Source organism: Leptodactylus fuscus, chromosome 2 (assembly GCF_031893055.1).
Source record: "Leptodactylus fuscus isolate aLepFus1 chromosome 2, aLepFus1.hap2, whole genome shotgun sequence".
Lineage (NCBI taxonomy): Eukaryota > Metazoa > Chordata > Amphibia > Anura > Leptodactylidae > Leptodactylus > Leptodactylus fuscus.
In genome coordinates this window covers 45,230,920-45,481,562 of record NC_134266.1, presented here as the reverse complement: position 1 = coordinate 45,481,562, position 250,643 = coordinate 45,230,920, and the positions used below count along the sequence as shown (strand labels likewise).

The 250,643-nt window shown below is 42.1% G+C and overlaps 2 protein-coding genes across 4 annotated transcripts; one reads left to right on the top strand and one right to left on the bottom strand.

Moving 5' to 3' along the window:
- The first annotated feature begins 3,221 nt into the window (after window positions 1-3,221).
- On the top strand, window positions 3,222-25,824 carry FANCB (FA complementation group B). The gene is made up of 8 exons (XM_075263662.1): window positions 3,222-4,152; window positions 5,378-5,533; window positions 12,196-12,276; window positions 13,087-13,215; window positions 13,879-14,042; window positions 17,591-18,039; window positions 19,623-19,866; window positions 25,377-25,824. The coding sequence occupies exons 1-8, from the start codon at window positions 3,226-3,228 to the stop codon at window positions 25,792-25,794; spliced, it is 2,568 nt and encodes an 855-aa protein (XP_075119763.1). The 5' UTR covers window positions 3,222-3,225; the 3' UTR covers window positions 25,795-25,824.
- A 40,493-nt stretch (window positions 25,825-66,317) lies between these two features.
- GLRA2 (glycine receptor alpha 2) lies at window positions 66,318-221,854 on the bottom strand. 3 transcript variants are annotated; one of them, XM_075263677.1, is made up of 9 exons: window positions 221,101-221,854; window positions 218,242-218,375; window positions 189,196-189,263; window positions 175,764-175,987; window positions 168,034-168,116; window positions 159,005-159,142; window positions 149,489-149,703; window positions 113,050-113,199; window positions 66,318-66,962 (listed from the first exon to the last, which is right to left on the bottom strand). In XM_075263677.1, exons 1-9 carry the CDS (start codon window positions 221,166-221,168, stop codon window positions 66,684-66,686), a joined length of 1,359 nt encoding a protein of 452 aa, XP_075119778.1. In that variant the 5' UTR covers window positions 221,169-221,854; the 3' UTR covers window positions 66,318-66,683. The 3 variants fall into 3 exon arrangements, with proteins under 3 accessions (XP_075119778.1, XP_075119777.1, XP_075119779.1); XM_075263676.1 differs by lacking the exon at window positions 189,196-189,263 and adding an exon at window positions 189,026-189,093; XM_075263678.1 differs by lacking the exon at window positions 221,101-221,854 and adding an exon at window positions 189,026-189,093 and having other exon boundaries at window positions 218,242-218,308.
- Between the last annotated feature and the right edge of the window lie 28,789 nt (window positions 221,855-250,643).

Genomic DNA, 250,643 nt, shown 5'->3' with positions numbered 1-250,643 from the left:
GTTTTTTGATTTTTGCAAGTGAAGTAAATGGATATCACGTGTAAAAGTACGAAACTGCAGCAAAAACTGCATAGAGACTGCAACATGTGAACTGAGCCCATCTGCAACATGTGAGTGCACGCTAAGGCGAGATGTCACATGGCCATTGTTCACTGCCATGTCATGGTGCAGGGGGCCCCTTCACACCGAGTAAACGCAAGTGTATTTTGGCAAAATACACGTGTAAAAATCAGACTCCCATTGACTTCAATGACATTTTACACGTGTATTTTAACGTGTTTTTTTTACATGTGTAAAAAAATGCAATTGAAGTCAATGGGAGTCTGATTTTTACACGTGTATTTTTCACACGTGTATTTTGCCAAAATACATGCGTGCTTACTTCGTGTGAAGGGGCCCTAAGGCTGTGTTCACATCTGTCTGGTGCAGATCCATCCTAAATTGCTGCAAGTTTCAAATTTTCGTTCATCAATTTCAGCAACAAAACTGGACACATAACGGACACAATTATAGTCATTGGGATCCCTCAGAATCTGTCTGTGTCTGTCATTCTTTCCATCAAACATTTAGTTTTTCCATTCTTCCGCTCACCCAAAAGACTAGAAAAATGGACTTCCTAGTGCAGATGTGAACGTAGCTCTAGACGGCAGGGGCGGTATGACGATTTTGGCCTTGACTCTCATCCAATCAGATATGTAAGTGAATGAAATTTGCCACCCCAAGGATGCTGCGACCATGTCTTCTAGTAGCAAAATAATCTAGCATGGTTTGGGCAAGTTCACACAGCCAAATTTTTGTGGCGGAATCCACAGGAGGAAGACACTTCTTTTACCACTAGCGGAGAGAAAGAAGCGTCCTGCCCCATTGTTGGCGCCTGCGCTTCTAGTTGCACGGAATGGAAGTAGAAATCTTTGTGCTGACAGCAGGACGATGTCCGTGGCGGATTTTGCAAAGACAGTAATTCTGTAGTATTCGCCATGTGAACTTAGATGGAAACCATAGTGAGGTCCATGCTGGAGAATAAATCCCACCCCATGTATGAGACCTTGATGGCACTTGGCAGCACTGTAAGTGACCGACTGCTTCACCCCAAGTGTGAGAAGGAGCGTTATCGGAGATTCTTCCTCCCAACCGCGGTCAGACTACATAATATACATCAGGCTAAGCGGAGATCACCCCGCACAGAGAACTAAATGATCCTGAAGTCTTCTTTTTTTTTTTTATTAACTGCTATGACTCCTAGTATTTTTCTCCTATCTGCTATTCTGAGCTTATTTGTGTCTTTTTCTGTAATATATTACTTGTTATTATCCTGTATCCGTATTATCATGCTGCTGTAACACACTGAAATTTAAAGGGATTCTACCATTAATACTCTTTTTTTTTCTCGTTCACACGTCAGAATAGCCTTAAGAAAGACTATTCTTCTCCTACCTTTAGATGTCGTCTTTGCCCCACCATTCGGTTAAAATCCTGTTTTTTGTTGGTATGCAAATGAGTTCTCTTGCAGCACTGGGGGCGTCCCCAATGCTGCGAGAGAACTCTCTCCAGCGACGCCTCCATCCTCTTCAGCAACCGCCTCTTTACTCATCTTCTTCCGGCTGGGGTCACGCTTCAACGCCTGCGCAGTCGGCTCTGCTATCTGGCCGCTGGCAGAGCCGAGTGCACATGCCGGTGGCCATTTTTTTGTGGCCGCTTACGCGAGCATGCGCAATACGCTCTGTACTCCATAGAACTACAAGAGCGTACTGCGCATGCTCGCGTAAGTGGCCACAAAAAAATGGCCGCTGGCATGTGCACTCAGCTTTGCCAGCGGCCTGATGCAGACCCGACTGCGCAGGCGTCGAAGTGTGACCCTAGCCAGAAGAAGACTCGTGAAGAGGCCGTTCCTGAAGACGATGGTGGCAGTGCTGGAGAGTTGTCTCGCAGCATTGGGGATACCCCCAGTGCTGTTTGAGCGCTGGGGCCCGCCCCCAGTGCTGTGAGAGAACTCATTTGCATACCAACAAAAAACGGAATTTTAACCGAATGGCGGGGTGAAGACGACTTCTAAAAATAGAAGAAGAATAGCCTTTCTTAAGGCTATCCCGACGTGTGAATGAGAAAAAAAAAAGAGTTTTAATGGTGGAATCCCTTTAAAGGATTATCTTATCTTATTAAAGGATTATTTTATCGTATCTTATTTTAGAAGTGAGAGGTGGGAGTTGTACATAGCAGGTCAGAGAGGGAGTAAAGCATCCAGGTCTTCAAGGAGAGCAGATTACATAGGCTGTAGAAAGGGAGAAAAGCGGGGGATAAGGGAAAGTGAGTGATATCCTGCACTGTGTACAGACAGAGGAAAGAACTCAGAGCTCGTTCACATCTGTGCCGGCACTCCATACTTCAGGTTTCCGTTTCCTGCATAAAACAGAGGCAGGAGACGGAAACCTGCAGGACTCTTTCATACCCATTCATTTGAATGGGTGAGAAAGCTGTCCGGCCGTGAGCGGCAGTGAGCGTTTTAGGCTCTCCGCCGCGAAACCGGGTTTTAGAATCCGGACACAGAGTCGGACATGCAGTACTCTGTGTCTGGATTAAAAAAAATCCGGTTTCGCGGCGGAGAGCCTAAAATGCTTACCGCCGCTCACGGCCGCACCCGGTCTATGGTTTCCGTCTTCTGCATGCCACCCTGAACGCAGGTGTGAAGCTAGCGTCAGCCTGGAGGTGGGAAAGAATCGCACATTCCTCAGCACCAGTGTCTGTCAACAAAGGAGAATAAAGTATCCAGGTCTTCAAGGATGGCTGATTACACAGACTGTAGATTGGGATGAAAGTACAGGTGGAAGGAAGGTGAATCACATACTGTAGACTGTGTACAGAGAGAGGAGAGAACTCTCTTTCTCTGATAGTGGACAATCGTCAGCATCAGTATCTGTCAGCACAAGGGAAAAGATTCCTCATGGATCAGTCCTAATACATGAGAGCTAGTGCAAGTAGCAACATCGTGGTCACAAAGACCTTGTATTCATGTGTTACTGGAGAGTGTAGGATTGTTGGGGCATCCATCCGTATGGGACAAGTCTGACACCAGGGGCATATTGCAAACTGCATATAAAGGAATTCAGCCAGGGCAATACTCTTTACACTAATATATGTAACAATCAATGATTTCTATGTGACAGGTATCCATAGGTGCTAAGTGTAATACTTTCTGATATTTTCATATTTCCTAGATACAGTTAAAGAATGGAGACCCTGTGTAACAACGGACCGGCTGTCGCTTACAATGGCCAAATCATTACATTTCAAGTACGTCAACAACGAAATAGCTCTGACCGTGCAGAAAAAAATGTCCTTACGTTCTCAAGGAAGGCATTTAATCCCGACACTGGACAGTTCATGGAAACCTCTGGTGGTGAGTACGTCACATCTAGTAAGTCCACCCTGGAACTGGCTTGTGTCCGCTGTGTGGCAGATGCCAGAACCGGCATTAAGCTTCCATGCATCTTGTTAAAGACTTGTACTAGGAAGTCTAGTGGTTCTTCCAGACTCATTTTATTGCTTCTTCATCAATCTAATGAACTGGAGCCCTATCTGAAGTTTAAAGTGGACATGGAAATCCTAGAAGATGTGTACATCGCTGATGGTCCTACCATACTATGGAGGCAACATGAAAGACTCCATTATGTTTCATCATTGACTTCAGAAGTTGTAACGGCCCCAATCAATATTTCCGCTATTCTTTGGGCTGGTACTATTGAAGAGGGGACTTGTATTTTAGGTATAACAACCGTGAGATTGGATAGCAGGCATCTCACAAGTTCTTCGCTTCCTAATAGAGCTCTTCAAGGAAAGGAGTTTATTCTGTACTGCCTCGAAAATCAGAAAGTGATGCCAGGATCTTGTCTCGTTCCTCATGCGTACGCCAGTGTGCTGCGATGCCTTGAAGTTTGTATGATGCAAAGTGTTAATGGCAGATATGAGACATCAGCAATAGCAGTGAGCGGTAAGCAATTGATCTGGTTCCAGAATGGAGTCCCTAAGCAGGTGTGCCAGCTTCCATCTGAAAACCCTTCAAAGATACAAGTTGCATATACCAGCCAAGCAGACGTACTATGTGTTGTTTCCTTCTCTTCTGGGGATGCCTGCGGAATATGGAAAGATGGATGGAAGGTAATTGATATAGTTTTTTTTAAATTTTTATAATATATATATATATATATATATATATATAGTGTGTGTGTGTGGACAGATGTTATTTTTTGTGATAAGATTTTACATTGCAGAAATTCATATTAAAGGGATCCTATCATTAAAACTCATTAAATTTTTTTTGTTCCTAACACGTAGGAATAGTCTTAAGAAAGTCTATTCTTCTCCTACCTTTAGATGTCTTCTCCACCGCTGTCCCGTACAAATCCCAGTTTTCGTCGGTATGCAAATGCATTCTCTTTCAGCACCAGGGGCGGTCCCCAGCGCTCAAACAGCATTGGGGGCGTCCCCAATGCTGTGAGAGAACTCTCCAACGCCGCCTCTATCTTCTTCAGGAATGGGCTCTCTTTGTGTCTTCTTCCGGGGGTGGCTTCAAACTTCTAGGCCTCGGGCAGCCGACTGTGCATTCCCGCTGGCCACAAGAAAATGGCCGCTTACAATACTGTGTAAGCAGCCATTTTCTTGTGGCCGGCGAGCATGCGCAGTCGGCTTTGCCCTAGGCTCGAGGCCTAGAAGTTTCAAGCCACTGCCGGAAGAAGATGTGAAGAGAGGAGGTGCCATCACTTTATGGTAAGAAGGGTTCTCATCTTTGGGACCCCCACCAATCCTGAGAATGAAGGAGCTGCAGAATTGATTGAGCTTTTTTGGCTACAGGCCCAGTAATTGGACCATGTCATTGAGCCTTAAAGGGGCATTCCAGGTCTTTCACTTTGATGACCTGTTCTTAATCAGATTGTTGGAGTCCAACACCCAGAACCTCCACCGTTCAGCTTATTGAAGACACTGCAGCCTTCAGGTGAGCAATGCAGGCTCTTCTCTGAATACGAAGCAAAGTGCCATCCATTACTTAGAAGCTGTACTCGGAATTGCAGATCAGCTACAGTCTCTAGAATAGGATTGAGCTGCAAACAAGTCACGTGATGTCACTTACCTGTGAAACTGTAGTGGTGTTCACACAAGTCCTGGGTATCAGTTCTCCCACAGATGAGATTGTGATGAGCGAAGGATAGGTCTTCAATATTTATCTCCTGGAATACCCCTTTAACACTGCCCTTCTTATAAGCCCCGGGGTGTTCCTTTTATTAAGGGTATAGATACTCATGGCTACTTGTCATAGGTGGCATGACAATTCTGACTTTCTCCACCCACTGTGATTGACTGATGATGTATACATTTACCTTTACAGACAGCGGCATCCTGGCATCATGTTGGGGATATACTGGTGGACGATTTTGTTGGCAGGGGTTCTGATCAAGTCCTTTTGCTGTTCAGTGATGGTCCAAGCAACTCCTCTGAACAGCGGGCATTCAGGCTCACCGACTGCAGAGACATCAATTACCCGGTAAGTGTATGACACAGTAATAAAGACTCGCTCACTAAATTTAGTAACTAGTAAAGGGTTAAACAGAGAATTTTGCAAGTTATCTCCAGTATTACTTTTCATTGGCATGTAACAGAGCTCTCAGAATTATTCATCCTTTCCTAAGAGACCTAAATCTGCATTGGTGGGATATTTTCATCTAAGACGTTTTGCATATTGCTTAAGAGAACCTTTCACCACCTCCACCAATCTAGCCCTTTGCATCATTTAATAGGCAATGCTCTACTGATTCTGGCACAGTTGGGATTTTTTTTCTCTAGCTCCCACCATTCCTGAGCAATCAATACAGTTAGTTTTGGTGCTTATACTATTTAGGCTCTGTACTGTCGGGAGGGCAGTGTCAGGCATGAGCAGACAAGGGGTGTGATTCTGAGCTCTGCCACTGGCTGCCTCTGATTGGAGCTTTCAATTACGCCCCCTTGCCTGCTCTTGTTTGACACCACCCATCTGACAGTACCAAGCCGAAGTAGCATAGCAGACACTAAAACTAACAGCACTTACTGCTCAGGAATGGTGGAAGGTAGAGAAAAAAAATCTGACTGTGTTGGAATCAGTGGGGCTGAACCTATTAACATATAGTAAGAACTGGAGTTGGAGGCCGTGGAAGTTGCTATTAAGGCTGAAGGCTGAGGCCGCACGTTGCGGAAACACAGCTTGTTTTGTTGCAGATTTTGCTGCGTTATTTTGAGCCAAAGCCAGGAATGAGTTGAGCAGAAAGGAGAAGTATAAGAGCTTCCTTTATATTTCTCATTGCTTTTGCAGCCACTCCTGGCTAGTGTGGTTTTAGGAATACAGACATTTTCTATTGTATTCCAGACAGCGACCACATACAAGTATGTGGGGAGAACACATGTTATTACACACCCTCATAGGACAGGAAATCATCAGGGCGGACGGTGTGTCTTTGGATAAGTTCACACAGTGGTTTTTTTTGTAGACTGAAAAAAATCTACTTCAGGAATAAAGAAGGGGTTTTTTAATGTGTCCCCCCCCCCCAAGCACACTGTTTTGGGGATGGGCCTGGAAAATCTACTTAAAAAAAAAAAAAAAAAAAGCTTCGTGTTTTTTTCCACCTCTCATTCATTTCTATGGGGTTTACAAGGCAGAATCAGCCCGAAGATAGGTCATGACGCCGCTTTTTTCCTTAGATTCTGTTTCAAAATCCAGCTGCAAAAAACTCTGTGTGAACTTACCCTTTACCCTCTGCGTGTTTCTTTCTCTATAAGATTGGAAAAACTAAGTTTTGTCATCAAAAGTGAAACCAGCGTTATTGACCGTGGCAGACTGAAGTACTTAGAGGAAATGGTTCTGAGGTCTTGCCATACTTCTCTACATAAAGTTCACGTCCCCTTTTTAAAGTACCGTATATACTCGAGTATAAGCCGACCCGAATATAAGCCGAGGCCCCTAATTTTACCACAAAAAACTGGGAAAACTTATTGACTCGAGTATAAGCCGAGGGGGGAAATGCAGCAGCTACTCGAAAATTTCAAATATTAAAATGGTCGGAGTTTTGGGGTGCAGTAGATGCTGGGGAAGAGGAGGGGGTGTTTTGGTTGTCTGTCTGCCCCTTCCCTGAGCTTGAGGACTGAGTTGTTTTTTTTCCCCCACTTGGAATTCAGCCTGGCTGACTATAGGGTATCTGCAGTGCTCCTACCGTATTAACCCCTTCCTGACGGAACAGGAGCACTGCAGATACCCTATATTCAGTAGACCGGGCACTTTCAGACACAGGGATACCTAATGTGTATGGGTTTCATAGTAATTTTCTACTTTTATATGTATTCTAGGGAAAGGAGCGATTTACAACTTTTATTTACTTTACTCTTTTATTATATTTTTTTTAAAGCTACTTTTTTTTTCACTATTTTATGGGAGATTCTATACATTACTATTGCAGCTGGACATAGACCCCCCCCCCAAAAAAAAAAAAAAAAAAAAATTAAAAAAAAATATATATTTTTTTTTTTTTGCTTGACTCGAGTATAAGCCGAGGGGGGCTTTTTCAGCACAAAAACTGTGCTGAAAAATTCAGCTTATACTCGAGTATATACGGTATGTGTCACTTATTTTTGGGCAGTGATCAGCGATTTTTATTTTTTTTCCAAGGTATATTTTACTGGTTTAGCATCTGTGCCAATTTTTGGAGTGAATGAGTCTAAGTGGTCTCTTTGTGTCTGAATAAGTCTAAGGGATGGAGCTGCAGTAATGGCTCTGAACAATCAGATTCAGTGCTGCCCAATGATGTATGGAGGGGGGGGTCACATGATCAGCTAAGCTAAATCCTGAGGTCTGGGGCTGACCAATGGTGGAGCCCCAAGTACAAATCCATGTGCAGAGAAGGAAGACGCTTCAAAGATGAAAAATGAAGCTAATTCAGATAAGATAACCGGTGCTGAAAAAGTGAAGATGTTCAGATGGGTATTACTCTAGCATGTATCCACCTTGGCAAAAGTGGAGCCCCATTACTCTAGCATGTCTCCACCGTCACAAAAATGTATCCACGTTAATGTATCAATAAAGTTCGGCCATTTATGATGTTTACAAAACGTCACTTACCGAGGTTGCTATGTTTTTACTATTTATGGTGTTTACATACCACAATAATTAGCAGATGAACAACAGATAACCTCAGATTGTAAGTACAATATTTATACTGTTTTGTGAATCAGCTGAAATGGCGTTGCAGGATCCTAGTATGTTCGAGCTTTGTGCTGTAATATCCACTAAGGAACTAGCTTCTGAGTACGCTCACCAAAATGGCTTACTTCTTTCCGAGCAACAGCTCCAGCAACAACAACAACAACCACAAGAACAGTGTTTTCTTGCCACCCCTCGATGCACCGGAGCAGTTAGTAGCGTATGCGTCAGAAAGATTACGAAGGTTTCCGTTGCAACAAGTGCAAGAAATGTAGGGCAGCCAAAAATGCTATCATTGAGGGAGAAATTCACAGCACCTCGCAGGATGATCAGTTACGTTCGTTTTTTGCCACAGTTGCAGCAGATGTCAAATCTAACACCAAATTTTCGCTCAAAGCTGCGCTTGCCATCATTTATCTTTGGGCTAAAAATCTCTCCTTGCTGCAAACACGGTCAGTGCTCCATGATATGATTTCCACACATGATATACATTAACATGGATACATTTTTGTGAAGGTGGAGACATGCTAGAGTAACGGGACTTCACTTTTGCCAAGGTGGATATGTGCTAGAGCAATACCGTTTAGATGTTTGGTAACTGTGCCATAATGGGATGAATTGAGCTGGAGGGCACCTTGGGGCCCACTGTGTGTCTCTGAAATTTAAGGGCCGTATCCACACAAAGAAGTATCCAGCACTGACGTGTTTCGTCTAATTTGGCTGTCCCACCCCCTCCGCCACAAAAATCTCATTGCCTTGTAAGGCTGTTAGCAAACATAAATTTGATCGCCTTAAACTCTGGCTCATTGTGGACAAAATTTGTCATTTGCTAGTATGCAACTGAGCCTGAGAACAGTGGGTACATCCCTGGCACCCCAGCGCTCATCCCGCCCCACATTACTCTGCACCACCTATCTAGCCCAGGTTTAGGCCTTCCCTCAGATGCATTTGGGGGAAGGGGGAAGGTCTGAACTCAGGCTAGATGGAGGGAACTAGGCAGGATTAGTGCTCATAGAGTCGAAGACTTTTGGTGCTCCATAGACTCTCTTCTTGGACTTCCAGTCTCATTTGCATATTATTAAATACGGAATTTTGTCCAAAATGAATTTGCCTTTGGGGAAATCAAAGGTATCTTTACTAGCAGCCTTAAAGGGGTTGTCCAGGCAAAACTCTTTAAGTTCAAATCTGCTGGGGGCAGTGAAAAAAAAAAAAAAAAAGCATACTTTCCTGTCCCGTTTGCTCCAGTGTTCTCCCGCACTTCGCGGATCATCTGCTCTGCCAGTCTGTTCTGGCATTGTGCTGCAGCTGATGATTGACCTCAGCGGTCACGTGACACCTGCCTCCCAGCTAGCAGAAAAAAATAAGTGTCTCGTTCCTTCTTCAGGCCGATTCCGCATAAGAACTACCATTGAATGATTGGGAGGCGGAAAAACTACTTCATGAACTACTTTTCTCTCCACATGACTCGTGCGGACATCGCGCAGAAAACACACGGACCCCATTATAGTCTATGGGGTCCGTGTGCTTTCAGTGCTCACCGCTTGTCAATGCATTCGGTATTCCATTTGGGGGTCTCCATGCGGACCCCCCGAACGGAATACTGAACGCAAATGTGAACCAGGTCTTACAGTGTAGATTCTGCTTGAAACCTGTGGCACATTATCACGTGCAGATTAGTCACATTGTATGGGGCTAATCCATGTACAGATTCCTAGCAAACTGCAGATCTGCGACAGAAACATTTCGAAAAAAAATAAAGTTTAGCTATTAATTGTCTACAAATTTAAAATGGTTATGTTAATGGTAAAACCCATGTTCTGGTGAACTTGATCCGACGACGTATCGCATGGCGACATCCATTTAAATGACTGCCATGTAATACCATGCTTCCCCTGTAGTGGTATATGCTGGATAAATGCTTGGGTGATTGCGGCTTTCCCTGACCACAGCAATTTGGGATCAAACAGGTGCAAACCAGTAACCACCTTCGGACTGCATCCTGAAAGAGATCATCTCTTTAAGTCATAAGCAGTATTTTATCCCCTGTATATATGAAGTCCTCAGCTTCTCTCATTACTTATTCTCGGCTCATCTATCTCCTTAATTAAAATGTCCCGTATTCTGAGCAATCACGTCCCCAAATCACTAAAAATCATGGATGATGAAGACTTGGCATGTCAGGACGTTGCGGTAAGTTGCTAAGATTCCTTCTCTTGAACATCCTTCAGCCCACATCCCAGCTGCTTGCGCTGTACATAGGTGACAGGTACACATCAATTGTTAGGCTTCTTATCTGTAGACATATCACTTTTTCTCTCATACATTATTGTCTCCTGAGCTTCCTCTCCTCCACTCAATTTAACAGATGTGCCCGTGGGCTGGTCGGGATAGAATAACCTTGTATACATACTGTGTAACCATTAAAACTGTTACCTGTGTCATTACTGTCATGTGGTAAGTGTAGTGTGAAAGACAAACATGAGATCCGTGCGGGCGATACACGGCTGTCATGAGCACAGGTCGGCTACACGTGTGGGAAGGCAAATGTGCACTTCAGTTTTCTTGATAAATATTGCAGGTGGGATCGTGCTATGTGCTGGTAAAGTGTCCATATTCCTGTTAATGTATCTGTGACTTGGTCATACACGTTAGAGACTGTAAATGTTATCTGAACCCTCCAGTTTCCGTGGTACTCTCTGATTTTCCTTTAAAGGGGTATTCCCATGATGCTTGTTCACCAACATGCAGGCTGTTGTGCTCTCTTCACTTCCTGCTATTCTTAACACATTGGTGGACGGGGTTTCACTTGCACGGGATTGGTTGTAAATGAATTACCACAGTGCTAAGCCGATGTAGCAGAGCTGTATTTGAATCAGTTTGCATTTCATACAGAGGTAATGGACTCCCTATCTCAGCGCTTATCAGCCAAACCGACTGATAAGAGCTCAGAAATCCCGGAGCTCTCACCTCCCCTATCTGAGAAGCTCCGCTACTTATCAGACACAAACAGCTCAGAGCTGCTCCCAGGCCCTCCCTCCCCCCCTGAGAGCAGGCAGCTACATCATTTGACAAATGAGCAGATAATCCCAAGGGCCATAGAAACGGAGTGTAAACAATAAAGTGAATAAATTAAGATAGCGGCCAAACAAAGCAGTTTTGATAAAGCAATGCATTTAGGAAAAGTCTTAAATAAACATAAACTAGCAGTATAGATAGGATCCTTGTGATGGGACAACCCCTTTAAAAGTAGCAAAAATAAAGTTCAGACGGTCAAATTTCAGCATATCGGGTCATTATGTTCTCGGGGAGACGAGCCAATGCCAGAGATACATGTAGGGGTTATTCTCCTCTCTCCAACCAGAGAACATGCATGCTTGTGTGATGTGCTACTCCTAGCGGACAGGTCTGTGAAGTCGGAGTAGAAGACCGCACCAGTTTAGGTAGAGACAGAAAAAGTTCCCGACTTCGGGTTCAAAATAAAATAATTACATTTTGCGATTATTAATATTATATCATTAATTAGATGTACTGTATAATTTGTTACATATTCACTTTCATAGGAATTCACTCATTGGCCTTTTAATGAATAAGAGGATCATTACTGGTTGACTGACCATTGCTGGTTTGACCTACCGACTCTACAGCAGGTTGTGGAGCGGCCATGTCACCCAACTGGACTGGTTTGGGGTCAATATTAGGAACATTGTCTAAGTGCCCCTTTCCCCAGTTTTCTCTTTTAATCCCCTATACATGGATCTGGATTTCACGTCATGGAGAACACTAGGTCACTACCCCTTGGAGTGGTCCTGGTGTTGGTAAGAGATGCAGCCACGCATGGCTGATTCATGTGGGGACCACCTGTCTGCGCCTATCAGTCACATATGTATGGCCGATCCTAAGGGTCAAATTCTAATTCCTAGACATCCCTTTTACCATAATATTGACATCCATGGTTTTACATTTACTGTTCTTCTTTCTTTCAGGCTGACCACTTGGATGATGATGTCATCGGGTTTCAGGAAAATCATTTTCTGATGTTACAGACGCTGGAGGCCAGATTACAGGTTTGCCTTTTATAAGCTCTCTTTATTGTGTTGTAGGACAGTTTCAGTAAGCTGGCCGGAAGTTTAGAAGTTTAAGAAATAAATGAGCTTAAGACAGTTGATATTTAGCTGTATATTGGTCATGGCCAGTCCACCAAAATCTCCAAAAATTGTGTACTTGCTTATTAAAGGGGTTTAAAGGGAGCCTGTCAATGGTATTGAGGTGACAATATGGCACCAAAAACTGTGCATGTGATTCCAGGTGTAATAATTGATGATCTAGCTTTAGGATTGGTCATTGATTAAATATTAATGGGGTCTGACAACCACATTCCCCCCTTGATCAGTTGTTTGAAGAGGCTGCAGCATTTGGTTGAGTGCTGCAGCCTCTTCACTACTCTATGTATCCGTCACACTATACCGATCCAAAATTATCCTCAGTTTGCTTATAGGTCCAATATGATCCACAATTCTTGGACCAACAGAGCACAAAGCAAGACAGACCTACTATAGCTACTCCACTCCTTGGCTCTGAATGACGGCTCTGCCAGCACACAGTGCATGGAGGTTTCCATTACTACACTCTGGTGGTCACAAATGCTGATATCAGCTGATCCATACATTGGGGTCCGCCACCTGGCACACCCTATCTGATATTGATGACCTATGCTAAGAATCAGGGACAGATTTTTATTTTTTTTTTGTTTTATTTTTCACCTTCCGCAGCCTCAAGGAAAAAAACTATATAACCTGGACAACCCCTTTTAATTGTAAACATCAGTTTCTGGATAGTTAATATTGAGCTCGCCTTTTATTTTCTGTCCCTTACAGGCAAATTTACTTTCCCTTGAAGAACTACAGCGCCACATGCAAGTCCAAGACCAAGTCCTCGAGTCATCCTGCAGTGCACTGATGGACATGTCCCTGGGCGTGGAGCCCTCTATTCGCTCTGCTGAGAAGGTACTAGGTCACATGATGATTTTTGGAAGTCGATGTAAATGTCAATTGTCAGGATGAAAATTATTTGTAAGGAACATGCACTGTACATCTCACCTGTTAGGGGGCGTTCACACTACCGTCGGTTTCCGACAGGTAGTGTCCGCTCCTTGTGTCCGTTCAAAATCTGGCACGGACATTAGGAGCGAACACTAGCTGTGTCCATGACACTTGTCATTCATTTAAATGGCGATCGGGTGCGTTCTTTTGCACTCCGTGCCCTTCCTTCACTGTCCGCTTGTAAAGATGTCCGACTTTTCAAGCAGACAGAAAAAACCTACATGTCGGGTTTTTCTGTCCGCTTGAAAAGTCGTACATCTTTACAAGCGGACAGTGAAGGAAGGGCACGGAGTGCAAAAGAACGCACCCGATCGCCATTTAAATGAATGACAAGTGTCACGGACACAGCTAGTGTCCACTCCTAATGTCCGTGTGAGATTTTGAATGGACACTAGGAGCGGACACTACCTGTCGGACACTGACAGTAGTGTGAATGCCCCCTTATTGAAAAAAGCTGGAGTTCATAACTATTTTTGCATTATCCTTATGTGTTTCCGACCCTCCCAGATTGTAACTTACTCAATGAGATAGGAAACTGTTCATATTATGACTTTTTTCTTATTAAAGGAAGGCCTGGTGTGTTTATGGGATGATGTAGAAACCTGTCCCGATCCTCCTGCTACTAATACCTCTCCCTCTGTCTGCTCTGAACAACTCGTGGAGACAATATGGCATCGTATAGTGGATGACTTACTAGTGGTCGGTGTGAAGCTGAAATCTTCAATGCCAGAGTACGTAAGCATATTAGCTAGTCTTATGTACAAGATGTATTTAAAGAAAAATATGTATGGCAAGAAAATATGGAATAATATTTAATTGTATGGATGTCTGTTTTTACATGTATTTGGACCCCCAAGCTATCAATAAGTAATGGCGTGTCAAATTTACTGGAGAAATCCTTATTCAACATAAGCAAAAATAATTATCCCATACTTCCTCCCTTCATCTTCTCCTTTCCCTAGCTCCTATGTTGTGCCATATTACAGTTAAAGGGGTATTCCCACGTTATTACTCACCAGTCTTCGTTGCTGTAAAATCTTCTGTCTTCCTGCTTTGTTGCGTCATTGGTGGGTGGAGTTACATATGCAAAGCCAGCGGGGAGATGCCGCTGGCCCTGTGTGCACACTCATAGATGGTGAGACCAGTCTAGCCTTCACAATGCCAATACAGACCCGGCATCCGCTGTACACAATGCCAATACAGACCCGGCATCCGCTGTAATAGAGAGGCGGATTCTGGCCGGCACATGTGCCTGCAATATCGCTATGCTCCTGCCCTGCATGAAGCCAGCAGCGGCAGGAGCGCTCCTCCCCCCCGTAATAGCAGCATCGCTCCCACCGCTGCTGGCTTCATGCAGGGCAGGAGCATAGCGATATTGCAGGCACCTGTGCCGGCGTCTACACTCCCCGGCATCCGCCTCTCTATTACAGCGGATGCCGGGTCTGTATTGGTGGCCCCTTCCCCCCAAAGGGTAAACTACCCCCCCCCCCCTCCAGGCTCGCTCCCGTGCACTTAGCCCCTCCTCCCTCCCCCCTGAGAGCAGCAGATACATCACTTGACTCATGAGCAGCTAAGTCAGGGCTGTAGCCACAAAAAATGAACAAAGTAAGATAGTGGACAAACAAAGCAGTTTTGCTGAAGCAGTGTATTTAGGAAAAGTCTTACATTCACATTAGTAAGCAGTATAGATAGGATCCTTGTGATGGGACAAACCCTTTAAAGAGGTTTTCCTAGATTTTTTTTTAATGCACTATATTTAGGATGGGGTGTAGAGGACTGACAGCCCACCCCCACGTGGGTTAGATCCATCCTAATTGACAGGCCATAAAACAAAACAAAAAAATAGAAAACCCCTTTAAAGCTATGAATTACTTAAAGAAATCTTCTGTCTGTGTCTCAGGGGATTAGTTATACCCCCATCCCACTACCCTGTGTGGCTTGTGCAGGAGCATCCTTGCTGCACCCCGTCTGCTGCTAAAACTGTATCCTTACCAGATTATAATAAAAGGCGAAAATCTATTGGATACTGTAGCTCACCTGCATTCCTCCATTCTTAAAGGGATTGTCCTTTATAAACAGTTTCATTTACCACATTAGGGAATTCTGAGTTAGTAGAGGGACCTCCCTGTTTCGAATCCTCATCTACTGGGCAAAAAGGAGAGCGGTTACAAAAAGTGACTTTCTCTGGAGCACCTACCTTGTCCTGCATCATGCACATAGGCCACTGATTTAAAGGGACACCATGTAATGCTTCATTTTACCTGTGGTGGCACTGCAGAGAATCTGAATACTTCCTGTCGAGTTTTCCCAAAAATGACACCTGATTCCACAAGGTCAGGCTAAGTTCACATCTGCATACGGGTTTCTATTAGGGGTCCGCATAAAAAAGCAGTTACATAGACCAGTGGTTTCCGCCCAAAAGGGGCGAAAATGCAGAGAGGGGACCCAGCATCACAGAGTGTGGACGCATTGGGATCAGCTTATTGTTAAAAGACCTTTCTAAAGTTGCCTGCTGAAAAAAATCTGCTTCAGAAACTAAGAAACGTTTTTTGTTTTTCTTTAATCTATACAACACGGTTTTTAACGTTTTTTCTTTTTATTTAACAAAAACCATATCCAAGCAGTCCATGCAGTCTTTATTTACTCTAGCACATGGGTATGGGCCTGGAAAATCTGCTTAAAAAAAAAACGCTAGCGGTCTTGGATACGGTTTTTGAAAAAAAAATAAGCATCAAAAAATTACATCAGGGTTTTTCCGCTTCTCATTGATTTTAAAGTGTTTTTTTTAAGGTGAAATCCATCTGAAGATAGGTCATGTAAAATCAGCTACAGGAAAAAACTCCTATGGAAATGAATGGTAGGAGTACATTGAGGATTCCACCACAAAATCACTCTAAGGGTGTGTTCACACGATGAAAAATGGAGCGCGAGCTGGCACGTATACGCGTGTCAGCATTTTGCACGCTCAAAAAAAAAAAAATCCCATTGATTTCAATGGGAGTTACGAGTGTATACGCCGCATTGTTTTGTGCCCGTAATTTTGCCCGTAATAACGCGGCGTATACGCACGTAACTCCCATTGAAATCAATGGGATCTTTTTAAGCACGCAAAATGCTGACACGCGTATACGTGCCAGCTTGCGCTCCATTTTACATCGTGTGAACGCACCCTTACAGGCAAAGATTGGCTACAGTGGAGGACCCCTTCCGTATATACTCGAGTATAAGCTGAATTTTTCAGCACAGTTTTTGTGCTGAAAAACTCCCCTCGGCTTATACTCGAGTCAAGCAAAAAAAAAATTTTTTTTTTTTTTTTTTTTTTTTTTTGGGGGGGGGGGGGTCTATGGCCAGCCGCAATAGTAATGTATAGAATCTCCCATAAAATAGTGAGAAAAAAAAGAAGCTTTAAAAAAATAATAATAGTAAAAAAATAAAGTAAATAGAAGTTCTAAACCCCTCCTTTCCCTAGAATACATATAAAAGTAGAAAATGACTGTGAAACACAAACACATCAGGTATCCCTGTGTCTGACAGTGCCCGGTCTACTGAATATAGGGGATCTGCAGTGCTCCTGTTCTGTCGGGAAGAGGTTAATAGGAGCACTGCAGATACCCTATATTCAGCCAGGCTGCATTCCAAGTGGGGGGAAAAAAAACCCAGTCCTCAAGCTCAGGGAAGGGGCAGACAGACAACCAAAACACCCCCTCCCCTTCCCCATCACCCAGCAACTACTGCACCCAAAAACTCCAACCATTTTAATTTTTGAAATCTTCCAGTATCTGCTGCATTTCCCCCTCCTCGGCTTATACTTGAGTCAATAAGTTTTCCCAGTTTTTTGTGGTAAAATTAGGGGCCTAGGCTGGGGGCCACACGGTGGCTCAGTGGTTAGTACTGCAGTCTTGCAGCACTGGAGTCCTGGTGTTCAAATCCCACCCAGGGCACAAAACCATCTGCATGGAGTTTGTATGTTCTCCCCGTGTTTGCATGGATTTCCATCCCATATTCCAAAGACATACTGATAGGGAAAAATGTACATTGTGAGCTCTGTGTGGGGCTCACAATCTACATTTAAAAAAAAACAAAAAAAACTAGAGGCCTCGGCTTATATTCGGGTCGGCTTATACTCGAGTATATAAGGTATGCATTTATTTATTTATGTATTTATTTCGTGTCAGTATATTCTTCTTGTCGATGTCCTGGTTTTATCCTCTCACCTTTCCCTGTCTCATAGTCGCGTTGAGAGATGCCGGTTTGTTCACAGCGCCGTTTTTCTTTACAGAACTCTGAGTGACTTTGGCTTATCCTTTATAATGGATCACGAAGTCGCTTCACCCTCCCCAGTTACCAAGTGTCAAACTAATGCGCTAAGATTGGCCATCAGTTCTTCCCAAGATTCAAGCCCTCTCTGCCTCGCAGAACCTGCAGCGAAGAAACAAAGGTTCGACCACGGCGGCAAGGACAATCTTACAGGGAATAGCTGGCAGAGACCCTGCCCTCCGTCCTATCAGAATGATTTGGAGCGCACAGTCACTGCTGTCACCGAGCTGTCTGCACTGCTGGCACTTAATAACACGGCTTGTACGCTACTGCTGCACGCCAGGAGGAAAACTCAACCTGACTGTTTACTTAGAAGCGAGAAGCTGATTGTACCATGTGGGAGCATTTCCTTGAGCCTTGAAGATGTTTTAAAAGGAAAATCTACAATAAATGTATTTGAACACTGTCAAGGTAAATTTATAAGATTCTAGAGAAAACATCTCTAAATTATTCAGCAGCGCTAAGGAACAAAGGCTCCCTGCCTTATTATTCACGAGTCTCACCTCCAACTCTTGAAAAGTTTTAGCTTGAACTTTAAAGTATTGGATGTTGGATAGAATATAAGTAGCCTAGTGGCTAGCAGAGGACTCGGAGCTCTGGGTCTGAATCTGACCAGGGCAACATCTTCATGAAGTGTGTACTGTAAGTTTTCTTTTGCATTCTTGTGCTCGGGCGCTCCTGTTTGTTATTACGCTCAAAACCATAAAACTGTGATGGTCGCCAATCCATTCTTGCTCTAGTGCCAGCAATTCTCAGGACACAAGAAATAGTGAGGGATCAGGTACTTGCCGGAATTGGGGTGATGGTGGAAAGGTAGCTATAGCTATAAAATTACTATATAGGTAACTATATCATTACCATAGGGCAGGGGGACTTATATCCGTGTGCAAGTATGTCAAGTAGTATTTACCATATTTTTTGGGCGATAACACGCATAATAAGACGCATCCCAGATTTAGACAAGAAAAAGGAGAAAAGAATATTTCATATTAACTTTCCCTGGTGGTCAAAAGGAGTAGCGGGGTTAATGTCATTAACTAGAAAAGGGGGCGCTAATGAGGCATTATGCTGTATGGGGGGCACTAAGGAGCATTATTACTATGTGTGGCCTAACATGGCATTATGCTGTGTGTCTGGGCACTAGTCTGGCATTACATAGTGTGTGGGAGGCATTAATGGGACATTAGTTCCCCCCACACAGTATAACTTCCCCCTGACAGTACACTTCTATAGCCTTCTACTGTGAATGGGACACTTGATGACATTGAAATTCGAGGCTGGGCCCTCTGACGTCGGTGGCTGACGCTAATGGCACTAATATTCTCCCAAATGTGGAAGATGCCAGCAAAGCTGGTAGTGTGCTGAACTCCCCATAGTAGAGGACATGAACGGTACTCTTCATAGATAAATACGTAAAATGATTGGTTCCGTTGTGGTCCCGTCATGTAAATACATCATCACTGGAGCAAGACTAACAGAGATAAGGGACTAGGGAAGCACTTGCAGCAGGGGAGTAAATCATTTTTAAAACGATGCATGGGGTGTTGTACACTCCCTTTAAATAGGACCTTTCACCACCAATTCTAACTCTTGGCATCCTTCAATAGATGCCATCCGTCTGACTTTGGCACAGCTGTCATTTTTTCTCTAACCACCACCGTTCCCAATCTATCAGTGGAGTTAGTTTCAGTAACCAGTCAGATGGGCAGTCTTAGATTGGAGCAGACTGTCTAAGACCACCCACCTGACAGTAAAGAGCCTAATTAGCATATTGAGTGATGAAACTAACGCCACTGATTGCTCAATAACAGTTGGAACTAGAGATATAATTCCATTTACACCAGGCAGTGAACCAGAAACTAGTGAAGGATACGAACAACTGGAGGTTTAATGTCTAGTTCTAAGTAATTGAACATCAATGTAAAAGTTTATAATTGTATAGAATGTTCTAAATGCTTTTTTTTGTTTGTTTTTTTCTTGTTTTTGGATGATAGGATTTTGGAGTCTGGAAGATATTTTTGCGGTACTCTCAGCATTTCGGAAATGTTCTCTCCAGATCTTCTCACCTGATTGTACATTAACATCAGTAGGCGAGTGGATGAGGACTCATATGTTGGGGGAGCCCCTGAAGATCATGCCGCAAATACTGGTGTGTAAGAGGGATGGATCCCTTCGTGGCACTCTCTTAACTTGGAATCCTAAGACACCGTGTGAAGGGAACCTCACTGTGTTTTACAGGTAATCTATTTTTAGAAAAAACAAGAAAAAGTTATCCATTTTTTAGCTTTCTGCAGTATAAAGATGTTTACTAGCTAGCGGAAAAAAGAAGCGAGCGGCTCCCGTTGAAGTCAATGGGAGCAGCGTCAAAATCTGCTGCAAACTTGCCCGTGTGAACTAGCCCTTAGTCTTTTACTTTTCCTTTCACAGAGCCATCTATGGGCTAAATATTTGTACTTGGTATTGGTACCTTTTAATACTGTACTGGGAAGCAGGAAAAAAAATCCAAAATGGGGTGGAATTGGAGAAAAACAGCTAGTTTCTTACGGGCTTTGTTTTATGGCGTTCGCTGTGCAGCCAAAATGACATCACCTGTATTGTATGGGTCAGTATGATTGTGAGTAGGGTTGAGCAATCGTGTTTGGAAAAGATCGGATTCCGATTGGCGATCGAGAAAATTTCGCGATCGGAATTCCGAACACGATCTGTTTAGGTGGGATCGAGATCGGTACTATTTCCCACAATGCTTTGCTTAGCCTTCACACTGAGTATACGCTCCGCTCATTCTGAGCAGAGTGTATACTCAGTGTGAAGGCTCCGCTGCGGTTCCATAGGAATGAATGGAAGCAGCCGGCACACAGCCTTAACCCCCTGCGCGCCGGCTGCTTCCATTCATTCTAATGGGAGACTAAACTAACATCTCTAGTAGCTAACTATCTGCAGAGATGGCTGATCCGGTGCCCGGTGTTCTTCTTCACCTCGCTGCTGCTCCAAGTTGCTCTTCTCGCCTCGCTGCCACCGCCTCCCAGGTTAGTGTTTAAAGAGCTAGGAAGGCGGGGCTTGTGGCTTAGGAGAGTGTGGGCAGGTCCAGGGCGGGGAGACATGACGTCTCCACTCCCAGTATCCGCCCACACTCTCCTAACCCACCCACACTCTCCTAACCTGGGAGGCAGGGGGCAGCGAGGTGAGAAGAGCAGCGTGGAGCGGCAGCGAGGTGAAGAAGAACACCTGAGCAGCCATCTCTGCAGGTAAGTTGACACCAGGGGGGACTAAGTAGCCAGAGGAATAAAAAAAAATCCTCTGGCTACTTAGTGATTCACAACACAGCGTGGATTCTAACAATTAAAGCGTTCAATTGTTAGATTCCATGCTGTATAGTGAATAGGATTGCTTTTAAAATCCGATCTCCGATTAATAAAAAAATCCCATTGACTTGCATGGGGATCGGAATTGGGATCGAGATCGGGTTCGAATGAAAAATGATCGGAAATCGTATTTTAAAATCAATCCTGAAAAGTCAAGATCGGCTCAACCCTAATTGTGAGGATACCAAATTTATACAGTTTTATTTACGTTTTAACGCCTTAAAAAAAATCCAAGACTTTGCAAAAAAATAAAAATTCTTGAATCTGTAACATTTTTATATTTCTGTGTACGGGGATGCATAGGGTGTCTTTTTTTTTTGCAGGGCCAGATGTATTTTTTTAGTTATTCCAAAAATGTCTATTGCCTCGATCGCTTTTCATCCAAATGTTTTTTTGGGGAAAGGAAAAAAACATCAGTTTGGCTCTCTTGATTTGTTTTTTTTCTCCTGCTGAGAACAATAATTTTCTAAGTTTGTAGCCCGGGTGTTTGTACACAGTGATACCTAATGTACTTAAAGTGAACAACATACACTTTTATATATGATCTAGGGGGACAGGGGAGATTATAATTTTTTGTTTCCTTATTTTTATTTATTTTTATTTTTACAGTAATTTTTAGGCACCCTAGGAGCCTTAAACCCCAGGGGGTCTGATCTCTAATACTATGCATTGCAAAATGACAGCAGTTCGCAGCCTGTAAATCTAATAAATATAGAGTCAAACCTTCAGTAGTCTGCCATTCGGCTGCCATGTGAATGATCACTGTTCCAGGGATGGCAGTCCACGGGAAAATGGTGGCCCCCATTTGCAAGCGCTGATTGCGGGCATTGCCGCCCATTCTCCATTGTATAATACAGTTAGGAACCATCTCTGTATTCCAAAATTCATCACTTTTTTTCTGTAACATCCTGACACTATTTTTAGTGTTTTCTTTTATGATGTTTAATCTCCATTAAAATTACATGGTAAGTGTTTCCAGAAGGTCATTACGATTATGACCATACAATATTTATATAGATTTTCTTATATTTCACCACTTTTACTAAATAAAATACCTTCTGTGAAAAAAAATCAGTTGCCTGAGGGCATCGTATTCTGACACAAGTAACTTATTTATTTGCTGCTGGAACTATGTGAGAATTTTTTATTTTTTTTGACGGCCTCCTGGCTGTCATGGGAACCTCACAATTTCCTTGCATGGAAGTTGAGCAAGGTAGAAGGGCCCCCCCTTAGACGTCATAAGTGTTTTATTGATCACAGGATCGAAGGGGTTAATCTGCTATAAATCTGAGTTTTCTCCAACCCTGGCAGAGACTACAGAGTCTGTATGATGCAGCTGGTACCCGGCGGCGATGTAGCAGACACTGCTTCTGTGCCTGCCACATCGGTGCACTGTGTATTGAGTACAGTGTTGGCCAAAAGTATTGGCACCCCTGCAATTCTGTCAGATAATACTCGTGTTCTTCCAGAAAATGATTGCAAGCACAAACTCTTTGGTATTAATATCTTCATTTATTTTGCTTGCAATGAAAAAACACAAAAGAGAATAAAAAAAAGTCAAATCATTGATCATTTTACACAAAACTCCAAAAATGGGCCGGACAAAAGTATTGGCCCCCTCAGCCTAATACTTGGTAGCACAACCTTTAGACACAATAACTGCGCACAACCGCTTCCGGTAATCATCAATGAGTTTCTTCTGCTGGAATTTCAGACCATTCTTCTTTGGCAAACTGCTCCAGGTCCCCCCTGAGATGTGAAGGGGGCCTTCTCCAAACTGCCATCAAGAGATCTCTCCCCCACAGGTGTTCTATGGGATTCAGGGCTGGACTCATTGCTGCCACTTTACAAGTCTCCAGTGCTTTCTCTCAAACCATTTTCTAGTGCTGACCTGAAGTGTGTTTTGGGTCATTGTCCTGCTGGAAGACCCATGACCTCTGAGGGAGACCCAGCTTTCTCACACTGGGCCCTACATTATGCTGCACAATTTGTTGTTAGTCTTCAGACTTCATAATGCCATGGACATGGTCAAGCAGTCCAGTGCCAAATGCAGCAAAGCAACCCCAAAACATCAGGGAACCTCCTCCATGTTTGACTGTAGGGACCGTGTTCTTTACTTTGAAGGCCTCTTTTATTTCGGGTCACTGTCTTCTTAAAAAGCGGAAACTTGCAGACCCCATAGACTATAATGGGATCTTCCAGGTTTCCAACCAGTTTTTGGCCCAAATCGGCAGAGAAATATCCTGCTGGCAGAACTTCTATCTCTGTATATTTTAAGCGGAATGGTGAACAGAGTTCCTAAACAGTCACGCAACGCTAGTGTAACTGTAGCCTTAGTAGTCTGAAAAGTTAGTGACCACTTACGTTTGACCTATAAGGGTTAGTACATGTGCCCCGTTATCTCTGGTTCAGATGCAGACAACTAAATCCATTGATGAAGTAGCCTCGAGTTTTAGGTTTTGCTACAATTATGGGAGTATCTGCGTCGTTCTATGGTTTTCATTAGTATGGTCGACTGATATCCTGTAATCCCCAGAAGAAAGAGTTTACTGATGAATAAAAGGATCTTTATAGTTAGCTTGAAAACCTTGTCTGAGCCACCTGCCAAGTGGTGGCCGGTGTGTGTTATCAGCAGGGGAGGCCGCTCACCGCTCACTATCTGCTTCGAAACAATATTTGGCTGCAATTTCAAAGTATCTTTTCCTTCTTATTTTGTTGCTTAAATGTATAATTTATATTATTTAGAAAGTAAAAGGCAAATCTGAGTCACAAAATAGTGCTGGGCCCGTCTTATCGGATACCAAAGGTACCTGACAGACGCCATAGACTTACAATGAGGTCCATCAGGGGTCGGTCGTTTTGGCAGCAAGAACCGTGCTACATGCAGTGCTGTTCCTCATAGCAAATCTGATGGAATTAGGAACAGAGCTGTGTGAACACGGCTTTATAATGACATGCTGAGCTGATGGAGAAGCCTAGACTGGTCCCAATTTAAAAGCCATTTTGACCCTTCAGGAATGTATATAGGACATGGAGAACAAAGTAAACATATTGTACAACAGCATGTTGCAAGACTAAGAAATTCACCGTTAAAGGGGTTTTACCATTACAGACACTTATCCTCTATTTTTAGGATTGAGAATAAGTGTCAGATCACAGGGGAATCGACTGCCAGGACCCCCGGTGATCAGGGGTATGCGGTGCCAAAAGTCCCCCTGCTTCCTTCCTGTGACTGAAACGTTATTGAGTTTACGTTACTGGCGCTCTATTCACTTCTATGGGTTAGCAGAGATTATAGTCCCAAAATCTCCATAAAAGTGAATGGAGCGATGGCCACACAAGTGCGCTGGTGCTTCATTCACAATGAGGATGCAGGGAGACTTTCAGGCCCACATTCTCCTTATCACTGGGGTCCCAGTGGTTAGAACACCAACAATGTGACACTTATCCCCCTATTCTGTGTCTGTATTGTCAAATTCCCTTTAAGGCCTCCAGTGCTGCATTATCGGGTGCCTAGTGGGTGACCCTTTTTTGTGCTGTGATGACTCTTACCGTCTCCTGATTGGATGATAGAACTGTCGGTCAAAAGTGATAAGGGACAGGCAATATTTAGTAAAGAGAGCTATGGAAACTACACATGAAGACCCGCCTCTTGGGCACTTGCAATTTGGGTGTTGGGTTTTTAAAAAAAATGAATTATTCTTTTATGCAGTCTGCATGTTCCTCACCGGCATTGGTAAGTGCTCACTCAGTCCCCTATAGAATACAGTCGGCAGCTTTGAGGGGCAAGTAGATTTGCGTCTATGGAGGACGTAAGATCTACAATTAAATCAGTGTTTTATTTTCCTTACAGCAGAAAAAACCTCTTTTGTTTTCTTCACCACTTTTCAGACTATGAAAAGGGGAACGGGGAAGAAGAGATTGCTAGAAAAGACACTCAAATAATTGCTCCTACTGTTGCACTCTGCTAGTCTGTATTCTTTCATCACTGCTAGGCTGTAGATAAGAAGCTAAGAGTGCACAGAATGAGGCAATAAATCAATTAAACAGCCAGCAGCAGCCTCCTACTTCAGCCCTCCCTTCTCCATAGAGCTCTGTGTGTGAGGCTGAATATGGAGACAAATCTGATGTAACCAAGCAGTCATATTGAAGATAAGGAGCAGAAGAACAACTTAATAAATGGAGAAGGAAACAGATCTCCTTAATAAGATATATTACAAAGTTTCTTATCTTCACCTGTACTATTCATTTATGAAAAGTTATTTATATCTGGAGGTACACTTTAAGGAAAGGTTGTATCCATTTCAATGTATTAGTTTACAAAAATCCCGTAGTTTTCATAGAGAATATCATTTCTATGTAATTTATAAAATTCTTTTCTTGCAGAAACAATTATGTTCTTCTCCAGTGTCTCCATAGCCTGAAATATGTTCTCCCGCCAACCTGTGTGGTCAATGTGATGAGACAGAGTGACAGGAATAGTACGGCCATGAACTTGGTGCAGTCTTTAGAAGAAGAACTGTTCGCCTTAAGAAACTTGGTGTCTGCTGCGGCAAGTGAAGTTGAGAAGGATCTGACCCTGAACTGTAAAGCTGGAGAAAAACTTCTGAGTAAAATGGATTGTATTTCTGATACAAAAGAACAGGTACAGAAGTACAGAGAAGATCTGAGAGCGGAGCAGACACACATCAGGCTGGGCACACATTTATCTGCTAGCAGTGAGATGTATAGACGCTGTGTGCTCGGTATAGCGCACATACAAATGGAGTCAGATGCGTTGGCATGTAAAGTAGCTGATATATGACCAGGAATTATTCACAGGGCTTTTTTATACATTGATACTTATATTTCTTTACATTCTGATGACTTTCTATGTACTTTTGTTGACTGTGCTTATTAAATGGAATAGTCACTTAAAGTTGTATGTTATTCTTTTAACCCTTTCACTGCCAAGGGTCTCTGGAAATTTTGCACCTCCAGTAGCCAGAACAATTTTCACAGTTTTGAGATGGACAAATCGAACCTAAATATTGCAACATTAAAAAATCATCCAACCCCCTCATACCTATATATTTTCTTAAAGTAGACACCTGCAGCATTGTCTCAATGCCACTTGGTACAGTATATGAACAGGCACCTTCATGCAATTTTGATTTAAAGTGAATGTTTTATGAAAAAATGCTAATAAATGTATATTAGTTGCTAAAAGCGGAGACAAAATAAAAAATTAAATGCACCAAACCTCTTAAAAATAAGAGTTCAACATGTGCAGAGTTCATACATATCACTATGGCCTGCACCCGCATTCAGGTGTCTTCAGGAAATCACCAGAACTGGAAGGAACAAAAATCTGCTTTGAAGCTGGAAATGTTAAAGTATCATCCTATAAAATGAAGGAATTACACACCATGAAAAGTAAGTGAACCCCTAAACCCTATATATTTTTTGAAAGTAGACAACCTGAAGTTTACATATATCTCAATGGGTCATCAATAGCCACATCCACCTTCATGCAATTTTGCGACCAACACAAATAAGTTTTTGAAAAAATGCGCTAAAACACATATTTGTTCAATCTCAGATTCATATACAAAATACATTTAAAATAATAGCTTAAGGTGTAGACAATGTGTATATATACTATATGTACCGCAAACATCAACAGCTCGGACTCCCAAAAACACTAATACAGAAGACAGACAGGATTTTGATGTTATTCACTACTATGTTAAAAATCTATACTGCACCTAGCAAACAGTGACTGTAATACCAAAATCTAACGTTTTTCAGATTACACAGCATACCGTATATAAAAACACAATTTAATAGTTCATATATACAACCACCTTCATGCAACATTGCTAGCAAAAATTGCACAAAAATTCAAATTTGCCACTAAAGTGCGGCTCGAGAGATCCCTTTCTGCAAACAAAATGTTCTTTCCAATAAACTACAAGATGTGAGGAGTTCATACCACATACCACACATGTATATATTTACAGGGGCAGGTGTTAAAGAATCGCCAAAATTGCAGAAATGCGCCAACCCATTTTGTGAGTACAAATTAAATAGGACTTTACATAAAAATGTTATTTTCCATCCCCCTATAAAAATTTTAGCAATCTATACGTTCATCTCTAGTGATAATCGTTATTACTATTATTTTAGCGTGTAACGAATATCGCTAGAGACGTATTTTACTGTAGAAGGCTCAGGTATAGACAGGACAGGGATTGGGTGAAATGTAAACTTTATTCATGACTTTGTGTATGTGTTGTGTAAGTGTTTGGTGCTGCGACCTGGACAATGGTAAACGTCTGAGTCACAGCGCCAATAAACTTCCTGGTTATGTTTAGAGGGTATTACATAAGAATACCCCACTAGTAAAGCTCAGGGGGAAATTACATTATACCTGTATGTATCAGAGTGCGAAAATATAGTAAGCGCTCTGATTGGCAGGAGAAGGGTTAATAGGGACAGAAAAGTCCCTGCCACCCCCCTCCTGGTGTCACATGCAAGTTATGCACAGAGTCAGATTGTTTCTCTGTCTCTCTCTGTCTGCTGGGCTGCTCATGCCCCTCTCGCTTTCCTGTTACAGTTTGCAAATTGCTTGCTTAGACAGGAGGGGGGTGCACTTTAGAGCCCTATATCTTTGGACTGCATCAACATATCCTGATGCTTTAAAATGCATTTTAAAGAGGATATTCTCATCTTTAAAATTAGAACTTGATGATTGAACTTATAGTTTTTGAGTGATTGACTGTTGAACCGCTGTCGGGAATTGAGATCTGCAGTTGGATCTCAATGCCAAATAGCGTTTTCAACAGTGAATCACTCCAAAACTATAAGTTCCATCATCAAGTTCTTGGTATCATTTTAAAGATGAGATTCTCCTCTTTAAAATGCATTTTAAAGCATCAAGGTATGTTGATGCAGTCCAGAGATATTGACATTAGTAGGGAGGATGTAGAAGCTACGTCCTCCACTACTGAGGTGCCACCTTGGGAGGATGTAGAGCTACGTGCTTGGCAGTGAAAGGGTTAATGCCCACAAATAAAATATTTAGATAGGCCATATTGGGGGTAGTCTGTTGCTTCAAACCACTATGCCCCACACTGCTCTATTACGCCCTCCTTCCCCTCCTTCCTTCTTTAAGTGACAGGAACAAGGCAGCTAGACTAAAACTTCTCCTGGCCCTGTCATCCCATATTCACACAAGTTTCAGCCATGAAACTCAAACAACATGTTGGTCTGATTTACTGGCCTGAGCAGTATGCCGGGAGAGAGACTCCGAGCAATACAGTTATCTATTCTGCTAGGAAGTAGGGACTCATAGAAACATAGATAACTATATTGCTAGGAGTCCCTCTCCCGGAATACTGTTCAGGCCAGTGAATCTGACCAACACATGGATGCATGTGTGAATGTGGGGTCACTCAAAGATGGAGACTTCATTTTATAGTCCCAGGAAAGTATATTATATTAAATTTCATACCCACATTGTACAAAGAAACATTATGGAAAACACAGCCTTTTAACTTTGCCTTTCCCACCTTAGACATGGGGGCTGCAAAAACATGCAAAGCGTAGCACAAAAACTGTGAAAATGCATTCATTTTTGGGATTGTATCTTCCGCAGCGTTTTTTTCTGCAGCATTTTTTTTAGTTGTGTTTTGCTACATGTGGCCTTAGAAAATTTTTGTGCCAACTTTTTAAATGGGGATGTGGCTTCTCAGAAGGGTATGGCTTTATACACCAACATACTAGTACATCTCAATAAATTAGAATATCATCAAAAAGTTATTTTTTTTTTAGTAATTCAATTGAAAAAGTGACCCCCATATATTATATTACAAACAGAGGGAACGCTTTCAATTGTTTCTTTCTGTTAATGTTGATGGTTATGGCTTACAGCCAAGGAAAACCCAACAGTCATTATCTCAGAAAATTAGAATATTATATAAGACCAACTGTAAAAAAAATTATTTGATACAGAAATGTTGGCCAAATGAAAAGTCTGTCCAGTAAATGCCCTCAATACTTGGTGTGGCCTCCTTTTACATGAATGACGGCATCAATGCGCAATGTGGCATGGAGGGATCAGCCTGTGGCACTGCAGAGGGGTTATGGAAGCCCAGGTTGTATGATTGCAGCCTTCAGCTCGTCTGTATTGTTGGGTCTGGGGTCTCTCATCTTCCTCTTGACAATACCCCATAGATTCTCTATGGGGTTAAGGCCAATCAAGCCCAGTGATACTGTGGTTATTAAACCAGGTCTTGGTGCTTTTGGCAGTGTGGACAGGGGCCAAGTCCTGTTGGAAAATGAAAAATTACATCTCCAAAAAGCTTGTGGGCAGAGGGAAGCATGAAGGGCTCTAGAATTTCCCAGTAGACGGTTGCACTGGTCTTGATAAAACACAGCGGACCTACACCAGCAGATGACATGGCGCCCCAAACCATCCCTGATTGTGGAAACTTCACACTAGACCTCCAGCAGCTTGGATTGTGTACAGCGGCCTCTACACTCCTCTTCCAGACTCTGTGACCTTCCAAATGAAATGCAAAATTTACTTTCATCTGAAAAAAACTTTGACCACTGAGCAACAGTCCATAACTTTTTGATGATATTCTAAGTTATTGAGATGCACTAGTAAGTCAAAATGTTACTAGGTGGTGTAAAGTTAGATAGAAGTGTCTACTGTAAAGATGGACCAAACTTGCCAGCATGATATACTGTGATACAGGTGTCGGCAAAGTTTCATCAGAGCAGATATGTATGTTGGGAGTTGTAGTTTCATACAGCTTACATATTAGACAGGATTAGCACATCGAATACTTTTTACAGTGAATCAGATTCTTCCCCCAGCACTCTCAAAGTACGACTAGCAGAGGTCGCTGATGAAAGTAAATCCTAAACTCCGCATTGTCATGGAATCCACGACAAACAGTGTTTGGGTAGAAAAAATGTAACAAAGGGTTTACCCCATATACTTTTTATGACCACCTTCAGCAAAAGCTGTGTCATCCATTGACATGCATCATTAATATCTATGTCAGGTAGGTAAATAATGAATGATGTATTGCCACGCTGCCATTCATTCCACCTTTACACTGTGAAATTAAAGTGTGCTAAAAATCTATTAAATGCATTAATAAAACGCACGGCACGCTCTCCACGGAGTCGTTTGAACATCGCTTTCATCGAAACGTCTCGCGTCACAGCTGGGAAGCCAAGCACACATGTTCAGGGGAAATGTTTATTACATATTTTGCTAAAAGCAATTATATAACCACGTCTCTAATGTCTGCATATTCTTCAAGCTAAATAACCAGATTGATTTTGTTTTTGCATTGCAGGCAGAGTTTATCTTCTGTAGTCTTCTGTGTGCAAGTGATAGATGAATCCGTCTGATATCCCGAGGGCCAAATACTCTAAGCAAATAATGGTGAAACAGCATAAATTCAATAGACAGCGATAGATTAAAATCTAAACAGATGTAGTCCCTGGTATATAATATTTTATTTCCTGTGAGCGGCCTTAATCTCTCAGATCCTAGAGAGGACTTTAATCTGCTAGGAATACAGACTAACCTGTGACGGTGAAGGTGGAATCTACTGGTGTACCAGTGACTATGGCCGTGTTCTAGATCTGCTTCTACTAGGTGCAGTATTACACAATTCTCTGGGTTAGATGGTGGTCCACATAGTAACCATCCTTTACATTGACTTCCTAGGATCAGCTTTGGAATATGTTGTGCTATGAGTTTCCACTTCATTGCCTGCATGACCTACATCTTTCGTAAAGGGGCCATCAAACAAAGAATATTGCTTATAGTTAAAGTGACTGCCCAGGAACTAAAGGTAATGAATACTGAACCTATCCACAAGATAGGCCATTAGTACTTGATGAACTGGGGTCCGACACAAGGCCCCCTCATTAATAAGCTGATTTCTATGAAGGCCATTCATAGAAGCAGCAGATGGTTCTATATACTAACATTATTCCTGGAATATTTCGTAATATTTTTATTAGTGTAAGCAGAACATTTTTTAGAATTATGGGATGGATTTAACTAGGAACCATACGGCACAACCTCTTTAAGAGAAGCGAATTCTAATAGTAGAAGAAGATTCTAGAATCAAGGTACAATAATTGCTGTGCTCTAGTCCAATAACTTGTTTGGTGAAAGACAAGCCTACATCCACAGAATATCTTTGTTCTCCAAGATGTCTGGAACAACCTCACTGCCGAGTAACTTCAAAAGATGTCTGCAAGTTTGCTGAGAAAAATTGATCAAGGGCAAAGGTCATTTAGATTTCTCTTTTGGTCGATTAATTGACAAAAATGAGTTTTTAGCGGGATTACTAACTTTCTAATACTGATGGTCAATCCTTAGGATACATCATCAATAATAGATCTGCAAGGATCCAACACCCAGGACCTCTGCAGATCAGCTGCTCCTGGTAATCTTGACCTGCAGGGAGGCATCAATGGGGTAGCGTAGCTGATCTGACATCTGGGATCCCCACACATCTATTATTAATGACCTATAAGGCATCAGTATTACAAAGTGGGTAACTCCTTTAAGGGTAAGTTCACATGGAGTATTTTGGTCAGAATTTTGAGGCTGTATTCGCCTCAAAATCCTGGCCAAAAAGACGGCCTCCATTGAAAGCAATGGGAGGCGCTCAGGTCTTTTTTCTGGGAGCCGGTTTGTTCTGGCTCCCGGAAAAAGAATCAAGATGCTCATTCGTCAGGCCGATTCGCCTCGCGATTCGGCCTGAAAACACTCCCTGCTCCAGACTAGGCCCATTCATTGGAGTGCACCAGCTTTCAGTCACGGCTACCTGGTTTTTGGTCCGGAACCTGAGGCGACCTCCGCCTCAGGTTCCGGACTTAAAGACCCCATTTGAACTTACCCTAAGGGAGCCCTCACACGGAGTAAACGAGCGTGTATTTTTGCAAAATACACATGTAAAAATACACGTGTATGGGAATCTTATTTTTACACGCGTATTTTGCAAAAATACAAGCGCGTTTACTCCATGTGAAGGCTCCCTAACACTTCTATTTTTGAAAGCATTCTTACCTTGCATCGTTTTTCCCTACCTGCCTAAAAAAAATTTGCACCGTACTGTGCGTGCAACTTTAGCAAACAGCATAGTGTGGGAAAAAAAAAAATCAAAGGAGCTGAACCGCCATTTTTTCACTATTTCACCTTCTATCAGAAGCGATCAAAGCAATAGAAATGCCCCAAAATGGTATAACTAAAAAGTACATCTGATGCCACAAAAAAAAAATTCTTTATGCACCTCCATGCACATAGATATAAAAAAGTTACAGTGTCAGAACATGGTGACTCCAGGAATTTTTTATTTTTAAACATTTGGATTATTTAAGGGGTTAAAAGATACAAACTATATAAATTTGGTATCGCTGGAATTGTACCGACCCATAGAATACAGGATATGTCATTTTGCCTTCAAAGGTTGAACATAGTAAAAACAAAGCTCATAAGAAAGCTACTCAAATGCAGTTTTTCTCCAATTCTACTCCATGTGAAATTTTTTCCAGCTTCCCAGCACAACATACAGAATATTAAATGGTGCCATTACAAAGCACAATTTGTCCCGCAAAAATAAAGCTCCCATACAACTGAATGAAAAAAATAAAAACGATTTGGCTTTTTGAAAGCGGGGAGTCAAAACAAAAATTGGAGCAAATTGAGTCAGATATCTGGCACATATCACCTAGTAAATTCTCCCCCCCCCCCCCCCCGTAGTGGTGTAAGCAAACATCCTCCGTGGTGTATAAGATGCCGTGTTTGACGGGTGAAAGTTAACTTATAAATTTATTCGGAACAACGGTTAAAGTTGTTACCAATTGTTTCTCTTCTGGTAGATGCAGAGTTTGCTATGTTTAGCCTCTTGTGTTTTTGCTTTGTGTCTCATCTGCTTCTTGGCGGCAAGTGCTACATTCTGCATATCCCGTGGACATTGTGCTGTTCTTTGTTCTGAGCCTCAGGGAAAGAGAATGTGAATTGTGATATTTTTTAGGTTGGTGATCTTGCTGTTTGGATATTGCTTCTCTCGTTTCCCTCAGGGATCAAGCAGTTTCTCCTCTTGAAAGTGTTTTTCCCCCGAAAGTTTCTAATTCAGCCTCAGGAGTGGCTTTATTTTTAAAAACCAGGTTGACTGTATTATGTGAATGCTGATGTGCAGTATATAGTGTATATCTATGGTCTGCAGGGAAAGTCACTCCATTTTAGATGATGTACTTGTAGATTTCATTAGTAGAGGATCGGTAACAATCATGTTTTTAATTAAATCTGTTTCTTGGTAAACTGGAAGGCAACCAATGTGGAAGACTTAAAGGGATTCTATTCTTAGAATCCCTTTTTGAACTAAGACCACGTTAGAATAGTCTTAAGAAAGGCTATTCTCCTCCTTCCTTTATTATTCTGATCTGCGCCGCCGTTCCGGCGTTATTTTGTTCTTTCGCTGAATGCAAATGAGTCTTTAGAAAGCACAAGGGGCATTCCCCTTTGCTCAAAAAGCTGACTGCACATTTCAGTTCGTCCATTTTCCTGTGGCTGAATGGATGTGCATGTAAGAGGCCACAGGAAAATGGCTGAACGGACATGCGCAGTCGGCTCTTTCGGCTGAAGATGCAGCCAATGATGCGGTGAAGAGATGGTTGTGAGAAGACAGAGGCGTTGCTGGAGAGTCTTGGGACAGCATCGGGGAACCGCCGCTGTGGTTCTAAAGACTTATTTGCATACGGCAAGAAAACAAAATAAAATGGTAACGCGGATCAGATTAATAAAGGTAGGAGAAGAACAGCCTTTCTTAAGGCTATTCCAACATGGTCAGAGTTCAAAAAGGGATTCTAATGATACAATCCCTTTAAAGGGAGCCTGTCAGTTCATTTTTGGAACACCAGCAGCTGTTGCACCCAATGTAGCTCTTTGGAATCAAGTCCCTGAGTCAGACATCTGATGCCTAAACAAGGTGTTTCTGGGGCCATGTTTCTGTCTTTTTCTGTCATTAAAAATGATAGAAAAAGCATGCACAGGACGGTAGGCCAGGGGTGAGCCAACGCCTAATATTAGACAAAACATCTTTATTGGTGTTTGCCCTTCTGTGTCCAGACAGCCTCCGTAATATTGGCATTCAATGGGCACTGTATTAGATTGTACCCCCATTATCCTGACACCTGCTAGGCTATGCATATTTGTACTGGCATCCTGCAGTAAGCGGTATACATTGAATAGTATAGACTGGCACTGCCTGTGAGCCCTGTACACCCAGAAATGAGGATTGTGTTGGTAGGACTGATCTAAGTTCAAGGAGTCTTGGCAAGATTCTGCCAACTCAAGCTTTGCAAATAATAACAATGCTAAAACATCTTCTTGCATTTCTTCTTGATTGTGTCATTGGCATAACTCCTATATATTTTATGCTGCAACCTACTGCATTATTCACAGCAAGTCATTACAGCGCACAAACAATGCAGCACACACGCAGCTCTGCTGTGTCTATATATAGTCTGTGAGGCTGCGCACTTATGTATTAGCTCCTGTGAACGTTGTTTGTCTGTCTTCCTGCATATTAGGCATATCTGTTGTATTCATCATGGCTCTTGGTCTAGTGCCTTCTGTTCTTAAATGTTATCTTCTAGATGTTGTAACTACATGTACAGTATGTGTGCCGGTCTCCAATCTGTATCTCTCATTGGAGATGGCGTCTCTTATACCCTATATTGGTGTAGTCTACTTTATTCTAAATTTCCCTAAATCCAGAAATCTCTTAAAACCTGCCAGTCATCCTTATTCCCTATACCATGGGGAATCTATATGGTACAGATATAGCAGATCACATGTAAAACTGGTTATTCCCCCTAGGTTCAGGACCTTTGTCATGTGACCACGAGGTTACCAAAGGTCCAGCACCTTCTCTAGTTGCAGCTTTGCCACAAAAACTCTACCGTTGTGCAGCAATTTACTCAGGACTATGTAAAAGATAATGCAGTGCTGTGCAAATTGTACAATTTGTATAATTTGCAAATTGTGTCATATTACATAAATTATAGTAAAATGCAAAATTATACGCAGGGCCCTTTGAGCCAGCAGAAAAGTAGGGTGCTTTAACTCCATACCACCAAGGATACTGCTGTCCTGAATGGGGTATGCAATACAGCATTAACTTGACTTTGTAATTTGGTGATGACTTTAAGTCGTGAATCTACCAATAAATCCTTATCAAATCAAGAGTGTGAACAAAGACTAGGCATATTTGGAGAAAGGCCTTATTCAGCCCCCCGCATAGGTGTGGCATCGCCTTTTGTCACAAACGCCACATGTACCTACCAATTTCAATGTGATTATTAAGAAGTTGATCTGCTTATCAGGTACGTGAATAGTGGACCAACCACCGAGCACACACCATGTGGAAATGAGCAGGATGGGGCGATGTCCGTGAATAGCATCGGGCTCGCGTGTCTGCGGAGGGTCACCGATCCTACTTAGAATAAAGCTTTGCCATACAATGATAATGAATGGTACTTATAGTATATTATGTGTCACAGCCCAGTGTCTGCAATGTGTGCACCCAGTAGATAAGTGACATCATTTATTTCTTATCACTTTGGTACTTGGAGACGTCTGGTAAATGCCATCCATGTCCTTCAGTCGTTCTGACCTTCTACATGTTCCCAATTGCCTAAGCCTCTAAGCAGTAGGGTGATATTTAGATGGAAGAAAGTCCAGAGCACTTCACTATATACAGTACTAAATAAAACTATTCTCACCTTCACAATCTTCTGTATGTCCCAAGATTTATGTGAAAGCTCCTTCTAGTGTCTTATTCCTGAGACTCGGAGTCGGACATAGAAGTTGCAAGTTTCGGGTTAGAAGAGTGCCTCTGCCTGTGTTCCCATGATAACGCCTCAGCCATGCGGCCTAAAGTTTAGTCTATCATAGGGGTCTTATAGGACCCTCCTGACACCTCACGTTCATATTCTTACCTGTTCTGATTGGTTGTCAGAGGGCCCTTTATAACACAGATATGCCCCACATAGGAACACTTAGCGTGAGATTTAGTCATCTTCGGTGTCACTTTTGTGGTGTGAAAAAGTTAGAAGCCTCAGGTGTGAGGTGAAAATTGTCATATCTTCCAATTATACAGAAACCTATTATTTATGATAAGAAGACGTGGTGGGGGTGGGGGGACATAGGCCCTGCCAGATTCACCATTTATATATCAGTTTTCTGGTATAAATTATATAATTTAAGGTCGGCTAAGCCTATATTCACACGACCATGAATATCGTTTCACCTGGCGGCTGTTTTTTTCGGGTCGTCACATGGCCAAATTAATTTCAGTATCGGTGAATCGGGCTATTGACTTGACCAATATTTTCATAGTCCATTATCGCGGACTGTCAAACTATAGCTCATGCTCTAATTTTGTTTTCACGAATGCCTATTTACTCTGCAATGTATGAGGGATCTATGAAAGCGGCCACTTGAGTGGAAAACGCTGTGAAGAATGTATGTTTTTCATGTCCATTTTCACCTTTGTATGTGTAAATTTAGGTTAATACTAAGACCCAAATCACACATTGCTGGGTTTTCCTTTTTTTTTTTTTTTTTTTTTTTTTTTTTTTTTACCCAAGAGCGTGGCGGTGATTTCAGTGTAGATGCAGAGGATGCGCCTTGACATAAACCAGGCGAATCCTCCCATGGTGCAGGTGTTATCACGGCCAATGGACAAAACTTAAGTTATAAATTTCCGCACATTTAACCACTTCAGTACCGGCCCAATTTGTGCTCCAGGACCAGACACATTTTAGGTTTATTTTGTATGTGTGGTTTTGAGGGCTGTAACATTAATCCCGTATGTCTCAGTCAACTAATTTTTGCGTCTTTTTTCGAGGGCACATAGGGCTTTATTTTTATGTTGTTTTTATTTTCTAATGTGTTTTAATTTTTTTTATATCCGGGAAAATATAAACATAATAGGAGGGAAATTGTGTCTGGTTTTCAATTTATTATTATTTTTTTATTTAATAACACAAAGTGTCACTGAAAAACTTTACAAAATAGTTTTTCCTCTCCGTTACAGTAATTTTTATTTTGTATGGTGTCATCGGGGGTGGGGCTATAACCTTTAATAATGGCGTTTTATTAGCGTATTATTATTTTATATACATTTTTTTTAAAGCTTTTTAGTTATATTTTTATATTATTTTTTTTTTTGTCAGATTGTGTCCTCATAAGGTGATAAGAGACCTTTGGGGACATCTGATCACTTTTTTTTTGTATTGAAGGCTGATTTCTTCTGCAACTGAGGCTGATATATTTAGCCTCAGTTGCAGGAGGAATACAGCCTCCTGCACGCTGTATACACAGTATACAGAGCTGATCTGGGTCCTGTAGGACCCAGCAGCTCTTGCAAGACTCTGCTCCCGGTGGATCACGTGACCGCCGGGTCAGAGGGCGTCCTCATCATGGCGGCGCACATAGCCGTGTATACAGTGCTCATTGAGCGCTGTATACACAGCGATCGAGATGGCAGGGAAGGAAATAAACCTTCCCTGCCTTCTCTTTGGGAGCTCCGGCTGAAATTACAGCTGGCTCCCAACTTCAGCAGCTGCACGATCTCCGTGCAGCTACTGTGTATTGACTGGACATACCGGTACGTCCTGTCAGAACTAGGCAACCACTATCCGGACGTATATAATCTATGGGCAGTCCGGAAGTGGTTAATCTGTACATATTTTCTGCTCCAGACAAGGACCCCACTTGACGGTAGAGAACATATTGGGTGGCGAAGCTAACAGCACTTAGAGGCTGTAGGGGCTTCTCATATGAAAGCTAAGGTACAGGTATGTTAACCTTCTACAGTCTAAATAATGGTAGTCTAACTCTAACAATATAATCCTAAAGACATAGAATGAACCATACAAAAATTAATTAAATAAAATGCTCTTTTTTTTTTTTTAATTAAGTGATTTATAAAAAAAAAAAAAAAAAAACTCTAAACGTGCAAGGTAGTTGAGCTTAATTTCAAGGTTGGATCTGTTACAATGGCTGATTCCCAAAAACAACACAATATGCAAGCTATATATATCTATCTGCAACCATAGATTGAAATTAGTTTATGCACTACCTACAAGGATAAACACCCCAAATAAATACCAAGAACACAAAGTATGATCAAAAAACATGAAATTAATTTTATTAATGAGTCACATGATTCTCAACAAGGAAGGAAGAGGTTATGGTCCTGCGAAATGGCAAAACCATTAATCCATATATAAATTCATGTGGGGATACAACAATAAATAAATGCTACATAATATCACTGAAACTAAACATGTAAAGGTGCACAATCTAGTGAAATATAGCAGCAATATAAAGTAATAATAACTTGTTAAGCTTCAGTTACAGATAGATATAGCAGCAAAATAGAAATTAGTGTATGGCCTGCGACATCATTATAAGCCACACTGTACATGCGTCAGCCAGGTGATGGCCTGTTTTAACCCTGCTCTATAACTTTACTTTGAGTGTTATCCCACTATTAGCTATTATAGATATCACTTTGTATATTATCCCTGTACTGTGACATCAATCACTCTATATATTATTTCCGTACTGTGACATCACGGTTGTATGCTATCCTTGCACTGGGACATCACTGTGACATCTACTTACTATGACACCACTGTGTCCATTATCCTCAACTATGACATCACTGTGTATATTTTCCAGGTCCCGCGACATCTCCTTATTGAAACACCACTGTGTCCATTATCCCTGTACTGTGACATCAATATAAAGCTTTGTACAGTTCCAGTTATAATATTACAAACACTATGACATTTACCAAATTGAAGAATTACAAAATTCAGCGATTTAGACTAGTAAAGCATGTTATTGTTTCACACTCTTGACCCGGTAAATAGCAGCGGCTCTAGACAACTAGGTGTTTCTTCGTCCCATCCAATTCTCCTGGTTTTGGCCACTGACATTGGGTTGCTGGTGGCTATTGTGCCCACTGGAAGCCTTTTATAACAGAAATTTTCCTGCCAGCCATAAATCCTAAGTATTGCAGGGATCATGACCAGGAAAGTTTATACCTCTGTGTAGGGGTGAAGGTTAAATAGTCGGGAGGGTCTTTTGACTCTGCACCCCCAGTCTAGCTGGTTTCGTATTGGTGATCTGCAATGTTACTGTGATACTATTTCTTAAGGTTTGTGCTTGGCATATACTTAGAGTGGGCCATAATAATTGCCATATCTATATATAATCCTTATACATATGATTTCCAGAAGTTTCAGAGTGGTAATCAAATGGGAAGAATTAGTGTGAGAGGTAATTGGATCTCATTGGAATATCTTCATTATGACTCATCTATGTAATGACTCAAGCTGTCACAGCGCTGCATGGTCTCCGGTGACACCCAAGACGCTTGTGCTTTTTACATCATGAAATTATCATGCTACATGGAGAGACGTAATCCTGAGAAATATCCTGTAATTAGACGGAATATGTATTTGTACATGTCATTCAGAATACATATTATTCTCAGCGTATTGAGGAACGGTTACTGAAACCTATGCTGATAGTCCTGCACATTAGCACATGACAGAAGATACTCTATATAGGAGGTAGGAAAATTCTTATTATCCTGAAACGATTTCTAGTAAAATCCAGATACAACTTTATTTTCTGACCTGACGTAAGGCAAACAGTTATAATATTATTTCACTGACCCAAGATAAAGGATTTTTCTAGTAATGACTTTTATCTTCTATCCATGTAATAGGGTGTAATAGTGCTTCACACAGTCACCTCTCCACCGCTATACCCACCTAACCAAAGGGATATGGCGCAGCTGATTTCTTGCTACACCACTGCATAAAGAAGTAAGGCTGAGTGAGGCCACGTTATCACCGGGTATTTTGCAGAGTTAGGCTGGGTCCACACTACCACCGCTGTCCACCTCGGGGTTTCCATCGTAAACCCCAGGGAAACTGGACAGGGGACGGCTTGCCAGCGGTCAGCTTTAAACTGCAGTCGTACATGTAGAACTTTGTGTCCATGCAAAAAAAAATGGTTTCCAAGCGGAGAGGCCACATACGGAAACTGGTGATCACCTTTAAAAACTCATTCAAATGAATGAGTTTTAAAGCTGACCGCCAGAAAGCTGTCCCCTGGGGTTTACAGCTGAAACCCCGGGGCAGACAGAAGCGGTAGTGTGAACCTAGCCTTAGCTTCTGGGTACTGCAGTCACCAATGGCAGTTTTCAGGTACAGCAGTAGTCATAAGAGCAGTTTCTTGGTAGATCCACAGAATGTAGACGGCAACACTTATATCATTGCAGTCCCACAGCAGCTTTCCTACTCACAAGAGTCGCACTCAGCTGTCACGGCTCCTGCCCCCCAGGCAAATATCACGGGTTTGCTCCACTAGTCTTCAGGATAAACCATGGCCTATTGTCAGACTCTTTGGGTTTCTGGATGAACTCGATCATTGAAAGATCCCAAAAAGCACTGGAAATCTCCTTTAGGCTAAACGCACACACAGTGAACCGCTGCGGAAAAGAGTTTTCTTCTGCAGACTTTCTGCCTCTATTATATCAATACAGAAATGCCAGCGTTCCCACTGTGGATATTTTTCTGCAATATGTTGATGGGATTAGCCAGAATCCACTTTGTAGGTAATGTAAAACATAGTGTTTTTGCAAGGTGGGACTTACACAGGAGATTTTGCCACCACCTGCCACAAAGTCAATGGGCCCTACAGGATACCACCCATTTGGGGAATCATCATACCACTCTGCATCCAGAACAGAAAAAGGCGTGACAACTCAGCAACAATGAAAAGTGTCGGTGACATACAAATATAGTGCAATGAGTCATCAGCATAAACAGTGCAGTATACAGTGATCAATACACTATAACACACAGAAAACACACAAATCAACCACCCTTCAAGGGCATAAGAGTCTGATCAATGAGGATCTGACCACTGGGACCAAGCGCTATCACATAAATGGGGGTCCTTGAATTCTACCCTTCTAGTAGAGCACATGGCCTTCAGAACCGCAGAATTTCATTGTGGTCTATACAGATATCACTCACAGGTATCAGAAGACCCACCAGACACTATTATGCTTCCTCCACCAGTCTAAACTGTTGACATCTGACTATCTGGGAAGTGTTCATCAATTTATACTGCTTTTGCCCAATTCTATCCCTCCCATCAGCACGGTGCAACAGAAATTTGGATTCATCTGACAAGGCAATATTTTGGTATTGCCTGTTGATCCCATTTTTGTGCTCTTCTGCTAACCATAGTCCTCCTTTCCTTCTTCTCTTAGATAACAATGGTGCATAAACTGAACATCTACTCGCCCATCCATGCTAAGAAGCGGCTGGTTGTGCATTCGGTCACGTTGGTCACACCATTCTCTGTATACTCCTGGCACGAGAAAACCTCACAAGGAACTCTCTTATGCATTCCATGGTATTGAATGTTTTCCTTGCTTGCTTTATGAGAATATACAAATATTAGCTGCATATTACATATGATATATTTATTATCCTCCATTTACAGCACGTTTTCTTTTCATTCGGTAGCATATTGCACATATTATGTTCCTGGCAGCCACTCTAGCACATGAAAAACATTTCACAATATTTGGACTTCAGCATACAAGTTTTATTGCGTTTTTCTAACGTGAGCATCTGCTAAATCTATTTCAATATCTTATTTATTTCATTTATTGATTTCTATACTGCTACAGTTTTAATTCCATATATAAATCTGTGCAATATTACGTTATGAAGCGGACGTGCGTTCATGCAGATCAAAACGTGATTTCCTCTCCCGGCAGAATGTCCAGGAGGCTCCTGAAATAAAGGGAAACCTTCCGGGCTCCTGGAATAGATGTGTTTGGCCAATTCTCTATTATTCTTTATGGGCATAGTATGTCCCAGTCATAACATGCGTGTATCCTAAAAGGGATAAGGCATGCCCCCAAGGTGAACGTGGCCTTGCAAAAAGGGGGTTGGCCATTCTTGACATGCTGTCTCTCTAAGATAGTTGGAAGTAAGTTTTGGCAAGTATGAGGTTTATATATGTATCTATCTATAGGACTATTGGTCATGCATGTAATGTATCCACTAGGGCGAAAAATGAATGCACTGTACATTACCATAAGCAGCACCGACAAGACATAACAGACGCAAGAACAACGAGCTGTCGGTTGGATGGTATTACCCCATATTCCAGGACATGCCTAAATATTAGAGGGCTTAAAAAGATCTCCGATCCTAGAGCAGATGGAACTACAATTCCAATTAAAATTGTTCTCATATAAAGGATATCTTCTCGGTAGTAGCCAGCCAGATTTGTGGCCATCAATCCATTGTGTTATTGTAGAGAGCTTGACAAGGACAAGGTTTGTCTGTAAAGGAGTTGCACCAACACTGAAATTTATTACCTATCCATATTGTCTTATAGGTGGGGGTTCAATCACTGGGACCCGGCCATCACAAATGAAAAATCCCATAGCCAGTATGTTCAAAGTCTCTCTCTGCAAAGTCTATGGGACTGTTGAGTACAGTGCTCGTCTCTGGAAGCCCCATAGACTTTGAATAAGGCACAGAGCACACACTAGATTACTCTTCCATGGGGATACAGGATCAATCACGATCAATAAGATTCCCAACAGTTTAGCCTTCATCATTTAGACATACAAGCAGTGACAATCTAAAGTCTTGTGGGCCCCGGTGTAATCTTTTGACCTTATCCCTACAGCAAATTCTTCATAGTGATGGTTAGGGGTGTTAAGGAGTTTAATCCCCCTTAGTGTGGTTATGGTAATCTGTGGGTTTCCTTGATTTATGGGCCAGATGGAAGATGGGGCAGGGTTTAGCTCTGTTTGTGTTTGGTCACATATGTCTTTGCTGAGAATTTGCTGTTTGAAAACTGTCAATAGAAAAGTGTAGAGAACTCGGCCCACGATGATACGCTGTAACACATTACTTATATTGTTTAGGGAGTTTCATCACTGTCTGACGGTTCCATCGCGCTATCTGTCACTTTTCGGCTGTAATCTATTATATTTTGAAAGATCAGTTTATAAAATGAGGAGATTGATACAAAACAACTTGTCAGATTTCACTTATCAGATACATTGTTAGCCAGCATTAATAATGTGATCCTAGATATTTTATTGAAAGCTTTTCTGAATCTTACATATGGTATTGGAATATATTCCTCCAAGCTGCAGAATGGCTACAATCAATGACGTAACTAAGAATGGTGGGGCCCCTTGGTGAACTTTTGACATGGCCCCCCCCCTCCCCGACCGATGCTGAAGACCTCGACCAACTGACCCCTAACACCGCCCCCAGCATGCTTTTCTGCGCACACTATAATACCCTATATTGGCCCCAGTACACAGTATTATGTCTCATTGTGGACACACATAAATTATTATAATCTATTATTATGAATTATTATAGTCTGGGGTCTTTTCAGACCACAGAGTATAATAATCGGAGACCCAGAGGGATATAAACATAACAAACTACTGTTACTTACCTATCTCCCGGCTCCACTGCATTCTCCGTCGCTGTCGGTCATATAACGTCACGCAAGTACGCTGAAGCCTGCCCGGAGTATGGAGAGGTAAGTAACACAGTTTTTTATGTTATCTTTCCTCTCCCGGGCCTCCGATTGTTATATTCGGGGGTCCGAAAAGACCCCCGAGTATCATAGTGCTTGTGGGGCCTGCACCATCACTTACCGATCCCGGCCCCTGCCAGGATCGGTAAGTATTAGAGATGAGCGAACAGTGTTCTATCGAACACATGTTCGATCGGATATCAGGCTGTTCGATGTGTTCGATTTGAATCGAACATCACGTGGCAAACTCCAAAAAAATTTGATTCCCCTCCCACCTTCCCTGGCACTTTTTTTGCACCAATAACAGCGCAGGGGAGGTGGGACAGGAACTACGACACCGGAGGCATAAAAAAAAATCGGAAAAAGTCATTGGCTGCCGAAATCAGGTGACCTCTATTTTAGACAAATAGTGGATTTCAAATCCGGGTCATATGAGAATGTGAACTTTGTGACTAAGAGACAGGGATAGCTGTACAGGCAGGGATAGCTAGGGATAACCTTTATTTAGGTAGGAATGTTATTAAAAATAACCTTTTGGGGCTCTATCGGATGTGTAATTGTGATTTTTGTGACATAAACTTTTTCCCATAGGAATGCACTGGACAGCGCTGATTGGCCAGAGTACGGAATTCGACCAATCAGCGCTGGCTCTGCTGGAGGAGGCGGAGTCTAAGATCGCTCCACACCAGTCTCCATTCAGGTCCGACCTTAGACTCCGCCTCCTCCGGCAGAGCCAGCGCTGATTGGCCGAAGGCTGGCCAATGCATTCCTATGGGAATGCAGAGATTTAGCAGTGCTGAGCCAGTTCTGCTCAACTACATCATGTGCCGGTCAGCCCATCAGATGTAGCAGAGCCGAGGGTGCACTAGAACCCTTATGCACACTCGGCTCTGCTACATCAGATGTAGCAGAGCCGAGGGTGCACTAAAACCCTTATGCACACTCGGCTCTGCTACATCAGATGTAGCAGAGCCGAGGGTGCACTAGAACCCTTATGCACACTCGGCTCTGCTACATCTGATGGGCTGACCGGCACACGGTGTAGTTGAGCAGAACTCGCTCAACACTGCTAAGTCTCTGCATTCCCATAGAAATGCATGGGCCAGCGCTGACTGGCCAGAGTACGGAATTCGACCAATCAGCGCTGGCTCTGCTGGAGGAGGCGGAGTCTAAGATCGCTCCACACCAGTCTCCATTCAGGTTCGACCTTAGACTCCGCCTCCTCCGGCAGAGCCAGCGCTGATTGGCCGAAGGCTGGCCAATGCATTCCTATGGGAATGCAGAGACTTAGCAGTGCTGAGCCAGTTCTGCTCAACTACACCGTGTGCCGGTCAGCCCATCAGATGTAGCAGAGCCGAGGGTGCACTAGAACCCTTATGCACACTCGGCTCTGCTACATCAGATGTAGCAGAGCCGAGGGTGCACTAGAACCCTTATGCACACTCGGCTCTGCTACATCAGATGTAGCAGAGCCGAGGGTGCACTAAAACCCTTATGCACACTCGGCTCTGCTACATCAGATGTAGCAGAGCCGAGGGTGCACTAAAACCCTTATGCACACTCGGCTCTGCTACATCAGATGTAGCAGAGCCGAGGGTGCACTAGAACCCTTATGCACACTCGGCTCTGCTACATCAGATGTAGCAGAGCCAAGGGGGGAACTAGAACCCTTATGCACACTCGGCTCTGCTACATCTGATGGGCTGACCGGCACACGGTGTAGTTGAGCAGAACTCGCTCAACACTGCTAAGTCTCTGCATTCCCATAGAAATGCATGGGCCAGCGCTGATTGGCCAGAGTACGGAATTCGACCAATCAGCGCTGGCTCTGCTGGAGGAGGCGGAGTCTAAGATCGCTCCACACCAGTCTCCATTCAGGTTCGACCTTAGACTCCGCCTCCTCCGGCAGAGCCATCGCTGATTGGCCGAAGGCTGGCCAATGCATTCCTATGGGAATGCAGAGACTTAGCAGTGCTGAGCCAGTTCTGCTCAACTACACCGTGTGCCGGTCAGCCCATCAGATGTAGCAGAGCCGAGGGTGCACTAGAACCCTTATGCACACTCGGCTCTGCTACATCAGATGTAGCAGAGCCGAGAGTGCACTAGAACCCTTATGCACACTCGGCTTTGCTACATCAGATGTAGCAGAGTCGAGGGTGCACTAGAACCCTTATGCACACTTGGCTCTGCTACATCTGATGTAGCAGAGCCGAGTGTGCATAAGGGTTCTAGTGCACCCTCGGCTCTGCTACATCTGATGGGCTGACCGGCACACGGTGTAGTTGAGCAGAACTGGCTCAGCACTGCTAAGTCTCTGCATACCCATAGGAATGCATTGGCCAGCCTTCGGCCAATCAGCGCTGGCTCTGCCGGAGGAGGCGGAGTCTAAGGTCGGACCTGAATGGAGACTGGTGTGGAGCGATCTTAGACTCCGCCTCCTCCAGCAGAGCCAGCGCTGATTGGCCGAAGGCTGGCCAATGCATTCCTATGGGTATGCAGAGACTTAGCAGTGCTGAGCCAGTTCTGCTCAACTACACCGTGTGTCGGTCAGCCCATCTGATATAGCAGAGCCGAAGGTGCATAAGGGTTCTAGTGCACTCTCGGCTCTGCTACATCTGATGTAGCAGAGCCGAGTGTGCATAAGGGTTCTAGTGCACCCTCGGCTCTGCTACATCTCTGCCAATCAGCGCTGTCCAATGCAATCCTATTGGAAAAAGTTAGCTTGCGAAAATCGCAAGCTGACAGGGATTTCCATGAAATAAAGTGACTTTTATGCCCCCAGACATGCTTCCCCTGCTGTCCCAGTGTCATTCCAGGGTGTTGGTATCATTTCCTGGGGTGTCATAGTGGACTTGGTGACCCTCCAGACACGGATTTGGGTTTCCCCCTTAACGAGTATATGTTCCCCATAGACTATAATGGGGTTCGAAACCCGTTCGAACACTCGAACAATGAGCGGCTGTTCGAATCGAATTTCGAACCTCGAACATTTTAGTGTTCGCTCATCTCTAGTAAGTATATAGGGCCCATTACCGGCTGGAGTTACTCCAGCCAGTAATGGCCTATTTAAAAAAAAAACAAAAAACGCAGCGGTAGCGGCTGTCGCCGAGCCTCTAATGTCACAGGCCCTGTGGCAGCTGCCTCCGCTGCTTCCCCGGTAGTTACGCCCCTGGCTATGATATAAAAAGATGGTTTTACCATATGTATAACTTTCCTTTATGTCTTGTACAGTCTGATAGTTTTCAGATTGGGGAGTGACGGAATGTAACACGAGTTAGTGAAGGTGTAGTGGCAACAGACTCCAGAGATTTTCACAGTTGACCATATTAAGGGCTCGTTCACATCTGCGCCCAGTCTCTGTTCTGAGGTTTCCGTTTCCTGTATAAAACAGAGGCAGGAGACAGAAACCTGCAGGACTCTTTCTCACCCATTCATTTGAATGGGTGAGAAAGCAGTCCGGCCGTGAGCGGCGGTGAGCGTTTTATGCTCTCCGCTGCGAAACCGTTTTTTTAAATCCGGACACAGAGTCGGACATGCAGTACTCTGTGTCCGGATTTTAAAAAACGATTTCGCAGCGGAGAGCATAAAACGCTCACTGCCGCTCACGGCCGGACCCGGTCTGTGGTTTCTGTCTTCTTGCATGCAGAAGATGGAAACCACAGAACGGAGACCCGAACGCAGGTGTGAACCTAGCGTAAGACACACATTATTTTCAACAATCCCTACCCACACGATGTACAAGGTGCCCAAACTGTTAGAAAAAATCTAAAACAGAAAAAATGAGGTGTAAATTACTACAGAATTCTGGTGCAGATTTACTAGTTTTTCTGCCCCCTATGTGTGTATATTACAGATATCACTAGTTGTAATCACAGTCGGGAATTTATACTATTATATATAATATGTAGCAGTTCATGTTGCATAAAAAAAAAGATCACATTCCTAAATTACAGTTTAAAAAAAAATCACATTCCTGACTGTGTTTTTATCTAGTGATATCTCTAATTCTTTTATAGCTAGTACTTCTTATGATACCATTACTTGTGATACTAGAACCATTTTTCTAGGTGGTATAAAACTGGAGATACAGCCATTTGAAGTGACCATCCCACTCTTTGGTAAATGCTTCAGCTCTGCATATTCACATTATAACTATGTACGGATTTTCCCTAATAACAGCTCAGTTAGAGGGTTGGTAGGGAGAATGATACAGCCTGTTTTATAATACAAAGGAAGTTAGATAGTATAATAAAGTATATTACAAAAATGTCCACCAAACACCCCCTTACACAATAGTACAACAAAAAAAGTAAAAATGGGAGTTACATTTTAATAAACTTTATCCACCAATAACAATAGTCCATAACCAATCAGTTTGATAACTTGTAACTCACACACATAACTATCTCTTCTCTCGAGAACTACTAAGGGTTTCTCTCTTAGTCACTGACTCAATAACAGACTTTAGTTATTCAAGCTGAACAGGCCTTGGTTTTGAAATTTGTTGCAATAAATGTGGCCCAACTTTCCTACCAGCCCGAAGCAAGATGGCAGCGAAAAAGGGACCGTGGAAGACTCACGGTTCTCTTTAAAATGATGTCTTATCCTAAAGCCAATCTGAACCGTACAATGTAATAACGTCCTCGAACATCTAAGAAGGCTAAATCCCAAAATCGCCATACACGTTTATGATCTGCGGCATTTGTTGGTATCACAATAATTAAGAAATCTAATATTCATGAGCAGAAATCAACTCAGAAACATATTCTTGTCTTTATTAATAGATATGTCCGGCCTGTCACAGGCAATCTCCTAGAATCTATTATCTGCATTAAGATACGTTCTGTCAGTATTTATTAGAGCGCAGCAGTAAATTAAAAATGTAGCCGCTCTTTTAGAACATATTAATGGCATGTCTTGTCTCCTTGGAATATAGAAGTGGCTACATCACTGTGCATTAACAGACATTATCAAAGAAACTGGCCCATCCACTTACATGAAAAAGCAAAGCTGTGGAACACTCCTGTCACCTCGCATTAGCAAATAACATATAAATATGGCCCGAGCAAGTCGGAATTAGCAAGATACATTAGGCTGCACTGATGTGAACATACACTTGTAAGCCATTTTAGAACTTGGTTCCTTCAACCTCGGATGTAACCCTCCACCAAGAACTTTCCTGTCACATAGAGTTATCATTCAGCGTGGAGGCGCGGACTATTGCTCTGTTTGTACTGTATTAACCGTGCATGTTAAATAACTGACCTGTCAATTTAGTTATAATCAATGGGGACAAATGAGGTTATAAACACTGTAATGCACTCAGATTCTTAGATCACAGGGACGCGTGGAAGCGTGCCAATAGCCCAGACGGTTTCTATATACAGGGTGTCCGGAAAGTCAGTACACAAAATGGAAGGTTGGACTTTAGCCGGTATACGAAGCGTTTTTTTTATTAATAAACAGGCCTCCTCAAGGCATCTGGTGTTCACCTGTGACTTCATAGGCCCGGGATCCCCGTTGAAACCTGTGATTGGGCCACCAGCGCTCACATGGGCATGTGTCCATTTTACTGCTGATGCCCAATAACAGGCCTCACTGGTGATTTTGGGCTTATTTTGTCACAGGAGAGTGCTGTATGTCAACGAGGAGGCAGAAAGAGAGAACTGCACACTGTGAGGAGGTCATAAAGAGGTAATGGAAGGTGAGTATGAATGTTTTTTAACTTTTATACCTCCACTGGGCCTTCACCTATTATATTGTGGAGTCTGAAGAGACCCCAGAGTATAATAATATCACTTTTTACATAATTTCAGATGTGCTTGCCTTAGAGAGCTATACATTTTATAGATAGGTTCCTGGTAGCCCTGACAGTGTTCTATGCTATGTTTTATAGATAGGTTCCTAGGAGCCCTGACAGTGTTCTATGCTATGTTTTATAGATAGGTTCCTAGGAGCCCTGACAGTGTTCTACACTATGTTTTATAGATAGGTTCCTAGGAGCCCTGACAGTGTTCTACACTATGTTTTATAGATAGGTTCCTAGGAGCCCTGACAGTGTTCTATGCTATGTTTTATAGATAGGTTCCTAGCAGCCCTGACAGTGTTCTATGCTATGTTTTATAGATAGGTTCCTAGGAGCCCTGACAGTGTTCTATGCTATGTTTTATAGATAGGTTCCTAGGAGCCCTGACAGTGTTCTATGCTATGTTTTATAGATAGGTTCCTGGTAGCCCTGACAATGTTCTACACTATGTTTTATAGATAGGTTTTTAGGAGCCCTGACAGTGTTCTATGCTATGTTTTATAGATAGGTTCCTGGTAGCCCTAGCAGTGTTGTACACTATATTATAAGCCTATTTAAGGTATGAATCATACCCAAATCATTCGACCTGAAGCTAATCTTGGACAAGAGCCACCTGAACCAAAACTAATCCTGAGAGGTTTGCCGATCTCTATTGATAAACTATAATTGTGGGAGAATTCCATGGATTACCTGGTTTGGAGTTCAGCCAAGATCAATCTACTGTACATGTTATGGCGGAATCAGCTGACAATGTTCTTGCATGTATGGTCAGTGGTCACCTTTAGGGTTGTGCTTCTGTTCTCTGTGCCACAGCAGATATCCCTCCGTGTCCTGAATATTCACATGCCGATGTCCTAGACACTGACTGACACCACATACCATATTCCCAGGAGGATTATTACACTAGACTAATGTGGTGTTTACAGGAGATAAAGGGATTATAGGGGAATTAAGGGCCAATTAGATGTTTACACAATGGTAAATCTTGCAGGCAGAAACAAAGCACCTTCATCGTACTTTGGGAAAGTCATACAACTTTATAGAGCCATTTCTTACTGTATGTATCCCGTGAATTAAAACAGTTATTTTCACTTTAAGATTGTGTTATGTATAGTATATGATCTGGGCCAGGTGTTGGTTCCAATTATGTGACCTGGAGTCAGAACTAGCCCAAAACCCCTAGATACAACATCTAAAAAACCCCAATGGCAGTAAGTCTCAAAATCCCTTTAAGACTTAAATATAGCCACAACACATGTCAGAACTAAATATTTCCCATAAAATTAAATATATATCAGTAATATAAATTGTCATATTCTGTCAAGATGAAAAACGTTTATCCAGCCAATTCTTAGAAAAGCTTTGGTACAACCAAAATGGCCATCACAATTTCCTCAGTGGGTGTTCGCCTGAATTTCTGACTTCAGCATGATTGAGTATTGGAATAATTTCTCAGTCTTACTCTCCTTTCTTTCATATCAGACGTGAACTGGGCTGAATTTTATTGAAATATTGTGGGCAGAGGACAAAGTAGGTGTAAGGAAATTGCTAAGACAGCAATTCCCAGAACTGTTAAACCCTGGGAGGGGCACAAGAGACAGTGAGCCCTAAGCTGAAGTCCCCCGCTTTCCCTTCCTATTGCCAGGCCCTATCCTAGGTAATAGACGACAACCACGAAGACAGTCCCTCCCTGAATACGTGAAACACAAAACGCAGACAAGACGAACAACAACAAAGGGAGGTCAGGTAGCCAGGGTTCGGTAACAGGAGAGCGATGCAGTGCCAAATCGGAGTCCAAAAGAATTGTCAGTAGGAAAGCCAGAGGTCAAGGATTAGAATACAAGTAAATAAACAGCAAGAGATACCAGAAGCAAGAGGCAATAACCGGCCCCAGTGTGACTGTGAGCCAAGACTAAATAGGGGAGGAAGAACCCACCCTGAACCTGATAGGAAGGAAAGCTGTCAATCACAGGCAAGACAAAATCAAACCACTGAATGGACAGAGGGAACAAGGGCAGAAGACGGGTGTGGTGGAAATCCAATTAAGAACTAGAGCCGTGTTCACACAGTGCAACTAAAAACTTTAAGCAGATTATCAAACTGCACACTCCTCCTGCGCCGCAGGACGCGAGCAGAGGGTGGCGCAGAGGCCCGAACAGGCAGAGATGTTACAGTAGGGCAGTGATTTCCAACAAGGGTGCCTATAAACCTGTCAGGACACCACAAGACTATTGTTGGGAGGATGACTGCATGCCTTCATGTAAAGATATCTGCATCCTTAGGACATTTTTTGTCATTTGGTAAAAATTACTGGTAGGGGTACCCTGAGTCTGAAAAGGTTGGGAAACATTGACCTGGGGTCTTGTATATACAGGTGTATGTAAGTGACATCAATAGAAGAGACAGGGCTCCATAACAAGGATCACACTGGACCCCTCCATTAAGATGCCAATTTTTGCTTCCAGGACCTGGTGGACAAATTTCCCCTTCTTGACCCTGAGCGCAGTTGCAATCTCCCTTGTTTCCTAACAATGCATTTCCTGTGTAGAAGAGTCTAGTTCTGACTTAACTTACTCAGTTCTACCACCAGGTCCAAGGAAGTGATCACAGCTCCAGCAGACAATTGCCAGTCAACCAAATACCTCCTTCTCTGCAGTTCTTGCAATGTCTCTTGCTTCATGGCATTATCTGGTTTCCAAAGAAATCTAATCCAAGTATGACATCAGACCTGTGTAAGCAAATTGCTAGTTGTATAATTCCCTAGTGCTGCTGAAACCAGAGAGGAAGGGAAAGACAGAGACAGTGATTCCTAAACTTGATCCAGCCCTTGTCCCTACCTACTTGCCACAACTGTCCTAATGACAGGGACAACTAGGCAACAGTCTCTTCTCTGAATAAGTGTAGACAGAACAGGACAAGACAAAACAACACAGAAGAGGAGTCAGCAAGCCAAGGATCAAAGCAAGAGAGACAAAGCAGAACCAAATCGCAATCCAAAAGAGCCACAAGGGAAGCCAAAGGTCAGAGGTCAGTAATACAATAGCAAGAGAGCAGATTAGCAAGGACTAGTCACAGGACAGAATCACAATAGCCAGCAAACCTGTGTGGGCTGATGACCTGTATATTAGAAGTCCAGAACCTGCCCCAGACTTGATTGGCAGATAGGCTATCAATCACACAGGTAAGGCTAAGATTAACTATTAGAGGAGCAGAGAGAAACACAGATAAAGAAGATGGGTGTGGAGGAAAATCAATTACTGAGATGAGGGAATAGGGCAGTGTTCAGACAGAGCAACAAGAGACCCAAACAGGAGAGATGTTACACCTGGTCGCTTGTTCAAAAAAAGAGTCTGCCGTGGATTTCTTGCCAGCTGATTGTGCTTCATTCTCTTTCTTGATGCTTGTTCCATGTATTGTTCACTGTCATTTTGACTCCTTATAAACCCTAATCTTAACCTTGTTCTTTTTCTTGGATATCACTCTTGCTACATCTTTGGGAATGTTTGGCTTTTACCTTTTTTCTACTCCTGGCTTTGAACCTGAGCTTAGTTCCTGACCTCTCATCCTTTCCTCTGGTGTATCTCATCTGGACTGGTCTCCTGGTGATGACCTTCGGTTTCATCCTGAATTTGTTACTGCTGTGTCAGTGCTACTAAAACTATTCAGTGAGTATCCTGGAGAGTGACCTAGGGATCTGACCAAGAAGTCCATACATTCTCAGGTAGGTTAAGAGCACAAAGGTTTCTTAGACTCCAACTCCAGAGTAGCTAGCCCCGAACTAAATGGAGCTTAAAGGGGCTCTATCAGCAAAATTATGCTGTATGAGCCCCTTTAAAAAGGCTATTCAGGCACCGCTAATCGTATTTTAAACCCCTCGCCGTTTTAAAATAAAACTATAAAAACATATATGTAACCATACCTTTGCATGCACGCTGGGCGGTCGTGCACGATCCAACGTCATCTTCGGTCCCTCCTTCCTCTTCTTTCTTCTTCCAGTGACGTCCTCCTGTCCTGGCTCTTCTCCACCTTCATCTTCTTTTCTTCCAGAGTGAAGAAGTTCGCGAGCGTACTGTGCATGCTCGCGTTGTTCTAAGGGATACTTAGAAGTACAACAAAAATGGCATCGGTGCATGCGCAGTAGCGCTCCGGACTGCTACTGCGCACGCGTGAGATTTGAACACAACCCGCCGGAAGAACAGAAGATGAAGGCGTGTCCATCCTTAATTATAGGTACAAGGACAATGTCAGGACTTCAGCTTTCAGATGGTTTAGTGCTATTCGATGGAAACACCACTACTATAGTCTTGGCATTATCAGCCGAAATACCCCTTTAAGAACTATTTCTGTGAGTAATTTTACAATGATATTGATATATTTAACATATTTTACAAGGCTTCAAGGTGAAAAGAGTCAATTACCAGAAACAGTAAATGTTTCATCTCCAGTCGTGATGTACAAACATCTAATGATGTGCATCTAATTATTTTCTCACAAATGGATTGTCTATTAATCTAATAATAACATTGTGTCGAAACACTTGGAAGTTCATGGAGGTCTTCTCCATGGATAATTAATTACAGCAGCGCAAGAATAAAAGGTCGTTCGGCCGCTGGCCATGATGATGTCATCAAGTAAAAGGTTGTATCAGTCAGGGCTCATTACAATTAAGGTCTGGATAGGACTGTGGCATTTTGTAATGAGGCAGCTAGAATATGTCTCATAAAGTAGTACCTGAGCTCCAGAGAGATGATCCTTCTGACATCAGGAGATTACGATCCATATTTGTCATTACCAATGTTCTCATGAGAACACATTGTGCAAAAAAGGGAAATTAAGCCGCTGTTCTGTCGATATAGCCGGTATACCCTCTGTGACTTCTCACGCTGTTATTCTCTTTATTCGTCTCTCATATGTTTCCCTTTATATTTTTTATGGCACAATAAGTGCCTTTCTGCAATATCCACTCCATGTGTTAAATTGTAGAGCATTGATTTTATCCAAGTTATCTATTTGCCAGTAAAATGAAGAATCAAAGAGCATGACATTAAAACTCTCTGAAGTGATGTGGTGCATGGGGCGTTAGATATAGTTATAGTCTTCCTGGCTTCAGAACAGTAAAGATTTTTTTTGTCTGATTTTTTTTTTTTAATGGCTCTTCAGAATTCTTTTAAGTTGCTAACAGATGGGACTATTTTCCGACCGATATCGAAGCCTCATAATAAATAATATATATAAGATTCCAAATGCAATGCATGGAGTCAACTGAATTTTTGGGGATTTTTGTTTCTTTTTTAGTCAAATTTAGCAATACTTTGGTAGAAGGGCAACATTTGTAACATTTCCTCATGTCTCTTTTCATATGAGGAAATTTCACTTTTTGGTTTGACAGGAGGTGTAGCACTGCACAGGTAAAGTCCTGAAAAGCATACATTTCTAAACAAGTTATTTGGAAAATGGCTATCGCCTTCTGATATGTATTCTATGGTCTAATGTGAATGAAATATGGTTATTTACAAACCATTGATATTCATCTTTAATGAAATTAGGGTTGTATCCTGTCACCTTCTCATATGTGTTTTATTTTGTATTGTGTAACTTTCACCTTCTAATATATATTCTATGCTCTTTTGTGTAACTTTCTCCTTCTTATTTGTATTCTATATTGTATTGTGTAACTTTCACCTTTCAATATGTGTTCTATATTCTACTGTGTAACTTTTACCTTCTGATATGTGTTCTATGTTGTATTGTGAAACTTTCACCTTCTGATATGTATTCAATGTTATATTGTGTAACTTTCACCTTCTGGTATGTGTTCTATGTTGTATTGTGTAACTTTCACCCTCTTATGCGTATTTAATGTTGTATTATGTAACTTTCACCTTCTGATATGTGTTCTATATTGTATTGTGTAACGTTCACCTTCTGATATGTGTTCTATGCTGTATTGTGTAACTTTCACCTTCTGATATGTGTTCTATGTTGTATTGTGTAACTTTCACCCTCTTATGCGTATTTAATGTTGTATTATGTAACTTTCACCTTCTGATATGTGTTCTATATTGTATTGTGTAACGTTCACCTTCTGATATGTGTTCTATGCTGTATTGTGTAACTTTCACCTTCTGATATGTATTCAATGTTATATTGTGTAACTTTCACCTTCTGGTATGTGTTCTATGTTGTATTGTGTAACTTTCACCCTCTTATGCGTATTTAATGTTGTATTATGTAACTTTCACCTTCTGATATGTGTTCTATATTATATTGTGTAACGTTCACCTTCTGATATGTGTTCTATGTTGTATTATGTAACTTTCACCTTTTGATATGTGTTCTATGTTGTGTTGTATAACTTTCATCTTCTCATATGTGTTCTATATTGTATTGTGTAACTTTCACCTTCTGATATATGTTCTATGTTGTATTGTATAATTTTCATCTTTTCATATGTGTTCTATTCTGTATTGTGTAACTTTCACCTTCTGATATGTGTTCTATGTTGTGTTGTGTAAATTTCACCTTCTGGTATGTGTTTTATGTTGTATTGTGTAACTTTCACCTTCTGATATGTGTTCTATGTTGTATTGTATAACTTTCATCTTCTCATATGTGTTCTATTCTGTATTGTGTAACTTTCACCTTCTGATATGTTAAATATTTGTTCCATGTAATTTGAGTAACTTTCAACTTCTGTGCTGTGTTCTATGTTCTATTGTGAATAAAATGTAGTTACAAGAGTTTTCTATGTCTTTATGTTTTACACTGCATCCCAATTTATTTGGAATTACAATTTTCACACTTGTCTTTTAACTTTTGTGAAGTGATTCCTGTAGAGCAGGGGTGCTCACACTTTGTCAGCATGTGAGCTACTTTATAACATGCCCAAGTCCAAAGATCTACTACCCACTTCTTGTGGGTGGGGCGGGGCGGTCCTGTGGGTGGGGCGTGTCTGTGGGCGGGGCCGGCACAGAGACTGAGAGCAGGAGACAGCGGCGTTCTGTGGCCGCCCAGGGATCCCCGGTGTCTCCTTGTTCACAGCGCAGGCTGAGAGTTATCTCTGGACACTGGCAGGCTGGGGCTGTGGCAGCCCATGCCTGCCAGTGTCCACAGATGACTCTCAGCCTGCGCTGTGAACAAGCAGCACCCCGGCTCCCTCCATCCCTAAGAGCGGGGAGCGCGTCATCCCCTGGAGCTGCTGCTGCCCGGCCTGCAAGTGTCCGGAGTGTTTGTTCACAGCGCAGGCTGAGAGTCGACTCTCAGCCTGCACTGTGAACAAGCAGACACTGGGGATCCCTGGCTGCATCCCGCGATCGACTCATACGTCCATTGCGATCGACCGGTAGATCGCGATCGACGTATTGGGAACCCCTGCTGTAGAGGAATCTCTTGGCTGTTTCTAGCTGAGGCACCTTATAGAGTAACATGCTACAGAATTTTTCCATGTTCACTGTGTGTGTCCCCGCCATAAGACTGCACGCAATGTTATGGTGTTGTAATTTATTTGGATATGACTTTGATTTTCATTGTACTTAAAATTGTCTTTCCTATAAATACCAATTCTCAGTCTTAAAGGGGTTGTCCCATAACAAGGATCCTATCTATACTGCTAGTTTATGTGGATATAAGACTTTTCCTAAATACATTGCTTTATCAAAACTGCTTTGTTTGGCTGCTATCTTAATTTATTTACTTCATTGTTGACACTGGCCCTTGAGATTATCTGCTCCTTTGCAAAGTGAGCTGCCTGCACTCAGGGGGGGAGGGAGGGGTAAAAAAGCAATGGAGATCCTCATATAGGGGAGGGGAGGTGAGAGTTCAGGGATTACTGTGCTGTCTATCTTCAGCTTTTCCACTTATCAGCAAATTTAATTGAATTTGGCTGATAAGGGCTGAGATAAGGAGTCCGTTACCTCTGTATGTAATGCAAGCTAACTTAAATCCAGCTCTGCTACATCAGTTTCCACATCAGCGTCATATTGTGGATCATAGCAGATAGCAGAGCAAGTGAAACCCCGCCCACCAATGTGCGAGAAATCCAGGAAGTGAAGAGATTACAGAGCCTTCAGGCTGCAGAACAAGAGTTATGGGAATAACCCTTTAAGTCAACATTTTCCAGGAACGTATCTGACCTCACAGCATGAAAAATAATGTTTATGACAAAACATATTATTTACCGAAAAAAAGCAATCTGATAAGACATTATTTATTTAGAGCCTTGTATATTGTAGCATTAATAATGTAGTATTTCTGTGTTTTTCATATATTTGGATAAAGAATAGAAGAAATAAAGTTTCTAAAGCGACACATATGCTAATGTAAAGTAATATCTCAGGCGGGATGGTTGTAATGGCATAGTGACCTGACTGCTAATATACACAAAGCATAGCTATTGTCTTTTGAACCAAAAGATCAATTTTTATAACAATGTTACAGGACTTTCATTATTTTTGAGAAACACTGTTTCATTTCCATTTTTTTCACCAATTCTCTATAATGGAATAAATGCATGGAGAAATATGGAGAATATGTTTGCCAACATTTTGAGAATACAACCTTATGTATAACCTTGTATGCCCTTCAGTGACCTATTCTAGTTTTCTACAGACAGTTTGGAGTTCACACAGGGCAAAATGGTCAGGATTTTGATGTGGAATCCGCATCAAAATCCTGCCTCCTCCAATTGAAATCAATGGGAGACGGTCATTTCCTTTTTCTGCGAGCGGTTTGTTCCTGCTCACAGAAAAAAGAAGCGAGCTGCCCTTTCTTCAGGTGGATTCCACCCTCCAGACTAGGCCCATTCATTTGAGCCTAATCCGGAGTGGAAAGCTGGAACGGGATGCCGTGCACTGCACTGGCATCTTGTCGCGGCAACTGCGACGGAATGTGTTCACGCAGAACCCTGTGTGAACTAACCCTAATATATCTGTGTGCTTAAGCTTTAAAGAGGACCTGTCACCCAGCCTGAAAAGCCCAATGACACCCCTCATCTGATCAGCATGACATTTTGATTTTTATCCAAATCTGTTCAGCCATTCCAAAGATATAGGCCCTTTCAAATTAGGGTATACTAGCTAAGTGGGCAGTGATATTGCATGACATACATCATACAGAGACCCACCCCCAGAGAAACTACACTGTTAGAGCCCACTTGTCTAATATACCATTAAAACACTAGAAGGGCTTATATCTTTTGGAATGGCTGAATGCATATAGATAAAGAAGATACCAAAATGCTCAAGGTTATGTATATCAGAGCGGATGACGGGCCCACTTTAAGTCTGGAGACAAGATATATGGAAACTTCTGTGACTGAAGATTTGTTTAATTTCACTAATGGTACTGGTTTAAAAATGTTAATACAAAAACTTACCAAATTAACACCATGTGAAAGTGCAGAACGCAGCAGCAAAACAAAACAGGGCTTTCCCCCCTATGCTGAGTTCCTGTGGCATCCTCTAAACATGTATCTCAGTTTGTAGTCTGTTGCTACCGCTGGTTGTATTCAATAGGTAGACATAGTATATACAATAGGTATATAGTGTATACTCAGTGTGAAGGCTCCACTGCAGTTCCATAGGAATGAATGGAAGCAGCCGACACACAGCCTTAACCCCCTGCGCACCAGCTGCCTCCATTCATTCTAATGGGAGACTAAGGTAACATCTCTAGTAGCTACTTACCTCCAGAGATGGCTGCTCCGCTGCTCTTCGCTTCGCTGCCGCTCCAGCTGCAGTCTTCTTCACCTCGCTGCCCCCTCCCTGCCAGGTTAGGAGAGTGTGGGCGGGTTAGGAGAGTGTGGGCGGGAACAGGGCGGGGAGACGTGACGTCTCCCCTCCCAGTACCCGCCCACACTCTCCTAACCTGCCCACACTCTCCTAACCTGGCAGGGAGGGGGCAGCGAAGGGAGAAGAAGACTGCAGCTGGAGCGGCAGCAAGGCGAAGAACAGTGGAGCAGCGGAGCAGCCATCTCTGGAGGTAAGTGGACACCAGGGGGGACTAAGTAGCCAGAGGATTAAAAATAAATCCTATGGCTACTTAGTGATTCACTACACAGCGTGGATTATAACAATTGTTAGATTCCATGCTGTATAGTGAATAGGATTGCTTTTAAAATCCAATGTCCGATTAATAAAAAAATTACATTGACTTGCATTGGGATCGGAATTGGGATCGAGATCGGGTTCGAATGAAAAATGATCGGAAATTGGATTTTAAAATCGATCCTGAAAAGTCAGGATCGGCTTAACCCTTTTAATTGTACCTTTAAGGGAACCTGTTAGTAAGTTTTGGGACACTAGAACACCATCATATCCTTGTTTGACCTAAGTAGTCTTGAAGGTTTGCTATTTGTCTATCATCCTTTTTTTTCAGTTAGACATTAAAAGGTATGACTTACTAAATGCTCTAAAGAATCTAAGCAATATCTATAGCTGAATGTATCCAAAGTATATATTTGGCTGTTGCCAAGGGTTAGGTTTGGGCTTGTTATGTTACTTGGTGCCCATTGTGCCTTTAAAAGGCTTCAGGGTTGTCTGGTTAAGGTCACATGGAAGCATATTCTTAAAAGGCTCAAAGCACTGTTCAGATATGGATAGAAAGAAAAAGTACAACTTGTGACAGTAGTTAGATAGTATTGCGGACTAAAATGGCGCACAACCTCATGGAAAAGTAGCACAGGAATAAGTTCAACATCTAACAGAAGTGAGTGATGACAATAGGGTGAGGCTTCTGGAGATGTTGCCCAAGACGGAAATGGAAACCATATGGATCACAAAGAGTACAACACTAAGACAAGGATGTGTCCAAGCCATGGCCAGATTGTGTATAACAATTTTCTGAGAGATCTAAGGGGTGTAAGACTGCAATGCAACATCATTTGCAACAATGCTGCTGGCAGAAAGTATGGTCCAATGCACACAACTGAGTGTGCAGACTGAGGATCTCCTGAGGGGGCGTCCAATGCTCCATTCCATTCCAATAATTTAAGAGAAGGTCCTATCCTTCTCTTTGTCATCAGAACAGAACTGATTGGAAGCCCCACAGTGGAATGCACGGGGTTGTCACTCCGAGTGTTATCTGAGTACATTCCACTACAGTCAGTCCCCTCTTGAACAGCACACTAGGCCATGTTCATGGGGCCTAAGGGATACACTGGGAGAAGCTGCTGCTGCACATGGGGGCCAATAAGATCTGTGAACATATGCTTTTGTTACCAGCAACTGCCAGATTCTGTTCTATTATGCTGTGTGCTACTTTCTCCGATCCCCATGCTAGCAGAGATGGGCGAAACTTGAAAGATTTGTTTCTCCTACATTGATAAGGTTTGCCTGACAGCTTTGTTTATGACCAAACTTCTTTGGTCCAATGATAAGTGCTATCATTTTACTCTGGGATCTTTTCAGAGTTTAATAATTGGGAGACCCAGGGGGGTCATGTTCACCTTTCCCCACCTCTCTTGGGCTTCCTTGCAGTGTCTAGTGTTCTTTCCTGGGTGTCTTCCAGCCTCTTCTGGCCTCCTGGCAGCGCCGCACCTCCCATGAGGCAACCTGAAGCGACCGATTCAGGGGGCACTATGCCAGGGCCCGGGGGGGTGGGGGGGTGGCATTTTTGCTTACCTAAGCCAGTCCAGGACAAGCTGTCCTGGACTGGCTTAGCGTCACCGTCTCGGCAACCTGGCACGGGAAGCGAGCGGTGGATTAGGGAGGCTCTGTGGACACAGCGCTGCTCCAGCGCACTCCCCTCATGCATAGACAGAGAGCAAGTCCTCTCCCTGCCTGCTCTCTGCCTGCTAACGCTGCTCTGCCACGCCCCCTTCACTCTACCCCGCCCCCTTCGCTCCACCCCCTCCACTCCGCCCCGTCTCCTCCGCTCCGCCTCCTCCTCCCGGGGAGGGGGGGGGAGCCGCTTTCTGTCGTCCGCCTCAGGCGGCAAAAAAGATAGGTTCACCCCTGCTTCCTGAATGACATCATTGGGTTAGTCACATGGAGTGTGTCAACCACATGACACTTGCTCCCCAGGTTACAGCTGAGGCCCAATCACAGGGGATCATCCAGGAGGCCAGGAGAGGTGAGGGAAGGCGAGTATGACTGCTTATTATTTTTGCGCTCCTTCCCTCGGCCTTCAATTATTATACGCTGGAGTCTGAAGAGAGCATAACAATGGAACGTTTTTGTTGGACTATTTGTAACTATCAAAATTGCTATCTCATCTTCAGGAAAACCACAGTTTTTGTGCATCTGCTTTGTCGAACTATCTTCAAGTGAGGCCCAGGCCATACCACTCTTAGGACCAACGATTCTGATACGGACTGACATATAATTGACTCACGTCGTGCATAGGAAATAGGACAAAAAAAAGTAAGCAGACATCAATCAGATTTTGACCACACTGAGCTTTATTGAAATGGAACAAGTATTTTTTTTCCTTTTTTAAGTAAAATGATTTACAGTCAGTGTAAAATTTTGACTTCTTTGTTTATTTGCACATATTTCATAAGTAAAAATACTTTTTTGTTTCATTTTTGTACTTAAAATATGTATCAAGGACCTGAACTTGGTAGGTTGTAAACCAAAGGCTAATATCTGGATACGAAAACCACAGTCAAAGTTTAAAATTCTTAGGATAATCCGTAGTATCTGAAATGACAGCCATTTTGAGAAAGATAGAAATTGGAGGCCTGTAAACAATTTTTGACTAAAGGTTTTTCCACTTCAGCTGTACTGATGGCAGTGATAAAGTTTACTGAGCTACACCGTTACAGAAACAAGTGACATATATAGCGTTACATATAGCTAGATAGATGATATTTTGGCACCTCAAGTCTCCTGGTCAAACAGGAGTCGGTATTTGTAATAAACCCTGTACATTAGTTCAGTAGTTCAATCATCGACATGTCATATCACCCAAATTTCCTTCTATAGTTTAATGCTGGCTCTAGATTGAGGGACCTGGCCTGAAGAGAATTGGGTCTTGTATAAAAAAAGATAATATAAACCTCATTCTTCTACCGAATTGGGAAACTTACTACAATGAACACAATCATATTCTTCCTCGATAACGTATGTACTATAGGAACAATTCCCTATGCCGATAGTGGTTGTCTCACCATCTCTAGCCGCTTCAGGAAAGAAGCTGGCCCAGAGATCAGGAATACATACCAGCTATACATTTTCCCTGCAGCGGCCACTACAGGGGGAATGTAGTATTACATGGCGGTTCTTCTAATTAATGTCTGTGTAATACATGGACAGCCTGAGATCTCCCAATCTGTAGCCACCTGTATTATTAGTGCTCTGCTCTATCTCATGGAACGGGTTGCCCCTATTAGGACATTTGGAAATGGGTTGCATTTTAAAGGGTCTATCCAAAATCCTAAGTTTTTTCACAGGTTAGATGGTAAGTATTTAATCGCTGGGAGTCCCACCAATCCATGGATCATGAGAATAGGTGTCTCATATGTGTGCTGCCACTCCATACTCCATTTATGGGACTGATGAAGATAGCAGAGGCTTTACATTGTGCAACTGTATATCATTGATTGAGGTCCAACCAGGGATCGTAGTGGTTGCAACTGCAACCAGGTACATAAGCTAGGGGAACCCACAGATCAAGCTCACCATACTTAGGGGTGCAGTACATGACCATGTTTCACCCGTGAAATGCGGTCCGTGTGTCAGCCAGATTTACCGGATTGTACTTCGTGCTGGAAGTGCGACTTCTAGCAGTATAGTTATCTTTGATGTTAGGAGTCCCTATCTCACAGCGACATACTGTCCCGTACTGTAATTGATAGTATGTTGCTGGGAGGCTGGGACTCCTAACATCATAGATAACTATACTGCAAGGAGTCCCTATCTCACAGCGACATACTGTCCCGTACTAGGAGTCCTGCTCCCAACACGAAGTTCAAGTCGGTAAGTCTGGCTGACACACAGACTATGTTTCACCGGTGAAACACTGTCTTTTGTCACCCCCTTAAGACTGATTAAACTTCTTTCATCTCCCTTCTGATTTCCTTTGATGGTTGGCAGTGTCGGCATTGTAAATGTATTACCCCTGACCTACGGTGCACTGGATTTAAGATTTGTTACGCACCTTCTTATTATTTATCCTGTGAATGGGTTTATAAATTGTTATTCCTTAAAAATTCCTTTAAGGCTGGTACTATCACTTGTTCTTCACGGGTGGAGTTGTCCCGGACAATGTCCTCCTTCACCACAGGCACCAAAATCTTAGCAAGGATATGAGCTTGATGGCCATGCTTTCCTCCTCTAAGTCCTACGAAGGGGGTATTTGGCAGTATGATTCAGACTAAGGTAAGGCCCCCTCTTTATGTTTCTTTTAATTCCAGAGGTTTTTTTTTTTTGTATATCCCTGTATCACATTAATATAAAGGAGATGTATAAGATCTTGATGTCTAAGGGCGAGCGATTGTCTTGTCGACCATTGGTGCCCTAGCCTGCACTAGATTTACGAAGCCTAAAAGCTGATTGTTTGCTGTTATTTAGTGCAAAATTATAATTTAACGTCAATCTAAGTCAACGATACTTAGTGTCGGAGAACATAAAACAAGATAAATAAATAGATAAAACAGATAAAAAATTTTGGAATCTATCCAAATACATTTTCGGGCATATCCATTGAAAAACGTTTAAAGTGCTGACCTTTAAGAAAACCACAAAGAACACAAATAGAATTCCCAATATGACATTGTTATAATAAAGCAGTATCTCTTCTGGAAATTTACGCTCACACCAGATATCAAAGTATAAACCTTTTATATATATATATTTATATAGAATATGTATACAGAAGTAGAAATCATTTGAACACAAAAGAATTGCTTGGTGCAACACGAGATACTAACACTGTGATAAAATGTACCGTAGCTCAGTAGATTTCTTTCGAATACAGTAAAAAGGCAGCAATTCCTTTAAAAAATTTGGTCCTCACCTCATACAGTGGATAGTCACTGTTGGTTTATCAAAATGGCGACCTGTTCGACCTGTCATTTAATGTGGTGATAACATGGAAGATTTCACATGAGTTGATTTTAGGTAACTTTTTTTGTGGCAGTGCTGGCTACATTGGACCCATTAGAAACAGAAAAGCTTATTCACATCATTGCACAGACGTACTGTAAAGCTGGCGCCGGACGTAACGATAATGAGAATCATTAGGTCTACGGTGTTAATGCAAACTCTTCCCATCAGTGAAAAAGCAATATCTATAGATTAGACCTGATTTCGATTTTTTTTTCTTAATCTTACGAAGGCAAATGTGCAAAGATTTCCCACCAATCAGAGTAAAGATATACAGTATAATAACACAACGTACGGAAAGTTACATTGCTATGATCAGAACAATTTCTCAATAGAAAACAGCTCCGATTACAGCAAAAGTTATAACCATTTATTCTTTGTTTTTTACCAGTATTTATGTCCAGAAAAGATTCCTACTGATCTGCGAATACTGGATAGTCACTATGGTGAAAGTTATCACTTTAGCCCCTTAAAGGGATTCTCCAAGATTTATAAAGATTTGGCTAAAGGCTAGAAAATTGATAAAGTTTAACTATCCAATCCCCTGCTGCTCCACAGCGCTAGTGGTCCTCGCCGGTCTAGTGAGGACATGCAGTATATGCATGTGACTGCTGCAGCCAATCATTGATGCTTACCATGTACAGCATTACAAGGCCGAGACCAGTGATTGGCTGCGGAGGTCACATGGATGTACATGATGTCATCACCACATAATAAGTAAACAAAGACTGGCTGGGACCACCAGAGTTCTGGCACTAAAGCAATGCAGGTAAACAGTTACTTTTTTGTTCAACTTTCTCTTATTTTAGCTAAATTTAATCCTGGACAAACCACCAAGCCAATATCAAGGGGTTGCAGCAGAGTAGAAACGCTGGTTTATTTTTTCTTCCCAGAAACAGCATCACGTGTCCAAGGAATATGTCTGGTATTGTAGCTCTTACATACTCAAGTGGATGCGACTGATTTGCAATACCAGACGCGGCCTGTGGACAAAAGGTGTGCTGTTTTTAGAAAAAAAAAGGAGATCTTTCCGTTAGCCTGGACAACTGGGGATTTTCCAGGCAAAAGATATTTATGACTTAGGTTTGGTCATCAATATCAGATTGTTGGGTGACACTTGGGTTCCCCACCAATCAGTTGTTATTGAGAACAGAACCAGAAGCAGATAGCTCAGTATGTAGTTACTATGCTCAGGGGCGAAAGGTGTAACTTGCAGCTCCTAGGCCCCAATATAAATATATCATAGGCCCCACTTACCATGTGCTATCTATAATACTATTACATGACTGATCAAAGGAAGCATAAACTCAGAGAACCTTCCTGTGAACGGATATATATGTTTTTTGAACTGTTTATTTGCATGTACTGCTTTCCATCAATTTTGCATCTAACGCTGTATTCCTGTAGGAATGTGCTTGCCTTCAGATATTGTGTTATACCAGCCTGATGAAGGGACCATTTTAGTAGTCCCGAAAGCTCGCAATATGTCATCATTTTTAGTTAGCTATTAAAAAGGGTATCAATTACTGAAGACTCCTCAAATTTTTTTTGTACTTCTTAAATTGTAAATAAGTTTTCGGATTCTTTTAGGCTAACGCCCCTGTTAGCTCCTATACTAGGGAACGGAAACTGTGCGTATATATATATATATATATATATATATATATATATATATATATATATAGTGAACATACCCATCAACTTCTGGCTCTGTTCTCCACTGATCGGTGGGAGTCCCAGGTGTCAGACCCCACTGGTCTGATATTGATAACCCCTTTTAAGTTTACATCTATGGTGTGATCAATGTCACTGCTATAACTTTCAGTACATTGATCCAGCTTCCTCAATAGCTGCTGAACATACCGTACAGTGTGTCTGAATAAACCCAAGAGTTATTTGTTACAAATGCTGGGAAAACGTAAACCGAAGACAACGTTAAACACTAGAAAGAGAATCCTTATGCTCTTTCAGGGTTAATATTCATCTTCTTTGCTCCCCAAATGTCTTTGTTCCTGCTTTCTGTCTTCAAGGAGGAGTACAGTAGGTGGATATAAAACCAGTCTGAATGTCTAGGGGATTTTCCACTACATATTTACAAGCACACTTTGGCATTGAGTTCCCTTAAATAAATAAGTGGCTTATTTCTTGTGTACATCCTCGTGCCGTATGATTTTATATGTAATCCAGTAAAAGATGTTAAAAATGAGGAAGGCCAGTGGAAAGGCAGCCCGGGATATGGTATCAATCCGTTTTGCTCGGTCAACAAATTTCTTCTTGATGGACTCGGCATCCTTTGGCTGAGGAGGCGGGAGGGCGGGTGGCGCGGTTTTCACTGCGGTGCCATCCTTCACTTGTAGGCAGTGCCCCATACCATAGCCACTAAAGTTAAACCGACTCTCTCGGACAACATCTTCTTCCTGAAAGTAAACAGAGAAGAGGGCACATTATTACATTATTTACCTTGCTTTTAGTAATTCTTCACGTCTTCGTGAAGGTCATTAATCCTAATTTCTACAGGCTAATCCTTAGGGTAAATGCACCTGACTGTCCCATTCATACACTGACCCATTCATTTATATGGCTGCATACACACACCCATGTATTATCATAGGCTGGTGTATGAGAGCAGTGGATGGAGTTGTGAAGTTATTATTTTTTTATAACGCTTTCTTCCAAAACCAGTACTACAGCTCTACCTGGGTTGTATCTAGTATTGTAGCTCACTTCCATTTACATGAATGATGCTGAGCTGCAGTACTGCACACATCCTGTACATAGGGGTGGTGCTGTTTTAGAAAAAACATTCACATACACACCTACATGACTAAAAAACATTCTACATTACCATGTTCCATGCTTTTGTACTACAGAGCATTAATACGCATTAACATTTATGTTTATCTGCATTTGTCTGTATACACACGTGGACAAAATTGTTGGTACGCCTCAATTAATGAACGAAAAACCCACAATTGTCACAGAAATAAAAGTAATAATAACCAAACTACATGTTGGAAAGCCACAAAGCTTCTGGGAGAATGTCCTATGGACAGATGAGACAAAAATCGAACTGTTTGGCAAGGCACATCAGCTCTATGTTCACAGATGGAAAAATGAAGCCTATCTTGAAATGAACACTGTCTCTACTGTGAAACATGGAGGAGGCTCTGTTATGTTCTGGGACTGCTTTGTTAAATCTGGCACATGGTGTCTTGAATCTGTGCAGGGTACAATGAAATCTCAAGACTAGCAAGGGATTCGGAGAGAAATGTACTGCCCAGTGTCAGAAAGCTTGGTCTCAGTTTCAGGTCATGGGTCTTGCAACAGGACAATGACTCAAAACACACAGCGAAAAACACCCAAGAATGGCTAAGAGGAAACCATTGGACTATTGTGAAGTGGTCTTGTATGAGCCCTGACCTGAATCCTATTGATTATCTTTGGAAGGAGCTGAAACATGGCGTCTGGAGAAGGCCTCCTTCTAACCCGAGACAACTGGAGAAGTTTGCTCATGAGGAGTGGGCCAAAATCCCTGCTGAGAAGGGAGTCTCACTGACAGTTACAGGAATCGTGTGATAGTAGTGATTGCCTCAAAAGGTTGTGCAACAAAATATTAAGTTACTGAACCGTCATTTTTGTCCAGGCCTGTTTCATGAGGTTTATTTTTATTTTTTTAAATTCTGTGGAAGCGAAAAGCAATGTCTGACTTTCATTAGTTCATTTTCATAGAATTTTTTATTTATTATTACTTTTGTCAGATTCAAGTTATTTTTGTGACCATTGTGGGTTTTTCTTTCATTAAACGAGGGGACCAACATTTTTATACCTATACTCTTAGATAAGTATCTATTCGTGCTTTGTAGCCATTAAAATGATGATAAAAGTATATAAAGGTTACAAGGTTATACCATCCAGAAAGAATCAAATCGGGAGGTAAAGAAGACCATTTTAAGTGGAGCCCTAGGGGGCTGAATACTGTGAAATTGTGATCGTGCTTGCATGAATGAGAAATAAACAGCAGGGAAGTTCAGGAGTGAATAAAACACAGTCATAGAGTCAAAGACATGCTGGAAATGAAGACAGAAATCCACATCCTGCACAGCAGCAACTGGGGAAGTTTTTGCAGTCAGAAGCGTCATCATTACTCCATGGAGCGCACAGAGATAACTTAGGTGACTGTATATGGAACTGCAGCACCGTATATACAGAGGAGTAAAAATGTGACCGCTCAGTGGGTGTTGGGGAGCCTGTATGGCAGCCACTAACTCCTCTACTCCACAATACTCCCTGCACTTTGAGTCTCTGTGTTATTCTTCACTTATAGGTTGGGGGCTCACAGGGTATTTCGGAGGATATCGGTGACACAGGTGAGGATATAGGTTAGCTTCACAGCCTCTATATTGGTCTTTCAAACACAAATTGAGGCAGATTTATTAAGGATAGGGCTACATGGTGACTGTGGCCATGACTGCTGTCTCGTGACCAAAGATTACTGGAGTTCACCTTGCTTGTTTATGAATGGAGTCCGATTGAAACCCCAAGGGTGTGACTTCTAATTGCAAAAAAATAAAACATTGCTTAACTTTTTTTGCTATGCTCATGGGACCCTCATGACTCAATTTACTAACATGAGGGAAGGAATCTCAGGGTGGCAATCTTTGCTTGCGTGACTGAAGGGGTGGTCAAAATTGTCGTGCAGCCCTAGCTTGAGACTGGCACTCTGTATGCCAGTCATAATATAGGCCCAAACGAGTGCTCCTGATTTATCAAGAGGCTCCTACGCCAGAATGGAAATCCGCATCAGTGAGGAATTGACTTTAATTTCCAGTATAAGGTAGTCCAAAAAACTGGCATAAATTATAATAAATATATTCAGCAAAGTTGTCTCCAGCTTGTTCTCTGCCCTGCACCTACCATGGAAAGTGGTGAGTGCAGCATAGAACAGGGAATGTGGCTCACATTTGGTGCAATATTACAATATCTCAGGGGTTGATAAATTCCCTCCAACAAGTGAATGGTAAACAATCGATGTAGGCTTTGGCTTTCAGTTCCAGTAGGTCTTTCCACTGCTGTGTGCTATTGCCAGTAGTCACTACCAGAGGACACCCAACCATACTGTTAGGTTATCAGATACATTTCCATTTTCTAGTCCTTCAGGCTGTTTATGTAGTGATGTAATGGAAGTCCATGCACTCACTGCGTCAAGTATGGACGTCCATCAAAATACAAGATACAACTCATGACCATAGCAGCCTGAAGAAGGAATAGGACTTGGTCTACACATGATAATCTAAAGAAATGTTCATGTATTTCCTGCATCAAGTCTGGAGTGTAGTTCTTTTTCTTTGATTTTCATGTATCAAGTATCTGTGGTCTGCCATGTTTTATCTACTTTCCTGCCCTACTTTAACCTAATACACAATTGTGGTTTAAAGTCAAGGTTCAATCAAAAATAAATACTTGGGCATGGCTGCACATGGGCATGACTCTGTCCATTCACTTCTATTGGAGTCAAGAAAACAGCCAAACATAGCTGTGTCCTGACTCCTGTAGTTATGCCATTAATATCTAAGAAGGGAAAACTACTTTAAGATATTTTACTGGAAGCTTTAAAATGACTTTACAAGAGAGCCAGGGATAAATTATGGGAGGAAATTTAGGAAACACAATATTCCATTGGGTTGAGTAATCCTCATACTTGCCAACTAGAGATGAGCGAGTAGTATTCGATCGAGTAGGTATTCGATCGAATACTACGGTATTCGAAATACTCGTACTCGATCAAGTACCACTCGCTATTCGAATGGAAAAGTTGGATGCAGAACCAGCATTGATTGGCCGAATGCTATACAGTCGGCCAATCAACGCTGGTTCTTCTCCTACCTTTAAAAGTCTTCTCCGTGCAGCTTCCCCGTGGTGTCTTCCGGCTCTGAATTCACTCTGCCAGGCATCGGGCCTGGACAGAGCCGACTGCGCATGTCTGCTTGTAGTGCCGACATGCGCAGTTGGCTCTGCCCAGGCCCGATGCCTGGCAGAGTGAATTCAGAGCCGGAAGACGCCGCGGGGACGCTGCACGGAGAAGACTTCTCGGAGGATCCAGCCCGACCCTCACTCGTGGACTTGGTAAGTATAATTTGATCGAACGTTGCCTACCCCTGAAACGAGCATTTTCCCCCCATAGACTATAATGGGGTTCGATATTCGATTCGAGTAGTCGAATATTGAGGGGCTACTCGAAACGAATATTGAATCTTGAACATTTTACTGTTCGCTCATCTCTATTGCCAACCTTTCAAAGTGGAGCTCTAGGAGACCCCATGCCCCCTCTCTACAAAGCCCCTCCGCATTTGCTGCCTGTCACACCCCTTTTTCATGCCCTGGCATCATATACTGGGAGAGGGTCGGAAGGCCTCCATACAAATTGAATAGCCAACCACTTAAGCTACCTCTTCTCTTGTGTGTATAGGATCTTTAGGAAGCGTCACTATAACAATAAAACCCCCTTCTATAATAGAGTTAAGACTTGCAAATATCTTAGAACTTTAAATCTCCCTGGAAGATGTTTCTGTTTAGAGAAGCCGATCTTATATTATCTGGCAATAAACCATGTAAATCATTCTAATTAAAATGTCAGCAGACGAAAACACATCTGATGTATAAGCTCTAGGCTGTCATAAGGACTGTCCACAGTCTATGTATTAAACACCTTACGGGGCTAAAAGTTAATTATAATCTTTTGTCAGAGATACAGAGGATCTGATTTATTAATATGTATGCAATTTTCCTGAATCTCATTAAACATGAAGTCTGGAGGCTACGGGAAGAGAGGCTTTTATTCTAAACAATGATTGACTTCTTTGCTCTGTGTTTGCACAGTAGATGGATACTATTACAAGTCTGTTCTGTAAAGGCAGAAATATAAATATACATGGGCGTAGAGAAGCCAATCTCCTATTCTTGTAACATCCAGCTTACAGTACATCGCTTCCCAACTGTTTCGTTCTCAGCCCATATGTTACTGCTCTTTTTCCATATTCTCTGCCATTTTGAACAGATTTGCAGTGGCTTGTGCATGATGTTAATATATCCATTGGGTATGTGTGAGGATATACAAATGGAAGTCATGTAACTAAGTACCTACATGTAATATCTAGTTACTCATTGCCGATTCAATGCTGAGTAGATAAAACATCCGTTTCCCCTGGTATACATTATTTTACAGGCTAACCGGCTCTTCCTGACTTGGAGTGTACATATTGTATGTACTACGCAAACAACCATATTCCCTTGTCGGGTAGTTGTAGATATATATTATTTGTAGAGAAATGTGAAAGTGTTTGAAGTGGTTGTCCCTGTGGTAAATATTAGAAAAGGTTCAGAATGGCCTAATATAAAAAATGTCACAGTTACCTCACTGATCCCCTGAGAGCTGGGTATAATAGAAGGAGAGAAGCTGAGCTCTGTGATATATAGGGTTATATGACAGCGGGAGAGAAGCTGAGTTCTGTGATATATAGGTCTATATGATAGAGGAGAAAAGCTGAGCTCTGTGAAATATAGGGTTATATGATAGAGGGAGAGAAGCTGAGCTCTGTGATATATAGGGTTATATGATAGAGGGAGAGAAGCTGAGCTGTGTGATATATAGGGTTATATGATAGAGGAGAGAAGCTGAGCTCTGTGATATATAGGATTATATGGTAGAGGAGAGAAGCTGAGCTCTGTGATATATAGGGTTATATGATAGAGGGAGAGAAGCTGAGCTCTGTGATATATAGGGTTATATGATAGAGGAGAGAAGCTGAGCTCTGTGATATATAGGGTTATATAATAGAGGAGAGAAGCTGAGCTCTGTGATATATAGGGTTATATGATAGAGGAGAGAAGCTGAGCTCTGTGATATATAGGGTTATATGATAGAGGGAGAGAAGCTGAGCTCTGTGATATATAGGGTTATATGATAGAGGGAGAGAAGCTGAACTATGTGATATATAGGAGTATATGATAGAGGAGAGAAGCTGAGCTCTGTGATATGTAGGGTTATATGATAGAGGGAGAGAAGCTGAACTATGTTATATATAGGGTTATATGATAGAGGGAGAGAAGCTGTGCTCTGTGATGTATAGGGTTATATCATAGAGGGAGAGAAGCTGAGCTCTGTGATACAGTATATAGGGTTATATTATAGAGGGAGAGAAGCTGAGCTCTGTGATATATAGGGTTATATGATAGAGGAGAGAAGCTGAGCTCTGTGATATATAGGGTTATATGATAGAGGAGAGAAGCTGAGCTCTGTGATATATAGGGTTATATGATAGAGGAGAGAAGCTGAGCTCTGTGATATATAGGGTTATATGATAGAAGAGAGAAGCTGAGCTCTGTGATATATGGGGTTATATCATAGAGGGAGAGAAGCTGAGCTCTGTGATACAGTATATAGGGTTATATTATAGAGGAAGAGAATCTGAGCTCTGTGATATATAGGGTTATATGATAGAGGAGAGAAGCTGAGCTCTGTGATATATAGGGTTATATGATAGAGGGAGAGAAGCTGAACTATGTGATATATAGGGTTATATGATAGAGGGAGAGAAGCTGAGCTCTGTGATATATAGGGTTATATGATAGAGGAGAGAAGCTGAGCTCTGTGATATATAGGGTTATATGATAGACGGAGAGAAGCTGAGATCTGTGATATATAGGGTTATATGATACAGGGAGAGAAGCTGAGCTCTGTGATATATAGGGTTATATGATAGAGGAGAGAAGCTGAGCTATGTGATATATAGGGTTATATGATAGAGGGAGAGAAGCTGAGCTCTGTGATTATAGGGTTATATGATACAGGGAGAGAAGCTGAGCTCTGTGATATATAGGGTTATATGATAGAGGAGATAAGCTGAGCTCTGTGATATATAGGGCTATATGATAGAGGAGAGAAGCTGAGCTCTGTGATATATAGGGTTATATGATAGAAGAGAGAAGCTGAGCTCTGTGATTCTGTGATATATAGGGTTATATCATAGAGGGAGAGAAGCTGAGCTCTGTGATACAGTATATAGGGTTATATGATAGATGGAGAGAAGCTGAGCTCTGTGATATATAGGATTATATGATAGAGGAGAGAAGCTGAGCTCTGTGATATATAGGGTTATATGATAGAGGGAGAGAAGCTGAGCTGTGTGATATATAGGGTTATATGATAGAAGAGAGAAGCTGAGCTCTGTGATATATAGGATTATATGATAGAGGAGAGAAGCTGAGCTCTGTGATATATAGGGTTATATGATAGATGGAGAGAAGCTGAGCTCTGTGATATATAGGGTTATATGATAGAGGAGAGAAGCTGAACACTGTGATATATAGGGTTATATTATAGAGAAGAGAAGCTGAACTCTGTGATATATAGGGTTATATGATAGAGGAGAGAAGCTGAGCTCTGTGATATATAGGGTTATATGATAGAGGAGAGAAGCTGAACACTGTGATATATAGGGTTATATTATAGAGAAGAGAAGCTGAACTCTGTGATATATAGGGTTATATGATAGAGGAGAGAAGCTGAGCTCTGTGATATATAGGGTTATATGATAGAGAAGAGAAGCTGAGCGCTATGATATATAGGGTTATATGATAGAGGAGAGAAGCTGAGCTCTGTGATATATAGGGTTATATGATAGAGGAGAGAAGCTGAGCTCTGTGATATATAGGGTTATATGATAGAGGAGAGAAGCTGAGCTCTGTGATATATAGGATTATATGATAGAGGAGAGAAGCTGAGCTCTGTGATATATAGGGTTTTATCATATACTGAAGGAGAGAAGCTGAGCTTTGTAATAGAAAGGGTTATATGTTAGAGGAGAGAAGCTGAGCTTAAATTTCTGGAAATATCACATAGTAGTATCTTGAGCTGTTTGTGATAAATATATGATGCTAGAGTAGATACAGCTTTATGAATGCAGATTAATTTATATTAAACTGTATACTAAATATATACTTTAGTTTCCAGGCAGATTGCTTTTCTTATTAGAGCACCACTGACACTGACAATGTATAAAAGAAGAACTACTGGCTTCACATGGCGAAAATAGATTTAATATTAACAATATCAAAATCAAAAATCAAAAAAAAAAATGCTTTATTGGCACGTCCGAATAGGTATTTGGCATTGCCAAAGCTAGTAAAGTGGGTGGGTGGGGGGGGGAGTTGGGTTGGGTGGGTGGTGGGTATGGGGGGGGGGGTTTGGTTATAACAGTCCATGGAGTCTCATCTTCCTCTTCGTTGGTGACTGCTATATGGGGAGGTGGGGGTGGGGGTGGGTGGGGGTGGGGGTGGGTGGGGCGGGTGTTTTGGGATAAATATAACAGTCCATGGAGTCTCATCTTCCTCTTGTTTGGTGACAGCTGGACACGTATTGGGCAGCGATCTCCACAGTGGCCTCTTCTTCTCCCAGTAAGATGTAGAGTTTCCTCTTCTCGTCTGCAGATATGAAGTCTGGGATGTGGGCAGAGAGTCTTTGGTAGTAGACGGCCCTCATAGCTGAGTATTTGGTGCAGTGTAGCAGGAAGTGGGTCTCGTCTTCTAGGGCCCCCTGGTCACAGTGCTGGCACAGTCTCTTCTCCCGTGGCTTGTACGTCTGTCTGTATCGCCCCGTCTCTATCTCTAGGTTGTGGGCGCTCAGTCTGTATCGGCTCAGGGTCTGTCTGTGCTTGGGGTGGCGTATTCTCTCCAGGTAGGTGGCCATGGTGTAGTCCCTTTGTAGGGATTGGTACACGGTGAGTTTCTTGGAGTTATTTATTTCGTTTCTCCATTCTTCAATGTACCGCTCTCTCTGTTTGCCTCTGTGGTCGCCTTTATTTCGGCCTTGGTTATCATCTGTTGGAGTTTTTGGTTTGGTGGTTGGCTACTGTTTGGTTGTTGAATGTCTGGTTTGCTCAGGTGGCTTAGCCATGCTTGGTGGTGGTAGGAGTCAGGCTTGCTCCCCTGGATGTGTGCCTGGAAAGCTAGCACCCTCTTCTGTATGGTGAGCCATAGGGGGAGTCTGCCTAGCTCTGCCCTGCAGGCTATGTTGGTGGTGTTGCGATGGACATGTAGCAGGTATTTGCAGAACTCCAGGTGGAAGTTCTCTGTTGGGCTGGAATCCCACCTTGACTGGTCTGGGTAGGTGGCTGGGCCCCAAACCTCACTGCCATAGAGAAGGATCGGGGAGATGACAGCGTCAAATATCTTCATCCAGACCCTCACCGGTGGTTTGAGGTGGTACAGTTGTCTTCTGATGGCGTAGAAGGTTCTGCAGGCTTTTGCTTTCAGGGTTTCTATTGCTGCTTTGAAGCTTCCTGATTGGCTGAGCTCCAGCCCCAGGTAAGTGTAGCTGTTGGTTTTCTCCAGTGTGGAGCCGTTCAGTGTGAATTGTGAGGTGGTGGAGGCTTTATTGTGGCCCTTCTTCTGGAATACCATGATTTTGGTCTTCTTCTGGTTGATGGGTAGGGCCCATGTGGTGCTGAATTTTTCCAGCACTGACAGGCTTTCTTGGAGGTCTTTCTCGGTGGGGGCCAGGAGTAGGAGGTCATCGGCGTATAGCAGGAACTTCACCTCTCGATTGTTCAGGGTGAGGCCTGGGGTTGGTGAGGCCTCCAGGGCTGTAGCCAGTTCATTGATATAGATGTTGAAGAGCGTTGGGCTCAGGCTACAGCCTTGTCTGACCCCTCGGGCCTGTTGGAAGTATGCTGTCCTTTTCCCATTCACCTTCACACTGCACTGGTTTCCGGTGTAGGAGCTCTTGATGACGTCGTACGTTCTTCCTCCTATTCCACTCTCTAGGAGTTTTAGAAGTAGGCCTGGGTGCCATACTGAATCAAACGCCTTCTTAAAGTCCACGAAGCAGGCGAATATCTTGCCTCTTCTGGTGTTGTGGACGTGCGTCTTGATGAGGCTGTGCAGGGTGTATGTGAGATATATACAGAAAGATCCACCACACAAAAATTTGGATATTACCTAGTGTCAGACTAGCAGTTTACAGGTCCTGTAATCTGACACTAGAGTGGGACCATGTGTCTCAGAGGTGTGTTTCTGGTGGGACACTTATTGTAGTGCACCTCAGATAGCAAGAAGAAGGGAGGTCCTACTCTCCATATTGATGCATGTCCCTTATGATTACAGGTACAGTGATTAATTGCTGCAGCCATGTTGTTGTTATATTCTCATATTGTATTGTTCAGTATATGTTGATACAGTCACTGATGTTAGGAATGACTGAGAACTTGATGCTAATGTATAACTACTAGATAGTATGTAAGGACACTTATTGTAGTGCACCTCAGATAGCAAGAAGAAGGGAGGTCCTACTCTCCATATTGATGCATGTCCCTTATGATTACAGATAAAGTGAATAAAGAATATAAACCCCCCCCAACCACACCAGTGTTAGTTCATTAGGTGTGCAACAAAAATGGCGACGAGGATGGGATAGAGTGACAATTCATAGAAGATACAGAGCAGAATTCACTCAATAAGAGATAGAAAAGAACCAATTGTAAAGTGCAGCCATCTCAGTGATATCCTGTGAGTGTCCCCTCAGTGAGATCCTGCCCAGCAGACTCACAATGGATGTGGAGAGCTGTATTAATGACATTAGTGAGTCCTTGCTGCATCTAACATTTGATGAACTGGGTGCTGTTAGCAAATATCTTAAAGTGCCATGGGAGCAAATCTCCAAAGCCAGAACCCGCAGGCACCTGCTGAATGCCATCAATAAACTGCTTGATGAAGTGGGAGAAACAGAGGATGAAGATGTTACCTGTCTGTTCCTCCAAAAGTGCAAACAGTTCATTACAGATCTGCATTCAGAGGCAGAGGTCGGGGCACAGGCAAAAGAGACTAAGACCCAGACTCAATTGGAAGATTTAAAGGCACAGTACCTTGCTTTGCAGAAAGCATTCCAGGAATCTAGCAAACTGTTAGAAAAAGCCCTTGTTTCTGAGACATCAAGTCAAGCAAAGCAAGAGGTGTCAGAGAGAGAGACTTACTGCAGGACTTCTCCACAGAACATGTGGCCAGAAATGACAATACGGAAAGACTTTAAAATTAGTGGTCAAATTGGTGAAAGAGGTCAAAAAGACAAACTGTCTTACACAAATCTCATGCACCAGATAGACATGGGACTGCAAAAGGGCTACAGTGAATTAGAAGTGATTGAGGCAGTAGTTAAAGCAATAAGCCCTGGCATGAGTATAAGAAATATGTTAGAGATGAAAAGTGATCTAACACTGCCACAGCTGAAGACTATCCTAAAAGGACACTACAAGGAGGAGAGCAACTCAGACTTATACCACCGGCTGGTAAATATCTCGCAAGACAGCAAAGAATCTCCTCAAAATTTCCTCTTCAGGGCTATAGAACTAAAGGACAGACTTCTCTTTGCCTCTAGAGAAGTGGGAGCAGAGGAAAAATTTGAAACAGATTTGATTCAAAGGAAATTCCTGAGATCAGTAGGAACAGGACTGCTCAGTGGACACATTAAATTCCAAATGAAACCTTATTTGGATGATCCCACTGTCACTGATGACGTATTAATAAAGAAAATGAATGAAGCTGCCAGTTGGGAACAAGAGAGGGAACAGAAATTAAAGAAGTACTCTTCCAGCAAAATCAGCAAACTTGGCGAAATGCAGGCTGGTACCACACAACAAGGATTACTTACAAAAGTAGAGTCATCTACAACTCAAACCGCCCCACCTACGCTAAAATCAAAGAAAGTTCCACCTTCAGGAGATACAGAAGTGACAAACTGGGAGGACGCTGTGAAAGAACTGAGGAATGAGATGTCAGAATTGAAAAAGTTACTTAAGACTTCTCAAGAACCAAGATTGGTTTCATCCCAAGTAACTTCCAGAAATAAGCAGAATCCAATTTGTGAGGCCTGCAAGACATCAAATCAAGGTCATACATGTCGCCACTGCTACAAATGTGGTAAAGAAGGACATTATGCTAGGGGATGTTGTGCACCCAGATCTGCACAGTTAAAAGACAGGAGGTTGCTGATGAGGGACAATCAGTAATCTGTGCCAAGCCCCAGTCCCAACCAAAGAAAGTACCATCTTCAGGTATGGAAGCCAAAGAAAATCTGCTACATACTTATTTCCAAAATGTATGTGATCGTATCCAACAACTGGAGCTTCAACAGAACAATATACAGCAAGTCACTTCTAGGAAGTGCACGACAACTAACTTACAGATGAGTGAAAGTGTGTCGAGAGGCCAAAGAAAACTCATCAATTTAATAGGAAAAAGGTGTATGGTCCTATGTAAACTAAATGGGGTTCCTCTTCAGGCATTATGGGACACTGGAGCTCAAGCAAGTATCATCAATGAAAGTTGGCGGCAGCAGTACCTTCCTCAAACAGAAGTAAGGGCAGTGGAAGAATTACTAGGCTCTGAACCATTATGCGGGAGAGCGGTAAACAAGACCGAAATTCCTTTCATTGGTTGGATAGAAGTAACCTTTCAGCTGTCCTCTGGTAATGACAACATAGAACTTCTGGTGCCTTTTCTAGTATCCAGTGACAATAATGTAGCTGAAGAGCCAATCATTGGATATAATGTGATTGAGGAAGTCATCCTGAGAAAAATCCCTTCATCATCTTTGGTGAGTACACTGGCTGCATCATTTTCACTGCCGACAAGAAGAGCAGAGATGGTGGTAAAAGCCGTCCAAGTGAGCCAAGCAGAAACATTTGTGAAGGAGGTAAGAACTGGAGTACGTCGTACCATTATTCCTGCAGGTACTATAATGGGTGTCAAGTGTGGTGTCCATGTGGGACCTCATAAGAAGAACCAGGAAAAGCTCTTTGTGCCAAGTAACACTGCACAGTTACCAGAGGGAATATATACAGATGAGACAGTTGTGATTGTACCTTATGACAACTATGCTCGGGTAACCATTCCAGTAATGAACCCCACTAAACATGATATTGTACTGGATCCAAAAACCGTGTTGGGTCACTTGGAAACAGTCAAAGCGGTATATCCAGCTTGCATAAAACCTGTTCAAGTTTCTTCTCTGACTGCAAACATACAAACAGTGGAAAATGTTGACAAAGCAGAGGGTGAAGTGTCTTCAGTTAAAGAGGAATGGGATCCTCCGGTTCCTACGTATCATCTTGATGCAGACGAACAGTGCATAGTAAGGCAGATGTTAAGAGAAGAATGTCATGCCTTCTCCAGAGATGAGTCTGATGTTGGATGTATTCCATCACTCCAATTAAAGATTAATCTAAAAGACACCACCCCCGTTAAAAAGACATATACTTCGGTGCCAAAACCGCTTCATAACGAAGTGAAGGAGTACCTACAAGACCTGATAAATAGAGGATGGATTAGAAAGTCAAAATCATCCTACTCTTCTCCTATAGTATGTGTAAGAAAACGAGATGGTAGCCTGAGACTCTGCTGTGATTATAGAGAACTAAACCAGAAGTCAGTTCCTGACCGTCATCCTATACCGAGAATCCAAGATATGCTGAATAGTTTGTCAGGAAGTTCATGGTTTTCTGTGCTTGATCAAGGGAAAGCCTATCACCAAGGATTTATGGAAGAATCCAGTAGGCCTTTGACAGCCTTTATAACACCTTGGGGATTATATGAATGGATCCGTATTCCTTTTGGGCTCAGCTCAGCTCCAGCGGAATTTCAGAGAAGCATGGAAGAATGCTTGGAAGGACTGAGAGACAGTATCTGTCAACCATATCTTGATGACAACCTGGTTCACAGTAAGTCTTTCACTGAACATGTGGAACATGTACGGACTGTACTTCAGCGCTACCAACAGCATGGAATCAAGCTAACACCGAAGAAATGTGAGCTGTTCAAAAGACAAGTCCGGTTCCTAGGTAAGATTGTCTCTGGTGATGGCTATACTATGGATCCAGCAGAAATTGCTCCAGTAATGGCTTTGAAAAACAAACCTCCATCTACAGTGGGAGAGCTTAGAAAAATACTAGGTTTTCTGTCTTACTACCGGACATATATTCAAAATTTCTCCCGGATTGCCGCTCCACTGTATGATCTACTGTCGGTAGGGCCATGTTCACCATCACCCACACAAAAGAAAGCAAAGAGAGATAGATCCAAACAGAAGGAAAAAAGTCAACTTCCTGCACATCAGCCCATCAATTGGACAGCCCATCATCAAGAAATCCTGGAGAGACTGATTGATTTGTTAGTTAAGCCACCAGTGATGGGATATCCAGACTTCAACATCCCATTCATACTGCACTGTGATGCGTCTCAGGAAGGACTTGGTGCTGTCCTATATCAAAGGCAAAATGGCAAGTTGAGAGTTATTGGTTATGGCTCAAGAACTCTTACTGCAGCAGAGAAAAACTACCATTTGCACTCGGGGAAACTTGAGTTTTTGGCAATGAAATGGGCAATATGTGACCGTTTTAGAGACTACTTGTACTATAGTCCATCATTTGTTGTATATACAGACAACAATCCACTTACCTATGTTCTCACTACAGCGAAATTAAATGCAACTGGCCATAGATGGGTGTCAGAACTTGCAGACTTCAATTTTAGCATTAAATACCGCCCAGGGAAAGCAAATGCAGACGCTGATGGATTGTCAAGAATGCCACTAGATCCTGACCAGTATATGAAGGAATGTTCCCAAGAAATCAGCATGGAAGCTATTGGTAGCACTGTCCAAGCAGTTCAGATACAAGAGGAGGAACATATGCCATGGTGGTGCCCTGTAACTGTAGAAAGTACAGCTGGAGAAGCTGAACAAAGCCTCAGAGCAAGCGTTAACCAGCTCCCAAAAGAAACTATCAGAAAAGCACAAGAAGAAGACAAGATCATTGGGAGACTGCTACACTACAAACATCAAAACAGATTTCCGGCTAAGAAGGAGAGACAAACAGAACCACCAGCTGTAACTGCCTTATTCAGAGAATGGTCTAAGTTATACCTCAATTCAGATGGTATTCTTTATAGGAAGACTAGCCATAACTTACAATTAGTCCTGCCAAAAGTCTACCATAGGACAGTATTCAAAGAACTCCATGAGCAAATGGGACACTTAGGAGTAGAAAGAACTGTCAATCTTGTTAGAGAACGCTTTTTCTGGCCATACATGCAGAAGGATATTGAGCATTATGTCACCAGAGAATGCAAGTGTCTAAAAGACAAACGTCCCAATAAACCAACCAGAGCACCATTGAGCAACATTGTCTCCACCTATCCTTTTGAAATGGTATCGATTGATTTTCTGCATCTGGAAAAATGCAAAGGAGGATATGAGTACATCCTTGTTGTAATGGATCACTTTACAAGGTTTGCACAGGCATATGCTACCACAAACAAGTCTGGTAAGACTGCAGTAGACAAGATATTTAATGATTTTGCTCTAAAGTTTGGCTTTCCAACAAAATTACACCATGATCTGGGAAGAGAATTTGAAAATCAGTTATTTGCAAGACTTGGGAAATACTGCAGAATTCAGAATTCTCATACAACTCCATATCACCCAGAGGGTAATGGACAGGTTGAACGTTTTAATCGTACATTGTTGTCAATGTTGAGAACTCTTACAGAGGAAGAAAAGCAAGACTGGAAGAATTCTTTGTCAAAAGTTGTCCACGCTTACAATTGTACTAAAAGTGAAGCAACAGGGTATTCCCCTTTCTACCTATTGTATGGTCGATCACCAAGACTTCCAATTGACATAATGTTTGACACTCCAGTATCAGAGAAATACAAAACTTACGCAGATTATGTTACAGTCTGGAAAAAGAGAATGGCAGAAGCTTATAAAATAGCTTCAGAAACAGCAAAGAAGTCAGCATGTAAAAGCAAGGAATACTATGATCAAAAAAGTCATGGTGCTGAACTTACTCCAGGAAGTCGAGTTCTAGTGAAGAACTTACATGAGAAAGGAGGACCAGGAAAACTTCGCTCCTATTGGGAAGATAAGATTTATGTTGTCGTGAGAAGAAAACACGAAAACAGTCCAGTGTATGAGGTAAAACCAGAGTCAGGTGGCAACAGATCAAGGATTTTGCACCGTAATCTGTTATTATCTTGTGACTATCTTCCAGATGTACAGCAGACTGCTGAATTGTTAGGCCAAGAGAGATCCTCCAAAGCAAAGCGACCAAAACCAACATCACATGTAGGATATGAAACTGATAGTGTTGATGAAGAAGATGAAATGTGTTCATTAAGTTCACCTACAACAGATAACTATACAGCACAAGGCAGTAAACTTAATCCTGACGCAGCAGAATTTGAACCACAAAATTCATCAGAGATCTTGGCATCACCTGAAGGTCTACTGTCAGAGTCAGAAAAGTCATCAGAGGAATCTGCAACAACTCCAGAGGAAGAAGTATGGATGGAGAAATCTGAATCAACAGACCCAGAAACAGATGAAGAAACAGAAACTTCAGGACAACAGACTTTGAAAAGATCTTCTGTTGCGAGAGAAAGGCGAAGGCCGGTTACACTTACTTATGATACCATGGGAGAACCAAGTAGGGTACCAAGAAGTTTTCATGCTAAACAGGTAGTGAACACCATTGGCCAAGAGAAACAACCTGAATGGTACCTACCACCAGCATATTTTCTGGAGAACTGTGAGCAGATATAAAGACTATTTACCTTCAAAGCAATTGCACTGTTACGTTTACAATTAGTTTGTTTATTTGGCAATATTTCTAGTTGTTTAGCGATAGAAACTGTGAGGTTACAAGGTCATATGGTCGTATTTAATGCAAAAATTAGACCTGACCAATCTCCACCTCATAAAATGAGGTTCAGATATTGTAGTAGCATTGTTATGCATGGTGGTCCAATACTACTGAGAACCAGTGCTAACATTGGCTCTTCTAGGTCTCTTAGCTAGCAACGGACCTAGAAGTAACTTGTGACATTTTATAGGAACATATGTTACAATGAGGCATTGACCTCTATTGGAGATATCACCACCAATTGATTGTTCTCAATTACTAAAGTACCTTAAGACAACCCACATAATTGTGGAAATGCGGAATGTCGAGGACGACATTAATTTAGTGGGGAAGAATGTGAGATATATACAGAAAGATCCACCACACAAAAATTTGGATATTACCTAGTGTCAGACTAGCAGTTTACAGGTCCTGTAATCTGACACTAGAGTGGGACCATGTGTCTCAGAGGTGTGTTTCTGGTGGGACACTTATTGTAGTGCACCTCAGATAGCAAGAAGAAGGGAGGTCCTACTCTCCATATTGATGCATGTCCCTTATGATTACAGGTACAGTGATTAATTGCTGCAGCCATGTTGTTGTTATATTCTCATATTGTATTGTTCAGTATATGTTGATACAGTCACTGATGTTAGGAATGACTGAGAACTTGATGCTAATGTATAACTACTAGATAGTATGTAAGGACACTTATTGTAGTGCACCTCAGATAGCAAGAAGAAGGGAGGTCCTACTCTCCATATTGATGCATGTCCCTTATGATTACAGATAAAGTGAATAAAGAATATAAACCCCCCCCAACCACACCAGTGTTAGTTCATTAGGTGTGCAACATGTAGATATGGTCTGTGGTGCGGTGGTTTGGCATGAACCCTGCTTGGCTCTTGCTGAGGACCCCGTGTTGTGTGAGGAAGGTGAGGATTCTGTTATTGATGATGCTGTTGAACAGTTTCCCTAGTGTGCTGCTGACGCAGATCCCTCTGTAGTTGTTGGGGTCATATTGGTCCCCATTCTTGTAGATGGGGGTTATGAGCCCTTTGTTCCAGTCTTCGGGGAAGTGTCCAGCATTGAGCACGAGGGTGAATAGCTTTGCCAGTGCCGCGTGTATTGCTGGAGGGCTGTATTTGATCATCTCTGGTAGGATGCCGTCAGGGCCACTGGCCTTTTTGCCTTTCAGCACGGCAATTCTTTCCTGTATATCTTTTATGGTGATTGGCGAGTCCAGAGGGTTCTGGAAGTCTTTGATGACTTTCTCCATGTCCCTCAGTTTGGTGATTATCTGTTGCTGTTCTGGAGTTAGTTCTTCTTCTGGGATGTTTTTGTAGAGACCTCTGAAGTAGTTGAGCCAGATATTGCCATTTTGGATGTGGAGAGAGTTTTTCTTGGGCTTTGTGCCCATGTGGTGCCAGGTCTCCCAGAATGAGCTGTCCTGGAGGGAGTCCTCTAGTTGCTCAATTTTGTGGGAGAGGTATCTCTGTTTCTTCTCTCTGAGGGTGCCCTTGTATTGCTTGCATAGATTGCTGTAGGCTTCCCTCACCTCCTTGTTGTTGGGGTCCCTGTGTTTTTGGTTGGAGGCTGTTCTTAGGGTATGGCGTAGTGCTTTGCAGTCGCTGTCGAACCATTTTATCATAAATAATTAGCACCAAAATAGTTGCATAATTTACTTGCGGGTCTAGAGAGAGCCCCCTGCTGTCACTAATCATACATTGCAGGAAGTTGTCTATTGCCATATACTATAGAACAAGACATTGGCTTTCTCATAGTAACTGTGTTTTCCATGTATGTGTTGGATTCCATCACCCTGATCCCTGATGAGCTGCGGTATACATGTATATGTGTGTAGGTGCAATATGGAATTTAATAATGTATATGTATTATACAGTATATAATACGGTTATATACATTATATAGTTAGATAATTATACTACGTTGTTTACTAATGTATATTGATGCAGATAATGTATAGCACAATTTCACTTTTTTTTTTTAATATATAGCAGAAGACGCCATCTTGTATTACTACAATTCATTGATTTTTTTTTAAATATTATTATTTATAGCTTGTAATTATTTTATTGATAAAATGTTTTTTCTATAGGAATTCTAAGTGTTGCTATGAAGACTCTGCTCTATAATAATAGGTGCTAGCTCTGGACAACCCCTGGGCTTCACTAAAATCAATGCTTTGTACTCCAATGTATCTGGTGTCAATGTAGGCAGAATTAATACTGATACAGGTTAAATATAATATTTGCTGTAGAATTGTATGAAAATGGTGTATGTAATATAATATAATATAATATAATATAATACAGTCCATGCACTTCGCTAGGCATGTTAGACAGATTTATCTGCTTTAGGTTTCATGCATAAGATATGTCAGTATAGGATCCTTCTATGAAAACCTGGACAAGATTGCTTGAATACCTGTATGGCGGTTCATAGAGGGCTCGGTGTAGCAATACACAGGGTTTTTTCGGGGGAGATACAGATAAAGTCTTCCCTAGAACAATACCTCCATACATATGAGGTCTGATGGGGAATCATATAAGAATTTGTAGGCATATGGAGTTACAGTGTAGGGCTTTGAGCTATAAACGTGGTCCTTTTGGTCCTGAGAGTTATGTAACAAGCTCCATTGGCACCTTATATACAGTACCTGCCCATAATGAAGGCTATAAGCATCCAGTACTGGACATGAATGTAATCTTTGGTTGAGTAGCCAATGGCACTTACTGAATATAGAACCCAATGAGAAAGAGTATGACGGGCAAAGATCGCAGGTGGACGTGGGAAAAATTATCTGATTGTCAATCAATGGTTTATCATCCATATAAAGGAGACACCAGTAATGGAACTGGTAAAGTTGTGGATGTCTGGTACAGATTTTAGATTTCGGCTTGCCATAGACTATGAGGTTCACCATTCATGAATATTAGAATAGCCCACAGTTACTGCAAGTGTTAACACACCCAGGACTAAAACCAGTGTGACAATGATTTGGTGTACAAGGGCCACTGTCATACTTTGCACAAGGGCCATTGTCATACTTCATACAAGGGTTATTTTACATACTTCCCAATGGTTTGCTGAAAGGATAAAGATTAGCAATGGCAAGGCTTATGTAGCATGTACAGATGTCTATGTATTTATGGGGCATGGCTCCAGACTGTCCATATAGCAAATTGTTAGCATTCACAACAGTCGAAAGGCATGTAGTACTCGCTGACCTTGATTGGGAATACAATAATAATCATACAATTTCTTGCCATTATGTAATTTTTGCTTCTACCAGACCCAACTGTAAGCCGTCATCTTATACTTATTCATCTTAGGCACCATGCACATGACTTAGTGTGCTTCCAATTTGGGGCTAAATGTTTAGCGGATCACCCAAGTGTTATTCTGTTATGCAGTCAACATTTATGAGAGCTTCTGATCCGTTCCGTTCCAATGACATGGTTGATTATACAGCAGGTCCTATCCTGCTCCATGTCATCGAAACAGAATGAATCAGAAGCCCCAATAGACACAAATGCATAACAGAATGTGCTCAGAAATCGACAGTATTCTCCTGCAAACTCAGCCCCACATCAGAAGTACACGTACACTCGGTCATATGCATGCGCCATAGTCTGCTTTTCAGGATGATAACTTACGAAGTGCTCTAGTAACAACCAGCATGATAGTGAATGCAGCTCTGGACTATGAGATGAGCTGTAACTTATGATTAAGGCTCTGTTCACACTTCCATTAAGTTATTCATTTCCTGTTCCTTAATTGGAGCTGAAAAATAAAAATAATGGAATGCAAGATTTGTGACATGACTAACACCAAGCATTTATAATGGGGTCCCTTGGGTTTTGTCACAGTGACTGTCATTCTGACAAGAAGAATAGGGCTCTGTGTTCACTTCTCTTCTAATAAATTGGACAGAAATTTTGATGGGGCGTCCAAAGAAAGTATTTAAGACGTTATTCACATGACAGAGTCGGTGTCCATGAAAAGGCCAATTTGGTCTATTACAGTCCTATGAAAAAGTTTGGGCACCCCTATTAATCTTAATCATTTTTAGTTCTAAATATTTTGGTGTTTATAACAGCCATTTCAGTTTGATATATCTAATAACTGATGGACACAGTAATATTTCAGGATTGAAATGAGGTTTATTGTACTAACAGAAAATGTGCAATATGCATTAAACCAAAATTTGACCGGTGCAAAAGTATGGGCACCTCAACAGAAAAGTGACATTAATATTTAGTAGATCCTCCTTTTGCAAAGATAACAGCCTCTAGTCGCTTCCTGTAGCTTTTAATCAGTTCCTGGATCCTGGATAAAGGTATTTTGGACAAACAATTCAAGTTCAGTTAAGTTAGATGGTCGCCGAGCATGGACAGCCCGCTTCAAATCATCCCACAGATGTTCAATGATATTCAGGACTGGGATGGCCATTCCAGAACATTGTAATTGTTCCTCTGCATGAATGCCTGAGGATTTGGTGCGGTGTTTTGGATCATTGTCTTGCTGAAATATCCATCCCCGGCGTAACTTCAACTTCGTCACTGATTCTTGAACATTATTCTCAAGAATCTGCTGATACTGAGTGGAATCCATGCGACTCTCAACTTTAACAAGATTCCCGGTGCCGGCATTGGCCACACAGCCCCAAAGCATGATGGAACCTCCACCAAATTTTACAGTGGGTAGCATGTGTTTTTCTTGGAATGCTGTTTCTTTTTGGACGCCATGCATAACGCCTTTTTTTATAACCAAACAACTCAATTTTTGTTTCCAAAATGAAGCTGCCTTGTCCAAATGTGCTTTTTCATACCTCAGGCGACTCTGTTTGTGGCATACGTGCAGAAACGGCTTCTTTCTCATCACTCTCCCATACAGCTTCTATTTGTGCAAAGTGCGCTGTATAGTTGACCGATGCACAGTGACACCATCTGCAGCAAGATGATGCTGCAGCTCTTTGGAGGTGGTCTGTGGATTGTCCTTGACTGTTCTCACCATTCTTCTTCTCTGCCTTTCTGATATTTTTCTTGGCCTGCCACTTCTGGGCTTAACAAGAACTGTCCCTGTGGTCTTCCATTTCCTTACTATGTTCCTCACAGTGGAAACTGACAAGTTAAATCTCTGAGACAACTTTTTGTATCCTTCCCCTGAACAACTATGTTGAACAATCTTTGTTTTCAGATCATTTGAGAGTTGTTTTGAGTAGCCCATGATGCCACTCTTCAGAGGAGATTCAAATAGGAGATCAACTTGCAATTGGCCACCTTAAATACCTTTTCTTATGATTGGATACATCTGGCTATGAAGTTCAAAGCTCACTGAGGTTACAAAACCAATTTTGTGCTTCAGTAAGTCAGTAAAAAGTAGTTAGGGGAATTCAAATCAATAAAATGATAAGGGTGCCCATACTTTTGCACCGGTCAAATTTTGGTTTAATGCATATTGCACATTTTCTGTTAGTACAATAAACCTCATTTCAATCCTGAAATATTACTGTGTCCATCAGTTATTAGATATATCAAACTGAAATGGCTGTTGCAAACACCAAAATATTTAGAACAAAAAATGATTAAGATTAATAGGGGTGCCCAAACTTTTTCATAGGACTGTAATGATTGTTGAAAGGGCTTATTCCGTGAATGATGGTCGATGAACTTCTATGGGTCTAATCACAGCTACGTCTGTCAAATCGAAAAAGATAGAGCATGTCGGGTTTTTTGACAGCCGTGAAACATGGTCCGTGAAGTAAATGAATATGACATATGGACAGACCTATAGACGTTCATGGTTATTAAAGTGGCCATTCTAAAAACGTTGTGTGAATATGACCTAAAGTATAGCCTAATATGGATTCAAAAGTGGATAAAATCTTTATAAAAAAAAGTTTTTATTATCAGATGTTCAACCTTTTAACTATTTGGAATACAGACTGTCAAGAAGCTTTATTAGTGGTGTATGAAGAGGATACAGGCCGCAGTATAGTATATTCTACAGACCAGTCCTGCAGGAAAATGGCGGACAATTTGACATAATGGAGGATCGGTTCACAGTAGGGTTACTCTCTCCAGGTCTCCCGAGGAACCCAAACAAGAGAGTCCGTCCACTAAAACAGTGGTTATCCAAGACACCGGTGGACCCCATAGACTATAAAGAAGTCCACCAGGAATATGTTGGGTTTCCGCTAGTTTTATATTGAAACGGAGACTCAAGACGTGAACCTAGTCTAAGAATGCCACAATTTCTCTAATGCTTAGGTTAGGTTTCATTGTCCTCTTTGCAGAGATCAAATAGTTCATGTAACCCAGGCCACAAACCACACATAGTATAGGCAAATGGAAATCTACGGTATAGTTACCATTTTACCAGCCCATACAACACAGATCCGTGACATGATCCTGTGCATGGAGTGGGTGAGACATAGTCTAGAATTAGTTATAAATGATTCTTCAGAGAGTTATATTTGGTTTCAGGTCCACAGTTGATGGGATTGTAATAAAATTTGCCCTTGCAATTGCCCAAAAATGGACATTCCTAGGTGGCTTGGGAGTGGTCCTGAGAATGGACTTAAACATTCCCATTTTACCAACTATGTTCATGTAAGGGCTTATATACATAGATATGTTTAAAGCTATTACATTACCCACAGAAGTCAATGGAGCCATATGCCCAGATTTACTAATAAAGTTAGACAATGTATCCTTATCTAGGCAATGCACTAAAATTATTACAGTGGTTAATGCTGGATGATAAATCTGGTCTTTAGGCTGTCTAGCCAATTTTGGTGCATTTTTGGTACATCTTGGTGCATTTAAGTCATGCAACCACATGTTTAGCAACTCAGAAATGCTCTAGTCCAAACTTGATGTGTCAAGATGTGCCTGACATATGACGAGATGTGCTTATAGGGGCGTAACTTGAGGGGGTGCAGTCGCACCAGAGCCCTGGAGCCTTAGGGGGCCCATAAGCACTGGCATCATTATTGAGATTGCAGCTTCCATCTGGCCCATAAACCAAGGAGACCCACAGATTACCCTACCACACTAAGGTGGATTAAACTCCTTAGTACCCATAACCATCACAATCAAGAATTCACAGTAGGGATGAGGTAGGGGTCCCCGGACAAAAGATTGCACCAGGGCCCACAAGACTTTAGTTACGCCATTGTGTGCCTAGGATGTCTAGTTGTAACCACAATAGTAAATCTTGACCATAATGTACATACAAAGGTTATTACCGTCTGATTCATTTGTGGCAAGCTCCAAACACTACAGTATATAGAGTTACTCTAACCTAGAATGGCTGCTTCTAGTACAGAATACATTTGAGATGACTCTGAAGTTTGCCACCATTTGGATTTGTAGCCCGTACAGACTCTGTAGACATGGCTAAGCTGTATACTGTCAATGAGACTTAACATACCACAAGGTCTCCAGTAACATAAACTAGCTGGAAAGAAATGAGGTTGACTCCTGAATACGGCATCTATTTATTCCTGAAATAACCGTGAGATGATAAACTCTAGAAACGTCTTCTTTGAAGAAACAAAAATAGATTTTGTATCTATGGAAATTATTTTCCTTCATGTTGGAAGGTCGTTTCAATAGGAGGCTGCTTATAAGAGATGTTATCATTTTATTCCATTATATGAAGTTCTTATTACTGAAACGCCGATGACCTGAATGCTGAAAAAATGTATAAACATATGATGATCTTAAAAAGAGAGAATTAAATATATATATTTATATAATATATATATATATAGTAAGCCGATGGCTGGTCAGGTAATGGAGGGGGTGAGATCTCGCCCAGACTACTCAGGTGGGTGAGATGAGAAAACTCCAGGAATGTTTGTTCTCAGCAGACAACTTTCATCTGCTGAGCATTTTGGTAAATGCTCAGTACTGGGCTGGATTTTTAGGAATGACAGGTAGGATTGGTAGTGGGACCTGTCATTCCACCCCCCTCCGGTCCGCGCTTTGGGGATGTTCCGGCGGCGACTCAGCTGCAGAGAATCTCCTCGTCAAGGAGACTTAAGAAGTTGCTCCAGCAGCAACACTTTGGCAGAGCTTGGCTGGAGAGCTGACACAGAGGTCATATTTTTGGAGCTGTGTCCTGAATGATTGTACTGGCTTTTTTTTGGGGATTTCTGTTATCCTAGGTGAGGTAACCTATTCTATGTTTAGTTAGAGCCTAGCCGGGCAGGGATTTATTTTATATTATTTCCTTTTGTTGCTGCACTACCTTTTTGAGTGAAAATAAACTCTACCTTTGTTTTGGACTAAAAGAAACTGGACTTGTGTGTCTATGCCACCCCACCTAGCAACCCCAGAGCCTGACTATATATATATATTGCATATAGAAACTGTTATCCATTCCTTGCATTCAGTTTCATACGATGACCCTCTTTATCTCACATTAGACCAAGCCTTGTATTTTGCTCACTTTGCAGGGCCGTTGTATACTGCAATGTGTGGACAGCTCAGTCCTGTAATTGCCATGCTGAGCGGCTGATCATCAATTACGTTGATGTGACCATCTGCTGTCTACTCTCAATTCTGTTACATCAATGTAAAGGTCAAGAATATAAAGTATACGCATAAAGCTTTACATGAAGTGTCAAGCCCTGCATGGTGAGGGGGCAGCTCGTGCACTTGCTCCCACAGAAATATCAATTGGCTACTTCAATGTGGATTGATTCTAGGGGTGACAGCATATAGTGGCACATGGAGTGGGATGTCGATCCATACAGTACATGGACAAGTCCTTTTATAGCTGGAATCACACATGTAGTATTTTAGGCAGTATTATTAATGAGCCACAGCCAAAAGGAATGGGAAATACTAAGACTCAGACTTCTTCCTGCCTGATCCTAGTTGGCCTAGATTTCCGCAGGTTTCTGGTGTAACTTGAACAAAATGTATTGCTATTAGACCGTGCACCTATTGTATTTTTTCACTAGTGCTGCTTTCTTCCATGGATATATATATATATACTATTATTTTATAAATATCTATAAATATCTTATATTTAATACTAAACTTCCCAACAGGCATGGCTATCAAGTAGAGATGGGCACACAGCGTGGTCAGCTGTCACCAACACTGAGACCACTTATAGAGGTAGAAACCTGGTAGTCTCCATACAGTGAAGACCAGATCCCTCTATCACAGGTGACTACTTGGAGCTTGGACACTGTGCCAAACTGGTTTGATGACATGCTGAATCAACATGTGTTGCACATTAAAATTTGACACCTCTCATACCAGTGCAGCAGCAGATTAAGACTTTGTTCACACCTGAGCCCGGTTTCTATTCAGAGATTTTGTTCTCCATTCCACTTGAGAAATGCAGAGAGAAAAGTCCTGAAACCCAGTGGACCCCATTATAGTCTCTAATCTGCTTTTTAAGCAGATTGGGTTTCCATTTTTTTGGTCCCCAAGCAGAAGAACAGAAACCTGAACACAGGTGAGTTGTTGTATTACACTCATCTCAATACATCTGCCCCATGATGCGTGAATGGTTAGACCACCTATACCCTTTAGGGTAAGGCCCCATGTTGGGGAAAAGCTGCTTTTTTTTGTTGCAGATTTTTCTGTAGTTATATAAGCCAAAACCAGGAGTGGATTGAGCAGTAGAGAGAAGTATAAGAGCGTCTTATTCATTTCCAATTTCTATTGAAGCCTCTATTGGCTTTGGCTAAAAAACACGCAGCAAAATCTGCAACAAAAAAAGCAGCTTTTCTGCAACGTGGGGCTTCAGCCCTGAGGTTTGCAGTGATACACATATTATTCTATGTAAACGCATAGCTGTTCATTTTGCTTTGTTATCTGCTATGACCCTCAGGTTACTATGGAATGATTTTTTAACAAGGAAATAAAAGTTATATTTTATACTGCCTAGTTTACGCTGGATTCCTCCTTCTATACGTCTGTATGACTTCGGCCGGTTCAAGTCCACCTGCATCTGAGCTTCCCAGGAACAGGATTAAGATAACAGGGTGCGCTGGATACACATTATAGACTTTTTGTTGACATATTATTCTATCCCTCACTATCCAGTCAGAATCCAGTTCCACATTGTCTAATATCCTTAATTTGTTAGTTGATTCCTGGATGAGTAACACTAAATGTCACCTATTTGTAAGCAGTTTTCTTAGTGTTTAGATGAACTAGACTAGTATATTTGGTTTGGCACCTACTGGCAAATATCTATGGATGCATTTGTCTGACTACTTCTGTAAGCAGGTATCATTTCTATAGAGCTGACCATTACTCATGTATGCCTACTATGAAAATGAAATCAATAGTATCACAGGCAAGATTACTATGGAGGGACCAGAAGCAGATAACTCAGGATTCAATGGGATCATGGAAACAGCTCCTTCTAATTCTCACATTACAGTGGCCTTTGCAGGTCATACAGCATGCCCACAAAATTCTAGCATACAAGTTAAAGGGGTTGTCCAGACATAAACGGACATAAAAACTATTTTAGTTGGGTGGGGGGGGGGCGATTTTATGTAATAAAAACCCTGAGATGCGGCAGTCATGTTTGACTACGGCATCTCAGGGGTTAACACCCGTGATCGGAGCTTAGCTCCAACTGGAGGGTGTTAGAGAACAAGTCAGCCATTATATATGGTTGACACCGCAACGTAAGCGTCTGTGTGCGCACTACGCTTCCGCTGTGGTTTGTGAGAAGTCCTTCCAGGCAACGCCATACTAATAGAGTGGATGTTCGGAAGGGGTTAATGTGATTCTCCACGAATTAATTCGGATCGAATTGAATCGTCATGGAAAAATCGGCCGAATTCAATTTTTTTTAAATTCGCTCATCTCTAGTTAGTAACATTTCCACGTGCTTTCTAAAACTGAACTAGACTTTGCAGAGGGATTGAGGGTTTAGTAGGGTTCACTCTGTTCAGAAATCACGATAATAGACCTAATCCACATAATAGACAACATAGAAGAAACATTCAAATAACATTCAATAATCCGTCTTGCAGATTCATTTCAGTGATATTATTAATATTGCATCTTGGGAAACCTAAGCTAGGACTAGTGGCAGGGGAAATCACGGCATTGTAATTAATCTCGGCTCTTCAGCGCTTGCCTGTTGGACTTTAATACTTATTACAATCTGATACTTTCAATGTTTCCGCCGTGTAGCAGAGGGATTTATTGTTGATCCTGACACTTACTGAACATGTGCACAGTGAAAGACGCTAATATATTTCAACTTCATGTTTCCAAACTGTTTGGATAATATTTGGCCACCATGAGAAAGCCTAATGCTGAAATCCCTGCCAAAGATTGTCTCTCTCCAAATCTACATAATGATGAACAGCAAAACACTAAGTTATTTGCTGCAACATGAATCTGAGCAAAACGTCCAAGAAAATACAACATTCAATGAACACAGAATGTAATTGCTGTAATAAAATGGAGTCATTTGCACCACAGATGGCAATGGGCTCAAGCTGGACACAGACATGGGATAATTGTCAGCCAAAAGATCCTGCAGCCAAAAGTGTAGATGGAAGATTGTACCGATCATATGTACGTTTGGCTGCGGTATGGTGGACGTGGGGGAGATGAGTGGTTGTCACACACCTTTGTCATTGCTTATCAGGATAAGGAAAATCATCTAGAAAAATATCCTATCTATCTATCTATCTATCTATCTATCTTTCTTTCTTTCTTTCTTTCTTTCTATCTATATCATATCTACCTATCTGCAAGTATTAAGTAGGAAAATCCCAAAATAAAACCGATTGCACACTCCTTCAGAAAAACATTCAGTTGGATCCAGGTAGTTACGAAGGTGAGTTTATTGGTGTAATCTTACACCAATAAATTCACCTTCGTAACTACCTTGGTCCAACCAACTGTTTCTCTGAAGGAGTGTGCAATCGGTTTTAGTTTGCGATTTTCCTCCCTAATACTTGCTCCATTTCTGGTCGGCCCTAGAGCCAGTAACCGGTAGACGCTGCACCTCCTACCTGGCACCAGCACACCAGCTCAGTGTGCAAGTCAGCATTATTGGACTACTCCATTAGGCTCCTTTGAAGCGCGTCCATTCTTGGCTATTGCCATTTCTACATTATCTATCTATCTATCTATCTATCTATCTATCTATCTATCTATCTATCTATCTATCTATCTATCTACATATCTATCTTAATATCAATCTATCTGTCTATCTCTCTCTCTCTCTCTCATATCTGTCTATCTAAAATTAAAAAAGCAGGAAGCACTCCAAGGAAGGGAGCGTTCACACTACTGTCGGTGTCCGACAGCTAGTCTCCGCTGCTAATGTCCGTTCAAAATCTTGCGCGGACATTAGCAGTAGACACTAGCTGTGTCCGTGACATTTACTGTTCGTGGGTGTCCTTAAATGTCCATTCCCAAAGATGTCCGACTTTTCAAGCGGACAGCAAAACCCGACATGTAGGTTTTTGCTGTCTGCTTGAAAAGTTGGACATCTTTGGGAACGGACAGTTAAGGAGAGGTGTTAGTTTATTCCAGGAGCAATGTTCCGCTCCTAGGAATACTGGACCTATCTCTCTATCTATCTATCTCTCTATCTATCTATCTATCTATCTATCTATCTATCTATCTATCTATCTAATTTCTATCTGTTTGTCCCTGGTCAGGGAGTGTATGAAGGTTGCAGTTCTCATGCGAACATTGCTGTAAACAGCTGATCCTTCAGCCAGGTGCCCAGGGTGTCAGACCCCCCAAGCTCATCAAGTAATAAGTCCCAGAAACCCCATTAAGGCTAAGGCCCCACATAGTGAAATGCAGCAAAAAACAGAACTGCCCATATTTTACATATAGGGAAACTGCCAATGCTTCCATAGGTATACCTTACATGCTGCAATTTTCCAAAACCCATGGGTTTTGGAAAATTTTATGTATATAGCGCCAACATATTCTGCAGCACTGTACAATTTGTAGGGTTCAGATACAGACTGATACATAACAAAGAACTTCATTTCACACAATGGGACTGAGGGCCCTGCTCAAGAGAGCTTACAATCTATGAGGTAGAGGGGGGTGACACAAGAGGTAGCAGGGACGGCATTGCTTATACAGTATTCAGACAATTCTGTAATAGAGGTGACTGTCATTACACAAATAATACTGTATGAGCAGTCACTAGTGGTGACCTTTAACATGTGGATGGAGTTTGAACAGATAAGTTAGGCTGAAAAGGCATCATATCAAGTGGGGTAATGTGGGAGCGGGGACAGAGGAGGGTTAAAATTTAGGGATTCTAATTGTAGTACGGAAGGGTTGACATTAGGAATTGTGATAGGCCTGTCTGAAAAGATGTGTCTTTAGTTTGCGCTTAAAGCTGTAGAAATTGGGAGTTAATCTGATTGTCTGGGGTAGAGCATTCCAGAGGAGTGGTGCAACTCGGGAGAAGTCTTGTATACGAGCGTGGGAGGTTCTGATAATAGAGGATGTAAGTGTTACAGACAGAGATGAGGGAGGAAATGTAGGGAGGTGCGGCATTATGGAGAGCCTTGTGGATGAGGGTGATAACTATATATTTTATTCTATAATGAATAGGCAGCCAATGTAATGACTGGCACAGACCCGAGGCATCGCTGTAGCGTCTAGACTGATAGATAAGCCTGGCCGCTGCATTCAGAATAGATTGTAGAGGGGAGAGTTTAGTAAGGGGAAGACCGATTAGTAAGGAGTTACAGTAGTCAAGGCGAGAATGAATCAGAGAGACAATAAGTGTATTTAGGGTAAGGAAAGGGCTATTCTGGAGATGTTTTTGAGGTGGAGGTGACATGAACGTGCAAGTGATTCAACATGAGCGGTGAAGGAAAGGTCTGAGTCAAACATGACCCCGAGGCAGCGGGCATACTGCCTAGGAGTTATAGTAAGGCCTGAGACTGCAATGGATATATCTATTACTATTATTATTATTATTATTATTATTATTATTATTATATTGCTATTATTATTATTTACGATATTTTTATTATTATCTTTTCAGAAAATATTGCCTAGACCAGAGTGTCGTACATCCATTTACAGAACACATAGCATACAATATTTTTTTTTCTATGGGAATTGAAGACCTTATGTTTATTACACTCCCATCTTAGGATATTTCACAGTAATTCTCTTGTTACATAATATAATAGTGGCTCAGTATTAAACTTAATGACTCAGCACAAATTCCTATAAATAAGTAAGTGAACACAGATATGTTTTTCCCTTCGGTCACTTTTTAAGCTGAAATGAAGCCAATTTCCAAAAATATCCCCTAAACACCTTGGACGACTGCAATGGTGTTGGCTAACTCTACAGGCCAGGGCCGTGTCCCTCTGCTCGGCTGCTTGATAAATGTTGCATATTTTGCGTAAATATTACATGAGCAGTAATATGAGAAAATAAAGCCAGAAAATCCATTCTTTGATGAATGTGTTTCATGGTAGCCATTAGATGTTAATTGTATACTATGTCTGTGACGTGACTACATGTCTGAGTCAATACTCAATAGACAGAGACGACCCAAAAAGAAAAGGCAATAGAAATGCAAAGTCTTTAGATGAGGTCAAATGCTGGGGACTGGAATTTTTTCCCAGGATACTTCATGGTGAAGATGATGAATAAGGTGGATTTGTTAAGGTTGAGTAGATCACAGACATAGTTTTAGTATTTGCAAAGACATACCCACCACAGACACAGCTACGCTACCTAGGAGAATTGGAGGTGTATCTCAGGCTAGACCTAGATGTCATGTCCAATCTTATGAGGCCCTATCTTTCAACCTATAGGTCTTAAAAAATCTGCAGTTGTCTTGGTGTCAGGTAAACAGGACACCTTTGGGGGTTTTGCGGAGTCCATACCTCAGTGAGTTGGAGTACGTTTGGTGGAACCAGTGGGGCCTACACAATATTAGGCAGTAAGTTTTATAGATGCACTCCAGTATAAAAAATGAGCCTGTGTGTAGTGCAATGTTAATTAATTATTGACTGACAACTAGAGATGAACAAGTAGTATTTGATTGAATACCTCGCTCCCATAGGAATGCGTATAAGCGGCCGAACACCAAGGGGTTAAGAGCATCAAATATTCAGTGCGCTTAACCCCTTGGTGTTCGGCCACTTACACGCATTCCTATGGGAGTGAGGTATCGAATACTACTCGCTCATCTCTACTGACAAATGTATATGTACTATAAAGTTATGTGCTCCCCTCCAAAGCATTGACCTCTTCTATGGTGCTTTAATGCCTGTATATTTTTACAATTTACTTCTAGATTTCCGTAAATGATATAATACAGGCGGGGAAGCTTAGAAGCTCACTGTGTACTGTTTTTCTGTTGAGTTTAATTCAACAGCCAGTGTTCAGCTCCTTATCTCCCCCAGTGGTAGGTGCAGGTAAATGGAATTTATCATATAATTCATGACTATGCAGAGGATTTAAAGACCTGTGACTGGTGACACCCACCATCTCATAGGCGGTCACCCTGAGCATTTTGTCTACTTGGTTATCCAAATTCATTCAGCCATTCCAAAGATACAAGCCCTTTTACTGTTGATGTACACTCAAGTATACTAGCCAAGTGGGTGCAGTGGGGTAACTACCAGGGTAGCAGGGGTAGCAGCTGCCATAGGGCCCGGGATATTACGGGCCCGGTGACAGCCGCTACCGCTGTGTTTTTTTTTCTTATCGTAATTGGCCGTTACTGGCTGGAGTTACTCCAGCCGATAACGGGCCCTATTTTCTTACTGATCCTGGAAGTGGTCAGGATTGGTAAGTGACGCCACAATCCCCACAAATATCATTATTATACTCGGGAGTCTGAAAAGATAAATGATCGAAGGTCCAGGGGAGGTAAGGTGACATAAAAAAACGTGTTACTTACCTCTCTAGGCAGGCTTCGGGCCTACTTCTGTGACTCTCCCTGATGTCACATGACCGGGGCCTGCGTCCCGGGTCATGTGATGTCCTGGACGTCATTAAAGATGGCCAACACCACCGAAGACTGCAGCAGAGGCGGGGATAGGTAAGTAACATTGTTTTTTTATGTTTGTATCCCCCCTTGGTCTCCGATTATTATACTCTGGGGTCTGAAAAGACCCCAGAGTATAATAATTGTTCACAGGTGTCCACAGTGGGACATAATACTGTGTGTAGGGGCCACTATGGGGCATCATACTGGTGCAGGGGCCACTATGGGGCATCATACTGTGTGTAGGGGCCACTATGGGGCATAATACTGTGCGTAGGGGTCACTATGGGACATCATACTGGTGCAGGGGCCACTATGGGACATAATACTGTGTGTAGGAGACACTATGGGACATCATACTGTGCGCAGGGGCCACTATGGGACATAATACTGTGTGTAGGGGCCACTATGGGACATAATACTGTGCGTAGGGGTCACTATGGGACATCATACTGTGTGTAGGGGCCACTATGGAGCATAATACTGTGTGTAGGGGCCACTATGGGGCATCATACTGGTGCAGGGGCCACTATGGGGCATCATACTGTGTGTAGGGGCCACTATGGGGCATCATACTGGTGCAGGGGCCACTATGGAGCATAATACTGTGTGTAGGGGCCACTATGGGGCATCATACTGGTGCAGGGGCCACTATGGGGCATAATACTGTGCGTAGGGGTCACTATGGGACATCATACTGGTGCAGGGGCCACTATGGGACATAATACTGTGTGTAGGAGACACTATGGGACATCATACTGTGTGCAGGGGCCACTATGGGACATAATACTGTGTGTAGGGGCCACTATGGGACATAATACTGTGTGTAGGGGCCACTATGGGGCATCATACTGGTGCAGGGGCCACTATGGGGCATCATACTGTGTGTAGGGGCCACTATGGGGCATAATACTGTGCGTAGGGGTCACTATGGGACATCATACTGTGTGTAGGGGCCACTATGGAGCATAATACTGTGTGTAGGGGCCACTATGGTGCATCATACTGGTGCAGGGGCCACTATGGGGCATCATACTGGTGCAGGGGCCACTATGGGGCATCATACTGTGTGTGGGGGCCACTATGGGGCATAATACTGTGTGTAGGGGCCACTATGGGGCATAATACTGTGTGTAGGGGCCACTATGGGGCATAATACTGTGCGTAGGGGTCACTATGGGACATCATACTGGTGCAGGGGCCACTATGGGGCATCATACTGTGTGTAGGGGCCACTATGGAGCATAATACTGTGTGTAGGGGCCACTATGGGGCATAATACTGTGCGTAGGGGTCACTATGGGACATCATACTGGTGCAGGGGCCACTATGGGACATAATACTGTGTGTAGGAGACACTATGGGACATCATACTGTGTGCAGGGGCCACTATGGGACATAATACTGTGTGCAGGGGCCACTATGGGACATAATACTGTGCGTAGGGGTCACTATGGGACATCATACTGTGTGTAGGGGCAACTATGGAGCATAATACTGTGTGTAGGGGCCACTATGGGGCATCATACTGGTGCAGGGGCCACTATGGGGCATCATACTGTGTGTAGGGGCCACTATGGGGCATCATACTGGTGCAGGGGCCACTATGGAGCATAATACTGTGTGTAGGGGCCACTATGGCGCATCATACTGGTGCAGGGGCCACTATGGGGCATAATACTGGCGGTAGGGGTCACTATGGGACATCATACTGGTGCAGGGGCCACTATGGGACATAATACTGTGTGTAGGAGACACTATGGGACATCATACTGTGTGCAGGGGCCACTATGGGACATAATACTGTGTGTAGGGGCCACTATGGGACATAATACTGTGTGTAGGGGCCACTATGGGGCATCATACTGTGTGTAGGGGCCACTATAGGGCATAATACTGTGCGTGGGGGTCACTATGGGACATCATACTGGTGCAGGGGCCACTATGGGACATAATACTGTGTGTAGGAGACACTATGGGACATCATACTGTGTGCAGGGGCCACTATGGGACATAATACTGTGTGTAGGGGCCACTATGGGACATAATACTGTGTGTAGGGACCACTATGGGGCATCATACTGGTGCAGGGGCCACTATGGGGCATCATACTGTGTGTAGGGGCCACTATGGGGCATCATACTGGTGCAGGGGCCACTATGGAGCATAATACTGTGTGTAGGGGCCACTATGGGGCATCATACTGGTGCAGGGGCCACTATGGGGCATAATACTGTGTGTAGGGGTCACTATGGGACATCATACTGTGTGCAGGGGCCACTATGGGACATAATACTGTGTGTAGGAGACACTATGGGACATCATACTGTGTGCAGGGGCCACTATGGGACATAATACTGTGTGTAGGGGCCACTATGGGACATAATACTGTGTGTAGGGGCCACTATGGGGCATCATACTGGTGCAGGGGCCACTATGGGGCATCATACTGTGTGTAGGGGCCACTATGGGGCATAATACTGTGCGTAGGGGTCACTATGGGGCATCATACTGGTGCAGGGGCCACTATGGGGCATCATACTGGTGCAGGGGCCACTATGGGGCATCATACTGTGTGTAGGGGCCACTATGGGGCATAATACTGTGTGTAGGGGCCACTATGGGGTATAATACTGTGTACTGGGGCCACTATGGTGCATCATACTGGTGCAGGGGCCACTATGGGGCATCATACAGTGTGTAGGGGCCACTATGGAGCATAATACTGTGTGTAGGGGCCACTATGGGGCATAATACTGTGCGTAGGGGTCACTATGGGACATCATACTGGTGCAGGGGCCACTATGGGACATAATACTGTGTGTAGGGGCCACTATGGGACATAATACTGTGTGTAGGGGCCACTATGGGGCATCATACTGGTGCAGGGGCCACTATGGGGCATCATACTGTGTGTAGGGGCCACTATGGGGCATAATACTGTGCGTAGGGGTCACTATGGGACATCATACTGTGTGTAGGGGCCACTATGGAGCATAATACTGTGTGTAGGGGCCACTATGGGGCATCATACTGGTGCAGGGGCCACTATGGGGCATCATACTGGTGCAGGGGCCACTATGGGGCATCATACTGTGTGTATGGGCCACTATGGGGCATAATACTGTGTGTAGGGGCCACTATGGGGTATAATACTGTGTACTGGGGCCACTATGGTGCATCATACTGGTGCAGGGGCCACTATGGGGCATCATACAGTGTGTAGGGGCCACTATGGAGCATAATACTGTGTGTAGGGGCCACTATGGGGCATAATACTGTGCGTAGGGGTCACTATGGGACATCATACTGGTGCAGGGGCCACTATGGGACATAATACTGTGTGTAGGAGACACTATGGGACATCATACTGTGTGCAGGGGCCACTATGGGACATAATACCATGTGCAGGGGCCACTATGGGACATAATACTGTGCGTAGGGGTCACTATGGGACATCATACTGTGTGTAGGGGCCACTATGGAGCATAATACTGTGTGTAGGGGCCACTATGGGGCATCATACTGGTGCAGGGGCCACTATGGGGCATCATACTGTGTGTAGGGGCCACTATGGGGCATCATACTGGTGCAGGGGCCACTATGGAGCATAATACTGTGTGTAGGGGCCACTATGGGGCATCATACTGGTGCAGGGGCCACTATGGGGCATAATACTGTGCGTAGGGGTCACTATGGGACATCATACTGGTGCAGGGGCCACTATGGGACATAATACTGTGTGTAGGAGACACTATGGGACATCATACTGTGTGCAGGGGCCACTATGGGACATAATACTGTGTGTAGGGGCCACTATGGGACATAATACTGTGTGTAGGGGCCACTATGGGGCATCATACTGGTGCAGGGGCCACTATGGGGCATCATACTGTGTGTAGGGGCCACTATGGGGCATCATACTGGTGCAGGGGCCACTATGGAGCATAATACTGTGTGTAGGGGCCACTATGGGGCATCATACTGGTGCAGGGGCCACTATAGGGCATAATACTGTGTGTAGGGGTCACTATGGGACATCATACTGGTGCAGGGGCCACTATGGGACATAATACTGTGTGTAGGAGACACTATGGGACATCATACTGTGTGCAGGGGCCACTATGGGACATAATACTGTGTGTAGGGGCCACTATGGGACATAATACTGTGTGTAGGGGCCACTATGGGGCATCATACTGGTGCAGGGGCCACTATGGGGCATAATACTGTGCGTAGGGGTCACTATGGGACATCATACTGTGTGTAGGGGCCACTATGGAGCATAATACTGTGTGTAGGGGCCACTATGGGGCATCATACTGGTGCAGGGGCCACTATGGGGCATCATACTGGTGCAGGGGCCACTATGGGGCATCATACTGTGTGTAGGGGCCACTATGGGGCATAATACTGTGTACTGGGGCCACTATGGGGCATCATACTGGTGCAGGGGCCACTATGGGGCATCATACTGTGTGTAGGGGCCACTATGGAGCATAATACTGTGTGTAGGGGCCACTATGGGGCATAATACTGTGCATAGGGGTCACTATGGGACATCATACTGGTGCAGGGGCCACTATGGGACATAATACTGTGTGTAGGAGACACTATGGGACATCATACTGTGTGCAGGGGCCACTATGGGACATAATACTGTGTGCAGGGGCCACTATGGGACATAATACTGTGCGTAGGGGTCACTATGGGACATCATACTGTGTGTAGGGGCCACTATGGAGCATAATACTGTGTGTAGGGGCCACTATGGGGCATCATACTGGTGCAGGGGCCACTATGGGGCATCATACTGTGTGTAGGGGCCACTATGGGGCATCATACTGGTGCAGGGGCCACTATGGGGCATAATACTGTGCGTAGGGGTCACTATGGGACATCATACTGGTGCAGGGGCCACTATGGGACATAATACTGTGTGTAGGAGACACTATGGGACATCATACTGTGTGCAGGGGCCACTATGGGACATAATACTGTGTGTAGGGGCCACTATGGGACATAATACTGTGTGTAGGGGCCACTATGGGGCATCATACTGGTGCAGGGGCCACTATGGGGCATCATACTGTGTGTAGGGGCCACTATGGGGCATAATACTGTGCGTAGGGGTCACTATGGGACATCATACTGTGTGTAGGGGCCACTATGGAGCATAATACTGTGTGTAGGAGACACTATGGGACATCATACTGTGTGCAGGGGCCACTATGGGGCATCATACTGGTGCAGGGGCCCCTATGGGGCATCATACTGGTGCAGGGGCCCCTATGGGGCATCATACTCTGTGTAGGGGCCACTATGGGGCATAATACTGTGTGTAGGGGCCACTATGGGGCATAATACTGTGTACTGGGGCCACTATGGGGCATCATACTGGTGCAGGGGCCACTATGGGGCATCATACTGTGTGTAGGGGCCACTATGGAGCATAATACTGTGTGTAGGGGCCACTATGGGGCATCATACTGGTGTAGGGGCCACTATGGGGCATCATACTGTGTGTAGGGGCCACTATGGGGCATAATACTGTGTGTAGGGGCCACTATGGGACATAATACTGTGTGTAGGGGCCACTATGGGACATAATACTGTGTGTAGGGGCCACTATGGGACATAATACTGTGTGTAAGGGGCACTATGGGGCATAATAGAGAGCACAGGAATGCGAGGGTCGGTCGGGGTCTTCGGCGGGCGTTCTTTTAGGGTTTGTGCCCTTTATGCGAGAGTTTGAAGTACACCTGAAATCTTTACAGGCTTCAAATACACTACAGCACATATATATTACTCAACACCACTTTTTTTTCGAGTTAAGGCGCACCGCATGCGGCTTCAGAAGACATCTTTCCTTTTATCAGATAGAACCGCAGCACTGTATTTTTCAGAAATGGAACTTAACAGTCCTAATATAGGTCAAATGTTACAGTGTTATCTTTTAGGAAAGGTTTTTCTTTCCAAGGCTTGGGTCAAGTCAGTATTGTAGTTATTCTTCAGTGAGCACCTGCTCTGTCACGTCTAATAGAACAGCACAGAAAAGAGTAAAAAATAAGTTCACAAAGGAGATTTTCCCCCTGCTGTACACAAACCCATCTCTTAAAATCTTCTTTACACTAAAGGATCATGGCGCACATCTGTCACATCCTTACAGAGCTGATACAATTGCTTTAAAATGGTTTACAGTGAATGTAATCCCCATCCCCTAATATATTTACTCTCAGACCCCCTCTCTTTGCTTTGTTTTACCCTTAAGCTTGGGTTGTAGATTTGATTCAAAGTTCCGTATGCTGAGGAATCTGTACTCCGCAATCCATTCATGCGCCGTACCGACTCCACGCTTTCATTCCCAACATGGACATCCTATCCACAGATTGTCATAACAGATAAAGGCAGCAAGAATGGAAGAACAGCAAAATGATTAAAGAAAAAAAATGGCACGAAAACCATGCAAAAAATAATAATAGCAATGACAAATAACATAATGCAAGCACAAAGAAATCATACAAAGCAGCAAAATCATAAACAGCCATAGTAATAGTCAAGAACCAGGTTGTGACTTGTAACAAAACATCTCTGTGAAAGGATTGAAATAAAATATTTGTGCTGTATGTAAAATATCAATACAGAATAGAATATCTATGGACCTAATCTGTGCAGTGTAAACCTGAAATATAATACGCACCTTGACCAATGGGTACAATGGGTACAAAGTCATTGGGGGAGACTTATGAAGACTGGCATTCTCAATATTGGTCTTCATATCTCCTTTGTAAGCAAACCATACACCCCATTTATGAGCAGACATATATCAGGGGTACCCGCCTCTAGGGCTGTGGGCCTGCACTGAAATCTACCCCAGTTTATAATAAATCTGATGGGGTGGTAACACCATCCATGCCATGCCCATTACCACACTCCTTTTTGGAAAACCCACAAAATTCTGGCTTTCTTCATGCTCTATGTGCCAGGAAAATGGCGTACAAGACATGATAACACATCAGTGATCCTCTACCTGTGCCCCGTCATTTGTTCCCGATCTCCAGTTTCTAGGATATCCTGATAGACCCTATCTGTTTTTGGGGAGAAAAGCAGATGCCTTTTTCTAACTTTGAACAAACCCTACAATTTAGATTCACGAGGAGGTACCAGCTATACAGGGCTATCATGCCACCATCTTAATTCCCAAAATGTAAGACACTGTGATGGCCTTATAGTCCCATACATTGGCTTTATCTTTTCATATGGTGATCTTCAGTACAGTGGAGGCCAAAAAAATGCACCACCAGTGGATTTTGTCCAATGTATGTGTTGCGTATAAATTGAGTCCCTGCAGATGATATGTATACCTCCTACTACGAAATCGACTGAAAAATTTACAAAATTGCCAAATACTCGTCATCCAGAAGAGAAGAGGATAGAAATGAAAAAAGATAAGAAATCATTTTTTGCTACAATCATTACATTTTGTGAAATTGTGCTTTTTTTTGGCCGCCACTGTATTTGTCTCTTCAGCATTTTGTTTCTTCAGTGTCAGGCTGCTGACAATATTGCGATCCAATACAATGTGTGCACTCCCAGTAATGGCAGTATTTGGTACAGAAAAGATCACAATGAGCAGTATCTGAGAAAATGATCAAGTGCTGCGGGAAGTAGTTGGCTCTGTCACTTTCTAAAAAGTCCTTAGATTACTGTTTTAGGAATAAATCCAGCCAAGCGGCGCTGACTAAAAGAAACTTAATCCGTGTAATCAAAGTAATACGTATTCCCACTGTGTACTGGGCCGATACATTGGCATGTGAGAGTACATTACTGGCATTTGCTCTCAAGCAAACAACAGACCGTGGAGCCTTAGAAAGACGCAACGAGTCCCTGCACTTCCATAGTGATGATTTTTAAAGGGGGTGGGGGAGTTCACAACCGCGCTGATTCCCTATTATGGAGATGGCAAATTGCCCACTGGTTATACTCCCTTTGCCATTTTTCTTCACATACTACCTGTAGATTATATATTTATATATATAATATATTGTTAGAGTAAATTATCCATTGCTGGACCCTCCACCAATTGCAAAACTGGTGTTCCTGTGTCCCAGGTGCACTGTGGCTCCAGGAGAGATTAATGGGGCTGATAAAGTTGGCAGGACACTATAGTCCGCTTACTTATCACTCCCATAGAACATACAATCCCAGAACATCTAACAGGCTCATAGAAAAAGAGAAGACTTCCCTATTTGGCAATTATCCTGAGAGGAGAAGCCTCCTGGTAAGTAGGGCGTCACCTATATCATTAGAGTCTAAACTCACATTCAGGGGGTGCTGCAATGCAACTTATAGGGAACATAAACTCCAAAAGGGGTGTAGTCTGGAGTAATGTCGGACTGAAGTTCTTTGGGACCACCAAATACAATGAATCTGGAGGCCCATCTCTTAAGAACCACTAGGAGACAGACCATAGATCCCATAAAATGTATGTGTCTTCTGCTGGTCCACTGTTGTGTTAGAGCTTGGGTCCATCAGAGGATCCTCAGGTACTCTGGTGGGCTTATCCAACACTGAGTTTGAAGAAAAGTAAAGACCCTATGTTGGAAAAAATTGTCAATTCCCTGCCAGCAATCCTGAAATGTTGGTAAGCATGTTTCTGTCTTGTTGTGCTCAAATAATGTGTAGGCACTTGGAAAACCGGCACTGTGTAGAGTTAGAATGAGCAGCATTGTGATTGCCGCTCCATTGAAAAGGGGGGACATGGGACCCCCGTGCTCATGATTGATGGGGTTTCACTCTTGAGACCAACTGGGACCATATACTTAGATTTATCTACAGGGACAACTCTGTATTATGTAGTACCTTTACTGGTCTTATATGATGAAGAGGTAAATATTCTTCTATGGATGGTGGTCTAGTATGGCGGGGTTAATATCTAATATCTCTGTGGTACATTAAGGGTAATAAACATCTAATATTCCTGATAACTCATTAATAATGGTGATGAACTAGGGCAGGAAAGTATTCCTAAATATCATTTTATTTCAGGGAGAGATAGGGCAGGCCTAACTTACTATAACTCACAATAGAAAGCTGGTGTGAGTTATTCCTAAAATCTCCATTAGTTCCTGAGTGGCTTAGGCTTCAATTCTGTCACACAGATTAATAGGACCTTTTAATAATCTACCAGCCAGGGACTTAATTAAAGGGATAGTCGAGGATTAGAAAACATGGCCGCTTTCTTCTTTTCAGGAAGTGACATCACATCTATTGGTGACATGACCATGCGGCAGCTCAGTCCCATCCATTTGCTTCAAAGAGCAAATACTGACAAAAATGACAACGGAGGCAGCGACTTATAGGGAAAAAACACCATATAATTCCGGTGACACTAACCTACCTAGGCCTAGGTTGATATGCAAGGTTAAAGCCTTAAATAAATTCTTCTAGAGTGCGTATATCTGTTGTTGTATGCTGCTTTAGGAGGTATACAGAGGTACAGTGGAGCCCCATACTCTTGTATGGACGCCTTTAATATGGCTCCGTAAGTCTCAGCGTTGTACAAATGATAATACCGCCATGTGCACGAGCCATTAAAGTGTTCTATAAATATTCATACCGCGCACCATTTATACACTATCTACTTGGTTTACTTTGTGAGTGTTGACTTGATACTACTTAGCTATCTCCATAGCAACTTCTCGCGGTTCTCGCGCCGCCGCTTCAGCTTCTTCTGTAGGGGAAGATCATTGTTTAATCTGTGTGCACACATTCATCTATTTAATCACTGCCTTTTGTACTCCGCTCACAACTCCGCTGCTTGTGAGCACCATTGTTTGTGTGACCCCCGACTGCAGGAGGATACAATCCTTCATGCAATTAACATAATGTAGAATTATGAGACAATAAGATGACAATGCTTCCAAAAACATGTTATTTATTTGCTGAAATTGAAGAAACCGCAATAAGATATATCACGCGCTACAAGCGATGTCAGACATTACAGCCCCTTCTAAGCTGGCTTCTGGCACAAGGACATATTCAGTAGTCAGAGCATGCCCCGGCCATTCCCGGGATGATTTACAAGATTGCTGAGTCCAGGAACCACAAATTCCTCTTATATTGCTTCTAAAATTATTTCACTTTTACTGTGAAAGTAACAAATGGATATACAGTAAGATACAACGCATTATAACGTAGAACGGGGGGATCTCATCGACAGACTCTGATAACTCGCTGCGCTGTGATATCCTGTCACAGAACTCAATGAAAGCTGTTGAAATTTGAGTTAGGCTAAAGCCCTACGTTGCGGAAACTCAGCGTGTTTTGTTGCAGATTTTGGAACCAAAGCCAAGAATGGCTACAAAAGGAATAGGGAATATCTGGGAAGCTCTTATACTTCTCCCTTCTACTCAATCCACTACTGGCTCAAAAATATGCAGCGTTTTCGCAACGTGGGGCCTTACCCTTAAAGGAAATGTGTCGCCAGAAAATCATGTTTTTATATTAAACATATTTTTTAAGATTTTTATGTTGATCTTCACAGAGGCCATTGTGTAGATAGGGTAATAGATAAAGTGACATTACCTATTGTGGCCGGTGGATTCTCTTTCTTATATGATAGTTGTGATCACCAGTGTGCTAACGCAAGGTTCACATCTGTGTTCGGGTTTCCTTTCTTTGGGCCTGCTTCAGGACCCGGAAAAAAAAGGAAACCCAATCTGCTTAAAAAGTGGTTATCAGTAGAAACCCCATAAAATATAATGAGGTCCATCAGATTTCCACCCAAAAAATGTGGAGAGAAAATAGGCTGCTTGCAGGACTAACAACATATTATTTGGCTTAGTGGCCAGTGAGAACTGCAGGGATTTTAGAAATGTTTATGTAACATGTAAAATAAAAAATAACCAAAAATTCTTAAAAATATGCTTAACAGAAAACCTGATTTTAGAAATAAGTCATTTTTTTTTTTTATATATGTAGATTGTGAGCCCCATGTAGGGATCACAATCTACATTTTTTTGCCTCCTATCAGTATGTCTTTGTAGAATGGGAGGAAATCCACGCAAACACGGGAAGAACATACAAACTCCTTGCAGATGTTGTTCCTGGTGGGACTTGAACCCAGGACTCCAGCACTGCAAGACTGCAGTACTAACCACTGAGCCACCTTGTCGCCCCAAAATAAGTTGTTTTCTGTAATGTTCTGTCCACAGCGTAGTTAAGGAATTGTCATGGTAAACTTTTACTTTCTCCATACTACTACTGAGTCTAATGTGCTTGGGGTCTTAACTTCAACAGATATCTTCAACCTTTTTTGTTTAAAGGGGCTCTCCAAGACTAACATTCATTATCTTATCCTTAGGATAGGTGAATAATTTGAGATCGGTGGGGTCCGACACTTGGGGCCCCATATTGATCAACTAATATTTGTAGAATGTACAGAGCAAGAAGCAGATGGTTTGTTTGAAGGGGAGCTGAGCTGCAGTGGTGTAGCTGGGCCAATACACAGTGTATGCAGCAGTCTACTTCCAGCTCAGTACATTGTGTTGTCATCAGCTGATCAGTGGGGGTGCTGACTGTCAAACCTCACCAATCTCTAAATAATGATCTATCCTGAATATAAATTGATAAATGTCAGCCTTGGAGAAGCTCTTTATGGGATGAAATCTGACAACCCTCATGGAAGGCCAGTTACCCTACAGGTCGAGAGTTTGTACTGTATATTCTCCCCATGTTTGTCTGGGTTTTCGTTCCATATCCCCAAAAATATACTGATAAGTAAATTGGCTTTTTATTAACCCTTTAAATACTGAACCAATTTTCATTTTTGCGTATCTGTTTTTCCTCCCCACCTTCAAAGAGCTATAATTTCTTTTTTTTTGTTCACAGAGTCACATGATGGCTTATTGTTTGCGGGAAAAATTGCACTTTGTAATGGCATCATTCAATAGCTTGTGCAATGTACTGGGATGCTAGACAGTGAAGTGTGACCTCTGCCCTGATGCAGGCGCGATGATGTAATTCATCAGTGCCTGCAGTGATAGAAAAAGGAGGATGCCCAGCTGCTAATCGTGGGAGGTAAGGTAAGTAGCATATTATACTGTGTGGGGGCTACTGTGGAGCATATAATACTGTGGGGGTCACTGTGGAGCACATTGTACCATGTGGGGGGCTACTGTGGCGCATATAATACTATGTGGGGGCTACTGTGGAGCATATCATACTGTGGTGGTCACTGTGGAGCATATAATACTTTTTGGCAGCCACTGTGGAGCACATTGTACTATCTGGGATCCACTGTGGAGCACATTGTACCGCCTCGGGGCCCTTTACTATTTATATCACACAGTATCTGTTTTATAGCAGATGTGATATTATTACATGCTGTAGTAACATTGCATGGTCACTATAAAACATTTGCATTATCCTCTGTGCTATGATATCGCCATGTGCATTATCCCTGTACCATCACTGTATGCATTACCCCTATACTGAGCCATCACTGTTTACATTATCCCTGTACTGTGACATCACTGTCTGTATTAGCCTTGTACTATGACATCACTGTGTGTATTAACCCTTTAATGTGACATGACTGTGTACATTATCCCTTTGCTGTGACATAACTGTGTGTATTATTCCCGTACTGTGATATCACTGTGTGTATTATCCTTGTTCTGTGACATCACTGTGTGCATTATATTATATGCACTGTAAATCACTGTGTATGTTATCCCTACATGTAAAGGAGACCAAAATAATGCTACACTTTTCAAGTTCTGGACTTGTTGCTTAAGGTGCTAATGGTAGAGTTGGGCCCCATTATAAGTTTCACTGTAGGGCCCCATGGTTTCTTGTTATTCCCCTGATGTTTGGTTTATGTGGTGAGAAAGCTACTAACATGAAAATATCCATAGGTTTTACTGCATAGTAAATCATAGCCTGCTGCACTTTCCTATAGAGAAGAATTTCCAATACAAAATTTACCAATGAGCATAATAAGCATAAGACATATACATGGAGGGAATACCCTGATGTGTACTGATAGAGGTACCACATGTGAAGTGAACAGTGACTTCGGTAGTCAGTCTCCCGTAATGTACCGTATAATGCTTTTCTGCAAAGTGTGTCAGAGATGTAATGAACTCTCTCCTATTACTGACTGGTGCATTATAGATGAAAAGCTGACATGGGATTTCCCACTTTATACATGTACTGCATATAATGTGGATATGCTGTAACATCGATATGTGAAGTAGGAAAATTCAATTGTATTAGATGTAATGCAGTTATGATAACTCCTGCTTACATCTAGCAGATATGTCCATGCCTACATACCATGGTAAGGAATACTTAGGTAATCTATGGGCACACGCATGCGGCTACCGTAGGGATGGGTGCCATATAGAACCATAATATGGCACCCATCGTCTGCTAAAGACTCATATATACCTTTCTTTGCCTCCAAACCAAATTGCAAGCACCCATATCCTTTCTTTTAATGATTCATATAGAATATGTGAAAAATTTTTGGCAAAATATTTCCTACAATAGTGGAAAACTTTATGCCTCATAGAGGCCCATACAGATAGTAGTGGCAGCTCCATAATACAGAATCATAGCAAAATAAGAAAAGAGAGAAATAAGAACATAAAATGACTGTAATAGTTGGAGTCCATAATAACATGAAGTGTGATACAACGCAGAAAACACACAGTGCTCCAATTGAGATTTACCATTCCCCTACCTTGCTTTGTCTTTTCTGCCTCCTGCGAAGTCTCAGAAACTCCTTGTGTTGTCTTGATACAAAATTCACAGCTGCATATTCTAGTAAAGCCGCAAACACAAACAGTAGGCAAACAGCCATCCAGATGTCAATTGCTTTCACATACGATACCTGCCGAAGACAAAAACAGAGCTTTAGATCTTGTCCTGTGATTTACAGATACTGGTATATGATAAATTGGAATCCACTCATCTAGAATGTGAGGTTCGGAGTGGAAATAAAATCGTGACATGTGACCATTAAAGGTCTATTAAGGGTCTGTAAATGGCTCCTGACAACATATCGCCAATTATCAAACAACTTTTCATGAATTCATGAATGAATAGGACAGGTGAATGTAAGAAACTTTGTAATATATCCTAATATAGAAATAGGTTTCCTTCTTCGCTTTTCAGACTCTTTTACTTTTTACATAGAAGTCTATGGAGAGGGGTGGAAGAGGAGACAGCTGGACACGACACAAATAATTACTGATGCTACCTTGTAAGTCAGGGAGAGCTCTTGTGACACTGCTATTTCTTCAAGATAAGACTCTACCACTGCACAGAATGTGGCAATAAATCTACTGGCAGCAGATCCCTCTCCATAGACTTCTGTGTACAATATTAAAAACAGTATGCTATAGAGATAAACAGTCTGAGTGAAGATGAGGAAGAGAGCAGCCTAGTAGAAAGGAAACATATTTCTTTGATAACATATATTACAAAGTTTCTTATATTCCCCTGTACTATTCATTTATGGGAAGTTGTTTTATAATTGGAGGTAAATTTTAATTCTCCTTAAAATAACAAATTCTTTGGCATCTTTTATATTTCTACTAGTGCTGCTACTTTATTATTCTTCCTGGACAATGTATAGATACTATGTTGCTATGTTTCTAGTTCCATTGTCAACAGGGCGTGTCATAGCCTGGCACTGTCCAATCACAGGGTAAGTACATGCTACTGACAAAGGGAACATGCAGTTGTCAGGTTCTTCGTACAATCCAGGAGGAATAACACGAGTACAGCACAAAACAAAATTGAAATTTTACAGCAAAAAATAAACTTTTACTGACACGTTTGCTTCAACAAATTTCACCGGTATTGGACTATAATTGGAATTATTAGACCCTGTTTTTACTGTGTATTGTAAATGATAGATTCTATATTTCCAGGAATGTTATTCGGGCTACAGAGAACTTTATAATCTCCTCGCTGTTTTATAGGATCTTCACATATAACAAATATGGTGAAGACATTTCTGCAGTTGCTATTCAGTTCCATTTGTCTGCTGACTGAGGTTGTTATGGCAGCAAGCACGTAGATTTCTGCGAGCCCCATAAGGATGAGATGAACGGTTCCAGACATTCCTGCAACAAATCTGCCGCATGTGAATATACCTTTCATTTGTCAGAAGACGGTTTGCTGAAGTTCAATATTTCTTAACCCCAACCCTCTGGAGAAAACGTGAGAAAGCGTGAAAATATTTGATGCGATGATAATAATGATATCAGCGGTACAATGCCAAAGAATATCCGGATAATACGACCTGTTATAGAGGCTTCTGTGACTTACATATTAATGACCTATCCTTAGTTTACCATTGTGGGATCGGCGAAGTGATAAAGGTTCAACACTTGAGACCCTACTGATCAGATGTTTGAAGAGGCGTCAAGAGCGCTGCAATCCCTTAGACTAGGTTCTCATCTGTGCCGGGCTCTCCATCATTTGGCTCCATCGGGCACCCAAACAATGGAGAGTCAGATCGCTAAAATAGTTACACTCTTGTCTACCATTTTCATACTGAAAGCAGAGTCCTCCATGCAGGACTTTCCTCTCCGCAGATTTTTGGCAGTTTCTGTGGTGGAGTCTCCAACGGAGGTGTGAACATAGCCTTACTTTTACTGAATATGTCAATTTCCCTGTTCACATGGTTCAGCAGTTTCTCAGTGTTATTCAAATGAATGGGGCTGAACTGCAATACCAAGTATAGCCCCTTTGATTTGTGCGACAATGTGCTTGGTATTCAGTGAAAGGGTGGCTGCACTTACCGGAACTCTCTGCCTTCTTCAACCAGCTGATCTGTTGGGGTCCTGGGTGTCAGGACAATAAAGGTGACTTATTGATCCTAAGGATAGGTCACCAGTATTAAAGTCCCAGAAAACCCACCATTGTAGATGGCTGGAGAAATACTAGGTTGACCTTAAAGGGGTTGTCCCATCACAAGGATCCTATCTATACTGCTTGTTAATGTGGATGTAAGACTTTTCCTGAATACATTGCTTCAGCAAAACTGCTTTGTTTGTCCACTATCTTATTTTATTCAATTCATAGTTGACACAGCCCTGACTTATCTGCTCAAAAGTCAAGTGATGTATCTGCTGCTCTCAGGGGGGAGGGAGGAGGGGCTAAGTGCAGGGAGCGAGCCTGTGTATCTAGCTATTCCTGTGTCTACACCACGTGACCTAGTTCCCTGCTATCAGATAGAGGAGAGGAGTTGCTTTAATTTCTGAACTCGTCTTCTGTTCTCCCAGTTATCAGGCTAGCTAATTCAATTGTGTTCATTATGGCAGAGACAGGCAGTCTCTGTATGTAACACAGAATGGAGTTGCTGCTGCCTGTACTTCATAGTCCAATATGGGTGGGCGGAGCTACACACTAATTTGGGGGCGGAGCTAAACGGCAGGTTGCATGTGAAACCCCGCCAACCAAATGATGCAAGAAACCAGGAAGAAAGAAGATTTTACAGCAGTGAAGACTGGTGAGTATGCGAAGTGGGAATACCCCTTTAAAGAGGTTGTCCAGGATACTTTGATTTTTATATCAGGCTGGGGAAGGTGAAAAAAAACCCCAAAACATATGCACCTGTGCCCGGATTCTCTGATGTTTCCCAGTTTGGTCCGGTCCTGCTGCTCCGATGTTTTCGCCGCTTGTGATATCCAGATCCTTTTTCTTATCTGGCATCAGTGGTGGCCACTGAAGGTGGCCTAAGGAAAGGACCCAGAGATGGAAGAAAACACCAGAGCAGCAGGACCGGATTATACTGCAAGACACCAGAGCATCGGGGACAGATGAGTGTTTTGGTTTTTTTTTTTCCACCTCTCTTGGCCTAATTAAAAAATATATATATATCCTGGACAACCCCTTTAAAGAGACCTTTCAGTCAGTAGGTAAGAAATTCTAGGTAAGTCAGTACTTAGAGCTGAGCTCCATTAGAGCAAAGCTGTGGTCTGTGACTACAGTTTATCTGAGGTAGTATAAGACACGCCCCTGCCTCATCATTGGCTGTAGCTGCAGCAGAGCAGGGGGTGTGTCAGTGACTACCCTGTCTCAGTGCACTGAGCATATACTGTATATCACATCCCTGCCTTGACAGAACTGAACTTCAAAGCAGCCAAGAAGTAAGATGTAAGGAAAATAAACAGCAGGAAGTCATACCCTGAAGGTACCGACTTCTGTATTATTTTCACGCTCCTGACTGGAGAGTCGCTTTAAATGTCAAGTATTGCTCATCTGTTCTTATAAGAAACTATTATTTGCTCTTTTGGCAACATAATTATCCCTCATTGTATATATACATAAGTGCTGTATACATTATGTAAACTCAACAGCCTTCTGTGTGAATAAACCCCAATTAGAATATTAAAATCTCGATCTTTTATCCTCATTGCTTCCAGCTTATTCTCCATTCTGATTTTCTCCAGGTGAACTTTTTTTTTTACAAGATTTTTTTGACAAGAGTTGAAATGTTGCAAAAGGAATTTCCCACGGTTCTATTAACAACCGGGAGGTGACGTGCATCCATTTATATCACAAAGTTTATGATTGTGAAAGTTACCGCCAACTTCTAAGAGTAATGACCCCTGCTGATACATGGCATACAATATACTGAGTCAAAAGCCAACAAAAGCATGATTTATATGTCTTTGAGAATTGTATCCTAGTAGGTGCAAGAATATTATATTATTATATATCTAAGTATGTAATTTATTGTCAGACTGAGCCAAAGCAACCAAAGTATCAGGAAATAATTACATGCGGAAGATTTGTTACAGAAATATCTGCGGGTGAGAATGTGTCCAGTTCATCTGAATGACTTTTTGTCTACAGCATGTCCAATCATTTCTCCAAGCCCCAAGCAGATGAATGAGGCGGCCACAGACATATCTGCAACAAATTTACTATGTGTGAATACAGTACATACTGTATGTGCTAAGGCTTTTCGTACAGCAACATAATAGAACACCCACGCAAGGCATGAAGTCTTTACTGTACTTCTGTATACCTCCGTAATGCTTCTGTGAAAAATATCTCCATGCACGTGTATCCAGCCTAATATTAGCTCAAATTTGAATCCAATACAGTACATAGAGGCAAAGTTACTGCTGTGGTTATGGGGGGCATCTTGGTACATCAACTTTGAGGTCACATATTTCTGACTCACTTGAAGAGAGAGCATAGCTTCCTGAACAAAGAGCATGGAGAAAGGGGAAATGCTTAAAGAGGTATTCCCATCTCAATGATCCTATCTCAACATTGCTTGAAATGCTGCTTTGTTTACCTGCTATGTGAAATTATCTATCCCATTGTTTACACAATATTGTTAAGGTACCCTGCCTGATATCTCTCCTTATCTAACATTATAGAACAGATGACTCCTTGCTCTCTGGATGAGAGGGGGGCTGCGTTCTCAAATCAGGTTTGTTCTGAAAGCTGTTATCTCCTTCTATTTGGTCAGTTGAAAAAGGCATGGATAGTCTCTGTTATTTCTCTATGTAAACACAAAGATAACCATTGAGTTTACTGCAAGTCTGTTGCTTGTCCTGGCAAGATGTATGCTTTTTTTCTCTTTAAACCTGAGTAATGTAATATACATTTACTGTGCTTATTATTTTATCTGCTTTATTATAGATGGATAGTAATAATAATAAATAATCTCTCATGTTAAAGGCAATGTCTATATCTACTGGGTTACTGAGGTACTTCATATTCTCTAGTCCATCCAACATTCAAAGCCACCCATCAGTTTATTGAAGAAAACAGGAAGTGAGAAGAAGGAACAGTAGGAAAACTAGTGAGGGAGGGAAATGGGAAAACAAACCCTTATGAATGTGACAAAATGTATCTATTTGTTCCAAATTTGAGCATAAACCTCTGTTCCACGGTAAGCCAATTAACAGACGGTGTAAACTTAGATGATACAGTATAAAGATTAACAACCCTTCCTCTGGGTGACCATGTGCAGAGACATATATAGGATAGATATCTTGTGACAGAATATCACAAAATCATGTTGTTTTTTAAAAAATGGTCATCTAGTGACATATTCTGACAAGTCTGCTAAGAGGCAAGGTAAGGAAGGACATCGGTATATATGCACATGAACAGTGTATGATGGCACACAACCACGTTGTGACTTCTAACTGGATTTTTAATAGACCTATACAGGTGCAATGGCCCCTAAAGGGGTTTTCTCATTGGACACATTTATCCCATATCCACAGGATACGTGGCAGAGTGCTGGGAACCCCCAAGGAACAGGAGAACAAGGGTTCAAAAATCCCCCTGCATCCTCCATATGAATGAAGCACCAGTGCCCAACCAATGCTCCATTCACTGTAATGCGGCTTCTGGAGGTTGTGGTACTGATAGTTTCATAAAAGTGAATGGAGAGCCAGTTGGGCAAGCATGGTGGTTCTTCATTCACAAGGAGGATGCTGGGGCCCAGAGCAATGTGACACTTATCCCCTATAATGTGGATATGGAATAAGAATCTGTGATGACAAATCTTTAATGTACCCCTCTATGGCTTTGGGGTTTTGGATAAGATCGCCAATATAAGGCACCTATTCCTTGGTTTTTGCCCCCTTGTAACCCTCCTACCCCAAACTTAGTGAACAACTTTTAATGCAAATAAAGTTTTATACAATATATGACACCTGATGCAACATCACACTGCGGCGGTCGTAGACCCTAGGGTGTCGCAAGGGAATTTGTCTATATTTGTCTGCACAAGGTCTAACACAGAATAAAGAAATTATTGTAGAAATAGATGTGTCATGTCTTAAAGAGCTGATAACTTTCCTTTACCAAAGAACCGAAAATTAACCAGCCGACAGTGAAAATCTCATCTTCTTTATTTCTGCACATTTGAGCACAGTGATATAAGACTATTCCATTTCTTCCATTATCAGCCAACACCCAAAGTAAAAGGATGGCTGTGATTTTCCATTTCCAGTCTAACATCTAACAGCGGGTAGTTGTGATAACTTTATGCCTCCTAGGTGCGGACCATTACACTTTTGTCATCCAATGGTAACTGAAGTCCACATGTCTGTTAGGTCGTTTCTGATGGGTTTATAAGCGGGAACATAATATAAATGTGTTCATACTAGTATGTCCATGGCTAACCAGTCACGGCCATGTCTGTAAGATTGTGGTCATTTCAATTTATTTCACAGATTCCTCCTCGTACGGTTTGTTACACTTAAATCCTATTCATTGCACACAGTTGACTTCACAGCAAATATTAGACGTGAGATTTTTCCTTCGGAGATTCAGGGAATTGACTATCTTTAGCAAGAACAACTGGAACACACAGGCAGCCTGATCGTATCAAGAAAAGTTCCAGCTCTCACAGTGCAAACAATAGGAAAGAGAACTGGGATCTCCCACTAACTATTCCTATGTCTGATAGGATAGTCCTTTAGAAGTGACACAATACTACAAGAATATTATATATGTATCTTATTTTCTTAAAACAATTTTTTTTTAAAGTATTTTGGCATCTGTTTTTCACATTTCGACAGATTCAAAATCCATTTTGACCCTTTATGCAAAATCTTTAGTGAGCAGTGAACTCAATCATCCAAAGAGACCTAAAATCTTGGGTTCTTAGTCCTCATAGACATGGCTGGGTTATATGTGCCTACAAGGAATCCCTAGTATAGAGAATAAAGCCATAGGCACTCTCATTGTTGTCTTCAATGCAAAACACCTCCAACCTCTACAAGTATCGGTCATGAAATCTTGGTGACACATTTCCTGAAGCTTTCAATGAGGAGCGATGTAGAAAAAATGGCAGCAAGATCGAAAAAGCACCAATAAGTTAGGGATTTGCTTACTAGGTCAAAACGGTTTCCAATGCTTCTCATACCATCTTGTACCATGCCATCCTGGTCCTCTCAACTGAACCACACTTAGATTGCAATAGAGTTGACTCTAAATTGGTTGTCTAGGATTTTTTATGGCCTGTCCTTAGTCTAAGCTCTTAAGATCATGGATCATCCTTTAATATACAGTGCATGGAGCCAGAAGCAGATAGCGCCATACCTAGTACAGTGGTTGGGTTCTGTTACTGCAGCTCCCATTGACAACATAAGAAATCCTGGACAGCTTCTTTGAATCATTGTAAACCCCTACAGTAGTATTTTATAGCGATGATGTTGCATTAATGTTTTTGGCTTTTTTCAACTGTGTTGCATTGTGGTGATGTATTTTTCTTCTTCTGGTTTCTATTCCGTCGCAGTGATGTCACAATAGGCTTTATTCTTATTTTTTGGTTGTGTTCTGTTGTAATGACATCATAACATTGTTTCTCTTCTTGTGGTGATGTCACAATAGTGCTTATCTTAATTCCTTGGCTGTATTCTATTGTCATAGTGTCACAATGGTGTTTGTGTTTATTTCTTGGATGTTTTCTACTATGATGATGTCACATTAATGCTTGGTTGTATTCCTTGGCTGTGGTTAGGATGGTGATGTCACAACAGTGTTGTTCTTTTTCTAGTCTGTATTCTGTAGTGATGATGTCACAATGATGTTGGTGTTCATTCCTCAGTTGGATTCCATGATGCATATGTCATAATTGTGTTTATCTTTATTTATTGGCTGTGGTTTGTTTTGGATGATGCAACAATACATTATATACATTATCTTACAATGATGTCAAAATTGTATATGACTTTTTTCCTTGACCAGAGGTATATCTATAATAGGTTCCCCAAATCTCACATGCCATTAAATTCCCTGTCTTCTGTTGGGTCCTGTGATCTCATGCTGACCTCCTGAGAATTACTTTCTGACCCTCCCTCCACCCTGTGTTTTTCTGTTATCTTTCAGAGGTCACTATCTCAGGTATGAAGCCTCATGTATGATGTTTCTCCATGAGCCGCACCACAAAGGCTTCCCACAGGACAGAAACTCCTTTCACAGTTATTGTTGATGATCACTACATAAAGAAGATGATATTTCAACCTCCCTAACTGTATATCTGTGATCTCTTAGATTATATATGTTTCCTATCAGGCAGGGATGGTATTGCCTCTAGCTGTCCATGTGATGATGTAATGAGGTATCATGGGGCTGATAGCCAAGCATAGAGAAAGACTAGATGTCAAGATATCATATACTGTACAGGAAACCATATACATGATAGAAAAAAGCACAAGACTATTGCACTAAGCTACTGTACTTATACTAAGATACTAAGATTAGCTCTTATATGCCATAATTTATAGGGCTTGCCCAGATTTGGTGCCTGTATAGTAGCTTCAATGGGACTTGAAGTCCAGTTCCAGCACCCGGCCACTATACAGGGACCAGAGCCAACTGCTTCCAGCCCTATGTTGTTTGTAGTACAGGTGCTACAAGCGCGACCAAGCTGATCCATGCGGGGGCTTTCTGTTGGCCCCCAACCAATCCGATATTTATGGCCTATCTTAAGTATAGGTAATACTATCTGATATCCTGAACAATCTCTTGAGTGATCTTGAATTTTCTACCTTCCAGTTTTTGGATCTAACTATTCATCAGAGAGCTTTTGATAACTGTAGCTATGAGGATTTGCAGTCTTACCTGGGAAGAAGATCAGGAGCAATGTCAGGAAAGAGTAGTTGAGGCTTGGAACAAACTTCCCTTATACGTGGTTGTAAATCTACTGTAAGTGAATTTAAATAGATAAGAAAAATAAGCATATAGCTCACCACCTCCAGTTAGCTTGATAAGTCCTTATAATTCCTGGGTGCACGATCCTGGCCTCTGACTAAGGCACTTTGTAGTTGAAGCATATAGAAAAGGATAGTAGGATCCGCTCGACCAGGTAAGTTAAAAAATAACTTTTAATCCGACATGGTTAAAAAACACACAAAAGAAAATAGATGTGAAATGACAAAAAAGAAGAAAAATGGTGATTAAAACCACATTCTGATAGCTATCAGAATGTGGTTTTAATCACCATTTTTCTTCTTTTTTGTCATTTCACATCTATTTTCTTTTGTGTGTTTTTTAACCATGTCGGATTAAAAGTTATTTTTTAACTTACCTGGTCAAGCGGATCCTACTATCCTTTTCTGTAAGTGAATTTATACATGCTTGAGATCGACATTGACCCTAAGATATAATGGTTAGAATATCAGGGCAGATTAGATGGACCATGTGGTCTTGTTCTGTCTTCAGTCTTCTATGTTTCATTTAATAGAGTTATATCTCTCATATGACGTTTGGTATTTGCTCTGTACTAAATAAAAGCTTGTGGTCTACGCTCCCTAGAAATGAACAGTTAATCAATTATCTGAACAGAGACCATAGCGATAGACTATAGAAACACAGATGTGTGATCAATACTGACTGAGAGACCTTCCCAGTCTATCATATCCAATTTGCTGCAAATTATGTGATTAGAATGATCTCCATTTAGCGGCCCCTGTAATCTGATTTACAGACTGGCATGACTTCCAAATTTGGTTCCAATACTATTATCCGTGCACAAGCCATTGTAAGACGCCGTCCTATCTGAGTAATAAAACCTATCCGTTTCATTACACAGTTGAGCCATTATTCCTTAGAGACTTCTAATGACTCAGTGCTAGAAATGTAGGTAAAATGCTGCAATATCTGCTCCATCAAATACTACTGTTCAGCAAAGCTGATTAATTGTGACTCATTACATCCCACACATCTCCGCTAAAAGAATAACCTTTTATAGATCGGGATCTTAAAATGTGATTTTTACTTTTTTTTTTTTTCTCGCAACATAGAAGAAAGCTTCATTAGAAAGTCCTTCATTGTCATTACAGGGTGACTAACCTTTCAAGAAACTTTGCAGAAATCAGTTTTCCCCTCTGCGGGCTCCATCTCAAACTTTCAGTTCTTCCCAAGCTGATGGGTGGAGACTAGCTGCTATGATGTCTCCTATAGGCAATACTTAGAGAGAGGGGGAGAAAATGCCCTGGGGTGTAACTTGAGGGGGCGTAGAAGACGCAGTCACAACCGAATCCTGGAGCCTTAGGGGGCTCATTAGGTGCCTCTTCCTAATATGAGGAGGCCATTACTATAAATGATACATTATAGTTTAGGGGACTGGTACAGTTTTTGCTTCCATGTCCAGTAGCTTCATGTTACAGATGCAGCATGTGATGTCCATCATTATTATACTAAGGTTGGCCCAGCTTGTTGCTTTCAGCAAGGCCAGTTGATCTTTTGCCACTAGCTACATATTTCTCTCTCTCAGTTAAGAACACGTATGCAAAGACAAACTGTATATGAAGAACTCATAATTATTGAATGCATATGGTCACTTTAGGGTCTGTTCAGACGGAGCCTTTTGCAGGTGGATTTTGACACGGAATCTGACTCAAAATCCGCCTGCAGAAAAGGCTCCCTTTCATTTGATTGGGAATCCGTGGGAAGAAGGGGCATGTTGCTTCTTTTTCCCGCTAGCGGAAAAAAAATCACTAGTGGGAAAAAGAAGCAACATGCCCCTTCTTTCCGCAGCCGCAGCGTCTTCGGCGCGAGACTCACTCCCGATTAGGCCCATGCATTCAGGCCTAAAAAGGAGCAGGATGCCGCGATGGGATGCCAGTGCACTGCATCGGCATCCCGTCGCAGCTAGCCGCGAGAAGAGTTCTCACAGTGGAAAAGGTTTCTGCCGTTTGAACATACCCTTAGGGCTAGTTCACATGGGCGCAGAGGGGACGGATTATGGTGCGGTACCCACGTCATAATCTGCCCTCTCACAATGTTGGTCTATGGAGACCGCTAGCGATCTTTTTTCCGTGAACATGCCGCTCACGGAAAAAAGAAGTGAGCTGCCCTTTCTTCAGTATTTCGGCGTTTGCCTCGCGGCAGCACCCTCCGTACTAGGCCCATTCATTTTGGGCCTACTCCGGAGCGGGAAGCCACGACTAACAATCGTGGCAAGCATATTTTGGCCCGATTTTGATGCGGCTTCCTGCATCAAAATCAGGACCAAAATACGCTATTCCGTCCCCGTGTGAACTAGGCCTTAAAGTGATTGTCAGGATGTTTATTTATGTCCTGCTTCTGCCTCTATGTAGCCAATAGTCCCCGAATACCTGTTGGCCTCCCACCGATCAGATATTTATGGCCATAAATAAACATTTCTGGGCAACCCCTTTATAACATCCTTCTGTCCAGTGTAGATTTCTAGATTGGTCTATAGCACTTGTGACAGGTAAGGTCTGGTAATGGATTGCCTCACAGCAGGTATGAGCTTTTCCAGGCTTGTTATGCTATCCAGCCCTCCAATTCATGAAGAAAATGTTTTGTTTTTTTTCATTTTTTTCATTATCTATATTTTATCCATATCCTCCTTTTCTCATTGCGGCATCCATTGACCTTACATTTATACATTTCTGCGGCCCTCACGTCACTGCATGGGCTCTCCCATTTCTCAGTGGGTGTTCCAAGTATGAGACCCCCATAAGTGCTAGAGAGGGCTTCCCTGCCATGGCTGTATCGCAAGCAGCATTAGGAAAGTCCTATTATTCTTCATGTGGTCAGACAGGGCTCATTACCTGTTCACACTCCAGATTGGACATATAATTTGCAGGGAGGATTCCTGCTGGGTTGCTCTTTTTGATCATACATTGGGCTGTCTGACCTACCTCTTAACCCCGTGTATAAATCATACTTATGATTCTTACTTTCTTTCACACCGACTTCTCAGCTGGGATTACAGACTCATATCAGTAGAGGTCAGTGAGTCTGAACTTTGAGCCAGTAAGAAGATGGTTCACTGACGTGTTAATGTCCTGTAATTCCCACCCGTGTTCACATAGAAGACATGTGCATCAAGTATACATCCCGATCAGCGCTATACTCTCTATGTCCAGTGACCCCCACTGACCTCCTGCAGAGATAGCAGCCCTCCGTGACCTGAGAATAGCATACAGGTTCTCAATCCGTCATGCAGCTGCTTCTAGACACTTCTGGTTTTTCACCCTGAGACATGGTCTCTGGTGAGTTTTGATGAGGTGGAAGGGAATGGGATGGGGGGGCGTGAAGGTGTGAAATAAGTTTACACTCTTATTTCTATCCGGTTCTGGGCCGCCTGTTGACTACGTTCTTTCAGTATTCAACAGCTGCATGAAATTGAATGCTCCAGAAGGACGGAGCTGGCTGATACTACTACAGGAGACCCTCTACATAAGGCAGGGATGGTTTATCAATGGACACTGTGAACACAGATATGGGAACTGCCATGATGAGACTCCCCTCCAACAAGGTAATCATATGATCTGTAGAAGCTGCTGGGTCAGCCCCCAGGCCAATTTATAGGGGAAAGCAGTCAAAAAATAGTGACCCCTGAGTATCAAATCAAATCCAAAAGGCTTTATTGGCACGTCCAAGTATACATTTGGCATTGCCAAAGCAAAGACAGTGGTTGGTATGGCGGAAGGGGGATTGGGTGGGTGGTATTTGGGGTGATGGAGGGGGTGGGGGCTAGCATGGAGTGGGTGGATGGGTAGGAGGGTGGGTGGTTTAGAGTACAATAGTCCTTGGGGTCTCATCGTTCTCCTCGTTTTGTGGCAGGTGGACAATGGACATGTGGGTATGGGCGGGCATAGGGTGGGTAAGTGGGTGACTTGGGGAATAATAGTCCTTGGGGTCTCATCTTCCTCTTGTTTGGTGACAGCTGGACACGTATTGGGCAACGATCTCCACAGTGGACTCATCTTTTCCCAGTAGGATGTAGAGTTTCCTCTTCTCGTCTGCAGATGTGAAGTCGGGGATATGGGCAGATAGTCTTTGGAACTAGACGACCCTCACAGCTGAGTATTTGGTGCAGTGTAGCAGGAAGTGGGCCTCGTCTTCTAGGGTGCCCTGGTCACAGTGCTGGCACAGTCTGTTCTCCCATGGCTTGTACGTTTGCCTGTGCCGCCCCATTTCTATTTCTAGGCTGTGGGTGCTCAGTCTGTACCAGCTCAGGGTCTGTCTGTGCTTGGGGTGGGGTATTTTCTCCAGGTAGGTGGCCATGGTGTAGTCCCTTTGCAGTGACTGGTACACAATGAGTTTCTTGGAGTTATTTATTTCGTTTCTCCATTCTTCAATGTACTGGTCTTTGCTTTTCTCTATGGCCCCCCTTTATTTCGGCCTTGGTTATTTCCTGTTGGTGGTTCTGGTTTGGCGGTTGGCTGTTGTTTGGTGGGAGGGTGCCGGGTTTGTTCAGGGCTCTGTGGCTTAGCTAGGCTTGGTGGTGGTAGTAGTCAGGGTTGCTGCCCTGACTGTGCGCCTGGAATACTATGGAACATTATACTGTGTGAAGGGGCCGCTATGGGACATAATACCGTGTGGAGGGGCTGCTATGGGACATAATACCGTGTGGAGGGGCTGCTATGGGACATTATATTGTGAGGAGGCCACCTTGGGCCATTATACTATATGTAAATAGGGTAATATACTATGTGGGGGCCAGGAAAGGGGGCACTATGCCATGGGGGGGGGGGGCAAGTCAAAACTTTGCTGTGTGGCCCTGTCTGTGCCAGTTACGCCCCTGCTTAGCACTCAAAGCTTTTAACCCTATGCCAAACTTAGAGCCTGAACATTTGTAAAGGAAACCGCACAGACTTTAATTTCATGACCTACTTAATGGATTGTGCAGTGTTACTTAGGCAACTAGTTTGCAGTGTTATTGGGACACAGTCTTTTTCAAATTTCTCCTATTATATAGAGGTGTGGAGTACTATAGAGACACTATATAACATTTCCTATACTGGAATTCCATTATATGTTTTCATTTCAGTCCTAGAGAAGCAAAGCCTGCTGAAGCCTATATTCCATACATGTCAGGTCCAATGCTGCTTGTTATTTTGTTAAATTCCAGCCGTGCAGGGCTATACTTCACACTATAAATGCACCGTGACCTCGTATTCTTGTGTAGCCGTACATAGTTGCCAGGATATTGCTAGGATGCCGCTAACAACATCCATTGTCAGTGTCAGTGACATTCATTCAGTGTTATTATCCTTACACAGCTTGTCAATGTGTAACTGGGTGCAATACTTAGGGGGATACATAATATTATAGAGAGGGTGTATCAGAAGAGACTGGGTCACAGGCTCCATCACAATCATGTATGTTAAAGGAGTTGTCCTACAATCACAGGTGAGGTGATAAGTGTCTGATTTTTGGCTGTTTTACTAGGAACCTAGCTCACATCTGGAAACCCTGACACACACCTCTATTTTGTAAACCATGAAGAATAGATATAATCTTTGGACGCCCTGCTGCCTGCTTTTGATTATTCCGAACTTGACACCAAACCCTAACAACATCTCAAATAATAGCATGAACTTCCAACAATTTACCTCCTGAAGAATAGCTGCAAGGTAACTGGCCTTTGGTTTCCAGGGTCATAGACAAAGCTGAGATAGCAGCGAAGTTATCCTGATCTAGTCTGACAGCAGCTAGCAATCTGCAATGCAGTGTTACCCACATGAGAGATTTTCACTAACTTAACAGTAATGACTCTATCTTAAAGGCTATGGACACCTTTGGGAGAATGTTTTTTTTTACTTTTTGCATTGCACTCATTTTTAGTCTACAAACATTTTCCAATAGATCTCTATGAAATATTTCCTCCATTTTTGTCTTTGTGAGAATTCAGCATTAATGATAGTTCATGAGCCCCCAGAAGAGCAGAGACAAAAGCTACAAACTGAGCCTTTGGACACCTTCTCCCCTGAGTGTGATAGATCAATCTGGCTGTATGAGAAGGCCTACTGAAGTCAAACAGCTAAATTTTTAGCGGGTTATCCAAGATTAGAAGACATGTCTGCTTTCTTGTGCTCAATAATTGAAAGCAAGTCCAATACTCACATGGCAATGCTGCAGCTCAGTCCTATTCAAATGTATGTGACCTCCACCTCACAGTATAATTCCCCATTATTGGCCTCCACCTTCGTTCCCCCTTCACAGTGTAATTCCCCATTATTGGCCTCCACATTGGTGCTCCCTCACAGTATAATTCCCCATTATTGGCCTCCACGTTGGTGCCCCCTCACAGTATAATTCCCCATTATTGGCCTCCACTGGGGTGCTCTCTCACAGTATAATTCCTCATTATTGGCCACCACCTTGGTGCTCCCTCACAGTATAATTCCCCATTAATGGCCTCCACCTTGGTGCTCCCTCACAGCATAATTCCCCATAATTGGCCTCCACCTTGGTGCTCCCTCACAGTATAATTCCCCATAACTGGCCTCCACCTTGGTGCTCCCTCACAGTATAATTCCCATTATTGGCCTCCACTTTGCACCCCCCTTCACAGTATAATTCCCCATTATTGGCCTCCACCTTGATGACCCCCCGACAGTATACTTCACCATTTTTGGCCTTCATCTTGGTGCTCACTCACAGTATAATTCCTCATTATTGGCCTCGATCTTGGTGCTCCCCCACAGTATAATTCCCCATTATTGGCCTCCACCTCACAATATAATTTTCCTTAGTGCCCAAAGAACTGAGTGCGAAAGGGGCCTGGAGAAACACTCCCCTCCCGACTGCTGCCTTCTTAGCATTGATATATTAAAACAGTGCAGCAGAGACTTGTAATTGCTGCCTGCACAGAAGCATAGCATGTTACTCTTGTGTGGCTGGCAGGAATGCTTACCAATCCCTACTGTCATTATTCTAATTTATTAGGTCTTAGAAGGTCTTAGATGACAACGGGCAGAAGATGACTCTGCCAGCTGCTATCATTAAGAAGGGAAAAAGTGGCTGCAGTCTAAATATTGGCCACAGTCTGTGAGTTGAGGATCCCGGTGGAGATGGTAGATCTTCTCTCCTGCCCTGCACTTATCTAACAAATAGATGTGAGGCGGCAAGGAGGAGAGATGTGCACTGATCAGGAAAAGCACTTTATCATTGTTTCTCCCAATCATTAAAGGGACCCTATCATTCAGACGACATTTTTTCTAAGTACCACGTCGGAATAGCTTTAAGAAAGGTTGTTCTTCTCCTACCTTTCGTTGTCTTCTCCGCGCCGCTGTTTGCCTACAATCCCGGTTCTTGTCGGTATGTAAATTAACTCTCTCGCAGCACTGGGGGCGGGCCCCAGCGCCCAGACAGCACTGGGGGCGTCCCCAATGCTGCGAGAGAACTCTCTCCATTGTCGCCTCCTCTTCTTCAGCAGCATCATCTTCAGCCTCTTCTTCTGGCAGTGGCTTGTAACTTCTAAGGCCTCCGGCCTTGGGCAGAGTAGACTGCGCATGCCCATACGCTACTAGAAAATGGCCGCTTCCATAGTATTATAAGCGGCCATTTTCTTGGGGCCTGTGGGCATGCGCAGTCTGCTCTGCTCGAGGCCAGAGGCCTAGAAGTTTGAAGACACTGCCTGAAGAAGAGAATGAAGAGGCCGTTCCTGACGAAGATGGAGGCGGCACTGGAGAGAGTTCTCTCGCAGCATTGGGGCCCGCCCCTAGTGCTGCCAGAGAGCTAATTTACATACCGACAAGAATAGGGATTGTAGGCTCTGGCGGCATGGAGAAGACAATGAAAGGTAGGAGAAGAATAGCATTTCTTAAGGCTATTCCGACGTGGTACTTAGAAAAAATGTCTGAATGATAGGATTCCTTTAAGTAAACAGGGCTTGGCACTGCAGGACCCCCTGACTTTGGACTATAAGATATAGATTTTCTTTGCTAAAAAGTGCATCTTTTTAAATATTGTTAGACCCCATACACACAATGTGCTTCCAATTTGTGATTGCGTTTGCAGTGGAATGCACTTAGGACCTGCTCTATAAGCATCCGCCTCATAAAGAACAGGATGGATCTGAAACCCCGTAGAGGCGAGTGCATTACTCCGAGTGTCTGAGTGCATTCCACTTGCAAACTTCACTCCACATCAGAAGGCCTTAAGGTACAGAATTTTTGTTCTACTCACTCTCACCCTTCATCCATAACCATGCTCATTCCTTGGTTGAATGTAATGGATGTTTGTCTTATCTGTGCTATATAACTATATATTAAATATACGGCCGAATCTTGGCTCAGTCATGTGAATGAGGCAATACTAAAATAGCCTACAATAATATGTCAATGTTGAAAAGAACAAGATATTCTAGTAGAACAATAAGTAAAGAGTCACAGTGGAATGGGTATAATATAAAGAAGAAATCAATGTCATGGAGATCCCACTGAGAATCTGTAAAATGGTTTGTAAATTACCGTTCAGCGGAGCCTCTGTGCTAACAACACTGCAAAGATGAATGAGAGCAATTTACATCATTTACAGCAGATGTTTTAATTTCTTTTTTCATTATTTGAATTCATTATATGTAGTCCATAGATTAGTATCATTATGTAGAATTATGTCGCATTTTATTCCCTTAGGGGCCTAGCACTTATGAAGTGTGGGACTCTTCCGAAACTTGAGATATTAATCCTATCCCGATAATAATTGTAAAAAGTTAAAAAATGTTGGGGGAGATTTATCAAGAACTTGAAAATAGAATTCATAGATAAAGGGCTGGCATTGGGTAATGATTACAGATATTGCCTGTCTGTAGGCAGATCTGGAAACCTGGGCATCCGACACCCAATATGTAATGCAAAGCCCAATTGCAAAATCTGGAATATGGCCTCCAACCCACATTTCATTTAATGCATTAGTTGCCAATTAGATCACAGTTTGGCCTTTGCAACCAACCAGGTACAGGGTACTACATGCTACTGTAACCTGTACCCCCTCTATGGTTTACTCCATTGTGTGTAGTTTAACATAATTTATGCAGAAGGACAACCTTTCACAAGATCTTCAGCACATGAAGGGGTTGTCTCAATGGCGCATCCTTCAATGACCATGTCACAAATTGACTTTCAGACAAGATAAAACCAACTCTCTAAATTTCAATTTAGGGTATCTATACAGTTTACTCACCATACAAACACATTTCGCCCTGGATGTGAATGTATAAAGGGGAACTCCACTTCTACGCTCCCTTCCAACTCACCTATCACACTAGGATACTCAAGAATGAAGCAACCTTCTACAATCACACATCCACACAAATAGCTGCCACCACCCACTACTGTATGGTAGGCAAGACACCAATATCTCCAAACCATTCCAGCAATAGCAACCAAAAGGGTAACAAGCATAAGTGATTAGAGATGAGCGAGTAGTGAAATATTCAAGATTCGATATTCGTTTCGAGTAGAGCCTCAATATTCGACTACTCGATCGAATCTAATCCTATTATAATCTATGGGAAAAAATGCTTGTTTCAGGTGAAACCACTATTCGACTAAAGGAGAGTCACCAAGTCCATGAGTAGCAGGAGGAGAGTGGTTAGGAGGAGTGCTGTGCAGTTAAAGTGCACGGACCCCATTATAGTCTATGGGGTCCGTGCGCTTTAACTGCACAGCCCTTGCAGTTGCGCTGATATTCCGTTCGGGGGGTCCTCCTGTGGACTCCTTCCGGATGGGAGGCAAGTGCTAATGTGAACCGGCCCTTACTCGTCCTGCAGAACCAACATTGATTGGACAAATGCTATACACTGTATAGCATTCGGCAAATCAACGCTGGTTCTGCAGCAGGCTCGTCCTTGCTAGTTGGGAGAGCTGGAAGCTTGCGTTTATGCAGGAGCTGACTTTTTCTCATAGGAATGCATTGGCCAGCGTTGATTGGCCGAATGCTATACACTGTGCAAAATTCGGCCAATCAACGCTGGTTCTGCTGGAGGCTCGTCTGTGGGGAGGCCGAGTCTAAGATCGGACCACAATGGAGACTGCTGTTGTCCGATCTTAGACTCCGCCTCCTCACAGACGAGCCTCCGTCAGAACCAGTGTTGATTGGCCAAATGCTGTACACTGGCCAATCAACGATGGTCAATGCATTCCTATGAGAAAAAGTCAGCTTACACATAAACGCAAGCTGCCTGCTCTCCTGACTAGCAAGGACGGGCCTGCTGCAGAACCAGCGTTGATTTGCTCAACGCTGGTTCTGAATCGAATCTTTACTGCGAATAGCGATAGTATTCGAACGAGTACAAGTATTTCGAATACCGTAGTATTCTATCGAATACCTACTCGATCGAATACTACTCGCTCATCTCTATAAGTGATATTTACTCAGCATTATAGGGATATTTAGAGCCAAGAACAACCTGATTAAGTTTTAGATTTAATATACACAAAAAGTACAGTGCTTAACAAAAAAGATGTAATAGAAAAGTCATACTATATACATGCAAATACCGCAAAAGACTAGGACAGATATGACATGTTAGGCCATGACTCCAAAATATTACAGCTTACGCTCATTGTTTTTTATGGACCCCTCACCCAATTCTACTATCGAGAACCTCCCACCTGTGACTGGGATGTTATAATTTTTACTTATTTGAATTTCAGAGTTAGCTTGGTCGGGTTTCAGACTGACCTGAAGTTGGGATGTCTGCTACAACCCACACACAAAGACTTGCTAATTAGTGGCCGTCACGTCCTGGGCCTTAGGCCTCATTCACATCTGCGTTCGGTAATCCATTCGGGGAGTCAGAACTGACTACTGAACGCATTTGCAAGCGGTGTGCAGTGAAAGCACACAGACCCCATAGACTATAGTGGGGTCAGTGTGCTTGTCGTGAGATCTCCGCATGACTCGCAAATTTCCAAAATGGAAATGATTTTTTTTTCAAGTTATCCTTCAATTGAGATGAATATTATCCTAGAGTACAATATAATACAATTGCAATAAAATAAGTATAGCGGTCTCTATAAATCATACACGTGTCACATAATAAAGACTGTATAACAACACTCCATGAGAGTCCCAGCATTCCTCACTCAGGGGAAGATCTTTCATAGGAAACATACCATTTTCCTAAAAGCTAAGCATAAATAAACAAAAAAGAAAAATGGAACGGATTTGTTATTATGTTATATATTCAAGCAGGAATACGCCTGTATTTTACCTGCGCAGTAATTTCTGCGGGCCTGTTGGAGGAATACCTATTATACGGCGCTTTTTGAAATCATAGTTCTTTGCATCTCAAAGCAGAATAATGATTTTCTTTGTGAACAACATCAATATATACAATGCCATGTTTGCACTAAATGCCGTAATCTGTTTCTTCCATTACTTTTCCAATTTGGTATAATGAAATTATACTCCTCTCTTGTCTGCGAAGTCCATTACTGTCAATATACTGCATCTATGGAAAGTCATTAGCCTTAAGTGCTAACATAAATATCACACCTACAGATCTGGACTAAAGTGTTTTCTCCCAAAAAATTTCCATTACATGAATGTAGAGAATTGCACCTCTGGAAAGGCAGCAATATGCTCAAAAGGCTGAATCAAAGCTTTCACACTATTGTCCTTATACAATAGAGTCAATGGAAATGTGACTGTAGTGTCCCACTGGTAATGCTACAAATATTTGTATGTTTGTGCTTGCCTGTCAGAAATAACATCTGCATTGTTGCCTGCATAAGGTTACAATTTAATTTGACCTCTAATTGTCTTCCTACACGACCATCATGGGCACTGCAACCACCAACAGGTCCAGGAAAGCTTCTAGCCATTTGGATGTGCCATGAGGGAAAACACTATTTCTGTAGCCTGCAGGTCCCCTTTGCTCTGCACCAGCCTAGGAAGTGAGCTAGAAAATTGCCATCTTGAATTGTCAACTACTACTCTCAACCTTGTGGCCTCCTCCAATGTTTTGCTCCATGACCAATGTAACAGCTACTCACCAACCTACAGGCAGTAGAAAACCAAAGTTCTACAATTTGGTAAAACAGAAGTTGTAGCACTCTTTGTAAGAGACTTCAATTTATATAGCAGATGTTACTGGCTTAGTTATAGGGGGGGTCCAGAGCCGACAACTGCTACCAGACCCCGGAGACTAAAATATTGCAAGACAACAGCGTTATAAGTAGCACATAGTAAGTGGGGCCCCATTACAGATATTTCATTGGGGCCCAAGAGTTTCATGTTACAGCTCTGGCAGTTGCACCACTTCTATCTATATGATATAACATGTTGGTCAATTCTGCATAAATTTTGTGTATGTTTTTTGCAGCCTGTCACACTTTAGTTGTTGAGTTTGAGAGTCTAAGGTTATTAGTTCAGTTTTGGCATGCAAATAAATTTCTTAAAATCATGATTTCCTTATTGTGTCTGGGTTATCTTCTCATACATGTGGTGTCCCTGCCTGATAACCTGTCCACAATAAGGAAATCATGGCTGGGTTTCTGATAAGTCCTCGACAATAGAGAGTTCCTGCATTCATGGTCATGGTATTTGGCAACTGATCAAGGCAAAAAACTTTAAACGCTAAGATGATTAGAGAAAATCTGTAAAAATCTGAAAAAAAAAATTATTTATTTTGCAAAAATATTTCACTTTTTTAACATTGTCTACAAATCTAATTATGATTCTGTTTATGGGAAAGCCTCAATACCAATGTGCTATGGCCTATTTTCATTAATAGTGCGTTGTTATATGTAGTTGCCTGACAACTGCCTCCACATACATACAATATTTTTGAATACATGGGGTTGACTCCCCCCAAAAATAAGACATTATTGGACTCTTTACCTGGTTATTGTAACCTGTGTGTATTAAAGGGTTAAAACTGGCGGCATCTACCCTTCAAATAGAAAATAATAGAACTGCATTTTTCATGCCATGTGCCAACATCCGCCATCAAGGAGAATTACATACTTCTCTTTCACTTAAATCAAGCTGCAATTTCCCCTCCATTATGGCCACGAAGAGACAGTCTGGATAGAACAACTGAGAATGTCCTAATAACTTCTGCGTTTATAACATATCAATTCCTGGGGCATTTAAAGGACAAAACTAAGGAAAAAACTAAGAAAAAAAGATGCAATGACCTAGCAAATAGTGGAGGCCGGAAAGTTGGACCAAGTTGAAAAGTATCAATAGTAAAGGAACAAAGAGTACAAGAAGGGAACCACAATTTGGGAAAGGGAGGCCCTGGGAATGAAGGTGTTAGAATATATTCACACTTATTTTTACTTCCTTGTATAGTGCCAATATATTCCGCAGAGCTTTACAGACATTGTTGCTCCCCATCCCATATAGTGCTCACAATCTACATTTCCTATCAGTATGTGGGAACAAACCGAAATACCTGGAGGACACCCACGCAAACACAGGGAGAACATACAAACTCCTTGAAGATGTTGCCTTTGGTAGAGATTCAAACCTAGGAGCCCAACACTGTAAGGCAATAGTGCTAACCACACTTGCACTGGTTTCCATTGCCTATTTTTGCAATCAAAAACATCATAAAGTTGACATACCCCATTATAAGCCAATGAGCTTCATTAGAATTTATCGAAATACTGTCCTGGCTCATTTGAAAAAAAAACCTCAACTACAAACATACAAGCTTGACTCGGCTAAGAGTACAGGTTCTTAATAACCCACTGCCAAAAATAAAAAGAATGGGTTTCTTAAAATCCAATTGCCCAATCCTTCTCTCCACCCAATGTCCCATTAGGGTAGAGTCAGGAGTCCCCCATACACATTAGATGGCCAGTCTGTCTTGCTGAAATCAGCTGGTTCAGTGGACCCTAATGGGACATTGGGTGGAGAGAGGGTTTGCGCAATTGGATTTTAAGAAACCCATGATGGCCATCACTGATAAGCAGGGGTATAACTAAAGTCACATAGGCCTGGTGCAAAAGCTCATCTTTGGTCCCCCATGCAACTTCTCCTCACAGCTATCAGTCATTCCCCATTTGCACATTTTAGCATCATTTACATTTTCTCTATCTGGGCCCAGACCACCATAAAGACTTGTTCCCAACATGTCTGTCCTAAAAAAAAGCTTCCCCTATCAGTGCCCCAACACAATAACAGTGTACCCTTTTATGCCACAGGAGCCCCAAAGATCCCCTCTTTTCTGCTGACTAATTGCAGCTTTTCCCAATAAAGGATTAATTGTCTCCTTTCTGACAGTGGAAGGCTTTGTACCTTATAGTTTTATGTGGGTCACTCCAGTGCACCAGAGGGCAAGGGTGATAAATTTACAATGCACAGACTGACAATTATTGGAGGAAATAAGAAAGAAGATCAAAGAAGTTATATCAGCCGTAGTGCAGTGAGGGTGACCCGTGGGGCCGTGTGGGCCAATGCGACCCCTATAGCTAATCAATAAAATTCTAGTTCTACAAATAAGTTTGTGATGGTACGACTTGTACTCAAATACAGAATAGGTTAAAACGCATATTAATGTATTGCCACTTTAAGAATAAACACCTAATTTCCTTCAGGTATGTTTTAGCTTAGCAATGCATGGGCTGATCGGGGGTTTATGGTTAATCTTCTCTTAAGTCCTAAACAAAGGCTCTAGTTTTGTTCTTTTCGCTTTCTTAAGAACAGCAACAGCATTGATTTGCAAATCCACTTAATTCAGAATGTTCATTTGTAGCAAAAGACTTCTGCAAAGGAAGTTATTAAGAAGTCAACTAAGGTCCAAGTCCCCCGGTGTTCAGAATGCGGGCGTACTGTACTTGGAAGGCTGACAAATCGCCACTGTTCCTGCAGATTGGGAATGTAATGGAATTATCGCCATTCGCTGTTTTAATAACTTCTTTATTGTTAACGGTTTCTACATTGAAAAGAAAACACCGTAATAAACTTATTATTATAACCCAAGCAGCTTATGGAGACACATGGCAATATTGGAGAACAACCACTTGCAATGTATACATAGGACCATGAACTTAGTACTAAAGGGGTTGTCTGGTTTAGAAAAAACATTTTAACCCTATGTTGACATCAATGGTGTTACACGACTGGTATTACACAGTCCGCTTGGAGACCCCCGAACGGAATACTGAACGCATTAAAAAGCGGTAAGCAATGAAAGCACACAGTCCCCATAGACTGTAATCAGGTCTGTGTGTTTACCACGATGTCCGCATGAGTCATGCAGAGAGAAAATTACTGCAAGAACTACTTTCCTCTCCACATGAACCCTATTATAGTCTATGGGGTCCATGTGCTTTCATTGCTCATCGCTTTTTAATGCGTTCGGTATTCCATTCGGAGGGTCCCAAGTGGGCTCCCCGAATGGAATACCGAACACAGATGTGAACCAGGCCTTACTTCTAGTAGATAAAATTCTGGTCATGATTTACAGTCCTCGGCCATGTGATGAACACATAATTGCACAGGTGAAATAAACAATAGACAATCTGGTAAGGGGTGCAGTTATTGAAAAAAAAAACAGAAAATTTGCTAGCCAGAAAATTGGATTGGTGGGTCTGTACTACCTGATATATTCCTCATGGACATATAAACTGGTTCACTGATACTGCGTCATGTTTCACACTTTGCTGGTATTAATTTAATCGAACAGGTTTGGCAGTAGACAGCTCTGTCTGTAATAAACAGCAGGTAGTGCTTGACCTGGAGCTGAGGAGTTTCAGTCCAGACCAGTCGCTAGAGATGGTGTACCTAGCTCAGTGGACATAATAGTGGTGTGATGTCTAATGGTTTAGTCAAGCCTTACCTACTGGAGCAGCCAGAAGGGGATTCTGGAGCCACTGGAGAAAAAGTGAGCTCATGTTCTTGGCCCAGAGCATCTTCAAGAACCCGCCATCAACAATTAAAGGGGTTGCCCCATCTCAAGGATTCTATCTATATTGGTAGCTTATGTAAATCGAAGCCTTTTTGTAAATATATTGCTTTCGAAATTCTGTTTTGTTTGCCTCCAATGTGACCCTATTCTTCCCATTGTTTACACAGTGTTGCTATAACCACGGACCTGGGAGATAGGACAAGTGACGTCACTCAGTTTCGGCAGGACTATCCGTTCAGCTAATTACAGTTTGCTGATAAAGCCAAGTCTGTTATCTCTCTATGTAAACACACAGATAACATGGAGTCCCTTTTGTGCAAGAATCTGCAGATTATCTGATCAGCAGAAGTGTTGTTTGTCCCATTCAGCAGGAGGGAGGGGGAGGGAAAGAAATACAGGAAGTGAGATGCAGACACTGCATCCAGTCTGGACCCAAGTATTTGGTCCAACTGATCTTTAATTGATGACCTATCTTAAGGATAGAAAACTATTGTCCAAGTCTGTTTGCTACCCATCATCTCACTAACACCTCCACTAAGATTGACTATCAAGAACACCTGAGAGAAAGTAGAGAAGTAATGCTGATATTTTGGGTGGCATTAAAAGCTGGTCAGTGAGGTCAGTCAGTTTTTCATTTTTGGTTGGAGGCATGCTTTATCAGACATGCAAGCTGAGCAAGAAGCTTGACAGTATTGGGTCATCTTGAAAGATTTTGAGATAACTTACTATATAATAGGGGGGAATAATGAGACTGGGAAATTGAAAATGGTTGTGTAAATGTTGGGTTATCCACTAAAATGAGGACCTTTGACTCAAATTATAGAAATATGGATGAAAAATCTGATCATGATAGAAAGCAATTTCCTTAAAATGTAGCTACAGAAAGAATGGAAAGAAGGTTCCCGGGAACCCAATTATAAAGTATTTAGCCTGAAGGAACATTTACATTCTGTAAGAGGACATGTCACCGTGTCCAATGTCACTATAATGATCTTTTACATTCTGACCATTGTGTAGTAAGATCAATTTTTCTCCTGATAACAATGTTTCTAACTTCAGTTACTGTTCTTGTACTGAGACAACTGCTTTAAGTTGTGGGGCTTCACAGAAGAAGAAAACGGCTCCGGTTTCTGGTGCTCAGAGATGTTACAGAGAACGATTATACCTAGAGACCAGAAATCTTGGAATTTTTAATGTGGAATAAATAGTGAAAATTAAGAAAGCTTAATAGAAGGGTTAGTAGTTTATTTTTGTCAATTCACAAAATGAAGTGAATGAAGAAAATCTCATCAATCTTTGGTATGATCTTTACCCTTTGGAGGAGGAATCCTGGAAGAGATGATCCGGCCCCCGCAGAGACCTGATCTCATCATCATCCAGTCTGTCTGGGATTTCATGAAGAGACAGAAGGATTGGATAAGCCTACATCCACAGAATATCTGTGCTTACTTCTCCAAGATGGCGGAACAACCTCCCTGCCGAGTTCCTTCACAAACGGCCTGCAAATATACCGAGAAAAACGAATGCGGTTTTGAAGGCAAGGAGTAGTCACACCAAATATTGACGTGATCTAGATTTTTCTTCCATTGATTCTTCATTTGGTTAATTGGCATAAATAGACTATTAAAACTTCTATTTTTTAAGCATTCTTATTTTGCAGCATTGTTTCCACACCTGCCTTCATTTCTTGATGGAGATTATGTCCATCATAAGGTTAAGAATGGTAAACTTTGGCTCCTTAGTACAGATTTGTACATACATTTCTGTGGGCAGCTTATTTTCCAGGGGAACCAAGGATCAGGCATGATCACATTCAACATGTATGATCCTTTCTCCCCCCCCAAAAGGTCCTCATACACGTAAGATGGTTGACCTATCCTGCTAAAATCAGCGGGATAGTCCAACTTTTCTGTAATCTGGGTCTTTACACGATTATCATGGTATCAGTAATACAATCTACTGTTCTATCGTATGTCATCATTATCTAAGACGAGAGCTATTTATAATGCCGGAGTCAATGTTTCTTTTTCAGGTTCTATCAGATGATTCATTAGCAGACAGGTGCTTTAATCAACATATCTGAGTCTTTTGGCTCATCCTCATGTCTCAAGATTTCATCACACGCAATCCCATCTGGTTATTCAGTCTGATCATTTCATAGATACAAAAATAGAAATACTACTGACCTCAATAGATTGGTTTATCTACCAGACTTCTATATCAACTATACCATGTTAGCCATCGTTATCTGTCATTAAAGAGGAATAACCATATCATTTATTGGTGGAAACAGAACCCGATAGGTAACTAAGAGGTTCTATGTTTCCACCAATAAAATAAGATTATCTACAATTTTCCTTAAATATGTTCCCAAACCTTCAAATCCATCCTTCTAATATACTGTATACACAAACTCTGAGCCCAACCTGCACAGAACCCAATTTGCAAAGAAAAATGTTTTTTTGTAGGGGTGGTCCTCTCAAAGAAAAACATATACAGTATACAGGTCAATGAGAGTGTACAAACGTCTAAATAGTGATGAAAGAGCCAAAAATCATGTACGGTATTTTATGCTTGATAATGACACATGACACACAACCAGGCCTAGACTGGAACTAATAAAATGTCCATGGTACTGTACATAAGTCAACCAGGACCATATACCCACAGGGGACCCCAACTCTTTCTTACTCCCCTGGTGACCTGTATATTTCATAGTTCAGGATGGTCCCATCATTCTCGACCTCCAGTATGAATTTCTTCTTGTTCCTAGTTGCCAGCTTAGCTCCCCCTCACATTCCTGGTCTCTAGCATGGCATCTCTGTAAACTGCAGTTCTTAGTCTGCTTCTCCTCTCATTACTCTCCTCCAAAAAGGTATCTCTTTAAATATTGATCCTCAGCATGGTACCCCTCCTGGACCTCACTGTGTCTGCCCCTTCTTATTACGGGTTCCTACCATGGTTTCCTTCTCATTCCTAGACCCCAATATGGTTCCCCGATCTACTTACCCTATTGACTGCTAATGTTGACAATACTTGCTGACATTTCATAGGCCAAAATGTTGCAATAATACCCATTTTGGCTTGGGGAAGACATGAAAACCAGACGTTTTAAGACCAGTTCCTGAGATTGTCCTGGCAAAATTGGGAATGTTGGCATGTATGCTCGGCACCCCAATGGCAGACTGCATTGACTATGACATGGGATGTCTGTTCCTGGTGTGATCCTGATGTCCCTATGCAAGGCTCTCACACTTTCTTGTTGCAGTTCAGTTATCCGGCTCATCACAGACTTGCTTTCATATTGATCTCACAGGGTATATAAGTCCTATGTGTGTTTTTTTCAAAGGAGTTCCTACTGAAAAAAGTGGGTATTTTATTGGGTATGGGGGTGTCTGCTTATAGAGAGGCAGTTTCCATGATGGGAGGAAAATTAGTCACTGAAAAAGTTCTTTAAAAGAGGTAGACACACTTCATTTTAGTTTAAAAGCCACAATACTGGCGTACTTGTATGCCATATATTTGAATATACTTCACATGGTGTCTGATGAGCAAAATGCAGCGCGGCATAAGGAGTGTCTCAATAGCCATCACCCCTTGGCAGATAGATGTATACAAAAAAACCCAAAAAACTTGAGAGTCTTCAGTAGTTGATACCTTTTTAATGGCTAACAAATAATGATGACAGATTACAACGTTTCGGAACTCTTGGCTCCTTTCTCAAGTAAATGGACATGAGCTCTACTGTATGTGTGTGGCAGGACATGATGAACCATTTGGGCAGACCAGTCCCGATCATGAATTGTCTGCGGGCACTATGGATTGGTTTGGCATTTTAAATGGTCGCATTTGCTTTATAGTAATTATTATGCTCAGATAGGTAACAGCTCCTTATAGTCCTGTAGTACTTGTGATCTGCCAGAAGGGGGCATTACATGGATGTGGCTTATTAGTCACACATGAAATAATATGGCAGAGCAGAGCTTCTTCATGGTTATACCAGCCCTCTTCATTAGAGACATTTATCATGAGTTTTGGGTCATCATTATTAGTTAGCCATTAAAAACGTATCAGCTACTGAAGACTATCAAGTTTTTTGTTTTTTTTTGTATATTTCCTACCCACTGGCTATCACGGTACAAGAACAAACATTTTCCTTAGCCAGATGTAGTATGAGGAGATCTTGTATATCACATACAATTTGCAACAAATTATTCAGAAATAATCCCCAATCCCATCAAAAAGTCCATTTTCGCTTCTGCCACTATTCTTAATGCTGGAGTAGAAGGAACTCTATACAAGTACCAACAGCCTGTCATATATTACCTCCTAGGGCTTCTCTAAGTGTCTATGGAACAAGTCTAAAGCTTAAACGCATGTAAAAGTCCCCAAAACATTTGCAGGTAGCAATAAATGTAAAGTATTTGAGATTTCCCACTATATAAACTGTAAAGGCACTTATATTATTTATCCCATTACCTGCACTCTATGCGATTTACGCAGGCGGCAAAATAGGTCCCCTGAAATTTATAGCATATTAGCAAAATGTCTCCAATCCTTCAGCAGTTTCCAAACATTTCTCACTCTGTCAGTCACAGAATTACAGCTTCTGAAAACACAACGCTTTGGCACATGACACATTCTCCAGTTTTTGTCAATGTCTGAGACAGAATTCTGGTGTATTTTGCTCAGTAAATTTCCAGAAATGGATATATTATATACTTGGCTAGAAATTGTGATAGACAGATAGATAGATAGATAGATAGATAGATAGATAGATAGATAGATAGATAGATAGATAGGAGATAGATAGATAGGAGATAGATAGATAGATAGATAGATAGATAGATAGGAGATAGATAGATAGATAGATAGATAGATAGATAGATAGATGATAGATAGATAGATAGATAGATAGATAGATAGATAGATAGGAGATAGATAGATAGATAGATAGATAGATGATAGATAGATAGATAGATAGATAGATAGATAGATAGATAGGAGATAGATAGATAGATAGGAGATAGATAGATAGATAGATAGATAGATGATAGATAGATAGATAGATAGATAGATAGATAGATAGATAGATAGGAGATAGATAGATAGATAGATAGATAGATAGATAGATAGGAGATAGATGGATCGATAGATAGATAGGAGATAGATAGATAGATAGATAGATGATAGATAGATAGATAGATAGATAGATAGATAGATAGGAGATATATAGATAGATAGATAGATAGATAGATAGATAGATAGGAAATAGATAGATAGATAGATAGATAGATAGATAGATAGATATTGTAGCAATATTTCTATCACAGAGAACATTGACTGGTCGGATGCATCTGCTTTGTAGCATATAAGTGACTGGAGAAATAGCCCAAAGGTGGCTATACACATTAGACTTACAGTACATCAGCCAAAACCACCTATATAAGAGGGACTGGCCAACTATGTAATGTGTATGAAATGTGTACAGATGTGATGTTTATTCAGCATATGCTGGGGGAAAAGGAAAGGACATGTTGAATTTCAATATGTCTGATTGTTTCTTCCACAGGAAATAAGCTGCTGCCAGAACAGAACACACGTAGGCTTGGTTGTATCAGACCTGCATGTCTATGGGGAGTTTGTTAGGAAGGTGTTGGTCAACAAGCTGTTGAAAGTATATGACCAGTTTAAGGCTAAGGCCCCACGTTGCAGAAATGCAGCTATTTTGTTGCAGATTTTGCTGCAGTTTTTTAGCCAAAGTCAAGAAAAGTAGATTGTGATCGATATCTTTTGTCCTGGGGAACATAACGGGAAAGCCGACAGTGCTCTGAAATCAGTGCACTGTCAGCTTTCTAGCGGTATATAAAACCGCATGTGCCTGAGGACATGAAAGGTCCTATGAGCACAGTCAATAAACTGCTGTCTCCGCCATCTTTTTTCTTGATATGTAATGGGCTGTTTGGTGCAACAAGGGTGTCACAACAGCACTCATCGCACCAGAGAGCTATACTTTCTAATGTTTAGTCTTCTATCCTTCCTTTTCTTCTTCCTACGACTCACATGTATTATTGCTGGGCCTTGTTAGACGTGGCAGGGAGGGAGTTCTTTGGTGTGATGAGAGCAATGGTGATGCCCTCTTTGCACCAAACAGTTCATTGCCAACTCCTGAATAAGGCTAATATCCCAGCACTGGTGGTCCGGACCAGGAGGCAGAAGAAGTGTTTTGTTCTCATGAGCCCTGGTTATCTGTTCTCCTAGTTCAGTACGGCCTGTTCTGGAGACACATCACTTCTCATATCAATGTGCGCTGTCCTCTCCTTACTCCGCTTCCCAGACCTATCTCTTACATATCTTATTCTATTTCCGAATGAAATGCTTCAAGAACGCAAACAACAGAATACCTTGGAATAATATATTAAAAACTTGCCTGTAAGACTAGATTGATGGATTGGGTATACAAGTGATGAGATTTGTTTGGAGATATCGTCTTATTGGCCCATTACCAATCTGATAAGACCAGTTTCCATGACAACTGACTTTGGTTGAGAAACGAAAAATCTAAAAAAAGATGCGGCAGGTATCCTCGTCTATACGCGCTTCCTGCTTTTATTTTTTTTTCCACCTGTACAAGTCTTATCCTGAAGTTATTCTTACTGCAAGTCAGATGAGTTTGATACATACATTTTCCTTAGGTAATAATTATCTGTCTAGTAAGTTCTATTATTATCTGACAACAGAAGTTATTTATAGAGAGACAACGGGGAAGCTTTTTAAAGGGAACCTGTCACATTGATATGGGACACTAAACCACCTACAGGTCCTTATGGTCTGGAGGTTTGGTCATGGCTGCCGATAGGCCAGTATTACTGCTACTGGTGTCAGGGGCCTGGCCAAATTGAAAAATGGGGGGTGCCGGGTTTTGGCCCGCCACCGTGTGCCGGCCCCCTGGCGGCAGCAGTCATTGGGCCCAGAGAGCAGCGCCGAGCTCCAGCTCCTCGCACAGGCACAGTACTACCCGTATTGAAACCGGCAAGTGGGTAGTACTGACGTCACATCGCGCCTACAACAGTATTAGCGAGAGAGAGCGGCGGGGGAGCGAGGAGAAAGTAAGTGTAATGTGTGTACACATTGAGGTGGAACATGAAACTGGGGGCAGATGAAGGAGAGGATGGCATGACACTGGGGGCAGAGATGGAGAGACATGAATCTGGGGGCAGAGATGGAGGGACATGAATCTGGGGGCAGAGATGGAGGGACATGAATCTGGGGGCAGAGATGGGGGGACATGAATCTGGGGCAGAGATGGGGGGACATGAATCTGGGGACAGAGATGTGGGGACATGAATCTGGGGACAGAGATGGGGGGACATGAATCTGGGGCAGAGATGGGGGGGACATGAATCTGGGGGCAGAGATGGAGGGACATGAATCTGGGGGCAGAGGATTTTAATGATTCTGGAACTTTAGCACTCACAATAGGAAGACAGACACACTTGTCCTAATAAATTCTCCCTTGTAAGGCAAATCATCCCATTGGAGATTGGATTTAATGGGTCCATTTTTAATGGCCACCTTAAAACGATTTTTATCCAATGGATCAGTGGCTTGAGTTAAAAAAAAACAGGGTCGGTCCCCAAAACAGGAGACACTGCTCTGCTTTATAGCTGCTCAGGTGAACTGGTAAGGATAATACACAGAGCAATCCCCCTATAATAACTCTACTTCAAGGAAGGTGTTTCCTTTTGACAAACTCTTTTGGAAAGCTCTACGACCCTTTTTTAGGGCATATGGATGTCAAAAAGAAGATTGCTGCTTAGGATTCTCCTTAGAAGCGGGCCTCTAACAAGCAATGTCTGTTTCTGGCGTCAATGGGATCTACTTTCCCAACATCAGCAAAAATGTGCCCTTAATATGTCATGAATGAGAAAGCTCTTACTTGCATCAGTTTTAGTCGCAACCTATAAAATAATTGGTAGATGATGGCTAAGTAGTCCTATTACCAGTCTGATAATCTGTCCAGTGCGGTCAGCGAGTCAGGCCTTATGATAAGCCCTGCTGTGCGGCCATGGACTCGCCAACATCCTGAGCCTCTACACTAATGTCGCACTCATACAACTGAAGCAATTACTCTACTTATTTCCCCACAAGGTCTTCATGTCTGCAGCACATGGAGCCACTTAAATCCAAAAACATTAATCTTAAAGGAAGAAGAGGTGTTAAAGGGCTTATGTGAGAAATAAAAAGTTGTAACATTACATTCATTGCGTTGGATAAGCAGACGTACGCTATGTTCACAGTGGCACTTGAGCCTCTCTGTCCCAGATTCCACTTAAAATCGGCGGAGATAAAAGTCTTGCAAGGAGGACTTTTCTCTTCGCCATGTTTGGCGGAAACTGGGTGGAAACCTGGCGGACCCTATTATAGCATGTAGCCGCTTTTCAAGTGGACCTGAATGCTAGTGTGAACCTAGCGTTACTCATGTAGATGAGGGTCCACGATTACTAAATCTACGAAGAGCAATGGGACACAGTAACTCTATGTGTTCCGCCTCTTCTGTCTGTTCTCCTGCTCCTTGTTGAAACACTGACCTCACTCTTTTTCTGTTACTTGTTCATACAGTAGAGCAGAGTTGGTCAAGTGATCTTGTTAGCAGAGGACATGTTGCCGTCTGTGGAGCACCGACAGACACTCATCTATATGATCAAGACCACTTATCGTACCCCTGACCCTGGTCTATAGTCTCTCACTCTGCCAAATCAGTATCCCTACGCTATGCTGAGGAAGCCCAATAGGCCGAAACAGCGCTGTCCATAGCTGGGAATCTGTTCCTTTTAGGATAGTAATACTAATTTGGCAATTAAATCCGCATCATGATTAATTAGACTTTTTAACTGAGTTATGCATGATGTTAAGGATGCTGCCCTCTAGAGGACGGTGTACAGAGTGCACTGTTCTCCTAATTACATCCTGGAGAATAGATTTGCATATTTTTTACTAAGACCACTTATCTAATTCCATGAATGACCTGTTCCATCTTTTTATTTCTCCACACACCCGCTTTAACTTATTGGGGACATCCACTATACATTTAAAGCCTAACTAAACTTTCAGACAACTTTTGATTTTTTGACAGTATTTATGTCATTAATACATTTTGTAATATACTTTATTAACACATTGTGACTCCTTTCTGTGAAACCCGGCATCTCTTTATTCTTTCCCATATTCTATATTGTGATATGTCCCATGCTTCTCACTGTGTATGGAGTAGGGGCTAAGTGTAAATGAGGATAGGGGATTACTATAATGTAAAAAGTGCTCTCTTCTCTTCTTTCATATGACTCTAAGGTTGCAGTGCTATCTATGTTACTTTCTGATATATCACTGGTTGAAAACTCAGTTAAAATTGGGATATTCATAGGAATCTCCTTTTTCGTGTGACACCAAAAGCAATTTTATACGTTTTCCAATACCTGAGATATAACTGTTTGAAGTGACCCACCCCTGCCCTAATTTTTTTCTTCATCTTACACAAGCCTTACTCCCTACACAGGAATACACAAGTGCAAAAGCAAGGGAAATAATGGAGAGACACTGGATTTCACAGAAAGGAGCCAAAATGTATTAATGACACAAATACATCCAGAAAATCAATCAAAAAGTTGGATGTATTCCAAAATCGTATAAATAAAAACTACAGCTCACCTTGCATAAAACAAGACCTCAGATACCTTGGTCAGGGAAAAAATGTGTATCAGAATATGAAGACTCAAAAAAAAAAATTGTTAAAAGTAGTAAAGAATAAAAAAGCTAAATAATTGTACCAATCTATTATATAAAGTTATCATGCTATTTCTAATGAAGTAAGAGCTGGCTGTCCTTAAAGGGATGAAGTAAGAGATGGCTGTCCTTAAAGGGACGCTCTATTCACATTGTCTTTCCTTATCCTGCCTTTTACCTTATTCTATGGAGAGGGGAGGGGTGAAGATGATTCTGAAAAGATACACATAACTACAAGTGCTACATTCTGCTATGCTGTGACTCAGGTAGCTCTTTTAACACTGCTAAGTTACAAGATAATAGGCTAGAAAGCCACAGAATTTCACAATAATTCAATTACCAACCTCCCCCCTCTCTGTAGACTTCTGTGATTGAGGTTAATACAGAGAAAACACACAGCCTGAGTGAACATAACGTGGAAAAGAGCAGCCCGATAAGTAGAGAACAAGACAGATTTCCTTAATAAGATATATTACAAAGTTTCTAATATCTACATGCGCTATTCATTTATGAGAAGATACTTTATACTTGCTGGTATACGTTACTTGGCCCCGGGCATGGAATAATTTTTACATAAACATCGCTCACTAGCGCCATCCAGACATTAACATGTCCTTGGCATTTGGCCTGTAGAAATCTAACATTAATATATTAGTACAGTAATAGCTGCCATTATACTCCATGAGCATGTCATGAGCTTGAAAGGATCTGCAGCATAATGAATGCAAATAGCCATTATATTAGCAACCAGGCAGATAAAATGAACCCGACTATTGACTGAACCACTTATAATTGACTAAACCACTTACAAATCTCTCAGATAATCTGATCTAAAAATGCTTATACTGTTACCTTCATTATATTATGAACTCAATACAGAATATGTAAAATATCACATTTTAGGTGTAAGGCTTTTGGGACTTCATCTATTCACATAGAGAGGTGGTCTTACTTCCAGGATCCCAATTCTGATGGCTTATCCTGAGCACAGGCCATCAATATCTGCCCCCCCCCCCATCATCTGATTGAAGGGGTCACAGTGCTCAGCCAGGTGCCGTGGCCTCTTCACTGTTTACATGGATACATATACCTACATCCTATACATCATACCCTCTAGAATAGGATGATGCTACGACACCGTGCACTGCCATTTCTAGATAGACTGTGCGCTTGGTTGCTGCAGTCCCTTGAAACAACTGAAAAGCAGAAAAGGTGATGGCACCCCCTCACAGTCTTACATTGATGGCCTAGTCTAACAATAAGCCAACAAAATTTTTAACCCAGAAAACCCCTTTAAATGATTGCATACTCCCCACCATATAAAGGGAAACTGTCAAGTCTGTTTGGGGCACTATACCCCCAATGATCCAGTGGTTTAGTGTCCCAAATAGCCCTATGCGAATGACGTGCATGGCCACCAGGACAAAAAAAACCTCTTTATACTCCTGTGCACCTCTTCACTGAAGCCAGTGTAGTATACCTTAGCTTCTATGTGCATGTGTCGGACCTCAGGCGCATGCGCAATGAAGCTGGGGTGTACTTCTCTGGCATCACTGTTGAGCGGTGCAGGTGCCCGGACCATCACAGATGAGTTTGTTGAGACTCATTTGACTCATCTCTAGGAAAGTAAATTTTTTTAAATTGTGGCTACGTTAGGATAGGGCTATATGGAAGATTAAGATACCAGTCCATAAGGATTGTAGAAGATTTTTTGTTCCAAAGAACCCTGACTGGTTCCCTTTACAACAAAAAGTCCATGTTCTCTTACCTTTGGAAGTGAAGCTCTCGAGCCTGAGCTCTGAGTTGTCATTGTAAGGACAGTTGTAATTCCCAAAGCAACTCTAGCGGGAGCAGCGTCCATATTAATCCAGAAAGATACCCAGGATAAGATGACAATGAGTAAGCTGGGGATGTACATCTGTATCAAGTAATAGCCCATCTGACGCTCCAGGTGGAACTTCACCTCAATGCATGTAAACTTTCCTAAAAATAAATCAAAACTGTCATTGATGCGATCAAGATCAAGATTATTCATCAAATAATACGCTACGTAATAGAACTTGTCATATATTTGACCGTTTTCATGAATCTCTCAATAGACTATTCTATGATTGATCCATGAAAACGGGCCAAACCAATTCAATGATACAAACACAATATTTGGGTTGCAATTCACAAAACTGCCATGGGGTGGCCACATATAGACACACATAGCATATCATTCTGTGACAGAATATCCTGAAATCTTTTTTATTTTTTTATTTGGTCATTGGTCATTTGAGCTAAGCTGCAATAACAGACACAGCCTGAAGAAAAGTGTGGCGCTGTTATAAAACATATTCTAATCTCACTTTGACTCTTAGCCTGTATCCACATGTCCACGTGTATGCTGTCTGCATTTTTCAAGTACGGAATATATTTCCATTCATTTCAATGTATTTTTTTTAAGACATCCCATTTTTTTTTATGGACCATGTACAAAACAAAAAAACAGAAAATTATTGTTTTTTTTTTTTGTTTTTTTTTTACTGCGTAAGTATCATGTGCATGCACGTCTCCTCTGTTTTTCATGAACCCAATGATGTTGAAAAGTACAGGAAATGTTAAAAAAAGTTCATCTTGAAAAACGGATGACCACGGAAGGCACACGCCAGCAAATAAGCAGGATAGCGTGCATGACACGTCCCCAAAATGTGCATGTGTGAATACGGCCTAAGTCTCATAGACATTACACCACCTTGTGACACGTTCCCATCTTCCAAGCATTAAGTCTAGACATTTTACATGCTTCCTGCGCGGTAGTAAGAAGGAATTAGAAGTGACACAGGAATTCTTCTCTTCTCCTCTCTGCAAACCTTCCTTTATTTTTATGTAAAGTTTTTACATTGCGACAGCACTTCCTCCACTGCCTGTGACCCTCTTGTACTTGAAATCCACAGGATATTTTTTCTACCAGTGACAGATGCGAGTATGACACATATGGCTGAATCTGCCACGTTTCATTATGAGACTGAACACAATGACACAACTACGTTCAGGCTTATCTGGGAAATTATGGCTGCGGTTAAAATGTATTCATTTGGAAACAGTCAGGAGCCTGTCTGCGCATTCATCGGCTCCTCTCCACAAATAAAATCTAATGAACTCCCATCAGTCACAGGAAAGCTTCAAGGAGTCTCCTGGGAATATTTTTTTTCTTCTAGGAATGATAGTGGTCTCTTTGATTTATTATGGAAGCATTTGAAGAAGACATGCAATATAGGCACAAGTGTATTCCGGATAGATCACACAGCATATGTATGCACGGATAGTCCCCTATCTGATTCTACAATACACCAGAGAACAATATTATGACCTTCACTGAGCACAATGAAAGGAAGAGCATATAAGACACTGTATGACGCAGCACTACAATGCTTTATAGCACTTACCTCCCAACAGTCAGTACAATCCTAGAATCTCAGGCATCTCTACTCTTATGGGTTACATAGACTGGAAATATTTCTACTGCTGCATACAATGTAATCTCAGGTGGCGGAGTGTACAAAGCTCTGAGTTATTACTTGCAGTACAATACTATATATACATTAATAGGAATAGGAAAGAATTTTTTCTGTCTATCTATCTATCTATCTATCTATCTATCTATCTATCTCCTCTATCTTCTATCTATCTATCTATCTATCTATCTATCTATCTATCTATCTCCTATCTATCTATCTATCTATCTATCTATCTATCTATCTATCTATCTATCTCATATCTATATATCTATCTATCCATCCATCCATCCATCCCCATATTATCTAGCTAATTTCTTTCTTTCTTTTTCTTTCTTTCTTTCTTTCTTTCTTTCTTTCTTTCTTTCTTTCTTTCTTTCTTTCTTTCTTTCTTTCTTTCTTTCTTTCTTTCTTCCCTTCTTTCTTTCTCTCTATCTTTCTTTCTATATGTTTTCTCTTTACTTCTTTATTTCTCTTTCTTTTTATGTATCTATTCATTTATCCAGTACTCCTTCTCATCCATTATGCCTCTTGTTCTTTGTCTCTATCTCTATATCTCTCTATCTCTTCACATTATTGTGATTTGTAGTATTACATAGTGATATAACCATAAAAGAATCTACTGTAAGGGTGCATTCACACTTCGGATACACTGACTGATTCTGAATGTTAAAACACGTTCAGAATCAGCGCTTATAAAGCAGATCCCATTCATTTCAACGGGGAGTCGGCATACGAGCACTCCCCATTGAAATGAATGGGCTGCTTTTTTCTCTATGGGCCCTTTCACACGGCGTAAGCGCTCGTCTTATTCTGAGCCATACACGCGAGCACTTCTAAACACTTCCCATTCACTTCAATGGGAGCGCTCATAGAGCGTAGAGGGTGAATGCACCCTTATAACAAGTTATCTCTGCTGTGTATTACAGAGACATTGTCATTAGCTGGCCATCAGTTTTTTGCCATTGCAAAAAAAAAAAAAAAAAAAAAAAATCTAAAGTTTTGGCACACAACATATGTGCATTAAAATTGGTGATGCCATATGAAGTCTACTTTATATTATTATTATTATTATTATTATTATTATTATTTTATCTATACTGTAATTGGTTTAATATTTGCTTAATGGATTAGATGATAGAAAATTAAACACTCTATCTATCTATCTATCTATCTATCTATCTATCTATCTATCTATCATCTATATCTATATATAGTATTGCCATATCAGCTGCCCAGTAAGTTTATGATTTTTTTTATATCTTTCATCTGCATTAAAACAATTCCATCATATTTCTATGGTTACTGATCACTGGGCTGATTTATGAAGTTGTCTAGAAGAAAAACTGTCTGTATTGTCCATAGTAACCAGTCACAGCAACAAAGACAATTTTTCTTCTAGACAGGTTCATAAATCTGCCCGGTGATCAGTGAATGATGTAAAAATCACAGAATATTTTTTTAATGGAAACCTACAGAAACAAGAACTTCAGTAGCTACAGAACTGTATGTAGTCTCCAAAATAACAAAGCAAGACTTAATACAGGTGAGGCCGAACAAAAACAAAGCTCTAAATCCTTAAAGTCTAAAATATTATCTTTATTATACATGGGTAGTACAGGTGAATATAAGAAGGTTTGTAAGATATCTTGTGAAGAAAAAAAATTCTATTCTCTACTTCTCAGGCTGTTTTCTTCCTCCTTCACTCAGGCTCTTATCTCAAATAGCATCTGTATCTGTAACCAGTCTCATACACAGAAGTCTATGGAAGGGGTGGGGGAGGAGGTCCATGTGGTTTAAGCACATGATTTATGCAGACACCGAGCACAAAGTACACAGATCCTATTATAGTCTATGGGGTCCATGTGGTTTCTTAGCTAACTCATTTTAATGCGTATAGGTTTCTGTTCGGGAGGGGTCCCCAAACGGACTCTCCGAACAGAATCCAAAATGCTGATGTGAACTTTAGGTAAGTCTGAGTCATTTCAGCACCATGGACAGTATATAGCTATACACAACTGTATATGTTTATAGAGGATCTATAACAAAGTGATTTGGAAACACTTGTATGGGAGCAATAAAATACAATGGTTATATAAGTAGACCTAGCCTTTAAACAAGGGTGATAGGGGCCTTTAGTCAGACATTTTGGTACAGTATGTTATGCTTTTTAGTATTTGCTTCTAGTTATTCTTTAGCAGTCCTGTTTAGTTACAACTTGAAATAAAAACCCATTTATAACCTTGGCTGACATAACCCATAAGGTATAATTTTGAGGTCGGATACAATTTTTTGGTGTAAATGAAGGGTTTGTAATATGAATAGGAATTAGTTTCAATAGTATTATTCCAGGGTAGATTCATAGTAATACATGAATTTCCTCCTAAAGTGCAAGTGAAGCCTAAAGCCACTCTCAGCATGGAGTTACAAGGGCTTTCCTGGTTCATGGGGTTTTTTCCTAGGGCTCAGCTTTCCAAACATGTGTAAAGAATATCCTGGCAAGATAATTGGATTTACATGTAATTAGAATATTGTGCCTGTAGTAGGAAACTAAGATCTGCTGAGCACAGACTGACGTGGGTGCATGTAATGTGGTCTATAATAGTCTATACTCATAGTGCAAAAGTTACCTACAACAGTAATAACATTTTATATAATAGAATATTAAACAATACAATATTATACAATATAATAGTAATCACATGATCATATTTACTAGCCCGAAAACTGTGACAGCACAATGAGAAATTTTAAGGGAGTCTTTTCAGAACCCTATATGTCTTTTCAGAACCCTATATGTCTCTTCACAACCTTATATGTCTCTTCACAACCTTCTATATCTCTTCACAACCTTATATATCTCTTCACAATTCTGTAAGTCTCTTCAGAACCCAACATATTAACAAGTCCCATGGATAGATGTGGATCTCTGAATAAAACTGTGTTTTCCCTTGTGAATTCCTGGCTCCATTGCTGAGATATCACTGTTTTTGTCAATGAGCTCTTTCTTTTGAGCAATGAGGGTGTTGCCATTGATCCAAACAGTTAAGCAGACATGCCCTTATTGCTTCTAATAGCTTCAACAGACAAAAACAGCAATATCTCAGTATTTGAGGCACCGATTCACAACAGAAAAACACTGTTTGATTCAGGTGACCCTAAATCTGGTGATAGACCCCCTAAAATGAGAATCCATGAAAACTTTTTCTAATCTTTTTTCTATTTTCAGCACATAATTATGGGGAAAGAATGAGCTATAAACAGCAGCTGTAGAAATTGTCTTTCTGGTGGGACTTGAATGTAAGAATACTAAGTCAGAAAATGACCCATTATTTTATATGAAGAGTGTTGTGGGCATGCTCTGTGACAAGCATAACTGTTAAAGAGGACCTTTCATGGTCCGGGGCACAGGCAGTTTTATATACTGCTGGAAAGCTGACAGTGTGCTGAATTCAGCGCACTGTCGGCTTACCCGATCTGTGCCCCGGGTAAAGAGCTAGCGGTGCCGGTACTGTAGCTCTTTACAGTCAGAAGGGCATTCCTGACAGTCAGTCAGGTACGTCCTTCCTCAAAGCAGCGCCTATCGCGCTGTACAGTATGAGTGGGGAGGAACGCCCCCTCCCCTCCTGATAATACTCGTCTATGGACGAGCACTGTGAGCAGAAGTGGAAGTGGAAGGAGAAGCTAAGTTGTCCCATTACCTATGGTCAATTATGTGATCCTATGTTATCTATATTGTAGCTTTATAATATAAGGAGGGAACTACTGCCCCTTCCAAAGGCAGTCCTTAGGCCAGGGCGCCACGTGGCATTTTACAGCTGCAGCGTTTTACAGTCACGACATTGTGGATGGGATTCTATCGCATCCTATCCACACACTGTGGAAAACTATGTGCTGCGGACACACTGCCATTTCCAAAACTGTCGCGATTTTATAAATCGCAGCATGTCAATTATATCTATGGAAATGCTGACTGTTTCCCTATACATATAATTGAAGTAGAAAGTCCACAGTGGAAACCTCTGTGGACTTTCTTTGAAAAGCTCTGTGGTAAAAACTGCAATGCGATGTTGTTTTAGTTTTCCATGAAGCGCTTTTTTGCTGTGGGGCGCTACGTGGAGCCTTAGCCTTAATGTACACAGAACAAGCTGAAAAGTAATCTCTACATATAGGAAGCGTCAATCTATTCAGAGGCACAGGGGCCTGTGTAAAGTTTTCAGAATTGTTTTTCTAATATATAGATGGTACCGTGGAAATAAACATAATGCTGCCAAAATCTTGGACCTTGGTGACATGGTAAACATCAATTCCATTCACTTCTGTTACATAGAGCAGCCTTCATCCTAAACTGGCCTGTGCGCCTAATCTCCCTGTAACAATCATAAGGAATCTGCAATCTTTTGAGCTCTGAGAACAGACATTTGTTAGCTATTTTGATGTGCCAGAAAAACTTTGCAATGTGACCACGGGTTTATCTGAGGATGATTTTTTATCATTTCCCATTCATAAAAGAAATAAACATTAGCAAGACTTTTACTGAGAAGGAAATTTCAGCAGAGTCTATCAATGATTTCTGCTGCGTCTCTGCAAAAATTGTATCCAGACCCCCTGTGGTCAATCAATAGCAGCAATACAGCCAGACGGTGAGAAGTGAACGGAGGAGCTTAGGAGACAAAGTGAACGCTCTGGCCAAATTTCTTCACTTCATTCTGAGCATTCAGCACAGACCACAGGAGGTCCAACTGCAATTCTACAAATTCGGAGATACAGTAGACTGTGGGTTGCTGACACATGAAAGCCGTGCTTAAAGAGGTTGTGTCATCAATACAAATGGCAATAAGTAAACTCAATATGAATTTTAATGTAATTTTGTAAAGTATTGTTATAAAAAAAGGTTTCCTTGATTAAATATAACAATTATCTGCTTGTAATAGCTCCCCCTGCTGTTCACAATATATAGGTCTTTGCATGTCATTCTATTAAGGCTCTGTTAATCATGCATGCCCAATAGAATACAGTACAGCTTCTGATGTATCCTCAGTGACAGAAGCAGGGATATCATTCTAAATAGCAATACTTTTCTTTGAAACCCTAAAATACATATTCTGTTGGTTTATCATTGTTTGTATTGAAGGAGCCACCCCTTTAATGCTTAGTCCTCTGAAATAGGGTGCATTCTCGAAAAGGTTATTCCAGTCACAACATGTTATCCCCTATACACAGTCCGACAGTTGTAACACTCCCACGACCACAAGAACTGGGGTACTTCAACGTAAACAACGTACTTCTACCGCACCTCTAATGAAGTGCGCGGCAGCTGTGGAATTTTTTTTTCTTTTTTTCTATTCTAGCACATGACAGGGCCACTCTGAAAACATACTGAGCGGCCCTATCCTGAGCTGGTTTAGACCTCTGCGTCTCAGTGCAGAGGTGTCATCACGCTGCCTGTGCCGAGACATACAGTCCTATGAAAAAGTTTGGGCACCCCTATTAATCTTAATCATTTTTTGTTCTAAATATTTTGGTGTTTGCAACAGCCATTTCAGTTTGATATATCTAATAACTGATGGACACAGTAATATTTCAGGATTGAAATGAGGTTTATTGTACTAACAGAAAATGTGCAATATGCATTAAACCAAAATTTGACCGGTGCAAAAGTATGGGCACCCTTATCATTTTATTGATTTGAATTCCCCTAACTACTTTTTACTGACATACTGAAGCACAAAATTGGTTTTGTAACCTCAGTGAGCTTTGAACTTCATAGCCAGATGTATCCAATCATAAGAAAAGGTATTTAAGGTGGCCAATTGCAAGTTGATCTCCTATTTGAATCTCCTCTGAAGAGTGGCATCATGGGCTACTCAAAACAACTCTCAAATGATCTGAAAACAAAGATTGTTCAACATAGTTGTTCAGGGGAAGGATACAAAAAGTTGTCTCAGAGATTTAACCTGTCAGTTTCCACTGTGAGGAACATAGTAAGGAAATGGAAGACCACAGGGACAGTTCTTGTTAAGCCCAGAAGTGGCAGGCCAAGAAAAATATCAGAAAGGCAGAGAAGAAGAATGGTGAGAACAGTCAAGGACAATCTACAGACCACCTCCAAAGAGCTGCAGCATCATCTTGCTGCAGATGGTGTCACTGTGCATCGGTCAACTATACAGCGCACTTTGCACAAATAGAAGCTGTATGGGAGAGTGATGAGAAAGAAGCCGTTTCTGCACGTATGCCACAAATAGAGTTGCCTGAGGTATGAAAAAGCACATTTGGACAAGGCAGCTTCATTTTGGAAACAAAAATTGAGTTGTTTGGTTATAAAAAAAAGGCGTTATGCATGGCGTCCAAAAAGAAACAGCATTCCAAGAAAAACACATGCTACCCACTGTAAAATTTGGTGGAGGTTCCATCATGCTTTGGGGCTGTGTGGCCAATGCCGGCATCGGGAATCTTGTTAAAGTTGAAGGTAGCATGGATTCCACTCAGTATCAGCAGATTCTTGAGAATAATGTTCAAGAATCAGTGACGAAGTTGAAGTTACGCCGGGGATGGATATTTCAGCAAGACAATGATCCAAAACACCGCTCCAAATCCTCAGGCATTCATGCAGAGGAACAATTACAATGTTCTGGAATGGCCATCCCAGTCCCCAGACCTGAATATCATTGAACATCTGTGGGATGATTTGAAGCGGGCTGTCCATGCTCGGCGACCATCTAACTTAACTGAACTTGAATTGTTTGTCCAAAATACCTTTATCCAGGATCCAGGAACTGATTAAAAGCTACAGGAAGCGACTAGAGGCTGTTATCTTTGCAAAAGGAGGATCTACTAAATATTAATGTCACTTTTCTGTTGAGGTGCCCATACTTTTGCACCGGTCAAATTTTGGTTTAATGCATATTGCACATTTTCTGTTAGTACAATAAACCTCATTTCAATCCTGAAATATTACTGTGTCCATCAGTTATTAGATATATCAAACTGAAATGGCTGTTATAAACACCAAAATATTTAGAACTAAAAATGATTAAGATTAATAGGGGTGCCCAAACTTTTTCATAGGACTGTAGACGTCTTATTGCTGGGTGAATAGAGGAGGCGGTGGCAGCAGGAGCAGCAGTGGCAAGGTAGGTAAGTAACATTATTATTATTTTTTTAAATAGGTCGCTACCGGATGGAGTATCCTCAGCAGGTAGCAGCCTATTTACCTACCTCCCCAGGCCTGCTCATGGCCGCCCCCGCTTCCCCTTCTGCTATAGGATGCGGGAGGCGGCTGTGAGCAGGCCCAGGCCACGAACCCACTACCACTATTATTTTACTTGGGAGTCTTTTCAGTATAATAATCAGAGCCCCAGGGGAGGTGAAGGAACATAATAAACGGTGTTAATCACCTCTACGGGATCCAATGTTAATCCTAGCAGGCTGCGGGCCTGTATGGTAATGTCCCAGACCACGGGACATCTGGGACATTACCATACAGGCCTGAAACCAGTGCTAGCAGTAGTAGTAGTAGTAGATTCCTATTTGTTCATTCCCTTCATTTTTTAATTGATAAAAATATACCACTACCACTTGTATTTTTGAAAATATTTTTACTTGCAGCATTTTTCTCCCACCTCTGCCTGAAACTTTTGCACACCACTGTATGTGTAGCCACCCAATGGCTAGAGTTATACTAGCATACTGTGATATTATATTGAATTGGTTTCATAAGAAATCTAAGTTCATGGTGGACACGTGTAGGTATATACAGTAAAAGAGAGCAGAAATCCCCTTACCTGTGTTGTAGTGCTTTGTGCAGTATCCAAGCTCATTTTCCTCTTTCAGTATGAACTGCGGCAATGTTAAACCATCAGCGACTTGCACTGGGCTATTACTCAGCCACTCAAATATAAGGTCATTCATTGTGTATCCAACTAGGGTAAGCAAAGCACAGATGATTAGATTGGAAATTGAAGGCACATCAGCGTCTCATAGCAAAGAAAATCAGACATTTCAACCTCATTTGCGGCAGGGGGAAAGCGTCTGACACGCCAAACACAATTCTAATTATTCCACTTCATTTGGAACAAACTCAGAATATCTTACACCATATAATGATGCTCATGAAATGCTGAGTGTAAAAAAAGACTAAATAAAAACCTTCATTATTTTTTTTTCCTGTTGCCTTTTGTTGGAAATACATACACGGCTGGATCCGAGGTTTATTACTAATGAACCTTTTCTCTAAATGAGAGCTGGATCATTTTTACAGGATTTGCACACATTACAATTTTGAGGACTAAACCAATAATGAAGAGAAAAAGAATTTAGAACTGGTAAGGATCTATTCACACCATGTACGTCTAGACAGGTGCATATTTCTGCAGAGTATATGTTTCTATGTCTATAGTTGTGTCGAAACGTGTAGTCAACGGCACTAATCCACCAAACAGATGGTAGCTCTTATATTGGTGGGGGTCCAAATGGAGTCAAATGGAGTGCACCGTATGGGACTAAAGAAGTTAGATGAGTGCTATACTCGCCTCCCGCATCGCTCTCAGACTCAAAGAGATTAAATGGGGCATCCATGGCTGCATTCAACTCCAGGCCACAATTTTGCGGCGGGGTGGATCAGGTCGCATGGGACATCCTGCACTAATCTAGTAGGTGTCAGGTCAATACATGATAATTTGTGATTATTGGAATACTCCCTTCAATAGAAAATTAAGTTATAAAGTAGTGTGAGCTGTATGTTTATTACTGAAGAGTCATATGGATAGTCCTAGTATCCTATATCTTAGACTCAATACGCTCCACCATTGAACTGTATACTTATATTGTACATGTCTAGAGCAGTTATGTGGGGGATGGGAGCTGCTCTGGCACACAGGCCATGAGCCACTTCTAGTCTGTTCCTGGGTCTTGGCTCCGACTCCATGGAACTGCTGGGAGCCGGGAGGAGAATAGAAGATGCATCTAAGCTGTGTTCTAGAGCAGCTCCCAATCCTTGCAATAGTGATCTGAAGGTACAATATACAGTCCTATGAAAAAGTTTGGGCACCCCTATTAATCTTAATCATTTTTAGTTCTAAATATTTTGGTGTTTGCAACAGCCATTTCAGTTTGATATATCTAATAACTGATGGACACAGTAATATTTCAGGATTGAAATGAGGTTTATTGTACTAACAGAAAATGCGCAATATGCATTAAACCAAAATTTGACCGGTGCAAAAATATGGGCACCTCAACAGAAAAGTGACATTAATATTTAGTACATCCTCCTTTTGCAAAGATAACAGCCTCTAGTTGCTTCCTGTAGCTTTTAATCAGTTCCTGGATCCTGGATAAAGGTATTTTGGACCATTTCTTTCTACAAAACAATTCAAGTTCAGTTAAGTTAGATGGTCGCCGAACATGGACAGCCCGCTCTCAAATGATCTGAAAACAAAGATTGTTCAACATAGTTGTTCAGGGGAAGGATACAAAACGTTGTCTCAGAGATTTAACCTGTCAGTTTCCACTGTGAGGAACATAGTAAGGAAATGGAAGACCACAGGGACAGTTCTTGTTAAGCCCAGAAGTGGCAGGCCAAGAAAAATATCAGAAAGGCAGAGAAGAAGAATGGTGAGAACAGTCAAGGACAATCCACAGACCACCTCCAAAGAGCTGCAGCATCATCTTGCTGCAGATGGTGTCACTGTGCATCAGTCAGCAATACAGCGCACTTTGCACAAGGAGAAGCTGTATGGGAGAGTGATGAGAAAGAAGCTGTTTCTGCACGTACGCCACAAATAGAGTTGCCTGAGGTATGCAAAAGCACATTTGGAGAAGCCAACTTCATTTTGGAAACAAAGATTGAGTTGTTTGGTTATAAAAAAAGGCGTTATGCATGGCGTCCAAAAAGAAACAGCATTCCAAGAAAAACACATGCTACCCACTGTAGAATTTGGTGGAGGTTCCATCATGCTTTGGGGCTGTGTGGCCAATGCCGGCACCGGGAATCTTGGTGACGTTGAGGGTCGCATGGATTCCACTCAGTATCAGCAGATTCTTGAGAATAATGTTCAAGAATCAGTGACGAAGTTGAAGTTACGCCGGGGAGGGATATTTCAGCAAGACAATGATCCAAAACACTGCTCCAAATCAACTCAGGCATTCATGCAGAGGAACAATTACAATGTTCTGGAATGGCCATCCCAGTCCCCAGACCTGAATATCATTGAACATCTGTGGGATGATTTGAAGCGGGCTGTCCATGCTCGGCGACCATCTAACTTAACTGAACTTGAATTGTTTGTCCAAAATACCTTTATCCAGGATCCAGGAACTGATTAAAAGCTACAGGAAGCGACTAGAGGCTGTTATCTTTGCAAAAGGAGGATCTACTAAATATTAATGTCACTTTTCTGTTGAGGTGCCCATACTTTTGCACCGGTCAAATTTTGGTTTAATGCATATTGCACATTTTCTGTTAGTACAATAAACCTCATTTCAATCCTGAAATATTACTGTGTCCATCAGTTATTAGATATATCAAACTGAAATGGCTGCTGCAAACACCAAAATATTTAGAACTAAAAATGATTAAGATTAATAGGGGTGCCCAAACTTTTTCATAGGACTGTAATTATACAGTTTAGAGCATGGGTAGGGGCATCTAAAGGCACCTCTAGCAGTATGGGGATGGTGGGTGGTTCTGGTGGAGATGTGCAGGTCATGACTTGGGGACAGACGGTAGTACAGTTTGATAATCACTGTCTGCACCTGACCTACTTGCTTCTTCTGCTAATGGCATATTGGTAAAGTGGAGGCACCAGTGCTACCCCTCCTTTGGGACCTGTGATCTGCTGCCTGAGGAGACTTGCTAGTCTCACCTCATGACAGATGTGGCCCTGGTTGTACACACTGCATGCACAATGTAAAACCCAACCTAACACCTGGAACTGACAAGCACTGAAAACTTTAGCATGGTTAGGGCTGCAATCTCCATACAGTCCAGGGCCCATGGTAGTCTTGCTCTACCACGTGCAATATGCCTTTCTACAAAGGCCTCAAGTTTTCTTATTGCGCAATGGCACTTGGCTTTGACCCTTTATACCTCAAACCCTGCCTCCATTTTAGAAGTACACTGGCCAGTTTATGAAGAAACTAAATTATGCAAATTTTCCTAATATATCCTCTCCATATTCCAAATGCAGGCAGGAGTGACCGCATTCCAAGCCTTCCCCTACACACGGTCATGAATCTATAGACTGTGGGTAACCAATAAATCATAGTCTATAGATTACTGACAGGCTCCAGCGGCCCCAAGGGGGATTTGATTTCCTGAGTTAATTTAATATTTTTTTCAACTATTTTGTTGTGCAGGGGAAACATTCAGTGTCTAAATGTTACATGTAAACGAAGGGGATTTTTTGAAATCCAGTTCATTCAGTCGATTAAAACTACAGCATGCTATATAAGTAAAAAATCTGCTGCAAATTTTCTTATGGAGGTTGTCCGGGATCAAGGTTTTATGGCCTATACTTAAAATACGTCATAAATACTTAAATTGGTGTTAATACTAATATTAAGCAGAAAACGCTGACCCATCTGTATAGTGGCTGTTAGAGATGAGCGAACACTATTCGGAACAGTCATTCCGAATATCACGCTCCCATAGAAATGAATGGAAGCAGCCGGCACGAAGACTTTGCCGGCGGATGGTCGCTTAACCCCCCCCCGCGTGCCAGCTACGTCTATTCATTGCTATGGGAGCATGCTATTCGAAACGGCTGTTTTGAATAGTGTTCAATCATCTCTAGTGCCGTCTGCTGTCACTCATCTCAGGATAGGCCTTAACCCTGGACAACTCCTTTAACTTCAATATGCAATATTAAAAATTACATGTAAAAATCTATTAGTAATACGAAGTCATAGTCATAATTTCATTATCATCTTGGTTTCCATAGATGCAGTTTTAGACAAATTTCCTACACCCATTCCTTTAACAAAAGCCACAGCCATGATTCAGTATACTGCACATTATCCTGCATACAGTACTTCCAGATTGTGGACTAGTCTGATCCTTCCAAATGGCTGATACTTCTAGGTTTCTACCCATGCCTTACCTGAAAGGGGACCTGTCAGCTCTCCTGACATATCTGTTTTATAAAATACTTGCATTTCTTACTACTTAAAATGCTAGAACATTTTTTTTTTTTATTTGACATTATGGTCCTCAGGTATTACTCCGGGAAGATGAAAACTGAACATTATAATTAACCTTGTCAATATGGCCTATATTTACTGACATTTGCAGACTAAATGATCAGTGCCAGAGAATATAGCAACACTCACTTTAGCAAGAGCAATGGTAGTAACTAGAGATGAGCGAGCGGCATTCGATCGAATTGGTATTCGATTGAATATCAGGCCGTTCGAGGTATTCGATTCCAATCGAGTACCACGCGGCAAACGCACTAAAAATTCGTATCCCCTCCCACCTTCCCTGGTGCTTTTTTTGCACCAATAACTGTGCAGGGTAGGTGGGATAGGAAGTAGGAAAAGGTAGGCATAAAAAAAAACATCGGAAAAAGTAATTGGCTGGCTAAATCAGGTGACCTCCAATTTATACGAATGGTGGATTTCAGTTTCGGTTTATATGTGACTGTGAGACAGGGATAGATGTACAGGCAGGGTTAGCTAGGGATTAGGTTTATTTAAGTAGGAATCTTACTCAAACAGCTCTTTGGGGCTCTATATACCTTCCTTGCCAGCCCTAGATACATGCAAGAGTACGGTCAATGCATTCCTATGGGAAAAAGTCAGCTCCCACATACCGCAAGCTGCCAGCGATCCTGACTAGCATATGGTGCGTTGCCACGATGTTTTTGCAATAACTTACTCTCGCATTTAGCTCAGGCTGGCAAAGTCTCATCACTTTCAAACTTCACCTGCAAGTACACCTTGTGGCAGCCCATTATATGCTACTCGGGATCCCTGGCAGCTTGCATTATGCGGGAGCTGCCTTTTTCTCATAGGAATGCATTGACCAGCGTTGATTGGCCGAATGCCATACAGTATACAGCATTGGCCAATCAATGCTGGTTCTGCCGGAGGCTCGTCTGTGAGGGGGCGGAGTCTCAGATCGGTCCACAGCAGTCTCCATTGTGGTCTGATCTCAGATGTAGCAAAGTTTAGCACACAGCTCTGCTACATCTCAGATGTAGCAGCACTCAATGCACAGCCACTCAACACTGCTACATCTGAAATGTAGCAGAACTGGCTGTACGCTGAACACAGAGCTGGCTGTGCACTGCTACAGAACTGCTACATCTGAGATGTAGCAGAGCTGGCTGTGCACGGAACACAGAGCTGGCTGTGCGCTGAGCGCTGCTACATCTGAGATTTAGCAGTGTTGGCTGTGCGCTGAACACAGAGCTGGCTGTGCACTGAGCGCTGCTACATCTGAGATGTAGAAGAACTGTGCGCTGAACTCTGCTACATCTGAGATGTAGCAGAGCTGGCTGTGCACTGAACACAGAGCTGGCTGTGCACTGAGTGCTGCTACATCTGTGATGTAGCAGAGCTGGCTGTGCGCTGAGCGCTGCTACATCTGAGATCAGACCACAATGGAGACTGCTGTGGATCGATCTTAGACGCCGCCTCCTCCGGCACAACCAGCGTTGATTGGCCGAATGCTGTACACTGTATGGCATTCGGTCAATCAACGCTGGTCAATGCATTCCTATGGGAAAAAGTCAGCTCCCGCATTATTAGTGGCGTAATACAGTGACTTTGGCTTGTTAGATGCCCCCAGACATGCTTCTCCTACTGTCCCAGTTGCATTTCAGAAGTGTTGTTATTATTTCCTGAGGTGTCATAGTGGACTTGGTGACCCTCCTGAGTCAAATAGTAGTTTCCCCTGAAACAAAGCTTTTTTCCCCATAGACTATAATGGGATTTGATATTCGTTCGAATAATCGAATATTGAGGGGCTATTTGAAATGAATATCAAAAATAAAATATTTCACTGTTCGCTCATCTCTAGTAGTAACCATTTGCACATTTATTCATATGTTTCCAGAAGGAATAACAGGGAACACGGTGGCTTAGGCTACATGGTGCCGTGCAAGTCTCACAATCAAAATCATTTGTCCTACTTGTCTGCAACTTGCACTTTTTTAGCACCCTGATACAGACAAATTTCAGACATGTCAGATGCGAGTTGCAGTCGTGCGACTTACATTGAAGTCTATGGTAGTAAATTCACATGTGAATTGTAATCTGCAACCAAAAACCCAGCAGGTATAGACACAGACAATCATTACATGTAACGTCGCAATATGTCGTTCTCAAAAGCAATATATACAGTCCAAATTTTTGTAAATTTTTAAAGTATAAAAGATGTTCCATAAAATCTATTCATTGTACTTCATTTACTGCATCGTAACAAGGGCAGCAAAGAGAAATCAGTGATGGAAATGGCGGCTTTTTATATGCATACATTAAGGGTGACATTTGGGTTTTTGGCAGGATTATATCCGATTTGATGAAATGTTATATACAATAGGCCGTCTAGTAATGATTTTACTGGAGGAAGGAGATTAGGTTTGTGGCTCTGGCACTATTGCTTAAAAGTTAATGATTTATCTAGAATTTCTTAATTTGTTCATTACAGTCTCTGCCTGGTTGCCATGACAACAGTGATTATCTGAATGGATTCACATACTTGTTCAAACTACCAAATACTTGTTCACATATTGCTGACAATATTCTATGTACAAGCACTGTGACATCATCTGCTCATTATACCCGGTGACATCACTATGTTTATCTTTCCTGGGCTGTGATGTCAGTGTGCCTGGTGATCATTGTGTATGCTTTATGTCTGTACTATAATATCATATTATATGGTGTACTGTGACATCAATGTACATTAACCCTGTGCTTTAACTCCATTGTGCAGATTATCCCTGTATTATTCCAGTATTGTGACATCATAGTGTACATTATCTCACTGTAATATCTCTATGTCCATTATCCATCTATTGTGATGTCACTGTATGCATCAACCCACTATTGGGCATGGTTTTGCCGGGGGGCGGAGGCCATTATTCCAGAGTTCCCCCTAAGAATGTTTTCCAATTTAAGCACTGGATATACCTAATATTCCAGTATCCCGCGTGATATGACTTCCTATAATAAAAGCAAACCATAGGCAGATAACTTCTTGGAATGCCATTCTACTTCTTCTATATTGAATTTCATATGGTTTTGAGGTTGGTCAGTTCACACAGTGATCGTGTACACACTTGTGAGATTTCAGTCGTGGGCTTCTGGGTCCACACACATAAATTGAGTGTCCCATTGCTAATCGCACCTTCTGGACATGACTGACATCTCCCTCACAGTCCTTCACTCCCTGACATCACAAAGAAGATGCCAATCATGCCCATGAAATGTTATTAGCAAGGGTAGAGCGTGACTAGCCTGAAGATGTGACTACTTAGGATCAGAGATGAGCAACCTCTGAAGATCTGTTTTGTCCCAGGTTTGGGCAAAGCGAGCCTCCAGTTCGTTTCAGTTTGAACTTGTTCGGATAGACCTGAAAGTGAAATTGTTATGCTGAGGGGTCTCTTCAGACCCCAGAGTATAATAGTTAGAGCCCCAGTTGAGGTGACAAATTAAAAAAAAAAAATAATAATAATAATAATTTATTCTCGTTTATTAGGAATTATGAAATCTTTTTAATTCATTTTCCAACATATGTTACTAGACCCTATGCTTATGTGATCTTAGTCCCAAATGCTAAATAGCATCTAAGTAGTATCTCTTTTGGGCCTCCTTTGTGTAATCCTGTGCTCTGTCTCTGCCTCCCATGTGACATCATAACACTCAACGTGTCCATGTCACCACTGAGGTCCAATCACCAGTCTCAGTGGTGACCTGGGTGTTTGACATCACAAGAGATCTCCAGACGTCACGGAGGAGTCAGAGACAGTGCACTAAACACTATGAGTACGTCTAAAATAAGTAATGGAAGGTGAGTATAAATGTTTTTGTTATCTCCCCTGAGACTCCACCTAAAGACACCCCAGGGTATACCAATTTCCAGCAATGCTTGTCTTGACGGCCATTTTAGTTTGTTTGAGACAAATCCCAAATTGTTTGGTTTCATCACAAACCGAACAAATTTGAAAACTTGAGTCAAATCTGGTTTGTTACGAAAATAATTCGCCCATCTACACTTAGGATAATTTATATAGGATATTTTATGCTTTTAAACAATTGTAACTTCACTTTACTGCTAGGGTTGAGCGATCGGGATCAGAAAAGATCGGAGTCCGATCGGTGATCAAGTAAATTTCACGGTCGCGATCTGAATTCTGATCCCAATCTTTTCCGGCGTGATCAAGGTCGGAGGTTATCTCAAGATTAGGATTGAGCGATCGGGAACGATCGGATCCCAATCGGCGATTAAGCAAATTTCACTATCGTGATAGGCTGGAAAATGATCGAAAATCAGATTTTAAAAACGATCCTGAAATTTCAATATCCGCTCAACCCTATTTACTGCATTAGAAAGATTACAGATGGACTTCAATGGAAAGATAAGTACTCCATCCTGCACATGATGGGGCCAGTTTATTAGAAAACCCACTGCAAATATGTCCAGTGTGACCCCAGCCAAGCGCTGTTATCCCTTCCTGCGAGTATGATGGTGGCACATTGGTATCATCATTAGCTTTAATCTAGTATCATCTAATCCTTATCGACCTTGTCTAATTGTAAAAGCCATGCTTCAATTTAACCCATGAATACCCCACACAATACTTACAGCTTTCCAACTGCATTGCACATGTTTGTACATCCATAGGAAAATTCTTCAGATCCATTGGACAAGACAGCGTTAATGTCAACCTGAAGGAAATAATTGGAATATATAAATTAGAATTATATTAAAATCCAAATGTTCTTTGTCATTATCATTACTGTTTGTTTTTTCCTATATTTTTAGGAATTATTCAATCTTTTAAATTCATTTTCTAGGAAAGGTTACAGGGTGGCTGCCAATATGATCCTAGACCAAAATGCAAAATATTTCACATAACTTCTTTAGTAGCACTGATGTCTTACAGTGGATCAGTGAGATTATTTGGACCCTCCAGCAAGGGGCCACTCGGTGGCTCAGTGGTTAGCACTGCAGCCTTGTAGCGCTGGGGCCCTGGTGTTCAAATCCTGCCAAGGGCAAAAAAAAACATCTATGAGGAGTTTGTATGTTCTCCCTGTGTTTGCATGAATTTCCATCCCATATTCCAAAGACATACTGATTGGGAAAAAGTGTACATTGTGAGCTCTATGTGGGGCTCACAATCTACATTAAAAAAAAATAGAAGCTTCCATCATAGTGGGTGTGCTTGAAATGTTTATAATGGAATAACCCTTCGAAACAAATTCCATTTATATACTCTATTATATAACTTAGTATTATATCAGATGTAAGCTTTCTCATAATGTCATCTTCAGTTATATTAGTAATATCAAAGCTTAGTAAAGCATGAGTCCTACAAACAGAATGGATAAAAACACCGGGGCAGATTTATTATGCCTCGTATGCCAGGCATGCAGTGGATGGGCCCACCATATTTCCCATCATTTACACGGAAATCTGGCGTAAATGAAGGGGTTAATGTACACCATATATGAACTGGTGTACACCATATATGAACTGGCCGAAAAAACACACACCAAACTTGTCATGTGAGGACTGGTCTCATGGACCCTGCTACTGTAGACAACCACTTCTGATGGCTTTTGGGAAAAACCAAGGTTTCGATATGTTCACTCTGCACTGATGGGAAATGACACTGAACATAGTGACTGGAAAGACGTGGGAAACTTAGTATATGTGGAGTTTTTGCCCCCATGGTGTGACAGTAAAGGGTCAGGTCACAGTGTATGTATACTGTACTTTGGGAAATGTAAAAAAACACCGCCCATGGCACAGCCAAGAGGTGAAACAGAGCTCCACTTGAGGAGAATCTTTGCACTGCTTCTCTTTCAGAAAGTACCAGAAGTAGCGCATTGACTTGGCAATACCAAAATAAAGTGACAACAGCGTACAAAACACACAGTGAACCATAATTCATTTACATCTACACGGACGAACCCCAGAATGCACAGCAAACACTTTGGGAAGATTCATCTGGACTGGTGTCTTGTTGTTCCCTGCACTAGTGGAAGGAGCGCTTAATTCATGATGAGATTATGATGTCTTTTATACCAGAAAAGTGGGGTAACCATAATGGTGAACACTCCCTTTATTATTACAACACATAGAAATGCAAATAGAATAAACTCATGCACATAACAGTGCACAGGCCTACCTAGAAATGGGGACTTCTCAATAGTCACACCTGTAAATGATAACTAACTTTTTCGAAAACTTAGTTTCATTTAATAAAGCAGGTGATTCTGGACCAAAATGTAATGCACTTCAATAAAAAATGTTGATGTATTTTGGCCTGAAAATCTCTAAGGTTGTTGAGACTGAGTGTCTACATCCTAGCTAGTGTGCTGTTCACTCCCTGTTACAAGGAAAGTGCTGTTCATAGATACCATTAAAAAAGCAAGACGTGTTCACAGTGAGTGCAGTGGAGCCTGGGCTTTCTTCACACAGTGAATGGAGAGCAGAGAATTCCACACAGCTTTCCCAGCTTCTGCACTGCACAGAAGATTCTCATAGTGAGTATATTTATTTCTGACTAGCTACTTGTATTATTGGTGATGGGATGTTAGTCATAGACAGTAAGCAGCTTTCTTTATTGTGCACAGATTTCTCTCTTTCTGTGTCAGGGATCTCTTTAGCTTCATCAAACCCTGTTTTTGCAGTCCAGAGTCACTTGATCTCCTGTATTATGGTCACTTGGGGTTTTATCAGCTATTTGTTTGCTTTTTTACAGTTACTCCTGGCAAAATCAGTATTAGTAAGAATGGATAGGGGAAAGCGCAGACTGCATGAACTCTCTTTAGAAAAAAATTTGGGCTGAAACACTGAATACACAGCATATATTTCAACTTGTGATGGAAACCCTTTAAGGCTACAACTATAGAAAGGGGTCACTTTCACCACCTTACAGGGGTAAGGTGTAGGTTCCATAGTTGTAATTTGGATATATAGAAATTGTATTTCTAGTCATTTTTATTCCATCTTGGTCTTGGTTACTACCTCATGCCTCAATGGAAAGGGTTAGTCTGAATAGCCTTCATGTGCTTATGTAATACTAGACCTTGCATTTACTTGTATTACATAAAAAATCAATGGATGGTATGGGACTTAAGAAAATGGATGACTCATTCTAACCCGATCTTGTAAATGATCTTGTTCTAAGGATTCAGTGATTAATGTAGATTTTCCTATGTGTTTCTGACTTTATGCTGAGCAGTCTACATAATTTATAGACTTATACATTTACATGATGCACACTCATACGCTTCCTTATTAAGAGAACAGCTGTGCGAAATGATATGGGGCACACGTACGGGAGACATGCTCTTTTACAAGATTGACTAATGAATCAGTAAATTGGTGACACAACATTACTGGTACTGAGATACCAACATTTACAACCGCAATTAGTCCCTACAAACAAACATGGATTTGGTGACTTTTTTAGTCCTGTTATATTGGTGAATGGGGGCTCGGAGTGGACTTCTACTGGGACCATCACCATTGTCCAGTTACAGGAAAATGCTAAGTGATGGGCAGAGACATAACCTGAAGCTCCTGGGATCAAATGCAAAATTTGTACTGGAGCCGCCTCTTATCATGTACTATCTATATTACTGGCGTATTCTTATATTGTAACTAGACCTGAGGCTCCAGAGCCTATTAATGACTGCTACTGCTGCACCCCTATATCTATGCTCCAAGTCATGGGGGGGTCTTTGCTGTATGATCGTGCAGTGTTAAGCAGCTGCAGATAATTGTGCACTACAAATGGAGCGTCTATAGAGAAAGCAGAGGTGGTTTATTACCGTCCTTGCCTTCCAGATTGCTGTGTACATAGGGCTCAATAAGCAGATGTGTGCACAGCTATGGGAGTCATCATGATGCAGCTCTCCTCTGACTTTGTGGTCACATGACTGATAGGGGGCCAGGAATTTTAAGAGCTACTGGGCCCTAGAGGACCCAGATGTAGTTCAGGTTAGGAAGCTGAATTCCTCCCCAGTTATAAGTAAACTAGACATAAAAAAATTACTGTTGACATGTCCAAAAGTAAACAAAAAGGCAAAAAATACATTTAAAACAGCCAAAAAAATAAAGTGAAATAAAAAAAAGTTTAAACCATACCCGAATCACATGTTCTAGCCCAGCTCCTACATAAAAATTACTGTAATGGATAGGGAGAACTATTTTAGACTTTAGGCGTTGCGGAAATGCAGCGTTTTTTTGTTGCAAATTTTTATCTGATTTTCCTAAATGCAAACAGTCAGTATAATGTTTAAATCTTCACCCATTAGAGTATATATCAAATTTTATTGGGCAAACCTTCCAATGATAACATTATTTTCCCACAAATTAAAAACAAAACAAAATCCGATGTTCCAAATTATTATGCAAAACACAATTTATAAACATCTTCACAGACAAAGTTGCATAATTTCTTTGATATCACCAACCCTATAGAAAACCTTTGGAGGGAGTTGGAAGTCTGTGTTGCTCAGCAACAGCCCCAAAACATCACTGCTGTAGAGGAGATCTGCATGGAGGAATGCGCCAACGTACCAGCAACCATGGTGCCAACCTTGTGAAGACTTACAGAAAACATTTGACCATTGTCATTGCCAACAAAGGAAGTATAACAAAGTATTGAGATGAACTTTTGCTATTGACCAAATACTTATTTTCCAACATAATTTGCAAATAAATTCTTTCCATATCAGACAATGTGATTTTCTGGATTTGTTTTCTCATTTTGTCTCTCATAGTTGAGGTCTACCAATGATGTCAATTACAGGCCGACCTCATCTTTTTAAGTGGGAGAACTTGCACAATTGGCGGCTGACTAAATACTTTTTTTCCCCACTGTATGTCTGAGCCCACTGCAATGGTTTCTGCTTGTGAGCATTGTTTAGTGGTGGCCATACAGTAGGTTTATGCACAAATGCAAGCCTCTGAAGGATGCTACACCTTGAGGTTTGTGGGAGTCCAGTGGAACCAACAGGTTCAAATACCTGTTTGCTCCTTTGTAATGGTATTTTAGCAGTTGCTCTCTGAATCTGATGAATTTGTCTGGCAGAAACCTTCCTTATTATGCCTTTATATGCATGAACCCATCTGTGCTCTGAAACAGCCACAAATCTCTTTATAGTATAGATGATCACACTTAAGTTTTCATGAAATATCTACCTTGTCCATGGCATTGCGCTATTTGATGCCTTTCAGCATCAGAGAGATCCCCATATTACTTGAAACCCTTTGACCTACTTGATAATGTGGAACGTCCTTCTTAAGACTGGGGCCTCACATTGTGGAAACAACATTTTTTGTTGCAGATTTTGCTGTATTTTTTGAGTTAAAGTCAGGAGTGGCTTATAAAGGAATGGGAAATAAAAGGAAGGTTTTAAATGCTTTCCCCTGACACTTATGCACCTCCCCTAGGCCTCTCTTTATTTTATTCTGGGGGTCTGAAGTTTCAGTTCAAGTTTGGCCCGAAACAAATCTACCAAACAAACCTTGTGAATATCCCCAAGACAAAAAACGAGCAAGGTTTGGTAAGGATTGACCAACACTCCATCATACTCTAGTATGTAGGGACAGACTGCCAAGTGGTAACACCCACTTGCCAATTTATTCACACCTTTCTAGTAGGAATAACAGAGCAATAGCACAACACAGAGTTATAAGAAATTATGATTCAGAATTGTTAAATTATGGAGAAAGCAATTATCTAGTAAAACAGACATGTCAGGAGAGGTGACAGATCCTCCTTAAGCTTCATTATAACGGAATCATTAAGTCATTTCAGCAGTTGGTTTGTTATAATTATAGATCTAATATTAGTAAATGAATATATGATAGCGTCATTCTATTATAGTGTCATATAAGAGAAATAAGGCTGAATGTGCACATCCTGGCTTTCATTATATATACATTTATGGCATATATTTTAGCTACAAAATGATTTTGTATCTTCCTGACTATGACAACCCTGTATGAATATATAAAACAATCAGGAATTCTAGTCTAACTAAAAATAAGATCCAAATCAGAATATATTCTCCTCTGCTGTTCAATCACTCGTCACCCAACACATCTCCTTACAAAGAGAGAACTTGTGTGCAGCCTGTCAAACCATTACATGGGATAGAATGGTATCTCTTCCTCAAATGACACCAAATGCCATTTTGCTGAGAAATAGAAGGCAGTTGGTGCCATTGTGAAATGAACTGGGTAATGTACTTGACATCTTCCCAAGTTAGAAATTTTGAAACTTATGCAAAACGGTGTTCAGAGCTGAATTAAGGAGTGCAGCAACGGGCTGTCAGCCATTAGATACGGAACAGCGACTTATAATGTATTACTTAGACAGAAAAACAAATGTTGGAATGACTTCAGAAAACAGTCAATGCATACAAGTAAAGGAGAATAAATAGATAGATTGTACAGATAAATATATCAATCAAAAGAATGTAACAAAAGGATAATTGATACATATGAGATAGATAGATAGATAGATAGATAGATAGATAGATAGATAATTACACATTATCTATCTAGCTGTGATTCCAATCATTAGAATGAATCCCAGGCTGTAATAAAACAAGCCCTTAAAGTCCATTCCAATAAATCATCTTGGAGCTTAATAAATACAAAAATCTGTTACAAAGAATGTAACAAAAGGATAATTGATAGATATGACATAGATAGATAGATAGATAGATAGATAGATAGATAGATAGATATGACATAGATAGATAGATAGATAGATAGATAGATAGATAGATAGATATGACATAGATAGATAGATAGATAGATATGACATAGATAGATAGAAAGATAGATAGATAGATATGACATAGATAGATAGATAGATAGATAGATAGATAGATAGATATGACATAGATAGATAGATATATAGATATGACATAGATAGAAAGATAGATAGATAGATAGATAGATAGATAGATAGATATGACATAGATAGATAGATAGATAGATAGATATGACATAGATAGATAGATATATAGATATGACATAGATAGATAGATAGATAGATAGATATGACATAGATAGATAGATAGATAGATAGATAGATAGATAGATATGACATAGTTAGATAGATAGATAGATAGATAGATAGATAGGACATAGATAGATAGATAGATAGATATGACATAGATAGATATGACATAGATAGATAGATAGATAGATAGATAGATAGATAGATAGATAGATAGATAGATAGATAGATCAAGGAGGAATATTAAGAGGGAAAATGAAATGTAAATGGAGAACAAAAGAAAAAATATAAGGAAAGACAAAAAGGACAGAAATGGAGGTAAAGAAAAGTCAAGGAAAGAATATGAAGAAAGAAAGAAAGAAAGAAAGAAAGAAAGAAAGAAAGAAAGAAAGAAAGAAAGAAAGAAAGAAAATGACAGATGCATGAAGAATAAAAAAAGAACATAAGGAAAGAGAAAAAGGACAGGAATTGAGGTAGAGAAAAGTGAAAGAAAGAATATGAAGAAAGAAAAGAAAGAATAATAAAGAGGAAAACAACAAAGAATATAAGAGGAAAAAAGGCAGAGAAATAAGAAAAAATAAAGACAAAGAAAATAAAGAAATACAAAATGAAAGAAAGAGCAAAGAGAAAAAAGGAAAACAAGATGAAAGAAAGAAGGAAAGAGAAAAAGATATATAGAGAAAAATATAAAGAGAAAGAAGGAACGAAAGCAAGAAAAATAAAGAAAGATATACAAAGTGAGATATAAGATACAAAGACGAAATAGAAAGAAAGAAGGAAAGAAAGAAAGAAAGAAAGAAAGAAAGAAAGAAAGAAAGAAAGAAAGAAAGAGAGAAAAAAAAATATTTAGAAGGAAGGAAAGAAAGCAAGAAAAATAAAGATGTACAAAGAGATATACGATACAAAGAAGAGAAAGAAAGAAAGAAAGAAAGAAAGATAGATAGATAGATAGATAGATAGATAGATAGATAGATAATAGTTAAATAAGTACCAGACAGATAAGAAAGCAGACATGCCAGGCCTGCAGTAATTCAGTCCATGTGGTTAAGGACAATTGCTTTCAATGTTCTCATAGTCTGAATAACCCGAGCTCGCTCTATTTATATGACACGTCATTTGTTTGTAGCAGATGAATTTCGTACAGTACATTTATGTGAACCCAGTTTAAGATAGATACAAAACATTACTGAAAGAAGCAGAAACTTCTCTGAAATAAACTATTGCAGTTTTTTTCTGGCCAAAATGGGAATCTTACAATATGAATTCAATACTGTCAGGTGACCTGAGTATTTCCAGCACACAGATACGCATTGTCCCTTACCTTATACTGTATAATACATTGCCATTTTTAAAAATCCTCAGCAGTTTGTTATCCGTGGTGACGTCATGGAAGTTTGCCCCCTTCTCATTAGCAAAAAATAAATCCGGCTTCCAAATAGAATCTAACATGGAAGGATCCAAATCCAAGGAGTCATCGGGGTATTCACTATAAGATAGTCTTGGGTCGTTCCATTGCTGTCTCAAAAAAATATTCACTCGGTAGTCCTATGAAAGCAGTGAGTTAAGAGTTAATATTCTGGTAAATCTGGGTTTACGATGCATAGCTTAGCGTATTCCCCACCAGAGGGTCCTGCACGGTTTTACAGGTTCTATGTAGGTGCCTCTGGAAGTAAAATACAAGTGAAATGCCAACTCTCAGATACTCTTCCAGGAATACCGAATTAAAAAATACCATGGTCCACAAAACAAATTAGTGAATTTGCCATTTAAATGTCATATGAGATTTTTTTTGCACAAATTGATATAGCGTATAATACAATATTTTCCAACATTTTACAAGCAGTAATTTGCATTTAGAAAGATTTTCTAAACAATTGTGCAAGGGCAAGATCGCAGGGCAAACAAGCACCAATTCTACATGTTCCAAATGTAGTGCCCGGTGGTCCCCTGTTTTAATCTTTGACATGGGAATCCCTCTACTGCATTAGTCACTGGTTATAGTATTGATAAAAGTGAATTTTTGTACATTGGAAATACCAGAACATACTGTATGTCCTTTGTTACTAGTATATTTTTTATATTATATGTATTATATTAATTTATATTTTTCATTGTGGAAATATATCTGCTGTCATTTTGTTTGGAGGTGGTGTGCACCGTGAACAGTAGGTGATAAAACAATTGGAATATGACTGTAAAAGAATGAGTGGACACTCCATCATATTATGGGGCTTAAAGGGGTTTTCTCATCTCAGTGTCTCAGCAGTCTGCCTGCAGCTTCTGCTTCTCACTTACTGTATTTCTCTCCCCCCTCCTTCCCCTGGCTGAACGGGACACAGAACACTTATACAGATTAGATAATATGCAGTTGCCTGTACAGAATGGACTCAGTGTTATCTGTGTGTTTACATAGAGAGATAATAGACTTGGCTCGATCAGCAAGGTGCAATTAGCTGAACGAATGTCCTGCCGGTACTGAGTGACGTCAATTGTCCTATAGCTCCGTGGTTATAGCAACACTGTGTATACAATGGGAGGAATAAGGTCAATAATTCTAAAGCAATATATTTAGGAACAGTCTTCAATTTACATAAGCTACCAGTATAGATAGGATCCCTGAGATGGGACAACCCCTTTAAGCCAATGTCCTTGATATTTTAGGTCTAGTTTATGGGATTATTATTATTCTACTGCTATAGACATATATTATCTAATTTATCCATAAAAAAGAAACAAGGAAAGGAAACTGGCATCCCATTCAGTAAGTAAGGATAGCCTGAAGCCCAATGACATGATATACAGATATGTCACGTTCTCTATACGTAAAATTCATTACATTATTGCAGCACTAGAGTAAAATCTCCACAACCACTGGGTGGCCACACTTACAATACAGAATAGCTGTTTCATGACAGAATATAAAAAATGATGTTGTTTTTTATCAAATCTGGTCATTATGTACTGTATATGATGCAAATTAGGGGATACTTGCCAAGTGGGCGGGAACAATGTGGTTTCTCTTAGTCAGGGTCGCTATGTCCTGTTGTAATGCAGTGTTACCGCCCACTTGACTAGTAGACAATAATAGGGCTTATATCTTTGGAATGGCTGAACAGATTTGGATAAACAAAACACAATATATTCAGGGTGACAGCTCCAATAAGATGATGTCTGTCATTGGGCTTTTCAGACCTTGTGTCAGGTTCTCTTTAAGAAGGTGAATTTTTTTGGTTATTCTGAACATTTGCTGCTCCTCTTCTTTTTTAACTTGAGCTCTCAGATCGCTAATATTATAATATGAGATTTTCGTTTTATTAGATTCTGTAATAGCAATGCTAATGAAAATAATTATATTTTATATAATATAATTATAATAATAATTGAATATTTATATAATTATAGAATTTCATAATTTGCTTCACTGTAATATGGCGATTGGACAGTGGGTATTATTGTAATGAAGATTGTCATGATTTTAATGACCACTAATATACATTTAGTCAATTAGAACATAAACCTCTGCACATTAACATATGTCAGATGATAATGAGAATGTCATAACCTAGCTATGTCATTGAGCAGATGGGCACTTACTGTCATAGTATGCCAATGTTATAGGCAAATCAATTAAGGGTCTGTCATAGACTTCAGAGTGTAAAGAAGGGAATTCGGCACTTGAAACTGCGCTTTTACTTAGGTTCCTTTATTATTCAAGCTATCAAGATCTCCATCACTCACTGCCTCTTCACTTGCATACTCCTTCCCAGTAAAGAAAGAAAGGGTTTAAAGGGATTCTATCATTCAAATCCTTTTTTTTTTCATACTAACACGTAAGAATAGTCTTAAGAAAGGCTATTCTTCTCCTACCTTTAGAAGTCTTCTTCGCACCGCCATTCGTTAGATATTACCGGTTTTGTTCGGTATGCAAATGATTTTTCTCACAGCACTGGGGGCAGACCGCTGCACTCAAACAGCACTGGGGGCATCTCCAGTGCTGCTTGAAAAATCTCCAGCACTGCCTCATCTTCTTCTGGAGTGCCTCTCCTCTGCGTCCTGTTCTAGTGCTGGTCTTCTAAATCCTAGGCACGCGCAGTTGGCTCTGTCATCGAGCTTCGGGCAGAGCCGACTGTGCATGTCTGCGGCCATTTTCTCGTGGCTGCTTACCTGAACATACTGCGCATGTCTGTGGCAATTTTCTTGTAGCCGCTTACACAAGAGTACTATGCATGCAGTACGCTCGTGTAAGTGGCCACAAGAAAATGGCCACAGATATGCACAGTTGGTTCTGCCCAAAGCCCGATGTCAGAGCCGAATGCGCGTGCCTAGGATTTAGAAGACCAGCACCGGAAGAGGACAAGGCGCTGAAGATTTTTCAAGCAGCATTGGGGACACCCCCAGTGCTGTTTGAGTGCAGGGTCCCGCCCCCAGTGCTGCGAGAAAACTCATTTACACCGAAGAAAACTGGGAATATCTAACGAACGGCGGCACGGAGAAGACATCTAAAGGTAGGAGAAGAATAGCCTTTCTTAAGGTTATTCTTACGTGTTAGTATTAAAAAAAAAAGTATTTTAATGATAGAATACCGTTTAAAAAGTCTTATTTAGACTGAAACGTCACATTTGTGTCTAGATTGCATAATAAAAGAAGCTAAGCAGGTTCAAGTGCTGTTTTCTCTTCTTTATGCATAGAGAGATGAAGACGGGTATACAAAGCGCCAGTCTTAATAAATCATCCTCACTGTTTCCTATTTGATACAGTTCCATTCTTAGAGCGTCTTATTGGCGGTAGTAGGGTTGATGTGACTGCGGTATTGTATATACTTGTCACATTTGTGAACGTGTAATCAACAAGTGTAGGCTTAATAATAGAATGAGAATGATAACGGAGAATAATACAATGTCAGAATATTAAGGGGCTGGGGGCAACGTCATATTTCGTACTAGAAGGCTCACTCATTCCTCTATGTTAATCTGCATATTCATGCGATAATTATAGATATAAGAAGCAGCAATGTGAACGCTATAATTTCACATTTGTGTAGTGGACCATAACACTGAACATAATAAACAAATTTCAATTTCAATGTGTTAAGTTACAGCTACAGACGGCAATACATTCCGCTAAGATTACAGAAACGCTCAAATTGACTTTAAGGAATCCGAACAATTATTTTATTCACAGTTTTATTAAGAAAAAAACCTGGAGAGTATCACCGTGTATTCATAGTGCACATAAATCCTGGTAATACGGAAACAACATTTGCAAATCCCACAACACGACAGACTGTATTAGCCTCCACTCCAGCAATACACAACAAATAACCAGAATTAATTTCATAGGAAGAAATTATGCATTGCAGTTTTGGGAACAATGGTGTTGCAATGAGTTTATGGGTTTTTAAATGGCCTCCATATGCCATATGGTATGTAGATCAGTGAAAAATAGATGCTGTTATCCTAGTAATGCCAAAACAGTTCAATCAAATCGCTCTATCCCTTTCCCGTTCCTAAGCTTGGAAAGTGCAGGCTTCATTGAACTCCGATATAGAGCGAGGATTTCTCATTGTCTGTGTGTTCCAATTTATTGCAATGTCCATATGGAATTGCTGCCTTGTTATGACTTGTTGTTTGGAGATGCAAAATCTGTATTTCCAAACATTAAAATTTGCTAGAAATGGAGTTAATAGCTGTGAATTCAATTAGGGCAGCTCATGGCACATACAATATGTATCCATTTGCTGATGCATAAATTACCTTATTTTATCTACCCGGGTCACTAGAAGAGCTTGTTCATTGTATTCTCGAAATTATATGTGAGCTAAAATGCAAAGCAGCTGCCCCATCACAGCAAGGGGCCATCTTCTATGATCTACCTACAGAAAGGTCACATGACTATACCTGCCAAGAGCCAGGACTCTTCCTAGGACTGTCCTGCATACCAAAGCTCTAATTAAAATAGCCATATTGGACACATGTATCCACATGGGGCATATGCATCTGGATACAAGGTGGATCAGAATAAATACTATTTACCCTACTATGGTATAGATAGAAACAGGGGTGAACCTTGGGTTTCTGCTGCCTGAGGCAGACGTCAGAAAGCTGCCCCCCCAGGGAGAGGACCTGTTCTCTGCCTGAGCGTGAGGGGCGGCCGCTGGCCCCAATCCACAGCTCAGTGACGGCTTGTCCTGGACTGGCTTAGGTCAGCAAAAATGCCGCCCTCCCCGGGGCCCTGGCATAGCGCTGCCTGAAGCGGTAGCTTCAGGTCGCCTCATGGGAGGTGCGGCGCTGGATAGAAAGGGAAATACCTTTTACGGGACAGACAGGGATGGAGTGTTTGCACTCCTGAACTGGGCACTCTCTTTCCCAGTAGTCAGACTCCCACTAACTTCAACTTATCTCCTAACCTGTCCTTTGGACAAACCCATTTCAGAGTCATCAATTTATGATTGGTGGAGTCCAACATGTTACCCTTTCAAACACTAGGGTGGCAAGAGCCAGACCCCCACAAGTCTAAAATTGATGATCTATCTTAAGGAAGGTCATTCATTTCAATAGGTTGGACAAGCCCTTTAAGTCAGCATGGACTCCATGAACATATGATATTATTATTATTATTATTATTATTATTATTATTATTATTAAGTATAACTTCTTATACTTAATATCTCATTCTACAGGTTGTTGTTGTGTGAGTATCATCACACTACAAGGTTATATGAATCTTCCATTTAGTGCCAGAAGGCTATTACACTAGTAGGAAAAAAAAATTGGATTATTAGTATATATTGGTGGTTGGGCAGTGCACGCATTGTTACATACAATTCAATGGAAGTCCTGGAGATAGCCAAGCACTGTACTTCAGCTATTTCCTGCATTTCCATTGAATTGAATGTTGTAGTCAGACCCCCTACTCATTAGGATGGGGGTCTTTTGTCCCCTGTTCTGAATAGAATGGTGGTCAAACAGCTTGCACACTGGCATGTCAAAGATAGCCAATATACAGAACTTAGCTATCTTCGATACTTCCATTGAAATGAATAGAGTGGTGCATGCACTGACTGACCACCTCTCCATTCAAAATGGGGGACAAGAGTCCCCTGACCTCCTATTCAGTGGGGATCTGAGTGGTTAGATACGCACCGATCTGCATGTTATCCACAAAACTGCAAAAGGACGTGGAAATATTCTGATATATTGTAATACAAGTTTTTTAGGATTGAGTTTTGTGCGGCATCTGCATTTTTTCTGCAGTTTTTAACTGCATTTTGCTTAGCCTTAATGTGGTTTATATTAGGTTGTTTTTGGATTTCTGTTTTACAGTTCATAAAGTATTTAAGTCCCTTATTGGTTAGTTTGATCACTGGATTCTCTGGTCTCCCTTTTATCATGGGGGAGTGGACGACCCAAAATTAAGTATTTAACACTTCAACAACCTAAAGATGAAGCTGGTATAGTGTTACCGGACCTTTTCTATACTGTCTCACTGGGTTGCTTTGATTCCTCTTTTTTTGGGTCCCCCTCTTCCATGTCAAATGTGGAGAACAACCTGGCTTATTTTCTTATGTGATACCTTTGGTCTGTCCTTGAGCCCCTTGACTTCCACCCATGGCACCAGTTGTCACAGGCCAAGTCAATTGCTCAATTATTGGGTGTAGTGGCAGAGATGCCACTATGGAATAATGAGGTTCTGGCCGTAACTGACTGCAGCTCAGGACACTGCATTTTGAGTGGAGGTTCTTACTGTCAGCCCACTGGTTAAGAGAGATGGGTATGTTTTGTCACTACAGGACATACAGGAGAACTTTGTTGTGCCACAGAGGGAGGTATTTAATTTAATGTTCAACCTCTGCCATGCCATTGTATCACAACAACCTCCGCCATGCCTGCCCATCTCAACCTACCCTTGATCGGTATCCAATTTTCTCAGGGCCCACATAGCTTGGTGTCCACTATATACACACACCTGATATCAGTTAAATTGGTTCAATGCATTGGTTGGTAGAGGTCAGGTGGCGTACTTTATTTAACTCTCTGTTTACTGAGGAATGGACAGAAGCCCTGGAATCTCACATGCAGGTATCACCTGTCAGTAATAAACTTATACAATTCCACATTATCTATCAAGGCTATATTATCCTGCTCTGTTTGCACAGGATGGGGTGATCCTCCTCTGACTGCTGCCTTGGATGTGGGGCAGAATTTGTGGATTTAATTCACCTGGTATGGCTTGCGCCCTTTGGTATCTTCCTTCTGGACTGAGGTGCTGAAGATCCTTCATGGAGTCCTATGATACTAGTTTGCCACCTGGATCTATTCGCATAGCAATATCAATATCCGTTTTCACAGACAAAGATAGTGCATGTCCGTTTTTTGTCAGTTGTGAAAACGGTTCATCGAAACAACAGCCATGTGAATATACACATTGAACTCAAAGTGTTGTCAAAAAGGCAAGTGAATAATGGCTGTGTGATGGCTGCTTTTGTAATGGCCGTCTCAGGGACGTTATAGAACCCATGATTTTCAATGGGTCTGTGCAAATGCCTCAATTGATGTCTATTCTCATGGCCAAATATATTGAATGTCACATGGAACTTGACTATACACATCGAATTCAACATGGCACGTGACTATACACATCAAATTCAACATGGCACATGACTATACACATCGAGTTCAACATGGCACGTGACTATACACATTGAATTCAACATGGCACGTGACTGTACACATCGAATTCAACATGGCACGTGACTATACACATCGAATTCAAATGGCACGTGACTATACACATCGAATTCAAATGGCACGTGACTATACACATCGAATCCAACATGGCACGTGACTATACACATCGAATTCAACATGGCACGTGACTATACACATCGAATCCAACATGGCACATGACTATACACATCGAATTCAACATGGCACGTGACTATACACATCGAATTCAACATGGCACGTGACTATACACATCGATTTCAACATGGCACGTGACTATACACCGATTTCAACATGGCACTTGACTATACACATCGAATTCAACATGGCACGTGACTATACACATCGAATTCAACATGGCACGTGACTATACACATCGATTTCAACATGGCACATGACTATACACCGATTTCAACATGGCATGTGACTATACACATCGAATTCAACATGGCACATGACTATACACACCGATTTTAACGTGGCACGTGACTATACACATCGAATTCAACATGGCACATGACTATACATATCGATTTCAACGTGGCACGTGACTATACACCGATTTCAACATGGCACGTGACTATACACATCGAATTCAACATGGCACGTGACTATACACATCGAATTCAACATGGCACGTGACTATACACTGATTTCAACATGGCACGTGACTATACACCGATTTCAACATGGCACGTGACTATACACATCGAATTCAACATGGCACATGACTATACACATCGATTTCAACATGGCACGTGACTATACACCGATTTCAACATGGCACGTGACTATACACATCGAATTCAACATGGCACGTGACTATACACATCGAATTCAACATGGCACGTGACTATACACATCGATTTCAACATGGCATGTGACTATACACCGATTTAAACATGGCACGTGACTATACACATCGAATTCAACATGGCACATGACTATACACACCGATTTCAACGTGGCACGTGACTATACACATCGAATTCAACATGGCACATGACTATACACATCGAATTCAACATGGAACGTGACTATACACACCGATTTCAACATGGCACGTGACTATACACATCAAATTCAACATGGCACGTGACTATACACTGATTTCAACATGGCACGTGACTATACACATCGAATTCAACATGGCACGTGACTATACACATCGATTTCAACATTGCATGTGACTATACACCGATTTCAACATGGCACGTGACTATACACATCGAATTCAACATGGCACATGACTATACACACCGATTTCAACGTGGCACGTGACTATACACATCGAATTCAACATGGCACATGACTATACACATCGAATGCAACATGGAACGTGACTATACACACCGATTTCAACATGGCACGTGACTATACACATCGAATTCAACATGGCATGTGACTATACACATCGAATTCAAAGTACTGTCAAAATGGCCATGTGACGGTCATTACAAAAATAGCCATCACTGCCGTTTTTTGTTTTTGTGTGAATAAGGCTTAAGTTTTTTAAGTATGTATGTCACATTTATTATCAATAAAGCAATATCAATAAAACGTAGTCGTCTACCTCTTACTACACTTTCACTAAGTTTTGGTCCCGACTATCTGCTAATTGATCTAGTCATTGTTGGTTCACTTTGCATGGATTAGTAATCCTTCCCTATGACTGAAGGTGTTATTTTTCACTTTCATGGAAGGCAGCAGTGAGTCTCCCCAGTGTGTGGTGCTTCAGCTCTTGTTTGTGTCTTCCTATCCCTACAGCGACACATTAGCCGTGTAATTAGACTGTCTGTCACCCTGTAAAGACTCGTGTCTCTTGCAGGAAATGTGCAGGCAAACCTGTAATCACACGCAGCACTTGGGGAGAATTTTTGCATAATGTTGGCAAAACTCTATTTGTTTGCCAGGAGAATTATTATTACATATTGGAGCAAAATCACATTTTTGTTAATGGTTGAAAAATTCCAAATCTAGATATAACTGATACTACCAGTGGAATATTTTGCCCATGCAGTTTGTGATTTTGCAAGGATTTTTGCACGTTCCTACAAAATAGTCTTGTACTATATAAATCTTGCCAGGAAATCAGAGTCTATATCCTTGTGAAGGCTTCCATTTTTTGATCGAAGACAAAGGAAAGGTGGGGCTTAGAGAAGAGGTGGAGGCCGGGACAATTCATTAAAGGGATTATCATTCCTACCCTGTGTAGTTTGTGTCATCCTGTGTAGGAGGCCAATGCAAATGAGTGCTGATCAACACAGTCGTCATTGATCTCGCTCATTGTCTTGGTATTTTGGACAGTGTAATACTCTGTTTAGAATTGACTTTTTAGGTCAAAGAGTAAATATCTTTGTACCGTTTTAGCCAGTGGATATGAAATATGCCTGAGGAAGCGAACTAAGAAGTCCTGAAAGCTTGCAATCTCATCATTTTAGTTAGCCATTAAAAAAGGTATCAACTACTGAAGACTCAATTTTTTTTTATATATTTTTAGGTCAAGTGAAATGTGGATGTTGACAGGAACACATAGGTATTTTTTGAGGTTGGGACTGGACATGATCAAAGAATAGTACAATTCTAGGATGTGTTACTATTCTTTCCTTCATTCGTACATATACTACTACTAATCCTAAGCCTACAGCACACGATAGTGAAATAAACTGAAGTGTCCATTTCCATCAGTTGTCGCATATTTTTATAGTCATGTGCTATGGACAGCGCCGCACCTCCCATGAGGCGACCTGAAATGACCGCTTCAGGCGGCGCTATGCCAGGGCCCCGGGGAGGGTGGCATTTTTGCTTACCTAAGCCAGTCCAGGACAAGCTGTCCTGGACTGGCTTAGCGTCACTGTCACCGAGCGGTGGATTGGGGAGGCCACTGGAGCAGCGCTACTCCAGCGGCCTCCCCTCACGCTCAGGCAGAGAGCAGGTCCTCTCCCTGCCTGCTCTCTGCCTGCTAACGCCGCTCTGCCACGCCCCCTTTGCTCTGCCCCCCCTTCCTTTGCTCTGCCCCGCCCCTCCACTCTGCCCCCTCCTCCAGGGGGAGGGGCGGCTTTCTGTTGTCTGCCTCGGGCGGCGACAAAGGTAGGTTCACCCCTGGCTATGGATGTCTATTTTTAAAAAGTGTTATGGAAAAACTGTGATATGTTGCCGCTGTGTTTTTTCCTGCAGTGCTTTTTTGCTGTGGCCCGCTATGTGGGCCTTAGCCTAAAAAGTTACCCATGGATTTTTATTGCTTCCATCAGGCCAGAAAAACAGAAAAAATTAGGACGTCTTATTTTTTAATTGATGTTATTTACTATCAGTTTTAAAAAAATGGACATATGTGTACACCTGCTGACTCCTACTGTTCTAAAAATGACGTGCCACGGAAGTTAAAAAATGTCTGTTATAGGTCTGTTTTTCATTGTTCTGTGGATGAGGCCTAGTACATTTACAAGTTCAAGAGGAGTAGCATCAATAGCCTATCTAAAGTCTTGTGGGCCACGATGCAATCTTTTCTCTGGGGCCCCCTACCTCATCCCTACATTGAATTCTTGATAGTGATGGTTACGGGTGCTAAGGAGTTTAATCCATCTTAGTGTGTTTAGGGTAATCTGTGGGTCTCCTTGGTTTATGGGCCAGATGGAAGATTCAATCTCAATACTGATACCTGTACTTATGTGCCCCCTAAGGCTCCTGGGTGCCAGTGGGACTGCACCCTGAGCACCCCCTCATGTTTCACCCCCGAGTAGCATACTACAGTTGTGATTATTAACATGAAATCAGTGGTAAATGGTCAAAGTGTCAACCTAAACTTTTTCACTGGTAAATTTCTATAAATCCAACTATGTTATATCTGTATCTACATAATACAAAACAATTACTAGATTCTAGAATGTGGCTACCATAATTATGCTAAAGAAATATACAATCTAATCCTAGAATATTTAATAACATATATATACAATAAAGCAACTCTAAATTGGGTAGTTCACTTAAGGAACACGGGCTATATATATACAAGAAATTAAATTGTCACAGAATCTGGTCTATATCATGGTCACCTTAAGAAGTTGGTCTTTTGGAGAAATTCCACTGTAAAGGTTTTTGTGATCAATTTTTTTATTAATTTTTTTTTTTTTTTTTTTTTAAATATTGAATACCTTACATTACTGAAAATATAAATTATTTTCATAATGATCATTATTTTTATGTTTTATGCCACCTAATGACATATAAGTATTATTATCTCAGTTACTGGATACATTCTTGAATTTTCATTGCAAAAAAAAATCACATGCACGGTGCCATCAAAGATTATTTTTTTTAGGTGTAGTAAAAAACAATAATAATGCTAAAGCCCCACGTAGCGAGCCGCAGCCAAAAAGTTCTGCGTGAAAAATTGTGGCGGAAAGACATTGCAGTTTTTCCCACAGCACTTCTTACAGAAAGCCCACAGATTACTCCTATGAGGGCATTTTGCTTCAATTATACTTACCGTATATACTTGAGTATAAGCCGACCCAAATATAAGCCAAGGCCCCTAATTTTACCACAAAAAACTGGGAAAACTTATTGACTCGAGTATAAGCCGAGGGGGGAAAAGCAGCAGCTACTGGAAAATTTTAAAAATTAAAATGGTCGGAGTTTTTGGGTGCAGTAGATGCTGGGTGCTGGGGAAGGGGAGGGGGTGTTTTGGTTGTCTGTCTGCCCCTTCCCTGAGCTTGAGGACTGTTATTTTTTTTTCTCCCACTTGGAATTCATCCTGGCTGAATATAGGGTATCTGCAGTGCTCCTATTAACCCCTTTCCAACGGAACAGGAGCACTGCAGATCCCCTATATTCAGTAGACTGGGCACTTTCAGACACAGGGATACCTAATGTGTTTGTGTTTCACAGTCATTTTCTACTTTTGTATGTATTCTAGGGAAAGGAGTGATTTAGAACTTTTATTTATTTATTTTTTTTAAAGCTTCTTTTTCCCCCCACTATTTTATGGGAGATTCTATACATTTATATTGCGGCTGGTCATAGACCTTCCCCCCTCCTTAAAAAAAATAAAAAAATAAAATTTTTTGCTGCCTTGAGTATAAGCTGAGGGGGGCTTTTTCAGCACAAAAACTGTGCTGAAAAATTCGTGTTATACTCAAGTATATACGGTATATGGAAAATGCCAGTGTTTCTATAGATATAATTGACCTTTTGTGATGTTCAAAAACGCGTGAGCGCTGCAGAATTTTTTTGTGCAATGTGTGGATTTTATTAGCCAAGATTACTGCAAAATTGCGGCGTTTACGCTACGTGAGGCCTAAAACACAATCATTGTTTTTTTGAATAGTAAAAGCTTATCTTTAGCATATACATATAACAAAAATTTACAGAATCAGGATTCAAGCTCACTTTTTGACCAATTTATTTCGAGCTCTAAGCATGTGCAAGTGCATTTTTTTCTCATATGGAGGCAATAATGACCATTGATGTGTAGATTCCTGAATATACAATAAAATGAAATGAGAGGATTAAATATAAGGTAATGCAAGCATCGTAAGCGCGTGCATTATGCAGTATAATCTCATTGAACGACATCCTGCAAAGATGGAGACATGCTACCTCTCTCTCTGATTGCTCTTCAGGATCTAAAGGATTTTGCTCTCAGTTAAAATCGGAAATTAAATTTTGAAGCCGTAGAATATTTTTGCATTGTCACATGGTTATCCATTAAGATTACAGTTGATGGTAATCCTTTAAAAAAAAATTGTTGGCAATTATTTTATATTTTTATTATTTTTATGGGAATTTTTGGAAATATATTTTTTTCTGTTAACATGTCCATCTTCTTGGCAGGGTAGCTTCAATGGTCAGTACCACTCACCATTGTGGTTTCTGCTATTGAACCAAAGCTGTTGATAAATATGTTGCAGGTAACATTTACAGGGGGACCTGTAAGTTGAAACAATAGATAGAAGAAAAAAAAATGACAAATTTTGTTCAGGAGGTACATTCATCGCCATCTGGCCTTTGGCCAGTGCAGTTGGCACTTACCATAGTGGTTTCTGTGACGGATCCAAAACTGTTTATAAAAATATTGCAAGTAACGTTTACTGGAGGACCTGTGGAATGCAATAAGAATGTTGCAATACATATGGAAGCAAAAAAAAAAGAAATGACTCTGATCTGTACAAGCTGGTACAGATTCGGAGGTAACCAAGAGGAAGAAAAGCATATTTCACGAAAACACAAGAAAACATGCGGAGCTTTAAGCATTATGGATGTGTGCATATTAAATAAAACATAAAAATGTCCTTTTTTCGTTTTTGAAACATGTGGTCGGCCGAAGACATGAAATGAGATAATGCGGAGGACGATGCTGATAATGTCTTGTAATGGGAAGGTAAATGTAAAAGCTTTAACCGTCGTCTGAGCTTTCAGAGCGCCGCGCCATTACATTCGAGTTGTTGAATTTGATCAGGTAGACCGGTGAATCTACAAGCTTTGCATAATGACACAAACAGTAATGGAAAGAGCTAGAGACATTTGTAAATGTACTTAATGCAAAAGAAAATCGAATGATACAGACACTGAGTCGATGACACACATGGTTGGCCTGAATATCAATCTGTACAGCCAGGTTGCTAATGGGTCTTTCTCCCCACCATAGAATTGTTATGTCTTATACCGTAGAAAACATAGATCTAAAATATCATGCATGGGATATACAAATAGAACATGAATATAACCTGATCATTTTTAGGTTTCAGAGACTACAGTACGTTCATTTTCGCAACCAAACATCTTCATTGCTCCAATCCATCTGAAAGGGAATTGAAAGTGATTGTGTCTGCGGGAACAGACTACGGAGAGATTGTTTGTCGCCTGTTACCAAGTAGATGCATCAGTCTGGATATGAAATGATAGAAAATTCCAAATCAACACCTACTACAAATGTATATTTTTTTAATTTTTGGATATATTTGGACAAGTTGGGAAGTTGTACCTACATGTGGTCTTTTTAACTGGTTTCCCATTTTTTCTTTCAACTGTTTTTATTAAAACTTTTTTTTTTATATAAGTACAAAACTTATCAAAGTGAATAACAATAACTGTGTTCAATGCAGATACAATAGCAATAAAGATCATGCACAAGATCAGAACTGCCATATTAGCAAAGTCTAGATCTTTATCCGAGACCTCTGCTTCAGTCCTAAGGAGGTATCTCAGTTGTACACCATTCATGTCCATTCTATGTGTAACATAATAAACACGATGGGTTCTGGATGCCTATCCTACATTGGGTTTCGAAGTGATGTATATTAATACATTTTTAGAGATGAGCGAACACTAAAATGTTCGAGGTTCGAAATTCGATTCGAACAGCCGCTCAATGTTCGTGTGTTCGAACGGGTTTCGAACCCCATTATAGTCTATGGGGAACAGATACTCGTTAAGGGGGAAACCCAAATCCGTGTCTGGAGGGTCACCAAGTCCACTATGACACCCCAGGAAATGATGCCAACACCTCTGGAATGACACTGGGACAGCAGGGGAAGCATGTCTGGGGGCATCTAACACACCAAAGACCCTCTATTACCCCAACATCACAGCCTAACAACTACACACTTTACACACTCAATACCACCTCTCTGACAGTAGGAAAACACCTTGAAACATGTGTATTTGGCACTTGCAGTGAGGAGAGCTTGTCACCAGCAGTGAATTTGGCCCTTGTAGTAAGTTGAGGTTGGCACCAACATTTGTTTTGAAAATCAGGGTGGATTGAGCCTCTAACCAGCAGAGTTTGGGCAAATTCATGGTGGAGGGAGCCTCTAAAAACCCCAGTTTGGACCAATTCATGGTGGAGGGAGACTCTAAAAACCCCAGTTTGGACCAATTCATGGTGGAGGGAGACTCTAAAAACCCCAGTTTGGACCAATTCATGGTGGAGGGAGCCTCTAAAAACCCCAGTTTGGACCAATTCATGGTGGAGGGAGCCTCTAACCAGCCCAGTTTGGACCAATTAATGGTGGAGGGAGCCTCTAAACAGCCAAGTTTTGGGAAATTCATGGTGGAGGGAGCCTCTAACCAGCCCAGTTTGGACCAATTCATGGTGGAGGGAGCCTCTAAACAGCCCAGTTTGGGCAAATTCATGGTGGAGGGAGCCTCTAACCAGCCCAGTTTGGACCAATTAATGGTGGAGGGAGCCTCTAAACAGCCCAGTTTGGACCAATTAATGGTGGAGGGAGCCTCTAACCAGCCCAGTTTGGACCAATTAATGGTGGAGGGAGCCTCTAACCAGCCCAGTTTGGACCAATTAATGGTGGAGGGAGCCTCTAACCAGCCCAGTTTGGACCAATTAATGGTGGAGGGAGCCTCTAAACAGCCAAGTTTTGGGAAATTCATGGTGGAGGGAGCCTCTAACCAGCCCAGTTTGGACCAATTCATGGTGGAGGGAGCCTCTAAACAGCCCAGTTTGGGCAAATTCATGGTGGAGGGAGCCTCTAAAAAACCCAGTTTGGACCAATTCATGGTGGAGGGAGCCTCTAATTAGCCCAGTTTGGACCAATTAATTGTGGAGGGAGCCTCTAACCAGCCCAGTTTGGACCAATTAATGGTGGAGGGAGCCTCTAACCACCCCAGTTTGGGCAAATTCATGGTGGAGGGAGCCTCTAACCAGCCCAGTTTGGACCAATTAATGGTGGAGGGAGCCTCTAACCAGCCCAGTTTGGACCAATTAATGGTGGAGGGAGCCTCTAACCACCCCAGTTTGGACCAATTCATGGTGGAGGGAGCCTCTAACCAGCCCAGTTTGGACCAATTCATGGTGGAGGGAGCCTCTAAACAGCCAAGTTTTGGGAAATTCATGGTGGAGGGAGCCTCTAACCAGCCCAGTTTGGACCAATTCATGGTGGAGGGAGCCTCTAAACAGCCCAGTTTGGGCAAATTCATGGTGGAGGGAGCCTCTAACCAGCCCAGTTTGGACCAATTAATGGTGGAGGGAGCCTCTAAACAGCCAAGTTTTGGGAAATTCATGGTGGAGGGAGCCTCTAACCAGCCCAGTTTGGACCAATTCATGGTGGAGGGAGCCTCTAAACAGCCAAGTTTTGGGAAATTCATGGTGGAGGGAGCCTCTAAAAAACCCAGTTTGGACCAATTCATGGTGGAGGGAGCCTCTAATTAGCCCAGTTTGGACCAATTAATTGTGGAGGGAGCCTCTAACCAGCCCAGTTTGGACCAATTAATGGTGGAGGGAGCCTCTAACCACCCCAGTTTGGGCAAATTCATGGTGGAGGGAGCCTCTAACCAGCCCAGTTTGGACCAATTAATGGTGGAGGGAGCCTCTAAACAGCCAAGTTTTGGGAAATTCATGGTGGAGGGAGCCTCTAACCAGCCCAGTTTGGACCAATTCATGGTGGAGGGAGCCTCTAAACAGCCCAGTTTGGGCAAATTCATGGTGGAGGGAGCCTCTAAACAGCCCAGTTTGGGCAAATTCATGGTGGAGGGAGCCTCTAACCAGCCCAGTTTGGACCAATTAATGGTGGAGGGAGCCTCTAAACAGCCAAGTTTTGGGAAATTCATGGTGGAGGGAGCCTCTAACCAGCCCAGTTTGGACCAATTAATGGTGGAGGGAGCCTCTAACCAGCCCAGTTTGGACCAATTAATGGTGGAGGGAGCCTCTAACCAGCCCAGTTTGGACCAATTAATGGTGGAGGGAGCCTCTAACCACCCCAGTTTGGACCAATTCATGGTGGAGGGAGCCTCTAACCAGCCCAGTTTGGACCAATTAATGGTGGAGGGAGCCTCTAAACAGCCAAGTTTTGGGAAATTCATGGTGGAGGGAGCCTCTAACCAGCCCAGTTTGGACCAATTCATGGTGGAGGGAGCCTCTAAACAGCCCAGTTTGGGCAAATTCATGGTGGAGGGAGCCTCTAACCAGCCCAGTTTGGACCAATTAATGGTGGAGGGAGCCTCTAAACAGCCAAGTTTTGGGAAATTCATGGTGGAGGGAGCCTCTAACCAGCCCAGTTTGGACCAATTCATGGTGGAGGGAGCCTCTAAACAGCCAAGTTTTGGGAAATTCATGGTGGAGGGAGCCTCTAAAAAACCCAGTTTGGACCAATTCATGGTGGAGGGAGCCTCTAATTAGCCCAGTTTGGACCAATTAATTGTGGAGGGAGCCTCTAACCAGCCCAGTTTGGACCAATTAATGGTGGAGGGAGCCTCTAACCACCCCAGTTTGGGCAAATTCATGGTGGAGGGAGCCTCTAACCAGCCCAGTTTGGACCAATTAATGGTGGAGGGAGCCTCTAAACAGCCAAGTTTTGGGAAATTCATGGTGGAGGGAGCCTCTAACCAGCCCAGTTTGGACCAATTCATGGTGGAGGGAGCCTCTAAACAGCCCAGTTTGGGCAAATTCATGGTGGAGGGAGCCTCTAAACAGCCCAGTTTGGGCAAATTCATGGTGGAGGGAGCCTCTAACCAGCCCAGTTTGGACCAATTAATGGTGGAGGGAGCCTCTAAACAGCCAAGTTTTGGGAAATTCATGGTGGAGGGAGCCTCTAACCAGCCCAGTTTGGACCAATTAATGGTGGAGGGAGCCTCTAACCAGCCCAGTTTGGACCAATTAATGGTGGAGGGAGCCTCTAACCAGCCCAGTTTGGACCAATTAATGGTGGAGGGAGCCTCTAAACAGCCAAGTTTTGGGAAATTCATGGTGGAGGGAGCCTCTAACCAGCCCAGTTTGGACCAATTCATGGTGGAGGGAGCCTCTAAACAGCCCAGTTTGGGCAAATTCATGGTGGAGGGAGCCTCTAAAAAACCCAGTTTGGACCAATTCATGGTGGAGGGAGCCTCTAATTAGCCCAGTTTGGACCAATTAATTGTGGAGGGAGCCTCTAACCAGCCCAGTTTGGACCAATTAATGGTGGAGGGAGCCTCTAAAAAACCCAGTTTGGACCAATTCATGGTGGAGGGAGCCTCTAATTAGCCCAGTTTGGACCAATTAATTGTGGAGGGAGCCTCTAACCAGCCCAGTTTGGACCAATTAATGGTGGAGGGAGCCTCTAACCACCCCAGTTTGGACCAATTCATGGTGGAGGGAGCCTCTAACAACCCCAGTTTGGACCAATTCATGGTGGAGGGAGCCTCTAAACAGCCCAGTTTGGGCAAATTCATGGTGGAGGGAGCCTCTAACCAGCCCAGTTTGGACCAATTAATGGTGGAGGGAGCCTCTAAACAGCCCAGTTTGGGCAAATTCATGGTGGAGGGAGCCTCTAACCAGCCCAGTTTGGACCAATTAATGGTGGAGGGAGCCTCTAAACAGCCAAGTTTTGGGAAATTCATGGTGGAGGGAGCCTCTAACCAGCCCAGTTTGGACCAATTAATGGTGGAGGGAGCCTCTAACCACCCCAGTTTGGGCAAATTCATGGTGGAGGGAGCCTCTAACCAGCCCAGTTTGGACCAATTAATGGTGGAGGGAGCCTCTAAACAGCCCAGTTTGGGCAAATTCATGGTGGAGGGAGCCTCTAAACAGCCAAGTTTTGGGAAATTCATGGTGGAGGGAGCCTCTAACCAGCCCAGTTTGGACCAATTCATGGTGGAGGGAGCCTCTAAACAGCCCAGTTTGGGCAAATTCATGGTGGAGGGAGCCTCTAAAAAACCCAGTTTGGACCAATTCATGGTGGAGGGAGCCTCTAATTAGCCCAGTTTGGACCAATTAATTGTGGAGGGAGCCTCTAACCAGCCCAGTTTGGACCAATTAATGGTGGAGGGAGCCTCTAAAAAACCCAGTTTGGACCAATTCATGGTGGAGGGAGCCTCTAATTAGCCCAGTTTGGACCAATTAATTGTGGAGGGAGCCTCTAACCAGCCCAGTTTGGACCAATTAATGGTGGAGGGAGCCTCTAACCAGCCCAGTTTGGACCAATTAATGGTGGAGGGAGCCTCTAACCACCCCAGTTTGGACCAATTCATGGTGGAGGGAGCCTCTAACCAGCCCAGTTTGGACCAATTCATGGTGGAGGGAGCCTCTAAACAGCCAAGTTTTGGGAAATTCATGGTGGAGGGAGCCTCTAACCAGCCCAGTTTGGACCAATTCATGGTGGAGGGAGCCTCTAAACAGCCCAGTTTGGGCAAATTCATGGTGGAGGGAGCCTCTAACCAGCCCAGTTTGGACCAATTAATGGTGGAGGGAGCCTCTAAACAGCCAAGTTTTGGGAAATTCATGGTGGAGGGAGCCTCTAACCAGCCCAGTTTGGACCAATTCATGGTGGAGGGAGCCTCTAAACAGCCAAGTTTTGGGAAATTCATGGTGGAGGGAGCCTCTAAAAAACCCAGTTTGGACCAATTCATGGTGGAGGGAGCCTCTAATTAGCCCAGTTTGGACCAATTAATTGTGGAGGGAGCCTCTAACCAGCCCAGTTTGGACCAATTAATGGTGGAGGGAGCCTCTAACCACCCCAGTTTGGGCAAATTCATGGTGGAGGGAGCCTCTAACCAGCCCAGTTTGGACCAATTAATGGTGGAGGGAGCCTCTAAACAGCCAAGTTTTGGGAAATTCATGGTGGAGGGAGCCTCTAACCAGCCCAGTTTGGACCAATTCATGGTGGAGGGAGCCTCTAAACAGCCCAGTTTGGGCAAATTCATGGTGGAGGGAGCCTCTAAACAGCCCAGTTTGGGCAAATTCATGGTGGAGGGAGCCTCTAACCAGCCCAGTTTGGACCAATTAATGGTGGAGGGAGCCTCTAAACAGCCAAGTTTTGGGAAATTCATGGTGGAGGGAGCCTCTAACCAGCCCAGTTTGGACCAATTAATGGTGGAGGGAGCCTCTAACCAGCCCAGTTTGGACCAATTAATGGTGGAGGGAGCCTCTAACCAGCCCAGTTTGGACCAATTAATGGTGGAGGGAGCCTCTAACCACCCCAGTTTGGACCAATTCATGGTGGAGGGAGCCTCTAACCAGCCCAGTTTGGACCAATTAATGGTGGAGGGAGCCTCTAAACAGCCAAGTTTTGGGAAATTCATGGTGGAGGGAGCCTCTAACCAGCCCAGTTTGGACCAATTCATGGTGGAGGGAGCCTCTAAACAGCCCAGTTTGGGCAAATTCATGGTGGAGGGAGCCTCTAACCAGCCCAGTTTGGACCAATTAATGGTGGAGGGAGCCTCTAAACAGCCAAGTTTTGGGAAATTCATGGTGGAGGGAGCCTCTAACCAGCCCAGTTTGGACCAATTCATGGTGGAGGGAGCCTCTAAACAGCCAAGTTTTGGGAAATTCATGGTGGAGGGAGCCTCTAAAAAACCCAGTTTGGACCAATTCATGGTGGAGGGAGCCTCTAATTAGCCCAGTTTGGACCAATTAATTGTGGAGGGAGCCTCTAACCAGCCCAGTTTGGACCAATTAATGGTGGAGGGAGCCTCTAACCACCCCAGTTTGGGCAAATTCATGGTGGAGGGAGCCTCTAACCAGCCCAGTTTGGACCAATTAATGGTGGAGGGAGCCTCTAAACAGCCAAGTTTTGGGAAATTCATGGTGGAGGGAGCCTCTAACCAGCCCAGTTTGGACCAATTCATGGTGGAGGGAGCCTCTAAACAGCCCAGTTTGGGCAAATTCATGGTGGAGGGAGCCTCTAAACAGCCCAGTTTGGGCAAATTCATGGTGGAGGGAGCCTCTAACCAGCCCAGTTTGGACCAATTAATGGTGGAGGGAGCCTCTAAACAGCCAAGTTTTGGGAAATTCATGGTGGAGGGAGCCTCTAACCAGCCCAGTTTGGACCAATTAATGGTGGAGGGAGCCTCTAACCAGCCCAGTTTGGACCAATTAATGGTGGAGGGAGCCTCTAACCAGCCCAGTTTGGACCAATTAATGGTGGAGGGAGCCTCTAAACAGCCAAGTATTGGGAAATTCATGGTGGAGGGAGCCTCTAACCAGCCCAGTTTGGACCAATTCATGGTGGAGGGAGCCTCTAAACAGCCCAGTTTGGGCAAATTCATGGTGGAGGGAGCCTCTAAAAAACCCAGTTTGGACCAATTCATGGTGGAGGGAGCCTCTAATTAGCCCAGTTTGGACCAATTAATTGTGGAGGGAGCCTCTAACCAGCCCAGTTTGGACCAATTAATGGTGGAGGGAGCCTCTAAAAAACCCAGTTTGGACCAATTCATGGTGGAGGGAGCCTCTAATTAGCCCAGTTTGGACCAATTAATTGTGGAGGGAGCCTCTAACCAGCCCAGTTTGGACCAATTAATGGTGGAGGGAGCCTCTAACCACCCCAGTTTGGACCAATTCATGGTGGAGGGAGCCTCTAACCACCCCAGTTTGGACCAATTCATGGTGGAGGGAGCCTCTAAACAGCCCAGTTTGGGCAAATTCATGGTGGAGGGAGCCTCTAAAAAACCCAGTTTGGACCAATTCATGGTGGAGGGAGCCTCTAATTAGCCCAGTTTGGACCAATTAATTGTGGATGGAGCCTCTAACCAGCCCAGTTTGGACCAATTAATGGTGGAGGGAGCCTCTAAAAAACCCAGTTTGGACCAATTCATGGTGGAGGGAGCCTCTAATTAGCCCAGTTTGGACCAATTAATTGTGGAGGGAGCCTCTAACCAGCCCAGTTTGGACCAATTAATGGTGGAGGGAGCCTCTAACCACCCCAGTTTGGACCAATTCATGGTGGAGGGAGCCTCTAACCACCCCAGTTTGGACCAATTCATGGTGGAGGGAGCCTCTAAACAGCCCAGTTTGGGCAAATTCATGGTGGAGGGAGCCTCTAACCAGCAGAGTTGGGGGAAATCAGGGTGGAGGGAGCCTAGTATTAGCAGAATTGTGCAACGCTTATGGTGGATGAGTATGAGGATGCGGAGGAATTGGAGAGGTTGAGTACAGACATGGAGTTTCATGTTGGGGTGCTTTACACAGGTGGGCACAAAAATGACGGCTCTACCCAGTGGTGGTTCATTTTTATCAAAGTGAGCCGGTCGGCACTCTCAGCTGACAGACGGGTGCGCTTGTCAGTGATGATGCCACCGGCTGCACTGAACACCCTCTCAGATAGGACGCTGGCGGCAGGACAGGACAGCACCTCCAAGGCATATAGGGCAAGTTCAAGCCACAGGTCCAACTTCGACACCCAATACGTGTAGGGCGCAGAGGGGTCGGAGAGGACAGGGCTGTGGTCGGAAAGGTATTCCCGCAACATGCGCCTATACTTCTCACGCCTGGTGACACTAGGACCCTCCGTGGCGGCACTTTGGCGAGGGGGTGCCATCAAGGTGTCCCAGACCTTAGACAGTGTGCCCCTCGTTTGTGTGGACCGGTGAGAACTTGGTTGCCTACTGGAGGAACTGCCCTCCCTGCCGCCAACGTCACATGCTGGAAACATCTCCATCATATTCTGCACCAATTGCCTGTGGCAAGCATTGATGCGATTGGCCCTCCCCTCTACCGGAATAAAAGACGAGATGTTGTTTTTATACCGGGGGTCAAGGATAGCAAAGATCCAGTACTGGTTGTCCTCCATGATTTTGACAATACGCTTGTCGGTTGTAAAGCACCCCAACATGAACTCAGCCATGTCTGCCACAGTGTTAGTTGGCATGACTCCTCTGGCCCCACCGGAAAGTTCAATCTCCATTTCCTCCTCATCCTCCATGTCTACCCATCCGCGCTGCAACAATGGGACGATTCGAAGTTGCCCGGAAGCCTCCTGTATCACCATCACATCATCGGACAACTCTTCTTCCTCCTCCTCCTCCTCCTCCTCCATTAAACGCAGTGAAGCGGACAGATGTGTGGACCTACTCTCCAGCTGTGACGGATCGGATGCTATCCCTGACTCCTCTGTGTGATCTGAGTTATCCCTGATGTCAATCAGGGATTCTCTCAGAACACACAAGAGCGGGATTGTAAGGCTCACCATCGCATCCTCAGAGCTCACCCTCCTTGTGGACTCCTCAAAGACCCGTAGGATGTCACAAAGGTCTCTCATCCATGGCCACTCATGGATGTGAAACTGAGGCAGCTGACTTTGTGGCACCCTAGGGTTTTGTAGCTGGTATTCCATCAAAGGTCTCTGCTGCTCAACCACTCTATTCAACATCTGAAACGTTGAGTTCCAGCGTGTGGGGACGTCGCACAAAAGCCGGTGTTGTGGCACATGCAGGCGTTGCTGGAGAGATTTTAAGCTAGCAGCGGCTACTGTCGACTTGCGAAAGTGGGCGCACATGCGCCGCACTTTCACCAGTAGCTCTGGAACATTGGGGTAGCTCTTTAGGAAACGTTGCACCACTAGGTTGAAGACGTGGGCCAGGCATGGAACATGTTGGAGTCCGGCAAGCTCCAGAGCTGCTACCAGGTTCCGGCCGTTATCACAAACGACCATGCCTGGGCCCAGGTGCAGCGGCTCAAACCATATTGCCGTCTCATCGAGGAGGGCATCCCTCACCTCGGAGGCAGTGTGCTGTCTGTCCCCCAAGCTGATCAGCTTCAGCACAGCCTGCTGACGTCTACCAACGCCAGTGCTGCAACGTTTCCAACTCGTAGCTGGGGTCAATCTAACAGCGGAGGAGGAGGCGGTGGCGGAGGAGGAGGCGGTGGCGGAGGAGGAGGCGGTAGAAGAGGAGGAGGAGGGGGGTGTTCTTCTCGTGTCCCTGCCAGGAATGTTAGGCGGGGAGACGAGGTACACCGGGCCAGTTTGGGAAGCAGTCCCAGCCTCAACTACATTCACCCAGTGTGCCGTCAGTGAAATGTAGCGTCCCTGTCCGCATGCACTTGTCCACGCGTCGGTGGTCAAGTGGACCTTTGTGCAAAGCGCGGAACTAAGGGCCCGCCTGATGTTGAGTGACACGTGCTGGTGCAAGGCGGGGACGGCACACCGGGAGAAGTAGTGACGGCTAGGGACGGCATAGCGAGGTGCCGCAGTTGCCATCAGGTCCAGGAAGGCGGGAGTTTCAACAAGCCGGAACGCCAACATCTCCTGGGCCAGCAGTTTAGCGATGTTGGCGTTCAAGGCTTGCGCGTGTGGGTGGTTAGCAGTGTATTTCTGCCGCCGCTCCAATGTCTGAGAGATGGTGGGTTGTTGTAAAGAAACGCCTGATGGTGCCTTTGATGGTGCAGGAGAAGGAGATAAGACAGGACCAGGGGAGGATGAGGTAGAAGTCAACAAAGTGGCGGAGGCAGATGAAGTGGTGTCCTGGCTCGTCCTCTGGAGTGCATCGCCAGCACAGTCAGCAGTGGCAGTGGCAGAGGCAGAGGCAGAGGCAGTGGCAGTGGCGTGAACGGCAGTCGGCCTTTGTCCTGCCGTTGCTGCCTGCCACTGATTCCAGTGCTTGGATTCCAAATGACGGCGCATTGAAGTGGTGGACAGGTTGCTCTTCTCAGAGCCCCTAATCAATTTCGAGAGGCAAATTGTGCAGACAACACTATATCTGTCCTCGGCGCATTCCTTGAAAAAACTCCACACCTTCGAGAAACGTGCCCTCGAGGTGGGAGTTTTTCGGGGCTGGGTACGAACTGGAACATCTTGGGAGATTCCGGGTGTGGCCTGGCTTCGCCTAAGCTGCTGACCTCTGCCTCTGCCTCTAGCTACCCTTTTTGGTGCTGCACCTGCCTCAACATCCACACTACTTTCCCCGCTTGACATCCCCCCTGTCCAGGTCGGGTCAGTGTCCTCATCATCCACCACTTCCTCTTCCAACTCCTGTCTCATCTCCTCCTCCCGCACAATGCGCCGGTCAACTGGATGCCCTGACGGCAACTGCGTCACATCATCGTCGATGAGGGTGGGTTGCTGGTCATCCACCACCAAATCGAACGGAGATGGAGGAGACTCTAGTGTTTGAGCATCTGGATACAGATGCTCCTCTGTTAGGTTCGTGGAATCGTGACGTGGAGAGGCAGGTTGAGGGACAATGAAAGGAGCGGAGAACAGCTCTGGGGAGCAGGGACAGTTTGGGTTATTGTTCTGTAAAGCTTCGGAATTTTGGGAGGAAGGAAGACAAGACTGTTGGGTAATAGGAGGAGAGGAGGCAGAGTCTGACTGGCTGCTGGACAATGTGCTGTAAGCGTTCTCTGACAGCCATTGCAAGACCTGTTCCTGGTTCTCGGGCCTACTAAGGTTTGTACCCTGCAGTTTAGTTAATGTGGCAAGCAACCCTGGCACTGTGGAGTGGCGCAATGCTTGCTGCCCCACAGGAGTAGGCACGGGACGCCCTGTGGCTTCACTGCTACCTTGCTCCCCAGAACCATTCCCCCGACCTCGCCCACGGCCTCGTCCACGTCCCTTTCCGGGAGCCTTGCGCATTTTGAATTCCTAGTTAGAAATTGGCACTGTATACCAGTAGTAAAAATTGTGGGTGCACGTAACCCCAATATATTCTTTGAATTCCCAGTCAGAAACTGGCACTATATGGCAGTAGCAAGAAATGAGGGTATTTGTATTCCCAATATACTCTTTGAATTCCCAGTCAGACAATGGCACTGTATACCAGTAGTAAAAATTGTGGGTGCACGTAACCCCAATATATTCTTTGAATTACCAGTCAGAAACTGGCACTATATGGCAGTAGCAAGAAATGAGGGTATTTATAACCCCAATATATTCTTTGAATTCCCAGTCAGACAATGGCACTGTATACCAGTAGTAAAAATTGTGGGTGCACGTAACCCCAATATATTCTTTGAATTCCCAGTCAGAAACTGGCACTATATGGCAGTAGCAAGAAATGAGGGTATTTATAACCCCAATATATTCTTTGAATTCCCAGTCAGACAATGGCACTGTATACCAGTAGTAAAAATTGTGGGTGCACGTAACCCCAATATATTCTTTGAATTCCCAGTCAGAAACTGGCACTATATGGCAGTAGCAAGAAATGAGGGTATTTGTATTCCCAATATACTCTTTGAATTCCCAGTCAGACAATGGCACTGTATACCAGTAGTAAAAATTGTGGGTGCACGTAACCCCAATATATTCTTTGAATTCCCAGTCAGAAACTGGCACTATATGGCAGTAGCAAGAAATGAGGGTATTTGTATTCCCAATATACTCTTTGAATTCCCAGTCAGACAATGGCACTGTATACCAGTAGTAAAAATTGTGGGTGCACGTAACCCCAATATATTCTTTGAATTCCCAGTCAGACACTGGCACTATATGGCAGTAGCAAGAAATGAGGGTATTTGTATTCCCAATATACTCTTTGAATTCCCAGTCAGACAATGGCACTGTATACCAGTAGTAAAAATTGTGGGTGCACGTAACCCCAATATATTCTTTGAATTACCAGTCAGAAACTGGCACTATATGGCAGTAGCAAGAAATGAGGGTATTTATAACCCCAATATATTCTTTGAATTCCCAGTCAGACAATGGCACTGTATACCAGTAGTAAAAATTGTGGGTGCACGTAACCCCAATATATTCTTTGAATTCCCAGTCAGAAACTGGCACTATATGGCAGTAGCAAGAAATGAGGGTATTTGTATTCCCAATATACTCTTTGAATTCCCAGTCAGACAATGGCACTGTATACCAGTAGTAAAAATTGTGGGTGCACGTAACCCCAATATATTCTTTGAATTCCCAGTCAGACACTGGCACTATATGGCAGTAGCAAGAAATGAGGGTATTTGTATTCCCAATATATTCTTTGAATTCCCAGTCAGACAATGGCACTGTATACCAGTAGTAAAAATTGTGGGTGCACGTAACCCCAATATATTCTTTGAATTACCAGTCAGAAACTGGCACTATATGGCAGTAGCAAGAAATGAGGGTATTTATAACCCCAATATATTCTTTGAATTCCCAGTCAGACAATGGCACTGTATACCAGTAGTAAAAATTGTGGGTGCACGTAACCCCAATATATTCTTTGAATTCCCAGTCAGAAACTGGCACTATATGGCAGTAGCAAGAAATGAGGGTATTTATAACCCCAATATATTCTTTGAATTCCCAGTCAGACAATGGCACTGTATACCAGTAGTAAAAATTGTGGGTGCACGTAACCCCAATATATTCTTTGAATTCCCAGTCAGAAACTGGCACTATATGGCAGTAGCAAGAAATGAGGGTATTTGTATTCCCAATATACTCTTTGAATTCCCAGTCAGACAATGGCACTGTATACCAGTAGTAAAAATTGTGGGTGCACGTAACCCCAATATATTCTTTGAATTCCCAGTCAGAAACTGGCACTATATGGCAGTAGCAAGAAATGAGGGTATTTGTATTCCCAATATACTCTTTGAATTCCCAGTCAGACAATGGCACTGTATACCAGTAGTAAAAATTGTGGGTGCACGTAACCCCAATATATTCTTTGAATTCCCAGTCAGACACTGGCACTATATGGCAGTAGCAAGAAATGAGGGTATTTGTATTCCCAATATACTCTTTGAATTCCCAGTCAGACAATGGCACTGTATACCAGTAGTAAAAATTGTGGGTGCACGTAACCCCAATATATTCTTTGAATTACCAGTCAGAAACTGGCACTATATGGCAGTAGCAAGAAATGAGGGTATTTATAACCCCAATATATTCTTTGAATTCCCAGTCAGACAATGGCACTGTATACCAGTAGTAAAAATTGTGGGTGCACGTAACCCCAATATATTCTTTGAATTCCCAGTCAGAAACTGGCACTATATGGCAGTAGCAAGAAATGAGGGTATTTGTATTCCCAATATACTCTTTGAATTCCCAGTCAGACAATGGCACTGTATACCAGTAGTAAAAATTGTGGGTGCACGTAACCCCAATATATTCTTTGAATTCCCAGTCAGACACTGGCACTATATGGCAGTAGCAAGAAATGAGGGTATTTGTATTCCCAATATATTCTTTGAATTCCCAGTCAGACAATGGCACTGTATACCAGTAGTAAAAATTGTGGGTGCACGTAACCCCAATATATTCTTTGAATTACCAGTCAGAAACTGGCACTATATGGCAGTAGCAAGAAATGAGGGTATTTGTATTCCCAATATATTCTTTGAATTCCCAGTCAGACAATGGCACTGTATACCAGTAGTAAAAATTGTGGGTGCACGTAACCCCAATATATTCTTTGAATTACCAGTCAGAAACTGGCACTATATGGCAGTAGCAAGAAATGAGGGTATTTATAACCCCAATATATTCTTTGAATTCCCAGTCAGACAATGGCACTGTATACCAGTAGTAAAAATTGTGGGTGCACGTAACCCCAATATATTCTTTGAATTCCCAGTCAGAAACTGGCACTATATGGCAGTAGCAAGAAATGAGGGTATTTATAACCCCAATATATTCTTTGAATTCCCAGTCAGACAATGGCACTGTATACCAGTAGTAAAAATTGTGGGTGCACGTAACCCCAATATATTCTTTGAATTCCCAGTCAGAAACTGGCACTATATGGCAGTAGCAAGAAATGAGGGTATTTGTATTCCCAATATACTCTTTGAATTCCCAGTCAGACAATGGCACTGTATACCAGTAGTAAAAATTGTGGGTGCACGTAACCCCAATATATTCTTTGAATTCCCAGTCAGAAACTGGCACTATATGGCAGTAGCAAGAAATGAGGGTATTTGTATTCCCAATATACTCTTTGAATTCCCAGTCAGACAATGGCACTGTATACCAGTAGTAAAAATTGTGGGTGCACGTAACCCCAATATATTCTTTGAATTCCCAGTCAGACACTGGCACTATATGGCAGTAGCAAGAAATGAGGGTATTTGTATTCCCAATATACTCTTTGAATTCCCAGTCAGACAATGGCACTGTATACCAGTAGTAAAAATTGTGGGTGCACGTAACCCCAATATATTCTTTGAATTACCAGTCAGAAACTGGCACTATATGGCAGTAGCAAGAAATGAGGGTATTTATAACCCCAATATATTCTTTGAATTCCCAGTCAGACAATGGCACTGTATACCAGTAGTAAAAATTGTGGGTGCACGTAACCCCAATATATTCTTTGAATTCCCAGTCAGAAACTGGCACTATATGGCAGTAGCAAGAAATGAGGGTATTTGTATTCCCAATATACTCTTTGAATTCCCAGTCAGACAATGGCACTGTATACCAGTAGTAAAAATTGTGGGTGCACGTAACCCCAATATATTCTTTGAATTCCCAGTCAGACACTGGCACTATATGGCAGTAGCAAGAAATGAGGGTATTTGTATTCCCAATATATTCTTTGAATTCCCAGTCAGACAATGGCACTGTATACCAGTAGTAAAAATTGTGGGTGCACGTAACCCCAATATATTCTTTGAATTACCAGTCAGAAACTGGCACTATATGGCAGTAGCAAGAAATGAGGGTATTTGTATTCCCAATATATTCTTTGAATTCCCAGTCAGACAATGGCACTGTATACCAGTAGTAAAAATTGTGGGTGTATATAGCCCCAATTCTATTGCTAGGGGACTTGCAGGGTATTTCTGGGGTGAAGGTGGGGGGGCACACCGTTGGAACGGGTATCGGGGTATATATCGGGTATACGGGAATACACTGACAGTGTATTCCATTCAGGATCCTGGGAAAGCTGGGTTGCGGCGATTGAGCCCGTCAGTGCCACGTTACACTGACAAGCTTCTCCCTGGAATTTAGCTCTTACAAGAGCTGTTGGTTGTCTTCTCCTTCCTATCCTAGCCTGTCCCTGCCTACCCAGAATCTAAGCCCTAGCTAGCTGGACGGAAACCTCCGTCCTCGGTGAATTGCAAGCTCAGAATGACGCGAAGCTGGGCGTCGCTGTTCTTTTAAATTAGAGGTCACATGTTTTCGGCAGCCAATGGGTTTTGCCTACTTTTTTCAACGTCACCGGTGTCGTAGTTCCTGTCCCACCTACCCAGCGCTGTTATTGGAGCAAAAAAGGCGCCAGGGAAGGTGGGAGGGGAATCGAGTAATGGCGCACTTTACCACGCGGTGTTCGATTCGATTCGAACATGCCGAACAGCCTAATATCCGATCGAACATGAGTTCGATAGAACACTGTTCGCTCATCTCTATACATTTTCCATTTGGGCATCAATCGAATCCACTGTTGAGACCATCCACACAACTGCAGGAAGGCACAAAAATACATAAAAACAACACAAAAAAAAACAAACTAAGGGTGCATTCACACTGAGTAAACGCTAGCTTATTTTGTAGAGTAAAATGACACTTGTAAATTTTGCTATCCCATTGACTTCAATGACATTTTACAGGCGTATTTTTACAGGCGTATTTTTTACAGGCGTATTTTTTACAGGCGTATTTTTACACTTGTAAAAAAATATCATTGAAGTCAATGGGATAGCAAAATTTACAAGTGTAATTTTACTCTACAAAATAAGCTAGCGTTTACTCAGTGTGAATGCACCCTAAAAGATCAGCTCTCCCCTCCAATGAGAGCCATGCGGGGCTGCCTGTCTATATGAGTACCAGATGGGGAATTTTGAGCATCACCAGTACCTCCCCTTATTCTGCTAAAGGAGGATCCCCCAGCGATACCCGCTCTTGATATCAGGTTGTAAGTAGAAAACCTGTCCACAGCTTGTCTTTTATATGCTGGGGCAACATGGCAGTATTTCCCTAGCATGGGGATGTGATCTGCTGCCTGCACCCAATCCTTCTTCATTAGAAATGGTTTCGAGTATTTTTAAATGCTAACAAATAAACTACAGCAAACAAAAAATCCAACTAATCCACCTAAATTGGGTGTAAATAGCTCTTCCATATCTTCCAAACCTCTAGGAACACTAGCTGTAGGATTTTCCTCCTTTAGCTTAGAATTCCAATGCAAATACTTAACTCCTTAAGATGTTTTCAGAACCTTACAATGTAGCACAGGTGCTATGGAGACTGAATACTGGAAAATAATGGTCAAAAAATAATTAATAGGGGTTAAGAAATAACGAATAAAATATCCTATAAACAGTGCGCAATAAAAATAAGGTAAGGGGGTAGGAAGAAAATGGTTTTAAAATTCTGGCAAGAGAAAGTGTTTTCACCCTGAATGTATTGTGGGGAAGTTAGCTCAGTAGCAGTAGTGGTGCGGACCCAAACAGTCAAGACAGGGACACAAAATGTGCAGCAAACTGGTTTATTTAGAAAAAAAAAACCAGAAAAATAAATAAACCTTGACTTCAAGCACAAAATGAACAAAACAAAATACAGCCTTAACTTCAGGCAAAAATAAATACCTGCTCGTCTGAGCCATTAACTAAACAGAACTGATAACCTAACTATAAGTGTGGCTTACTATCAGCCACACGAACAAAACAGGCGCAATATTGTCTCACCGGACTCAGGGTTACAGGACAGAACCATACACCTCCTTTCACCTCATGGAACTGCCCTGCAATGTAAGAGCTGCAGCCTTTTCTAGCCCAGTAATGAGCCAAGGATCTACACCTGTGCTGAGGTCTAGTCCAGATCCACCCTGGACCACGCATATGTCAGAAACCTGGGGCTGATATACCTGGACTCCTGCACTCTGCCTGTCACCTTCTCACAGTATATAAAGCTACTTGAGATTTTTCAAGAGACCTGCTGAAGTGCTGGACTTTATATACAATGTGATTCCATGTACTGGGACTGACTGTGCACCCTAGGGCAATATATGCAGACAAGGTGAGCCCCCTCCTCTCGGCTGAGTCACACGTGTATGTTTATGGAGGGGGGGGAACCAAAGGAAATAGCTATGGACCAAATGTGCATTCATTGTCAGCTATCTATTGTATAAGGCCAGCCTACTTTTACAAAAAAAAACCCCGAATGATATATAATAAAGCAGCAGCAGTAAATCTTGTATGCTAATGTTTTTGAAATTTGTTTCGCAAGGGATTATCACAAGCAGCAAACTAACAATATCATAGTACATGTGTCACAGCTATTCTAGTGCGCTGCCCTACATAGACGACACTTTGGCTTCTCACCTACGGGCAAAAATGACCTTTTACTGAAAAAAGAAACCTGAAAAACAGAGGCTTTCCTTTTATAGTTTAATGAATTCAGCATACAGCTTCCTTTCAGCTCCTCGGGTTTGGATCTAAGCAGCAATAAAATGCAATTGTAATGTTTGATGTTGAGCTAATTACAAATGAACATAGAAATCTCAGCTTGAGAAATGTTATAGATCGCTTATTTGGTGTAAACCGAATCTGCTGGAGCAACACACTGTGAGATTAAAGGACATTATAACGCTGATATCCAATGCATTACCGAATCGCTCTGTCAAGATAATCTATCATTAAAATGGTATTGAAGCTTCTTGCATTAACAATAAGGGGCGAACCGCGGCCCAATGTAATGTGTCAGCCCTTCATTTACCATCACGTACGTAGTAACGGGCTCATCGGCACTATTACCAAGCAGAGTGCTGAAACAGTTAATTATTTTTAAGCAGATGTATACGAGGCTACAAAAAAGTCGATCATCACCAACAAACATGGCTAAGGTTGGATTTAAAGGAATTAGAATTCAAAGATATGAAGCTGGTACCCATGGACGTAAATTGTAGTGTCCCTTTAAGTGAGGATTTATTGTTTTACTTATTTTTCTCATTTCAGAGATAATACAAGCGTCTACAAATAAATGTAAAATCCTATGTGCAGCAGAATTCCTGTCTAGTAATCCCCTTTTAATAAACTACAGACAGCCTGGTGCGGCATTTATAGATAAAATAGTCTAAAAATAAGAATCCTACCTCTCTGATCCACTGCCAATCCCAGAGTCCTCCTCTGCATTCAACTTCCTGGTCCCTCTCATGACACAGGCAATGACCAATCACAGGCGGGGGTCACCCGGGCAGCCGATCACTGATTATATGGTCATTTCCTGGGTGTCAGGAGGGACCTGGAAGTAGAGACTGTTGGGGTAAGTTCACACTGTTTGTTTGGTCAGGATTTTGAGGCCGTATCCGCCTCAAAATCCTGACCAAAAAGACGACTCCCATTGAAATAAATGGGAGCCGGTCAGTTCTTTTTTCTGGGAGCGACATGCTCATTCTTTCAGGTGGATTTGCATCACGACACCTGAAGATACTCCCTCCCGACTAGGCCCATTCATTTAGGCCTAATCCGGAGCAGAGTGCGCGACTGGATGCTGGTGCACTGCATTGGCATCCAGTCGCACCTACCTGTATTTTGGTCCGGAACCTGAGGTGGCCTTCACCTGAGGTTCCGGACCAAAACACCCTGTGTGAATTTACCCTTAGGGTATCCATGGACTGTTGGAATAAGGGTGGTAATTATTTTATTACAAAATCTTGAACTTTTTAAAAATATTTTTATTGGTCAGACAACCCATTTAACCCCTTAACAGTCACAGTAAATTGCCACTTTTTATGGCAGATTTTGAGTTTATGGCTGGCACATACCTCCGGTGCCCTAAAGGTATTTTAACCCTTTAGCAATCCAACACATTTAGCCTTAAACTAGTAACATTTTATCCCTCTCTGCGTTCCGACTTTCATAACTTTTTACATTTTATTTCAGTGTATCTTTACCTTACAAGTCCATGTATTTTTTAGGTGCATAAGATTTTTGTTCAGGTGAGATTAGCAAAAAGCATCAATTCTGGCATTTGAATTTTTATTTTACTTAATGTTAATGTGTTTAACATGTAGAATAAATTATTTTATTCTATAGGTTACTACAGATGTGGGGATACCAATTGTGTATTTTTTTTTTCTTTCATTAATTAGATGGAAAAAAAGTCTATTTACTTTTCTCTGTAAAACGAATTAGGTGTTGTGGTCAGCATTGACTGCAGCATATAAGGGGTTAAATGTGGAAGTGGGGTGATATCATGAAAAAAAGTCCCTGGTACCCCCTCCCTTGGTGTTATCTGAAGTAACAGGGACAGGAGAATAAAATCATATTCACCTCTCCCTGCACTGACAGCTGTTCTTGACTTTCTGCACTCGCCCCTGCAGGCCCAGAGTTAGAGCCATCTAAAGTTACAATGTCTGAGAATCCTTCTCATCCAAAACTCTACACAAGACATTCATGACATTTGTCTATAGAATTTTATTACAATTTAGCAGGAGAGAATATTGAACCAAAATAATTTAAATAAAATATCAGAATTTAAAACAAAAAACAAAAATAAAATATGAAAAATATCTGCTTTAGTATATTTTGCATAAAATAACAGTTTTAGATTCTGTTTTTTAGATCACTGTGACGATCTGTTCCACATGATCATTTTATGGATAAATTGACAATTGGGTGTTATCATTCCTTTTGTAAAAGGGCCTGTCATTCCAGACTGGTAACACCCAAGTTGTCAACTTATTCATAAATTTCTAGGAGGAATACATGAGCCACAACAATACGGATATATACATTTTTTATCTCAAGTCCTATTTAAAGGGGCTCTATCATTGGGAAAAGTCTTTTTTAACTAATCACATCCTTGCATAGGCTTTAGAAAGTCTATTCCACACCTACCCTTTGTATGTAAATTGCCTCAGTGGTTTTTGAATAAGTCCATTTTTACCACCGTGCACCCTCTTTGCTATTGTTTCCTATGAGTGGATACAGCACAGGCTGCTGCTGCTGCTGATGAATTCCTGTTTGCACACACACATAGGAGATAATAGCAGAGACGAGTGCTGCTGGGAACTTCCTGTGCTGGCTGGAATCTCATTAGCATATGAATAAAAACGGACTTATTCAGAAACCACTGAGGCAATCTACATACTAAAGGTAGGTGTGGAATATACTTTCTAAAGGCTATGCAAGCATGTGATTAGATAAAAATGACTTTTCCCAATGATAGAGCCCCTTTAAAGGGTTAAACAGTCTGCTTTTACACAGCACTGCATCTCTTCATGGACCGTGCCGGCTTTGTAATTTAGCTCCATTCATTAGCAAGGGGAAGAGTCCATTGACAGGCTTGGGCCATTGACAGATGTGGCTCTGTTTCTAGGGAAAAAAAACAAGTCCTTTTCTCAAGTCCTAGAAAAATGTTGGACGAAGGCCTCACATAGTGAGCCACAACTAAGAAAACGCTTTGCGGTTTTTCCCACAGCACTTTTCATGGAAAATCTACAGAGTTTTCCTCTGCGGACTTTCTGCTTCTATTATATCTATACAGAAAATACCAGCATTTCCCTAGGTATAATTTACATGCTGCGACTTACTAAAACGCAGTGTAAAAGGCAGAGATTTATGCCTTGGACAAAACTCTAGTGTTTTCGCAACATGGGGACTTAAAGGGATGCATAGTAAGTTAAAGGGTTACTCCCATTTCAAAAAAATCACTGCTGAGATGGCAATATCTTCTTTAAAATCCCAGCTCCTAGGGTAGGACTTACGGGAACAGTTTAGCAGTGCTGTGCAGCGATGTTCCCATAACTTCCATAGTGGAGAATGGGAGCTTTGGAAACATAGTAGCACGGTTGGGCCACACTGTTTCTGTAGCTTCACAGGTATGTAAACAGCACAGCTCGATGTTTTACACTGTTTCCGTAGCTCCCATTCTCCTGTATGAGGGTTACAGGAACAGCATTGAGCAGCACTGCTCAGCTATTGCCAGACGTTCCATACAATAGAAATACTATAGCACTCCCTTTCAATATATAGGATTCCTCTAGAGCAGGGGTGCTCACACTTTGTCAGCATGTGAGCTACTTCATAACATGACTAAACCCTAAGATCTACAACCCACTTCTTGTGGGCAGGTCGGGGCGGGCCTGTGGGCGGGACAGGCGTGTCTGTGGGTGGGATGGGACATGTGGGCGGGGCGGGGCATGTAGGCATGGCCAGGCGGATTGTGAGAGCAGGAGACAGTAGTGTTCTGTGGCCGCCCAGGGATCCCCGGTGTATGCTTGTTCACAGCGCAGGCTGACAGTTATCTCTGGACACTGGCAGGCTGGGGCTGTGGCAGCCCCGCCTGCCAGTGTCCGTAGATGACCCTCAGCCTGCGCTGTGAACAAGCAGCACCCCAGCTCCCTCCATCCTTAAGAGCAGCCTGCAAGTGTCCGGAGTGCTTGTTCACAGCACAGGCTGAGAGTCGACTCTCAGCCTGCACTGTGAACAAGCAGACACCGGGGATCCCTGGCTGCATCCCGCAATCGACCCATACATCCATTGCGATCGACCGGTAGATCGCGATCGACGTATTGGGCACCCCTGCTCTAGAGGATTTCTTGCATCAAATACAAAATCACAGGAAATTCTCTATAGTTCCACATAAGGCTGATTTAGCTTTATTTATGTATAACATCAGATCTATCAAGATCCAACAAGATAACAACAGTTATATATTCTTATATACTTACAAGACATACTTCTGGCTTCTTTCATATCAGACCCCTGAAGGAGGTAAGTTTGACTGAAACGTTTGACTACGGATTTCATGTATAAATAACCTTCATTATCTTGTTGGATCTTGATTGACTGTCTGGTGTTATGTATCAATAGGAAGCTGCCGTGTGACATTATAGAGAATGGCAACAATGTGCAAAGTGAGCAAAAAATAGTTTACATTTTTGTAAGAGTCACATGATGTCTTTAGTTTTTTAATGTTTCGGTGACATTTTCACTTCAAAATAAATCTACAAGTGAGTCTGAAGTGTGGACTTATGTCTGAATGAGTCTAAAACCAGGACCCCATATAGCGTAAACCGCGCAATTTGGCTGTGAAAAAAAATGCAGTGCAGAAAGAAATCCACAGTGGAAATGCTGCGATTTCAAGAACACACTTTTGTAAATCGCAGCATGTCACTTATACCTACACAAACACTGGAGGTTTCCATATAGGTATAATAGAAGCAGAAAGTCTGCAGAGGAAACCTCTCTGGCCTTTATGTGAAAAGCACTGCGGGAAATCTGTAAAGCGTTTCCGCCGCGGTTCTTCCCCCAGTGCTTTTTAGCTGTTGCTCACTACGTGGGATATAAGCCTAAAACTTGACTCATCTAGTGTGGCTGGTAACCAATCAGATTCATAAAAAATTGCCATGTGGCATGATCAAATTGTTGCTAAATCCTGTATTCTACCAGAGTGAGCCCCCGATGAATATTCATAAGCACTAGAGATGAGCGAGTAGTATTCGTTCGAGTAGGTATTCGATCGAATACTACGGTATTCGAAATACTCGTACTTGATCGAGTATCACTCACTATTCGAATGGAAAAGTTCGATGCAGAACCAGCATTGATTGGCCGAATGCTATACAGTCGGCCAATCAATGCTGGTTCTTCTCCTACCTTTAGAAGTCTTCTCCATGCAGCTTCCCCGCGGCGTCTTCCGGCTCTTCATTCACTCTGCCCAGGCCCGATGCCTGGCAGAGTGAATTCAGAGCCGGAAGATGCCACGAGGACGCTGCACGGTGCATGGAGAAGACTTCTCGGAGGATCGAGCCCGACCCTCACTCGTGGACTTGATAAGTATAATTTGATCGAACGTTGCCTACCCCTGATATGAGCATTTTCCCCCATAGACTATAATAGGGTTCGATATTCGATTCAAGTAGTTGAATATTGAGGGGCTACTCGAAACAAATATCGAATCTCGAACATTTTACTGTTCGCTCATATCTAATAAGCACCCATTTTTTTGAAATACATAGATAATGTTTAGGATAGATGCAAAAAGAAAATCACTGTCCTATAGGGCATGAAAAATAATCTCTCACCTTAAAAAGCAAAATCAAAAATATATTGGGAAATGATCAAGTCACCGACTACTTCTATGTTCAAAGATCCAGAGTCCGCAGGACTGATGTGCCATACTTGACGGGCCATCATTAGGCATTGGGTATGGCACCGCGGAACAAAGGACAAGTTGGGAATTGAAAAATAGGTCGCAATTTATTTTTTGTGCCTTTATACCTATGTGCAGGTGATATTGGAGTTTTTGAAAACCCCCAAATAATAATTAATATTAATGAATAGTGATATAAAGGTGTATAATTTATATCATTGTCTTTTAATATGGCGGGGGCTACAGAAAAAAATCCAACTGTGCTGGAATCAGTGGAGCAGTGCCTATTAAAAAGTAAAAAACTGGAGCTCGTGGCCTTGGTAAAAAGTCTCCTGTAATTGTGGCATAAACCTTTTAATAGTGTCTGTACGTAAAAATCAAGACAATAAACATAGAAAAGTTCAGAAATGTACAAAAGGAATCACTAAAGGGGGTTTTATAGGGAGAGTGAAGACATCAACAGTTACAAAGTGATATCAGACTCCCAAGTCAGTCTTTACATATGCGGCAATCTCAAAGCACTTTTAGATCTCTTGATCTCTCGTAAATCTTCTACGTCTGATAATCTGGAAATAAACATTCTTAAGTCAAGTATCAAATACAATACACAATCTTCTCCAGCAGTGATACCATACAGAAAATGTTAAACCTGTCTCCATGTAGCAGTCTCTCCGGCAGTCAATACAGACGTAACTCTTGGCGGTAGAAAATGGGTTATTTTACAGCGTGACAGATGTCCTCGCACAAGGATCATGTAATGTACTGTATGTTAACAATTGCAGGTAAATTGCTAGGGGACACTGAGGAATTCCTCTTCAAAAGAGATATATCTTTTTATGTTCACCAGATATCCATTATTCATGATCAATGTTATTCCAGTTGAGGTAATGGATGGAGGGAATGTATTGGAACAATGTCTATCACATGATGGATTGATAGCTGGAAGACACATATGAGAAGACGGACATTTTAATGCAGCGCACAGTAAGCATGAGTCAATGGGATCATGGAGGGAAGGGGACACATATATGGATATATACAGTATATATAACATTAGAAACCATCTTACATCACATTTTCACAACATTTGACAACAATTTTCTTTGCTAAGAGATTTGAGATGTTATATGTAGTTCTATGATGTGATCAGTAGCTGTGAAATTCATTGAATTGCAGTTGGTTACTTTTCCTTGAGCTGGATTTACACACTGCATCTATAGGGTCAGGGCTTTGGGACTTTTTGAGGCATCGTGGTTCTTCCTACAGCGCTCTAAACAGGAAGTTCACAGAGTTTTTTCCTCCGCAGACTTTCTGTTGCTATACCTGTGGGGAAACCGCCGGCATTACCGTAAGTATAATTAACATGCTGCATTTTCCAAGACCGCACGGGTTCTGGAAATCGCGATGTGTCCGCACCGTGGTTTTTACCGCAACGTGGGCATGGGCCATCCACTTCACCCATATTTTATAATGCCATGATTTTTCCCGCAGCGTTTCCGCCACTGGCAAACCGCAACGTTTCCGACCCACGAGGCCCCGGCCTAAAGGTGTTTTTGAGTTTCCTATACTGAAGTTCTCCTTACAGAATGCAACTTTTTTTTTTTTTTTTTGAACTATGACAACAGAACACAAGCCCTAGCCTTAATAGTCACCAGGGCACATGCCTGGGAAGATAGAAATATATTTACCCCAATGCTTTTTCATTTTCACCTTCTTTGACTTTTTGCCTACAGCATGGTCCAGGTTTATGGTATGCGAGGACACAGTCCAGCTATAGCTGATTTCCTCCGGGATCAATAAAATATTCTATTCTGCTATATAGACCTTGATTTTAAGAAAAATCACACCAAAAAGTAGATCTGCTCATGTCACGTGTGCTCTTGTTTTTGAAGTATATTGTATGCTCACACATTGAAGATATGATGCAGATTCTCCGTCCAGATTTGCAGGCACAGTCTATTACAGTAGCAACAAAATGGACAAGTTTTTAATAAATCTCATTCACAAACTGTATGGAAAAATCAACTTGAAAACTGAAGTAGACCTTGGATGTGGGTTCCAAATCTGCAGCTTGTCAATTATTATTGTGGATATTCAGCCCAGATTTCTTTTGTATACTGGAAAGAAATATCCTTAGGGTGCATTCACACTGAGTAAACGCTAGCTTATTCTGAACGTAAAACACGTTCAGAATAAGCGGCGTCTAAAGCAGCTCCATTCATTTCTATGGGAGCCGGCATACGAGCGCTCCCCATAGAAATGAATGGGCTGCTTCTTTCACTCCGTGCAGTCCCATTGAAGTGAATGGGGAGTGCCGGCGTGTACGCTCCGGCATGAGCAGAGCTTGCCGTATATGCCGGCACTCCCCATTCACTTCAATGGGACTGCACGGAGTGAAAGAAGCAGCCCATTCATTTCTATGGGGAGCGCTCGTATCCCCGCTCCCATAGAAATGAATGGAGCTGCTTTAGACGCCGCTTATTCTGAACGTGTTTTACGTTCAGAATAAGCTAGCGTTTACTCAGTGTGAATGCACCCTTAAGGTTAAGGCCCCATGTTGCGGAAATGCAGTTTTGCAGTTTTTTTAAGCCAAAGTCAGGAGTGGCTACAAAAGGGCTGGACAATATAGGAAGCTCTTAGACATTTCCCTTCTGTTAAATCTACTCCTGAGTTTGGCTCAAAAAAAAAAAACTCAGCAAGGGGCCACACAGTGGCTCAGTGGTTAGCACTGCAGCCTTTCAGCACTGGGTCCTGGTGTTCAAATCCTGCCAAGGGCAAAAAAACATCTGCAAGGAGTTTGTTTGTTCTCCCCGTGTTTGCATGGATTTCCATCCCATATTCCAAAAAAGACATACTGATAGGGAAAAATAACATACATTGTGAGCCCTATGTGGGGCCCACAATCTACATTTTAAAAAAACTCAGCAAAAACCTGTAACAAAAAACGCTGTTTCTGCAACATGGGCCTTTAGTCTAAAAAGAAATAAAAAAAAGTCCCGGCTGTTTTAAAATAATGGACACCAACACAGCTCCAAACATCCCAATGTCCATAACGGGTTTTGTTGACCTTACGTTTTGGTGGCCATTGTTTTACTGTACAAAAAATGTTCTTCATGTTGGCAATTTTTTATGGATTATAAATGCATGAACGAATCCCATTACACAAATCTGTAGATGATTAAGGAAACTGTCTACGATAAAAATGTCTCTTCGATTCTCACAGCAACCAATCACAGGTCAGCTTTTTAATAAATGAAAGCTATCTTGTGATGGGTTGCTATGGGCAGAAAAGACAATTTCATAAATCTCCTCCAATTAGTTTTTGCAACTAGATTTTTTTTTGCCTCTAGAATGTAATGTATCATTGTTTAATATACATTTTAAAGTGGAAAGTATTCTAAACATCTTGACATCTCTTAGCTGAGAAAATGGCTTTACCAAAGTAACATTAACAGTCAGTTTAAGGCTATTCAATATTACAAATACTCTTTTCTTTGCATACTTTATAAGCATTGAATATAAAGTGCCATGTTATTAGTATAACAGTTTACCATAGCTAAGATTGTACTTAAAGGGGATGTTTATTTTCGTAAACCACTCAGTTAATAAATAGTGGGTCCTTAAGTTATTCTGGGCCTCCATCAATTAACTGGAGGATAAAGCAGCTATAAAGAGAATCCCTGTCGCCAATTTCAATAGCCACCATTTAATGGCCCAGTTTCCCTGTAGTGACGCTGCAAGGGAACGTAACGCTTGCTGCCAGGTCTCAGCTGTAAGGGCCCAAATCTGCCCCAATAGTAAGGAGATTTATTAAAACTGTCTAAAAGCTAAATTGAAAGCTGCGCTGTGATTGGTTTCTATGGGCAGCTAAGAGTTTTTCTTTTAGACATTTTTAATAAATCTTCGCCCTTGTGATCAGTTTATTTCCGAGGGGTTCTTCTAACTAAAAGGGATTTCCTGAGGTAGACAATTCCTTTAAACATAATGACATATAAGATATAAAAGACGAAGAATTAAAAATAATTGTCACCTATACATGTAGAGCATGAGCTATATGGTATTATTATGGTATTTACCAATATGGGTTCATGTACAATTCTGGTACCCGATAAAAGTTGACCAACCAATCAGATTGCAGCTCTCATTTTTATAGAGCAGGTTTGAAAATAAAAGCATTGATCTGATTGGTTGATATGGGCAACACTACCACTTTTTCTCACATGATGCTAAGTACATTGGGGAATGTTTTTGAAGGCCTCTCACATGTGTTATCTTGTTAGTTATGAAAAATTGCTAGGCTTGTGCACATCCAAAAATAACGCCCTCTATTGGATCACGAGTGTATGTGATGGTGCAATAACTATTCCCCGATAACGATAATGGTCATAAACAATCTTACCTTTAAAGTTTGGTCTAATTCTTGCATCATATCCTGACGTCCTTCCCATGAGTTTGTCCAAAAAATCGGAAGGGGACATGCTCTGGGATGGAGATTTCCCAGACCTGGAGTCATGTTCTTTACAGTAAGCCGACCTAGACAAATCATCGAGTTCACTATTAATATAACTGATACTAACACAACTCTTTAAGGCTGGGATCACACCAGCACTCACTTTCCATTCGGGGGTTCCATCCCCCATTCCTGTTGAAAAATGCAGAGAGAAAAGTCGGGCAAGCAGGACTTTTCTCTTCGGAGTTTTCAAGTGGAGAACGGGCAGAAAATCGGCGAACCCCATTAAGCTGATTAGGCTTCTGTTTTTTTGGTCCTCAAGTAGACCCGAAGAACAGAAACCTGAGTGCAGGTTTGAACCTAATGTAAGACAGACCAAAATTGCATTAAAAGTGGTCTCTTTGGAGGTTCCCCGACATTGCAGGTGACGACATATTGCTAAGATGAGATGACATCACATCCTAATTCCTGGTGGGTCATATATCAGGACCTCGGCATTGAACCCTCAGTCTACTACTACGACTTCTGCCCCTTCACTCTCAGGTTTAAGTACATGGAATGAAATTAGAGCAAATCTGCACATTAGATCAATCTTTTTTAACATGAAAATACCGCTTTAATATCTTCCTTATACACAGATATAGTAATAATAGTAACATCCTTAATAATATACATTAAAGGGGTTGTCCCATCAGAGACAACTCTTTGTCAGAATATTACTCTTAAAACAATCTGCTGATGACCCCGAGTCCCACCCCTGGCAAATAACTGAATTGACAAGGGAAAGTCATGGCTATCCAGACATATTTCCTGCAGAGGCTACTGTAGAGGAAAGGTAGTATTACAGGTGACCATTACAAGGAATGGCTGACCATATAATAGATGGTCACCTTGAGTCCTCCAGAATGGTAGACACTCCTATAGAGAGTCTCTTTATTCCCTAAGTGGGAAACCCCTTCCATCATGTCCATTTGCCCTAATAGGTCAACCCCTTGACATCTCATTTCCCATAATCCCTTATGTCATCAAAGTGTTAAGGATCTATTCAGCTATTTCTGAGCTGTATCTGTTTTGCAGATACAAATGTGGCCGAGATTTTGACGTTATTGGACAGTTTTATCAAACCCCATTCTACTATCTGGAAAAGATGGATATTGATCCCTTTGAGATATATAATGGAGTTCAATATATATATATATATATATATATATATATATATATATATATATATATATTCATTCCTGTATATACTATTATGTTTCTAATAGTTGGCATGTGATAGGGATTCTTCTCCGTGTGTAAAAGTTACACTCACTGCTGTGTATCCCTATGATAGTCTCATAGTAAGATGAGACGGCAGACATTTTTATTTACATGGTGTTTTCATTATATCCCGTGGCTTCCATTTATCTTAGATCTGTAATGCAGTTGACCTATATTTGTTGTCACGGCAGCTCCAGTGTATTTCACAAAGGTAACGATAACTCTATGTGACAACTGAGCAGTCCACAAATGTGTAACATGAGGCCTGTACGACAACCTGGATACAATGGGAGGAAAAATCCCGGGTTCATTAGCATTGTTGATACTGTAATCAGTGATGTCACAGGATGATCAGTAATGGCCGCCCCTTTGCTGTCTAACACTCTTATCCAAATTACCCAATACTTTTTTTTGCTCCAGTCCATGGTTATTTAAAAGGTCACCTCATCTGTCAATGCAATTTACAGAGAGTTATTGAATGAGTTTTGGCATAAATAGATAAATACATTTACGCGGGCTTGCAGGCTACATGTGGTTCACTGGGACATATAGTGACGCTGCTGTATACTTCAAATGATCTCTAAGAAATGGACAGGTGGATAGATAGATAGATAGATAGATAGATAGATAGATAGATAGTTACACATCTATCTATCTATCTATCTATCTATCTATCTATCTATCTATCATTCCAGTAATTAAAATTAATCCCAGGCTGTAATAAAACAAGCCCATAAAGTCCATTCCAATAAATCATCCCGGAGCTTAATAAATACAAAAATCCAATGACCTTTCCAGATATTGAATATGTATGAAAAATGGCAAAACAAGAACGCTGAACCAGAATATTCTCATTATTAAGCTAATATAGCCACAGGCTGAATGTTACACATGTAACCTCTACATGGAACTCGAAGAATACCATGTACTGGATTGTATACAAATAAATGCACATATAGTAGAGCCGACTTTGCCATTTAACACAACTCATTGTGATATTTGAATGTGGTGTTTATGTTTTGTTTGTTTTTTTTGAAGTGCAGATGTGGAGTTTTCTTAAATAGATGGATAAGAATAAGGGATAGATAGATAGATAGATAGATAGATAGATAGATAGATAGATAGATAGATAGATAGATTTATATTATCTACAATGATATTACAAGCAAATTAATGGAAGTATAAGCAGATAGATAGATAGATAAACTGTTCATGTCTACAATATTCAATATATGTACAAAAATAGTTGATCTTATTTAGTCTGACTTTGGCAAAGCTGTGTATAGGAAGGCAACAATCTGCTTGGATATTACAACTCCATTGGTGGCTGTGCAGAATCTGAGACACTACCACTGTTCATTCCTTTGGATACCCAGCAAGCATCCAGTGCACTTATTAACTTCTGCCGTAGACAGTCATTTTACAATATTTATTACAGATTTATAATAAAAATTTGATGACATAACAATCCAACATAAACATATCATGCATGTGTACTAAAACATATTGTGGTCAGTATTAGAGATAGTATCATTCATTGCCTACCTTAAGTTATTGATCTCAAAGCATAATGCAAGGAATGCTATCACAATGTTAACCAACCGCCGGTTCATTCCTCCTGATTTAGTTTAAGGTAAAAAATATTCCAGAAATGACCCCAGACAAAAAAAAAAAAAAGCCTTTTGCAGAGAAAAAAATAAAGTGCTCCTATTGTCTAGATCCCAAGCCCGTCATGAATGATTTTTCCTTGGAGATGAAAATGAGGAAGATCTGCATTGTTATAGACTAAGGGGGGAATAGACAGCAAGCTCCGGTCTGGAAGCATTGTCAGGTTAAGCCCAGGCTCATTATTCGGCAGCCGTGAGAGACAAAACACGAGATGATGTGCTCCCTTCTTGCCGGATTCTCCGAACGGGGAAATGTTACCTCCTAAACATAGCGTAAAGTGGAATCCCCACAATTGCTTGTCGCCCTGGTAGAAACGGCTGCTCTACTTGGCACAGATCTTGTAATTATATCAACAGCTCCGACAGGGAGAGTCCGATATTGACAGTAGCATCCATATACACGAATAGCAAGGGTGGCCAGGAAGGGGGGTTCCTAGCCATCAAGTTTTGTGGCGTAATATGGGGCTTTTCGTATAAAGACCACTGAATATCTCCGATGGTAATGAGAGTATCAGATGGTAAGGCTCTCTTGTCCACGGCGCTGTCTGGGCTCCTTACTGGCAGCAGATACTTCTCCCTGTGCTGCTGCCGCTGCTGTCACTGAGGCTGATGTAGAAGAAGAAGAAGAGGAGGAGGCGTGTGGGGGAATGAACACAAGCTTTTAGTACTGCAACTATGGACTGTGCTGATGTGGGTGGGAAGAGGCAGCTGACTGCATCCCCCCTTACAAAAAGAGCAAGCCCATTCCTTCTTTACTGTCTGGGAGATCTAGCTGTAGCAGTCCTGTGTATGCCAGAACCTCCAACATATTAATAATTTGGGAAAGGGACAGGTACGGCCTCGGAAGGCTGCTGAAGAAGGATCCTTCAAGTTATAGAATAAGCCATTGCTACACTGCATTTGGGAAAACAGAGAACAGTACAATTGTATTGTGTTATTCTTAAAGGTGGGATATTTTACCAGGGCGCCCGGCTATAGGGGGATTTCTATATAGTTCATAATTTGTAATGTGCACATTTCTATGAAATAAAACAACCATATGTGTAAGCAATGGGACTGGGACTGTACAAGTGACTCACTCGTGCACGTCTCTCGCCTATTAGGAGAAGTGAAAAGAAGACAAAAATAACTTTTCTAATTTATATTACAAGAGAGTCGATAGAAAGATAAATAGATAGATAGATATGCATTAGAAATTAGATAGTGATGGAGATAGATAGATAGATAGATAGATAGATAGATAGATAGATAGATATGCGTTAGCAATTAGATAGTGATAGATAGATAGATAGATAGATAGATAGATAGGAGACAGACAGATAGATAGATAGATAGATAGATAGATAGATAGATAGATAGATAGATAGATAGATAGATGTGCGTTAGCAATTAGATAGTGATAGATAGATAGATAGATAGATAGATAGATAGATAGATAGATATGAGACAGACAGACAGATAGATAGATAGATAGATAGATAGATAGATAGATAGATAGATAGATAGGCATTAGAAATTAGATAGTGATGGACATAGATAGATAGATAGATAGATAGATAGATAGATAGATAGGCGTTAGAAATTAGATAGTGATGGAGAAGGAAGGAAGGAAGGAAGGAAGGAAGGAAGGAAGGAAGGAAGGAAGGAAGGAAGGAAGGAAGGAAGGGAGAGAGAGAGAAATATATAGAGAAAAGAAATGGCAGAAATCTAGTTAGAAAAAATAATAACAGGAACCTTTCTCATGCCACTTTTGAGACTGTAAAGTCGCACCTTTGAGTAATAAAGGTCTGTTATTATTTTTGCCATTTGAAGTGCTGACCTTTCTTTTCACTCTATTTTAGAAGGTCTGCTCACTATTTGACCACAGGTTTTACACCATTATTGTTTATATTGTTGCAGCTCTTTTTCTTTTTAGATAGATAATAAAAGATACAAAGGTGTGGAGTGGCAGGTATGAGGCAATAAGGTAACAAACCATCCTCACTTTTTCACTACTTTTTTGAAGTGCTGCCTATTTGTTCTGTATAGATAGATAATAATTAGATTGATAGATTTTTCAATTAAAATAGACTAATTAGATAACGCATCAGAGTTGAGCTTAAAGAGAACCTTTCATGTCATTGACCATGTTATACACCGATAGAAAGCTGAATTCAGCACACTGCCAGCTTCTCCAATATCTGCCCTGGTTCTACAGATATTGGTGCTGTTAGTTTTGGCTACTGATATTAATGCACTGTCAGAAGGGTGGGTCTTACAGCCAGGGTCGGTTTTAGACAAAGTGGGGCCTTGGGCAAAATGGGCAAAAGTAAAAGTGTGGCCCCCATAGCCTGACATGCCAACACCATCCTATTCAGCTATTTCAGTGGTCAGGGCACTTACCCCTAACAGCCTCTAGGCAACGAGCAGTAGCAGGGTACTGCTCATTGCTAGGGACTAACAGGGGTTAATGCTACTTGCTAAGGGCTACTGCTCATTGCCTAACGGCTATTAGGGGTCAATGCTTGTTTCCTAGGGATAATGCTTGCTATATAGGGGCTAGACCTAGGTCCCCAGGGTCTACTGGGAACTTATACTCATTGCTTAGGGTTTTGTTTTTTTTTTTAATGTAGATTGTGAGCCCCACATAGAGATCACAATGTACATTTTTCCCTATCAGTATGTCTTTTTGGAATATGGGATGGAAATCCATGCAAACACAGGGAGAACATATAAACTCCGTGCAGATGATTTTTTGCCCTTGGTGGGATTTGAACACCGGGACTCCAGTGCTGCAAGGCTGCAGTGCTAACCACTGAGCCACCGTGTGGCCCCTCTTTGCTTAGGGGTTTTCATACTTACCAGTAACGATGTCACTGAAGTTCTCCTTAATCTTCTTCAGAACTCTTCCTGGATCGCTCCTCCGGCTCTTCTTTGCAGTACTGTAAAGAAAGGAGTGCATGATCTCGCATGAAGTCATGAGATCACACTGCTGAAGCTGCTCTGACACTGTCCTCTGCTAATTGGACAGTGTCAGAATGACATAGCTCCTTCCTTCACTGTCAGAAATGCTCTTCTGACAGTGAAGGGCTTCATTAACATACAGGGCACCAGCAATAACGGGGCTCAGAACTCTACAATGAGGGGGGCTAGAGAGATGATTCAAAGAGTCTGTGCGGGCAGTGCGCGGCAAGCACACAGACCCCATTATAGTCTATGGGGTTTGTGCGCTTTAACTGCACAGTGCTTGCAGTTGCGCTGATATTCCGTTTGGGGGGGTCCTCCTGTGGGCTACTTCCGGAAGGGAGCCAAGCGTTAATGTGAACCAGCCCTTACTCGTCCTGCAGAACCAGCATTAATTGGCCGAATGCTATATACTGTATAGCATTTGGCCAATCAAGGCTGGATCTGCAGCAGGCTCGTCTTGGCTAGTCCAGAGAGCTGGCAGTTTGCAGTTATGCGGGAGCTGACTTTTTCTCATAGAAATGCATTGACCAGCATTGATTGGCCGAATGCTATACAGTGTACAGCATTTGGCCAATCAACATTGGTTCTGCCGGAGGCTCGTCTGTGACAAGGTGGAGTCTAAGATTGGACCACAATGAAGACTGCTGTGGTCTGATCTTAGACTCCACCTCGTCACAGACGAGCCTCCTGGCCGAATGCTGTATACTGTATAGCATTCGGCCAATCAACGCTGGTCAATGCATTCCTATGAGAAAAAGTCAGCTCCCGCATAATGCAAGCTGCCAGCTTTCCTGACTATCAAAGACGAGCCTGCTGCAGATCCAGTGTTGATTGGCCAAATGCTATACACTACCAATCAACGCTGGATCTGAATCGAATCTTTACTGCGAATAGGAGTAGTATTCGATTGAGTACGAGTATTTTGAATACCGTAGTATTCTATCGAATACCTACTCAATCGAAAACTACTCGCTCATCTCTACTTGTATGTAGAAAAAAGACAATTCAAAGCAGCACAGCTTAATACCAGTAGTGGGTGAAAATCTAGAGGGAAAGAGCCACCTTCCCCTAAATTATATAGAAAAGACAAAAACTGGCAGCTCTCCAAAAAGTAACAATTCAAGTCAGTGATTTATTCCAAGACAGGCAATGTTTCAGTCCCTTAAACTGGAACCTTTCTCAAGCAGTGACTTAGTGACACTTGATACTTCTTTGTAGATATATAGATTTCGTCAGAGTTGAGTTTATTAGAAAACCATTTTTTTTAAATGAAGTTTTGGACTTGAGGTTTCATTGTACATAATTGATATGATAGATAGATAGATAGATAGATAGATAGATAGATAGATAGATGATATTAGATAGATAGATAGATAGATAGATAGATAGATAGATAGATAGATAGGAGATAGATAGATAGATAGATAGATAGATAGATAGATAGATAGATAGATGATAGATAGATAGATAGATAGATAGATAGATAGATAGATGTTATTAGATAGATAGATAGATAGATAGATAGATAGATAGATAGGAGATAGATAGATAGATAGATAGATAGATAGATAATATCCTGAGTCCAGAGGCATAGCTTTATAATCCTGGGCTCCAATCTCAGACTCTGTAATAGGGTCCTACCTACCTTGTGCCATTTAGAATAGTTACATATCTTATGTATATCTTTGCGACCTCCTAAGATGTGACTGATACCCCTGCACCCCCTATAGCTATGCCCTTGCCTTGGTCTTTAGCACATTCCAGAATAACCTTTTACATTTTCTATATTTTTGCAATTACTGGACAGAAATATACATCTTCCACCTCCGAGGTTTCATGCACAACCTTTCACATTATCAAAAGTGAAACTTTACCTTTTTCTTGTCATTTTGATCCTTGCAATGCAGTCTATAGTCTGTACTATATAGTAGATATGTTATTACCAGGAAATGTGGTTGGTGATTTGAGCATATCATGCATCGATGCAATGCTGACTGTAATATATAGAATGTCTTATGATATTATAAGCATTAAGCTTTGTTCAGATCCTGAGAAACCACAGGAATAATAGAGAAATATCCATTATACTACTAGTTGTACTGCTGACCTAATACTGATGAGATACTTGGATGACAGGGAGATTCCTGTAAGAATTAGCTAAATTAATCATTCCATGAATCCATAGATGTAGTAAACAGCATGATCTCCATATGCAGAAATAGGACAGTATACATCACATATGGTCATAGTTGTATACACGAAATTAGGGGTAATAGATGGAAGTCATAAATGGAGTCATGTGTAGCATTCACCATATTTATTAAGACTGGTGCTTTGTGTGCTTTTCTTAAGACCCCGGTTTGTACAAAAGCTGCTTTTTTGGTTGCAGATTTTGCAGCGATTTTTCAAGTCAAAAATTCATTGAGATGAATAGGTTAGTGAAATAAACAGATGCCGACACCTCCATCATTTAAATGCTCTCAACAGCTGATACACAGAAAATGAAGCAGGAAGCAGACAGCTCTGTTCACTGTGTAGTGGCCGAACTGAGTCACTGAGGCTGAGGTCCAGTTCAAATGAATGGGAGCTGATCTGCAATACTTGATCTGTCTACTATACAGTGAGCAGAACTGTCTGCTTCCTGCTCCATTCTCTGAGAACAGCTGATTGAGTGTGGTGTCAGGTGTAAAAACCTTTCAGAATTAATATTGATGACCTATTCTTAGGATAAGTAATCAAATCCTTTAATTCATTTGTGCATTGGTGTGAGATATGCCAGAGTTAAGAGACTTTGGCCTCTTAGTGATTTTGGTATACCATGGGAAGGTCCTATGCACCAGAAATGATATCTATGCCAGTTGGGCACTGATGTACAGTAGATTTCTGGTGTAACATACGACAGGTTTTGTTTTTTTTTCAAATGTAGATTGTGAGCCCCACATAGAGCTCACAATGTACATTTTTCCCTATCAGTATGTCTTTGGAATATGGGATGGAAATCCATGCAAACACGGGGAAAACATACAAACTCCTTGCAGATGTTTTTTTGCCCTTGGTGGGATTTGAACACCAGGACTCCAGCGCTGCAAGGCTGCAGTACTAACCACTGAGCCACCGTGTGGCCCCACCCATATGACAGTTTTCTGATGAGAGTTATAGTAAACCTGAAATGTTCATATTCCTTGCACAACTAGGTGTGACTGCCAGAACTGAATGGACAGTTTCAGAGTCTGTAGGAATGCCCCTCCCATCTGGTAACACCCATTTGTCACATTATTCATACATTTTTAGTAACCATACAATGCAGAATTGTTATATTGTGGAGAATACTTGTATTTAATAAGACAACCATGTCAAGAAAACCAGCAGGTCCTCTCTGAGACTAGATATGGGTGAACATGGTTTCATTTTGGGTTGCTTGGGTCCAAGATTCCTTTTTGTTCAAACAAGTTCAGTATGAACCATATCTTAACTTGGCTTAAAACATAGAGCAGAACATTCTCAGAGCCCCTAGGAACCTATCTATCTAATTTCTAGATCTCTAAGGCAAACACAGCTGAGGTTATGTCTAAGTGAACGTGTCATTATTATACTGTGGAGGCTCTTCAGACCCCAGAATATGATAGGTGGGGCCCAGGGTAGGTGTAAAAAAGCCCATTTATACCTTCTGTTAGCTTTTTTTGGGCTCCTCAGTGATGTCTTGAGCCTGGAGTTACTGCTGAGGCCATTGTTTTGACATGGGCAAGTCGAACGTCATGGCATCATGACACTCTGCGGGACCATGTGACCATTGGGAGCCCAATTACAGGCCTCAGCATTGACCCTAGACACACGACTTCACCAGGAGAGCGCCAGATACGGTGATAAGGCCCAAAAGGGGTAATGGAAGGTATGAATTTTTTATTTTTGTGGCCTCCCCTGGACTGAACAGACCCCAGAGTTTAATGCAGTGGTCATTTTAGTGGCCTGAGATGAATCTCCATTTGTTTGCATACCTCCCAACTTTTGAAGAACTGAAAGAGGGACAAAATGTGCGGCGTGCGTAAAATTTAGCCCCACCCCCTTTTGTGTTGACTCCGCCCACTTGTTAATTTTTCATGTGCCCGCACACAGTATAATCCTCCTACAGTCACCTGTAAATTATATGTCCCCCCTCTATCTCTCCCCCAGTTTCATATACACCCTTCATCTGCCCCCAGTTTCATGTCCCTCTTCCATCTCTGCCCCCAGATTCATGTCCCTCCATCTCTGCCCCCAGATTCATGTCCCCTCCATCTCTGCCCCCAGATTCATGTCCCACATCTCTGCCCCCAGATTCATGTCCCCTCCATCTCTGCCCCGATTCATGTCCCACATCTCTGCCCCCAGATTCATGTCCCACATCTCTGCCCCCAGATTCATGTCCCTCCATCTCTGCCCTCAGATTCATGTCCCTCCATCTCTGCCCCCAGATTCATGTCCCCTCCATCTCTGCCCCCAGATTCATGTCCCTCCATCTCTGCCCCCAGATTCATGTCCCTCCATCTCTGCCCCCAGATTCATGTCCCTCCATCTCTGCCCCCAGATTCATGTCCCTCCATCTCTGCCCCCAGATTCATGTCCCTCCATCTCTGCCCCCAGATTCATGTCCCACATCTCTGCCCCCAGATTCATGTCCCTCCATCTCTGCCCCCAGATTCATGTCCCTCCATCTCTGCCCCCAAATTCATGTCCTCTCCATCTCTGCCCCCAGATTCATGTCCCCCATCTCTGCCCCCAGATTCATGTCCCCCATCTCTGCCCTCAGATTCATGTCCTCTCCATCTCTGCCCCCAGATTCATGTCCCCCATCTCTGCCCCAATGTCATGCCGTCCTCTCCTTCATCTGCCCCCAGATTCACGTTCCACCTCCACATTAAACTTACCTTCTCCTCCGCTCCCTCGCCACCTCTCTCGCTGACACATGCGGCTGAAGGAAGGAGCTGACACAGGTCAGCTCCTCGCTTCGCCGCTGCCCGCCTCTCTCCCTGACACACGCGGCTGAAGCTGCTCGCGTGCTCGCTTCGCCGCTGCGTCTCTCTCTCGCTGACACATGCGGCTGAAGCGAGGAGCTGACCTGTGTCAGCTCCTCGCTTCGCTGCTGCCGCCGGCTCCTGGCTTGTAGACGCGATGTACAAGCCAGGAGCCGGCAGCAGCGGTGAAGCGAGGAGCTGACACAGGTCAGCTCCTCGCTTCAGCTGCATGTGTCAGCGAGAGAGAGACGCAGCGGCGAAGCGAGCACGCGAGCAGCTTCAGCCGCGTGTGTCAGGGAGAGACGCGGGCAGCGGCGAAGCGAGAAGCTGACCTGTGTCAGCTCCTTCCTTCAGCCGCATGTGTGTTCAACTCAGATCTGCGTCCTCTGGACGCAGATCTGAGTTGAAATCGGGACATACCTCCCTCCAACCGGGACCGCGGGACATGTCACCCAAATCGGGACTGTCCCGCGGAAATCGGGACGGTTGGGAGGTATGTGTTTGGTTTTGGAAAAAAATGAACAGTTTGGAATATTCAGGTCAAACCCGGCTCAGTACCAGTCAGTTCACCCATCTCTATGTGAGACTATTTTGTTAGACGTCTGCTGGCAACGGAGAATGTATAACACATTTTCTTGCTGTGATTATAAATGAATTCATTTCTGATCGAGCGTTGATACCTTCTGACATTATGATACATTGAGCATTCTGCCTTAGTTATTGGCCAGGTGGAAGGGTGCCAGGACTCTCATAACAGAACATCTGAAGAAAAGACTGTAAATGTATCCAAGCAAAGTTTACTCATATATTGACATCAATGGCAGCAAAAAGTATCTCCATAGCACTCAGTACACATCAATGGTCACATCTAGTAGGACTAGGGTAAGCTTTGTAGTAACCGGTAGAATCATCAGAAGTACACGTGGCGCTGTACTTACTGTATCTCATGCAGGAGAGTATAAAGGTGATGTGAACAGGGCCTAAGCCTTTCAAGTGAACATCTTCTGATTTCTCTCCGCATGTGGCCATCATTGAATAGGATTAATCTCCATGTACTTCCTATAAACCAGGAGGATTAGCACTGACTCTGCAGATTTTGAGATTCAGCTCTTTCAGCTCAATTGACTGCCCTCTGTGGTAAGCCCATGCTTCTGGATGAACTCAAGTAGAATCCTAACCTGCAATGTACATCCCTAGAACCAATTTTGTGGATCTCCCCAAGGAATATACCTATTATATTGTGCTCAACCTTATCAGCTTGTTAACTGCTTGGGATCAACCTAATCTGAAATATCAATTTATTGGAAACTTGCAATTACCATTGGGAATTCAGATGTCTCAGCTCAAGCAGTGCAAAGACAATGACATTCATAGAGATGAGGGATTTTGTTGCAGATTGGGTATCAATCTTTCCACATAAGGAACATTTTTTAAAAAATAATCAAACTAATCTATATCTGGAAAGATCTCACAGTATGATTACCGCAAAACATGTCATGCGGCCATTTTAGTTAGTCCGAGACGAATCCCAAATTGTTCAGTTTCATTAAAAACCATACAATTTGGAATATTCGGGTCAAATCTGATTTGTTACAAATCAATTCTCACATATCTAGTACAGAGCCTAAATAGCATGTCAGGCACCAAAACTAACAGCACTGATTGCTCAGGAACGATGAAGGCTAGAGAGAAAATTCCATCTGTGCCATCAAATGATGTAAAGAGCTGGACTTGTAGGAGGTGGTGAAAGGTCCTCTTTAAGATTGTACATGGTCTTATCTGCATTGCTAAAAGTTTTCCCACAGCTTTTTTCTTCAAGGTTAAAGGGGTTAACTGGAAATCCTTACACTAATCTAAACACCCTCCTAATTAATTAAAAATGTATATGTACTCATTATCCGGCATCGATGCTACTACTACTACTTCCTCCCAATCCACACCGTTATACTTACTCTCTATGCTTCTTCCTGGAGTATGGCTCCTCCTTCTTTACTGAATCCGCAGGTGCGCACTTTTCTCCAAGTGCTGCTCTGCGCACCGCTGCCAATAACAATGCTTCCGCATGCGCAGTAGAGGTGGATCATTGTTGCAGAGAACAGAGAAGTGCTATAGTACAGTGTGCACTGTCTCACAGGAAGGTAAGCATACTATATAATGTGGTCAGGGGTTGGGATAAGTAGGTAGGGAAGACCAGGATAGCTAGAGAGACAGGGAGGGGGTGTATGAGAGGGAGGGAGGAAGGAGAGAGGGAGAAAGAGAGGAAGGAGGGGGGATTGAGGTGAGAGGGGTTAGTGAGGAAGTTACATAGCAGGAAGCTGAAGCAGTAAACAAATGCAATAGATACCAAGAGCTCCAGAGACCCCCAGAAATCACTTAAAACATGGCTAAAAGTATATGGTGCATTTATCAACCCATTAATAGCTCTAACTGATATTGAAAAAAAACAACAAAAACAACTTTTTTCACTCGGAAAAACCACTTTAGGAAGATATGAAAGATCCTGTAAGGTGGGATTTAGTGGACATAATTTTTCTGCTATTTCTAACAGCTGTTATATCTATAGCTCTGTCCTTGTAAAAAGTTGATTTTGTGTTATCTTTATAGCTATACAAAATGTACAGTATGGGCATATGGGATTTGTCAAGTCCATGACAAGCATGCCAAAAGATATCAGGACAGAAGACAGATCTGATTATATGTATATTTATTATATGTACTTTGGGGCCGATTTATCATGAGGGGATTTATTATGCCATGTTTCAGACTTGCCTTTATTTTGCTAGTGTGTTTATTGCAACAAATTAATCAAATTGTATCATGCTGGATCATATATTTGGTGCAATTCTGCATGGCGGGGTGGTGTCGGACAGAGTTCACCAAGAACATTTTTTTTTGCGCATTTTATAAGCCTAGTTAAAAGTGTAGAGAAGAACTGCAAGGTTTTTCTAGATAGGTCAGGGAAGAACAAGATGAGTCTTGATACATTAAGGACTAGCACAACAAGCAACTCACCTCTTAGGGTTAGTTCACACGTGAATACCGTGTGGCGTAATTTGGTCAGGAAAAAAAATACTTCATGAATTAAGAAGCGGTTTTTGGACCTTGACGCGCTTTTTGGTAAAAACTGCCTCAGAAAACACAAGGCAGTTTTTCCCTCCCTGTGCATGGACCTTAAAAACCGCATCACGGTTTTTGGGAGGCGGTTTTTGCCAAAAAACGTGCCAAAAACCTCGTCGCGGTTTCTGCCTCTCATTCACTTGTATACTTGTATTCACTTGAATCCACCTCAAGAAAGGTCACGTCGCTTCTTTTTTCCACTAGCGGCAAAAAAACACTAGCGGGAAAACGAACGCTAACAGTCTACACAGATCACCATTGTGAGGGAGCGGATTTTGACGTGGATTCCATGCCATAATCCGCCTCCTCTGTGCCTGTGTGAATGAACCCTTAGTTTCTAGCTTTGTAGCTTGCAGATAAAGTCTCAAGTTCTATTCCTAGAAGTTATGTGGATTGGGAAAATGAAACATTATCAGAGATATTGAGGCTGTCCTCCATAGAATTTGGCCAAACAACTGTTGCACCTTCAAGTGGTGTTGATAGTGCTCATGTGGTAGGATCACGTTCCTGAGCCCTGTTTTTTTTCCCAATAGGGTGACCATAAAAGTAAGCATAAAGATTGGCCTAATAGTTCATCTGCATACAGTTTAACTTTCCCTGATGTGTACGATTATTCCCTGACCCTGGTCTATAGTCTCTCACTCTGCCAAATCAGTATCCTTGCGCTATGCTGAGGAAGGCCCAATAGGCCGAAACAGCGCTGTCCATAGCTGGGAATCTGTTCCTTTTGGAATAGAAATACTGATTTGGCAATTAAATCCGCATCATGATTAAATAGACTTTTTAACTGAGTCAAGCATGATGTTAAGGATGCTGCCCTCTAGAGGGCGGCGTACAGAGTGCACTGTTCTCCTAATTACATCCTGGAGAATAGATTTGCATATTTTTTACCCAATTGGTTTCTAGGCAGCAAGAATGAACGGTATGTTCACTATGTCATTCACTGCCCCTGCAACAGCATATAATGATTTAGAAGAGGTTTTGGTAGTTGTAGACTCCCTTTAAAAATGTATACCATGTGGGGCCACACAGTGGCTCAGTGGTTGGCACTGCAGCCCTGCAGCGCTGGAGTCCTGGTGTTCAAATCCCACCAAGGGCATAAAACCATCTGCAAGGAGTTTGTATGTTCTCCCCGTGTTTGCATGGATTTCCATCCTATATTCCAAAAAAGACATACTGATAGGGAAAATGTACATTGTGAGCTCCATGTGGGGCTCACAATCTACAAAAAAAAAAAAATGTATACCATGTATAATAATATATCTTTCTGCAACTTCAGCTTTGATTTCTGAACAAACAATTTAGGCCATTTTGGCATATACTTTGTATATTCTTGTTTTTTTCAGAAATGTCAACAAGATTTTTTTTTATTTTGCACCAGTTATTGTTACAAAAATGTGATCTGATGCAGTTGTAAAATCCCTTTTGTTTAGTAGAGACCACCAACAAGTAGCGAATGGAATTTGGCTGATGGACTCCCACTGGAACAGCTGTCCGCTTTCATGTGTCACTGACTTTAGTATATGTATTCCTTATGGTGACTGCCTGCCCCAGGTGTTACACATGCTAGAATGCCAAAAGGGGACAAATGCATTGCTGTACTGTATGTCCCATTTTCATTATTTCTACGACTATACAGTAGGTCAGTATAGGATTGACCGGGCTTGAGCATAAACCTTTTTAGGTTTCTGTTATTATCTGGATTTTTCAGTTGACAGTAATTTATTACTTATTGCAAAAAAAAAAAAAAATACATATTAGCATGGGTATTTTTTTAAAACTCAACTCCAGAAATAGATATGCAATGTGTCGTTAACATTGCAACATACCTTACGCATCATTCATTTTATTTAGCCTCTGAGCAATCTCCAGGTTGGCCTTGTATTTGTCAGACTGACCTGCAGGTATACGGTACACACCAACCGGACATCACTTTTCTATGTTAGTCTGTGAGAGCTTAGACGTTACACTCTCATAGAAACCTGACTGGTGTGTGGATTGGCAGACCAGCCTGACAACAACATGAACCAAGTTTAACAGCAGAATTAAGTGAATATTGCGCAAAAGCCCTAACCACAAAGCAAAAGAATAGTATGTATCTCTAAAATAGTCTTTAAAAGGGTTGTCCAGAAGTAAGTTTTTTCATGTCCTATCCAATCTGCTGTATGGAGCGGCTTCTAGTGGCCATCCTTCACATAACAGGGGGCCATTTTCACCCCCCTCCCCTCCAACACCACCATCACCAATGAGGTATTTATGGCCTATCCTAAGACATATAGAAAGGACCAGCACTAGAGATGAGCGAGTAGTGTTCGATCGAGTAGGTGTTCGATCGAATACTACGATACTCGAAATACTCATACTCGATCGAACACTACTAGCTGTTCAAAGTTTAAGGTCCGATGCAGAACCAATGTTGATTGGCAGAATGCTATACATTCTGCCAATCAACGCTGGTTCTTCTCTTACCTTTAGAAGTCTTCTCTGTGCAGCGTCCCCGCGGCGTCTTCTGGCTGGAATTTACTCTGCCTAGGCATCCGGCCTAGGCAGAGCCGACTGCACATGTGCAGGCATGCCCTCGCATGCGCAATCAGCTTTGCTCAGGCGTCGGCCCCGATGCCTAGGCAGAGTGAATTCCAGCCGGAAGAAGACGCGGGGATGCTGTGCCGGGAGACTTCAAGGAGAATCCAGCCCGACCGTCACTCGTGGACTTGGTAAGTATAATGTTATCGAATTTTGCGTACCCCTGAAACGAGCATTTCCCCCCATAGACTATAATGGGGTTCGAAATCCATTCGAACACTCGAACAGTGAGCGGCTGTTCGAATCGGATTTCGAACCTCGGACATTTTAGTGTTCGCTCATCTCTAACCAGCACCAATATTAAGTCCCAGCATGCCCATAGCTATACGGATTGCCAATCCACAATCCAGGTATATTTTAAGGGATTCCTGCCAAAACATCGCACAATATGCACAATATTGCATAGTACCTGTAGTGCTTTAACCTTCCAGTGCAATATTAAGAATCACATACTTTATACATTTATGGCAATAATCTGAAGCACTTCCCAATCGTGAGTCTTTATAGCAAGATAGAGATGAAGGAATAAATCTTCCTTGGCTTCCCTGAAATGGTTACTAACCTTTCAATAAAGTTTGCATAAATCAATAGAACCGTGTGTATACATGTGGAGTAACACCATTTCTGGCATTTATAGGACTTGTATTTTGCTTTTTCTAGCAGTTATCCCATCTGAAAGTTATCTCTGATCTGGTTGGAAGAGTCTACCTGATATAATGTCTCCCCTCCATATATTGCATACAAAAAAAAGAAGTCAATGTGCTTCCTATGTTTATCTATTTTACTCTGAAACATGAAGGACATGTATAGAGAAGTACTGAGAAACAGTGACATGAATAAAACATCTAGGGTGAGATAGAGACTTCCTATTAGCTGCTGTGCCTATATGTCTTTCCTTCAATTTCACTAGACGCCTTCTCATTCCTACCAGTTTGCTTTCGATAGACTTCTATGTACAGCTGTAATATGATACTTGCCTGAACTACAGACTTTTTTGCAAGAGCAAGATGTATTTAGCAGAGATTCCAGAGTTAATGTCAGGAAGATGAAGATTTTTTTTCTCAAAAAAGATAAATTGCAACGTTTCTCATATTTGCCCACACTACTTATATAGAAAATTTGATGAAAAATTAGTAACTATCCAGAATATAAACTGCTATAAATGAAGGAGTTCTTCAACAGAACCCAAAAATATTTGGGTTCGACGTCAATGGATCATTATTATACTCTGGGGTCTATTCAGACCCAAAGTATAAGCAGTGGAAGTCCAAAGAAAGTGATGAAAAATAATAAGTGCTGATATTCACCTTGCCTTACCTCTCTTGGGCTTGCATGAGTCATACAATATTGTTCCACAGTCTCTTCTGGCCACCTGAGTCATGTCATTGGTCCAATGGACCTGTGATTTGACCTCTGCGGTCACCTGGGTAATGCTGATGTCCTGGTCTTTTTACACAAGTATCATGATCTAGATAAGTCCCATGTGACCTCCTCTGAGGCCTGTGACCTGCGAGAAAGATCAGAAGAAGCTGGAAGACAACTGCAATGGAGGTGAGAGAAGTTGAGAATCAGTTTATTATTTTTTCACACCTCCCCTGAGCGTCTGCTCATTATAGTCTGAAGGGACCCCAGAGTATAATATTAGCACTTCCAGTTTTGACCGACAACAAGGTTCAACCTAGTTCTCTAGTGACAATTCTTGGTTCTGTTCCTGACTACAATTCTACTATGTCATGCTATTGCCTCCATTCTGTGCCTATCCTGGATCTACAATCTGGGGATCCTCCTGCAGCAAAGTCCACACCTTCTTATGAGGGTTAAGGATGATGATCAGCAGATCCTATAGGGCTAGTTCACACTCAATTACGCGTGTGCATATTCCGTCGCGGAATGCCGGTGCAGTTCACGGCATCCCGTCGTGGCTTTCCATTCCAGATTAGGCCCATATGAATGGGCCTAGTCTGGAGGGTGCCGCTAGCGGAAAAAAGAATGCTAGCGGTCTACATAGACCACCATTGTGAGGGGGCGGATTATGACATGGATTCCACACCAAAATCCGCCCCCTCTTGCCATGTGTGAACGGGGCCTTAGACTTTGCTCCCTCGTCTAGCTACCGCCTAATCTATTATGGCTAGAAGAATCCACATCCCTGTAACAGCCTCCAACACTCTTTTATTATAAGATTCTAAGTAATATATGTCCCTGCTCCCGACCTTGGAACACAATAGTAATCTTTAATGTGAATTTCATCGTTAGGTCAACAAGTCTACGTTTTCCTGAATTGTGCGATATTTTATAATAGTACATAATGGTGCCACTTAATACAATGGTACCACTTATCATCCTCCCTGTAGGGACATGAACAAAACCTGCATACCGACCAGGCGCCATGGAGTAGACATTGAAAAAAAAAATCACGGACACAATCTATTATATTCTGGACACTGAATTTATCGAAGGTTGGCAACTCTAGCCATGTGGAAGTTACAAGTTAAGTACAGTATATCTGTTAACATTGAGCGTTTTGCTTTTTTACTCCATTCTGTTGCCTACATTGCGAGAAAAGTGCAAGCAGATTTGCATTCCTTTTCTTTGAATGTATGGGTGGTTGGATAGCAGAGCACATATGGCTACAGAATGATGAATTCAGGTTACAGAAAGAACATTGATTAAATGAGACCACCATCTTCTACTAAGAGTAAAATCTAGAACAGTTCTCAGAGCCGGCAGGTGAGATAACGCCATATGCGAGCAATCAGAGATGAATGGGGTACTAAAAAACCTGACATTATTATGGAAATGTGAGGCTGTCAAGGAACAATGCTGTCCCTGATCAATACCGAAATGGAGCACACCACTCACTTTAATATAAAGCACCATCCTAAAAGAGACAAAGCGGCTGATTACATAAGAAGGTGTTCGGCCGGGTCCAGACTTGGTTCAAAGGACACGTAACCCCATTGCTAAAAATCACCAATGGCAACTGTGATTGAACGCAGTACATATAATACATTACTTTTACAATATGGCCAAAAAAAAATTAAAATAAAAAATCCAAAGATTTTTTTTCTTTCAAAAAAGTAATTACATTTTTTTTTACAGAATGATTGTACTGCTTAATGAAAAATCCTCTCTTGGTTTCATGTGGGCTTTGTTGGCTACAAACAGACGGAATGTAATTCTATTTTGTAGCAAAGTGCTCAGTAAAAGGATTTCATTTGACATTAACTTGTTTGTTGTACAATAGGTACGGTAGTATTTTGGGATGTGATGTGAATCTGAATTGAGCGGCATGGCATTTTTTCCATTTAAGTGGGAGGGCTGGAGCAACCCCTGGCAGTTCTCATTCTGACCACCATTCCATTCAGACTGAATGAAAATCTCCCCTGCTACTGCAGAGACTTAGCAGTGCTGAGCCAGTTCTGCTCAACTATACCGTGTGCCGAGTGTGCACACTCGGCTCTGCTATATCAGATGGGCTGACCGGCACACGGTGTAGTTGAGCAGAACTGGCTCAGCACTGCTAAGTCTCTGCAGTAGCAGGCTCTGCTACATCAGATGTAGCAGAGCCGAGTGTGCACACTCGGCTCTGCTACATCTGATGTAGCAGAGCCGAGTGTGCACACTCGGCACATGGTGTAGTTGAGCAGAACTGGCTCAGCACTGCTAAGTCTCTGCATTCCCATAGGAATGCATTGGCCAGCCTTCGGCCAATCAGCGCTGGCTCTGCCGGAGGAGGCGGAGTCTAAGGTCGGACCTGAATGGAGACTGGTGTGGAGCGATCTTAGACTCCGCCTCCTCCAGCAGAGCCAGCGCTGATTGGTCGAATTCCGTACTCTGGCCAATCAGCGCTGTCCAATGCATTCCTATGGGAAAAAGGTTATGTCACAAAAATCACAATTACACACCCGATAGAGCCCCAAAAAGTTATTTTTAATAACATTCCTACCTAAATAAAGGCGATCCCTAGCTATCCCTGCCTGTACAGCTATCCCTGTCTCTTAGTCACAAAGTTCACATTCTCATATGACCCGGATTTGAAATCCACTATTCGTCTAAAATGGAGGTCACCTGATTTCGGCAGCCAATGACTTTTTCCGATTTTTTTCGATGCCTCCGGTGTCGTAGTTCCTGTCCCACCTCCCCTGCGCTGTTATTGGTGCAAAAAAAGCACCAGGGAAGGTGGGAGGGGAATCGAATTTTTTTGGAGTTTGCCACGTAATGTTCGATTCGAATCGAACACATCGAACAGCGTGATATCTGATCCAACATGTGTTCGATAGAACACTGTTCGCTCATCTCTACTATCTATCTATTTACATGATCAAGGGCGGTGTTACGATAGCGTTATAGAGTCGGTCTGTAAATACATACCTCTTTATTATGCTCTTGTTATTGTCCTTTTTCAAAAATCTTAGGCAGTATTTCAGTAAAGTAAATATCGGAGGATATTTTATATTTTTGTGGTTTGAACAAAGCAGTTTAAAATATAGTTCATTCACTACAAAAACCTGAAATGTGTATTTGAGACCTGTCACCTTAATGCACTATAACTTACGTATGGGAAATAGAAGGCTTCATCGTCGGAGGCGCAGAGGCACTTTAAGCTTTCAGTTCTGAAACTGTCTATTCCCAAAGGATATACAGTGACCCCTGTTTATCTATGTCAGGGCTCACCCTTGAGCTGTATCTCTGTGACTATCCGTCTATATTTTACCTCATTTTCTCCATCATAAATGAATGAATGCAATAAAATAAATTCTGTAAAAACATCTCTTAACAGCTCAATGTTATACTAAGCAATGGAATAACACTTAAGAGGCTTTCTAAAGTGACCTATGTGTATAAATATCTATATAAAACCAAGTGAAAGAGGCAAGGTGAATTACAGTAGCAATTTGTACTCGCTGTATAAGAAAATATTATATCTTGGTTTGCTATAAATACGTGGCGAAGTGGAAATTAGATGGGTTTCATATATGGGGTTATTTGGTGTTCAATCTTAAGGCAATGGCCAAATAGGCAATATTAGTAAATGTGAATTTCTTGGGAATATTTGGGAAGTTTCATGACTATTGTTCTATAGATTGCCAGGATAAAACTTAAAGAGGCCAAGTGACATAGATATGATAGATGCTGCTACATTTTGGTGTTTTGTTTGTTCAATTCTGTTCAGCCATTCCAAAGATATAAGCCCTTTTAGTGTTTATTTAAATAAGAGTATACTAGCCAAGTGAGTGGTACTGTGGTTTCTCTAGGGGCTCTAGGGGTACGTGCTTTATGTCATGTAGTGTTATTACACACTTGGATAGCATGCCCGAATTTGCATCAATATTAAAAGGGCTTATATCTTTGGAATGGCTGGACAGATTTGGATAATCCAAACAGTAACAGGGTAACAGCACTGATCAGGTGATGGATGTCATTGGGCTTTTCAGACCTGGTAACAGAAACTACACGAAATTCAAGACTTAGTGGCTCACACTGCGTAATACATTTCATACTTCTAGCTAGACTTGTGCCAAAATAATGGTTCACACCATTAATACCTTTGGTGGGTTTAAGTACTCTTATCCAGGCCCCTTGATAGTTTTCAATACACTCTAATAAGGTGTCAAAAGTGTCTAAAATGTTTAATAAAATTGGTGCACTGAATATATGTCACTTTTTGTTGCTTGTAACTTGGAAATCTGTTACTGTCGTACATGGGACTATAAAGTTTCAAATTCTTGTTGTATGCTATGGGACAAATGTATCAATGTATTTAGGCTAATGGCGTACTGTAAATCCAGTGCAAATAGATTTGAGTTGAACTCCTTGTAGGAATTATTCTATTGCATGTTCAATACACTGTCAGTCAGAAGCACAATTTTAGCGCTAGCAGAGTAAGTACATTATATGGTCACTGAGGCCATTGCTCCCAAGGATATAAAGATCTGGAGTGGACCATTGGAGCAAGGACAGGAGACAAGCAGTGGTTCCAGTCAGTGGCGTAACTACCGTAGAGGCAGCGGAGGCGGCTGCCACAGGGCCCGGGCCATTAGGGGGCCCGGTGACAGCCACTACCACTGCGGGTTTTTTTTTTTTTTTTTTTTATTGTTCCGTTACGGACCCTATTCACTTGCCGATCCTGGCTGGGCCGGGATCGGCAAGTGACACAGCAGGCCCCATAAACACTGTCATTATACTCAGGGGGTCTTTGCAGACCCCCGAGTATAATGATCGGCAGACCGGGAGAGGTAAGGGAACCTAAAAAATACTGTTACTTACCTCTCCACAATCCTGCCAGGCCTCCGTCATTCGTGTCTGATGTCTTTGACGTCACATGACCCGGGCCTGCTTCCCGGGTTATGTGACGTCCGACGTCATTAAAGCAGGACAAGAGCGGCGGCTGACAGCCTAGGAGCCGGGGGACAGGTAAGCAACTGTTTCTGTTTTTTTAATGTTTTTATTCCCCTTGGTCTCTGATTATTATACTCTGGGGTCTGAAAAACCCAGAGTATAATAATTGTTTATGGGTGTCCACAGTGGGACATAATACTGTGTGCAGGGGACACTAATGGGGATAATACTGTGTGTGCAGGGGACACTATTGGGGATAATACTGTGTGTGCAGGGGACACTATTGGGGATAATACTGTGTGTGCAGGGGACACTATGGGGGATAATACTGTGTGCAGGCGACACTATTGGGGATAATACTGTGTGTAGGGGACACTATTGGGGATAATACTGTGTGTGCAGAGGACATTATTGGGGATAATACTGTGTGTGCAGGGGACACTATGGGGGATAATACTGTATGTGCAGGGGACACTATGGGGGATAATACTGTGTGCAGGGGCCACTAAGGGACATAATACTGTGTGCAGGGGCCACTAAGGGACATAATACTGTGTGCAGGGCTTACTAAGGGACATAATAGAGTGCGGAGGAGGGGGTCGGTCGAGGTCTTCGGCGTCGGTTTGGGGGGGGGCCCATGTCAAAAGTTCGCCACGGGGCCCCGCCATTCCTAGTTGCGCCACTGGTTCCAGTGTAGGAGGATCCACAGCAATATTACATAGGCTGCATACATTAAGTTCTATGGGACATACATTAAGTTCTTTGGGACGTTTCGGTCCTGTTGACCTTTTTCAGTTATCCATCATTGGAAGAGTCAGTGCCATGGCTTCCTTTACCATTATGTTTGTGGATATTTACTTAAGAAAAGGCCAATTGTATTACAGTGTCTTGTGTAACTCATGGTATGCAGCATATATTATAACGCTCCACATGATACTAGTTTATTGTCATCATTCATGTATTTCTCTACTAACAAAATTATCTATAAGAAGCATAAGAGGAGTGCTGTGAACTCTTTTACACTGTATTGTCACAAGTCCTCCACAAGTGCTACGATTTCCATTGACCACTGGGGCCCTCACTGATCACAGGGGAACAGTGGTCCTGGAGTTCTCTATGTGCAAGAGACTGTAGTGCATACATGTGAAGACCTCTCCATTGACTTTTTTTTAGGAGTGATATAGATAGTTAAGCTCAGTGCTGCCATCAGTCCCATAGAAGTGAATGATGTAGTGGTCATAGTGGTCATCCTTGAACACAACAGCTTCATTCTGACAGTAGATTGGGGAACCCCTGTTATGGCGAGGGGTGGAGAACTCCCAGCGTTCATACTCATACATTCTGTAAGTAAGAAGTCAAAAAGGCATATCTGGTCATATTCCAGGGGCAGTCAGTGCATTGCACCAATGTAGGAATGTGCCAAAGACAGTATGCGATATGTGCTGAGAAACAGGGCAAGTTGCAAAAACCCATGATGTTGTAGGCAGGATATTCAGACTGCATTCCCCTGCTTAGTGTGTTGCATCAGTGATTGTGATCCCAGGAGTGGAGACTACACAGGGGTACAGTATAATGGTAAGCTTTGCATCTGTTCTGTGTTTTCAATCTACTCCTGATTTTTGTTCACCAACATTGATGCAAAACGCTAGCCAACAGGCATGTTATCTTGCCATAGTAGTCGAATAGGCTTCAACCGGAAAGACTAAAGTTGACATTTCTGAGCATTAAAAGGGTTATTATTTACCCCGGTGTGATGAAAACTGTACTTGACTATAGTATGTATATACATATGTAGTGTATAAGACTATCCAAGAGTAGGATATTATCTTCCCTTTGTCACAGAATCCCTTGCGGTTTTGTCACCCATGGTCTATACAGACTACAGAACTTCCATTTGAAATGGCCCAAGACAGATGAGGGGGTTAAAAACTCCCAGACACAAGAACTTCCTGGTCATTAGAGAAAGGGGGTGTCTGGGGGAACCTGGTTTTCTCTGTCAAAAAAGAAATATTTCAATCTCTACCTCATAAAGGGAGTTCCCTGATAAAGAAACAACTGAACTAGATGGGACTCATGAATGGAGGAATTGTGTCTGATAATAATAATAATAATAATAATAATAATAATAATTAATAATAATAAATAAAATAATAATAATAATAATAATAATAATAATAATAATAATGTATAGACCTTCTGAGCCAAGGCTCATCATTAGAAAAGTTGTTGATACAAAAAAATAAAGCTTATCACACTTTTGGTGTAGCAACAGCTGGGTGGTAGCCAACTGAGATCCTTCCAAGCTCCATGGAATCAAAAGAACTATAACTTATGAGGTTTTTATCTCCTTTATTCTATGTCACCTTTGTCTCTTTTTTATATAACTGCTGAGTCCTTTGGTATTAAAGCATTCATTGTAAATCTATATCCTTAGAGTCCCCTATAGTGTTGATCCAGAGGAAATAAAAAAAAAAACCCATAAGGCTCATGCCAATTGCCCCATTTAGGGGGAAAAAATTCCTTCCTGACTTCAATCTGTCAATCAGTATAAAATCCTGGATCAACGTGTCCTTAACAAACCCCTAACCCTTTATATATTATTCTGTTGAGAAAGACATCCAAGTCCTCTTTGAACTTGTTCAATGAATCCACTATCACCACTTCCTGGGGCAGAGAGCTCCATAGCTGTTCTTAGTGTGAAGAATCCCTATCTATGTTGCTGGTGAAACTTACTTTCCTTCAGATGTAGAGGATGTCCCCTTGTCACTGTCACTGGCCTACGAATAAAAGGATCATTAGAAAGTTTGAGTGAAGTGAGTGAGTAAACACTGTTTGGGGGCCACTGTGGAGCACATAATACTATGTGGAGTCCACTACGGAGCACATAATACTATGTGGAGTCCACTACGGAGCACATAATACTGTGTGGGGTCCACTGTGGAGCACATAATACTGTGTGGGGTCCACTGCGGAGGATGTAATCTGTCTCAGTATAGTTTGCATGCTGTGCGCTGCACTGTTCACTCACCATATTCTTAAAGAGGACCTTTCACCGATTTGGGCACAGGCAGTTCTATATACTGCTGGAAAGCTGACAGTGGGCTGAGTTCAACGCACTGTCAGCTTTCCCGATCTGTGCCCCAGGTAAAGAGCTAGCGGTCCCAGTACCATAGCTCTTTACAGTCAGAAGGACGTTTCTGACAGTACTTCCTTCTTCACAGCAGCGCCTATCGCACTGTGCTGTGTGAGCGGGGAGGAACGCCCCCTCCCCTCCTGATAATACTCGTCTATGGACGAGCACTGTGAGCAGAGGGAGGGGGCATTCCTCTGGGGCACAGATCGGGAAAGCCGACAGTGCGCTGAATTCAGCGCACTGTCAGCTTTCCAGCAGTATATAGAACTGCCTGTAAGAAAAAATGTAAAGGATGAGGTGCCACTACTGCATGCATACAGACTATGCTATGGGAGGTCAATGGTAAATTCCATATACTTCACTGGTGTTGTTCACAGCAAGTAAAAAAGTCCATATACAGTCCAGAAAATAGAAAAAGCTGGGCACTCACCGTTGGAAGAGTATTCAAATATTTCAAACCTTTATTTCAAACATCCATAGGAAGGGGGTAGGAAACAGAACGTCACTGGTAACCAGAAGATGTTCCTGGTGTGGTCACATGACCACCCCAGGGATATGGGTAAATATACATTTTTGATACATTCTGTTATTTAGAAAGTAGAGGTGAGGGTGTTTAAATTAGTGTAGGAATTAGCTTTTATCCCATACCCCTTTACATTATTAAAATCATATTAAAAAGATTCTGTAATGTAATAGTTTAGTAAATTTTTCAAAATTAACTTTGTAAAAAAAAAAAAAAAAAAAAAAAAAAAAAAAAAAATAATAATAATAATAATAAGCATTATATAGACCTTGTGATTCACTTCCTGACAGTACGTTTTGTTGTGCTATTTCTGATAAGAGACACAAGTGTAATATTGGCTTTTGACCCTGGCGAATAGATGTTCATTATTGTCAGTGGTTGCTATGTCTTCCTTCGTGTGGGTACATAAAAATGACAAATGACTGAAGTACAGACTGTATCTCTAAACCTGTGGAAAATACAGTATACTTGGAAATAGAACAACAGCCGCTAGCAGTCAGTGACCTGTACATTATGAGGGTCATCTATCTAAATAAAATGAAGACAGAACTAAAAGATTTACAAGGTCATTCCTACACAAACGATATGGACACTAAACACTTTGTTATCCTTTGTTATAAATAGAAAATGCTACAATGGTGCAAAGTGTTAAATATATGAATGGAGTCGTACAAAGCAGAATTTCCTTTACAGTGAATTTTCCCCCTTTACACAACGCATAGCTTATCTAATAGAGATGAGCGAACACTAAAATGTCCGAGGTTCGAAATCCGATTCGAACAACCGCACACTGTTCGTCTGTTCGAACGGATTTCGAACCCCATTATAGTCTATGGTGGGAAATGCTTGTTTCAGGGGTAGGCAAAATTCGATAAAATTATACTTACCAAATCCACGAGTGACGGTCGGGCCGGATTCCCCTTGAAGTCTTCTACGTGCAGCGTCCCCGCGGCGTCTTCCGGCTGGAATTCACTCTGCCTAGGCATCGGGGCCGACGCTTGAGCAGAGCCGACTGGGCATGCCCGCGCATGCGCAGTCAGCTCTGCCTAGGCCGGATGCCTAGGCAGAGTGAATTCCAGCTGGAAGACGCCGCGGGGACGCTGCACGTAGAAGACTTCTAAAGGTAAGAGAAGAACCAGCGTTGATTGGCAGAATGTATAGCATTCTACCAATCAACGCTGGTTCTGCATCGAACCTTAAACTTCGAACAGCTACGGTAGTAGTGTTCGATCAAGTACGAGTATTTCGAATACCGTAGTATTCGATCGAACACCTACTCGCTCATCTCTATTATCTAATAGATCCAAAATTTTGTGTTGATCTCTTCACTGGACCAGGATTTCTTTTTACTGATACAGAGAATTAGAATATACCATTTTGTCTCCACTAGGGAGATCATAAGTTTACTGCATGCTATCTATGCACGCTGCTCAACAAATATGAGTTAAACTGCTAGACTCCCTCTAGTGGTGGCTTTGGGCAGCCAAGATATTATTTCTTTTAATGAGTTGAACCATTATGGATACTTATTACCTTTCCACAGAACAGCAAATGTGTCTGATCACTGGGGTCTTGAACAACGGGTCCCCCAGTGATATGGAGGATGGGTGACCGAAACTCCCCCTAAGGTCTTCTTGTGATGGAGTGTCATTGCGACCAGCGCTCCATTCACTGCTATGGGGCTGGGTGTGCAGCCGGAAGTTATAGTCCCAACAGTCCCATAGAAGTCAATGGAGCACTGGTCATGCAAGTGCACTTGTGCTCCATTCACTAGAAGGACTTACGGGGACTTTCATTCCCCCCCCTCCTGATCTCTGGCGGACCCGTTGATCAGGACCCCAATGATCAAACACTTATTCCCTGTCCTGTGGAAAAGTGTCCATAATTGGAGGTGCGGGACAACAACAGGGCAACTGGGACAGGTCAGTATGTATATTTTAAATTTAGTTTCACTGCCCACAACAGATTTAATAATTGTTTTTTTTTCTTTAAGCCAAGGGAGGTTCAACCCCCCCCCCCCTTTCTTCACCGAAAAAAAAAAATACCCAGAAACTCGGCCCCTGGACTGATCAGGTATACAGAGCCACTTCCGTCGCCCATCCTGTACACAATTCAGGGCTGAAAGCAGAAAGCTCTGTCCACTGTATATCAGCTGGCACCTTCACTGCATCTCAGCACTTATTGAAGTCAGTGAGATCTGAGCTGCAGTGAATATTACAGGCTACAATACGGTGGACGAAGCTTTCTGCCATCACCCTGTTGTCCTCCGCCTCTGTCTGGTCTCATGGTGACACTTCATTTCTGGAAATCCTGTACTCAATTTGTCTTAGCAGTCAAATGAGGTGCAGGACTCCCAGCAAATAGGTGCCAGCACAAGACTGAATGGACACTGGTGAAGGACAATGGGGTGCCAAGGACAGGTGAGTATGCTTTTTTTATTTTAATCCTCCCGCCCGGCACATGGGTTGCTCCAATTCTTGGACAACATCTTTAAAGGATTTATCCATGTTTCTAATATTTATGGCCTGTCCTTAGGATAGGCCATCAATATTACATCTGTGGGAGTCTGACAGCCAGGACCTCTGTAGATCACCTTTTTGCTGCTCTCTTGCCATACAGGACATAGCAGTGGGTTTAGATAGTGCAGTGGTACACATCGTATGGCAGGTGAGCAGCATGGCTCCTGATATATTATTATCTTTAGCCACGACGGACTGATACTTCTCCACTCAGGACAACAGTAAACTTGCTATACTAGAGGGCCATAGCTGAAGGTCTGAGAACCCTTGCTCTGTCTGCACTATTGATGTGAGCCTCCCTCCCCCTCCCTTTACATCTGGCACACATAGACAGTGTCCCTTGGGACTAACTGACAACACTTCCACTGGTGAAGGGGTTAATGCAGTGTGTAAGGGAACTCTTCTGCTCTCTGAACCCCTTGCTCTACCTGCTGCCTGGCCTCCCTGCATTGCCTGAAGTGGAGACACCTCACCCCCCCCCTGCTGTTTTGGCTCCCATCCTGACACTTTCTGCTGGGACATTCTGCTAACTCTGTGAGTACTCCCTACTGTTTTTTGGACTTTCTTACCCTCTTCAGAGACCTTTCTAGCAGGGAATTTTTTTTTTATTTTTTTTTGTCGTGCACTGCAGTGGTGTGAAGGGAGTGCTGAGCCCCTACTCCACCATCAGGGGGGGGCTCCTCACCTTCCTCCACTTGCTGTGTGTTCCACGTTCTGCAGTATATCCCCACGGAACTAGCACTTCTCCCATTGCTCCTCCTGGGTACCAGGTTTGATTATGGAACTGTGTGACCGCCTCATGTAAGGCCTGGTGATACTGCGAGTGTACCTTCCTTACCTTCTATGGTCGCTTCTCATTGTGATATGTCCAGAAGACGTCCTAACACCTCTACTGCTCCTTCCCGCACGCCGAGTCGCTCTCTTACTCACTCACCGTCAATCTCTACCTTCCTGTCCCGATCTGGAACCTCGGCTACTGGGTCTGGCACTGATGACATGGCTCCTCCATCTCCTCCGCTTCGCCAATCGCAGCCACCTCCTTCACTGTCTGCCACCCTCCCTGGACATGACGTGCAATCCATGGATTCGGCCTCCCTGCCCTGCTCGGCAGCCCATATTGCCTCTGCGGACTTTCAGCTACTTCGGGACCTTATTCAAGCTCTGCCCACTAAACAGGACCTGGATGCTGTAGTTTCCCGAATGGAACAATCCCAGGCACAGGCCCTCGGTGCGATCCAGTCTGATGTGTCTCAACTTACTACTAGGGCTGACGCTACTGATCAAACACTGTCCTCTTTGGAACAACGCCTGTCTGCAGTGGAGAGCAATCAAACCCACTCTGAGGCCCGCCTTCAACAAATTGCCTTGCTCCTGGATGACCAGGAGAACCGGGGTCGCAGAAATAATATTCAATTACGAGGAGTGCCAGAAAAAGGCCCTCAGGATGATCTGATCAGCCGTATTAATACCATTTTCAATATGGCGACTCAACGCCCGCTGGATGCTACCTTCATGATGGACCGTGTGCATAGAGTCCAACGTTCTGGCCCGCTTGACCCTGCTAATCCTAGAGACGTTCTGTGTAGACTACATTACTTCACGGACAAGGAACACATCCTGAGGTGTGCCTGGGATATGGGATCGGTGCCTTTTGAGAATGCCTCTGTCAAGCTCTACCCAGACGTCTCATCCCGCACATTGGCTATGCGCCGTGCCCTTCAGCCGGTGTTGACTCTGATTAAGGACTGTGGAGGTTCCTATAGGTGGGGTCATCCCTTCCATTTGATTGTTCGTGTTGGCTCGTCTTCGATTGTTGTCCGTTCCCCGGCGGACTTGCCTGATTTGTTTGCCTCCCTGGATGTGCGCCCTGTCTCAGTCCCGAACTGGCTTGCTCTGGATTCCTCCCGCCCTACTATACCCAGGCGCGGCCGCGGTTCCAGGCGTTCTTCTTTGGCTGCTTCCAGAGAGAGACCTCGGCGAAACTCATCTCCACGACGTCTTCCAATACCGGATCCGCCTGGGTCTCCGCTCCGCCAACCAGATCTCTCAGCTCAGCTTCCCATTGAAGCATGAGCCCTCATGCCGCCGGTCTTTGATCTGCCCACAGGACAGTGTTAATATCCTTTTATGTTGAGTGGTCTTGGACTTGTTTCGCGGTTGGTGGACATTTTCACTATGTTTATTTTGTTTTGTGACTACTCTGTTCCTCTTGATCCTGTTCCTGCTGGGCTTTATAGATGGCCCTTGTTGTTGGTATTGCTGTGTTTTTATACAATGTTGTTATTTGGACCTTAGAGTCAGTTTGTAGCCCTGTGCTTCCTATCCCTTTACACTTTGTTGGGGGTGGGGGCATAGGGTCTTCCTTACCAGGTACACTCGTGGTGCTTGCGGGCCCACTTCTCCCCCCATCTTTTCTTACTCCCTCACTCCTTCCTGTCTGTTGTTGTGCCCCTGGCCCATTTGTCTAGGGGTAGTTAGATTTGTTCTACTCTTGGTTCTTTTTCCCTTTCCTTTCTCCCCCCCCCCCCCCCTCATTCTTTACTGCTCTCCTTCCTCTACTCTGTTACTTTTCTCTCTTTTTTTTTTTTTTTTTTCCTTTTTTTTTTCTTTTCTTTCCCTCCCCTTTACCCTCTTCAATTCTTCGCCCTCTCCCCTTCCTCCCCCCCCCTTTTTTTTTTTTTTTCTTTTCTTTTCTCTCTCTGCTCCTAGGGTGTGAGCTGGGAAAGCCCGTCTCCCTCCATGCCTCCGCTTGATCGCCTTTCCTCCATCGCCGTGGGCTCCCTCAATGTGAGAGGCCTTCATAGTCCAGAGAAGCGCTCCGTACTCTTCAATCTGCTCAAAGGTAAGCGCCTTCATGTTGTGTTTTTGCAGGAAACTCACCATTGCTCTACCAAGCCATACAAGTTGACTAATGCTTGGTTTCCTCATGCATATCATAGCTCTTCTCCTGACCCGAAATCCAGAGGGACTAGTATCTTGATTTCTCGCTCCCTGCCTTGGGAACATTTGGAGACTTGCACTGATTCTGAGGGGAGACTTGTTATGGTCAAGGGTCGTATCTCCTCTCAGCTTTTTACTTTTGCCTCTTTGTATTTGCCTAACTCGGGACAGGGTCGTGCCCTTAGTTCTTACTTAGGGCTGTTGGACGGCTTTGTGGAGGGCTTCCTGGTGGCGGGGGGTGATCTTAATCTGGTCCTAGACCCTTCATTGGACTCTTCTGCTGGCGTCTCTTCTCACCCTTACTCGCTCATCAGGAGGATTAAGAGG

Bases quoted from the DNA above. Each gene is read 5' to 3' on its own strand.
- FANCB (XM_075263662.1), top strand. From the start codon at position 3,226: ATGGAGACCCTGTGTAACAACGGACCGGCTGTCGCTTACAATGGCCAA. The intron at 5,534-12,195 runs GTAAGTGTATGA...TCTTTCTTTCAG, and splicing joins GCAGAGACATCAATTACCCG to GCTGACCACTTGGATGATGA. The intron at 18,040-19,622 runs GTAAATTTATAA...TTTGGATGATAG, and splicing joins TGTATTTGAACACTGTCAAG to GATTTTGGAGTCTGGAAGAT.
- GLRA2 (XM_075263677.1), bottom strand. From the start codon at position 221,168: ATGAACCGGCGGTTGGTTAACATTGTGATAGCATTCCTTGCATTATGC. The intron at 218,376-221,100 runs GTAGGCAATGAA...TGATTTGTCTAG, and splicing joins TTTGAGATCAATAACTTAAG to GTCGGCTTACTGTAAAGAAC. The intron at 168,117-175,763 runs GTAAGGGACAAT...TATTTCCTTCAG, and splicing joins AATGTATTATACAGTATAAG to GTTGACATTAACGCTGTCTT.